Source organism: Lepisosteus oculatus, chromosome 5, assembly GCF_040954835.1.
Source record: "Lepisosteus oculatus isolate fLepOcu1 chromosome 5, fLepOcu1.hap2, whole genome shotgun sequence".
Classification (NCBI taxonomy): Eukaryota; Metazoa; Chordata; class Actinopteri; order Semionotiformes; family Lepisosteidae; genus Lepisosteus; species Lepisosteus oculatus.
In genome coordinates this window covers 34827584-35081734 of record NC_090700.1, presented here as the reverse complement: position 1 = coordinate 35081734, position 254151 = coordinate 34827584, and the positions used below count along the sequence as shown (strand labels likewise).

Genomic DNA, 254151 nt, shown 5'->3' with positions numbered 1-254151 from the left:
AAATCTTTATAGCTAACAAAGACCTCCAGCTTTGTGAAAGAGCTCTTACTGAAATGCACAAAGAAATCTGTAGGACAAGTAATTTTGCAGGGACTGAAGATACAAGAACTAGTAGATCTCTCCATATTTAATCATGAATTTAATCATGATTTAATCCTGAATTTCACTGTCAAGGCAATGTTATGCCCTTAACTCTTATGCCTCGGTATTGCTATGCTCTTCTTTCACTGGTAGCAATAGGAAGAGAAAAGAAGTTCTTGTTTACCTCAGCTTTCCAAGATGCCAGCTGCTAATTGAGGGCTCCATTTAGGCCCAGACCTCTTTCACCTCCCATTTACCAGCTCTAAAATAGGAAGCAGATACCAAAGCATGTTGTCAAAACTAACACAGTCTAAGTCTTGAATTATTTGATTGAACCGTTGCCCCCATTTTAATGTATTAGAAATATGTGCTGGGCTTCAATAACCAAATAAAACGGCCCACAAGATATATGACACCAATAACATTACTATTGTTACACATTCTATTTACTTGTTGAAGAAAGCTAGGGTGCTGACTTCAACAACATGGTTGTGTATCTTATTCTAGATTCCCATGTCCTGTTCTCACTATTAAACCTTAGTTTCCTCTAGTGTCCTGAAGCAAAATGGCATTTCAGTGTTAATTCTGAATATACCCATAAGATTAACGTCGACAAGATGACAAATTATTTCCTCTGAATTACTAAATCCTCTTGAAGACTTTGAACATGACATGATATACCAAGTCTCAGACTCACTCAGATAGTACAGTTACTGTACTATTGAGACTGGCAGACTGGCAATTCCAGTCAACACCATGTTAAAAGTGTCAAGCTTAAATCCCTAGTATTCAGTGTACCCTGTTGCACTCATGCAAAAATGAGTTACAAATACATCTAGTTTCTTTTCTATACATTCAGTCAATTAATTAACTGATGCAACCCCTGCAGAGGACACAACAAAACTACTTTTCATTTAGAAAAGCTACACATAACTACCATGAACATTAAAATCATAAATGCATATCACTGGGTCTGACAGTAACAAGCATACACTTTGCAATAAGAGCCAACATGAATAAATGCACTTTCTGCAGAGATGAAGAAACAGCAATAGCACAGTCTGTTGCTTCCATTTTGATCTAATTAACAAAAATAATTCCTTACACTTAGCGCTTTTCTGGACACTCCACTCCATTACAGGTAGTGGGGATTCTCCTCCACCACCACCAATGTGCAGCACCCACTTGGATGATGCAACAGCAGTCACACATCACCTATTTGTTGGGAGGAAAACAGAATAATGAAGCCAGTTCATAAGATGGGGATCATTGGGAGGCCATGATTGGTAAAAGCCAAGAGGAAATTTGGCCAGGAGGCCAGGGTAACACCCCTCCTCTTTTTGAGAAACACCCTGGGATTTTTAATGACCACAGAGAATCAGGACATCGGTTTTACGTCTTATCTGAAGGACTGCACCCTTTTATAGTATAGTGTTCGTATCACTATACTGGAACAGTAGGAGCCACACAGACCGCAGGGTGAACATCCCCTACTGGCCCCACTAATACCTCTTCAGCAGCAACCCTAGTTTTTCTCAGGAGGTCTCCGATCCGTGTACTCTGCTTAGCTTCAGTGGGTTGCCATTTGTGAGTTTCAGGGTGATATGGCTGCTGGCAAATCTTGCTCACTTTGAACATCCTAATGTTCCACCTCAATTCCACTGATGAAGCTCCTTCTCATTTCTCATCCTGACCTGCTGTGTAGTGCACTGCTGGCCCACTTGTGTCCTCTGATTCATGATGTGCACCATGCATGCATTTTCTCCTTACTGTGTAGCTAAAATGGATGCTCTTCTATGAAGCAGGTGAGTACTGTGAAGTTAAATAGCCTATTACTTCCCCTACCAATATCTCCCCTGTAACCTTTGACTCACCTCACTATGAGAAAATACAGTTTGCACAAGAATAGTACCAAAAACATAAAATTAGGTTATTTTTAAAAGTGCTTTCTTCATAAGAATATACAATGGACTGTACATACATTGGTTTTGGGTGCACTGTGTTATTGCTGATGAACAACATGAGATGTGTTTGGTGAGAAATGCTGTTTTGTAATCAACTGTTTAACCAAGGCACTGCGGTGTGCCTTAAGGTATTAGGAGGGTGTGCCACAGATATTTTGAGAAAGTCACATATGAGAAAAAAAACATTGTATGTATCAGGTTTGTAAATAAAGTGACAGGCTGCATGTTCGATGTATACACACGAGACTGAGGGCATGCTCTGAGACACGTGGGAATCCGAGCCGGAGAGCGACTGAGCACATGCTCCATGTCTCACCATCATCAGTTCCTACCAGGATAAGGCACTCATCCTTCACTTCAAGGGAACCCCAGATTAAACATTGAAATAAATTGTTATAATATTAATAATAATGTGCTTGGGCTGGTGATGTTTTTGTGGGAGGGGGGCAGTGTACCCCACTTTTTTTCAATTTATGTACGTTAAGTGTGCTGTGAAATGGCAAAGGTTGAGAAACACTGATACAAGGTGCTGGACTCTACGGTGTTTTTTGGATGGACTGCACTGTACAGTATATGCAATTTACTTGCTTGTTTCTGCCAACAACTGCTTCTAAGGGAATGCCCTAAATTCTGAACCTAGTCTTGTAAACCAATATTAGGTATTAAAGATTGTGTTGAAGCATAGAACCCTAAAGGGAAGAATAATGTAATATAACTGTTAGGGAGATAATCCCTGCAATTGTATGGCGGCAGTTATTTTGCTTTAACGAGACAAAGCTAATTGCATGTCTTGTTTTAATTTGTTGGGCTATTACTATTTCAGTAACTGTTTCGTATGAGGAGAAAAAACCCAAGAGCTCTTTCAACTAATTGAGCTGTGCTGTCTTGCCCCAGATTGGATAGACGAAGGCCAGAATTCATTAAAGACGCGTCTCAGAATCACTGCCACCCCAGCTGTGTCAGAGAAGCAGGCGATTGTTTGGTTCTCTCGTGAAGGGCCCCGCTGTGCGCTGCCACCCACATGTCAGCAGGAGAAACCAACATAAGCTGACAAATAATTATTTCCTCTGAATTCATAAGCTAATAATGTTTCATCTGAGCACCAATTAAACAAGCACAGTCAATGACATCTGAAATGGTTGGCAGGGTTATTTCCATTCAGGATCTGGCTATTATCACCCTTCTGCGGGGAAAAGGAAAAGCAGCCTTATTGCATCTCGGGAGCGTGGCTTCGGGATTAATAAGAGATGAGCTACAGAGAGTGAGCTGGGATGGGAGCGAAAGGAAAAGAAGGATTCACTTTGCGTTCTCTGCCATTAAACCTGCTGCATTATTTGTGCTCATTATTTATTTATTTTTCTTCCCCACCAGTGGCTGCCCCATTAGTTTATCAACCTGAGTGATACCCTGCCCTTAAAACTAAAGGATCACAAGCTTTCTTGCAGACCTTATAACTTTCAGATTGACAGTCAGACACTGTGGAAAGCCTTGGAAAAAGGTGAAGTTACATGCAGTAGCAAGATAAGGTACACACCAGCAGGAAACCTCCAAGTATTGATCTCCCAGTTCCATTTTCTGCTGTACAGGTACAGTATTTTCTTGTTTGATAACAGACTTTTTAGGAGTGGCAAGATGCTGGGTATGTTTTATGAATGGCCGAAAATTCCCTTGGATAAAAATGCAAACAATAAAAAAGGAGACTCTGCATGTTTATCTTTCTTTGGAGAATTTACACCATACAGTACCTAAACACCATTAGAATTCGTATCTGTCTTCCTCTGGATTGCACACTCCAGCCCTTCTTGGGAAAGACCTGCAGATAGTGGAGCTGTCCTCAGTCCCTGATCTGTCACTGCCATGATTCTCTGGTGGCTGGTTACACACAGGGCACTAGATGTGCTTACTTTCCACCAGTATCCATTCTGCCACCAGCCTGTTTCCACTGCAGTCTGCTTCTCTTTATCTGGCTCTCACTTGTTATTTGATTGTGCCTTGTTGTTTGCCGGGGACTGCTTCAAGCACTAGCATGCATTGTTCACTATCTATGTTCATGTTTCTATGTTCTACTCAAAATTGAGAATCGTCAAACAGTTGCCAACTTAACCCTGAGCTCACAGGAAGCCTACGGCCACTGTCCTTGGACTCCTCTGACACACACTGCCCACTCCCGGTAGGCTCCATGATGCTTTACAGGACAGTTAGTGCCAATTAGTGATAGGACATGGCTCTTACTGGCATCACTGCATGAACAACATGAACTGTGAACAGGAATACTGATACTGAGAAACCTAGCTCCACCTAAAGTGGCCCAAATTAGCAGGTGGGTACTACTAGCTACAGTATAACACTGTATTACACCAAAAATGATCACAGCAGGAGATACTTGGTGAATGAATTTAGAGATTAGATGACTGAGCAAGCCACTTTAACACAGCCATCAGTCACATAAAAAACAATACATATATCTAATCTTTCAAACACGAAGAGTGGTGGGGAGTAAAATTAACGGAGTCAAAAAGTCTTATTGTACATGTGATGGAGTAATGCTTCAGAAATATCCATTTTGTCAATCCAGAGTGCTTTAACAACACACATTTATTTAATAATCAGCCTTTGAAACAAATGAGTTAAATTTTTATGAATCACAGTCGCACCTAAGTCAATAAGGTATGGATCATCCAACTAATCTCTGTTTGACAGATTACAGCACAAATAGATCATTTCCTACAACAATACCAACGGGACCAATTTTATCAATAAAAAATGAGTTTCTCCCCATATTCCCACTATAATTCACAACATTAAAGGCTCAGGGACACCTCACGTTACTCTGTTAATGATGTCCCTGGGAAATGCACTATGAAGGGGGTGAGGGGGGACACTTCAGGGACCCTGACAGGGTATGGAGGAATCACAGCCTTCATAGTCATATTTGAAAAAATATTTTTTTTTTGCCATTTCCACAGCATCCATTTACATTTTAAAAAGCAACATCTAAAACAATTTATTTTTTCTGGTTAAATTGCATGATTTTTTTTAAAAAAAGGAACAAACATCATCTGATCCTTCATTAAACTATTCCCATGCTTGCTTCTACTCTCCAAATTAATTTTAAATTCAGAACAAATTTAAAGGCATAATTTCTTAAAACCACCTTTCAAAGAGAAAGCCTTGTTTTTGTGTTCTAACTCTTTGCCTCTTTTGAATTTACCTCATACTGGACTCTGTGCTAAAAACTAATGGCTATAGAAACAGGATTTCTTCTGAAATGTCATCTTTGACTTTCTTCTCTAGCAAATTGGTTGTTGTGACCTCTAACCCCTCTTGCTGGGATTGGTAGAATCAGTGGCTATTGGGGAGACCTCGGCCAGCAGTGACCTTCTGGAATGTGACCTCTGGGCAGACCCCTTGTGTCCCTAATCACTGGAGAATTTTAAGAGTTTCTGAAATCTCTGCTTGATAGAGGAGAATAAACACACAAAAGGCAATGCCAATTTAATCAATACATTTGCTTAGTTACCGAGAGACAGCATTTAAAAACTGATCTAAAAAAATCTTTGAATTTTAAATTTGTCGTTGTTTTATTTTGGCTGTTGTCAATACTGCTTGTAAAGCTAATTTTCTTGCAATTAATGCTTCTTACCCAAACGTGTCCTTGTCTCTAGTCAAACAAGTAACCTTGCTGATCACCCGCTTGCTGGCAAGATCGCCAGCAAAAACAAAATGTGCAAATCACATCTATAAATATTTGTATATATTATATATTTTATATATTTTTATCTGCCAAAATCAAACGGTCAGGCAAGTGGTAATTATTTCATACCTACATATGGGGGGTCTGGGAGGTACTGTAGTCTATAAAGACCTGAACAGAACACTCAGCTTGCGAGCAAGGTGTTGTGCATGCCCTGTGAGTTTCCTTGTACGGGATGCATTAAATATGCAACATGCTTTTGTTTTATGCAGCTTCATAATCAAAAAGTCGGCATTTTGATAGCATGCCGAGAAATGGGATGCACGTGCGCCCCTGAGCTGATTGCTTTGACATTCACGTGCAAACACCATTAAAAACCAAGAGGAATTCTAAAAGACTTGCAAACCAATTAATCACAGTCTTTGTTCTTAAAGGTCAGTTTTCAAAAGGTGCTCAGCTGCCTTGAGAGATTCTGGGGAGAGGGGATATTTGCAGCACAACCCAGTGTAGGCCCTCTGGAAATAACTCTCTTGTTGTATATTTCTGCACAGTCCTGGGTCTGACCTCTTTTATTTTTCGCTACAGCTTGCGTATTTGATCACGTGATGTTTGCAGCACACGCAAGTCACGTATGAACACGTCCCATTGTGGCGTCATTGGTCGTCAAACCCAAGCTTTGAAAGGAAAACATCAAAATGTATTTCATCTGTACATGCAGATACTGTACAATACTGAATAACATGCACACATTATTGTAGGACTCGTAATTTTCTGTTAATTTTCTGTTACAAGGAGCGTTATGAAAGTGTTTCGTAGCGAGGGTGTTTTATCTATTAAATATAACAGGATTTAAGAGGCTCTCCTACAGGTTGTTGTTTTTTTACCCGTCTTCCTGAAGACAAAGCGACTTTAATGTCACTTTCAGCGGCATCCTGCAGATTTAGCATAATTTACAGCAAAATGTCACGTCGCAAAAGGGCTTCCTGTTATTCAAGGCATGGAGTGATTTGGCAAATATATTAATTAAAAAAACATCTATGCATAATTTTGGGTCAGGAAATAATGACCCATGCAGTTCTGTCCCACAGATAGCACCGCTTTAATCCACAACAGTAAGAGGCCCAAGACAAAAGTCAATTAAGGAAGGAGAGGCTCTGAGAGATCCCTGCTGCAGGGTCTGTCAAGCATGAAATTACTGTCTATCTGCAGGAGTCCTCTCCACACACCCTGCCCTGTACCTTTTGAAATAATGGATTTTAAAAATATAGAGCACTCTTTGAGAATGTGTGTGTGCGCGCCTACTGTATACTTATATATGTGCCCCATGTAGGTTGACCCACTCTTAAGGCATAGCGGCCTAGCTCCACATTCATGGTGAAAAGCATCAAGCCTTACAAGAATGGTGGTTATACTGTAGACTGTGAGAAACAGTCCGTACTAATCATATTTAATTTTAAGAGAAGCATCAGGTAAATCAGATGCAATCCTACTACAATTTGCTCCGTCAGGTACCGCAAGGTACTGTTACCTGTTGCTGCTGTTCTTACTGTGCATAGCCTCAATGTACTTGGTTTTAGAGCAGCTAGTGACTAGAACTGTTGAAATGTTTTTTTATGGAGACTTTCATTTTACATAGACAGTGCTACAATAAAAAGAACAGAGGGTTGTTCCAAACCTCTGCGATACTGTCTCATGTATTGAGAAGGTCTGACAGTGATTTTAGATCATTTTACTCTGGCATTTCTATGCCAGCTTTTCAAATCAACAGTATCTCAAAAAGCAGATAAGGTACTGGGACATCTGTCATCAGACTTCCTGTGCTTTATATAGCCCTTTTTGAAATATATAAGTTGGAAACCCTCTCTCTAGGATACCACTTTAAAAACAAAATCAGAAAGAGTTTGTTCTTGCCTCGCATACACTTAATCCCTGCAGTGGGAGACATTCGTCATTGTCTGTTAAGATCTAGTAGCAGCAGGAAGCATTACTGCAGTTCATACAAGTTTGCTCTTTAGAGACAGACTCGGGGAGAGAGAGGAAATAGAAAAAATGGGAGGAAGGAAGAAAAAAGGAAAGAGGAATTAAGCATAAAGAGGAAACCGCGTGCTCATTGCTTGTTAAATTATTGAACAGGTCTCCTGCCAGACTGCTGGTTGAGCCAAATGGATGCCCCATGTGGCAGAGCTAAGAGCCCTGTGCGGGCTGGCCCAGACTGCGTATGTGCCCTCCTCCCTGGAGAGGGAGGCCATCAGTGCAGCAGCTGTCAGTCCACACTCTTCCCAGATGTCTAATTCCTTCCTCAACTGCCTTCCCAAGATATTCTGGGGGCAACCTGTAAACAATTCAGACCATTTCAATGGAAAATATTAGTGGAAAAATGTACAGCTACAATTCCTTGGAGGGCATTGGCTATGCAAAGAACATACTAGCACAAACAAAACATGTTTATGAATGTGGTCCTATCATATCAATTATAGTTAACATCTCAAACAACTAGCAGTTAACATCAAACACTAGCAGATCTTCACTTTCTGAATGAGCTCTGTTAAAACAAATAGCCCGTGTTCATTATGAAAAATGCTAAGGCACATGCATACGAACACTGCCAATTCACCCAGAATAATGCAGAGCAAGGATGGGGCACAGCATCAGAAGGGTGGGGGGTGGGCTGGATAGCCAGCATGGCCATCTATCGGTCCTGGACTCTTGTCAACACCATCAGAGCTGAAGGGCCATTTCTCATTAATTATTAAAGACATCCAGTCTAGCCCTTTGTCAATTATTTATATACTTATGGTAGGAGGAAATGGGGAGGTGGGGGCAGGGGTTTAAGGATATTGCTTTCTAGAATGAAGGAAGAAAAATCAACAACAGGAAACACTTGATCTGCTTTTTTTCTGAAATCAATCTCAAATTAAGAGCATTAAATTGAGCGATACCACAGTTTTTTATTCAGAGATGGTACTGTAATTCTTGTTCAGCTGCTAGAGAAGAACACCCTGTCCAGACTCCTGTTTGTGTTAAAACACAGATGAGACAGAAATCACAGGCTGGCACACTCTGTGCTCCTGTTTGACAGGAAAAATGGGATACGTGTTTCGTACCTTTGTTTTCAGTATTACAAGGAAACCCTAGCAAGTTCTGAAATGTGAACAGAGGCTGAATTAGCTGTTCAGATTTTTGTCTGTGAAGGACAGCCAGTGTAATACTGAAGTTGTAGTTGCAGAAATTAGTACATGGTATCAGTAGAATGTTACCATTTCAGCTTAGCTCATAATAACAAGGCAAGACTATGAAGTTCAGTGAGTTGAGCAGCAAGCTGGTGTGTGCAGTCAGCACATCTTGGCTCCAATATTAAGATTATACATGTTTTATTTCTTTAAAACTGCAACATATGAGCATTACATGTATTAAACAGTATGCCAACAGCTACAAGTATTACAAAAAAATACAGGTATTGCATACAGGGAGCGAGAATGTGCAATTTTAATGTCAAATGGGTGATAATGAGCACAAAGAAAATTTGTATTAGAAAAATTATGGAAAATATGTGGACTTATATATATAGGGAACAATTTAAGTCAAGAGAAATCAATATAAAGCAGTAGTATACTGCATTCACGGTATTCTGTTCTGATTACTACACTACAAGAAGACTATTACTGCTCCAGAGGCAGTGAAAAGGAAACTTCTGGTCTCAAGGAATTTTTTTAATCAGACTTATTAAGGGAACTGATTTTTTTAAATCTGGAACAGAAAACAAATTGGGAAGACTGAATTCATTCATCCATCCAGTTTCTGTTTCATTCAATTTAGGATCATCTTGAAGCTGGCTTGCAAGTAGTGCAAGATGGGGTACACCCTGAACAGAAGCACACACAGGCACACACACACACATACTCTCACCAGGGCCAGTCTTCCTAGAAGCCTACCAGTATGTCTTTGGACTGTGATAGGAAACTGAAGAAGCCAGAGGAAACCTACGTTAACACAGGAGGAACAAGCAAATTCCACATACAGTAGATAGCACCCCAGCTCCAGAAATGAACTCAGGGCCCCAACGCTTCAAGGCAGCAATGCTGACCACCACACTACCCAGACGTCATTCAGTCATTCAAATATTCAGCCTTCAAAGTCAACCGTGATACAAGGATCAGGGGACAGCGAGTCATGGGATTGTGAATAAACTTTTCTCACCACATTGGGAGAGGTGAATCCTTTAAGAAACTGCCTGAAGTAATTCTTAGATCATGAAGCTACTAGCATGAGCAAGATGGGCTAAAAAAGGTCCTCTTATTGTAACCTTTCCTATCTTCCTATTTTCTCCTGTACTGCACTGGGTTCATCAAGGAAGAATTTCTTGATGTGGCTATTGGCATGTGAATGAAAGGTTGATGAGGCTGGGCTCCATTCCACTCAATTACCCAAGATGTAAAAAAGACTTAACTGAGGGTTCCTAAAGAGCCCAACTGGAGGGCCCCTTTGATCTTTGTTATTTGGTTGGAGATCAATTTGTTCTTTGTGCCTTCCAGTGGCTAAATAAATTACAAGGTATTTCAAATGTCCACCAAAAACACAGGATGGAACAAAGGACAATGATGGGTGATCACAAAGAACTCCCCGTTCCCAAATTCATCTGACATCTCTCTCTTTGTATCTACTGATTCATGAATTTTTTTCTGTCAGCCTGGAGCACAGCTCTCTTTGTTACATACAAAATGTATGGGTTTGCTGTGCTGAGGCTGTGATCTCTTACCGGGTCTTCAGTGATTTCATTTCCCCAGCACCAGAAACTATAGGTAGTGGAGCTTAGTGAAAATCCACAAAGCACAGGAGCAGAACGATAAAGGACAAATGTTATATATTCAGCAATTATAATAATCTGAACATTTCCAAAAATCTCATATGGAAAGAACGACTTGTACAACACTCACTGTTTCATTATAACAAAGTTAATCGCTTTGGGAAAAATAAAAAAAATCTGTTCGTCTATTTCTCATTTTTTCCCTACATCTCTAAATCATCTAGTACTCGGTAACAGTGGTGAATGGAGACACTGGTGTAATTAAGGCTAAACTGCACCTTTTTAGCCCTTTTCTTAAGATGGGAGAGCCATTTAAACAGACTTAGAACACCTGCTAAATTGTCTCTTGAGGTCAGAACCTGAGAGCTATTACTCTAGACTAGAGCGATCACTTTTGATATTGGCAATAGATTCTGGTCCCACCTGATACTGCTGAGGATTGCTGGTGGAATATTGATAGACGATGGGAGTAAGATAAGAACAGGGAAGAACGTAAAAAGTAAAGGGAGGCAGAGAGGGGAGGTTGTGGTGGAAAAAGACCATGGGAGCTGCTGGAGGCAGGAGACATGAGAGTAAGAGAGTGAAGGATCCAGCAGGATAGAAGGGGAAAATGTATGATAGTATGATCATATGATCATACCAAAAGTATGATAGAATAGAAGTAGATGGACGGAAGAGGATGTTGAAAGAATGCAGAAAAGGAAGCAGCACAGCTAACTGACAATCAGATCTTAAACATTTTATAGAAAAGAAAATCAGTTATCTTATATTAAGTCAAGCAAATAAAGATGAGAATGCAAACGTGAGCCCGGAAAGAGAAGCTCTTGCACCAATGCTAGGAAAGACTTCTGCTTTATACAGTGAATGGCTAATAAAGTAAATTAATAGCAAGAAGTGACCGTTGTGGGGGCTGAGATAGGATCACCTAGATCTTGGTGTACTGACAAAAATGGCAAAACTTCATGGGTACAATGGCTTGTTCTCAGTATAGTGTTTTTACATGCCTAAATTTCTAGACTGCGCCTATGGAGCCCTTTGAGCCGCCTGTTTATAATGTCCAGAGTGCTTTTGACTTCTCCCTCACCGTTATTCACTCTTCTCCAAGCTATTTCCCCGCGGCAGAGGCTAAGCCCAATTCCAACTCTTGTATCTCTGACAACGGTTTTAAAAGCAAACAAAGGTCCCACAAATGGGGGCCCTTTTCTTGTCCTGTTGCTTATTGATTGATTTTCATTCTCCATTCTTTTATCTTTATTTTGGCTTGGCTGAGAGGCAGGAAATCTATTTCTTAACTATTTTGTTTTCTAAAAATGAAGTAGATTCCATCTGATTGTCTTGCTGCCAGGAAGTGAAGCAGATTACTCTTTGGAAAAGATTGGCCACACACACACATTACCATGTTTTGTCTTCCTGCGAGAGTGAATGATGTCATTGTTTACAGCCCCCGTACAGGCTGTTGTGTGGGGATGGAGTGCCTATCGTACAGCTCAGGAAGTTGGAGGGGGGGGTACTCTTTGTCAGCCTTGGCCTTGGTCCACACCAGGAAAAGAGCTCTATCACCCAAACTGTTTCCTAAGCTACTCCGGATGCCATTCCCTCTGTAGCTTTGATGCATAGCAACTAGCACTGAGTTGTAAGGACAAGGGCTCAGAGTCTCACCAGGCCCAGCAAAGAGATCAACATCAGGGCAAAGCCAAGCCAGGTGACACTTTAGAGTATACACAATTAAATACACAGAAATGTGAATTTGTGTTTTTTTTTTTCTCAGTTTCATACCCCCAGCACACACAAATCATCAGTGCTCTCTTATTTTGTTTGCCCTGTGTGTTCTCTAATCACTGCTTACTCAATTTACTATTGAGTGACTATTACTCAATTTTGTTCTGTTTTATTCTGTTTAGCAAGAAGAGCTAAACAACTGGAGCTTTTAAGGAACAACAAGAGGGGAAAAGACTATTAGATGCATGGGCAGCCATTCAACTCTTAAACAGGCTAAAATGAGTTCACTAGTTATTGATGTAAAATAACTTGTTGACTAATTAGCATATTGCTGTGTTGGCATCCACATTACGTGTAAAATGTCAGTACACTGTTTACCATTCTCAGGATTACCAATACGTTATGCAGGATTAATGATTTGCTAAAGCTGTCTACTTTCTCATGCTTGCTCATGGAAGCTGGCTGCTCATTTCTATGTGCCAGCATACACTGTAGCAAAAGACCCACAATGTGGCATACAGCTGCCTGTGAGCAGCTATTTTACAAAAACTTGTGCCAAATGCTTTCCTGCAGCATGGGGGTGTGGAACTGGGCGCAGTGTGTCACCCCTAACGTGGCGTGAATTGGGTTGATGATAAAATAAATATCCCATGCTGAGAGAGAAGACATTCATCAAAGTGACAGTATATACTCTGCTGCAGACAACACAAGGGACCTCTGCACATCCCCTGAGCCAAACCACCTTGTACAGGTAAAGCTGAAAAATACATGGATGAATACAGGGAAGCATCTTGGAATATCTCAGAAATGTGAATATCCATGTAAATAAATTAAAATCTTTCATCCGTGAACACTTAGGTGTCTGAATCAATTCTATGCAGACTTTCCTAAAAATTAGGTAATACCCCAAGCAGCAGATTAGTCCTCTCCCTAAAGTGATTTCAGCTGTGATGTGTTACAGCAATCGACTACAGTACATGCTCACATACTGTATGTTTATGGAGACATAAGGACTCCTTCAACATTAGTTGAGGCTTCACTGCCTCAAAAAAGATGAGTAAACTTCTTATGATCTAAATCGTGCTTCTTGAGGGTGCTTTTTCCTATCCACCAAGGGCTTTCTGTAAACCCTTGAGGCTGTCTGAATTGACACATTTGCCAGTTCTGCTTTTGCCTTCAGCAAAGCACTAGAGGCATGTGCAGCAACAATCAGTCCCCTACAGCACACTAGGTGTAATCTGCTACTACTTTACAGTCCTTTGGAATCACAGGATGTAACATACTCTAGGCCTTTTTTTACTACTTTGGATAGGATGGGTTATCATATGGTAAATGCCATTCTCTAAAATTGTGGTTGGCAGTATGCGTATACAAATAAACTGATATTGTACACATCTCTCTCATTATTTCAATTTTATATAACAGCATATGTGAGACAGTTTAGAGCTGGCTGAGAGCAAAAGAGATCTTGTCCAGCAAAACACTTAATCTCAGCATTTAAACCTTGGCATGTGATGGAGCAATTGCACCTTGTGGATTGGGTTCATTGAGCTGCAGTGTATAAAAATAACCATTTCCACATTTGCACATTTTCCCATCTTCCTGTCATTAAAGCGTCGGATACAGTTACACGTTGCAGTGAAACAGGAGCTAGAGAATGGCACAGTACAAGGCAGACTCTGGAGAAAAGAGGATTCCGGTACTTGGTAGTGGAATGAGGGATGTGAGGAATCCAAGATTTCATAGCAGCGCCTTTGTGGCAGCGAGTCTATTTTTAACCCACCAGCTCTAAAAATAGACAGAAGACAAATCACAGCACAGATATAGACCAGGTGGATGCTGTTGGCTCAATAAACAGAGTGCTTACAGAGCAAAGCTTCTGGCTCCAGAACAAAATGTACTTTTTCTAGCCTTTATAAAAATCCATAAGAAGTTACAAATCTAGCAGGAGACTACACACAGAAAAGAGAAATCTTGCATCAATCGAGTTGAAATCCAGTTAGAATATAAAAAAAGCTTTGTTAGTATGCCCCAGTGCTCTGGAGTGCGTCAGGCAAGCAAGTGCTGTTTTTGATCAGAAGGAGGGCTGTTTCATTGACACCAGCAGCCTAATTGATACATGTAAAAGCTACAACACTCTCGACAGGCCTCACACAGCCATACATACAGTATGTGCAGATTTTTTCCCCAACAGTGATCTCCACTTATGGTTATGGTATTTATAAAGAGGAGTACAAAGAATCATATTCGGCAGTTCAGATAAAACACCCAAAGATACAAGTTGGAATAGAAAATACTGCAGAGCTGAAAGGCATACAGGCTGGAGTGAGAATCTCTGTCTGACACTGTTCCTTTGTTGGGTTTCTTAAAGACGAGAGCCTATTTTCACTCCAGCAAAAAAGCAATGTGGAGACGCATGGGGGGCAGCTCAGGAGGAGCGGCAGGGGTGAATGAAGTGTGCTTGAACAGCAGGCAACTTTAGGTAATAACCTGCAGATGGCAATTGTCTAGCGGAAAGGAAAAGATTTGAACCTTCTCTGCCGCATATTTAAAACTGAACGAACAGCACAGGGAATTCACACAGTACTGCGGCAGTGTGACAGAGAAGGGTGTGGAGGGGATCAGGCGGTTAACTCCTGGATATTAGTCTATGTCTTCACTGCTTGAGTAATGATGGAACGCCTTGGCAATCTGTGCCTCAGCGATTGTGCTACCAAGCTGGTACCTGTGTCACACTGTAAGGAATCCCTTTACCATAATGTCATCTCTCTCTCTCCATTAAGGCTTCCAGTTGAAAATTTTAATAACAACCATGATCATATAGGGAATTTTGTGCAAGCAGCTGTATAAAATCTGTGCTCTGAGTACACCCATGGGTTCTCTCAGCCATTGTAAATCTTACAGTGTATGACAGCAGATAAGAAGTCAGATAGATTTCATGAATACGGAGACTTTAAGCATAAAGTAATTACAGCTACTAGCATGTTGATGCCAATATCCTAGGAAAAGCAAGAAGAAGAATATCCATTGTTTTGGCTTCCCTACTGTGTAACAAACCACATGAAAAGTAAGGTTGAGACGATACCTTATTCCTTTATTATTCATGTTGCCTGTTTTTATTACCATTTCTATACAGGTTGATGTTAGGGTTACACATAACACAGATATACATGTGGATGCAAGAATGCACTACAGAACTGCTGATACAGGACAACATGAAATAGCCTACACCAGTTTACTCGGAGAGTAAAGCAGACACTTTTAATCCTGGCTGTATTAAGAGTTATACTGTATACTATAACTGAAAGATATTGCAGAGGGTCATTTTTTTTCCCTGGATTTAAACTTTTACACAGGAAACAAAAACAGTTTTATGCATAGTATGTACTGTGTACTTCTTATAAAAAGAAGTTTTGTAAGCCCGGTTCAATCCTGAGGAGTTACCACTTTCAAGGACTGATGCTATTTCCTACAAGGGCTTGTGAGAAGTGCCTATACGCCACATGGACCACTTCTGATGACTTATTAAAACAAAGTTAATTCAAGGCTATGTTACAGTTTCAGAACCTGCGGGGGTAAAATGAGTAGTGTGGATCTCAGTCCAAAACCAGGGAGCTGTCCAGTAGCCACCTGCAGTTTATGGTGCTGAAACAGCTGCAATCTTTCTATAGCATCACTCCACCTAGTGGTACAAGGAACCAGAAGCTGCTAAAGAGCCAAACAAACCATGCTAACAATGTACTGCAGAGTGCAGTTAATGTTCACTCATACTGTCAGATCAGATGTTACTGGATATTTTTTTGATGTGAAAACCAGACATCGGCCATTTTCTGGACAAATTCAAAACCCACAGACCCTCAGTGTACCATGTGCAGATAGAATAAAGGCTGACAAGGTTCTTTAGAGCTTGTCTGCTATACACAGGGACTATGTACTGTATATAAACATAATTTGCTGTTTAATGAGAACTATTGAGAGAGATCAGCAAGTTTTCAACCATACTGCCCATTAAAAAGTAAAATGATCTTTTTTACTGCTAATTCAGCTACTGGCATTATATTATACTGTACTTCTTGTCCCTGTTTTTGCTCTGAGTGTGTGATTCTGTGGCTAACCAATGTGATCTGAATTTGTTTGTGTGGGTATTTTTGTACCGGGTGCTAGAAAGTGAGCACAGTGTTCCTTCGTTGCCTGGGAACAGATTGCTTTGTTTACGGCGCTACTAGAAGCTGAAGGCTCATCGCCTGCACGCTATCCTCCAGGCGCACAAATCAGATAGCTCCAGCGGTCCAGACTTCAAACACACTGTCCTCATCAGCCAGGTGTAGCCCGACACCTGCACAGTCCCCCGCCACTGGACAAGCATGCCGATTAGCTATCACTCTCACGAAATGCTTCGAAATGCTGTAGCATCTCAGCGAGAGGTCAGGCAGACACCAAGCAATAACACTGCAGGGCAGAGTTTTACTGTTATCAGAGTAGTACCGTTGATCATCTAATGGTTCACAGCAGACTTTTTGCCCCAATGACAAGGAATGTCACCAGGTGCTAAGCACCTAATGAAATGAAACCTAAAGGAGTTTCAAAAAAAGACACGAGTCTATTTTAAAACAAAAGTGAAAAAAAAAACAGCCCGCCATCTCCAGTAACTGCACTGCTGTGCTCAAATGTTTTGCAGAAAAGAGAGGCCGAAGGCAGCTTTCCACTGAACTGTTATTGTTTTTTCAGCTGCTCAAAGTTCAACACTTTCCTGCAAACATGTTATCCACATATACAGTGCCTTCAGAAAGTATTCACCCCCCATTGATTATTTCTCGTTAAGCCATGTGGCAAAGTCAGATTAAAGCATATTTTAATGGGATTTTTTTCCACTCCTGTAGAAGTAATTCTCTATAAAGTTAAAATGAAATAAAGAATTTAGATGTCTTCAGAATTATATTAAAAATAAAAATCTGAAAATTACTTAATTGATAAGTATTCACTCCCTTTGCTATAACAACCTAAATTGGGTGAGGTATTCAATTATCTTGAGAGATCACACTAAATACGTTAACACCTGTGTTCATTTCGAATCCACCTGTGTTCAATTGCACAGTAAATATCACTGACTTTGTGAGGTCTCACAACTAAAACAGCAGATCAGATCAGTCCTGCTGTCATGACCAAAGAGCTGCCCATTGAACTTTGAGATGAAGTTGTTAGGTGGAAAAAAGCTGGAGAAGATTATGAAAAGATTGGCAAAGCTTTGAACCTTCCTAGGAGCACCAACAACAAAATGGAAAAAAACATGGCACAAGCCAGACACTACTAAGATCAGGCAACATGGATGGAGCCAAATACAGGCAAATCCTTGAGGAGAACCTGTTTCTGTCAACCAGAGATCTGCGTTTAGGGCAAAAATTCATTTTCCAGCAGGACAATGACCCAAAAATTATCAAGGAATGGCTTGAAAAAAGAAAGTAGTATTCTGGAATGGCCCAGCCAGACCCCAGACTTGAATCCAATTGAAAATCTGTAGTATGACCTGAAAATTGCTGTCCACTGACACTCTCATCTAATTTGGCAGAGTTGGAGCAAATTTGCATTGAAGAATGGACAAGCATTCCACAATCTAAATGTGCAAATCTCGTACAGACATACCCAAGAAGACTCACGGCTGTAACTGCTGCTAAAGGACTATGCACAAAGTATTGACTCGGCGGGGGGCCTGAGTACTTTCGTAAATGAGAAATGTAAGTCTTTCATTCTGGGGAAACAAATGTTGTTGAATAAATATTTTTTTATTCATAAATGTGTTTTACAGTATTTATTGTGTTATTGAAGGGAGAAAAACATATTTCAATGTGTTAAAATGGAAGTGAAACAGGAACAAAATGTGAAAAGGGGGGTGAATATTTTCTGAAGGCACCGTATGGGGCCAAATAGCCTTTTTTCCATTATTTACATTTCTACTGTTCTTAAAATGCTGCTTCCTTTCAATTCATATAAACAAAAAACTGATCACGGAAATAAAACATCTAATTTTCTCCTCACCATGCTCAAGTCCAGATGGGTCAGAATGTGAAAAGGAATTGATACAAATGATATAACAACACGGCTCAAGGCCTGACCAGTATTCAACAAATGCAGGTCCCAGGTCCGGGTTCCTGGATTACTGTATCATTTGAAAGAAATGAACAATACCTGGCAGTATGTTTCCACATCATTAAATTTTAAAGGCTCATTTTTGTTAAAACAATGTTTAACCAATTCTTTTGTTTGTTTTCTGGAATTTTCTGGAATTCTGGAATCTGGAAAAGGTATAAAATTTGCACGAAGGATCTGAAAAGCACACTTGGCAAAACAACCAGGAGCTGGTCAGCTGAGCCGCTGACAATAATGCCAACCTGGAGCCATTGTGGGAGTATGTGGCACAGCTTCAGTGTGAAAAGGAACAGGTAAAGGTTCATACTATGCTGAAAGGTAAAGAAAAGGAACACTACATTTCAGCTGTGGAGCCTTCGGCAGGTGTGTCTGGTGGGACTAGACCTATCAAGTGCTAGCCATGTTTGCTATGAATGCTTTAGCGGGAGAAATTATTGATGCTTTGGTCCTCCAGGGACGTCTTTCTGCACCAGAGGATGGGTCTCGTTGTCATGACTCCTTTGTTCTTGGGCGGGTTTGTTTTGATGAGCTGGTACAATTTCACACTTCACCATGCCTCCCACTGGGCACCCTGGCACAAGATCCCAGGGAGTCCCTGTGCAGCTCAGACACACCACTGCAGCACCTCATCCAACTCCCAGCACAACCACGTGCACAGCCTTCAACCGGAAAAATAAAGGCAGAAGCATCACTGGCCCAATTAAAAATGCCTGGGACCGGTGCTGAACCCTCAAGCACCTTTGATGCAGACAACTACACTTTCTATTTGAAGGAAGGGGCATGGTCTTGCATATGAGCTGTGCTGTTAATGTTGACTGTCAACACTACTAAACAGAATTAAACCATTTCCCCCAGTGCTTATTTTAACACCACTCTAATAGACCTCATAAACATCTCCTTCATCGTGAGGGTTCCTGGCCTTCATGCCAATTTTGAAACACTGGAGTAGGTATCTGTGGCCACGACCCCGGGTTTTACCTACCAACTTAAAGTTGATCCTTACATCCTGCCCCGACAGGCAGAAGGAACTAAATCATTTTAGTCTTGCACAGAAACGAGATTACAAGGCAATTGACATTGCTGCAGTGACAACAATGGAAAATAAGCATTCAAAAGATAATTATTTCTAAGATAAGTATTCAAAATCCTCAAGGGAACAGACAAATCACAAACCATTAGACAGAAGTTGACACTACTGTACATGGGAATGCATTTAAAACAAACAACCATAGGCACTTTTTTTAACTCAAAAGGTTGTGGTGTTATGGAACAAACTGCCCTGTCATGTTACTGAACCTGATGCCCTGAATTATTTCATGAAATGGATCCATTAACTACTTACTACCAAATGGACAAGATGGGTCAAACAGCCTCATCTCACTGGTAACTATTTTAGGTTCTTATGCAGAGCAGACAACTGCATATGATCATTAGAACAGCTGTGTAAGCTCACTGTATTATTACATCTCGTACTGCATCACATGTCTGTGTTCTGAATAATCTTTCAAATGAATTCACAATCCCCCTTCTTCAGCCCTGTGCTCTAAAACTGGATGAAGAAAACCTCCTTACACATGTGGCATGTGTGTCAGGGCTGTAGTATGCCACAGCATGTTCAATTAGCAAATCTGCCAGACTGAAATCTTGGGTAGATTGTTACTGTATATAGCTGCAAATCAAACCTAACCTGCATGCATTTGGAAAGCAGAAGTAAACTCGAACAGATGGTGAAAATTCACCTAGTGAGCTCCACACAAATAGGCACCAAAGGCTACAATCCAACCTAGAATGCAGAAGCCATACTGTAGGACTACAGTGCTAACCAAGGCGCGATCATGCCTGCCCTTGTGAGCATTTATCAGGCACCATTGCCTGACGTTGCTTTCTAACGTGGGGTTTGAGCTCCACCTGGAGGTACAATACATGACCGCAGTGGTGCTGAAATTACCGTTTCTGGTTATCAGTCAGATATGCCCCACAATTGCTCCTCTCTGTATCAGAAAATTAAATAAAATCTGACCACTTTTGAAAAACGTTGAACATTTTTAGGTTGAGTTTCAAAGTGTACGTAAAACACAAGAAGAAAATATTTGCTATTTTCATATTTTCTTAAGCATTTGCCCCATCTGTCTTAGCGCTGCCGCAATATCAACAACGGAACATTTAGAAAAAGGTTCAGGTGAAACAGACTATCATCATCGCCACTTTCACCTCCCCTTTAACTATAATGGAGTGAGTTTACTTAATTTAATGGCACCTTCCTGAAACCCCCTCTCCCTTCAGGTCACCAGATGCTCAAAAACAGAAATCCGAGCTGACTGCAGGTGGAGATTAGGAGCATATTAATAGCCTGCCTGTCTGATCCCTGTTCTATTATTCATGGCTGGGTGCAATGCAATATAGAAGCGCTTAGTGAAGTTATTTATATTTCTTCGTGAGGGACAGTTCATGTTACCAGTACCTGAATCCAGAAATAGCAGCAAACAATTTAAGAGTGAGAGCGATATGACAAGTGAGGGACTCCAAGATCTGTCCCCATCTAGTGGACATTTTAAGTACAGCAATACCAATCTATTCAGACTGACATTTCCCATACAAATCAATAGTGATAACTATTGTTGACATTACTACAAGCAACTCATTCATGGACTTTCATTGGTACAAATAATTCCAGGTTTACCACAAGAAAATAGTTGGTACACAAGTGTTTAAAAGTATATATTCCTTTAAAAGGCATCTATTTGATAGGATTAGGAATGAGCTGTATTCATATCTGAAGACCAACGTATTTTTCTCACATGTTATAGTGTCCCTGAGTAAACCGGAATTGTCTGGCATCACAGTTTATACTGCACAACACTTTCATTCCTCCCATGAATGGCATGGTCTGAAACCTGTCCACTGACTGCAGTTCTCCCATGAAGGCAGTAACTCTTGTGTGAAGTTCAGCATGCTGTAGCTCAGCAGAAGACTGAATCAGAGGTGCTGGGCTGAAAGCGAAGAAATGATCTCCTTGCTGTTGAGTTCCTTCAGTCCTCTGCAGTTTCTGTGCAGTTTCTTTTCCAGATATGTACTATAGTGTTTTCTGTGCCCTTTATTCTGAAACAGAGACACATACGGTAAGTGGGCACAGCCCTGGACTTCAAAGAAAACCTCTCCACTGAGTACGATCATTTAAAGCAAGAACGGCTTCTGTACCCTTCATCATTTAATAATAAGTTTGAAATGACAGACATTCCCACGTCAACTGTATCTATACATATACTGTATATATAAAAATTACGTTTTCATTGAGCTTTTCATCCTATAGCTCTAGTATATACTGTACTGTATATATAGGTGGAGAGCTATGCGACATCCATCTGAGTGATGGACAGCAACCGCAATGTACCAACTGCCCCCCATGAATCTGTGAAGTAGATCAGGCAAAGAAATGAGAACCAACTGATTTAAGGGAAAACTTGAAGTAGATTGTGTAAACCCAGAGTGGAATTCAGCCAGGATACCAGGGTTAACACATGAGTCGCTACTCGCATGAATAGTGCCGTAAGAATGTAAATCACCAAGTAGATCTTGACTTAATATCTCCTACAGCATGGTGTCCTCAGTCACTGTATTAATATGCTTTGATTTTAGACATTCTGGTTAAGAGAAAATTGTGTCCACCAACATCCCTTGTGGCAGCAACCAGACTCAGCCTGGCGTAGCTGCTGAAATCTGCCGAGATCAGGCTATATGGGGGTAACACTGTTACTGTTTCTTGACCTGTTCAAACAGTTGTGCCCTACCAGTGGTGCACTGTGGAGCTACAGTATGGTTCCATTTGTGTACCCAATTTCATACACATTACTTGGTTCCACACAGTACAGGATCCAAGAGTGTGCTACCATTGCTGTTATCCACTCAAGGGCATGCAGTGCATCATGGCATGTATAATGACTAGCTCACTTGCCAGCATTCAGTCTGTAGTGTGTACTACCATTTTCTATTGGAACATGTTTGATAGATGTGCAGCCTGAGCCAAGGGATACATTTATCCACAGTGTACAATCCTCATGACAATCTCATAGAACACACGACTTAAATATAAGACAATAGTTAATGATCATATTCAGAGCATGCTGCTAACATTGCTTTTCCCTGGATAGAGGAGAAAATTCAATAAGACACTCATTATAGTCAAGGTTTTTAAGCTGCAGGCTCATTTACACTGATGAAGTAGAAAAATAAATATATAGTATGCAGTTTTAATACATCATTTTTATGTCCAGATTAAAAATAAATGAGCATGAAATAACCAGCTTCTGGTTTTCACTGATACACAAGAGAATGTAGTTACTCACACCTGAAATACAAAAGAAAAGGTTATTCATCCAATTGCAGTAGCAGATTGCTTGAAGCTCTATTCCATGAGGGACAATGTTTCTGCCTTGGCTTTGGGCTTTAGAGTGGCAGAATATGTTTCCTGATCAAAATCAAAGTGTCCAGTTGTGACACTAACTGAGAAGGAAGTTGGTCAAATTGATCACAAACTAGTGTCAAGCACTGATTTGAAAAATGCATGAAGTTAGAAAATGAGAGAGCACTCACTGCGGTATAAGAAAAAAAACGAATTGCATGTCTTCTTTCAAGCACAATAGCTCAAGCAATGCAGGTCTGCAGTATGGTGTGTAAGGAAGACTGGAGATTTTTTTTTATGGCCGATTCTTTCTGGTGTTCACCTACAGTAACATAACTTGAAATATCTGCGCAGAAGTATAAAAGACACCAGAAGAGCCACAAACAGCAGCCAGCGACACACTTCATATGACAAAGACTTCACTGTCCAGCTGCACCTGAAAAAAAAAACAGCAATGGTGAGACAGAGCGAGTTCCTGACATTCCACTCTACAGCAAACAGGGTCACCGAGACTCGGACAGGACACATCCGTCAGATGCACACTAAGCAGCATGTGACAAGGTGTCAGAGCACAGGCAGCGAAGCACTGTGGCCTGCAGCCTGGTACAGCCTAGCAAGCTGGGCAACTGCCTAGGGCCCCGAGGCCACCTGGGGGGCCCCCCTCAATGTAAGATAGATAAGATAAGATCACTTGATTAGCCATATACAATTTCTTGCATTAGGAATTTGTCTTTTTGAATATTCCAGATTGCTCTCCATGAGACACACAGACAGGGAGAGAAGCTTGGGGTCAGAGCGCAGGGTCAGCCATATATACGGCACCCCTGGAGCAGTTGGGGTTAAGGGCCTTGCTCAGGGGCCCAATGGAGTAGGATTACTCCGCCGGTCGGGGGATGTGCAACACAATATATTTTTTCACATTGACAAATTCCCTCCAGTGGCTCTTTCTGTTGCTGCTGTGCTGATCTGGACTGTTATAGTTTGCTAGCTATAAATGATAAAATTAATAGTTGTGAATTTAAGTAATAATAATAATTGCTTACACTTATATAGCGCTTTTCTGGACACTCCACTCAAAGCGCTTTACAGGTAATGGGGACTCCCCTCCACTACCACCAATGTGCAGCATCCACCTGGATGTAAGTGTATAAACCAAATAAACTAAGTGTAGTGGTTTATTTCACCGCCGATGTAGTAATTGACTCATGTTTGCCATAAGATGACAGTATCGGTATAGCTTCAGCCGCTGCTACGCCAAATGACGTTCGTTTGATTTTGGAAAGCAGAAAATGTTGATCAATTCTATTAATCTTTCATTACATCTCGCAAACATCCTTTTACTTGCATTGCAAACTGTGCTGTAATGGTTTAAAATTAAAATAATGTAGTAGCAACTGGTAAACACACATTGTCCTCCAAAAGGATGTACCTACTGTACAGTACAGTAAAAAAGAGTAGAAAAGAAGAGCAGGATAAGTGATCTCAAAAGAGAGGTATGCCAAATCAAGTCACTGTATTTATAATGCCTCTGTATTTCATTGGGTTTTGAGTTTGTCAGGTCCATGTAAATAGCAAACGGTGCACAAGCCACATTTTCTAACTAGACATGAAGACTAGTTGAGGCGTTTGACTAGAAGACAACAGATACATGTTTCATGTTATTATTTTCAATGCTAAAATATGTTATCTTCGTAAAATGTGTGTCTCTTTGTTATTTATTATGTGTTCTTCAAAGTTGGTTAGTAAACGTTTCTAGTAATATAATTCATTGATGTAATCGTGATAAACAGTAAAATAAGGTCAGGGTGGAAGTTGATACAGGAGGGGCCCTTTTTAAACAAATTCAAAATTTCTGTTCAGAAGTTTCACTCTTTGAAATAGCTGGTGGCATACATTTTGTTAACACTGTGACTGCTTTTAGCATTCATAAACACGTTGTAAACAAATATACTTATACATTAATGATTGACAAATACCTAATCTAAATTACATTTTTAAATCTAAAGAAATGAAACGAGAAAATATTTCAGCATTTAGCTTATTCAGAACACGTGTCTAAAATGTTTTCGTAATGGATAGTTTGTCCAAACTGCTACACGTGAAACCAAATTGATTTGTTGCACATGTGGATGTAAATTGAAAATGTTATTCCTGATGCAACTGACAACGAAAAAAATGAAAAATTCCAACTTGCTTAGCGATGACAAAGAAACAAGTATATTAAGAAGTGTAATAAGAATATTGCACTGATGAAAATGTTTATGATAACGTGACAAAGAGAGAAAGGTCACTGTAGAAGTGGTAATTTGTAAGTTAAATTGACTTTGTAGCTGGATAAGCGATGATTGAAAATGTATGGAGGGATGTATTGGTTTAAAATGTTTTAATGTTTTAATTCCTACATGTAGCTACTTTGTAATGTTTAATCAAAATGTAACTGTTTTGGTTTTCGATTGTTAGCATACAGTATCATCAACATATCTGCCCCGCACTCCCCTGTTTTTCAAAGTAACAGTCTATTTAGCAGTTTAAAAAAAGAAACACTGACGCTGAAGTCATTTTCACAACATATGGAAACTATATTAATGTTGCTATAAACAACTACAATCGAGCTTCGACCCGAGCTGCCGAGTTCAACATGCGCAATAGCACACATTGAAGTGACTGTGGTGACGTACTGTATCAGCTAGTTTGCTTTTCATACTGAAAAAAAAATATTCCTCCGACCCTCAGATCTGGATACCCTAAAGACTGTAGAGGACTAGAAAGAAGACAACTCAGTGGAAAGGAAATCAAAACCTTCACAACACAAAGAGAAAAACAATTCTGCTCACACACACTACTCACCGCGATAGACAGACAGGAAGCAATCCGATGTGAAATTTTTAATTCATCAGGCCTTCGTGGCAGCAGAAATCTCAAACTCAGCTCGTCCAGGGCTCACTTTTTCTGGCTTTTGTCACACCCACATTTCAGTTACACAGTTAGTCTATTTAGTCAATTAGCTGCATCATAGTAACATTTCGAACCAGCCTCTAGGGTGATTTACAATACAGTACATGCAATTGTACCTTGAATGAACTGAATATATTTTGTAATCAACTATAAAATACCTTAAATATAATAAGATTAATTGTTTAATTGACTACGCTGGCTGAAACATTAAATGGAAGACTCAGGGTTCTCCAGGAACTGAGTTCTAGATGTTATTAAAATATTTGAGCCTGATATAGTCCTCTCAATTTATGATCAAGCAGTGTACTAGAACAATGCACTGACAAACAATGACTACACTGTTCTGTAATTTCAGTTCAAAACACACCTTTAATGAAATCAAGGCTTGTATGGTTGGTGTCTATAAAGGATGTATTACTACACACCCCAGTGCATTTACAGTAAGTACTCAAGTCCTAAGCACAGCTCTAAGGTTTATGGTAACATGCTGACATGCATCTTGCACGTACTGTAGAAGAGATATACTACGTGTGCAGTGACAGTGACACCATTAGGAAAAGTGAGTCTTAAAAACCAATGACGCTAACAGATTTCCAATTATTCATTTTAATAAAAAGCTCGTGATAGAGCACATCTTAATTTATATTGAACATCACACAGCATGCTGTCAGACTGGCCTTTAGCCTATGGGTTCTTATCTGTCAGCTTATCAGCCCTCTTCCCCCCTTGATGGTGATTTGGTTTCCATTCTGCCTGCTTTCTTACTTTCCAGTCCGCCTCCACCGCCCCATTCAGAAACCACAGCGTGTACACAGTGAGCTCTCAGCCCACACCCTCCTGCTCTGTATCTCAGAAAGTTTCGAGGCTTGTCCTTGTCCTCAACACACTCACACACTTTTCTCGACCCTGTTTATCTCAGTCCTACTGGGGGGAAACGAAAACTAATTTGCCATTAAAAAACTAAGGCTTTTAAAATGGGAGCAACACAGGAATGATGAGCCTAGGACTATCAGAAAGGCTACAAACAACAGGAGGCCATTTGGCCCATCTAACTCATTGGGTTGCTAGTAGCTACAGTAATTGATCCTGCCATTTTGTAAAAGAAGTCGGGGTACGGTCCTTGACAACAAGCCTAAGTAGTATCTTCTGTACTTCCACAGCAAACAGTAAAACAGTTTTATAGGGGGCAGACAATACCCCAAACCTCCCACCAGTGCCCCAGATTTCAGTTGTTACAATTAATTTTAAATGACAAAGGTAATTTCTGCCCCAACTCTCTTGTAGTTCTGTAGAACACCCACTCCCCTGATTATAATTAGCTACTACTAATTAATTACCAACTACTAAACAGGGCTACACGGGCCAAATGTCCTTCTTTCTTTCATTTGTAACCTTTGTTATGATCTCACAATCTTTACTCCTCACTTAACGATTTAATGAAATGCAGTCGGCATTTAAGAGGCAGGTGATTTGATTCATTCTGAGTCAGAATACAATTTGCATGACTACTCCATGACCATGCAACGTTATTTATATTTTCCATGGTAGCAGTTAGTGATAACGTGGTATGAAACAGGAGTGCTTATACCAAACAAGTATACATTTTAAAAATGCCTGGGGCTTACCTGACAGAGACATTGAACTCACTGGCCTCCCTAACTACTGAGGAAGGCAGATAGCCATCTGTGAATTCAGTGGATATCAGAGCTGTAGCTGTGCTCATTAACTCTTCATCCCAGCACTCATAAGAATGATCGCCTGCCAAATAGAAAACAATAAAAATACATCTGTACAAATAAACAGTCATCATTATAAAACTTTGCGGTGTACTATAAGTTCTAGTTCTAAAACTTAAATTTTATTAACGTCGTCACTTTCAGTGCTGTTTTTTTTTCTTTTGTCATGGATTCCACTTTTCCTAACATATTATTTGATCTATAAAGCACAACTACGGCATAATTACTATTACTGAGGTTATTCTTTTGTATTTTTCAGTAACCTATTAAACAAACAAGCAATCAAAATAATTTGCCCACTACAAATGGCTTTTGCCCTGACCAGGGTTTTTCAGCACAGCGTACTGTAGCTGTATCTTGCCTTTAACTCATCATATTACCATCTATCCATTTTCCAAACTCTTTTTCCAACTCAGAGTCGCTGTGGAGCCAAAAAGCAACAGGCACAAGGCAGGATACACCACAGACGGGACACTTTTCTATCTCAAGGAAGACACACATTCATTCCAGGGCCATTGTTCCTAGAAGCCAGTTAACATACCAGTATATCTTTGGACAATGGGAAGAAACCGGAGCTAGCAGGGGAAACACACACGAACATGGGGGGAACATACATATTCTACACAGATAGCACCCCAGGAATTGAACCTAAGGACCCAGCTCTGCAAGGCAGCAATACTAAACACTGGACCACTGTATCGCTCTTACCCGTTTCAAGTAAGGACAAAATGAAACCAAAAAGCTCAGTCGCAATATGACTGCATTCTACTGATGTGCCTCGGTTAGTAGAACATTAATCTGTAATTTCTGGACTCACTTTAACAAAGGTTTCTATCATGGAATTATAAAAGTCTCACAATCCAGCAAGAATCTCTGCATTGTTCAATCCCTATATTCCTCAGGGCTGCTGGCGCTGGTACTCACTGCCAATAGTGACATGATAGGCACACTGTTCCTCAGCTGGCTTTAGAAGTTCTGCTCTCACAAGGTCACTGTGCTCCTGGTTCACACTATTGCTGGCTGTGCAGTAATAGAGCTGACTCTCGGCCAGAGTGGTGCAGCACAAGGTCAGGTCAGTGGAGAACTGCACTGGGACATCAGCTGGCTGGACACTCTTGTACCAAGTGTACTTCACACCTGTCCCTTGCACACTATTGCAGCGCACTATCAGGGGCTGTCCTGAGCAAGACACCTCAGCAGGGCCCAGGAATACCAGGTTAGGTCGAGACACTGGAACTGTTGGGATATAAAAGGAAACATACTGCGAACACATACAGTACAGTATATAGGGCCTGAATAAGAACTCTATTAATTAATCCACAATTAATTAATTGATGATTAAGAGAGATGACTCTATAACAAGCAGTCAAAATATAGTCAATATATAGTCAAAACAATTCAGATATTTCTACTTCAAATCCAGCGTAGTTTATGACAGATGTGTGTATGATTTCAAGTACAGTGGTTAGACACATTTGATAGCCAGTGTATTCTTGTTTTTCCATGCCTCAAAGATCGCTGTTACTTCCACTGCTGAATCCACAATGTCATGATTCAGAGTTAGAACTTGCCAGCTTGATGACCATTACTTGTGAATCAAAGTTATTACTGAGATAATTGTAGACATAACAATTGCTAGCTAGTATTGTCTGAAGCTGCCCCTTGACAACTGGTTAAAGGATAGAAAACACAGAACAAAAAGGGGTGAGTGCTTTGGGGTGATGTAATTAGAACAGATCTGTGTTAGGATCACTCTTTTTGGGGACATTGTTTTATTTTTATTCAGGGCTTATGTTCAAATTATAAGACTGGACAATAAATAAAAATGTAACAAAAAAGCATATGACTCAGTGTTAAACAGATGGTAAATACTGTGCATTGGTAAGATAATGCATTTCTAATGTTCTATACTCAATATCATAGTGCTTCAAAGAGTTTTGGTATTATGTACTGCAGTGCAATGAACAGATGTTTATTTACAAGCAGTTTATATACTGCTAATGTTTTGTCTTTTTTTATTTAGAGGCAAGTTTTAAATAAGAATTGTTTAGCAATGCAGAAATGCAAAAACGTGGAACCAAGAGTGTCTGTTTAATAAATAAATTTGCCAGAAATGTTAGCTAACTTATTGGAGTGATCATACACAGAACATTTGACCAGAATGTAACACAGCTCTAAAAAATATTCAATATGACTGCATGGAGCACATGACACTATAAGTAATTTACTGTTACGACATTCTGGTTTATTTATTAATAGTATTTCCTTACTAAATCTAGCTGTGCAATTCCAAAAACATGAGTACATGATTTCTTGGACACCTCTGTTTTCAATGTGTCTGACATATGGGTGTATAATTGAGAGCAGATTACTCACCCGCGCAAAGAAATAACAGAAGAAAAGTGTATGCTGGTGAGACCTAGAACTAGTAATCTCATAGCTCCATGCTTCTGGGTCTGGTCTCAGTTTAGGGCACTTGTCTGTGTGGAGTTTGGCTGATCTTGTGACCTTTTCATCCTGCGCTCCAGTATCCTCTCACATTCTTAAAGATGCACAGTTCAGGTTTTAAAATGTAGGCTATTCTAAATTTTCCGTTTCCTAGGGGCCTCAAAGAGATCTTATGCGCGGGACTGTTCCTAGTGCCGGTTAATGGTCACTATGTACTGTATGATTAAATCTTGTCTTTCTGAAAATAAGAAGCTATAACTTGCTCCAAGGGAAGAAGTGGGAAAAGGCCCTGTGCAGAGAGTGAGGGAGAAAATGTTATCCAAATCGTTAGGCTAAAGTGAGGTCGGGGATCAGAAGCGGTAGGTCAGAAATCCAGGGGGTCACAAGAACAAACGATAAATCGCTTACTAGATTCGCAGCTCAGGCTGAGGAAACCTCAATAGTGAGCGAGGACAAGCTGCACAGTGGAAGTTTAAATAGACAAAGTGCGTGAAGTTAATTAGTGGGTGCTCGTGGGATTGCGACGGCGTTTGCGTGCCTGCTTGTGGTTTGTGACAGAAGCTCAAAAATATGCTAAACATACTGCACTCTTTCAATCTGGGGCTTTTTACCACTGCGATCCATGGGCAATTCTTTCCAACTTAGCTTAATTAATGTGTCCTTATACGCAGTAAAGGTAAGTTTTTGAAGAGAATGCCCATGATGTTATTGTACACAATTGTCAAGCAAGCAATTGTCCAGAAACTAGATATACAGCACAGTATGTGTCTTCAAATGAAGTACTCTGCCTTCACTGTGGACGATGAAAGTACTGTTTGTTTCCTGTCAAGCAGGTATGCAGGTGTGACTGCGTTAGTAAGCAAATTGAAAAACTTAAAAAGAACTTAAATACTGTATATTGTAGAAACAAAGATCGTAGATGAGTTATTTTTTAACTCCAGCCATCTCGATGAGTTGTCAGCTCAAACAGTGCAGGAGTTAGTTCAGTAAGATGGCATGACTTTACAATGTGCCTGAGTCAAATTTAAAAATATATTATAAAGGAAATGGAAAACCACCACAGATTAACTCACTTGAGTGTGGGTTTGGTGTTGCAAGATTATAAATAAGTGACTAAATAAGAATCTGTTTTCTGTGGAGGTAATCAGCCCACTTCATGCAGACCATCTGCACAATTCTTCCCAAACATTAAAGCTATTCCTCCTGGTCAGGAGGAATCAGTCTATTTTACTGATTTACTGATACAGTATAAAAAATCAAGAAAAAGTCAACATAGGTATATATGGCCTATAGGTATACAGTATACGGTACATATACATTTCTCAGTATTAATCTGACTATTATCAGCTAATGTTGTTCAATTCATATTTACATTTTCTTTTTCTTTACATGACTACTTGTGGTGCATATTTAACTTCCTATTTGGTATTACATTACAATACTTGTGTGGGACATTTGAATTCAAAATGTAGTTTTTTTTCAATATGGTAACAGAAAACACCAATGTTTAAGACTAACAGTTGAGAGAAATTGTTTCTGTCGATAGGAAGTGAATTAGATGCTGGAATATTGGGTTTTAAGGATGCTGAGAAGATGAAGGATGAGTAGGTGAGCAAAGGAAAAATACTGTAGACAAGCTCTTTACTGTACCTTCTGTCACTTTGATGGTGATCTTCCACATAATATCAGTATAAGGTCTGTCAATCCCCACCCAGTATACTCCTGTATCATCCAAACGGAGCTGTGTCATTCTGATCAGCAAGACTCCTTGTCTATCTTGTAAAAAGATCCTCCCTCGATATTCCCATTTCACAAAGTTGTCGCTGTCTGCCAGAATCTCACACCAGTTGCGTGATTCTCCATGGCACCAGTACTTCTTGTTATACAGGTATCCGTTGGTCTTGTAATGACAGACGACTGTGAGAGTTCCTGCAACGGTGCTTTTCTCCTCAGCTCTGTCACAGTGGAGCTGGACACTACCTGGTAATGAACATTCACGTCCTTTAATACCTCTAGTTTCTTATGTGCCAGGCATCTAACACATAGATGTGCAGTGCTGTACACACACCCAAATAACACAACTGTAAATAAGATATAAGCAAGGATTTCCATTATTGAATTTTGAAACAAAACATCTGTGTCTTTGCTAAATAGAAATGTAGTATTTTAAGACAGTATGGCTTTCACTCCCTTTTAAGAGCAGGTCTGGTGTTTCCCTGTCCTGAACTCATCTTTCCTTCTGCTTAGGCAATCTTACCAGTAGCTGCAGTGGATAAACAGCCTCACGTCATAAAGCTCTAAGCTTCAAAGCAGGCAGATTTCACTTCTTTTGGAATGCCTTGTTTGTATTGTGCCAATGATATGGAAGTTAGGTTTTTTTAAAAAAAGAGTTAGCTATGCACCAAGACTGTTTTGACAGTTGGATTTTAGAAATCACCCATGTCAAACCATTCTAAAGTCGCATTCTCATCACCTATTCATCCGCATGGTCTGGATCAGTGTTACAAAAATCTAAAAAATTAAATAAAAACCCTGTACTTGCCTTTTATCCCTATTGCATGTTTCAAGAAAGAGAAACAATTAAAGGTTTTAGTTTTGAAACCTATTCAAATATTCCAGATTAACCATAAAGGAGAAAGCAAGCAGGCCTTTAAAAAAAGATGAGTTAGTACAATTCTATGATGAAAAATGATCCGAAAATGCTATAATACTGACACCCTAACACCAAGAAGTGACTGGTTGAAGTGTCCGCATTCAAAAAAACTAAAAAATCCAGCTGAAAAATAAGATGATATGTTATTTTCATTGTGTTAAAGTAATTTTTCTGTTTTTAAACCATCCATCTGTTCATCTTCTGTTATCTTCTCCTGGTGAGGACTGTAGTCATTTAATGTAATGCCCTAACTTTCTCTCTCCACTTTAAAACAAATCTATTCTTTCTGCACTTAATTTAGAATTGTGTCAATTAATCTCTGAGATTTACGGTAAGAATGCAAAAACAGGAATTTCATGAAATCTTTCTAAATTAAACGATTTTACTGAAATAATTAGGGATATTCGTAAATCCAAATATTTATCATTCTTACTATTAATATTAATATACTGTACATCGGCAAGCAATCACACAGCCAGCAGATGTAACTATTGGCCTTAATTATTGATGTAATTATTTCCCAAACTGTGCTTCACGAACGATGATATCTGTTCAATGTTTACTAGACACGTATTTATCCAGCGTAAAATTGATCATAAGATATTCTAGTTAAGATTTCTAGTAAATTAAGATAATTTAAGACATACTGTATGGCTAGTGTACCTTATTTGATCTTCCCACAGTAGTAAATTATTGAATAACACTGCAGGAGATGGTGGGCACAACCTCTATACAGTATTGTCAGAAGTTACTGGTACAAGATATTACAAAATATCCTGATACTGTACGTCTGTAACAGACAGTGAGCTACTCATAAAGAGACAAAGGCAGACAGATATGTACAAATTCTTAGTATATCATTTTACATCACTTGTAGTTTTATTTTTTTTCTTCTGTACAAATTCTTAAAAACTTAATCTGATGGCTGGTAGAAATATGTACTTACTCTGAAAAAGCAGCATTAAACACAGGACTCTCATCACGCCAGTTTACCTGGGGCATGTCAGACAACAACAGGATGCTCTGTTCAAGTGGACTGTGGTTTTGTTGTCAAAGTGCCGCATGCAAACATATTCACTGTGGTTTTTTCTGGTCACCTTTATTACGAGCCATTTCTTTGAAATGGATGTTTTTGCAGAAATCGTATAGATGAGGTAATTTTCAAAAATTCCTCTGGTAAATTTGGCCTTTGTTTTTCAAATCACCCCTATACAGTAGCTATTGATTATAGCTTACCAATTAACACCTTCAAACAGTTTAAGAGTAATAAACCCTTTTCATCACCCAGAGGTCAGAAGAAACATGGGGTTTTTCATCTCATCTTCAACTGTCTTTTTCAGAAAAAAAAGTTCAAGTTCAAGTTACAGTGGAATTAAATATTGGTCCTTCTGGCCCATGATGCAATTACAAACAAGACACTGACATTGTAGACAGGATACACATAGTGCAATTACTACTAAAAATAATAATACTAATATTGATAAATAGGATGGTTCAAACTAAGACAGTGTACACCAGAACAGAGGCAGTGTACACAGGAGATACTCATTTACTCATTTACTCAACTATTACAGAATAGTATAAAAAATACATCTTACAGTGAATGGAAAAAAAAGGTTCATTGCACATTTTGCAGATATGCAGGTTCACATGATAAGAAAGCTGTCCATGCCTGGCACTGAAGCAAAATGCAGCTGCAATCTTTCTGGTGTCTAGCCTTGCTCCACTGGTTGAGGTAACATACAATAAAAACTCTTCATTCTTACTATGACGCTGAACCTCAGAAATGCCATCCCTCTTTGTAGAATTACAGGAATAAAATATTTGATTTGATCAGTAAGTTTAATTTAAAGGCCAGTTTAACCAGATGTCTGGGCAGGTCCAACACATTGCATGTCAGTGTGTAGCAAATACAGTACCTCTATGGAAACAAAATACATTACATTCATGTAATGACACGGAATCCCATAAATACCAAAGAATAAGGTATTTGTGAATTTCGTAATATGGGCCCCATAAACAAAAAACATTATAGAAAGACTTTATTAAAGGAGCACTTCATGATGTCACTATTCGATTTGCTACCCACAACCTAGAAAGCAGTGTGCATCTGCAGTGATTTCGTTTTTTTACTGTATGAAACCTTTCAGTGTCTTTTGCCGGATTTCTCAGAGCTGCCACTAGAGGGCAGATTCCATTTGAATATAAAAGGCAACTTTATCAGAACTCAGAGCTGCAATTTCATATTGCGCTTAACAGCAAATACTGACACAAAACTTTCATGCAGCGGAGAAATACATGTTAAGTAATAATTTATTGATCACCACCGATTGTTGTTTTTTTTTGCAGTTGAAGGGCACACTGGCGCTAAGTATAAGTACAGAGAAGTTTGTGATTATATCATTCTGGCTATCATCTGCCAAGGGAAGGTGAATCAGGAAAGAGATCCAGCATTTCACTAACATCCACAGAATGTGTGGCTCACTTGTTGGAGATCAACCCAGTGAGATCTGAGAACATAGGAGGTCCTGATGAAGAGAAGGTAAGATGATAATGTTGGCTGGACGTTTCAATCAAAACTCTATTGTGCAACTGATTTTTATACAGAGATAAGCTTGTAGCCCTTCCAGCCCTTCATAAGAAGGCCTTTAGGCAGATGCACAACAACGAGGAGTGGAGCTCATATCATTGGTCCTCCTCCTCACCTGCAGGATTTGGAATGAGGAAAAAAATCTGAGATGATTTCTGGGATGCCATGAGCGTGTGGATATTACAGAGGTTTCTCTGTCTATCACAGGGCGATCATCAGCTACACCCTTCAGAATTGTCAGTGTGTGCTAAGGCCAGAACTGACACAATGTTCACTGTTCACCAGTGGCAGGAAAAGACAGAAAACTTTCTACTACTGTATATGGCTTTTTTTGACTTTACAAAATGAAAACCACTAATTGTATCAATGAAGAAGCCATATAGAGAATCCATGTGAAGTACTGATGCCTTCCAAATTTTGTCTTTGCCTGATAATAAAAATGATAATATTTGAGCACTGAATGACAGTATCTATCATGACCCCCCGTTGAAGTTTAGGCAAGAATCAAGCAAAGCATGATATCATATCTGGTCACCACAGTCTCCTAGTTGTTGTTGCTTGTTCTAAATTTTCTGATGGAAGAGTATTTAACTCTTTAAAACACAGCATGTAAGGTGTTCCATAGACCCATGACACAAAGTGTTTTAAGCTACCATTGAGACATGAACAGACCTCTTTTAACATCCACTAAAGCCCTCATCTATGATACGGATCCATCTGACTTTCTTCTCTATGCACCACTGAACCATGGCCTCCATGGTCAAAGATCTAAGAGTGATCATGAGGTCCAACAGCTTATTGTGGTTTAGACAGGAGATAAAAGGCTTCCAACAGTGCCATGAAACCAGAATCATTCAAATGTATGTATTAAAGATATAGTGAACAGTGATCAGTCCAATGATAAGTGATACCTGGTCTCTTCTTTCATTTCTGAATGAGCTCTCATTTTTTAAATGCTGACATATTTGACATTTTGTGAGATATTTGAAGTTTTTCGGGATGGTGACAGACAGTAACATCTTTATGCTCCAGTCATGCTTCTGTTTTGCTCTTAAGGTATTCAATGCATTGTTTAACCGCTTTAAAATATGCAGTTTCACGTAAGTGACTGGGCGTTTCTGACATGGGAAAAAATGTTCACAGAACCAGCATTACAGTCAAACTGTAATTAGATCAAATGCTGCTAGCTGTAATGGCATCAAAGCTGCATGTACTTTCCAGAAGCCTGCTCATTAATCAACTGACTAGAAGTGCTCATGACTTAATTAAAATAATATCAGTATCGTTTTATTGAAAGCAATAATGCAGATTAATGTGGAATTAAAGGTGGACTTGTTGCACAAACAAGCAGCAAGTGCCTGTTGGGACTCCTTTTGAAAAAAGTTAACCAGATTTTTTCAAATTTACCATTTTTTATACTTTGTGCCTTATAGCTCAATCTCTACAGTGGCTGTTGTAAGACAGCTAAAATATGCCCATTTCCATATGGTCCAAAACAGCAGCTACAGCAGGACTGATCCAGCTACAGGAAATGTTTGGTTGAGGTCATACTGTACTTACATTCACATACTTTTTACTTTTTTCAGCATAGACACTAAATGTTTAAACAATGTGCTCAATGTAGTCATGAAAAAGTCACAATTGTTTATGTGTTATTTGTTTAATCAGATTGTATTTAATTATTATTATGACTTATCTGAAGAACAGATTGCACTTTAGGAGCACGTAATTAATACAGGAATACAGATGATTCCGAAGGGTACACAAACATTTTTCTCACAACTGTAAGGTTGGTTTTTATTCATGTAATAAATGAAAATTGGATTTACTCATCTGAAGTACTACAGGAGAAGTGCCAGAAGCTAGATTTTTGAACAGACAATTTGTCTTCATTCTTAGTTCCCTATAATAGACTGGCAGGCTGAAATTACACTTCCTTAACCTCAGGATAGAAGTGATGCACACAGAGGTCTTTTAGAAATGTGATAGGGAAGGAAATAGAGGCAGAAGATATTTCTCCTTTTGCTTCACTATGTTCTACTTGATAAGATCCTTTTTGAAACGCATGGACTGTGCTCTCACTGACCACATTATCACAGCAACCATGAAAATATATCAGTGGTAGAACTGAAATATACAAATGCATACAATGTACAATTTTCCATCTCTTGTGAAATGTTAATTTTTAGAAGGCTAATATGTTTCACTTTCAGAAGCATACAATACACCAGTAGACATTATTTAAAAAATGTATGCATTATGACAAGCCAACCTACAGCCCCATATAGCACACAAGCAGCCTTCTGTTGAGAATCTTTGGAAATTTTCAGACAAGAAAAGCAAGTCAAACACTAAATCACAACACTGAGCTGACAGTCTGTTTGAAAAGGGAGCAAAATGAATTCACAAAGCATGTGAGTTCACTGTTGCAGCACCTGACACTGTTCTAGGCTGCAGAAGGAGCTGCACAATTCAAAGATAAGGATGCCAGTAAAGGAGAATGCATTCCTGAAACACCATGCTTACGTCAGTGTCACAATTTCCTGTTTAACATGGCAAAACCTTTTAAAAGGGGTAACAAAAGAACAGTTCTTCGAAACCTGTTGGCCAAGAGTACGTTTTATGTCATGACTGCAAATCAAGTAAACTCTATAATTGTACTTTTAAGACTTGGTTTGTCTCATCATCATCAGAAAGGGATGTCTAACTTCATACGTTGTTACTTGGCATTAAATATTTTCAAATATGTCATTTTCAGACATATCAAATCCAGACAGAGAGGTGAAAAGAGCTAGCTCAGCAGAGCACATACTGTAAAATTCACTGGAATCAATAAGACAGAAGGCACAGAGAAATGGGTCTTACCAATTTCTTTACCAATGGGAAATACCTTCTTGGGACTGATTAGCCTTTCAAACTGGATTCTGGGAGTGATGAATGCTGTCTGACTGGCTGTGCAGCCTCACCGCTTCTTGTTTTACATTTCCTAATTCCCTGTCTTGAAGCGTGATTGTGTTGTTGTCATTTCACTGCACGTCTGTAGGAGACTCTCGCAGCACAGCACACTAATTGTCCACACACATCACAGCACATGCGCACACTCAATATGGGAGAAGAGAAACGGGCTCTAGGACCCTGCATGACGGATGATATTTTTAATCTGACCACAGAACCTGTTAGCTATGCTTCCTTCAAGACAGCTCATGCAGTTCTTAACCACAGGCTCATTGGCAGTAGAGGCTGTCAGTGTGCCGGTCCCACGAGCCCCCAGTCCTGACATGTCCTACCCCAGCTGCAGGACACCCAGAGGACAAAGGGACTCAGCATGGACCAAAGGAGCATCCTGAGGAAGTTCCTGGACGAGATGCAGACCAAGGAGGCTCAGTCTGAGGAGATCTTTGCCAGCGAATATTTAGTGAGTTCATTCTTTCAAGCTGTACTTTGATACTATAATCTCCTTTAGCCCACATGAAACAAGCTCGGGCTTTGCCTCAATTAACTGAAGTTCACAGGAGTACAGAAGGAAAGTTTACAAACAAAAACTGAAAAGTTCTGAGCGCCGACTCTTTCAGTGCTGCACTAAGGAAGAAAAAAGTTTAAATCCCTTATGAACAATTCAATTCCTCTATCTTCTCATATTCTTTTTATTAGTATTTAAAGTTTTATAGTAAGTACTGTAAGATGTGGTAATGATGGTCGTCAACAATAGCTGTCGGCTTAGATATATAGAGTGTAAATGTATAGCAGCAACAATGTGTTCATTATGATATACACATGATGTGCATGTAATGTACCGAATGCACTGGTCTGTTAAATTTCTTCTACTTATGCACTATATATTGATAGTATATCTATATGTATAGTTTATAAACTATATTATGACTACATTTTTAGCACCTCTCTCAGTATAGGCCTGTAAAATAGAGTAGCTGATTTAAAACACTACAGTGCGTCTGTTTAAAAGGCTGGAAGGAAGTGATCGATGTGACGGAGTTAGTATCGCTGTCTGTAAGGCCAGGACAGAAAAGGCATTTAGTAATGCACTTATAATCACCTCTAACTCAGCACGAGCATGTAAGAGTGATATCTCATGTTAAAGAATTTTCTCAATTATTAGAGTGTTAAATATTTCCACAGCTTGTTCCTGTATGAGAATAACTGATACTATGCCATGTTGTGGTTTTACCCCTTATGTGGTGTTTGTAGAGTTCCTTGAAAATGTTCCGGTCTGACCATCATAACATGTCAGAAACAAAATGAAACAGGAACTCAAAAACAAAAGACAAATCTGCATTTTTGTTTTCTGCAAGTTTTGGTCACATTCATCTGTTAAAATCAAACTGACAATCCATAGGAGAGTTTAAAATGCAGTCAGGGTGTCTGAGCACATTGTTCCAGAGGTCCCGTTTGGGCCAGAATGTAGCACTGTGTCTGCCTCCTCTCCCTGCTGGGGCACTTCTCTCTGTAAATACTGCATGGGTGATGTGAAAGAGTACTGTATTTTTTCTCACCTACATAAATTTGCAAATCTACCTTTTGTAAGACAAAGGACCAAATTCCTTGTGCTGGTGGACACGACCTATAAACTTTGAACTTGAAGAAGACACCATTTCTGTATGTCTGTTTGTGTTTGATAGGGTGGGTGTTTTCCTAATTTACCAGCAGCATGAAAACACTGGAGAAACACTAAAAGTTTCTCATTGATTTTTAGACTTACTCTGAGCTCTGTTATTACTTACTCTGTTATGGAACAGTGTAGGCCGCTCACAGTTATGGTCTCATCACAGCTCTTGTTTAAGTGCTGCATGTTTAAAGGCAGTACTGCTTCTGAATCGTCCATTACCTAAAGTAAACTAGACACTTCTAATATTAACTTTCTTAAGCAGAAAGATCTTTATACTGTATTTATTTTTATTTTTATTTTTATTCTGTACTCTGTATTTTAACATGTTTTTCTAAAGTGTGAACTTCTCTAAATGTGACACTTCTGTTATTAAGAGCCTTGCCTGTTCCCACGAAGCCATTAAAGCTAAAGCACATACTGTAAAAATGTAAGAAAGGTTATGAGGTTGGTATTTAGAGGCTAATTGATCAGGGGATCATATCAACCCTTTTCTGGAATAAAAGCAGGGTATTGGCTTCAACAACAGACCTGAGTTGCCATAGTTTGCACTTGTATTGGTTGGTTCAGATTTCAGTGGTGAAGTCCACTGAGTTGACTGCTACAGTTGCTTTAATTGATTTTGACTATTTAAAAATCAGGTTCCTCATAGTCTTCTCTGTTCAAGACTAAAAAGATTCAGTTCCTTCAGCCTGTCAATGTACTCTCCTTTGAGACCAGGAATATATCTTGTCGCTCTACCCTAGAGCAGCATTTATAGCATGATTAAAAAATTGTACACAAAATTCTACAGAGATATTACTAGTGCAATTGTGTGCAATTTCAATACAACATCCCATTGATTTGAATTTTACACTTATAACTAAATGTTGTAACACTCTGTTTGCCTATTCTCATTGATAACACTTGACTGAACAGTTTTAGTCAGGCCTCGTGGCAGGAATAACACACTAAGGAAATGTTTACTACCCCTAGGACACCCATGAAAAACGGTGGTGCGAGGGGGGCAGTAATGTAAATGGACTAAATAATCACTTTTCCTATTTATGATTTCATTATCTCTGCATTTTACCAGTACCTCTCCATTCCCATTGCACTCATTTTACTGACACTTTTTATTCCTGCTGTGCCTGAGTAAGCACGCAACTCGTTAAACAACCCTTCATCTCTTCTCATTATGATGAATTAATGAGTAAAGGTCTACTTTCAAGAAACCTCTGAGGCTGCAGATGAGCCAAATTGCTTTGAATGGTAAAAATAAACTGCTGGTTATTGCTCTACGTTACAACCCATTTAACCTTCTCGTCCTCTGTTACAGACTTAATGCTAAAATATCAACTTTAAACAGTGCTGTTCTGGTGCTGATGGTTCTTTTGCAGCAGGGTTCTGTGGTCTTATGATATTATCAATGATATTCACTAAAAGAACCAAAATGGCGAACATGTGTTTTTATCACATACTGTACATACCTGAAACAGTTTTGGTTTGAATGGTGATAGGCTGTGGATTGCTGTGACACGGAACAGACCTGTATTGCACACTGTTACTGCGAGGAAGGATTTTGTTTTGGGGGATCTTTGTTTCTAGTACAACCAGTATTGACCAGAAGGAAATAGAAGCTGATGAGTTGGATGATTTCCTCTCATTTGTGGTTATTTTTAGATAGACTTGCACTCAGTGATGCCTTCGATGCAGTTTAATTTTTTAAACATTGTTGCAGTCGTGGCTTAAAAATGCAATTGTGACTCTCAAATTAATCATGGCACTCCTAAAGCATGATCCCAGGTTCAGACAGTCTGTCTGACTGGTCAGTTTTACAGTGCATGCTCTTTCTTCACATAAAATGTCAGGATTTCTTGTACCACTGTAACTTTTGCAACATTAATTGTCTGTACTGTTCAAATTTATAGGCTCAAAGTCAATTCATTCTTTTTTATTCATGTATCTCAGTGCGGGTTCTAAATAGAAACTAGTAGACTGCAGAGAGTTTGGCTGGCATAACCATACAATTAGTATACAATGCACACACCGCAATAGATTGGGACATTTCTCTTGTTTTTTGCACCAGTGCTTGTGGGAATGTTTTTAGAGCCTGTCAACATGAATAACAAGATGTGATACAATGTAGCACTAGTGTTGCCACACTCTACCCAATACCATCCTAAATTGCCTCATGCACAATTAAGCTGGTAGCTCTATCAGCAGGAACTGCGTGAACTACCAATGAAAAGCTCTCACTTTGGCTTGAATCTAGGCCCTGTTGTTGCAGTTCACTCTGTTGAGCACCAGTCTCGAAAGCAGAAAACATAAGCAGAATGTGTCTTTTTCTAAAGTAGCACAATGCACTATAAAAGCAGACAGGGTCTGTCCCCAAGCCTTGAGATTGTGAGAGACACTTTCTGACATAAGTACCAAGTCACAAGAGCACAAAGAAGTATGGGAAATCACCACTGGCTTTGTGGCAAAGAGGAAACATCCTTTATTTTTAAGATCACTGGTAGCATGACTGTTCTTTTAAAAGAAATGCAGAACTTCACGCTGGTGGACAGTGCTAAGGGAAACTCACCCAAACTGCACAAACACATGCTCTGTCTTTGAATCGTCTCATTCTTTTATCAGTTTTAACCTTTCATAGTGGCTGCTTCATGTCTACGTGAACAAATAAACATTAATACGTCAATTATGCAAAGACATTTTTTTATGTCAGTACTCTGCATTTATCCTTAATGAAGCATTTCATATAATTAATTAATGTCTAATTACAGCAAATCAATCATATCAAGCAGATATGTAATGTATCCTTGAGGTTTGTTTGCTTTCTTTATGGTTGTTTGACATTCCTAATTAAGAAGCATTAACTTTTAATTGAAAAGGTTTGAGCTGGGGGCTGTGTCAGCGTACATTAGCGGCAAAGGAACAAGTACAGTAAATTCAGTGCTGAACAGCAGATAGATGAAAAGCAAGGTTCTGGCTGCTGAACCATCTTCAGGTACATTTCTTTCTACTTTCCACCATTAACCTTTTTTTCGGCTCCTTGATTTAGGTGTATGCTTTGGCATCTAATGAAATTGTCAGCAAAGGTTTAGGTGAAAATTTAGTGGGAAATGGCCAAAGGCGTCAATATGTATGTGTGAGGTAAACAGTAAGGGGTTTAGGTCACCGCATGTCTGATTTCCGTTCTGCTGCTGAGGGAGTGGAAACTTTCTGCTACGAGTGCTCGCTCGACCTCTTAGAATTTCCATCACAGGCGCAGAAAACCCCCTGACCACAAACTCAATGCGCCCCTTGTCTCCAAGAAGAACTCCAGACAATTCATTATGCGGAGGGGTGAACACCTACTGAAATATGTTTTCATGATATGATGACTGAAATACTGTACATTTTGCTGTAATTTCTCCTCTCCTGATGTGACCCTTATGAACCACTCAAGATGGTTCAAAGATGACTCGGGTTGTATGACATTGGATTTGTGTGACATTGGAGCATGCCAGGGTTTCACAACAGTCTGCAACAGCCGCAGATTATCACTCCACTGAAACTTTTCATGACCAGAATGAGCAAATTATTACCTTAATGGACCAATTAAGGAACTTTTAAAGGTAGAGATACTTTAAAGCAGGGCTTTAAATCTCTTTTGATCCCAATGTTGGACCAAGAGATAAATAATTAAATCTTTAATTGTATTAAACTTTTCATTATTGAATCTGAAGTTTTAAGCTCTTACACTGAATTTCAATTAATCTATCAAACTGTAAGAATAAAAGGGCAATTTTGTTCCCAAAAAAAGGCTCTGTCATAGCTGTAATTAAGAACATTACTTGAATTAAGGGTTAGGTAAAGTAACAGAGATTCCAGCTAGAGTGAAAAATCTGCTGGATCTCCTTCTTCAAGGAGGGGATTTGTGAAGCTAAAAAAATTGAAGAAGCAGACAGGACTCAGTCTTTCTAACTATACATTAAAAATACCTAACTAAAATGGTTAAAAAATGTCATTTCTGTTCATGTGTCTACATTACTCAGTGTTAGAGTTGAGTGGGTGGCACTGTACAGTGCAACGCTTGTGTCAATAGTGAAAGGGTGCCTATCTGTTGGTCCTTAGGGTAGCAAATACAGCATCCTGTGAGCCTCACAGCCTGGGTTAGGAGATTGTCACAGAATTTCATCATGACTCAAAACTGATTGGCTGGATCCATGCTTTCACTTCCTGCAAAGGGAGCCATTTGGGTCTGAGCATTACACAGCTGGACTGCTTCCTGTTCAATTTAAGTAAACTAAAGTTCACAGTTAAACTGAAAGTTACGAGTAGAGATTCAAGGTTAGTTACATACAGAGTACATGAGTGGTTTCCTAAGAATCTGTTCCGCTTCTGGCAGAGACTTAGAGTCTCAGAATCTCAGCCTCAAATATGGTTACCAGTATTGTGTAAAAAATAAACACCCACATTATGGGTAATTTCCAACCTACTCCAGTAAAAGTCATTGTACTGTATACACTTTCAGTATGATACGTTTTTCCAACTCATCAAGTACATAAAAACAAGCCAAACCTAAGCAAGTATGATTTTATTTCGTACAGGACAGATGAGGGCTTTACTGTGAGCTCCAGCTCACGAAACACTGATTTAAAAAGTCATGCAGCTCTAACTGACACCATGGGAAGTTCCCAGGTGTCTAGGTCAAATTATATTTACCTGTGCAGCAAATTAAAGATAACTTTGCACTGCCACTTGGGCTATCAATGTCAGGTGAGCCAAAGAAATTACACCGATCTGGACCAGTGGTGTCTCAAATGAGCAACAGTCTTTACTGCTGGACACATTTGTTGAAAATGATCAAATCTTTAATCTAGCCTCTTGCATTTAAAAATTATTTATAAAGATTGCTGCTGCACGATAAGCACTCTCACTATTTCCACAGTGCTTGAGTAGCCCAGCGCTCCAAAACACAAAGCCCAGCCATATAAAAAAATGAGTATTATGAATGAGACACAACTCAGCACATAACAGAACAGGTTCAACACTGTCTAGAGGCTTTGACTTATGTAACATGCACGGTCTGATGAAGTGGCTCAATCTCATATGTCTAAAACACATATTACAAAGCTTTGTACATATACAGTAGTACTCCTGTGATCCCATACCGATTAAAGCGCCATTGTATTTGCAAGCAGTTAATGGGTATGTGCAAAGCACTGTAAACGAACAACAAAAGGGCATATGATCATACCAGTAGTTTAAAACTATTGAAAATGTGGCAAACGCTGAAGTTGGTGTTTAGCATTTTGTTTTGTTGACGTGCGTACGCAATGTGACGAGAAGCAAATCTAACTGCTACTGTTCTGCCAACTGAAGTGAATGACTTTCGCACACTCTTCTCTGCAGAGGCTGAAAAGGCTGTCAACCAAATACCGCACTGATAAGACATATCCCACAAAGGCAGCAGAGAAACAGGAAAACGTGAAGAAGAACAGATACAAAGACATTGTTCCATGTGAGTACAAAAGACAAAACAGCTCCTGCATGTGTCTGACCATTTACAATCCCGCCCTCAAAGATTTCCGTCTTTGTGATCGTAGTATGTTTTTGTATTTTGAGCCTCACTTCAAAGGCTTGTAGTTCCATCTTTAAGAGACCAGTAATACAAGAAGTACTAACCAGCCATCACCATTGGACCATTGTCGATATGATACATTCAGAAAGAACAGAGATTATGAATATTGATATACTGTATTGTATTGAATTAGACTGATATGGAAACATTTATCACTGCCGATTCACAACTCTTGGATTCTGGGTTTAATTCCACACTAAAGTATCTTCTCTGTGTTGGTTGCATGTTTTTGCTGCATTAGCTACAGTGTAGGTTTCCTCCTAACTTTCACAGACCCTCAGGCTGGTTTAATTGATCTCTGCAAATTTTCCTTGTGTGTGGACAATTTGCCCTTTTAATAACTTGTTGTCAGGCCAGCTGACTATCCTGTCCAGACCCCTGTACTTCTGAGGCTTTCATGACCCTTACCAGGAATAACTGGCTTTTTAATAATACATGGATGTGATGAATAAGAGGGAGCTAGGAAAGATTGTATTAATCACTTGAGTTACTTAAAATTATCTCATCTAACTGATGGATCGCTATTTCAGTAAAGTAAAACACAAAGTGTTTGTTTACAAGAAGTTGATAGGTGAAATGGTTCAGTTTCTTGCATGTGGACTAAAACGAGATGCATTTTCCCTCTCTTTTCCCTCAGTTGATCACAGCCGAGTGAAGCTGTCTCTGATCACTTCTGATAATGATTCTGACTACATCAACGCCAGCTTCATCAAGGTAGGGCCGGATGTGATGTCCAAGGGCAAGGGTTTCAAGAAAAAAGAAGAATTACTGTATTATAATTAAAACTAACAAGAGTGATCTGATTCATTTACAATGTTTTCATATTCCCCATTAATTGTGAATGGATATGTTTCTAAAAAGGAATTCTTCCAGGAAGTGGATATTTTTACAGATTATGCTGTACCTCTGCACCCAGGGTGTGAAAAACAACCACCAGCATAATTGCATAACCATCTGCATCAGGCCCTTCATGACACACAAGACTGAGCTCCCAGTTAAGAATGTATGTGTCTGCTTATTATTGTGGCACAGCTGGATTATCTCTGGTTCCAGGCTGTGAATTATAATATGGCACAGCCCTGCACTGCAGGTCTGACAAATTGGCCAGAACCTTTCAAGTGTCCAGCTATGCAAGCTCTGACTGTGGTTTGATGGGTCCCCAGGGAGTGTCTGGCCAGAAGGTCTACATCGCCACTCAGGGCCCACTACCACATACCGTGCTGGATTTCTGGAGGATGGTGTGGCAGTACAACGTTAAGGTAGGGTCTACCTGCTCTGGTATAGCTTAGCACTTCTGGAGTATTGTTTACCCTTCATAAGAATGTAGAATGAACAAGGGCTACAAACGAGAACGGGTCATTTGCTTCCTCGTTGATAACTGACCTGCAGATTCCACACAGCTATTTCTTGAAAGAAGCCAGGGTAATGTATTCAATAACATGTCTGTGTAGCCTGCAGCAGATTTATACAACCCTTTGTGTAAAGAAGTGCCTCCCATTCTTGGTTTTAAAAGCTTTACCACTCGATTTCTATTTGTGTCCTCTGGTTTGTGTTTTAATTTTGATTCTATTGGGTTGAGTCCATTGAGTTACAGTAATTTTGTCAGGACCTTTGAGTATTTTGCTTACTAGAATTTACTACAGTATACCATGGTACAAACACAACAAAGTGCAGAAAAAGACCACAGTGACATTGTATTAAGCTAATTACAGTATGTGAGTTGTGGGAAACCACTATTGGACAAAGGTAAAAGCTCAATGCATTCCTGGTTAAACCACAGAAAAAGTGCAAAGATTCTGTGCAAAATATTGTGGAAAATGTTCACAAGGAAAGCCAGGCTGTTACAGAACATGACTGGTGAAAAAGTAGCAGGACTATGGTACATGCAGAGCCAATGCAGAGGTCTTTTAAAAAGGGGGAGTGGTTATCATCTCAAGGCTGTACATGCTAATACTGTATGTTCAGTACAGTATGTATAAGGTGGTCTGTCTGTGATTTTTGATCCATAGAATTTACAGAACTAAGAAGAAGCACAAGTCTTGAGAGGAAATAGCCACAATTATAAAGTAACTGTTCCGTTTTAATCTGTTAATCATGGACTGAAGTTTTTTTTTAAAAAACAATTTCAGATCATTGTCATGGCCTGCAGAGAGTTTGAAATGGGAAGGGTAAGTTTTCCTTTCATATTTTCATATCACATTTTTACAAATCTCATCTACAGTATATTTAACCCATTTTAATAGTTCACCTCCACTACATCCCTGGGCCTAGGTGTTCTGCTGACTCACCAACTCTGTCTTTTCTACAGAAAAAGTGCGAGCGTTACTGGTCCGAGTCTGCCGAGGCAGCATTTGAGTGTGGGCCCTTCACAATTGATTGCGTGAGTCCCCGTCTCTCTCTGACCAGCTCAGTGAGGTCCTCATCCCTGCAGCCAGAGAAATAACTATCACCCTTTCTCTCAAATATCCTAGAAAGTGCTGTAACAGTTGTAGTCATTTAAAACTGTCGAAGTATGTTACCAATCTAACCCCACAATAGCTAAGATATTAAATGTTCAGTAAGTTCTCTGGCAAACGTTATACTGTTCAAAGGGCAACAAGTAAGGTACAATGTAAATAGCATACTGCTGCTCAGACCATTGTGCAAATGTGATGGGTTGATTGTCTATAGCTGAAGAAACAGAAATACGTTTTATATGAATCATATTTTTTATATGAAAATAATGTGGAAGCTCTGAGAACTCTGAATGTGCTGACCAAGATACACTAGTGTGAAAGCTGGATGTGTGCCAAGAATGTTCTAGAGTAACTCTCAGCTCTCTGTGGAGCTGCCTATATTGGCTTAAAGGACACTTTTAGTTCAGTTTTTTTTCCTGCCTGCAGTTTTAGTTTTACTCCTCTAAAACTTTGGTTCTCCTGCCAAGAAGTCTGTAAAATGGTAAAATACCTTTGTGATGACAGAACATACAGTACAAAGTGTAGTCTTATAAATTTTGCTTTATGAAAATCAAAATAGTTTTGCACTGTTACCATCATTTTAGTTGTGGTTTCCTGTAGTTTTAATATGCCTTCACTCTGCTTTGCTGCACTGGACTATGCATAAATCATGGTGCACTGCAGTAAACATACGGTACCTTGAAACTATCAGGTGCTTCAGTGCAGAAAACTGAAAAGGCATATTAGAGCCATAGGAAGTCATAACATAAAGTTAAGGCAAATCACTGTAAAAGTGTTTGCCAAATTCACAATGGTAACAAAAAGGTAGTAAAAGAGGAAATTGTAACCACAATTGGTAACAAAGGTGATAAAGACACAATATCAGTTTATTGCTGCCAACAATTGAACTGGAAGATTATTTAATCAATGACATCAGATAATGCTCAGCACATGAACAGAACACATCATTATCTCTCTTCCTCATATTTTATTTTTCCATCTGTTTAAGGTATCGGAAGACAACAAGGGGGACTACATAACAAGAGTTTTAAATGTTACCTTCTTCAATGTGAGTATGAAGTACAGTAATCCAATAGGAAATTTGGCCAGGAAGCCAGGGTTACACCCCTGCCTGGGATTTTTAATGACCGCAGAGAGGCAGGACCTTGGTTTTACGTCTCATTCAAAGGATGGCACCTTTTTAAAGTATAGTGTCCCCATCTCTAAACTGTGGCATTAGGACCCAAACATACCACAGGGTAACCACCCCCCTGCTGGCACCACTAACACCTCTTCCAGCAGCAACCTTAGCTCTTCCCAGGAGGTCTCCCATCCAGGTACTGGCCAGGTTCACATCTGTTTAGCTTCAGTGGGTTGCCAGTTGTGAGTTGCAGGTTGATATGGCTGCTGGCTATTAAGGGACATATTTAGGGAAGCTCAAGGTGGGAGGTAGCCAGGACACCACTGTAACATCCCCATGCTGCTTGAAGGGCAACCATGGTCTTTGAGCTTGATCAAATATACTTTCACATACTGTATGTGACTGAGTGTCCCTCACCAATCCATAGGAGTGTCACACAATCCAACAGCTTCACTACGTTAACTGGCCAGACCACGGAGTGCCCACCTCCATTCCACCCATTCTGGAGATGTTGTGGGAAATGCGTTCCTATCAGGATCATGATGATGTCCCCATCTGTGTGCACTGCAGGTGAGTCTGCATTAAAGCAAACACAAACTAGGACAGCGGAGGAAGCAGGAAAGACAGGTACTTACACTAACTCACCATCCTTAACCGCAATATTTCTTCCTGAGTATCAGTAAGATATATTAAATTAGTAGATTAGAAGATCAATTTCAAACATGTTGGAGTTTTTCTACACTTTCTACCTATTGCATGAAAATAATTTTTACATTGCATTAGCATTAGGTTAGAGGAAGACCCTACTAAATGTATGTACCATAAGCACAATTCTGTGGTTGTTGCTATAAAGGCCTTTCAGAAAAACTGAGAAATGCTTGACCTCCTCACCCTATGCATTATGGGGCATCCTGTTTTGTGTCTTTACTCTTCAAGCCACCTCCCTGAAAACAGTCACAGGAAGTGGCTTGATGACCACCAGTTTTAATGAAAGCAATAACACTTTCTGAAATCTGTTTTCAATGTAGCTTCTCTACATGCATTGCACTGCTTCTGATTTTTTTTTAAATTCTAAAGAAATGTCAATCTTTAGAAGATAAACATATACCACTAAAATAATGGACAATCACGTTTCTTTTGAAGCTGGTCACGTTCTTGTTCTTTCATTATAGCGATACTGTATGTAAAACCGAACTAACTTTAAGACTCAGGTTCATTCTCTCTACTTTCACCCTTTCGAATTAACTTGATGCATTTCCTGACAGTACAGTACCTCTTTGCACATTTCATTTAGTATTCAAGATAAGACAAAAAGATTATAAATCTATTTTTTTTTGTTCCCTGACACACTAGATACAGTATACTGTATTAGGAAGGTTTTCACAGTTTATTATGCTGTGCAAACCTTAACGTTTACAAAGTCCCTGGATCAGCAAGAGTAAATACAAAAATCTACAGCATGCTTACACATCTGGGTATCTCCTGTTAGGATTAAATACGTTTAAATGAACATTAAATCTATCTGAGATTATAGTCTAATTCTGACGGGTTTTCAATTATTAGAAAAAATACTGTATGTCAAAATAGTCTTCTAAATGAGCGTGCTAGGGATAGGGACAGAATAATTAATAAGGGTCAGAAAGTTTCGGGTTCACTTATCATTATGGTTGGGCTTTAAATTCCAAAAAGAATGTTCTTTTCTGACTTCTGATTTAAGTTCAGAATGTACTGCATTTCATATGAATAGTACTACAACGTAAATGGCATTTTCCATCTGAAAACAAAAGTGAAAACAAATGTCACATTACAAGCAAAATATCAGCTTTCCTACATTTCAGTGACCTAAAACACAAGTGTGCCATCAACAAAAGTTTAAATTTGGTGGAAAGGTAACACAACCCTAACTCAGGGTTAATCTCAGCTATTCTCGACTCCCACACTTGAAACAAACAGTGGTCATATCTCATCTTTCTTTTTTCATTAATACACAGTATTCTTTCAGATCAAGATCAAAGATCAGGATTATTCTCTGGAAGCTCTTTTAAATATTCATGATAGATGGTTGTTAAAAAGCAGCAAGGTGTTTTTTAGTCCAGGTTTAGTTCCAAGTTGTGAAAAGATTCTCACCACATTTTCCACAGCTGGGCATATAGGGTTTCAGGGAAAACCCGAAACATAATTTGAGACTTGGCGTTTGCCAGTGACAGCCAACAACAAGCAACAGGAAGAGGACATTTCTTTTGTTTCTTTGCTGTTCCCACTGGCTTTACAGTGTACCTATATATTGTTTTTGGGTACTGCTTTTTTTGTTCTGCATTTTTATTTTTAACTGGAAGCTTAATTACAATGGTAAATGAAAGATCTCAGATCTTAACTTCCTAATAACCCATCTACAATACATTCATACTGAAGTGCTTCAAAACCAGCGTGCACTGGTCTGTTTCTGGCATGTTGTTGGTGTTTTTGGACAGTGTTCATTGCTTTGTGTGTGATGTTTTAAGCACACATATTGGGTTCTATAATAATCTGACAGTACACACTTATTTTGTTGTTAGACTAGGCGCTATGTATTATAATGATAAATAGCATTATGTGGTTAAAGGCACATTCACACTTCTACTGCTTAATATGAGCAGGACAAAAAAGTAAAAATGCTCCCCCTACTTCATAGGCCTCTCACTGTCACTGCAAAGCAGGGTGGACATTTAATGGTGAAATGCAACCTTTTGTGCAGTTTGCCATGGTTCTTAGCAGCACATGTACTGTATGATTTGTGTGGTGCAGGGACAGTTTGTCTTGTGTTGTGCTAAAGGTGCTGTTATATGTTTGCAGTGCAGGATGTGGAAGGACAGGGGCCCTGTGTGTCATTGACTACACCTGGAACCTGCTGAAGAAAGGGGTAAGGAAACCTGGGGCAATGGCAAGAGAGACAAGCCTGATGCCTGCCTTACCATCTTATGACTCCTGATTTTGCAAATATGGGTTGGCCCATTGATAAATGAATAACGTTATTGCGTAATTAATTGATCAATTATTTCAAACCAAGAGATCCCCACTGCAGAGACTCTATCAAACAACTCTTAAAGTTTGCTGCCTTTTTTGCATTCTTATGTTACAGGGTTATGCTCGTACAGACAGATGTGTGAAGTTAAACCCTGAAATGGATCAAATGATTATGCAATTAAAGTTTCATAAGTTAGTTTCACTGAACTGAATCACTAAAACTGTTTTTTTTTAACATTTTTAACATACAATCCTTTAAAAAAGAAAACTAGCTGCTATTTGATAAAGATACAGTAATTAGAAAATGTACTTGTTCCTCTTTTCAAAGGTAACAAGGTTAATTAGTTTACGTGTTGGCAACCAGGAACTACTGTAGATGCCTATTCAAAATCTCCTAACCTCATTGCAAGATCTTCACACTGATTTCTTAAAAATCCACCCTTGACTTTTGTCTTTAAATTTGAAAGGAACTGCCCTCTGTGGCATTACATTTTTTAAAATGTTCTTAAACAACAGGACACAATACAAAGCACAAGTAAAGTGACCTATTTTGGACAGACATTAAAATCAAGCCTCAGCACACAGGTGGTTATGCTCATTCTAAAAGGCCCCTCACATTTTTTGTCTTGTCATTCTCTTGCATCACAGTGGAAGCAGAAAGGGTTTGTATTCTGCGTCGGATCTCGGGAAAGTGCTCAGCTATGAGCTAGGAGCAGATGTCCAGGCCTCTGTACTGTATGCTTCACTCATCTGTGGACTTGTGTATTTTAGTTATTACAGGAGGACTTCAGCATCTTCAACCTGGTTCAGGATATGCGGACCCAGAGGCCGTCCCTGGTACAGACCAAGGTGAAGACCTTGCGCAGACTATAATTTGAAGATTGATCCTCTTGTAAATTCTAATAACCTTATATATTTTTTTTTAATTTATATCTTTATTAGTTTGTTTTTCATGTCCCAAAACAGTGTTTTAACTTTAGCAAAGTGGAAAACACTGTGAGACAGCCCTGGCTTCTGAATTTTGCCTTCTGCCATTTGAATTGGCTATAATGTAGGCTGATTTGTACCATATATTTTCATATGCATTATGATTAATGATTAATAATCAATACATTTTGACACAGTGGATTGTTTAGTCCCTACAATAAAAAAGCCTCCCATTCAATTAGTAATAAAATTACGACTGAATGATACCTGAATTATGTACAGTATGTTCCTGCTCATATAGTATTTGTTACCTAATAATTTAAATAATGCTCATGGCTTTTCTGGTCACAAATCATTTTAAGTCTGTTATACTGTAACTGTGCATAAACAGTTTATTAACAATGGTATAAAGGGCTATAAAAATATTACTTACCCCTACCTTAGTTAATGGTTAAGAGTTTGTTTCAGAGTATGTTCAGGACTATGGTTTTGTTATTAATGTCCATTTAATCTACAGTTAGAGGCTGGTTTTGGAACATTGATGGATCACTTTTCATTTGAATTAGGCTCTATGTAGCCTACTGCAGCTTCTTAAGTGCACCATAAGATGTATAACATTAATTACTCTTTATAAGGCTGTTCCAAAAGAATTGGCTACATCACTTTGTTCTCCTCCCCCCCCCCCACTCCGACGGCAGGCAGAGCGACACACCTGTTGGAGTATTTTCTCGGTCGCAGTTAATGGCAACGTCAGCTTAAAGATTTGGTTCAAACCACCAAATGGAGACTGGTGTGCCAACAAGCGGACCCTGCTGATACAGGATTAACGCTAGGAAAGAGAGATAAGGCTGTTCCAAAAGGCATAACACAAATGCATAGATGTTCATAGCAACTCGCAAAGTATAAACTAGTTTGTTTCAGTTTAAGATTATGGTTGCACTTATGAAAATGCACCTCTTATGCCTCCAAAAAACAACATCAGAAAGGGTTAGGAGTGTTGTAAAAACTGTTAACATGGTTAAGTGCCAAGAAAGTACTGTATTACACAGATTGTAATTCAGAAGAAGTATTGCATATTTGAAGTGCTAATGTTCTCTTAAAATATTTTTAAACATTAGTCTGGAGTGGTGGCTCTAACAACAGTATATTATTTGATTTACCTCCATAGGAACAGTATGAACTTGTCTACAAGGTAATAAAGTACCTGTTTGAGGGAGAGCTACAGAGAATGGACAACAGCTCAAGAAAAGTTGAGGTAAGGCCATTTTCTTCAGCAACAGTTAATGATCACATTTACAGTAAATAAGTAAATAAACTTAGTTTTCTAGTTTAGTAACGGGAATAGCTAAGGAGTTCAGGCAGAACTGGAGCTTCCAATAGCTGCATTAACTCCTACAAGACAACAGTAAACCAGACTAAGTTGAGAGCTAGTATACTATGTCTGGTGTCTGCTATTAACCTCCAATTCCAGAGCACCACTCACAGTAAAGCCCTTTTCAATCAGCTCAGCTCAGCTTAAAGAAATGTTTTTGTTGCAGTGGGATAATGAAAGTTTGAAGCTCTATTATTTTTTGATGCCACACCTTCCACATGTGGACTGATGAGGTCTGTTAGGTTTTGGACATTTGTCCCAGAGCTTTCACTTGTTTTGATATACAATGTAATAAACTAGCACATGATGCAACTTTAAAACTTTAAACATTAACATGAAACTTTAAACAAATAAATAATGAGCACCTTTTATGCCTCTACATAAAACTACCAGCCAGCTTTACTCACTAGTTTGACCCTTTTGAAAGCATTTACAATACCGGTCTAAAAAAATGGGAAGTAAAAAAAGAAAACGGCATAACGTAATCTATTAAGATTTATTTTTTGCATAGCAGACATGTTAGGCAGAGGCTGCCTTGTACAAATGGCAGAGGAACATGAACCCTGCATATGTTAAGCAGTGGACAGGACTTCCTGTGGCTGTGTGGTTTTTATTTTGACCTGGCCTGAGGATTCAGCTCAGATACTAGACTGGCCTGATACCACAAACCAATAAAGGTCTTGTTAAGCTGTATATAAATTTAGATACCTAAAGCCATGCAACTTAAGGATCACTTTAACCTTTAATATATATAAATGGTCTTGAAGCAGAACGTTGTCCACACTCTCTTCAGTTTAATTTTACACAGGTACCTTAAGTGTATTTCGATAAAAATACCTAAATCTAAAGATGTTTTTTTTTTTTGCTAACACTGTTTTTTTAAAGCTGGTTCTGCACTTGCCTCTGAAAACAGTGAAACAAAATAACCACAAAATAAAATGATTTGCGCATCCGTATTGCTGCCATGAAGGGAAAACAAATCCTGAGTTTCTTTATGTCGTAATAACGACAAAATTCTAGCAATGATCAGTTGAGTGTATGAACAAACTGGTACATTGTGCAATGACAATACCTAGAAGCTACAAATAGCTCAGTTGAAAATGAGGCTTTAGTGTTTGTGATAATTTGTACCTAATGTGAACACAATTTTAACTAAGAGGACACAGACGTTTCCTTAAATAAGAATGAGTGTGTCATGGAATCGATTCCACTGCTTAAAACTGAAAGTCATCTAATGGTAATATAGATATTGTCTGACAATTGTGCTATGTTGGGAAGATAAAGTATGCGAGAATGTTATGAGATACTGTAATTTCCTCTCTACTATGAGGTTACAGGATTTTTTTTTCCTTGATGGGTGCAATAAATTATAAATAAAACATTATAATAATTAGTTAATAGCAGTTTGCATACTGTACTTTAGCATGAAGTTCTGAAACAAAATACTTAAAAATAACTTGAGTGTATGACATTCTCGCTGTTCAGAATGAGAGGCTTCCGCCTACTTGTTTTCTGTAACAGTGTAAATGTGGCTAACCATCTAATTAAATTTTACTTTGATCTCAGGCAAAAATATAAAGATATTTTGCACATCCGCTGAGGATGTCCAATTCTCACAGCCTCGGTTGACATGCAGTGAGTGAAAGATTTTTAAAATTTATTTAAACAAATAAGATCTTCTAATCTTCTGATCCTGGTAACCAAAACTGGTACTGTACACAAGAAATTCCAAATGATGCTACTATTGTCTCATGCTCACAAGATACCACACTGCTCCTCTCTTTGCACAACATGAGTTCCGTGATTCACTGTACATTATTCTGTCATTTTATGTCACTTAGTTGCATGGATTATTTTCCACATAAAGCAATAATTCACCAGAGGTTTACTTCAGTGATTCCTTCAATCCTGAAGGAACACTGTGTCTTGAAGCATTGATTGGGATTCATAACCAGAACAAATGTGTACCATTTTCTAAAGGTTTAGAGCTGTCCATACAGTACCTAATTATATAACATTACTAATTGGATCTTGGGGGAAAAAGAGTAAATGCTCACTGTAGAAGAGTTTAATATGTCGTCATTCCCACCTTCCTCTATTAATCATAAAGTGGTTACTTATTAAACAGCTGTTTCTTCCAAAATAAGGATAATTGGAGGTGACACAGATGGCAGTTTTGTATGTTGGAAATAATATGCTTAAAGTTGGGTATTTTATCAACTAAGGACTGAATACAGAAACAAATTGATCACATGAAAAGATGAGAACTGAGGAGAGAACTGGGAATCACTGATTTACTGTACATTGTCTGATTAAAGGAGCTTTCAATGACTAAAGGGAAAACCCCAATATTATTTATTCACAATCGGTGGCAACATGAATAGACTATGGTGTCTCACAACACCAGTTCATCTAAAGCTAGTCATCCAAACAGACAGATGATGTTTTTCTGTGTGCTAGTTGTAACCAGGGAACAAACAGAAACCTTGGAAATACTGTGTATGGGAGATATATCCACATGTTTTGAAATCCTGTGCATTGACATTTTCTGTCTTCCTGTGTGCCAATAATGAATGCATTAACTTGTGTAACAGTAGTCAAACACGTGCTGTGCAACTTCGCAATGGGAACAAAAGTAAAGCACACAGAAACAAAAATTAGAAAACCTTATTATTCTATTTATTTTTAGAATGGATAATTTATATACCAGCTCTAAATTGGTATTTCTCCTCTCCAGATTTAACCAAATTATATCAAATCAATTTTAATAAACTCATGTTAGGGAGAATATCATTACAACCATTTTACAGTGCCTTGCGAAAGTATTCGGCCCCCTTGAACTTTTCAACCTTTTGCCACATTTCAGGCTTCAAACATAAAGATATAATTTTTTTATTTTATGTGAAGAATCACCAACAAGTGGGACACAATTGTGAAGTGGAACGAAATCTATTGGATTTTTGAAACTTTTTTAACTAATAAAAAAATGAAAAGTGGGGCGTGCAAAATTATTCGGCCCCTTTACTTTCAGTGCAGCAAACTCACTCCAGAAGTTCAGCGAGGATCTCTGAATGATCCAATGTTGTCCTTAATGACTGATGGTGATAAATAGAATCCACCTGTGTGTAATCAAGTCTCTGTATAAATGCACCTGCTCTGTGATAGTCTCAAGGTTCTGTTGAAAGCGCAGAGAGCATCATGAAGACCAAGGAACACACCAGGCAGGTCCGTAATACTGTTGTGGAGAAGTTTAAAGCCGGATTTGGATACAAAAAGATTTCCCAAGCTTCAAACATCCCAAGGAGCACTGTGCAAGCGATCATCTTGAAATGGAAGGAGTATCAGACCACTGCAAATCTACCAAGACCTGGCCGTCCCTCTAAACTTTCAGCTCAGACAAGGAGAAGACTGATCAGAGATGCAGCCAAGAGGCCAATGATCACTCTGGATGAACTGCAGAGAACTACAGCTGAGGTGGGAGAGTCTGTCCATAGGACAACAATCAGTCTTACACTGCACAAATCTGGCCTTTATGGAAGAGTGGCAAGAAGAAAGCCATTTCTCAAAGATATCCATAAAAAGTCTCGTCTAAAGTTTGCCACAAGCCACCTGGGAGACACCCCAAACATGTGGAAGAAGGTGCTCTGGTCAGATGAAACCAAAATCGAACTTTTTGGCCACAATGCAAAACGATATGTTTGGCGTAAAAGCAACACAGCTCATCACCCTCAACACACCATCCCCACTGTCAAACATGGTGGTGGCAGCATCATGGTTTGGGCCTGCTTTTCTTCAGCAGGGACAGGGAAGATGGTTAAAATTGAGGGGAAGATGGATGCAGCCAAATACAGGACCATTCTGGATGAAAACCTGTTGGAGTCTGCAAAAGACCTGAAACTGGGACGGAGATTTATCTTCCAACAAGACAATGATCCCAAACATACAGCAAAATCTACAAAGGAATGGTTCACAAATAAACGTATCCAGGTGTTTGAATGGCCAAGTCAAAGTCCAGACCTGAATCCAATCGAGAATCTGTGGAAAGAGCTGAAAACTGCTGTTCACAAACGCTCTCCATCCAACCTCACTGAGCTCGAGCTGTTTTGCAAGGAAGAATGGGCAAGAATTTCAGTCTCTCGATGTGCAAAACTGATAGAGACATACCCCAAGCGACTTGCAGCTGTAATCGCAGCAAAAGGTGGCTCTACAAAGTATTAACGCAAGGGGGCCGAATAATTTTGCACGCCCCACTTTTCATTTTTTTATTAGTTAAAGTTTCAAAAATCCAATAGATTTCGTTCCACTTCACAATTGTGTCCCACTTGTTGGTGATTCTTCACATAAAATAAAAAATTTATATCTTTATGTTTGAAGCCTGAAATGTGGCAAAAGGTTGAAAAGTTCAAGGGGGCCGAATACTTTCGCAAGGCACTGTATATGACTCAAAGATCTGAAAATCTGAAACTGAATTCACAATCTTCTGCAATGAAGTTACATGATTTCAAGTGTGACAGGTCAATCTTACAGACCTTAGATTTAGGATAAAGACAGTGCACTGACCTGTCACTGTGCTGTCACTGATGTGGTGTCTATTGATCCAGTCAGTGCTGTAGTCCAGGCCTGCCTAGTGAGTTGCATTATACCAGCTCTCTCCCCTTCTCCTGGAAACAGATTCACCACGTTCTCAAAAACCTTTGTCGAGAGAATGAGGCATATGCGTATGTGTGTGTTTGTTGGGTGAGGGGCAGGAAATTTAATTACCAAGTTCCCCTAAATCAGAAAGAGACTGAACAGGTATTTCAAGAATACGTGCCCTTATTTGCCTTGTTCGGAAATTCGCCCGCTCGGGATGTTTTGAAGAACTTAGAGATGGAGCTCATACAGGTCTTCAGCTTTGTCATGCCAATATTTGGTTTCCTTTGTCAGTGCCTTTTCATTCATTGTATGTATCCTCACACTCTGTTCATCTCAAGTGTGCACTGCAGACACCTGCCACTCACAGATAATCTCACTGTATCAGAAAAGTTTATTTTTTATTGTTTTTTGGTGAGCACCTTAGCACCTAAATGTGTATGATTGTTTTGTTCTAAGACTGCATGCATTAAAGGCAGAGCACACCACTGTTTTTAAAAGTGTTTGATACAAAGGATTGGAATTAATACCAAAGTTGCTATTACTATTTGTAAGTTACCAAAAATATTATGAAGGAAAATAATTGCTGAAATGTATCAACAAAGAGGCACTAAACTATCCAAAAAGGAAGGTATGTGTGGACAGGTGGCTTCATTGGCTATGTGGTCAAAACCTACTTCTCAGAGACAGTAAATGAGCTAGACTTCACAAACATTACATGCCAGTGACACACATATTTTTCAAAAATAAACTTAACAATGCCACACAGTGAAACATAAAAAACAAGACTCGGATTTTGGCTTGTTATTAATTAACCACTACTACTAATACAAAACATAAGATTGTAAGACTCATTTGGATGTTAACTGTGTAGAGGTTAATTAGACTTAACTTGTCTTTCCTTAATGAAAGCAGGCAGGCTTCCTGTTCTGACTCTGTGGCAGTGAAAGATACTGTATTTATTTAAAATGACTAAGAAATGTCTGACTGCTGTATCTTTTGTGACGTGTTGCTGGTTTTGTCTGCTGGTTTTTAAATTTATAAGTTTTCTGAATATGAATATGCCTATTTGTTTAACACACCACGTTATCCTGTATATGCCAGCACAGAAGATTATTGCAGTTACGTAGTCTATAGTCATTTATAACAGGAAAGTCACTGTTGAGGGCTGAAGACTTAATGTTCTAAGGAAACAGACTTCCCCTTTAACCCTCCAGACAGTCTTTGTAATAAACCTATTACAAAACTACTCCAAACTGTGTTGTGAGACTTAACAGCCTGTTTATAGCGATACAGCTTTACAGCTTATTGAAACAAGTATCTCACCCAAAAGACTCTTAAAGGATTCCAGATCAGCTTCAAGCTTATGACTAGGTAGCTCATTCCAGCCTCCCTTGATCCATTATATAAAGCATTTGGCTTTATCATTCATTATATAAAGTGTTTCCAGTCTATAATACACTCCCATTTATTCTCCAGTTAGGTTCTTGGATCTTTGTTCCACTGCTGGTCCTAATGTAGTTCTCAGAGTAGACTTTGTTACCACATTATCATGACTTTAATTACTTCTGTCAAGTCCCCTTGTCGTGTCCCTTTTCTGAGAAAAAAGTGATTCAACTCCTTATTGTATTATTTTTAAACTTGTTACATTATTATTAGTAACACACGAAATATGTTTTAGCTCACAAAATTAGTAAATGCAAATGACAATTAAAAAGGAATCCAGAGGAACAGTCGGATTACTTTTTTCCATGGCTCATGGAGCCTGTGGAGGTGTTTGTGCTTGCTCAGTTTTGTGCTTGATGGTGGGTTGCATCCCATTTGTCAAAACCTCTTATTTTGTCAGGTAAGGTTGTGTATGTGCAGATGGAAATTATTTTGTTTCACATTCTGCCCTGCTGTGTTTGACCTTAGGTAAGTGTACTTCAATTTACTCATTGAACCCATCCTAGTCCCGGGCTTCTCATAGCCTCTCTCTGTGCCCTGCAGGTTCCAGATGCTCCCTCCCCCATTGAGGTGGACAGTGACAGTGAGTTCTCAGACATTAGTGACATCTCAGAGCATGAAGAGAAACCCAGGTGAGGGCCAGACGTGGCTCTGTTCGAACTCACCTAGAGGACTAAAACAGAACTTTAACTCTGCTGTCAGCTGCAAAAACAACAGCAGCACTACCACCTTGTAGCCTGATTAGAGAAGCTAAAAAAGACTGGGCCTGGTTAGTACTGGGATGGGAGACCTCCAAGAAAAACTAGGCAATGATCCCTCAACCAAACAAAATTACAATGACACTGTATGGTGAGAGGGGACAATTAATCAGACAACTTTTTTTGAAACATTAAATCAAGATCCCGAATATTTGGACATTAAGGATTTCTGCAGCACTGTTTGTAAGAGCAGGAGGTAACTCCAGTGTCCTCGTAAAGTTCCACTCTAGGCATGTCTGGCATGATGCTGCCAGAGCTATAATCTTCAAATGACTGGTTGATCGACTGTGTGACCAGACCTATTCCAGAACTAAGTATCCTAAAACCGTATCTCTCCTTAATTTGTCATAGTGATATAAAATTTGGAAATTAAAATGAATAACATTTTGAATCCCCAAAGGTACAAAATGCCAAAAGTAAATGCAATATTGTAATTTAAATAGCAGAGAAACAACTTTGTTATTGACAAAAAATTAAAGAACACAATGAAGCCCTTCAACAGCTGTTCGTGCAAATGAAAAAGAAAAGGGTTGGTCCCAGCTGGACTTTGATTCCACTGATTTTTATTCATGTTCCTCAGGCAAACAGGACAGGAGAGTCCAATGGAACAACATGATCTCATGGTTCCGGAAACTTCTTCCTCACTCCAACCCTACCTGCAGCTTACAGGAGACGGACATGGCCTCTCTGTTACAGGATGGTATGAGCCCCCCCATCCAGACAGGCACCCCCTTGTCAATGAGGTGACACAAGTGAGGCACAGACAACAACAATTTCCACAGAGAAGCCTGGAGGACAGAGTGGCCAAACACCGCAGCCTGGACTTCAGCAGCATGTGGACACCTGAGTCCAGCCCCAGGGGCCTGAGGAAACCACTATTATGCCTCAGCAAATCAAACCAACCCTCTTGGGTAGAGGAGCCAAAGGCAGAGCTCACAGAGAGACAGAGGGAGATGAGCTGTGGCCACCAACAGGAGGACATAGGCAGATCTCTGGGTAGCTGGCAAGAAAGTGTGAAGTCAGACTGGGAACTTCTGGAGACAAACACGAACCTAGACCCGGAAACAGACCTCCCCCTAAGAGCCGTTTCTGAGGGCTTCCATTACTCTGTGGAAGATCCTTACTTCACTTCTAATTCTCCCCGGGACTCTCTTGGCACACTGGAGAGTTGTGAGTCTCTGGAGAAGCTCTGTGAGGCCAATGGAAGGATCAGTGTGGTGATGCCAACGGTTGACAGCCAGTGGACCAGCAACCCCTGTTACAACACACCCAGGCTCATGCTAAACGACTGTGAGCTCAGCGGCACAGGAAATGGTGAGCACACAGCATTTAATACTGTTTTAGACATTAACTTTCTAATTATCTTGACAGGATTGATAGGGTGGTTTTCAGTGACTTATAGTATGTTCCATTGTATAACTTTGTGCCCAGAATTATCAGACTAGAATTGAGGAGCAAATCTTAGCAAGTAATTCTTAGTCAGTGCCTGCTGTCAATCTGTTTCCCAGTCATTGCATTCATTAAATGTTTCAAAGTACCAAAGTATGCATTTTTAACATAAGAAACCGCAGTACAAAGTTCATCATTTCCTCTTAAGAAGGAAACTTAAGAGAGACTCAAATAGAAATTAAGTGTAAAATCACTAGATAGCTAGAGACACTTCTTTTATGGAAAGAGGTATGGGAGTCCAAAACAAATTACCTAACCCTATTGTTGAAGTTGGTGATATGGAATCTCTTAATAGCTACTAGGTGCCAATCAAGATAGGCCAAATGGTCTCTTCTCGTTTGTTACTTTTCTTATCGTTTCAATATGCCAACAACTAAAGACAGAAGCAGCTCTTGGACGTTGACTCTTGGCTGTATTTGAAGCCCTTTCCTATGTGGTATCTGTCTCCCAGCATTTTCAATGTCACCATTCTCAGATGACGAGTCGCCCCCACCTCTGCCAGCAAGAACCCCAGAATCCTTCATCCTGGCCAGTGCTCCCAGCGATCCTTGTGCACCCAGTGAGCCAGGTGAGTCCACCCTGCTCCATGAGCACTAAACAAGCAGATCTGTGTTGCACCCAGGCTAGCTACACACAGCATTTAACAGCACTGAACAGAACTGATACCTATATGAACAAATTGTTCCCCATATCCTGCGATTTACAACAGTGTGGAACCTCAGAGGCGCTACTGTATATACAGTCTTGGCATTCAGCACTTAATTTTACTGGTACTTCTGCCCCCTTGGTATAAATATAAGCTTTGTGTATAACTATCTGCTTCAGGCCCTAAATGACGCCCAAGGCCTTGCAGTTGGTGTCTTTTCACAATGGTAGTGTCTCTGTGTCATTGCTACTCATGTATTGGCATCAGCATAATCAGCCTCTGTGTATACTGAACCATTTTTGCACCAATATGTTTGTGTATTGCAATTTTATATTTTATTTTCTGAAGATGCAGAACATCCCAGAACTGAACTGATCTACAGAACTGATGACATCTTTGAAGCAAGCAGCTTGCTAGGTCCTGACAATGACTCCAATGAAACCAGTAAGTCAAGATTGGCAGATTCAGTAAATGGTTTTGACCTACAGAAATCCTAATAGAAGTCTAGAATATTTCTTATTTTATATCATGCATTTTATAAGAATGTCACAAAGTGCTGCATAACTGAATAAAAATCAGACATCAGACATTAGACAAGGTTAACATGAAGATTAAGTATTATAACTTAAATACATTTTTCCACTTGATTTGGTGCATTTCAATATGGCCCAACTGCCAAAGAAAAGCTGGAAGGTATTCCAAATAGACAAAATTACTGGGAAGTGCTTGGTACTTGTGAATGATTCCTTTTCAAGGCATTTTCCAAAGTAACAGGTAAAGGTTTATTCTATGCTGAAAGGAACTGAAAAGTGACACAACATTTTAGCCTTATTCAAGTGTGAAGGAAAAGGCTCCACAGTCAAAACGTTGTGTCTCTTTTCTTTTCCTTTCAGCATGGATGAACCTTTGCTGTTCCTGTTGCAGCCTACGCATGCTGACGCAGCTACCTTCTCAAATTTTCCAAAGTAGAAACTTGTAAACATACAGTAGCTGTGACAAATCTCAAATTTCTTATTTACCATTGCTGAATCACTTTTAGTCTTGAACAGAGGACAGAACAATGGCTTGATCCAAGCATTTAAAATTCCATAAATATACTGACAATATCCACCCATAGGACTTCATCAAAACTGGGAAACATGAGCCAGTGGACAAAAGGGAACCTAAGAGGAAGTACACTTAAAATTGGAAACAGAAAAGTCTTTACACAAAGAGCTATGAGGATCAGACTACCCACCTATGTTGTAGACATTGCCCAGGATTCCTTCGAGGAAGACCTGAATAAGATCCATGGATCTAATAGCTTCTAGTAACACAAAGAGCAAGTTGGATGAAGTGGTCTCCTCCTATTTGTAAGATTATTTTTTATTTTAAGATGGAGTCTGGTTTGAGAATCAGGAAATCTACACTTGCTAAATATGTGTATCATATGAGATATTTATCTAATGTTTTGATAAGATCCATCTTTACAGAAACCATCACAACAAATGTTGATTGCAAAATGTCTACTGGATAGCTCTAGTTCTGCTCTTTGCAGAAATGACAGGGTTTGTCATGAAAAGCATGCCAATCACAACCGATCTAGCGGGTGGCATTTTAGAAATGTAGAAAGTGATCTCATCTGGACATGTGATGAGAACCAGGAGTATGACTGCCTGAACAGGTCAGGGTAAGGAATGCAATGTACTTTAAGGAATTTTAAGTAGATGTACGACCTCTGGCCAAGATATTAGGAAACCATATCAAATATGGTGTGCACTCTGTGTGTTGCCCCACAGCAAGAACAGTCCAGTATAGTATGTACTGCAGCTCCATCTCATCTCGTTTGGTTAGTTCCAGTTAGTTAATAAGCTCAACCTTTAGCCCAGCTTGTGGTGAAGGCAATGGTGTGTGGGACTGAATATGACTCCATCAAGTGCTGTGCAACTCTTCATCTCTTAGAGTATAACATCAACATGTGCAACATAACTTCTGTTTTAGTATGCTCTTGGCACTTCCTCTTGAAGGTGAATCATACGATTACATTTGCAGATTACATCGATTGATTCACTGATGTGCTCATGTGAGCCACAGATTTACAATGTGCATTGAGGATTTGTGATAGAGTGGACTCACAGTATGAACTGAGGGTTTGCTGGTTTGTGTTACAGAAGGATCTCCCCCCTCGCCTGTGCCCCCCTTGCCTGAGAGAACTCCTGAGTCCTTCATCTTGGCCAGTGAAGAGGGTGAGTACAGAGCAGCACTGGGATCAGGGCACACTATAAAAAACTTGTGGAAGATAAATGTTGACTTGGCCATCTGTGCTTGTTTTGTGAGTTACACAGTATCTATTTATGCACATAAACTCCTTCTGGAAAAGTGTCAGTAATTTGATTGGCCTTCTTCCACACAGGCTACTAAACATGTTATGACAGAAGTCACTATTGGCCACAAGCAGGTATCTCACCTGAGAAAATCAACTATCACTCACACCAAAGCAGAAATCTAAAGCATAAAGCCATCGAAACAAGATAGGGAACAGAAAATTTAAAATAGTTTTGCTTCTGTACTTTAAGACTGGTAAATGATAGGCTTTTCAGAATCTTGCTTAGTGTGGAACCTTGTTTTCACTTCAGGTTTCTTGTCATACTGTGCTCTAAGAATCAGCTGTATGGCTGTTTCCATAGCAGACACTGGCAGACAGACTCCAAACATCTGTCTTTTCTGCAGATTTTGCAAAGGCAGAGTCCCAGACCCAGCCTCCCACACATAATCTAAAAGTGGGCACGTCTCTGGAATGGTGTGGGAACTCCGAACAAAAGGACGTCTCAGAATCCAGCAAATCATGGAGACGGAGCAAAGTAAATCTTTATCATAAGTATCTCATGACCTACCCCTGTTGTGGATTATAAAACGACAAAAATTGGAAATATACATGTTGTCTTAAGTGGCCTCCGCTGAGAAGGATATTTTAATCTGTGTTTTAAGCTCAAGATTCAGTCAGATCTGTACAGTTCAGTGGAAAAATATCACCTAAAACAGAAAGAAATGAACAAGCACAGCAATATTTCATCTTAGGTAAGATTGTGTGATTTTCTGTGTGGTAAGGGCAATAGGTACCAGTGATTGCCCTCAAATTGCAGTCAGTATGGCGGAGATGATTATTCTTCTACTCTGTGGTAAAGATGATTCTTCTACGACTGGAAGTGATAGTGATACCCACAGAGTCCTTGCTCTATAATGCTAATAGACATACCACTATAGGCAATATACCACTGCAGGCTTATCCCTCAAGGCTAAATAATTAAGTTTACCTATTATTTTTTCCAGAGCTTAAAAGCAAGATTTTCATTATTTGGTAAGTTTATTAAAAATCATTCTTCTTTTTAAACTTTAAAGAAACAGCTTTCAGTACCATGTATAGGTATTGGTTTTCTCTTTCATTAATATATGTAGAAAATACACAATTTTAATATGTACTGTTACATATAGAAATATGTAATCATGTTGAAGCTCATGTTGAAGCTTGAGCTGAGTTCTGTGGTTTCTTCTAAAAACTAAAACATGCTTGGATCTCAATCTGTACGGTCTGAGGAATTAGCCTCTGGGGACGGTCCAGTCACTGACCACTGTCTTCTCTGTGCTGTTCCAGTGGCTCCCTCTGCCTCCATACCTACACTTGTCCCCGTGCAGCCTGCTCCCCCTGCTCCTGCCCCAGCAGTGGCAGGTAAGTATTGTGTGTTAATAGGAGAGGTCCAGTAAATATACCTGTCCTGCAGCCAGCGGCAGCGTGAATGAATGGGTCTCATCGGAGACACCACAGGCAAACTGCCATCTGATACGTCTACTACAGAGCAGACGTTTTCCCCAAAAAGGAAATGAGCTATTTTGTCCTAATTAAATATAATTGTATTTATATAAGTGCTATTTTTCTCCTCCAAATTAAACTCTTTTATGCATCTCCTACAGTATCTCTGTAATATTAATGTCAGAAAAACAAAGCGCCGGCAGATGCCAGAATGTCTCAGGAAGTGCTGAGTATACAGGGTGGCAGTGCAGGGGCTTTGAAGGATATTCTGGAGATGAACTGCTGTTTCCGTTCCCCCGTCTTTTCTGATAAACCTGCCTTTTTGTCCAGAATCCCCATCATCTGTCGGTCCTCCCCTCCCAGACCGAACTCCTGAGTCCTTTGTTCTCGCTTTGGAACAGGGTGGGTGACTTTCACTATGGCACTTTGAACTTCAGCTGTTTAAAATATTTTTCCTGTGAATGTTTTTCTGCTGTTTCCTATGGCTTGTATGTATCATGCAGTATAACAAGGCTTCATGCTTGGTCGAGCTCTTGTCTTAGATGAGATAAGATCACTTTATTGGCCATATACAATTTCTTGTATTAGGAATTTGTATTTTTTCGCATACCCCCAACTTGCTCTTCATGAGACACACAGACAGGGAGAGAAGCTTGGGGTCAGAGCGCAGGGTCAGCCATTTATACGGCACCCCTGGAGCAGTTGGGGTTAAGGGCCTTACTCGGGGGCCCAACAGAGTAGGATTCCTCTGCCAGTCACGGGATACGAACCAGCAACTTTCCAGCCACAGGAAGTCTTGATGTCACTATTATTTACGCTGTGGTTTTACAAAGGTATTGATCTCACTTAATGTCTTTGTACTCTTTCGCTTAATGTCTTAATGTTAATGCTTAATGACATTCTCTTAATGTCTTTGTATTCTTTGTATTGGAGCATATGTACAAATACGCATTTCATTGCACTTGTGCATATGACAAACTGAACTGAACTCTACAGAGTTTGCACCTCATACAGATGACTCAATTCTTCTCCTTCACACAGCATCAGGTTCAGCTTCCAATATCTGTCCATCCAATTAACCTACCAATATCCAAGAGCAATCTGGGCTGTGGGAGGAAACTGGAGCACTGGAGAAAACCCACACGATCACTGAGATAACATACAAACTCCAAACAGGCTTTCAATATCACATGTCAAAAATTACACTGAACAGTTCCACACGGGTTAAAAACTGCGTGGTCCAAAAAACTGAGAGCAATTCAGCGAACTCTAATGCAAATGATAATATAATTCTTCACAAAACGTTTTGAAAGCCAGCCTGTCTCTTTTGAGCTCTTGCAATTGGAGGGTCCTAAACCCAGACTGAAAATGATGATTGGTCTCCTTGATCCACATTGACTAACATAATGAGTTACATATACTGTAATAACCGCTCTTTCAGTGCTGGATACAACAGTACAGTGAGCCAGTGTAAGAACCAGGAACCTAGATTAAGACACCAGACCTTCTATCCTCTTAATTTTCCCTTTCAATACCAAAGACTATTATTAAAAACCTTACAGAGTTTGCCTTGTTCATTGCTGTTAGGCTACATACAACTCTCTCATACAAGCCTCACTGCTTTTCCCGACATTTATAGCACCATTAACAGCAGGTGAGATGCTGTTCCCTGTGTTAGATTCCTCTCAGCTACAGCCTGCCATACAAGTTCAGAAAATCGGAACCTCCTCGGAGTGGTGTGGAAACTCTCAGCCAAAGAAACTGCTAGAGACAATGAAGATTCGTAGCAAGGTAAGCACGATTCCTTTTCATCATCATCTGCCATGGCAGATCACTCTTCTAAGATCTTTTGTCGGTGTCCTAATCCGTTAGAAATGGAAATTGTTGACATTTTTAAAACTTGCTTAAAGAACTGTTTATTTGCCAGGCATCTAATGATTAGTTTAATTTTACTCTTGGTTTTATTGTGTCTACTCACAGTGTTTTTCTGTTTGTTTTGTTTTTTTCTTCTGTTCAGTGTGTTGTTGTACAAAGCTTTGTGTTTATTAAAAATGTATTATTAGAATTAGCAACATCCTCATCTACTTCAGGTGCTTCTTACTTCACGTTGTTGAACAGAAGCTGGAAAGACCTTTCATGTAATTAAATCATTATGGGAAAAAATCTAAATTTAATAATAATAACAATAATTGCCTACACTTATATAGCGCTTTTCTGGACACTCCACTCAAAGCTCTTTACAGGTAATGGGGAGTCCCATCCACCACCACCAATGTGCAGCATCCACCTGGATGATGCGACGGCAGCCATAGTGCGCCAGAACGCTCACCACACATCAGCTATCAGTGGGGAGGAGAGCAGAGTAATGAAGCCAATTCATAGATAGGGATTATTAGGAGGCCATGATTGGTAAGGGCCAATGGGAAATTTGGCCAGGAAGCCAGGGTTACACCCCTACTCTTTTCGAGAAACACCCTGGGATTTTTAATGACCACAGAGAGTCAGGACCTCAGTTTTATGTCTCATCCGAAGGATGGCGCCTATTCACAGTATAGTGTCCCCGTCACTAAACTGGGGCATTAGGACCCACATGGACCGCAGGGTGAGCACCCCCTGCTGGCCCCACTAACACCTCTTCCAGCAACAACCTTAGTTTTTCCCAGGAGGGCTCCCATCCAGGTACTGACCAGGCTCACACCCGCATAACTTCAGTGGGTTGCCAGTTGTGAGTTGCAGAGCGATATGGCTGCTGGCGATTTATTATATTATAAATTTAGAGATGATAAAACTTCATTAACAAAACTGACCTGCCTGCCCTAAGGCAAGGTCAGTTCTCAGTGTTGAGCATATACTTTGTTTTACTGTCCTGACTCTGAAAGACAGCCACGGCCAACTTTTCTATCTCTATTCATTTTGCCCTTGTAAAAATAAGAAAAAATAAGAATATAACAGGAAGAACTGGACTAAATGGCTTTGTGAACCTAGGGCATAATACTGTGTCCAATATATTTAATATTATGTTAGATATATATAAATAGTGCATAAGAACAGATGTCATTTAAAAAAATATATTTGTTGATATTTTGTAGCACATGTCCCAGCATCAAAGAAAAATAATATCCCTTGTTTTTTTCTCATTCAAAATACACTCATGTCTTTCAAACTGCCTCTCTTTCAGAGCGTTAAAGGTAAAAGTTCAAAACTTGGTAAGTAATTTACTTTTTGCTTGTTAAGGTCTTGTATGGCTTCAGATGCCTTAACACAATATTCGACTTAAAAAAGCAATAACTTGATATTCCAGCAGAGGACAGCCAAGACCTTTCCTGGCTAAGAAACTGTGAGGTGTTTTAATTACTAGAAAAGGGTGAAGCCTTAGTACACCTACACTTCAGGGTTGGTCTTAAGAGGACCAGCATGCCTGCAGATTTATATTCCACTTAAAACAGCTAGATACAGGCTTACCTGTAACCATTTTACAACTTCTCCCAGCTGTACAGGTGCTGCTGTTTTAAAGAGACATAGAAAGCCTGCAGTCACAGCAGCCAAAAGGACCAAGATTGGAAAACCTGACCTAACATGCCTGTGTTTCAATGAACTGTATTATGCCTACTAATTATAAGTTAGTAAGCTCTGTCTGAGGTATTCCTAGGCTTTAAAAGAGAAGCAGCGGGCTTCTAATTTTTCTCAAAATATTAAGTATAAATTGTATAAATATTAATAATAAATAATGGCACTGGAATTGTAGCACCACATATCATTTTTGAACTACTTGTTCAAAACACTTGTGTGTTTTGTCAATGTCTAAATATGGCATCAAGCTAGAGTTCTATGAAAACATTACTCCACAATGCAGTGTTTTATCCATGCTGTGCGTGTCTTCTTGCAGAACCTCTGTCTGTGGTGTGTCCGGCTGTGCACAATAGCACCGTGCAGGCTGTCCCCATGCCTCCAGGAAATGGTGAGTGAGAAACTCACTCTTCACAATTCGGTTAGGTACCAATACACAGAAGAGTCTCTCACCAAAATCCTGCATTCCCAAACCTCTCAAGTTAAACGTCTGCTTGTGTTCTGGTTCTGTACCCGTAGAAATGCCTTCTGCAGACGGCAGGCCCCTGGCAGTACCTGGCATGTCATCGGAGGAGCCCCAAAACAAGAGCACCTCCAAATCTCTGTCCAGTATCTCTCGGTCTAAGGTAAGGCCAGGGAGACCATAACAGTTTGAGTCTCTAAATAAAACGTTAAAGTTCAATTTTGGTAAATACTGTGATAGAAATGGAGAGAGGTAAGAACTCTCCCTTGGGATCAAACAGCAGCTTTCTAGCCCTCTAGCTTGACATTGTATGATCGCTGAAGGCAAGCAATGCTGGGCCAGGTTAATTCTGGGATGGGAGACCTATTCTGGAAAACCAAACATCCATCCATTTCATCCATTTTCTAGACCACTTCATTCAATTCGGGGTCGTGGTGCAGCTGGGCCAAATGGTGTATATGGTGTTGGTAGACCAACAGGTGGTTCTCTTCCCTCTAGAATCTCCATGTTCATGACCAGAATGGGGGCACTGAGCTATAGGAGGTGCTCCCCTTCGACTGACATAATAAACTGTGGTTCTGATTACTTTGCTCTGAAAAAGTCCATGGCAGTCTTCCTAAGAGCTTGGCCTTGCACAGTCTGGTGTACCTAAATTTCTCCCTCTATTCAATAGGTGAAGCATTGTCTCATTTCTCCATCTGACCTACTGTTTAGTAGGGATACTAGTGCAGATTGACTGCAGTTCAATGCAGCTGGTGGAGGCTGTAGTAGGTCTCCACCTACCACATAAAACACTTTGGGATAAAGTGTACTGTATAAATACAAGGAGTTAAAATGGTCAATATAACATATAAAAAGCTAATACATAATTATTATTAATTAATCTTAAATTACATAGCTAAAGGCCTTACTCATATCATAGGTGGGTAGCTGCGTCAGCATGCGTAGGCTGCAAAGGAACAAGTAATAGGTTTATTCCATGCTGAAAAAAAGAAGAAAGAGAACACAACGTTTCGGCCGTGGAGCCTTCTTCAGGTGTGCACACCTGAAGAAGGCTCCACGGCCGAAACGTTGTGTTCTCTTTCTTCTTTTTTTCAGCATGGAATAAACCTATTACTTGTTCCTTTACTCATATCATGTTCACCAATGATATGAATACATGAAGATAGTTTATACACGCAAGGCAAAAGAGAACAATGTGTGACAATTTGATCTCCGAATATGCTGATCAAACTCAGCTGTTGCTCATTCTAGACTAGTACTCTCCATTACGTAGCAGCTGGTTCAGTATGATTACTTGTGTATGTTTTCAGTTTTAGTGTCTTCTGACTCATAACCCAGGAGCAACATCAAAAGTTGTCTGCACCTATGCCTCATTCATCTTTGTCTGCAATACATACAAGTCAAAATGTATAGCCATATTTACAAGAGCCATGTGTAGCATGGACCCTGGGACTGTGCTGGCTCAGAATAAAATATCTCCATGTCTCAGCTACTGAAAAAAAAATCTTTTGTTAATTTCATACTTGTCTTTTTCACTGAGAAGTTTGTCATAAGTGTGAAAGATTGACAGGACCTGTTTTTTTATACTGCTTACAACGAAATTTTTAAAGGCATGGGCCATCAGCTCTCTTCCGCTTTTCTCTCTGCAGAGCCTGAGGTTTCTGAAGAGAAAAAGTGAGTCTCCTTTCTCATTTGTACATACTGTTGATGGATTAGACGTGAAAGGATGTGCTAATCTGTCAAACATACTTTGTTTGTAAAAATGATGTCTCTCTTGTAGCCAAGAACACCACAACTCCAGAATCGAACACCTCTGAACCTCCTTCGCACAACGGGAGCTCTGGGTTTAAATTCGGTATGAATTTGTGACACAATTTGTAAGCAATGACTGCAGCCAAACACTTCAGATCTCCCCCTTCCACAGCATCTCTCTTGTAGGACATAAATGCCACTGACTAGCTCATCTTCATGTTCCACAGCATTTTTAACATGTTTCTGTACTGCTTCCTTGCATCATTGCATTGCCTAGCTTTGACGTCTAAACATTTCAAACTTCTCCACAAGAGGGCTCCCTTGTTCCCAGGTAACATTCACAGCATGTACTGTAGTACTCACCCCAGAATTCCCCTTCTTATTTCAGGATTTGGGAATCGCTTTTCCAAACCAAAAGGTCCACGGAAATCCCCAGAGGCATGGGTGTGAAAAGAAGGACTCGGTTATTGAGGAAAATGCACAGCTGCTCCAGAAGCTCGAAAAAGACTCTACCAGGAGAGGGTGAAAACCAAGGACTGACTTCCTGTCTGGGATATCTTCAATTTTCATTGCTGTTACCTTTTAAAAAAAAATCAGGATACTGGAAAAAGATCCTGACTTTGCAATTTCAGAAAATGACTAGAAATCCTTCAGGCAAGACGACCACACTCACCTGCTAAAATCATGTGCGATGAATACAATACTGTTCTTGCTGCAGCTGTCTAAGCAGCCCATGTTATTGGCATTGGTTGGTTCCCCATGAATGTAAGGGTTTCCTTTCCTGCAGTTCTAGATAGAGATAATACTGTTAGGTCTTGTAAAGACAGCAATAATTATACAAGCAGTCTAGCAGTGCTAGCCTAGTGTAATCTATCACAGTAGTCTGACTTTACACAAGATACTTTTCTTCATGGATTTAGGACTCAAAGCCTATTTCAAACACCCGTCTCCAGGATAATCTGAATCTGCACATCCTAGATTCCTCCAAGTGATGAACCAGTGATCCTGAACAAGTACACAGGAAAACAAGTCTCAAAATATAGAAATAAAAGTTCAGATGAAAGAATGGCAGCATGGTGGTGCAGTCGTTAGCATTGCTGCTTTGCCTTGCAATGGACTGGTATCCCGTCCCGGGACTCGGGTGTACCCTGCCTTGCACCCCTTGCTTGCTGGGAGTCCCCGGCGCCCCTACAACCCTGAAGTGGAAGTGGCATTTAGAAAATGGCTGGATGAATGGCTCTTTAAATATTTCCAAACTGTACAAAATACCTGAATGTAGTTTTTGCTTTAATGTTTACATATTGTTAAATTGGATGCAGTTACAAACTTTTATAATATACAAAAGTAATGCAATGGGAAGAAAGCATTTAAGAGACCGCAAGAGCTATTATTTATAAATTATGTACATCATCATTAACTTGAATGTATTGTTGCCTTAATTTTCAACTGTACAATATACAGAAATACTTTGAGGTAAAAAATAGTGCTGAACTGCAAGCCAACTTAGTACTACTGTTTTCCCCTCCAAACATCCATCTCTAAGCTTGTAAATCAACAGACTTGTAATAAACTACCGCAAAACTGCAGAGCTATCTTTGTTTACAGGCAGAGATGACAAGAAATCCGAGGCAAAAAAACAGCAGGACTTCTGTACATCTCCATTTTGCATCCTGAAAGATTTTGACAGTCCGTGTCCCTTTGTCACCATTTGTTTACATCTATGCTTAAGCCAAAAAAAGATGAGGGCTTATTCCTGTACATGTTCTACATACTGCACAAAACCAAACATGTAAATATGGATATTTATCTTCTTAAACAATGCATTGATTCTTTCCAACTGCAAGGATATGCAGTGCGCTGTAAAACCACAGCACTCCCCTTCATACAATTTTATACATTCCCTCGACACCCAACACGGTATTGATTTACTGTGCAATAATGCATTTTATCCGTCTCTTTACTGCTACAGAATTGAAACTAGACTTGAAACTCACAGTGCACAGCTGTTGTGGAAAGCCAGTGTGTCTTTGAGCTTTTGTACCACCCCAGCTCTTAATGAGAAAAGTGAACCGTTCATTAACTTAATTGGGCAAATTATTCAAGATATTTAACTATGGCTGATTTAAAGAGATCTTCAAAAGCTGAAGCTGTGCTTCTGGAGTCTAGTTATAGACCAGACAAAGAGGTTGCCAACTCTGCTCCAGAATACACAGAGCCTGTGGAGGAAGAATAAACTGATCCCATTTAACATAAAGGGATAAATTTGACAGCTCCCAGGTGAAGAACTGCTTATAACACAAGGCAGGGGTACCCAATCCTGGTTCTGCGGACTGACTCACCTTTACTGCAGCTTCATTGTTCTTTCATTTTAGCTGAGCTCTTAACTTAAATGAATCCTTTTGTACCAACAAGTAGTTTTTTTTTCTGCTCAGTTACTTATGAAATGCTGTACTTAAAATGCATCCTCCAATATGTCTAAGAATAAAAAACAAAGAGCTCTAATTAAACCTATTAAGAGTTCAATTATTTAACAAAGAGCTCAGGTGTAACAGTAATCAGCAGGCGTAAATCCCTAAAACCAGGATTGGGAACCTCTTTGTTGAGGAGACAGAAAACCACTGGATTATCAATCCTAACAGCTGGAGTTGGAAGTCCTAGACTACAACACTGTTAGATGGGTTTCAAAATTCCAACTGGGTAGGATGTCTTTATAAGGGTAAGATATGTCTCTATAAGGGTAAAGGATATGAAATAGGGAGGATACAGGTTATGAAAATCATTTGAAGGAAAGGATGTATTTTTAAAAAGATTAAGTATATTATGCCGACTAAAACATCATCAATAAACTTGCTCATTTGGTCTCCCACTATAACATATTTTAGTCAGTGCACATTACTGTCTAGTACAAGCCTTCTTCATCCAGTCTACTGTAATAAATAATGGCAAATAAAATATATCACAGATGTTCTTCCTTCCATTTTCTGTTTATCACAATGCCTGCATCATATTTGAATGCATTCTGATCCCAATGTCTTTTTATGATGCCTTTAAAAAGTCAGAATTCACATTTTTAAAATGATTTATTTAAAAAAATACAAGAAAAATGACTATGCATTCCATCTTGCATGAGGTTTTTTTCATAGAAAGGAGCTGAAAAGATTCACACTTTTACAGTTTTCTAGTAAATGTTAAAGGGCTATATTCATCCAAAAAAGGTTAACTATTATCCTCATACTACACATTACTTTTTCTTTTTAATAGTACATAGAAAAACCTTTTTATACAGAAATCAACAAGAACTATTATTGAAAATACGGTTACACAAAGCATGCCTTGTTCTCCAGGCAAACTCACATGAAAGAGACAGTACTGTCTAGAAAACCAAACTAAAATAAAGTCAGAACAGCTGCCTATTCCTTTTAATCTTATCTGGGGCTAAAGATTTTGTAGAGTTCAATTGTTTGGATTCCCTTTGAACATTATGTATTTTAACTTTTAAAATGACATGGGATTAAAAAAAAACACTAAATAAATATCTCTATTCTAAAACAAGGCAGGGTTTTTACAGAGGAATAAAAAAGGCTAAGCCGGAAACCTCATGAGCCTTCAGAGTGCCAAAGTGTCACCAAAACCATTCTGGGAAGCAAGGCAGTGGACAAGGAAATAATTTCATTTTGAAAAAGATCCAGACATCAGTAACTATCTAAGAGGCATGCTTTGAAGATGCATTAATTTTGAGGGCGCAAGAGCTGGGTTCAACCAGCAAGTATTTACCACTTGCTTAAGTGTATCGCTTTTGGTGAAATAAAACAGTGCCCTAAAATGAGCATCTACAAAGTGCATGAGCAATACAGAAATCTCGAATCGACAGTGACTAATCACACATACAGTATTACTCCTAACTACAATTGCACTCACTTTTCAATTTCAAAAGCCATTAGATTTTTCTTCATATAAGCTTGGTGGCTATGCTGAATGAAAACGTACCAAAAGTCCACAATGTTATCAGTGCACTGAAAACTATTTAACATGTGGAGATAAGTACATTTACAAAATAAAGGAAAGCAAAGGACTTAACCTAAGGAGAACATCTATACATTATAAAAGACATCATTATAAAGGAACACATCAACAGTAGCACACTCTGCATTGCTTTTAGGTGATGGTCAATAAAGAAAATTTAGATTAATTAAAATTGCCTTGGGAACATTTTCCTATTCGAATAAAACACTGAATGCAGACTATTGCTGACCCCACACACTGGAGAACAAATGTTAGCTGCCAACTCTTTGAACAGAATATAAAAACACACTGGTTACAAGAACCCTCTTGACATTGTGCAAAAAAGTATTGTTTTCCTTGGTTAAAGATAATATACGATACATGACACCCATGGTCATCAGGTATCAAACCTGAAAACAATTTTTACTTTTGAAACATTTAAAAACACTTACAATGGTATATAAAAGGTATATAAAAGGAAAATGCCTGGGAGAAGTCAATACTTTGTGCAGCCTATGTTAAAGCTCATGAAATATTACAGAGAAAAACAAAATATTTAAAATGCTTTTGAATAAAGGCAAAACAAAATCCAGGTTTTCATTCTAAGCAACCTGGAGAATTATATTTTTCCAATTTCAATCAATGCTAAGTGCTCTCCATTGTCCACAGGCCCAGTATTTATACACATTTTAAAGCATGTCAACACATTATTGAAAACCCTTACATCAAAGCCCTTTCTGGTCACTCCTTCTCAAGCCCCTGAGACAGAAAAGCATCAAGCTAGAGACGAGACAGCTCAGCCGTGACTGAAATTTCAAACCTATCGCCACCAAGGGCGCTGTTCAATCATTAAGTTCCCAGCAGGGAAACCTTTTCATTACCGCAGAACACAGGAACTGTAAAGAGTTTATTCTCCTCCCCTATCCTTATTTCCCTTTAAAAAATCCCCCTTCCCCTGCTGGGAAGGAGCTGATGGACTTGTGCCCAGAGTTCCTGAGAGATTAATACAATCTTAAAACGTTACTTCAAAAGGACCAAAAACTGCGAGCCTAAAAACAACCAGATGGTTCAGAAGTGATCCATTGCATGACCACGCCCACAGAACAGTCTCATCACTGCCCTGATGAAAAGGAGGTGTTCCCTTCTTTATGCAATCTTCATTTGCATTCATTTAAAAATGCAAAGAACAAGGACTGCTATTTTGAAAGGTTTTGGTGTACAAGAAGGACCACTATTTTTTATCACTGAGAACTGAAAGAAAACCATCTTCCATTCAACTTCACTCCTCGAAGAGGAGAATGCACAATTCTGAAGCTCACAGAACTTTTATAGACGGTACATCTGAGACTGAAGGAAAAGCTCATGTTTGCAAGTGATTTCAAGTCTGTAATGAAAGGGTGGGGGGCTCAGAAAATAACTCAACCAATGTCAATGACTGCTGTTACACTCCCAAACAGACCATGATGGGCCTCTTCAGTAGCTTTTTCCCCCCGGCTCATTTCTGCTTTGCGACTAGTGCTTTTAACTTGTGTTGAACTCAATTGTGACACAGAAAAAGACTTTTTCTGCAGGAACAAAAACTTCAATTTGTTTTTACTCCTGAAAGAAAACATCTTCCTGAAATGAATATGCAACAACATCCTTCAATGGGAAAACTACAAGCAGGCAAGTTCATGTCTGCAGGAGACAGAAAGGGCGATTCACTCCTCTTTAAGACTTTCGGATGAACTCGGTTTTGCACCTTATGCACTACCTTGTTTAGTAAAGTCACCTATTGTTCCAGTCACTGCAGCTTTGCCTCCTAGCGGCCTGGGGGAGATGAAGATATGGTGTGGACAGCAGGGCTGAGTATCAGCACCAAGCTGAATGGACACCTTCCACAGATGCCCAGCTAGCAAAGACGCCTATGGAAGGCTCCCAAGAGTGCAGTCCAAGCTCAATGACTGAGAAATCTGTAATTCTGGGTCACGTCAGTAGACCGTCGTGCAGCGGTTCAAGCAAGGCAGCAAAGCTGGGACTTCTCTCTGCTCTCGGCAAATCAGCAACTCCTGCGGATTTGCAGTGACATCGGGGAAGAACATGCCACGTTCCAAGGAGGAACTGACCCTGCCGCCAGGCCACCGCCTCCACAGGTGAGTGCGTCAGAATTAGCCTCTGCGCCCCTCCTCCTCCTTGCCCAGCGCAGGGGTGGACGCTCTGTGCCAAGGTGTAAATAAGCAATGGGTAATGCCAAACTGGGTCTCCCCTCAAAAAGAAAAACTGGGAACTCCAAACTTATATAAAAAAAACACCTTCTTTGGACTAACGGGAGCAGTCGTGGTTAAAAGAATAAATGCCGTTTATCAACGGAAACAAACCAAACAGCACAATGATATTACATTTTTTGTATTTTGTAAAGATTAAAATATGAAACCCTTTAAAAAAACCTCAGGTCTTTCAAATATGCTACTGATTTTTTTTCCATGAACATAAAACACCGAAATTTCACTGACTTCTATATTAATGGTCTCTATGTTTATATAAACTGGAAACAAGTAGTTCCAAGTCCTTGTTTTTAAAACAATCCATTATATTTAGTTTAAAAAATGTATACAATCAGCTTGTATATAAAAAGTCCCACATTTCTTTTTGACACTGTGGTATGTCATTATTATGCAGAATCAATGCCTTTTCTTTAAATACCCACTTCCCCTAAAAAAAACAACTGACGTCAGTAACAGGTTGGTGCTATTGGGTAGAATGGGATGGGTCAGGCTGGGAGTTGCAGTGTCCTGATAGGCTGCCTGGGCTCTGAGGAAGTGTGTCCGTCTGTGGGACCAAGGATCTGGCTGGCTCCGGGTGGGAGGGGGGTGGTGGTGGTATTTTGGCATACTGGGTGGCCGCCCTGGGCTCTCTGGGTGGTGTCGCTGGCTTCTGAAACAGGGGCTTGTTTGACAAAGGCTGCCTATGTGCCTCAGCTCCCACCGGCTCCGATTGCGGCGCCGAGCTGGGCGCTTTGGCGTCCGTGTCCTTAGGAGCGCTGCACTCTGAACAGTTCCGGTCGCGCTCTGCACTCGCCGAGCCCTCGGCCTCAGGGTGGTACTGTTTCAGACGGATGTGCCAGGCTAGGCTGCAGACCGCAGACACAGTTTTAAACTGGTGGATGACGTTGCGTGGGATGAAGTAAATGTCGTCGTCGCACAGCTGGACCCTGGCGTAGCGGATTCCTTCCCTTCGCAGCTGGTTCAGTTTGGCATCGTCCACCCATTGGACACACTGTGAAAGCGAAGCATGCAACTGATCGTTAAAGTCGTTCACCAAAAACAAGCAGCCCTAGCAGGATCTCGCTCAGACTCCTCTTCCTCATTAGTTTCCGAAACTACCATTCCTGGGATCACATCATCTCTCAGATCACATCAAGCCGCCCTGAGCTATGCATCCTAACGCTGCTGTGTACTGACCTCTGCCATCCGAAGACAAACACGTTCTCCTCCTAGGCCGAGTCATCGAGCTGGACGCCTCTTTTTCATCTGCGAAGCGAAACGGGGACTTCCCAATAAGCGCCTGCCTGCTCTCTGCAAGGCAGCCTTGAGGGATTGTGGCCCATGACAGGGAGCTGCTATGTAGCAGTCTGATGAAAATCCTCCAGATCTCGGGCACTATGTGGGCGATTCCAGCGTCAATAAGGTGCCCCCTGATCATGGGCGGCACACAACTCCATCAGGACTCAAACTAGAAACTCGACTTTGCCTTCTTTGTGGTGGCATTTCCAATTCTTAAATACTTCAGTATTTAAAATGCACCACTACATTACTACGCAAGTCAAAGTAGGACTTAGATGACATGAACAAATTTTTATTTTTGCTCAACAACCAGCAGCCAACCTGTTTATAATGATCTCAGTCAGAAGACTTTACAAAACATTCCTGGCACAGACACTTTTCTAGAATTTTGTCTCTTTTCTCTGTGGCTCCTACCTGAGACACTGGAGGCTCATACAGGTCTAACTGAAGTCTCTGTACCACTTCGCTGAAGTCTTCAGCATGGAAGCAGACCACATCTTTGGTTATCCGAGGTCGGTCACTCCTGAAACACAAAAAAAACACCATTGCTTGTTGAAGGCTCATTTTAGAATGTGTGTAAATGGTCTAAGATCCATTTAAATGTAATAAAGTCTAATAACGAGCAGGGGCACAACAGAAATACCTGGAAAACTCTGGTAAATTACAGTCTGAGCTGTAATCCAAGAGAGCTCTGACAACGTGCTCCAAAATAATGCAAAGCAACTATAAATATAAGAAACATTTGTTTGGAATATTGTATTCAGTTTTAGTTGTCACACTAAAAGACAGAGAAGAGCTGCACTAGAGAGTGCAAAGAAGAGTAACCAGATGAATTCATAGAGTGAAAGAGACGTGATACTCAGATTAAGAGAAACAAATCTCTTTAAAACTGAACAGAAAAGATTAGCTGGGGACTTGATTCTGCTATTCAAAATCTAGAATGCTATTGACCAAGTCCATCCTCTTTCAGCCCAACTGCATGGGAATGCATGGGAAAATTAAGATTAGAAGCACCTAGAAAAGAAAAAAGGGATTTCTATAGACAGAGAAGAGGGTTCCCCCCGGATGCACTAGTTGAAACTTCAAGAAAAGAAAAGTAAAACCTACAGGGAATGGAATGCTAAAGAAGCTCAGTCCAGCTGCAGGTTGAGCACTGCTGTCCAGACAATTGTACAAAAGGCAATAATGTCTGTACAAGGCTCAGCACTGGCTCAGGTCTGTCTCCATGGCCCCACTTGTATAGAGAGATTTAGGAGTCGCCCGCAAAACTGAGGCAAGGCCAGTGAGGGGCACACCTCTGTTCTAGTTGCAAATCTTCCTGTGTATCATTACAGAGCTTGCAGTATATCAAAAGAATAATGTGTCCGAAGGTGGGAAGATCACAGAGGCACTTCCAACTGCACACAGGGATCGTCAAAGAGAGCCGGGGCATAAAGACAGTTTGTGATGCCGAACTAGGTGGATATATGGCACAAAATAACTGGCAATTTGTAACTTAAACTGTCTATTTACCAGCAAAAATGGTAAATGGGCTTCCTATGTTCTAATGCTTTTATGACATTGTTAATAATTCAATTACCAAATCTACCAATGTGCAAAGTACACTCTCTTCCTCAAAAATGCCCCCCAGACTTTCCATTTGACTTAAATGCTTATGATTTGTGATGTGAATAGCAAAAACTGGTAAAATGCAGTGAAACACATTTAGTGTCGCCATTACTCGAGATGCTCTATAGTCCAAAAACACATTTATATCAAGATTTTAGCTAGTGATGAACACTGGACAATATCTCTGAGAAAAAATGAAATTTGAGAATATGGAATACCAGCAGTATTTAGTAGAATTGGTGAAGGATTTAACTGAACACTGGGTTTAAATAAAAGATTAAAAAAAGAGCAATGTGCCTTTACTCAAATTAATACAGAGCAAGTGAAAGTATTTATGCCCACTTCTAATTTTTATTTTTATTAAGTCTGAATATTTATTACAGTTACTTACCATATACTGGTATTCAAAAACTACACTTTTATGCTTTAAGCTTTTTTCCAGTGTAATACAAATCATGGTGTGCCTTAAACTCCACCACATCTATTTTGCCATTTTATGTTGTTCAGCTCTGCAGCACATCCAAACTAGTAAAAGCCAAAGTGGCTGATTTACAACAGTCCTCATATTCCTAATATTTTAAAAGCTTTACGATCTGGCATCAATGGGGAAATAGGGATGCCGAACTGTCAACATTTAAATATGGTCTCAAAATTAATAATACTAAAGCTTATTGAATAAGCAAAAACTAGACAAAGATGATACTCTATGTCTGTGCTAGGGAGGATTTTTACAGCAGATGAGTGCACTCTCTCAGCAGCATCCAGGACTACCGAAAAACAACAACAATGCAAGGCGCAATCTGGTTAGATCCCAAAATTTTCCCCAGACAGTGAAGGATGACCTTGCATTGGCTTATGGAGAAAATCCAGTTTAGTGAAGCACTCTGGTTAGTACAGCTTTTACTGCATGTGCTGTGAGAGCAGACTGGGGAGCTGGGGGGGGCTTCGACGCACCATTCTCCAAACTGCACGGCCTTCAGCACTCCCACCGCCGCTGTGCTCTGCCAGTCGAAGCTCTGGCCCACGTGGTCGGCGTGGGCCCGTGTCCTGTCCTCGAACAGCACCTCCCGCGGCTCGCTGGTCCGAGGCAGGTAGTGCAGGTTCTTGATCTCGTTCATTGACCTTTGCAGAGAGGGAGAAAAAACACGAACCGACCATTCAGCTTCAGAACTACAACAGGTGTCGCCCAGCGAACCGGAGGCTGCTTTCTTAAATGCCTTCTTCCATGCTGAACTAATTGCAAAAAGAGTAAAAAAGACTCAATTTTGTCAAATTAAATTTTGAAAGGGAACTTTTACAACAGCATCTCAAAATGTGGCATTTAACTATTCCAATTGGTTTCTTTCCCTGTAAGGAAATACGGGATCCTGTAAAAGGTAATCAAAGTAACTCACTTTTTCAAAAGTATTTGATAATATAATGTTATATAATGTTTCTTTATTAGTCCTATACAATTTCTTGCATTAGGAATTCGTCTTTTCGCATACCCCAGCTGTTCTCCATGGAGACACAGACACACAGACAGGGAGAGAAGCTTGGGGTCAGAGCGCAGGGTTTGCCATTGTACGGCGCCCCTAGAGCAGTTAGGGTTAAGGGCCTTGCTCAGGGGCCCAACGGAGTAGGATCCGCAGGATTTTAACCCACAACCTTCCAGTCACAGGCGCAGATCCTTAGCCACAGAGCCACCACTCCGCCCCTAAGAACCCTGACCTCTCTTTTTATTAAAAGCACGAGATTTTAATACATGAAGGGAAAAAGGGCACTGCCCTGGAGAGGGGCAGTGGGCTTACCTGCGCCGTTTGAAGGGGGACTTTGGCATGTCTGCCGTCGGTACCATCTGCTCCCCTGGCCTGACCCACATGATGGGACCGTCATCACTCTGAGAGCGGCAGTCCAGCTTCAGGCTGGACAGGCTGCCCCAGGGCAACGTCATCTGCCCCCAGCCAAAGGAGGAACACATTTACACACAAGGCACAAGACATGCCATCACAAATATGTGAATTTGAATTTACAAATATATAGCTCTTCATACTCTACTCATCACATACTCTTTGCATTTATAGCCTTGTGCACAAATGCTAACAAACACAGAATTTCACATCTCTCTGCAATGAGTGGAATTATGTCAGGGCATGAACGACTGACCTTTAGAAAGGGGGATTCTTCCAGCATGTCGAGGAACTCTGGGAAATAGTCCCCCACCTCTTCGTCCACAGCCCCAACAAGGCTGATCTGTCTCATCGGACCGGCCCGGTAGGTGCCAGAGCAATATGTGCGGTTGACCTGCAGGGACAACACAAAGACTCGTCTGTTAAGTGTTCAGCACAAGGTCTGAGGCCAAACAGGCCGGGCACTACATCTGTTCACTATTCTGTATCTCTGTTGCAAGCCATGAAAATCAAGTAAACAGGATACAGTGGGGAGTGCTAAAAAAGCATTAAGTAAATTCAATATTTGTACCGTTTGTTTAATATTGTAAAATGTAGATACGGCATTAAAAAACACAGAGTGCAGAGCACTAATACTGCATTGTGTAAATACAGTAGTAAAAATGTATAGCAGTGTGTAGCTGTGGTTAAGGTTCTGGACTCATAGCTGTGAGGTTGTGGGTTCATTCCAAGGAGAAACATGCAAGCAAGTCACTTCACACAGATTGCTCCCTTAAAACCCACATCAGTATAAATGGGTATAAATGTAATTCACTTAAAGCCAAATAGAAAAGGCGCAAACCTAAAATAGCACAGCTAGTTTTAAAATACTAAAATTCCATATTTCTCAAAGGAAATCTTGACAAACGACAAGTAAACCTGAGAAAGTGAAAAGGAGTAAGGCTACATGGAGAATCCCCCTCATGAAGCTAATACCTGCCTACAGCTTCAACACACCAATCAGATGGGAGAACTGCCAACACCCCAGTCACAAACCTCCCAATCAGAAAAGGCTTAAGAAATTCCTCCAGTGGTGATCAGAACTGTGGGATCACCTGATGATCATAGACATGAAGAATCATGATTATCTCAAAACATGAAATGTTATTAATCACACTGAAAGAGGGGAAAGAGGGGACCTGTTTTGACACTGACATTATCTTGGCTGTTTTGAAAATACTCCTTTTTGTCAGCTACTCTCAGCCACCTGCTGTGGGTATTCACCATGGGAGGCTAGAAGAGTACACGCAGCAGAAAAGAAGAGCTTGTTGTGAAATGACAGCAACACATTCTCTGTGGAGCCTTCTTCTGTCCACGTCAATAGTTCTCTAGTTTTATTTCAGCAAGACTGAAATCCGAGCACCCTTTAATTTCAGGCTGCCATCTTGAATCCAGAAAATATTAAAGCAGCCACACTGCATGAGACTAACCCCAAATGACCCATCTCTGAAGAAATTCTGCGTCAGCTATATAAATTGCTGGCAGCTCAGACAAGTTCAAATGAACTGCTACACTGGTTGTATTGTTTTCTTAAAATCAGCTTTTGAAGAGACTGGATTGGGAAGATGCAAGAAACGTGTGGCTGATTTACAACAGTCCTCATATTCCTAATATTTTTAAAAGCTTTACGATCTGGCATCCATGGGGAAATAAGGATGCCGAACTGTCAACATTTAAATTTGGTCTCAAAATTAATAATACTAAAGCTTATTGAATAAGCAAAAACTAGACAAAGATGATACTCTATGTCTGTGCTAGGGAGGATTTTTACAGCAGATGAGTGCACAGAGCAGCAATACATTGGTTGTATTGTTTTCTTAAAATCAGCATTTGAAGAGACTGGATTGGGAAGATGCAAGAGACGTGTGTGATCTCTCCACATTGCACCTGTCCCCTTCCCTCCTGTTCCAGTTACAAGATAACTTTGGTTCCACCAGACATCAACCAAGCCGATAAACAATGTCACAATAAGCTTTCTGTCAATAATGTATAGGTTCTTTGGTAACACAGTAAAACAGAGCTATAATGCTTTACACATTACTCATGTGAACTCCTGAGTAGATTTGCACTGGTTGCTTGCCAGGAACTGACTCTATTGTATAGCTGAACTATGTCACTCTGCCAATAGAAACTGCTAAACCGTTGTTACTGACCTTTGCCTCCAATTCACAAACACCATTCGTTTTCAGGGCGTTAACACCCTGAAGAAAGCATAACCACCCAGGTTTAGCAAAAGCAAAGGAAACATTGCTGCACAGGACAACCCCTACTGCCAAATACAGATGAATGGATGAGTATGAGGTAACTGTTGTGGATCTGGTGTAAACACTTTCTTTTCACAGGTGAGATGACAACTGCCCACAATTGTCTTCACACGTTGTAGTAAAAGCAACCAATCCCATTTTAAGACCTAATAACTGCCCAGAGAAAGCAGGGTTTGCAATACCACTCCTCATTTGTCAGTGCATGCTGATGACAGCTTTCTGTGTGTTGTGATTTGCTCATGTCTTCTCAGCAAATTTACCAACCCAGTCCTATAGGAATATCTATACGGCTGACATATTCTAAAAACAATCTTTATGTACACATTAACATTAATGTAAATATTATCAACAGTATACAGTTAAGTCCCTAACTTAAAGACAGAGTTGAGCCATTTAAAACATTGAATGAAACAAAATCACACATTCCCACAACCTGATTATTCTGTATAATGAGCCTTTTAAATAAATGATTAAATATGAGTGGCATATTTGTTTCGTTTTTTTTAATTATTAATCTTATAAAACAGCCTTCACATACAGACTTAATTTGTGGCAAATATTTCAGCTCCCTGGGGCCTGGACAGATAAGAGTCCAGGTGATTGAATCTCAAACAGAATGGATGTAATTGAGAAACGACTGCACATGGTTTATTAAGACCAGGGGTGTCAGACTCAGTACCTACCCTAGCCAGTGTCTTCTGTGTTTCAAATGACCCATTGTTCAATTAACTACATAAAAGTAATGAATGGTTACACAGTGTTTAGAGATACATTCATCTTTAATGGAGTGAACATTGATATTTATAGAATATTTCTTAAAATCTTTTTATAATTATTTACAAAGAACATTATTAGGTAAATTGATCAACTGAGTATTCTGGAGGGGGGAAAAAAAAAACAGAAGCCACTAGGCACTCCAGAAATTGAAACTGACACCCGAAACAGATCTGAGAGTTTGACAATCTTTTGAAGAGAGCTGTGTATCAGATTACGTTCTGCACTTTGGTGCTTTTCCTGAATGCTAGAGTCTCCTTTGTTTGGTGCTGGAGTTTTCTTATCATCTTCTAAGATTTTTGAAACTGTATAATGATGGAAAGAATCAGTTAAGAATACTTTGGTGGCTAACCTGCACAGATCATTTTTCTCATAATTATGTGTAGCGCTCTCTGTTTCCCTGCATTCATGGATAAATCAAGTTTTTCCCTTAATACATAATTAAGCATTAGCAATTTAGAACACACTGGTATTATGGTTGCCCATGTTATTCTGAGGTTTCTTGCAGTGTCTTAAATCCCATTTAAAGAACAGGAAACAATTTGTTCTAATTTGCATTGTTCACTCTTTATAACAAGCTGGTGTTCTGCAAGGTTCTGGAGTTGGTCCCATTCTTTCTAATATCTACATGTTACTTACTGCTTGCCATTATTATAACAGTTCTCATTTCTATGCAGATGTCGCCAAAATCCATATGTGCAGAAAACCTGACAACAAACACACAACTTTCTTCCATCGATCCCATGGCTCTCCAAGAGGTGAAAAAGCACAGTGCTTAAACTTCAGTAATCTAGAGTCTTTCTAAAACAGTCACTCTGTCTTCCTAGACAGTCTTTTAGAGGCATAAAAATTAACTTCAACTTTATGGAATATAAAACAGAGAAGATCTGTTCTAGTGTCTGAATCCTAGAGTCACAGGAGGTAGAGTCTGTGACTTAATGAGCCAACAAACTCTGAATGAGTCCAATTTAAGTCTAAATCATAGACTCCAATCCAAAGTCTCATTAACAATAATAATCTGATTACACATGGACGCCTGGACCTCCCGGTTGTACATCTTTAACTTTTTACCTCTCTCGCTAAAGACTACTGCAGGAAGGTCAGTTCCAGGACATAACACAAGGGCACTATTACCTTGGTTAGGATAAGACGCAGTTAATCATTATGGCTAAGAGCAGAAGAGCATCACGCTCACCTGAGAGTGGAAGTTGGAGATAGTGGTGGTCTCAATATCCTTCTTTCCCAGGATCTCTATTTTGACCGGCGTGCTGGGGAAGTTGAAGGCAAAGTAGTCAAGGAAGTCGGGCAGGTAGGCCGCGGCGCCGTGCACCACAGCCAGCGCATAGCGGGCGGCGTTCTTCTCGCTCTCGCTGAACGTGAGGCGCAGGAACTCCTCGGCGAAGCGCTCCATCTCGGCCGGCGGCAGGAAGGACAGCTCGTCCATGTAGGCGTGGAGGACCTCGGCGCCCCCGTTGGGCTGGCGCTCCTCATGGATGAAGCGGCCGTACTTGGTGCCGGTCTGGAGGCAGGTGCTGCGGATGAAGTGGTCGTGGTGCGAGAGGAAGGGGATCTGCACCCCGTTGGGCGTGCGGTACTCATCCGTCCCCAGGCCCGGCTGGCACAGCCGCTCGTCTTTGAGGTACTTGATGGCGGAGTCGGGCAGCCCCTGAGGCACCTCAGCATCGGGGGCGAGCCCGGTCAGGCCCGCACACACCGTCTGGACCTCCTTGTTGTACATCTTGAGCCGCTTACCGCGCTCGTCCTCCCGGTGCTTTTTCTTCTTCTTCTTCTTCATCTTCTTCAGCAGGTACTCGTCTGCTGGCGGCGTTTTGCCGTTCTCATCACGCGCCTCTGAACGGGAGGGAGGAAAGAAAACGGTTACAACAATAACAGAGGGAAAGAGGTTACCAACGAGAGGTGGCCATGCAGCCCATTTGGTAGCCCGTAGTTAACTGATCCAGAATCGCGTCCAGCCGCTTCTCAGACACGTTTCAACCGTATGGCAGGACAGCTGGATCCATACTCCGGCAACCCTCTGGGTAAAGAAGTGCCAGCTATCGTCGCCTTTAAACGCACTTCCATGTAGCTTCCACCTGTGCCTTCTAGTTTGTAGTTCTTGTGTTTTTATCATGCCATGACTTGAACGGAAATGGGTTAACAGAAATCCAGACTGATCTCCAGTCATCCAACCACGTCATCAGATTTACATTCCTGACCTAACAATGTACGTCTACACATCATTTTCATTTCCAACGAGACTGTTGTGTGTAGACCCTAATGCCACACCAAGTTAAGCAGGTACTTGTTGTATATTCATTACAATCAGCTACTCGGGTGTATTGCATTGCAGTCCTTCAGCTCATTTGCTATAATTGCTGCGTATGTTATCGTTGTGCCCACTGAAAATCTCATTGCTTTGCTATATTCCTGCGCTATGCAGTACAGCTTTGACCTCATACTTTTCACTGCACCCAACTGTATCCTTAAGCAATAAAGGCCAAAACAATGAAACAACGATTCACCTAGTCAATAGATTAAACAAAAAAGAAGCATTATATATAGATTATATAATGGAGATATGAAAAGCGCAAAGTAACAAGAACATCGAAATAGCTAAGTAAACGCATATTGTTTAAATTCAAGGGTTCAGCAAAATTGAAAAATACAGCACCAGCATCACATATACAGTCCCTGACGTTTCTACAGAGACATTACTGTTCACGCTCTTTTACAACTTTCGCAGTTCACTAACTCAGATCAATAAAGACTGAAATTGCCTTCAGAGAAGATGTTTTAAAGAACGCTTGCAGGTCGACCTACTGTTCACTAGCCGTGTTGATCGGCCCCCATGTTATCATCTATCTACCTGCAATTATTTCAGAGAATGGGGCTCACAGAACCGTGTAACAGACGACGGATTATATTTCACAGCGGTTTGAGGTTCTCGGATCACTTGAACCAATCCAGTTAGATGGGCTGCTTGGCCTCCACGTTCGACACCTTTATTCTGATCTTACGTGCTATAGACCTTTTTTTACACAAAACATTATTTCGCTCCCCACAGCAATGAGCCACATCACCTGATATCATTAATCCCTTGAGCGCACCGTTTAACAAAAACAAAAGATAAGAACACACTTAAATCGGTAATACTAGGCAGTTTGATCAAAACTACCAAGATCAATACCAACAGCTGGTCAAGCTGAATGAGCGAGGTACTTCCCTCTTCTGAAACAGCACTGTTATAGCACTTTCCTGCTATTGCGTCTTTAACATAAACGCATTTATCAAAACATTTATGCAAATACGTTAGATTGGCACAGCGTTTTTACATTTCACCTCCGCTCTACTATCTTCTTGCCTTGTACTACTCGGCGCTCTCTGGTCTGTGGCATCTATGACCATAACCCTACTTTTTTTTTTCCTACCACGCTGTAACCATAATTTCTGTTGCACCACACTTGACTCTGTTTACGCGTTAGGGAAACCGCGAAAGGAGTTTAAAGCAGCGGACAGTTTTATTTCACACGTGCTCGAAGAAAAGTAAAGCTGACACACGGCCGGGAGCAAGCGGCGCCTCTCCGCCGTGTGTCAAGTGCGCCAGCGCCAGCGCGGAGCCAAGTTCACCGGGACGCCTTCCAGCGAGGGGGCAGCGCATGGGTCCCCTGCTCTGGCTTCGTTACCTTTCTTCTTCTTGCTCGGAGCCGTCTTCACGTTGCTCTCGCTGTTCTCCTTCTTGGGTTTGAGTCTGGGGTCTTTGTCGCCGTGCTTCTCCTTGCAGTGGCTCTTGGCCTTGGCCAGTTTGAGCGGAGTGAAGGTGAACAGCCCCGTGGGCACCTGCGGCAACACGGACGGCAGAGGCTTGTGCTCCTGGTGCGGGGTTACCACCATCCTCGGGGATCCGGTGAACAGCGGCTCCTTCTTGGCGCTGTGGTGGTGATGTTGCTGGAGGGGTGCTTGCTCCGAGGCGTAGCGGGGCTGAGCGATGTGTTGTTGTGACTGCGGCTGGGGCAGCTGTTGTTGAACATGTTGATGGTGGTGATGCAGCTTGACTTTTTTCGCTTCTTTCTCGGATCTCTCCCGCTTATCCGCGGAGGGCGAGCACTCCCTTTTTTTCTTTTTCTTTTTCTCTTTGGCTGTTTTATCCAGACTGTCTCTCACCTTTTCTTCCACTTTTACGCGAACCACACCGACCTGCGAAGCCATTTTGCAAACAAGATTTAAATGGCTTGGAAACCTTACACACGCATGTGCGAAACTACTGGGAAGTGTAGTTCCCATCCAACTGAGAAGCCAACAGGCTGTAGTTTTAACAGGCAGTTTAGCGTATTGAGCAAGCGTACTTCGCGGAGGCTTTTGGGATTTGTAGTGAATGCATGGTGGCGAGGCGAATGGGATGCGTGCACGAACGCACGCATCTTGTTCTGTGGCTGACGTAATGGATATATGAAGTTGGGCGGTTCATCGAGAAGGTTGCTCTAGCGCAAAAAAACAACTGCGTGGTTAAGAGGTTTTACGTGTGCTTCTGAAAGTACTGTGCCGTTTATGGATATAAATCTATATGGAGAAGCTGCTTAGGCTGGGAAGTTTCTCTCGAAAGGTTCACTGGCTTGGACTTTCTTGAGTAAGTGGACGTTGAGAACACTGCAGAACAAATAGATTGCAGTCAGAGTCCAGACAGGCAAGTTAACAGGTAAACCGTTCGAGGAGATTATTATTATAATGATTGTGGAACGAAATAGCTTCCAAAGCCACGTGCAGTTTTACACGTGGAATCAAACTGAATCCCACGGCAGATATTGGAGTACGGACGAATTTGGAGCTTGGCTATAAACCCATTCAGCGTGTAAAGCTGCATCTGGACACGTTGAAACGCCTTTCTTCTCGAACCATTGAAAGCCCCGATACAATGGTGAGTTATTAAGGGACCCTAGAGTAGTCCTAGAGCAACGTGAAATGCTAGAGCAGCAGCAGCATCCACTGTGGCAGAAATGACTTCGACCTGCGGGAACTGCGGGACAACTGAGTGGAAACATCAAAACGCGTAACTTTTACAGTACATCCGAAGGCTTCATCTTTATATGTCCCACGGTATGGGGGACACTTCAATACATTTATATAATGAAGGACCTCCAAAAGGAATTTGTTTCCCAGCTTTTATTTTAACTCCCTTTAAACTAAATAAGAACCGGGATGGTGGGATGCCTCTTAATTGTATTATTTTTAAGGTAAAAATTAAAAACCTATAAAAATAGTAGAGGAGATGTGTGCTCTTTCTTTTAGCTTTCACATCATTGATTAAGGCCTAATCAATCAGTCTTTGCTTCTGTCAATTGTTCATCTACACAGCTGGCAAGTATTGAACATCGAGGACAAAAAATGGAGATTGGAAAAAAACTAGGTTTGTCCAATAGCATTTGTATTCCATTTCCATTGAACAGACCCTTATGAACTTGATCCGAAGTCTTGAGCCTGATAGTTGAAGCTAATCCATCAGAATCTACCGGTTAGGTCTAATTCGGTCATATTTCCCCTTTCAATAGATTCATGAGGATCAAAGACAACATTTTGTACCACACAAATAACTTTTAAAAATTGTTAGCTCAAAGTGACTTTACTTTCAGATCACTGTAGACTTGTTTCTACATAAAGAATCTGAGTGAAAATATTTTTACACCCATGTTTGCCTGAACTAATCTTTGTATTGTTGTGTAGTTGTAGAAGCAGGTACAGTGGCATTAGTAATTTACTATACTCTTCACTGAGTGTGACTTGAATAAGAAGACCTAAGTTTAATTGTTTAAAAGGTTTTTTGAATGGTCAATATTAATCAGCAAAAGATTAAACACATAACTTATGTTTTCCCCCCTTCCTTGATGAGGTAATATGTAAGTACAAAAAATATAATTTTAAATAATGTAGAAATAGGGGAGGACAGTTTGTACTTAGTTTGACATTGCCGGGATGTCCTGCAGAGTTCCTCAGGCACAAAACAGTGGAAATGTCCATTTCTTCCATTGTGAACTAAGGATTTCTGTGCCAGTACAGTTATCAGACCCTGCACAAGGTATACAAGCACACAAAATATGCTTGTGCCTTCAGGTTTCTTACATGGTCCTGCAGGTTTTTCTGGTATTAATTCTGAAGTGGAAAGGATTACTTTGATGGTGCCTTAGAGGAATACAAGAGGAATATAGTTCAGGTGGGTAGCTGCGTCAACATGGGTAGACTGCAAAGGAACAAGTAATTGGTTTATTCCATGCTGAAAAGAGAAGAAAGAAAACGTTTCATGGCCGAAACATTGTTTTCTTTCTTGTCTTTTCAGCATGGAATAAACCTATTACTTGTTCCATGAGGAATATAGTTGAGTGAATCGGATCCCAATTTAGTCCTTTCTGTTCAAGACTAAAAAGGTTTAAGCACAATCTTAAAATCTCTTGATGGAAATTCAAGACTTTTAGCTACTTTATATATCCTAACATTATTTTGTATTTCTGTGAACAGGTCTAGTCCAACAATTCTTCAGAGTTTTTGTATTTTATCCGTGTTCTTTTTTTATATCCATTCACTTGTTGTCAAACTGAATGCCTGTCATGTAAGAGTTGTGGTTAAGGAGTTGTATATTATATCTTAAAATCTTTTATGATGAAATACCCATAGCTTTCTCAGAATCTACGCATGTCCTACCATGTTCTGTTTTTTATCTGCTATTTATTGATCAAAGTACTCTTAAACATGTCAGCTTAGCAAACATATACTAAATTGATCATTTAGTGTGAAATCAACCTGATTTTGGAACAGCCTTCTCAAAGCTTTGCTTTCACATTTAGAATAAAAACAGGGTAGTATTTGCAAAGATGCAACAAATATTAAACATATTTATGAATAAAACCAGGCAGAAGAGGTTAACTATTTTAAGTAAAACTTTATTTTTACAGTGCATGAACAGAATGCCATGACCAGAAGATAAGATAAATTTCCTTTTTTCCCCCCACTTTAAATCATTTTCTTTTAATCACTTAAAAAAATAATGGAGCGATTTACAGATCTTTATTTTTTTCTGAATGAGAACTCTGGAAGTATTTATAAAGGTGCTGTACAATATATAAACATTTACAACTACCACATAATGTAGAGACCAAAAGTCTTCTTTGTTCAAGCAATGCAAGGCCACATTATTATATGCAGACACTGATATGGGCAATGGAGAATTAGGGGAAAAGGGATATCTAATACCAGAGCAAGAGACATCAAGGTGACATTTCTCAGGATTGTCCCAAAGAGGTATCACTCCACTCAGGACTGCAGAACTCAGCATAAAAGAATATCCACTAGGAACCTCCTTCAAAACATGAGAGGATTCTAAAGGGCAGAGGTTAGGTGTAGGTTTGGGGTTGATGATGTGGGTTAGAGTCAGGGCAAGCTGGCACCAGAGAAACAAAGACACCTGGGTACAGAGGACAGGGAGGCCGGACAGAAATCATCAGATGCCCTAAGCCAAGTGGACATTCCTTTCTGCTACTTCCAAACGTCTGAAGTCATGCACTTCTAGAAAGCTAAGTAGCTGGCTTTTTACTGAAGTCATTTTAGAAGTTTAAATAACATTTGTTTCTTAAAGTTGATTGATTGTAGGTAATTTAACAAACGGTTCAGCACACTAACGCAGTACTTGAAAAATAACCCGAAATTATTTCAAATTAAATATTCACTTAAACTGGTGGCTATTTCAGGGTTTCCAAGTTTCATTTGGGCGATATGACCTGATTTGTACATGCTACCTATGATAAACTAGCAACACTGGCTAAAGATATACAGATAGCATACCAGGTGCCTTCGAGGGTGGCACAGTCCCTATTTTAGCAGACTTGTAAATCTGAAAAACCTTTGGAAGTATAAATTCCATGAGGAGTTGAGTGTAATTAAGTAGTTCAATTCATGTCAACCTGCACCTCTAAATATCAGTCATGCACTGGTGAGCCAAACTCCATTTTTACCCAAATGTAGCTTAAGAAATTAATTGCTTAATGATACAAACATTTCATAAAATACAATCCAAGCTACCAATATTTCTTAAAAAAAAGTTTGCTTGTTGTACACACATTTGTCAGAGGAACTAAGTCTGTTACAGCAAACACCATTAACAGGTAGAATAGTGGCTGTTGGAACACTACATACAGCAGAATGGCTCAGTAAGAATACATATGTATATTTTTTCAATACGTTAGATATGCTTAATCATATACATAGTAAACAATATAATTAACCACAAGTTTCTGGTCCTTTAAAGAGACATCACAATTATGGAGTGAAATCATTTTCTTGATTTAGCTGGGAAGCTGAAAGATGAGTTAGTATATTCGGTTTGGATTTGTGCACAATGGATAAACATTCAATCTACAGCCTCTGATTGTGAATTTTAGACACACTGGATGGAACCCTCAGGGTGTCAAAGGTACACAGAAACAAAGCATATTAAATACATGCAGCAAAACAAATCCTTTTGTGAAGAGCATCTTGCAATCCATTGGTGTATGTCCGTTTGTAGGTTAGTAGATCTTCACAACAGTTACGACATCATCCTTCATTTGGTGGATATATATGTATGACAGATATACATGTCTTTCTCCTTCATTGCATATGAAACTTCTGAACAAAGGCAGCCATGAGCATCTACAGAAATCCCTTGTTGACAATGAAGGGATTCTCACTGTTGGCTAGACAGGGTTTCACAGATCTGAATGTAGCCTCGATTTCATTAAACTCAAAGGCTCCAACAAACACAGAAGACAAAATGCTAACACATTATGCTATGTTAATAAAGGAAGAAAAACTATTCAAAATGGATACAGATCCCTTAAATACTTAATGAAAAATAAAAAAAACCTTTGTCCCAGCTGTGCAGTGATGCTGTGAAGAAACTCTAATCTGTTGTCTTCAGTGTTACTGAGTCTTCGCTTCAGAGAATCTCTCAACTTTCTCCGAGCTGGGGACTTTCCAAGGCCCTGGTGTAATAGGAACCTTTCTACCACTGTTCAGGTTTACATTGGTGAGGCCCTCTGCAACAGCACCAGAACTCCCTGCGTCTTTTTTGCTGTCCTCATCTGCGCCTTTCCTCTTGGGCTCTCTTTCTCTCCGGCCTGTGTCCTCGACTTCTTTCGGCGTCTTTTCTCTGCTGGCGATCGAGCAGGATCTGTGAGCGTGGGGGTCTTTCCGCGTGTCTTCTTCACTCTTTCTGTGGCGCTCACTGGAGTTCCTGGCCACGTCGACCACGTTCCTGCTTGTCTCTCGCTCAGCTTCTTCGTCCCTGCGTTTTCTCTCCTTATTCCCCGCTGGCTTCTCCTGTTTATCCGTCTTTGCTGGGCTGCTCCTCCTCCGACGTTCCCCCTTGTTTACCAGTGGCTCTCTGTTCACCACTTCCTGTTCCTTCCTAGGAGACTTCTCTGGACTTGATGACCTCGGCCTGTCTTTCTGCCGTCGAGACTTCTTGTCCTTGCTTCCCGCATTCTGCACGCTGACGGATATGTCCTTGCTTTCTGGAGGGAAACTTCCTTCGGCCTTCCTTGGGCTGTGTGATCCGTCTTTGCAATCAGCCTTCGCCCTGCTAGCTTTCTTTGGGCTGGCAGGCATGGCATCATGAGGATCTTCCGATTCGCCTATCACAGGGTGCAGCTTTCTGTGTGGAGTTCCAGGACTGACAGATTGGTCTCGTTTCTGCATTTTGGCCTTGCTGGCTTGGTCTTTGGTGGAGTCCTGGCCCAGCCTGTCACTATCTGTGGAGATGATGGTCCCACTGGCTGGGAGGTGAGCCTGTCTGTAGCTGGGGGTATCACTGTCCCGGTCATAGGGCTCCACTTGTCTCACAGCAGGGTAGGACTCAGAGATGGTAGAGGAGTTGGAGTTGAAAGATGGAGACACCGGTGAGAGTGGCTCTTCTGCTGAACTGTCTATCTGAAAGCTTGTGGGTGAAACGTTCTGTATATCCATCTGACCTAAAGAAAAAAAAGAAATGGAAGTGTCTTATGTTTGCAGTTTGTCAGTAAAATATTTTTAAATAATTCCGATTCTTCTGATTAAAACAACCCGTGGATCATACATTTAAGTTTGATTAATATTCTAGTGGTCTGTGTTTAAAGATGACCTATTGTGTGTACCCAGTTCCAGTGCAATTGACTGCTAATTTCATGGAGAAAAAGGGTGCAGACAGAGCAAGTCACAGAGTGGAAAGAGGGTTTTCAGTCCACATGGACGGCTTTGCTTTCCTAGAGCAAAAGGAGAAGTGTTGTGAAGACGAGTACAGAAAAGATTTACCAAGATATAAGGGACAGACCAAGAAAAGTAGTGAAGCCTTTAGTGATGCTCTGGTTTCATGTAGAAGCACAGGGCGGAAGAGGTCAGACCTGGAGAGAGGAACAGAAAACAGTGCAGAGACTGAGCTGGACAGAGGCAGGTACCGAGCCACTGGAGACACACTAGACTTTGAAAACACCCTACACTCTAAGCCACAAGTATACTTGAGACTGACCGCACACTACGGACACAAACACTGGTCACTCATGGCTCACTCTGCGAGAGCGCACACACACGCACACACACACACTCGTCACCCTGCGAGAGCGCACGCCGGACACACACACACACTCGTCGCCCTGCGAGAGCGCACGCTGGACACACACACACACACTCGTCGCCCAGCTGCAACAGCACACACCGGACACACTCGTCGCTCTGCGACAGCACACACTGGACACACACACACACACTCGTCGCTCTGCGACAGCACACACTGGACACACACACACACACTCGTCGCTCTGCGACAGCACACACCGGACACACACACACACTCGTCACTCTGCGACAGCACACACCGGACACACACACACACACTCGTCGCTCTGCGACAGCACACACCGGACACACACACACACTCGTCGCTCTGCGACAGCACACACCGGACACACTCGTCGCTCTGCGACAGCACACACCGGACACACTCGTCGCTCTGCGACAGCACACACCGGACACACTCGTCACTCTGCGACAGCACACACCGGACACACTCGTCACTCTGCGACAGCACACACCGGGGACACACGCACACAGTCGTCGCACTGCGACAGCGCACACCGGACACACACTCGTCACTCTGTGACAGTTGACACTTCTTCGGATATATAACGGATATAAACAGTGCTAACTCAGCCACGTTCTTCCTGTAGGCCCGTACGCTAGTGTTTATTCAGTGTAGAATGACATCAACACCATACTGTCTGCACTCACTGTGGTCGGGGACGAGTCCCAGGCCTGGCCTCAGCAGCAGCAGCACTTTATTCCCCCCAGCCTGGATCAGCTCAATGGCCCGGGTGTGGGTAATACCCTGGGTCGGCTCGCCGTTGATTTCCACAATCTGATCACCCACCTGCAATCACACCACACTGTCTCCATCATGCCATTCCTACTGCTAACTTTCTATAAAACCTGGAAAAAACCTTAAATCACAGCCTATGAAATTAGTGTGAAATAAATGATGACTTTGGTATTTTTTGGTATTTTCTTGTAGCAAACAACCAATATAGGAGCTTTTAGAAGCACTTCCTCAATCAACAATAGTTTGGCAATGCTCTCAAAATAAGTCATCGAGGTTGTTACAGAACAGACTGTACAGAAAAACATGCCTGATTCATTGTTGCCTACTTATGTCAATGTCATATCCTTTGTTAAGGCCGATAGACTGGTGATTTTTTTCTTTTCTTTCACTCAGCTCACTGGTCTGCTGTAATGAATTAACTCCACAGGTATAAAATACTGTATATGAACACTCTACAGCATGTGCATTTGTATGTGTGGGAAATGAGTCTATTTACACATTCATAAAAAATACATGTCAAATCTGCAGTCACATTGAAATATCAATATCACGGTCATTTATTAATAATGCATTGGCAATGCAAAGCTTATCCTTGATGACACAGAGTGGTAGAAAGGTATAAAATAGGAGGCAAAGCAGAAGCATTGCCTGGCACAGCTGCACATTGTAAAGTATTCTAATGTTTAATCAAATGTTACATTTTAATAACTAAAAAGGAGGAGACTTAAAGATTAGTAGGCGAGTTCACATACAAATGTAAACTTCAAATGATATAAGTGGATTTACATCAGTGCAATATCTTGGTATAGTAACATTAGATCCAAAAACTGTATAGGTTTTGCAATATATTTCACATTACTCAAGAATAGTCAAACTATTTTTTGTAGTAATACCTATATGATAAGCAAGACATTTTCACTGCTTTCAACTATACTTTTCTCAGTTCAATACACATGTATCTACCTGTATGTCATTTAGAATAGCTGGTGCCTTAAAGTGACGGTGAAAATATTAGAATCATATCAAATGCCAGACACTATATGAGTCATCACAAATCATCTGCATGTTTAGAGAATAAAACCCTTTTCCAATTATATGTATGTTCATCTCAGCTGGAGTTGTTCTGAGTGCAACATACTGTATATGCCTTCAGTGTCTCCGAATCAAATACAACTGGCTTATGACAAGTTGCTGCTACTCCTGATTAAGTGGCCAATGGATATAAGAAAAGTTATCAAAAATTAAATTAATTTTTGTAAAATAAGTTGTAGCCTGATGAGTAGCAACATTGAATATAGGAGGTGTGATTCCCATCAAAACTCCTGTGATCCACTAAACTGCCACTGAAGTACAGAATGATTGAGATCAAAACCTTCATTTAGGGAGTATCCTATAAACCCTTTTTGCACTCGAGTCAGCATCTTTGTGTAGCATTTCATGGAGGTTGACAACAACTGCTTTATCTAGGTGCAATCAAGTTCTTTGACTGACATCTGGTCAATCTAAAAAATGATGCTCAACTCCAACACTCTTTCTGAGTGTCACTGTTGCCGCTGTCTGACAATCTGAGGATCCTCGAGATCATAAATCAAATTTGAGGCCGCAATTGTGGCTCAAAGAAACCCTGTTTCTGTTGTATAATAAAGCGCTGAGTAGTTTTGTTTAAGGACTAGTTATATATATCAACTTGCTAAAAAACACAATTTTCTAAGAACAGATTAACTCTTGAAAAATGGCAAATAGTGTATTGGAAGTGTATTGAAGGGATTTGACACCATCCTGACCCAAGAAATTCCATAATTTGGTGTTGTTGACGGTGGTGGAATACGCCGTCTCAGGCGCTGCGGTCGACTCTCCCTTAAGAGCTCAACTGGGTTGAGATCTGGTGACTGGGAAGACTATGCCATATGGTTTGCATGGTTTTCTTACTCAAGCACTGAGTAAGTAATTTAAGAAAGTAATTTCCAAGAGCACTGACATCTTGGAAGATTCCACTCCCATCAGGAAAGAAATGATTCAGAGCAGGATGAATGTGATCACTCAGAATGGCTTTGTATTGATTGGCATTTAGCGTGCCCTCTAACAAGACCTAAACAATGGCAAAAGAAAATGCACCCCATACCATAACAGAGCCGCCAAGACCCCTCACCATGGGAAAAGGGCACTGTCGGGGTCTTTTGGCATGCTCTTTCCTTTATTTTGGCAGTTACCTGTAGTTCATACCGTACACTATAAACTGCTAAGCATCATCATAAGTACCAAAATTGTTGGATCTACTCTTGTCCATAAATTCATTTTTTCCTTCAGTTTTTAATATTTTTTTCAGACGTTTGTACATCTTTAATTCAATTAATTGGAAATAAACAGGTACTGATGGTATCCATGCATCGGGTACGTAGGAGTTTGCTTTACATCACAAACGTGCGGGTGGTGCCCTCAATACCCTTGCAGGCTGCTGTATTCAGGCACAGACGGGCTCTGCGGGCGAGACTCACATGTATCCGGCCATCTTTCAGGGCGGGGCCGTCCTCCGCCAGCCTCAGGATGAAGAGGCCCATGTTATACTCCTTGCCTCCCCGCAGACTGAAGCCGAACCCTCGGAGGCCCCTCTCCAGCTCCACCATGAAGCAGCCCTGAGGACAGCAGCATCCACAACACTGCACTCAGTTTCCTTAGAGCTACAGTACAGAACACTGCTGAGGAATTTGAGGAATTTGTCAACCCTTCCTGTAAAATATTATAATTTATTTATACAATACACTACTGTTTTGGGGTGGCAGGGTGACACAGTGGTTGGTTAGCATTGCTGCCTCACAGCGCTGGGGCCCTGGGTTAAATTCCAGACCTGGGGTGCCATCTGTGTCGAGTGTTTGTGTTCTTCCTGCATTTGCATGGGCTTCCTCCAGTAGCTCTGGTTTCCTCCCGCAATACAAAACCATACTGGTAGGTTAACTGGCTTCAGGGAAACTTGGACCCAGGCGTGAGCGCGTGTGTTTGTGTCTTTGTGTGCCCTGCAATGGACTGGTATCCCATCAGGTGTACCCTGTCGTGCGCCCGTTGCTTGCTGGGATAGGCCCCGGCTCCCCCGAGACCCTGAATTAGGAGGAGTGGTTAGAAAATGAATGGATGGAAATCACAGTTTTGTTAATAGTTTTTTTTTCTCTACAGTTCAGCAAGCTCCTGGTAATGACAGGACCGAGCTGTGCCTGCCATGCTCTGACTGTGCTCAGGAGGGCACATCGGTTTGTCTGTAATGTGTACCTCCTGTCTGGTGCCCAGGGCTCTCACCTGTTTGGCTCCTGTAGTGCACAGCACCCCCTGTTCGCTCTGGGGGAGGCTCTTGTGGTCTGCCCAGGAAAGCCTGGCATCAGAGAGGGAATCCCTCTTATCGTCCATTTCGGGGTTATATCTAAATCATTCCAAAAACAAATGTATGAATACATGTGTGTGTGCACACATAGAACCCTGCTGTATTAGAATGGGCAGTTTTGACAAAGAAATAAGAGATGCAAAAATACCAAAAACAAAATGTCAATACTGCAACACCTGGTAGCAATGCTCAGAGTATCATGCAGGCCCTGATGCAAATTCGAATGCAGAATGACATTATTTACACCATGGATGCACAGGCAGCTAAGAATACTGGACAATACAGGTTGCCTATTTTAATATGGTAGTGCCTTCATATTCAGTACTTGTAGAACATAAATCAATTACTGAACCAAATGCTCAGAAATGAAGCTAGAAATAGTTCATTTGGTTGTCAGCCTATCCAAAATGCTTAATGATTCCCTTGAAAGCCTTTTCTGTGAGAAGGGTGAAATCCCTAATGTAGTCAGTCTTCATGCTGGTGAAGAAGCCTCATTAGATGCCTTTGATGAAATTAAACCTCAATAATTTTTCACATTCTCTCCTACCGGTCCTACAAAGATTGCGGGCAGTTTTCATTGCACTACTTCAAAACATGTTTTCCATTTATTACCATGGATGACCCTCAATTTGCACTTCAATACTGGAATGAAAAACACTGGAAGCAACTTTGAAAGAAAAAAACATATATCATTTAAGGGATAATCAAAGCAAGATTTTTTCTTGTCTGCAACGCATGCTGTAATGGATTAAATCATTGACACAGGTAATCTTGTTCCAAATGAAGATCAAAGTCAGTGTAAGCCTCACAAATTTCACAATCACACCACCCTCCATTAATTCCTCTAATCGTTCTGCCAGCTTTCCTCTCATTTCCCAGAAAGCACAGGCAGACGCAGCAGAACATCATAAAGCATGGCTTAATAAGCACAGGACTTCAATCCTCTCTATTGTGCAGTGCCAGTTTCAAACCTAAATTAGTTCAGCCTAAATTACTGGATGGGCGCCTCTGTCGCATGCAAGCACTGTAATATTACCGTTTTTTTACTTTCTATTGAATAGATTATGTTAGGAAAAATATTCCCCATCTCATTTTATAATTGTTCTCATCCAAATCTGACCCAAAAATTCACATGGTTTTCACATTCACATTCGAATGGTTTTCCACTGTGGTTGGTACAGTGGCACAGAAGTGCCTCACAGTGCTGGGGCTCTGGTTCAATTCCAGACCTGGGGTGCTGTCTGCGTGGAGTTTGTATGTTCTCCCCGAGTTTGCATGGGTTTCCTCCGGGAGCTCAGGTTTTGGCCCAAAGCCCAAAGCCAGTACGATAATTTGACTTCTGGGAGAATTGGCCCTGGTACAGTTTGTGGGTCTGTCTGTCCTGTGATGGACTGGCGTCCCACTAGGGTGTACCCACCCTTGTACCTGTTGCTCTGAATTCCCCATGTCCCTGAATTGGCAGAAGCAGTAAGAAAATGGACGGATGGATTTCATAGTTACTTCTTTACTTGAATGGGGATACATAACACGGTCATAACTCCCCCATAAACATTTACTGAGCTAACAATATGCATAAAAAAGATACAGCAAAACAGAAATCCACATGAACATGCCATGATCACTGTTACCAAACTGCATGTGTAGGAAGCCCTTGTTAACTCTGAAGTCTGTCATGGTGTCTTTCATCTCTTCATCTGATTTCGCTCAGACTGCAAATCTGCCCCTAGCTATTGACCGGAACTATGTCTTATGCATCATAATGAGTATCTTTGAGTAATGTCCTTTTCACAAACTGTTGTAAGGGGTTATGCACGTGGTTTTATTTTGTTGTGTAATCTTTATGAAGGAGTTACAATGGTGTTATGTAACCCCATTCGAGTAGAGCATTACCAGTTTCATCTAAATCTGCGGCTACTTCATACACACTGTAGTGAAAAAAATAAGTTCTGGGTTGGATCAGAAACTAGGACTTTATTAGTAGAGAATGGGAGAGCTCTGCCCAAGAGTGCAGCACTGTATGGTGACTCCAAAATTCATTATGTGCATTGTTCAGAGTATTTATATAGTGGTGTTCAGTGATACAGAATACAACGTGCACAAAGTCCACGGTATGCAGCAGTGTTCAGAATGTGAGGAGTGTAGAATGTGAAATGTTCAGTGTATGGTGGAGTGTTTAATGTGCGGTGTTGAGAGACGCAGAAGGCAATGTGCACAGTGTCCAGGGTACGCAGCAGTGATCCCGCTCTCGGGCCCTACCTGTCCTCTCGGTGTGCCGGCTGCACCTGTCCCATGGCTCTGTGCTGTGGGGCTGGGCTCTGCTTCGCCGAGCTGTTGCCCGATGGAGGCCCACTGTGCTCTGGAACACAGACAGGGGCTGTCTCAGCAAGGCCTTCAGGCTCACACAAGTCAGAGAGTGAACGAATGAATACATCGACAAAATAATAAATGGGTAAATGGGTGTATGTTAGATTATTAGAAAACGTTGTGTTTCAGGCTGGAACAGGCAACTGAAGTGCGAACTATGGATTTATAAAAAATACATTTAAAATGCACACAAGCAAAGTGAAAGCAATGACAGGGTCAGCAGTACATCTTGGGGGTGCAGGATGGCTTCTAGTGGGCTTACCATCTTCCGGCACGACGGTCAGAGTCACAGTGTTGCCAGCGTCCTTGATCAGCTGCACAATGTCGTTGTGGGCGAGCTCCATGATGGACTGGCCGTTGACCGCTGATATGCGGTCTCCCACCTTCAGCCTCCCACTGCGGTCCGTGGGGCTCCCCTCGATGATGCGCCCAATCTTGTGTGGGATGACTGCACACAGAGCATGTCAGCATGATTACACACAGCGGTATTAAGAAAGGAAATCCGTTGACACAACTACGACACTCAACACAATGATCATAAACAAGATATAGTACAAAGGATAGTGTAAAGCTAGAATCTCACAAGCTGGGTCTTGAGGAGGCACCAGAAAGCTGTTCTGATATCTGCACATATCTGATGGCTCTGCTTGGGCTGTCTCTCACTCCCATAAGAACATTACAAATGAATGGCCTCTTCCTGCTGCTTCTTGAAAGAAGCCAGGGCATCACCTTCAAAAACACAGAGGGGCAGCTTGTTCCAGACACCCATGATCCTTTGTTTGTCAAATTCCTCCTGTTCTCACTTTTAAAAGCCTATTTTTCTATTTGTGTCTTCTGGTACATATCACTGTTGATGGTGAAGAAGTCCATTGTGATTGTGAAGGTTGATTTTGTCTTTGAAGATTCAAGACTAGAAAGGTTCAGTTCTTTCAGCCTGACTGTGTAGGGCATTCCTTTAAGGCAGCTCTTCTTGTTATTGACTGCAGCAATATATTTTTGTAATGTGGTGACAATTTCCAACACAATGCCAGACAACTTGTGAGTAAAATTTAAGTAGGTAAAACCTCTGTTTCAGAAAACCATTACTGCTCAGCCTCTCTGGAATGAGCCGTTCACTCATTAGTAACCAGAACTATAGAAAAAGCAGTAAAATAATTACAATTACTTGTTATAGCAGCTGAGATAAAAGGTTTGAGGTTACAGACAGTTCAATGTGTGGCGATCAATGTGTCCATAGAAACACACAGAAACGTCAGCAGCAATGCTATTGAGCTGACTGACTTGAGCTGAAGTACTGTGCTAATGGGAAAGGTTATTAATGTGCTATTACACTTCCTTGTTGCTACAGCACAGCAATTATCACTAACACAACAGAAGCAGTAAAGACCTATCCCTGATGTAATCCAGACAGGGAATACTGAGCCCCATAACACTTTATGTATGGGGAACAGGCAATGTCACTTTTGTTTTCTCCTGCATACAAATTTAAAAAGGGCTGTTTTTTCATTCCTGGGATGTTCCAGACAAAAAAAAAACAACTCTGATTGTGTGACAGAGGTTGTTATTATTGCTAATGAAGTCATTAAAATGATGTTTTAATGTGGTCGACACAAACACAACCTGGCAGGAATGGAATTATTTCATCTTTCAATGAAATCAGCCATGCGGGGGTCTGACTCAACCGATCGAGGAAGCCACAAGAGAGAGTCTCACCCAAGTAAGGTCATTTTTTCCAATATTGCAATATTGGGAGCCCTGCTGCCAATTTACAAAGTGCATCAGAGACTCAATTTGTGACAAGCAGTACAGGGTTTTTATAAGATGTTGCGCTGTAAGAGAAAGCTCAGCACCTTGTCCCTTCTAACACTTCCCCTTTCCCTAAGACAAAACAGATTACATCATAAAACAAAAGAAGCACCACCACTAGATTTGTTTTTCAAAGCTTATCAGTTACTTTCGGCTAATCTAATGTCCCAGACAGCATATATTGTTTTGGTACACTGTCTTCTCAAGTTACCTAAACAGGGCTTACTTTGTTATATATCTTCCTAAAGCTCTCTACATTTTAAGAATCAATTTACTTATTAGATTTCCATTTCAATTCCCTCCTTTTTATTCTTAAAATGTTTAAAAGTTGTCACCAAAGCCCAAAGCTTTGTAAGCTGAGTTCCACAGTCATGGGTTTGAGCCTGTCACTAGCTGACTGCGACTGAGATTCCCCAAGAAGCAGTGCGCAATTGTCCGAGCTCTGCCAAAGGAAAGCTGTGATCATTCAGACAGGGCTCTCTCAGTTCTCAGTAACACAGAGACCCCTGCTGCCTCCCAGGCCCTTAGTGCTGTTGGAGAGGGCTGTGTCTCTATTTTGCTAAGCCTCCTGATTGGGGCTGTGGTGTCTGTGGCACAAAGACGGGTGGGTCAGAGGAGTCCGTCCACACTTCCTCCACAAATAGGGTTTGCAGCTACCAATGGAGACATGAAAAACGCATACTTTTTGCAAAACCGGGATAACATTACGAAACTAACTAGTGATTCTAAATCGGAAACAGTATTTGAGCTCTCACCTATTTTCCCTTGCCTTAAATGTGCTATCAATTCGAGAAGCATGATACAAAATTTGCTTTGCTTTTCCTAACTCAAAATAAATCCTTTGTTTCCAAAACAACTGTAATTGGGGGAGAGAGAGAGACAAAAAATATTTGCTTTCTCAGGTCTTTCACAATGAGTCTCCATTCAGAAAAGCGGCAGATAAACTTGTTCTGCAAGAGAAAAGCTCATTAAAAAAAGCCTTTAGACAGGTCGGCTTGATATGAAGTTGTTGAAGTTTCGATAACTTCGGCGACCTGTTTCCGTTCAGCGCGTCGTGCCCTGAGGGATTTTAACGCGCTGTGAGGCGGCGCTCTCACCTCCCGGCGGCGGTTTGTTCTTGGAGGTGAGGATGACGAACCCGAAGCCCTCGTTGTCTCGGCGCTGCAGGGTGATGTCGTACGAGTCGTGGTCTGGCTGGCTGGGCTCGTCGATGCGGGGTAACTTGGGTGAGCCGTTGGCCAGTGCACCCGGGGGCTGCAGAGCCTCCTCGTCACTCACTTCTGCACCAGAGGACAAGAGCAGAGGTGAGGAAATGGGACACGCTGCTGAGAACCTCCACGCCAAGACCACCGTCCTTTAGAAAGGCAATAATGATGAATAAGGGCTTCAATCAAGAAATCCTCAAATGAAAAATGAAATATCATCACAAGCTAATTACCTTGGATGAACAGCAGGAGCCAATTAACCATGAACCTCATTAATAGCTCCTGCCAAGTTGAAATAACTTGATTTTTAGCTTATTTGGATTCTGAGACCTTGTGCAAATCCCCAGTTCAATGTTTCAGATCTGCCTGGTGCCCATCTTTAACTTCCCCTGCTAAGTCACAGACATTTGCCAGGAAGGCCTGAGGAACAGAGGCGTCTATCCAGAATGGGGGTATAAAGTTCTCCTATCAGCACATGCTGCTCCTCACTTACAGTTCTAATATAATCTGGGCTCCTCCACGTTGTGCTTAAAACCTTCCTTTGAAATTGCAAATCTCCAAAAAAACGTTAAAAAATGTTAAAAGAGAGATCCATCACAACTTTATTTTCTAAAGGTATAAAAATCTAGGGACTCACGGTTAAATATTTTGTAAGTGTCATCCATGCATTGCCAAATAGAGGATAACTGCTTTACTGGGTTGCAGAAATCCAGAAGCACTACACTCTGGATAAAAAGATCCCCCAAAAATGCATGCCGCAGAATTTTCCAGTTTCCCCAAAGCATCACAAAATCCAGTATATAAACATTATTAGCATCTGCATCAAGGATGAGGTGACTCCAATCCTTAAGAGCCTAAGGATGCATACTTAAAACAATTATTTAGAAAATAAATCATATAAACCTTTTTAAAGTCTTAAACAGTAGTTTATCAAAATAAATATTTCAAAGCCTGTAGTACTCTGGCCCTCAAGGACTTTAGATTTTCCAGTACAGGGCAGCAGGCTGAAATACCAGGTACTGCTGTGTTTACGTCTGTTCCCTTTTGTGCTTGGTGTTAAGCTGTGTAAATAACATGTACATCAGGGCTGTTTATCTTAAAATTGGCAGAATCTGTTAGGAAGCCACAAAAGCCAACTTCTGTGTATGTGACTCTATATGAGTATACACACAGTACATAATTTTATTATAATATACAAATCTATGAAATCTAAAAAGATTCAATAATTATAATCATCATCACCTTTGTAGACCACCTTTCTGCGCACAGTGAGCACGACTTGTCCATTTCGAGCCGCGTTGGTCATCAGCTCCAGGACCTGTTTGTGAGATTTCCCTTTGACTGGCACCCCGTCGATACACAGGAGCTCATCTCCGGCACGCAGCCGCCCATCCTTCTCCGCCGCTCCCAGGGGCACAATGGCACCGATGTACACCTGGCAGGAAGCAGTCGCACAGTCAGAACGCTGACGTGGGCACCACACAGCACCGGGGCTGGTGTTTGTTCTGCAGTAGAGTCGAGTCCATGTGAATTCCTAATGAAGTGTCTAGAGAAAATAGTGGGGACGTGGCAGAAGCAACAACTTGGGGAGAATATGAATTCTAGTCATTAATAACATTATTGGTAACAATATTATAATCTCAGTTAAAAAAAAACAGATTCAAATGAGAAGTGATTTGTACAATGTAGATGTTTTTCAGAAAATGTAGCCATGGAAAAAGAAAAAAATAATCTTTGCACCACTTTCCTTTTGAAATAGCTCCTGAAATATACAGTATGCATTAGATGGAGCAGTTGCATTACATATGGACTTTGGTCAATTATTTGGAAATTCAGCACATTATAATGGTAAGCAGATAAAGCCAAGGCCATGAATATCTCCATGGTCTTACTGCAGATCACTGTTTGAGCAGTGATGTAAATTACAAGGAAGTTGCCATGTCAATGGTTTGAGAGGGATGCAGTCCCTTGAGGACATGACAGGACTCACTGGCTGGTCCGGACCCTCTCCACCCAAAACTCGAAATCCGAAGCCAGATTCCTGGTTCCTTTTGATGCACACATCCAGGTCCTTCGTGTTGGGGGCTGGAGGAGAACAGAAGACAGAGGTCAGGGGTTAGGGGTCAGAGATCAGAGGGAAGGGAAGCAGGAACTCCCCTCATAATGCTGGGGGAGTCATGGGATCTGCAGCTTCCATGAATTTAGAATGAGCCCAGAATGCATTCGGAAAGTTCTGTTAAGGTTTGAACAGGAGAGCAGCTTCTCTCATTGAAACTCATAAGTGAATTCATTAATCTCTTTCTTACTCTGGACAAAAAATAAAATGGCATTTTCAGCAGATACGGCTGGGGTGAGTTTAATAAACAGAGCACTAAATATGATTCTCTGTTTAATGTCCTATTAGCTGTCTGAGTTTTGTAATCTCATGAGAAGTTGCTTGCTTGGTGTATCCAGACAGGATGGTTGACTTGTCCTATAAACTCTTTTACATCGTCAATCCAACAAATACTGTACATTATACATATCAGGTAATGCCACCACATCTCAACTCAATGTTCTGCATATTCCTTCATAATATCAACCCAAAATAGAATTTTAACTGGACAAAACAGTGTCCTAACCCCATCCAGCAAAGGTAAACTTCAACCCTGGAGCACCCTGGCAGAATGTTCCTAATTAAGTGGACCCTTGTCTTCATCTAAATCCAACCTTGGACTGCAAAGGAGAGGGTTCTGACGTACTGCATCACGACACATTAGGGCTCTCAACAAACACAAACTCTTCCTTCCAATAAAAATCATTTGTAACTTGAAACACAGTTTGGCATTTATTGGAAGTGGGTTTGAGGTCATTCGTCTTCTTGGAATTAGGAAATTCAGCTCTGTCAGCTTCTTCACAGAAAGAATTTAAATGATGGATTTAAAGACTGTTCTAATTATGCTGATCTGTGATTAGATTCCTTTCAAATGGCCAGAAACAAACCTCTAAGAAACCCCATGCCTTTCAGGATCTGTGGCTTTGCATTCCTTTTCTCTTACCATTTATAATTTATTGTGTGGTGTAATGAAGTTAATCAATCAACTTTAGGCAGCCAATAATTTGCCTTTTTAACAAATTGGCAGGATTTTGGTCTTGGTACCGGATTGTTTATATATATAAAACAAATCTGCACTACAGAGGTGGAGGGGCTTTTCAATAAATATGCTCATCTCTTAGTGCTGTGGTCCCCAACTCTGGTCCTGCAGGAACATTTTGTCTGCTCGTTTTCCTTCTAGCTAAGCTCTACATGTAGAGCTCCACATGTGCTCTACATGTACTTACGCTTGCTCTCCAGGATGGCCTTGGACTTCATGTAGAGCTCCGACGGGTCCAGTTTGGGAGAGTTGGAACGCACCACGTTAGGAGGGAAGGGCAGGGGTTGGGGCGGCTGCTCTTGAGCCTGCAGGGTGTCGCTGCTGGCCGCCATCTCCGGTTTCTAGAGCAGGACACGCGTAAGAAACAAAAACTACGATTCCAACAACTGCTTCTACAATGCAGACTGTCACCTCTTTTACTTCTGCTTGACACAGTACCGATTCAGAACTGATTCACCTTAGATACAACCATTTAATGGGTGGTCATGGGATGCATGAAAATGTGGCACTACAACTTAGTGTTCTAATAATGTCATCTTAGACATAACTAAATAAATAGTATTTCAGATTTTTTAATCATGAATACAAATGTCCAAAAAATGGATCAATATTAAATGTGAGTAAAGAGGTAGCAGAGAGAGAACATAAATGGAAATAACATTATTGGATCTAATTTACCATCCTCAGTTCTGGCAAACCAGTAGATTTTTAATGTACTGGGCATTTTAATGCAGTGCATTTTAGTGGCTTATAAAGGTTCCTTTGGGGAGCAGTGCACCTGACTTAGACTTAATATTTCTGCTAACATTAGAGATCATGCTTTAAAAACTCCACAAATGTGTTCAATCCTAGAAAAATGAGGAAAACATTTTTAAAAATAAGTTGAACTTACAGGTTTAAGAGACTTCACTGGAGATGTCTGACCTGTAGGTGGAAAAGGAGAAAGAAAAGGCAGAAAAAGAGATGAGCGAGGGATTCACGGAGCGTGGGCTGGCTGAGGTAGCAAATTAAAACTTCAGGTTCCTTGTTCAGGTAAAAGAAAAACTTACACGGATTACTACTGATGTGCCAAAGACCAATGCACAACACTCCTTATCTTAGCCTTTATTCTACAAAAACTGCCTAATCATCTGTAGCAGAGAGGGAGAAGTGAGGGGGACCCTAACCATTTCGAAAGCTAGGGCATTCAACATTAAATCATTAATCTCCCCAGTCTACTTTAAAGAGTGATGTCATTAACATTTCACACACTAGGGGGCACTAGATCCACAAATCGAAACAAGGAAAAAAAACAAATTGATCAGGCTAGAGAATTGCAGCAGTGATCACATAGTTTGATGTCAGGAGGAGCCAGAAATCAGCACAACATCTGCTTCCCCGTCTGTCTCAATGTGTGTGTAAGAGAGAGCACATGTGTTTTCAGGGAAGCTTTCATACTGCATAAATTCTTCAGTACCTTCCCATCTGAGGTTTCATACCTCAATTTGTTCTTAATCTTTCCAACACAAAATGCAGAGTTAAAGATGAAAGATCTCGATATTTAACCAATGCATAGTTTTACAAGAAAAAAACCCAAATAAAATAATAATGTTAAAAACCAAAGAAACCCCTCAAAAAACAAAGAAAACTGAAGTAGCCAGCACAGAAAGAGCATGCTTGAAAAATGAAAACAGCTCTACTGCTCTGAAACCCTGCAAACTCCTTCTGTATCATTAAAAGTGTTGATGTACAACAAAGGCTTTTAAACTGCTCATTATCTCACTTTTTTCAGTATTCAGTTAAGTGTTCACCTATTCAGGAGAGAGACAATTCAATTTCCAATACAAACCAAGAATTATACAGATGTGTTTTACACACAGATGTGTGAAAGCCAAGGAATTTACATAGAACAACAAAATTAATAGTAATAATTCCTTACACTTATATACTGTAGTGCTTTTCTGGACACTCCACTTAAAGCACTTTACAGGTAATGGGGATCCCCTCCACTACCACCAATGTGCAGCATCCACCTGGATGATATGACACAGAACGCTCACCACACAACTCTCAGTGGGGAGGAAAACAGAGTGATGAAGCCAATTCATAGATATGGATTATGAGGAGGCCATGATTGGTAAAGGCCAGGGTGAAATTTGGCCAGGACACCGGGGTAACACTATGCTTTTTGAGAAGCGCACTGGGATTTTTAATGACCAAAGAGAGTCGGGACCTTGGTTTTACGTATAATCATCTGAAGGATGGCACTTTTTTACAGCTCAATGTCCCCCTCACTATACTGGGGCATTAGAACCCACACAAACCATAGAATTAGCATCCCTTACTGGTCCCACTAACACCAGAAACCTTTAGGTTTTCCTAGGAGGTCTCTCATCCAGGTACTGGCCAGGCTCATACCTGCTTAACCTGTGGGTTGCCCAAAAAAGGGAATAAAAGGGAAACCAAAAAGGGGAGGAAGAGATAAGGAAAAACACTGTATACCAAGAGACCCTACAAAAATGACTATTTTGGACATCCTGTCGGTTGCATATTTTTCATTGAGGATATGATCTCCATTCTGCCCATGCTCTGGAACTTCTTTTCAAATCTAACGTCAAGATTCCCATGTCATTCTAATGCATGAATAAACAAAATGATTTTTTCCCTGTTCTTCAGAAATAATATAACTGAAAATCTACCATGTAAAAAGACTATAAACACATTAACTGCTCTGTTAACCATCCCGAAATAAATATCCAGCCCCTGTTATCTGCTTGATAATTGTATGCAGCTACTCCCTGGAGCCTTGCTATCAGGAGACAGGGAGAATGGATAAAAAAGACAGTTTAAGGTGCCACATACAGTAGCTGGCAGAGCGAAAAGATTAGATAGAAAGGGGCAAAAGAGAATAGAGACAAAAGGATGAGAAAGAAAGAATCAACATCCTTTTGGACAGGACTATGTGCAAAGTTGAGAAATTCACAAATCCGAGTCTGGAGTGTCAGTTTGCATTACTGTAGCTCCTGTTATAAATGCAATGGAATATGATGTGTAGGTAAACGATTTAAAACCATGATGCGGTGCAACACAGGTTCACAAAAAAGGAAGTTAGTAGGTAACAAAACTGCAATGCTGCACACAGGTCTGTTTACTGTATCCTATCAGTCGCCTCCAGGGTTTTTATCTGAAAAGGTTAAACTGAAACCAATAGAGGCAAATTGGAAAATAATGTATTTAACAGCTCAGGGAACCCATTTTCACTCCACTGGTAAAGTGTGCAAAATTGCTTAAAGACTGTCCTCTCACAAGTAGTAACAAACGAGCTGTCTCTCGCGGTTTTATACAATTGTTTTTTTTTCTGTCCTTATATGTGGTGGAGTTAGAAAAGGGAGTGTAATGCATCTGCTGTCAAAAAAAGTGACCCCCAGTTGTGATCGGGGATCCTTTTCCTATCTGCTGGCCAACAATCAGACAGATGAAGAGACGAGCTTGGAGCATGACATTTCCTTATCTTGTCTTTCTACCTTTATAGCAGCTTGAGGGGAGAGATACTGCTATATCTGGACTTTGACAATTCTCTGACAAAGCCCTTTACAGTCTACGACAAATGAATTATATGGGATAAGGACACTGGTTGATCCAGCTGTCATTCAAAAATAAAATCGAGCCCAGCTCTCTAAAATTGCCAAGAAGTGAGCAACTGAAAACAAATACCTTCTGTGATGCTCAGAAACAAGGTTTGGGCTTGCTTTTGGATAATTATCTTGGAGATGTTACATAAAAATGTTTGTAGAACAAGAGTGTCATTTTTATATTAGAGTCAGGTTTTGTAATTATTAAAGGCAAATTACAAAGAAGTCCACAATGATTTGAATCCAAAACGAACACGACTTCTGCCTGACAGCTAACATCCTTCAACAGTATTATTCTATAGAGAAACAACTTGTTGGTGCTCGGCTGTTACCGCTTATTTCACTAATGGTATCTGTGGGCTCCCAAGCGACCTAGTCAGTAAAGACTCCGAGCACAGGTTAAGCTCTATGATCCGGGTTCTGCCAACTTAAGCCTCGGTCGTGTCAGTAACTGACTGTGAACTGGATTCCCAAGGCGGTGACACGCAATTGGCAGAGCTCTGCAGAGGCAGAGTTGGGATTTGTCAGCCTTCCATCAAACAACAACACTGCAACCTCCCAGGCGCCTTCAGGGATGTCAGCGAGATGCTCTGCTCCTCGCACTCATCTGTCAGGCGCTGTGAAGCTGGCAGCGAGGTGAATAATGAATGGTTGAATGGCCAGGTGGGTCAGAAGAGCTTGTCTGCCCATCCCCGTTCTTCCTTTGCTCAACTGGAGACATTACTGTGAGCCACCCAGACTCAAACAGACAACTAGAAATTTCCGAGCGGACGCGTCTAAAATGAAAAACAGAAATGAAAAAGGGTGTTTGCGCCACATACTGGTCACAGAGTAGAGCACACAAGCTTTTGCGGGCATGAGGTGAGAATGGGGCAGGAGATGGGGATTGCTGTGATTGCTGTGGTCTAAAGATGGGTGACACTGACAAAGAGCAAATGATTTGAAAAAGGACAAAACCATCAGGCTTCTACTACTTAACTACATCTTCAATCAGGTTGGAAAACTACTCATTTTTTCAACTTGGGATTCTTGAAGCTCTGCCTGCCATTTTTCCTAATTGGATTGTCTGCGGGCCTGTAGACTCGTTACCGACACTGTCTAGCTGATGAGCCTCAAGGCCCTGCCCCCCTCCCTCACTCACCGCCCCTCAGGACCAGTACGGCCACCTCGCTGCCCACCGGCAGCTCCTTCAGGATGTCCACCACCTGCGCGTGGCTCAGCGTCTGCACGTTCTGCCGGTTGATCTCCTTGATGACGTCGCCCTTCAGGAGCCCCCGGCACCACTGGGCATCCAGGATCATCTTCACCTTCTGGCCCAGCGGGCAGTCGGCGATGGCGAAGCCGAACCCGGCGGGGCCCTTGACCAGCGGCACGGTTACGAGCTCGGGCTGCAGCAGGGTGGCGTCCTGAAGGTCAGGGAAGCGGCTGTTGGGCACGGTGGGCACCACCTGCCGGCCGCCGGGGTCCACGGCGACGAAGTGCAGCTCCTGCGAGCCGTGGGCGGCCTCGCCCTTCACGTGCAGCGGGTGACCGTTGATGAGGGGCACCGCCGTCACGATGTCGCTATCGCTGGGCTCGCTGCTGGTGTCCTCGGGCAGAGGGTAGCCCCGGCACAGCACCATGTCCACGTACTGGTTCACTGGGATGGACTGGAACATCTGCACCACATCTGCATGAGTCTTCCCCAGTACACAGGTGCTGTTTATGTCCACAATGACGTCCCCTGCGAGGGAGGAGAGTGTTGTTAACCTCATACCAGCAGGTAGGCAGATATTAAGAATCAGACTGAACTGAAGTTATAATAATGGCCAGATCTGTGACTCAATGCGCCCTGGAGATAATGTAGCAGCTTGAGCTACAGCAGGTTTCACGAAAGAAGCAGTCTCTTTACAAACAAACAGCGGGCACTAGATAGTGGAATAAAGTTACTGTGACAGAGTAAGGAACAAGACTTGTTCTGCCATGATAGGACAAAAGATGCCAGCCTCACACTTGTAATTCAGTGCATAAGCACACATTATGGTATTTACAATGACAAAGGGGGGAAAATAAATCAATGGAAAATGAATCCAGCTCGCTTCATGTTCACAGCCCATCTAAACTGTCCAGCTGTTCGACACAAAAGGTCAGTTTTCTTTGTACCATTTGCACACAATTTGATAAACTCTCTCTCTCTCTCTCCATTTGATAAACAGGTACTGTATACAATCCACTCGGGATTTGCTCTTTTTACGAAGAGACAAATTCCCTGCTCCACCTGTTTTTCCCCGTTTTTTTCCCCTCTTTGTATGCGTCTTCCTTTGGCAGCTTCGTAGGTATGAACTTACTAGCGCCCCCACCAGGAAAATTATACCGTACTGTAAGACTAAAATATTCAGCTGGAAACAGAGCACTCTGCATTCTCAGGTTCATACAGCACTTCAAACCAGTTCACACACATTGCACACAGCCTGCTTCATCAATATACTTTGTACAAGGGCCTACTGCTTGCAAAACCTGAAGTGGATCATGCTGCTTGCAGTGAGAACTTTATTTCCATCCCTCTGTTCTGATTGCCCCTTGAGGTCCCTGTGTGCTCTCATGCCTTATTTTGATTCTTTAGTATTTCTCAACTCCTCTTCCCCACAAAATGCCAATCCATCTCATGCTGTTTTCCTTCCAATTGGAGGAGCAGCACATCCTTTCATTAGCACAGCTTCAGGCAGGATCAATACCACGCGAGGGGAATACAACACAGAGCTGCTCTTTGAAAGCACTACACCTCAGAATGAATCCTGGGTAAGATCTTGGGTGCAGAAAAAAAATCAAAAAGGAACACAAAACGTGATGCCCCTGTCTTTCTCAAGAATGTGATTTCACACTTATTTTATAGAGTGAACTGACAGTCTGAGTTCAAGCAGATCCTAAAGGCAGAAAGTTGCAAAGTTTCTATCAGGAAAATCTGTTGAATAGCAATTACTAATCCATGCAATATGCAATTAATTTGGTGTTAATGCAGGTTTGGACAGCCAAAGTGTCCTTGATTGTTTCCAGCCAATTGTTAGATCGATGCATTGTCTTGACATGTCCTTCTATTTTGTCTCCAAGGAAAAACTGGTGAATGTGTTATCAGAGCACAGAGCTTCTCAGTCTTGCCCTGCTGGGCAATTCCCATAGTACATTCAGTACTGTCGTGTGCCTGGATGCACGGGCAGGGGAACATGAAGGCGATAATGATTACAAGGGGAACTTGCGTGATTTCAAGTCTCAAATCCCCTGTAGACATGAACCCCGTGACATCACTCCCAGTTCGTAACACATCATGTCAAAATTAGATTGGTATTTTAAAAGCACAGCATTTTCCTAACACACCTTCCGTCTAGGGCACCTAGGGTTACAGAAAAACAATTCTTTGCTGGTCTGTTCCAGTCAAAAAATCCAAAACATTTCTAAGATCCTAAAAACAAAACCTGCAAACTCTCATTTAACTAAGAGCCACGTAACAGGCATCTCTTTTTTAACTTAGAGGACATTTACATAAATTTTGAGGACTGTTACATAAACAGACGTACGTATAAAACCTGCCTGTCTGTTCAGTCACTGCATCTTCCACAAGAGCCGGGGGGCTGACATTAGCTGCTGTTAAGCCATCAGCTTCCCTGCAGCGGGAATAGCGCAGACCCCCGCGCAGCTCAGCGCAACAGCGTGGAGCACTCCGTGGGCTCTGCACTCACCGGGGGCCATCTTGTTGTCCTGTGCAGCAGGCCCGTCTCGCAGCACGTTCTTCACCTGCAGGAACTCGTCCGGCCGGTCGCCCCCGATGATGGTGAAGCCGAACCCCTGGCCGCTCTTCCTCAGCGCCGTGCGGATCATGGTGCCCTGCAGCTGCAGCGGATCCCGGGTGAAGCCCCGGGCTCGCTCTTCTGAGAGTTTGAAAGGAGAAGCTGTGAGGAAGACGGTAGGAGTACAGCGCCCCGGCGTCAAACCCAAAGCACAACCACAAGCAAGGTCTCCGCACGGTAGCTCCCTTGCGCACCCTGCAGCTCCTAAGAGTCGAGGTGAGATTTCTCCTGTAATATGATATTGAGATCTTCATGACATTGGGGAGTGGCAATTTGAATAGAACAGGCCTCTAAGTACAGGGTTAGTCAAAATGCTGTCGACAAGTACAGTTAAAATCACCGGACCTCACCCCCTTAGATTTTCATCTATGGGGTTTTGTGAAAGATAGTGTGTTTGTGCCTCCCCTACCTGCACTCTGCAAAAATTGCGAGGATGTGTCACTACAGCTGTCGACCAGATTGACAGCAATATGCTGGTGAAAGTGTGGCAGGAATTTGATTAGTGCATTGAGGTGTACAGGGTCACACGTGGGGCCCATATCGAAGGAATGTCAGTTAACTGTTAGAAACTTTGATATTCATGCTTTCCTTTGAAACAGTAACCCGTGTAATTTGTAATAAGCTGTCAATGTTGTCGACAGCATTTTGACTAACCCTGTATTTATACTTTTTGTTTTCCCCATTTTGGAAATCCAATCAATGAGGTTTCACAAACATCGTTCAGGACAGCAGTCCCAGAAGAGTATATTCATTTCTTCCCAAAGGTTATGGGTACATTGAGTGGAAAATGCTTTATGAACATAACTGACAATTCATTCAAGTTACAAAGTCCAACACAGAAGACCCAATTCTGACCTCAAATTTGAATGCCAGCTGAACATTTATGGGGTGTTAAAATTGGTGGGCACTTACTTCTACACAGAAAACAACCTGCTCCCGAGAACCCAAGAGAAGGGGGGAGCCATAATCATTTAACATTTTTTTTTCTTTATAAAGTTCCTTCATTATCGTCATAGACCTATAAATCTACACATTGTGAGGCAGATGGCCAGCCACAAAAAAAATCCTCAAGCTCTAGCAAGTCCCACTGGGCAAATGTTTACGTCTTCTCAGTGAGTTGTGCCTGAGAACACGGCTGCATCTTCCTCTGGTAACTGAGACTGCTTCCAGGTGAATGGATTCCCCAGTTTCTTTATATCCCACGATACTTCAACTTTTCGAAACAGCCAAGCTGGGATGGAAACAAGTTTGATCACAGACCGCATACCATCTGCAGCCTGTCCTTTTGTTTCAGCTGAAACGTTTGACACCATGTTTTATTTATCTCAGTAACTATTCTGAGAAGCTTTTGGTTCTAAAACTGACAGGCTCCATTAAAATCAAGTTTCATTACAAAGGCAATAGGTTCTGGTGCTCTGGTCCTGCACCTAGCAACAGCTCTAAAAGAAAGATGCCACTCAATCCATCTTCTTAATTAAGATTTATCCTATTTAGCATCATCTTAAAGAAAAGGTGAGATTTCTAAGCCAATGGTAAACACATAATGAATAGATCTATTCATGCTTTCAGCAGTGAGTTTTCTTTTTTTAAAATGAACTTGTCAATCATTTGCTATTTATACATCTGTTAGCAGGAGAGACAAAGTATCTATGACTATGACTAAGGTTTTACAGTTGCAGTGCTCTCACCACACGGGGAGATCAAACACCTTGCTCTTCTGACTCTCTGCAAGCTCCACACTGCCTTACAGGACAGTTACCATCAATTCTCTCACTGACATTGCAAGCTAGCAGGACACTAGCTGGTCTCAAGAGTTACTGTTGTGGTAGAAGCCAGGAAGCAAGACTCAAGGCCTACCAGCCCAAGAGATGCTCAGCCACTTGGAGAATCGTGGTCAATGTTGGACTTGGTGCCACTCTTGAACTGGCAGTGTCGTGACAGCAGGCTTCCGCTTGCACTCTCAGAAAGTGCCTTGCTTGTCAATTGAATGCTTTTAAAAGTAATGTTTATTTGACAACTCAGTGTGGTAAGTGGTTCTCTGTGGTTCAGTGCATCCAGACTCACACCGCTGGAAAAGCTTATTAAGGCAACATTGCTCCTCTTGATCATTAATTCTCCATGTCAGAGGGCTATGTTGGTGTGTGCACCTCAGTGTCAAAACATACACAAATGTGCATCTATGAAAGGAGTTTTAAATCTCTGGAGAAGTGCTACTTCTCCACACTTAATTTTTTCCTCCTGATCATAGACATGAAGACAAGCAGACCCAAGACAGAAAACAGTTAACGACACAGTTACACAAAAAGTGGGAAAAATTAGTATTTTATCATTTTAAATTCAAAGTAACGGCTCAACCGTCCAGCTGGAGAGACTGACAAGCTGTTAAATTTTTTCCCCTTCAGCGAAAGCAGCAAGGTATCTGTGCAACACAATATGTGAGCAGAATCCTCAAACACAGCATACAGCACAACATAGCGATATACTGATTAAGAAAGGTCCTGACCCTTAAGAAGGTACATAGTTTCACTTCAAAGTAAACCTGTTCACCTCTGTGCTCCATGTGTACGGAGTCAAACAGGATGCGAATAAGCAAGGACTCAAGGACAGCTGGCAGTTTCTGTATAGTGAGTGATTAGTCTTCCCTGTGGCAAGTAGAGCTGTCCTTAAGATTTCACTATGCAGTCTACAGTACAGCTGGCTGCTTCTTCAGCTGAATGACTGGGGACTACATCCATCCTTTGTACTGTACAGGAATATAATATCTACGATGCACTATTATCAACATTGACATGTCTTAATTTAAATTGGCATGCTTTTATAGAAATTGATACAGTGTAATCAAAAAGCTCTGCAGCAGAACAGCATTATTGAGATGTCACCAGTTGCAAAGGACTAGGGACCTGAAGAAACTAATGTGATACACATTCCCTGTGTCTATGAGTGTCCGTTCCTTTCCTAAACTATCACACACACGTAATACATCACTCCTCTCTGACCTCGTTTTGGCACACTGGGGAGGCAGGGGCAACTTCTTATTCCCATACATATTTCTAGTGCATTTTATGGCCGATGAAAGGAAAGAGGGCTAAAAAGAATAGATCTGCATAACTAAACTGCTTTTCTTCAATTTATCAGTACAGGGAAGCCGTTCCGAGTGAGCACACACTTGGCATTCCAGAAATAATAAACCAGCAAAGAGGCGCAGCAACATTCATACCAACATGATTAACACATCATTCCCAAACCAATAGGCAGCTTTTTAAAACTGAGATTAGAATATAAATGTCAAAAGGATTGTTGCCTTGTAATTACTAAGCTAGTACAGTGCCGCTACTGCTTTGCAAGGTCAGATTGAAGAACCTTGTCAAAACACTATTTAAAAGCTCGACACATGGGACTCCCTGCTGTCTAACCATCCATTAGCAATTTAATTTATATTTATGAATCTTGATGAAGAGGGATGACTCTTTGAGTGCCGGCTCCTGAAGAGCTGAGATATTTTCTCAATGACCAAAAAAAGTGAAAGACTAACACTGTCTCAGGACCAGGACATTTCCACAAGAAAGACAAGGACGTTCCCCAGTGTGCACCCAATGTTCAGGGCTCATTTCAAGTGGCTTTTCTGGATCTTCCAGCTGTTTTCCACGGCAATGCAAAGCCTGGTCACCAGACCTCAGTCAGCTCTTTCCTAATCCCCTTTTATTAGTTGCCAAATATTTGAATTAATTCAGCCGTTCAGAGGAAATGATGACTTTAGCCAGCTGTGTTATTATAAAACGGACACCTGCATGTCTGTGTGTTTCGATTATTTGCTCTTCGTTTTTATCATATTGAAATGTGGGGCTGCTTTGTTGCTTTTCTCCCCCAGGTTTGTAGCTGGCAGTCTTTGACGAAAATGAACACTTGCTCGGCTGAATGCATTTAATTATGGGTTCAAGCTTGGGTCATGGTACTAGCTGACTGTGACCTGGATTTCACAAGTGATGATCAATTGGCTGAACCTCAAGTTCAACAATCAAGAGATAGGGGGTGTTGGTCAGCCAGGGCCTCAGTTACACAGCAGACACATGCAGCCATGTGCTTCTGGCAGTGAGGGACATACATCTCCTCCTAGCAGTACCAAACTTCTGATAGACAAGAGTTTCAAAAGCAGACGGGTCAGAGGAGTCTGACTGCACTTCCTAATTCTCTCCTGAGTGAAGTCATGGGGTTTGTAACAATGAGCTAAATAAACAACGAGCTATTCCAAACTGGGATGGGTATTACAAAAATAACTGGCGATTATACATTTACAAAACAATTGTGTCCTCTATGACCATTGTCTTCCCTTCACACTTTGTCTCTCATAGTTCAACAGCAGATTACTGCAACAGATGGAACAGATGGATGAGTGATGCCACTCACTCTTCAAAGGCTGAAAGCTCAAAGGCATTCAAGCAAACCCCAGGGGTCCCTGTTATGCAGCGAGCTGAGAATGCCCTAGCTAAATACAAAACTCAGTCAGCCACAGCGAGACAACGGTGCACCACTGCCGGAGAAATCCCTATCCAATCCCTTAATGATACTGTCCCAATTTGAACAAGTTATTATTTAACCATAGGGACGAATGTGTGCTCCAGAAGGAGTCTTTGCTGGTAGAGCTACGTAGGAGCCATGTTAATATTTTATGGTCATGGTTTTCCAGAATTCTTCCAGGAGTCATTTAATTTCCTATTGGTTTTTATTTCTCCAATTTCACTTGCCTCTCAAAGCTTGTAAATAATGTTCTTGGCCTTCCGAGGTGCCCACTGAAAAATAAACCAAGATCTGTCACAAGAAGGAGTACGTCTCATATTTTACTAACGCTCTTGTTATTTTATTTTTCTCAAGTCCTGAAGTGGACAGATCATTCTGCACTGAAGAGTCTGCAATATGGGTGCTACTTTGATGCGTTTTGTCACTCTCTGGGGAAGACCAGGATTCAATTTCTTATCAGAAACTTAGATCTACTTATCTAAAACATGTCTAAAAAGGAGCTACATACTTCCTTGGAAAATGTTCATTCTATATCACTGAGCCAAGAAATGTTGAGCCCAATCTTGCCAAGTTCACCTGCTTGGAGAAGCATTTGAAGATGGGAACTTCTGTAGTGAATGGTACTTCTAAATGGACATTAAAAAATGCATATTAGCCACAGTGCCCCCAAAAGGTGTGGAGGACCTCTGACATCAATACATTCAGTAAAGAAACCAACCCCGTAAAAGACGTATTTTCCCACTACTGTACTTTTAAAGTGCAAGTATTGTGCAGGACCGCCACCGCAAATGCATACTGTAGCTTGAACAAAGGCTCTGAGTCAATACTATGTCTCCCTATTCTATTGCATATTTGGAGCAGCTGCCACCCCAAAACCCATGAAATTATTGAAAACCACTCCAAATGCCGCAGGATTTATAAAATAATGCTGCATCCCCATGGTGCAACAACATAAATTTGCACTGCAAACAGATATTCACTCCTAGAAAAGCTCACAAAAACTGTGCTAAAGCCATTTAAGGCACAACTATAAATCTGCTTAAATAGTTTACAATTTAATCTTACAAATCCATAATATTATAATTGTTTTATATTTTATTCATGGTCCTCTTTGACACTGTAGAAATCAAAGACAACATACAGTGTCCGTTTTATTCATATTCACTGTTAGTGCTTGTGTATTTAATTTCAAAAGCAATTAAAATTTCATTGGATCTACAGTAAGTACATCTTGTCAAGGCAGTGTGACATAAAGATGGAAACTTGTGTGTAGTGCTGGCCACTAGGAATCGGAGGACAAACGAAGAGGGGAAGAAAAACCAGTCTGAGGAGGGCTCACATCCTCCAGTCTTTCATTAACTCAAGATGCAAGGCAAGGTGTGAGAATGGCTGCCAACAAGCACAGAGAGGTGTGAAGCTACAGATTCAGAAACTAGGAGGAGGTGTATTTAATCCTCAGAGAAGCAATTCATTTACTGCAAGCATTTAGCTAATTGACACAGAATGTGTGAGCAACAAGGTTATGTATTTATATCTCTGTTAGTGTATGTGAATGTCTCTAGGGCATTTTTAAGACTGAAGTGATGATTAACAAGAAAGAACCATTAACATGTTTAAAGCGAGTGCAATATTAAATTTGATACAACTATCAGCAAATCAATTGAATGCACTATCAACAAACATTTCAAAGTCGCCAACACAAGAACCCACAACTCCGTTAACAGAATGTAGCTAGGACAGAGGGTTTTACGATAGATAATACATATTGTTTGTAATATGTCAATCAGTGCTGCACATAATATGCTCTAAATGAGGTCTTACAAGTGCATTCTACATTTCTATCATAACACCCCTTAATTTAAGTTCTGTACTTTTAATTATACATCTTAAATTCCATTTATATTCCTTTTGCTTTTTCATTGCTGCTCCACATTGTCTAGAAGATGTAACTAATGTGTCAGCATCAATACTTATGGAATTTTAAGGGCAGCTTCTTCATGCTTGGCGTTTCTCATCTTATGTTAATAGTTTATTTTTTTGCATGTATCATGTCATTTACCAGGTGTTTACCCAGTCTTGATTTTTTCTTGAATCCTCACATTTTGTCATCATCTATAAACCTGCCTCGTTTATAAAGCATGCTAGAATCAAATCATTTAATATAGATTAAGAACAGCAGTAGTGCTAGTACAGATCCCTGTGGCACTCCTCCAGTGACATCATACCAATCTGAGGATCTGTATTTAGTTTTCTATCTATTGTAATATCTAGCTCTCAATTCAATACTAGGCAAATCCTTTATGATATCAAAATTCCTTATAAAATCTAAATTTTACACACAATCTAAAAATATCAGCAAAGAATGCAAACATATGTTCACATTCATTGCTGTTGTTGACTGTCAAACAAACCTAGCAAGATAGCTAAGCAAGCCCTACCTTTTCTAAATCAATTGTGACTAGACCTTGAAAATGAGATGATCCTCTAGTTGAGTCCTAATTATTGTTTCCATAATATTTCATGTTAAAGAAGACTTATTGGATTTGTCCTCTTATGAATGGCTACAGGGATCTGTTAATGTCAAATAACAAATACAAATAACATTTTGTTCCTTAAATACAAAGGGTGTAATACCATCAGGCCCTGGGTATTTATCTAAAGCTGGAGCCTATGCCTGCAAGTCATGGGCACAAGGAAGGGTACATCTTGGACAAGACGCCAGTCTGTTGTAGTGCAGACAGACACAACCACAGACATTCAGATACTCTCACCTAGGGCCAGTTATCCCAGAAGCCAATTAATTTGCCAGTACCATATATCCTTGGACTGTGGGAGGAAACTGGAGCACAAACACGGAGAGAACACACAAACTCCACACAGATAGCACCCCAGGCCTTAAGTTAGGAATTGAACCTAACTTATTAGGTCTGGGATTGAACCTGGTGCCCCAGAACTGCAAGGCAACAATGCTACACCCTGTGCCAACGTTCCTCCCGTTTTCCATTCCACTTCTCCAAAACGTTTTCGATATGAATATGGAAATACACATTACATATTGACATCCACCTGATGACATTGTAAACTGAAAGCTCAGCTTTCTTTATCAACAACCAAAGCTGCGAGACATTAAATTGCACTTATCATCAACCAAAGGACTTTAAGGTCAGAACTGCCATGTGTTTCATATTCCTACCCGGTTATGTTGCAAAGGCAATCCTGCCACCCTGTAGTGTAATTAATGCTGATGTTTTGGCTCAAACCTCAAAGAGTCCATCTGTCAGGAGGTACAGTCAGAGATCAAAAGGTGCACAACAGGCCCCTAGGGAAAGAGAGGAGGTACCTGCTGAGGGTGCTGCCCCCTGCTGGGGAACAGCGGGAGCCTCCTGGCTGAGCTTCTTCTTGGCCTCCAGAACCGGGTTCTCGAACTGGGTCTTCTGGTTAATGTGGCTGCAGTGCAACAGGGAATACAAGCCACTGAACATCAACCAGACAGCGCATTGTAGAAGATTAGGACAGACCAGCGTTTCTCAAATAGCGAGAACTCCAACACCTTACATTACAGCCACCTCACTCTCTCTCACTCACAGTTGAAGAAGGCTCAATTGCCAAAACGTGGCGTTTTGTCCTCTCTCTTTTTCAGCTTGGAGTGGACCCTTACTTGTTCCTATGGAGCCAACGCAGACTGAGGCAGCACCCCATTCCAACCTCTAAACTAACTATTGTTTCTCTCTGCTTTGTGGGGTAAGAAAAATGTTGTGTTACAGGTTTGGCATGTAAACACAAGACAGAAGAATGTTTAGGTGGGAATCATGTGTGAGGTGAAAGTTTGTTTTTTTCGGTTTGAGGACATCATTCCTTCCAGGGTGACATAACTGTACTGTACATTCATCACAAAGGCTTGTTCATAATATCAATAAATAATACATATCTATGAATAAATGATATATTATCAATAAGTTAAAAAAATAATAATGCACTTGGGCTGGTGACGTGTGGGACATAGAGTGGTGTGCCACAAAAGTTTGATATATGATAAGTGTGCGTTGGAATGGAAAAGGCTGAGAAATGCTGGTGTTCACATTTTGAAAATGACAATGCCGGTAGAAATATCTGCATAGATGTTATGTTTCTGTAATCATTTTTTTCCAACACAAAGTGCAAATTGTATTAGATGCTATGTCTCCTACGAACAGAGTCAAGCGCTTTGACCCTGCATTCTTTTTACTTCTAAGCCACAAGATGTAATGTACTGTAAACAGAAAGAGCTTGATTATTTTATACTCCAGTTTCTAAGCAGGGTTTCTTGTTATATGTGTGTTATTGTATGGATCCAGCCTATATCACCACCAAAGGAAAATGTAAAATATAACTAGGAATGAATGCAAAGAGCCCACAGTGATAAATAACAGTACTGGCTGGAACTGCAACCACAGTAAGGGCATAATGGGAGAGACAACCTTCATTCAAAAGAAAGCATCCTTTCTTGCGACAATGCTGGGGCTTCCTAACACAACCTGCGGCATTCAATTTCTTCTTCATTCCACTTCTCTGCCTACTGGTAACTGTTACTAATCAAGGATTTAGTTTCCTTTTTCTTTTTCTTTTAAAGAAAACTCTCTCTCCCTTTCTCTCTTCCCTCTGCCTTAACAAAGATGAGACTGAAAGTGAATCCCCACACCTGGTTCTCCCCCCACTCCCACTGCCACGAGTCCTGTGTCTCTGAGGAGGGCTTGGGGATTCGTGTTAGTGCATGTGAGCAGCGAGCTGTGCATGTTCTCCAACAAGGGAGCGGACCAACAGACACAATCAAACCCACTGCGTATAACACCGCTAATAAAATAAATGCAGCCCACCCCCAACACCCACACCAGTCCACCTCCTACAGACAGATCACAAACAGCTGTAACTTATAGTCACAATCTCTAAAGGAGAAACTGCAATTACTTTATCACACGTCCAGCTGCTGAGCACGTTAAAACTATAATTTATCCACATGCTTTTAGCTCTGATTGCAAGATTTCAAAGATCCGCCACTAGTGTAATTTATGCTGAGCAGCCTGATGCTCCCGGACACAGGTTATGGGCAAGCAAACTCACTCAACGTAATAGGTGCCATATTGCGGGTCTTCTATCTTTTCCCAGCCATACGGGAGCTCTGCAAAGAGGAAACACAATAATACAATAAGACCATGTTGAAGTACTTGCCCAATTCTCAGCTGTGAGCCTGTAGCTTTCAGTGATGAACCCTCAGTGTGAATACAGCCCTTCACGCAAGAGGAAACATTAAAACAGCCTTTCAGAGAAGCAGTGCTGCAGATCTTATTCAGCCCACTGGTTGTCTCTTGTAGTACATTCTAAAAAGAAAGCTGTTTATTCATGTTTGTGCTGAATGCGCCCTGTCAGCCCTTTGTTTGTATAAGGACCCAGAAGTGTGAAAATGCAATGAAGTGCACAGGCTGTGAGCTGTGAGAAAGATAACGGCAAAGCAGCCAAGAGTAGGATTGTCCCAGCACAGCAGTGGTTCCCAGTCCCGGTCCTGGTGACCCACCCACCTGCAGGTTCCCATTACATCCCACCTTGATGAAATCAAATAAGGGTTCAATTAAGAAGTAGCTTCAATTTAATATTTGCATTTTACTCCTAGTCACAACTGGGATTTTGTTTCACTCACAAAATACAATGGTTAAAGCTCCAATATGTTTAAGCTGGAAGCAAACAGTTCAAATTGATCTTATTATTATCTCAATGAAGGGTTTGGTGGTGTAATAGAGGGCTTGGCTGGAACAAAAACCAATAGGTGTGTAGGCCATCAGAACTAGGATTGAGAACCAGTGTATTAAAGGATGCTTTTATGATCTTATCCTGCTCCAGACCTTTATGACACTTAAACAAGGTATAAACAAGTGTCTGATTTATACAGTAGGTGGATATTGTAGCAATAACATCCGATGTATGGTTTCTCATCACATGTCTGAGTCCTGTCCTTAACCCTCAACACTTCTCTATACCATTATAACTTTTTACATGTGATCAACATCCGAATTCAGAGCAAGTATCTAAAATACTAATGCGTGTTAATCTTGGGAGTTACTGAATGATGCACTTTTTTACATAAAGAATGGTGGGTGTCTGGAACAAGCTACACAGCCATGTTCCCTAGGGGAAACAGCTACTCTGTGTGATATCCTTGTAAAAAAATAACCACCTAGCAACCAAGTGGAACAGAAGGGCAGAATGGCCTCCCTCTTTTGGCAATCGTATGTTCTTCTGCTGCTCCATCTGATTCCTACTGTATATGGATCTGTGACCATCATTTTCAAAATACATCTGGGTAGTAAAAATATCTGAACACCCAATTAACTCGTAACAGGTGAGAAGGGAGGAATTGTCAGGGGAGAAAACAAACACCCACACGCTGCTTTGCAATTTTCCTTTTATTACTCAAGTGTCTAACATTTTGAAAGTACTGAAAAGAAAAATTAGCAACAGTAGGCATAAATTGAATTTTATGTGCATACGAATGTTTCATTTCATAATGTGCCCATAAAGACAAAAATATGACTCAATAGAGGCTCACTAACAGAAACCCAGATCTACAGCTCCTGCCCTCCAACTAAGTAAATATTTCTCTCATTTTCTCATTTCTGCTGTTCATACATATTCTGTTTGTACATATTTAAATTCAACCACTGGTAAAAAAAAAAAGGAAAAACAAAATCATGCTGAACACCTGGCTTTTAATAATATAATTCATTTTGTAGTTTCTATGCCTTCCAATACTGAGTAGCATGTGAAGGAAGAATTTAAATTTTATTTAAAACTATACACTAGACCTTTAAAAATGAGGGACAGCTGGAAGTAATGGCCACGTTTAGGACATTTACATTTATTTGCCTGGTTAACATTTTTATTCACAAGGACTTATTTTTACTGCAACAATTCAGCTACAACTTGCTCAAAGGTACTCTAGTTGTATCTCACCTGGGATTTGAACCCTTAGCCTTCCAGTTATGAGTCCAGAACCCTTACCACTGCACCACTCTACTGCCCTTTAGGATGGCATCATGGTGACACTGTAAAACCTGCAACCAACTCAGATTGATGATGCCTCCAGCAACCCAATACATTTTACATTGCAACTTCATCACCAGAATGATGCTGCAAGCTACTGATTTATTAAAAAAAAACCTGACTCTGCTCACAAAAGCCTGCTGAGACACTGCATCCTAGTGGACACTGAAATGGACCACGGAGCAGTGAGGGGTCGCTGCATGCATGCTGAGCTCGTGCCCTTGGACCAGCTCACACTCACCTCCATCCTCGCACTTCTCCGGTGGTTTGGCTTTCTTGGCCAGCCGAGGATCCAGCCACGTGGTGGTTTTGGTGTTGTGACTATGGAGAGAAGGCAAGAAATGCCAAACCATTCTTGAGCCCTGCAGGTGCCAGTGCATTTACAATTGAGAGCAGGAAGCACTTTACACAAAAGGTGGTGGGAGTAGGGCTCAATCTACCTTAGCTGTGGTGTGGAAGCCGATTACCCTGGTTTGTTTCAAGAAAATACTGGACGAGATCCTTGGATTACTTAGTCACTAACTACTACCGTGGGGATGCAAGAAGTCACAGTGCAGTTCTTCTGATTATGAAAGGCCTCCGGAGAGCAAAGGAGGGAGACACTATCATTCTCTCATAAGCCACCCATGTTTCCTTACCAAGAACAAGTGCAAACTCGGAACACCAGCACAGAAAGAACATCTATCAACTCCAGAAATGCAGATGTTCAGGTATCACACATCTCCATTACAGCAGTAACTCAACATAAAGGCTTCCTTATTACTGAGTCAACAGGCATCCTGCTTTTAAATATGTAAGAAGACTAGTCTCTATGCTACCAAGAGGGCTAGAGGGGCCGAAAGGTCACAGTGGAGAGAGGACCTTTCTTGTGTTCTTGTGTTTCTGACCATTGAGCTGTGTGTATGCCATACATTTTGTAGAGGAGGCAAAGAAATCATCAGACATTCAAAAACAAAGATATCATTAAGAAAAGGGTGAATATTGCCTTTCGAAACTGAGAAATTGGGACTACGTTGAAGGTAACCATGGCCTGCAGAATTGAAGAAAAAAATTAGATGTTTGTCCTCATGCAGAAATGTATGCATCATGTGAACATAATTGTCACAAGTTGTAAGTTACAATACAAATGGGAAAATATTTCAACAGGGATTTCACAAAATTCCTAAATATTTCATTAAATACGTGAAGTCCCTGGGTAAATATCAAAGAATCTTGCCAAATTCCTTCTCGCACATGCAGTACAGCACACACCTGCTGAAACAGGACCATGGGTCGCAGGCAACATCGCATGCAGAATACAGAGTGGACAAAGTACACTGCAGGAATCACATGTGTACTATGAATAAGGCTAATGTACTGTAAGTCACTGAGAAAGTGTTTATTGAGCAAACTGCATTCATTAAGATGTGCTAAGCTTTCCGTGCAGCTTAACAACAGTGGGTTGGTTATGGAGTACCAGCATAAACTTGTTGGGCCACTGGTGAGGCATTCTGTGAGGCCACAGTCTGTTCCCAAGACAAAGAACAGGCTCAAGAAAGTAAGAACACATAATAAGGATGCCCACACAGGATACCTAAAGAAAGGTTATCTTTTGGACCAAGTGGACCAGACAGTAGGTCAGAAGAAGAGGTTTTTACAAAGCAAAGAATGAACATGGACATTATTTTGCCTTCTGCGTCACTTACTGGTAGGAGTAATGTATTGCCTGGGCAACTAGAGATTCTATTAAGACTATTAAGCCTCTGGGTACATGTAACACACATTGATTTGACCTTCCTGTAAATCTTTACATTGTATTAGTACTAAGTGCAGCATCTGTTTTTAGAGGGAACATCTTCTGAACTATATTGCATGCTGAAGAGGTTCTGAGTCAAAGCTGAGTAATTATCTAACGGGTTATTGAATACATTTCAAAACTGTTTTTTAGCTGATGTCCATCATTTCTCTTAGCATGAGCAAGTAATAGATTATCCTTCAGACATATCAGATTGAGGAATAACCATCATTGTTCATAGTACAATGCTGTTTAGTCAGTCAGATGTATGCTAAAATATTGAGTGGTTGAGCACTGCTTCTTATTAGCACACCTGACACCCAATAGGTCATTCGCGCAACTAAAAAAAAACAGGAACACTGCACAACTATTTTATGTTGTTTTTCTTTCTGCAACCTGTTTATGTTTTAACAATCATCCCAAATTTGACATTATCATTCAAAATCAAAATATGGGAGCTATATACAAACTATGAGCCGTTTTTTAGCAAAAAGCATCATCTTCACAAATGAAAATATGGATGGTTATAGGGCACATTCAATATCTTACTCTTGCATCAGTTGTGATAGTCCTACTTTTTAACCAGCTCCTGGTACATTCACATCCAAACATCTGCCTGGTTTGTTTTTAGATCTGTTCTTCTACTTCACTAAAGTGAATCAGTGATGCTGTGCTACTGTTTCACTTATGTCCATCCTTTTAAACTCAACAGGACTCAAGAGGAGTGATTGATAAGGCAGGTCATAATTGCCAGCTATTTGACATGCATTCAATATTTCAGCTGTTTATTGCCATTTAGAAGGCAAGCTGGAGTAACTGGTCAAAATTAATGAATAACTGACTCATTTTGAAAAACAGCTTAATATCCATATTGAAGAAACTAAATACTTAAACATTCTTTTCTACAAATATAATTTGGTAATATGATAAAATACCAGCCATGATTTAGGTTTGCACTTGGCATTAATTTTTTTTAATTAAAGTGCTTTCTATTCAACTACCGTGTCTACAGGCGTGTATATGTAAAACAGCTCTTATTGTATTTTTTAACTATTTCTATCTATGTCAAGTTTCACTTAAGTGAAACTCTCCATGGGGTGAAAACCATCTCAAAAGATATCTTTTTAGGCTAATTCTTGATTTAAAAGAGCACGCTATTTAGATTACAAAAAATAATTCCCATAACATGGACATACCCAAATCAGCTGTTTGTTGCTATCCTTGTAAGGACAATTTCTTAAATTTCATCCCTCATCTTGACAGCAACACGTACAGTATGCACACATGATGCCGATCAAAACATTTCTGTGTAACATATTTAGAAACTATTACTCCAATGGTTTTAAACCTCTGTGAACACGGCCCACTACTGTGTCACTCACAAGACCCTTGACTGACGCAGACTGCAGCCTCCTGCTCAAACAGGGCTCAGGGCAGTACTCACTCGATGAAGTACACCATGCCTGTCTCAGTGTAGGCCATCTCCCAGTTCTTGGGCAGAGGCTCCTGGTTATCGTCCCGGGGCAGGCTGTTCCACACTCTGAAATCCATGCTGCTGCTCGACTGGTTGTAGCTGGGCACAGCCTTCTTCCACTCGGCTGAATCTTTGTGCTCTGGAGAGAGAGATGACACAGAGTAAACTCACAGGGACTTCCTGGAACTCGACTCTGGCCATGTTTCACCGTGATCTCTGCTGAAACTGCAGGACTGATCCTTTCCAGTGATAGTGGAGCTCCTGGGATATATACTGCACCACACAATTTGCATTGCAGTGAGGTGTGCAGAAGAGCCTGCCGTTTGGAAAAAAAGGCCTTTTGTGAGAATGTCTTCGTGAAAGACCTTCATGTGAAGCTGTAAATTAAAACATCTATATTTGGTTGACATCATAAACCTAAACAGCTCTGGCAATTGTGTTGCACTGAATAACAGAAGCAGCTTTGTCACTTCTGAGCCTCAACTCATCATCAGATCTCAGAAGCCAGAGCCGGGTCAGTACGGGGGCAGGAGTCGTCCAGGGAAAACCTGGCAAACCGGACTTTCCACACCAGTGCACCAGTATGGTGACTGGGGACACTATGCTTTAGGAAGTGTTGTCCTTTGATTAATACATTAAACTGAGGCCTCCCTGCTTGGTTATTAAAGATCTCAGGACACTGTGCAAGAGTAAAGGTGATAACGCCAGTGTCCTGGCTGATTTAAAGTTGCACAATGTGGTCAACATGAAGTCTCCCCAAAATTCAACTGATGAAGCAGTTTCTCACTTATCCTCCTGACCTGCTTTGAAGTGGCACATCCTGGCTACCTCACATCACCCAGCGTGAGGCTGCACTTCAGTGCTGGATAAAGCAGGTCCCTTCAGATATCTGAGTACTTTCATTGTAAAGGATCTCAAAGTGCTACAGTATATACATGAGAGGATTGTAATATTATAATTACAGCCAGCAGCCATATCACCCTGCAACTCACAACTGGCAACCCGTTGAAGCTAACCAGGTGTGAGCCTGGTCAGTACCTGGGTGGGAAACCTCCTGGGAAAGCTAAGGTTGCTGCTGGAAGAGGTGTTAGTGGGGCCAGCAGGAGGCGCTCACCCTGTGGTCTGTGTGAGTTCTAATGCCCCAATATAGTGACGGGGACACTATACTGTAAAAAGGCGCCGTCCTTCTGATGAGACGTATAACCGAGGTCCTGATTCTCTGTGGTCATTAAAAATCCCAGGGCATTTCTCGAAAAGAGTAGTGGTATAACCCTGACATTCTGGCCAAATTTCCCATTGGCCCTTACCAATCATGGCCTCTTATTAATCTCTCTCTGAACTGGCTTCATCCCTGTGTTCTCCTCCCCACTGATAGCTCATGTGTGGTGAGCGTTCTGGCGCACTATGGCTGCCGTCGCATCATCCAGGTGGATGCTGCACATTGGTGGTGGTGGAGGGGAGTCCCCATTACCTGTAAGCGCTTTGAGTGGAGTGTCCAGAAAATCGCTATAAGTGTAAGCAATTATTATTATTATTAATAATGATGATGATGATGATGATAATAATCCACTGTTACAATTAACCCCTATTTAAGTGACGATCTGTAGAGAAATCAATAAAGAAAATTAACAATAGGACATTTTATTTAATTTGTGAGAAACTACTGCAAGGTATTGCTAGGACCTGAAAAGGAATAAAACCTTGAGACCTACATACTGCAAACCCTGGGCAAAAACTATTTTCTCCTCCATTCTGCCGTCTTCCAGAAACCTTTTATTTTATTTTTCTCTTTATATTTTTTGTCAGTTGCCTACAATTTCTCTACTCTCCAAAAGCGGAACTGCCAATTGTGAGTCTCCTCTGTTTGCCACTACAGCCTCCACGCTGCACGCGTGTGCTCTCCTCCGACATGCCCACCCTTCAGAGCCATTCATCACTCCAGGTGCTGTGATCTCTGAGCTCCGTACAAGACTGTTAGTACTGACTGGAGGAGCAGTACATTTATCACCGAATCCACTGCCAAGCTCACTGCTGCTGCTGTGCATGCTGGCTGAATCACGCTCATCACACCCTTGCAGCGCTCTGCAGTCTGGGGAATCCCAGGCACTGACGGACACGGGCACAGCCCAGGTTCAAACAGGCAACATCTGGATCATAAGACCTCACTGCACTGAGGCTTTAATGGTGAAGCTACCCTGGAGAGCCCAAGGCACCTCATTTTCATTGGTTTTGCTACCTCCTGTGCTCGGGAATGGCAGTGAGCATTGAGGGTTTGTCTCCTTTTAACTTCACCAGAACCAATATACAGTACGAGCAAATTCCAAACCACTAATTCAGAAATGTCATGCATATCAGAAGAAGTGTTTGGAAAGGAAAATCTGACGGAATTTAGGGTGTTTTTCCTTAACTGACCTTAGTGCTGGAATATAACCCAAATTTAAAATACAAGTTTACATCTGAGGCAACTATATTTCAAAGAAAAGTAATACCACACACAGTCATCTGCACACACAGCATTCCATGTGTTGAAAAGTAAAAAACAGGCTCAGACAACAATGCGGGCCTCTGAAAGCTGTTGTTTATGTCCCTGTCAAATAGAAAACTAAATAAAAATACAGCTGTGATGACTCCAGTATGTAATGTTGCAAGAACATTGCTAGGGTCGACATGACGAGACATTACAACCTGATCTCTTGCATTTCTCAATGGATTCCATCAAATCAGTCTAAACTGGGGCACTCCTGCAGGATACTGCAGGCTTTGGCATGATCGCCATGACCTAAATGATACTTGGAGAAAAACAAGTTAAAGTATAGCGACAGAGGCCTTAAAATTATGCCTACCAACATCCTTCAAAGACCGTGCAATAGGATAGTCGTTTGTAAAGGTACAATACATTGCAGCACAGTTACACAGCAGGCATAGCAATTCTCAGATACTGTTCTCCTGGCAGAAAGTGCCATCATTTCTGTACCCTATGCACCTCACATATGAAAATAAACTACAAATGGCCTACATGTGGTTTAACTTTCCCTTAAGGAGCCAAAACTTCTCATACATATGGTCGGCCTTTCTTCCTACCAGCATTTCACAAATGCAGTATGTACACAGCCCAAAGCAAATACCGCTCTTACAGGTTATTCATTTTTCTTTGACTAGGAAGGCTGATAATATTTGGTTTTCTCCCAGCTGATATCTGGACAAACAATACCAAAAGCATTGAATGTGAATGGGTGGATGTTTTAACTACTATTTAATGCAGGTTTTGTGTGTGAGCTGCCCTTTGGTCTGGTGGCTGGGAAGAAACAGTTTACTCAGGTTTAAAGATGGCTGCTGTCCAGAGCATGATTTGCATTGCCCAGCAGCAAAGGAGCCTGTTGTGTGTGGCGTTTCCAGGCTATGACTCTGACTCCGAGAAGGCATTTCAAGCTCCAAACCAAACATCAAGCTCATCAGGGCTGGCCTTATAAACAGGAAGGGCTCTCAGCAAGACCACATCCATTAAAAAGAGTTCGCATGAGGGTAGTGGTAAGCGCTGCGAGTCTAACTGCAGATGCAGATTAACACATGAAATATTTTCAATCAGGATTCTGGAATAGCTGTTTTGTATTTGTCAAATCTGTGGTTTCAGCATTGCCATACTTTTGTTTCTGCCAGGTTATTCAAGTTGAAGAGGGATATTTCAATATGGAAAATCTGGCTTTATCAGCAATTTGATATTGTAGCAGTGGTGCTTAAGAATCTGGCTTTGCATTTTCCTGGTTCCCTCATAATCCCCCTCTTCCTTTACAGCATGAGGCAGTAAAAGATCAGTTGTGTCGCGGAACCCCAATGCTTTCTCTTCTACCAAGACAACTGAAAGGTCAGAGGTCAGAGAGAAGAGGTAGGAAAAAGGTCATACTGTAGGTTATCGATTGGTACAGTACAGTCAGCAACAAGTGAAGGAAATACGTCCTATTTTACTAAGATGACCAGCTGTCTTACGCCTGTCATGTTTCTTTCATGTCATGTCAGCTGTCTTTCTGGGACTCAAAGAAAATCTAGGTGGAAAATTACCATTCAAAATGTAATGTTTGTGTGCTTTTCGATATGTAAAAGCACCTCAGACATTTGTATTAAATGTCAAAGTTATACAAGTGTAACATTCAGATGACACTGCCACACTATCAAAACACTTATTGTTGGGGTCCTTTGATTGGCTTGAGTTGTATCTTGGGGTGCAGAGCACCTTTGACAAAAATGCTAGGAAGAAACGGAAACGATTGGCGATGAGTGTGAAGTGCGAACTGAATGAGGACATTCAAGCTGGAGCTGAAAGCTCAGAGATGAAGAGAGACCACAAGCTGACCTGTCAGCCCATTGACCATTGGCCTCTCCTCCTCCTCCTCTTCCTCGGGGGCTGCGCTGTCCTTCCGCTCCATCTTGCTGACAGAGGTGGTGCGCTTGCGCTGGGCCTCGGGGTCGAACTCTTCATCGAACAGAACCTGGTCCACCAGGTCAGGCTGCACCGGGCTGGGTTCTGCTGGGGGCTTGGGAGTGCCGTAGTAGTTGCCTGAAACCACACACAGTAAGTAATCAACGTGATTTACGCGTTTCTTTGTAGTGCTGAAAATAGCACACGACCAAACGTACGAAATATACAGGATTATGAACAGGAAGAGGAAACAAAATGCTAGTAGAATCCTACCCATCCTTGAACCATGACATAGTTCCACATGGTGTTACACCCTCCCCTTCTGCAATCTTCCTTTTTTCATGTTTCAGAGAGATGAGAGAGCATGCACTTTTACTGAACTCTGCTAAACTTGGAACTTACATGTTATGAGATGTCAGACTCTTCCACTGACAAAGGTCAGATGGAAAACAAATTCACTGCAGTCAATACCTTCTGTATGATACAATGATACATTTGCTATTCTTACCGATTACAGTTTCCCAAATCATATGATCATTACAACTGTAAACTAAGAGTGTAAATACAAATCTGTTTTATTTTAATGAGAGCGTGAGAACTGGCTGCTAGAAACAAATTGATCCAAGTTTGACATGCACCTGTTTCTTTTAGGATTCCAGGAAAACTGTTTTACAGAAAATACTCAATTTTTGCATAAAATCAGCGGACACATGGATCCACTGTGTGGTACACAGTAGAACAGGCCCTGACACCGACATCCTTGGCTCAGAATGTTTCACAACAGCAAATAGCTCATGGCTGTATTTGAAAACCACTTCACACCACAGTCTGTTTATCACACTGCTTGAAAATAGCATCCACCATTAACACTGTGAAATACGGAGACAGGGACACATAGTAAGCTCTTTAAATCAAATCTCTGGGAAAATGAACATATCTTAATGTAAACATTTCTTTTGGAACGATTTAACCAACATCATATGAGTACAATTTTAAAACAAGTTTCAGAAGCCCACTACATATTCACTATCAAATTCTGCATATCAAAATCTCCCATAGCTTACTACACACACCTTGAGCTAATGGCCTGAAATTGATATACACTTACAGTATAAGTCACATTTGACTCTAGTGGGACTCAAAGCCACAACTTGTGAATCACTCCTAATGTCTGTCATTTTGGAAGCTGTTAGTCTTATTGTTTCAAGGTGTTTCACTTATACAGAAATTACAAAACAATGACAGCCATATTTCTATTTTCACTCATGACTATTAACATAACCTGATCAACAAATTACAATTATCATAGCATTTCCTCTTTGTCTTCCTTTAAATGGCCAACCTGAAAGATTGACAGTATGTGTCACTTTAATAACCTCATTGCCATGTTTTCTTATCTGGGAGACCACAGCGTTAGCATTGTGATGAATGTTGGCTTCAGCTTGCTGTCTTTCAACAGAAATATCACCAACCTAAATAAAGGAAATTGTTGTCTAATTTGGTGTATTAAAATGTCAGAGATTTAGTTTACATTAAATCTCATAAAAGGGATGGTTCTGAATTTAATTTATTCATACATGAAACCCTTAATTAAAATTAATTATACCCTTGATTAAACCCCCTAATTTATGTATACAAAACAGATTCCACCAGGGAATTTGTCTTTTTAATTTAATTCATAACTAGTGAACCTTCAACTCTATCAAATTAACACACTAGGGGTAGCAACGTATTTGAATATCACAAAGCTATTCACTGTAAAGAACAAATTGCACCGTGAGTCAAGCAGCAATACTGACAAGATGAATCCAGGGCAAATTCTTATTCGGTATAACACCCTTCAAAAATAAATTGCTACAGGGCACTTTCAATAAAAATAATGAGCAAATTCCAGGTCTTGGAGTGGTAGGTTGTACAGTATGAGTCAAAATTGAATTAAGAAGTCCAAATACTAAGGCAAAATAAAGGGGAAATTAATGAAACATTAATAGTAAAAAAATATTTCACCTCTCCTAGTGTCACTGCTAAACAAAGTAAGCCAAGAAGGAAATCAGTCTTAAAAAAGTGGCTTTCATTGAGATTTCAACATTCAGTAATATTAAACCATACGGATGCTTGGCAGCAGTCCCCTGTAGCACATCTGAATCAGTGTTTTGTGTGTCAGCCTTCAGTGTTACTGAAATAAAGTCTGGGAAATAACTATCTTCCAGGCACTGGCTACACTCCCAACTTTGCATCTGATCTACGATACTGGGTTAATAAATCTGTGTTGATTTCACTAGCAGTGAAAGAAATTGTTGAATGAGCTGGGTTTGCAAGGCCTTCCTCCAATCTTAATGTGCAATTCAGAGTGTCAGAGCCTGACATGCAGACAACCATTTGCATTTCTCAGAGATGACTTTATTATAAAAGGGTTCAGTGATCAAGATGAAAGGTAAGACCAGCTCTGTAATCTGTGCCTGACTCCAGCCACGGGAGACATTTATCAACATGTCGCTTTGGTATGATTAATTGCTCATAAACACAGAGCCTGAAGCTGCAGATGAATGTACATTAGAAAACATAGGAGGTGGGGGGGGGGGGACCAAATAATTCAAAAAAGATTTGTAACACGCTTTGTCATGGTTCATCTTTCACTGCAGTCTGTGAAATGTATCAAGAGGAGAGGTGATTGCTGTTATTAGTTATTGCATCCACCCCTTTTCAGCAGCTGCTTTATCCTTAGAGGCCCGAGGAGGGCCATAGCCTAATCCAGCAGGCAGTAGATGCAAGGCCGCAATACACCCCAGACATGAAGCAGGACTGTCCAGTTTACCTGGGCAGCGCGTCTTTGAACTGCTGGGAGAAACGAGATCACTTTGGGAGGGGAGGGGAGGGGGCCCCAGTGCTGCCTTTAAGTCTCTCAGACGTTTCCAATCACTACCGTGCTAGACCACTCACACAACCATGTCTCCACTCAGAGGGGGAGGGGATTCAATCTCTGCATCGGGCCTATTCACGTCTGATTCTGCAGAGAGGAGAAGTGCTCATTAAGCACACAGCAACCCTGTGCACAAACAGGCCCCTGCAGACACTGACCTGGCACTCCGGAGGGCAGTCTGTCTCAGCTTTTGCACCTCAAATGAAGCAGCCTCCAGTTCCCCACAGTCCTGGCAGCACGGAGCATTCATCAGAACGCTCACTGGAGCTGCACAGACTCTTGCCAGGCTTTTTTTTTCCTGGCAATGTGACATTTCTATACCATTGTGAAAACATTTTTTTTTTTTTGGCTAGTGCATCTTTTTTGAAAAGGTCTCTGTCTGCTAAATTAATATGGTCCTGGGGAGGCTGTTTAAATGCTTGCTGACGATAAACTGTAGAGCTGGCAGCTCTTCAAAAATAGAAAAAAAATATGCAGGCAGCCAAAAGAGAACATTGCTAATACCCAGGTAACGTCCCTATCTACCTCTGAAGCACAGAAACTAAAATCAATATTGGAAAGAGTGGTAGGAGTCTGTCTGGTCCATAATCAAATGGCACAGGGTCAAGTGAGCTTTTTGAAGAAGCAGAACTAGGACTCACACACAGGAGAATAGCTGACACATTCCGTGTCCTGATCTATCCACCGATTATACGCTCCTCTGTGCTGTATCAGACTAAAAAAAGGACAGTTATATTAAGAAAGTGTGATTGAGAAAAACTGTGGAACTGACATGAACTAACTTGGAAGTCAATAAAAGAGAAAATCATACATAATATGCCATCTGTTGTGAAAAGGAAAATAAGAACAAAAAAGGAAGCTAGAAAATGTGCTATTGCTGAAAATAAATGCTTTTATTCTGTCTTTTAGTGGGAAAAAGATTAAGGAGTAGGTAAAATGCATTAACAATTTTAGGGGCAAAAGAGTACATTGAAAAGGACATTGCAAATGTGCTCAATAACTACTTCATTGATGTCTACACTAATGAACGTGTCACTGTTACACCCACTGCTACAAAAAGAGGAATGTACTGAATGAGGTAACTTAACATGCATATTGTGTAAACTTCTATACGCTACTATTAGGGCAAGCTAAAGTCCAATTTGTACAGAAATGCTGTAATTGAGGATGGTCTGGATGGGTTTTACTTGCTTAACAAAAGCAGCTGTGTAAAAACACTGAAAAAAGCACAAATACTTTTACTGCTTCAGCTACTACTCAACTATATTCCTGACGAGAAGCTTATTCTTCAAGTTAAAGCTGCTGGAATTAATGGTGCAACATGCAGATGCATTCAAAACAGAGAAGCTAATAGCATGAAGGGAAGCATCTCCATTAGGCAATATGTGTTGTGGTATCCTGAAAGCCTGCATGCTGGTATAGCTGCTTTTTTTCATATATACATACAGTATATGGCTCTGGAATTGCCAACAATCATAGGTACTGTACTATAAGTCAAAATACAGTGGCGAGAACCAATTTGTGAATCCTTTGGAATTGTCTGTATTCCTGCAGTAATTGCTCCTAAAATGTCAGCTGATTTTCATTTCTGTCATAATAATAAACACAATCTGATTAAACAAACAACACACAAACAACTGTACTTTTTCATTCCTATAATGAATATACTGCTTGAACATTTAATTGCCAATGGTGGAAAAATAAAGTATGTGAACCTTTAGATTTAGTAACCTCATTTAGCAGCAATGACCTCAACCAAATGACTCCTGGAGATAATAATGAGTCCTGCACATGGGTTTGGAGGTATTTTGTCCCATTCCTCTTTACAGAACTGTTTCAATTCATTTTTTAAATGTTTTTCATTGATGATATTTCTTCTCTCTTTATTGATCAGCAGGCCAGAAATGAGGAGGAACTCTGTCACAATCAAGGGCACTGGTCTGCTGAGACTCAGTGTAATCACAAATGTGGAACAGGTCTTATTGAGTAAAAATCAAGATCTCGGAACCTGCCAGGCATGAAAACAGGTGCAATCTCTAAAAAGCATTTTGGGATGTCTTGCATGAATGGCTTGCTTCAGGTCATACCACAGCATTTCAACTGAAGTAAAGACAGGATTCTGACTAGGCAACTCCAAAATGCAAAACTTCCTTTGTTCCAGCTATTCTATTGGAAAGAGTGGTAGGAGTCCGTCTGGTCCATAATCTCCTTCTATTGAGCTTCAGAGCATGGATGGATACCTTGACATTCTCCAGGAGAATCTGCTGTTACAATTTGGAATTAATTGTTCCCTAAACGAGTGCAAGCTGGACAGGCCCTGAGGCAGAGCAAAGCAGCCCCTGCTCCCTCCACCATGCTTCACAGCGAGATGAGGTTTTTTTTCCTCCAAACAAAGTTGCGCATTTATTGCGAAAAGTTCCACTTCCTTTTCATCGGTCCATAGAACATTGTTCCAGTAGCTTTGTGAAAAATCCAGGTGGTCTTTGGCAAACTTGAGATGAGCATCAATGTTGTTTTTTTTGGAGAGCAGCAGTTTCCTCTGTGGTATTCCCCCATTCACACCACTCTTGTTCAGTGTTTTTCTTATTGTGGACTCATGAACACAGCCATTAACCAGTGCCAGTGCAAGAGACACTACAGTAGGGTTCTTTGTCACCTCCTTAACCACTGGACGGCTCAATTGTCTTTATTGGATGACCACGCCTAGGGAGAGTAGCAATGGTACTGAATGCCTTCCATCTATACACTATCTGCCCGACTGGTGATTGAAAGAGGCCTTTCCAGCCTTATGAACATCAACAACTCTTCTTCTGAGCTCCTCTGAAATCTCTGTGTTGTGAAGAGTAGATTCTGTTGGTAACCAAACATTGTGGGGGGGTTTATAAGGGAGTGCATCAAACTTCCATCTGAATGTCATCTCATTGATTGGAACGTCTGACACCAATTACCCCCTTTAATAGAGTTCAGGATCCTAGAGGTTCACATTCTGTTTCCAGCATAGACTGTGAATTATAAACAATGTGTTCAACATAGACAAGAAGAAAGAACAATTGTTGGTGTTTTGTTAAGTCGGGTTGTGTGTGTTTATCGTTATGACTGATATGAAGATCAGATCACATTTTAGGAGCAATTAATGCAAGAATATAGATGATTCAAAAGGGCTTACAAACATTTTCTTAGCTGTAGGAATGTTTGGATAGGCTTTAGAAGGGAAAAGACAGATGGGAAGTGAAATCAAATGGTGTTAGTAAATGTAAAGTTTTCTATATAGATTAGAATGGACATGCTTACACCAAAAGAGGTGTAAAATTAGAAATTTCACAGTGTGAAAAAGGCCTAGAGGTTGCATTATATTTATCCCTCTTGGGACCCGTGCAACACAAAAAAAAACAATCAAAAGGAAAAATATCAAGGGAGGGTATGTTGAAAATGTGCAATGCATTAGTTAAAGCATATCTCCAGTGTATAAAGTACTGCTTACCTCTTTAAAATAGGGATTGGGAAACACTGGAGAAAGACCAGAGAAAATGAACAAAACGTATTTCAGGGCTTGAGGGAATGAGTTATGAAAATAGGCCAGAGGAAAATGTTCTCTTCTGTCTTTGAGCGAGGGGATCTTACTGGGGTCTTTAAACACTGAAAGCAAATATGTACGGTAGATCCCTACAGAGGTTACAAGTTATAAATCAATGAGCAGGATAATGGGGACGTAACTGGGAAACTATTTAACACATAGTGAAGGCAGAGAAGCTGGGAAGATTCACACCCAGGCCTGAGGTTGTGATGGATACAGCCAGAGCACAGGAAAATGTTGAGCACTGATGGACTGGGTGGCTTATTTATGTCTTACGTTCTCATGAAAGCTAGACTATAATGATATATGTGAAGGAGGTGTTCATTTTAATATGTCATGAATCTTGAATTTTGGAATCTTGAAACCATTCATTTTAATATGCATCTATTCAACTACTTTCTTAACACAGGCCGAAACAAGTCTCCTAACGGTGCATATTTCTTTGTTGCAGTTGTCACCCCCTGGACCCACCTCATTTTTTGAAGTTTGTTTACCACAGCACTGGGGCACTTGGATCGATTAGTCCAGGCTCAGTCCCTGCATCAGCTTGGCGACAGAAACGTCTTTACCATTTTGTTAACTAATGCGGTCACTTGCAGTTCTGCTCTTGGCTGAGCCCGCTTTGTTTTGTTTTGTTTTATTTTTCATACAGTACATTTATGGCAGAGTTCTGGGTTCAGACTCCCCAAAAACAGGGGCAGGAACTGGCAGTGGAAATACAGAAAAATCTTATTTTTCCAGCAACCGTCTTTGAGTTCCAGACTGCAGGCCTTTTCATTAAATACAAGTGTTTGCCACACTATTTTTGCCAGTGATTCAAGCGGTAACCCAGTGAAGGCCCCCAAACAAAAAGATTTAGGGGATACCCCATTATGTTAAAATGAGAACCCCACGATAATACAATTGTCCAGACTGTAAAATAATACCTGTGGTAGAAATATCTGGCCAGTGTGCAGTTCACCCTTTATGAACACAGACCAAGCTACAGTATTAGGTGCTTCTGTGTTTGTGCCCCCTCTCTTTTATGCATCACAGGCTTTTTCTCTGTCAGGGCTGCTTACTTTAACATGGCAGTAGTGATGCCTGTCACAGACAGCTCACAATAACTCAGTCTCGATCAGTGGTTCCATCAGCCACTTGCCTTGCTCTGTAATTAAAGCAGTGTTTATAAAGTCTCAGTTGTTTGGTTATCTTCTGCATAGATTCAGCTCAAAGACATATTCCTCCGGCTGTTCCAATAAGCCATCACAACACTGACCCTCCTTAAGTGTTTTTCAAGTAAAAGGAATGCGTGTATTTGAATTTATTTTCTCTTTATTGATCCGTACCCCAGAAAGGAGGAGGCACTCTTCATCACAATCAAGGGCACTGGTCTGCTGAGACTCAGTGTAATCACAAACGTGGCACAGGTCTTATTGAGTAAAAATCAAGATCGCGGAACCTGCCAGGAAGAAAACAGGTGCAATCTCTGAAAGGCACAAGGCCAAAATTGCAATTTAGACAACTGCAAGCAAATGCATAAACATGCCTCCACTTGTGAAAACAATGTGATTTCGTTAGTGTCCCAATAAAGAACTTGATACCAACAATACAAAGACTGGAGGTCCTTTGCTGCCCCAGAAAATAAGATTAAGATTCCAAGGTTATCACCTGCTTAAATAAAGATGCACAAAATGTAATTATGCATTCTGTTCCACAGTTCACATTACAGGTTCTTCAATCTGTACCAGTACCAGTGATAGAGCCCAGTTGGAATATAAATCAGCAAACAATTGGGTACTCCAGGACCAGGACTGAAAATCACTGATTTAAAGAAATTAAAGGGAAAGATATCTGAAATAAGGACCTTTGGAGGAGCTGGAGGGACTGGAAATCCATGATATATACAATTCATTAATGAAGAAATCATAATGATCTTCATGTTGGTCTGGAGCAGAAGGGCTATACACTCGCTTCTTAGGATCACATGTGGTCCCAGGGGAATCCTTTAATTGACACCTGTCCTCCGTCAAACTCACTGAAACTGAGTGAGACACCTTGCCAAACTGATTTTCCCAACATTACTGTTTTAAGAGCACCTGGTGGATTAAGTAACATATTGTAACCAGATGTAGCACACAAACTGCCTGAAGGTCCCTGGGAATTACATCATTAATAACACAAAAGTTTAATTAAAGTCTGCCTTCTTCTTGTTTGCATAGTCTCGGGTCATAATGAACAACGTGCCTTGCAGTACAATGGAAAAGAAGGAAATTGCCTTTCTAAGCAAAATTACTCCGAGCGCCTGCCAGCTCCTACCTGCACAGGAATCCGCAGGAATTAGTCAAGGTAACTGGCAGCCGCCTCATAAAAGCCAGTCACTGTGAAATCACTTTTTTGCTGAGATTGATTTTAACTTGGTTCCACTGATGGAGCTCTCTTCACAGAACAATACAAGGACTTAAGTCAACTAAACCCAGCAGGATACCATTAACATTGTGCTAGCAACTTTTTTTTTCCACTGAAAGGACAGACAGTCGACAGCAGTGGTTGACAGATGCCAAGCCATCACGCAGCTCTTCTGAGGTGTATGAAGGGGACAAACAGCAGCACAATCCTTCTGTCTGGCTCTCTCACTTTCCCCAGCCCCCAAACCATCCATCATACCATCGTAGGTGCCGCTCTCCAGGAGCAGTCCACTGTCTTCCAGGATACGAAACTCGCCGACGCTTATGAAGTTATAATCCACGCCAGGGACCTCCCCTTCCCGGGGCTGTCTTGTGGTGCCTGACAGAGGAAAAAAAAAAGATACAAACAAGGAATGAAACAAGCAGGAGAGAAAAAAAACACCCAAAAAGGAAGGCCACTCTCGTCCCTGACTGCGTGCCAACTCCTGCTGGCCATCACCAGGGAAAGAGAAAGAGCTGAAGTTTCTGCCCCGTCGAACACAATCCATTCCTTGTTGCCACAGATAGCATCACAGACATTATTAGGCGTCCATTGTTCTTCTGCTCCAAGGTCTTTCTTTGTATAACATAAAAAAACAGTTCAAACAATAACTGCTGATTGTTTGGGGTTGTTTCCAGTTAACAGAGATTTCTGCAATTACCTTGTGATTGGTGAGCATTCATAACATCCAGTCATGGGTTACTGCTCAAGGTTATAATTGTTTTCCTTAATAACCAACTGACCTGGGTTAATTCTTCTCTTCCGCAAACCAAAGTTTTATTTTGTCTTTTTCGCACACATTCTAGGTGATGATGTGCATCTTTAAAACTATCCCCTCCCCCAACTATTTTAACAACTTCAGATTTAGAAATGGATATACTGTGTAGACAAAAGATGGGGCACCATTCATTAGAAAAAAATGTCACTCAATTTGTTTTCTCAATAGATGGCTGCAATTCTCCTTGCTCGGATGAATCTGTTTTCAATAAACTTGAAATAAAAAAGATGTCACTGATGAATGAGAAAAGTTCAGATTAATGATTCAGATTAAACAGTTTTTAGCAACACTTCGCATAACACTGTGGCAAATAAATGGTGCTAATACTTCTGCCTGTGATTGTACGTGTTTAAGGACAACATGATAAAATGGTTTCATTCTGCCTCACAAACACATGCTGGTTGCTTGGAAGCTCTAAATTTTGCATGTGTGCCCAATGATCCTGAGATCCTGAGACTCTGGGTTGCCATGACTCTTATCGGGAATAAGTGGCTTTCTGATAATAAAACGTAATAGAGGTTTTGTATCTTGAAATTCTGCCCGTCTCCTGTTCAGCAGTAATCCAGCCGCCTGCCCTGAGAGCTTTATCTGACTCACAGAGGAAAGCAGAACTCAGTAAAGAGTATTTGTGATCCGTGACTCCTTGTAACCCATTGCTGTCCTTCTGCAAGCTTTAACTTCAGACTTTACATAATCCCTTCACAGATTTGCTGAGCTCTGCTCAATTTAAATGGCAGAATATAGCAAGGCATGGCCACAGAATAGGAAACCATATAGCTCTATTTTAAAAGCTTGGTATGAACCATGTGAAACAAAGTAAACAGCCCCGGTAACAACTAGTTGAACTGTAAATGACTGTAAATCTGCCATAGTCTTTGCTCAGGATTGAGGCTCATCAAACCAGAGTTTAACCCAGTTTCTGTACAATTATGAGGACTTAAAGTGACTCACAGCAGGGTTACCCCCGTTGACTGGTGCCCAACCATACAGTTTGGTAGAGCAATTATGTGAGCAATTAGTAAAGTGTGTTACTCACGAGTTACAACATCCATGATTGCAGGACCCACCATAGGAGTTAGGCATCAGGTATTCTAGCTACTAATAATTTGTATTAATTTTGTGGCTGATAATTTGCAATGTATGCAATATAATACGCTTGCAGAAAATAAAGACAAAGCCAGCATCTTGAGAACAACAAGCAAGTTGTTTAGAAGGCACTTTATTTAGCAAAATTATTTGACTCCTTTAGAAATACTGCTTGTCTGGCTGCTCGGTTTATACCGGAGAAAATCTTAGAATTTTGACTTTTAGCACGTCCCTCACTTAATATCTCATTAGTCCAGGTGTCCACAATCCTGATCATGGAGGGCAAGTGTATCAAAAGGTTCTCAGTCCAGCTAGGCTCTAAACAACCTGAATAATCTTAACTGGGCCACTGATGGCTTCTTCCAACTCTTTCAGTGTTGCCACTTTAAAGAATCATAGAAAGTCTGCAGACATGCTGGAGCTCCAGGATCAGGACCTTGCATTAGGCAAACAGACCCTATAAATTGGCCAGTGAAACAAAAGTGCTTTGACCTACAGAGCCACTGGATACATTTTCAAAAAGAAGTAAAGCAGTACTGTTTCACACAGGAGTTATTAATAACATCTTGATTCAGATCTTGTTTTTAGTGCGTCCATGTTGGGATTGTTTTATTTTCCAAAATGAAGGTAAAGGTGTTTTGTTGTTTCTGGAGCAGACTGAAGAAACTTCAGTATATCCAGAATTTTTTTAGCCAGAATCCCGACCAAGTCTTGTGCAAGTGATCATATTCCTCCTATCCCATCCTACTCTACATGGCTTGACACCTCAATATCTATCTGACCTAATTTCCTCCTACTCCCCACCTCACAACCTTCGGTGTCTAATTGTGTCACTGTCTAATTCTGGTTTCCTGTCTGTACCTCCAGCCCATCTACATAATATGGGTGACAGGGCCTTCTCTTGCTGTACCCCAAAGCTCTGGAATTCCCAAGAATATCAGAGTCACCTCCCGGAGCTCTTTCCAATCAATACTCAAAACATTCTTTAGAAGGGCGTTTATTTAATTGGTTCTGCATCGGCCCCTATGCTTTCCTACTGTATCCAAACTTTGATTCTGACATCGCATCTCATTGTGTGCTTTTTCCTTTCTGTAACTTGCACTTGGAAAAGCCATTTTTAGAGGCCCTATATAAAATAAAGTTTGCAACAAAGAAAACAAGAGTAACAGTTTTTTTTCCCCTACTGTAAAAATCTAGAGCCATTGAACAGCAAATTGACTCTACAGGGCAATAACAAGGGAAAAGCAGTTTGGCTGGCTGAGTGTCAGGATCACATAAGCAGCACATTCACGGAAAAGGAAATATGGAACACCCACGGAGCACAAGATCACCATCCAACTGCACTGGAAGGCGACGAGAGTGAGAACAGCTGAGCATGTTTGCAAAAGTCAAAGAGGTTACAGTTATCCCGTCTTTTCAACCTCCATTCAAGAAACAATGTGTACAATCTGAGAACAATGAGGTCATTTGTGTCTGAAGTGAGCAAAGAGTCCAAGATGTTACAAAAAACTCAACTAGAACCACCTGTCCCCTTCAGCCTAAGCCGAGAAACAAATTCTTAGCTTTAAGCCACCCACTGATCACAAACTGTAAACCCAGTGTTTGAGAATGCTTTTTTGTGTGCTGGAGGCTTCTCTTCTTTCTACCAAAAAGAAATCTGCTATCAGGCAAAGGGTTTGTACTTCACATTTGTAGAGTGAGTCCACATTTTGATTTGGTGCAAGCCTAAGCCAAACAAAAAAGTACTAAACATCAAAAGAAACCGATCACTATTTATGCAAATATACTTTAGAGAAATAAAGTACCCACTTATGGATTTTGAATACTGATGAGATAGCTTTGGCATCATTTTGATGATCTGACAAAAATCCTTCATGACAGACTGTGATGTATTCGACTAACTGTATAAGCAATAAATCACCTCATTAGTGAGACAGTCCATTGGGTACAGGTGATGAGGTGATTTGACCTGTTAAACAACACATGGTGAAAATAAAGAAAGAAAATGTACAGAAAGGAACCGATATGTCCTACTAATCATGATAGTACTGCCTTTGTGCTCTAAGTATGTACTGTAGAACACTAGACTAAGCACTCTGTTGCTAGGGCATTCACAGTCAGCAATTCCCAGCCTGGAAAGATGCAACAGGCAAACACATTCTATCAGTGACAGGCCATGATCTAAGACACTAGAAGTCATGACACATCATCATCTAAGTGCGATGATCTGGACAGGAGCGCTTAGTCACTCCAGAACTCGTCTTGTAGTGATTGATGGCAACATGAACCACATGGTGCTGCATTGATCAATTTCTGGCAATCACTTGAGCCCTTTCTGCAGGCTGCTTATGAAACAATGACCTTCTTGTGAGATGAGAATGCAGCAGTGACTGTATGCCTTGGATTCGCCACTCACCAGACCTGAGCCACATTGAACATTTGTGGGATGAGCTAATACACCACAGTATCTACAGCACAGAGTCCAGTGAACAGGCACATGCTTGTCCAGGCTATTTGAAAGGAATGGGGCAGAATTCCACAAAACAGATACTATCTACCAAGAAGCCTAATGTGATTTCATTAGTGTCCCAGAACAAGGCCTTGATCATTACAATAAAGAGATTAAAGGTAATTTACTGCCCAGCAAATGAGATTAAGATTCCAAGGTTATTTGGATGCACAAAACTTCTGATGTCCAGCTCCACAGTCATCATTATGGGTTCTTCAGCTCTTGTTACCAGTGATTAAGAGCTCAGCTGGAGCAAAAATCAGCAAACATTGGGGTACTCCAGGATCAGGACTGAGAACTGTTGATTTAAAGAGCTTAAATGGAAAGTCATCGATTGCTGATGTGTTAAAACAGAATAACTATGTTTAATCTGTTTAACAACACATCAGTATACCTGCTACAAAAACATTTTCATTTTCCTGATTACTTTGTTACTCTGTTGCAGTTATAAGGTTATAAGATTTTTTGAAGCTCACTACAGTAATAATATTAAAATGCTGCATCTCCAAGTCTCCCAGAGATTTCTTCTTCCCAACAGTGCACACAATAATCCTCTCCGATGATGCCATATGAAATGTGTGCTTCATAAATAACATAAGCAGAGATTTGCAAACTCTGGTCTTTGTCCTTATATGGCAGGAATAAATCAGAGGGATGATGTGTGCACTGGGTCCTGTGAGCCCTGCTGGGACGTCCTCTAGCTATAGCCTATCAAGGACAAAGCTGAGTGTTTCACTCCCCGTCATTATTCCGGACTTTCACCGGATCCCCACTGCTGCTGCGCAGTGGAGATGAAAATCATGTGGATGATTACAGTTTACACACTCATGACTGTCACAGAGGGCAACAGCAGAGACATTTTTAAGTGGAGTAAAAAAATAAACACAAAAATGAAAGCTAGCTTCCGCCTAAAACTACTTTTGTTCCGGAACATAATGAAACAATGAAAGTCCTAAAAATACAAAACCTTATGACTGCCTTTTGTAAAAGGTAATCATAAAACCCCACAATCAGCAAAAAATCACAAATTAGCATTTTTAACAAAAAATCAAACTGACCTTTACATTAAAATATCAGCATGGATTTTTAATATCAAATATTAATTAATGTGGCTTTGAACTTTGAAACTTTGCACACTGTCTGCTTGAGTGTTTACGGATGAATTTACCAGGAAGACGTACTCAAAACGGGTTAGTTTGTGGTTATTAGTGATAGAAAAAGCAGTGTTTCGAAAAAGAAAAAAATGTATGACAGTCATTTCACAAATATCTGGCAAACCGATCAAAGATGCTAATTACTACTGAAAACCATCAGCTAGGCACTTTCAAATGAAAAGCATGAAACGTATCTTAAGTGAAGAGTTCAGAACTGCTTAAGCATGCAGTGACAAAGACATCAGAGTTCATTAATAGTCACAACGTGATTTGGCTTCCTCAAAACTTATAAAAGACCTAAACACATTAGAAAAGTGGAATTTGGAATATTTCAAATTAAATACATACTATACTACTAAAACAAAAGTTAAAATATCCTGATCCTGTTTTATACCCTGGAATGATACTGGGAACAGTGCCACACCCTGGTCAAAAGCAGTAGATGACAATCCAGTGCTGAAGCCACACCTTTTGAAAGTCTGAATTATCCAGAAACTGGTGCTGGTGTATTTCTAAGACTGAAGAATGCCCGAGGTCTTTTAAATGTATGTAAAACCGTATTTTTAAGAAACGTTTTTGTGAGCTTATTGGACAGACCCCAGGAAATGTAAACAGATCACAGTGCTGCAAAGGCATGCCCAGGATGACGCGTCTCTTTCTACTGCAGGCACCAATTTCTCCTGACAAACCAAGACCTGCCTTAATTTCAGGACTCGTATCATCAAGAAGGAACACACTGAGCACCTTTCAGAGTAATGCACTACATCTTGTAATACTTTGCCGTTCTATTGAACACACTGAAGACAAATTCTGACACTATAATTGTCAAATATGTGGCTACTTCTCTTGCTAATGCTGTGAGATCTTCAGATTCGACTGCCCTCCACTGAAAGGAAGGGTGTGATTGTTAGGCAGCCCTTATCTAGCAGTAATACTCCTGAAAACACAAAGAGACCACACATCCTGGACTCTGACTAGCCACAAGGGAAGAACTTCTCCAGTTATACATTCACCGGCCAAAACATTACAAACCCCCTTGTAAAGGAAATGACTTGCAATGGATGGCTGGTTTAAGGAGCAACAAGATAGACTCCCATCACCTCCTTGGCCAAAACATCTTTCTGGAAGCTGGGCCTGTGGAATTCACTCTCATACAATGGTGTCTTCCATCATAACCTCACTTGAAGGCCATTCTGATGGAAGAATGAAATGAAACTGGGCTGCAGAAGTTTCAAAACCTTTTGAAAGACATGCTATTGAAACTGTTGTTGCTGCTTACAGAGGTCCAACACATCATTTGGTGAATATTTGTAACCAGTGAGTGTACTGTTTATCATGTGTTATTATAAAGATTTGTGTGCACTTTAGGCCTCGACAGCTGGTCAAAGTAAAACAAATCTGCAGTAAAGGTTCTAGTTTTAAACTCAACCTCAATTAACAGCACAGGCTCCCACAAAATTCAACACATCACGTGATAAAAACTCTTCATTATACTTTATTACAATTATTTAGACAATATGACTCCATTTTCTAAAGTGAACAATAGTAAATAAGCAGCTTGCCTGGGAAAAGAAAGCTAAAAATAAGAAACTCTCTGAAAAAATGGAAATCATTATCTTTAAGCAATTTGAGATTATGCAGTGGTAAATTGTGAAATATCAGGTAATTACTAGCTAAATGGTGCAAATCACACTTTGCAATAAGCACATCTTGGTAATTACCATGGATCGTATTAAAGGATTTTTACTTCTTTTAAATTGTGACTGTTACAGCATTCAAATCTAATGATCACGAAAAGCAATTATGAACTTTTTGCAAGCAGGTTGATTACTATTCTACGAAACGTGCTGGAAATTATGCTGGCTGGATGAGCCTTGCAATTAAACAAAAAGATACAGCAACATAATGCTGGCTCCCCTGGGCTGGCTGGCATATCTGAAACTTATGGATCTAGAGATAAATTAAGAACAGTATGCCCTTGTCAAAAGGAATCTGTTCACTGGAGCAAAAACAAAAGAAAAAAGGCAAGAAATGAGGAGAATTCTTCACTTGACCGACGTGACTCTGAGGGAGAGAGTGACTGACAGAGCAGCCCTTTATCTGAAGAGGCTCATTAAGAGTTGTGAAATTAAGACCATTAATCCTTGGCATTTTCAAAATCCACAGTGAATTGTCCAGCAAGAAGTGAATTACATATGCATTGGTAGGTGTAGTGATTTCTGTTATTGATTTGTTTGTATTTGTTTCCCAATAATACTTAATTATCCCAACTGCCCTATACTTGTGCCAGCGGCATCTTTAATATATGGTGCAGTGTCAGTGTGAATTGCTCACTTTTCATACACCTTCAAAGCGTTAATACCAATTTGCTGTGATACAGCCTGCAGACCAAGGCCAGTTTAGTTATCTTGTTATTTAAGCTTTGTGTCTATAAGAGTTCAGGGTGACAGATTTCAGGAAAGTTATCAGCATTTTAGCAAATATGGCTCATGATTTATTATTCATGGTTTATAAACTGATTGAAATTGACATCACTGAGATGTCCAGGGCTGGCAGACCGCTGTTTTTGTTTTCATGGAAACCAATTCTTCTTGAAACAAAAATACTTGCACTTTGATGATGGGCCATACAGTATGCCGTCCATTTTTTGTGTTAACGGTATGGTCTTGGCACTGCAAGAATGATTAAATACAAGTGGATAGTATTTGAAATGTTATTTACTTTTTTAATTTGATTTATTTTAATCTAGTACTTCTGAACTTTGAAACTGATCAATTTCCATGTGAAAATATAGACGTAATTCATTATAAAAGGTAACCAATTTGTCCTGTCCAGTTGACCCTGTTTAGATTTAATTGCTAGAATAAACTGGCCCTGCTGAATGCCACAGATATTTGATCCACTTATTTTGATACTTCCTCAGGGTGCCACAGGTTTTTATTTTTCTTTCTATATACAAGTCCTCAGCCTTACAGAGGTCTTCATGGAGTGAGGCCGAGTAACACTCACAGAATGCAGAGCTCGGCACTCTAGTATAGGAAAGTGTAACAGTTACATACTGTAGGTGATCAGGGTACAGTATAGAACAGAATGTGTAGAATACTTTCAGTATATACCAGATGTAGGTCAGAATTTAGCTTAGGTAAAAGTGAAACAGACCAAAGTGTACTACAGGGGAGAAAACAATGAAGATACACCCCTGCAGAAAGTTGCCTATGTACAGCATTTCTCCCATTACCTCCCACCATGGATGGTGCACATGAAAAGCTCCTTTTCTGCTCATGCAGTACAGTTCAGAGAGCCCTGACACATTACTATGTACAGAGGCGACAGACACGCCACCTCAGTCGCACAACTCCAAGCACAGGCAAAGAAGGATTCGGAATCATGGCAGGATGCTGACACTGAGGCAGGGAGCTGACAGTTAAGCCTGGGGGTGGACAGCCTGTGGGGAAAGTGGGCTAACCCATTATGTTATTGGATATTCCTGCGTGGGAGAGAGCCTTCTGATACATGATGGTATATACGATGGCAGAGGACTGCAGGATGCGGCGGTGGGCAGTACTCACAGGGGATGGTCCGTAAGTAGAGGTTGTCCCTGATCACCTGCTGCAGCTTGTGGTCCAGGGAGCCCTTCTGGAACTGGAGGCTGAGGTAATGGCGCAGGTCGGTGTTCAGCACCTTCCCTGTGGAGACAGACAAGCACCTTCACTTGAGGGGAGAGGGCTACAGGCTCATTCTGGTTCCCATTCCCATGTGCGCTGCTAAATCAATGTCATTGATCGAGTTGCTCAAAAGGACATTATTAAAATATCCTCTGTGGTTGATTAAAGGGAGAAGATTGACTCCAGTTACCTTTAAGCCATTTTGGAGACCCAGAGAGAAGAGTTCAAGTTGTCTAATTAATTAATAAAGGAGATTCATTAAGCAGCGCTTGAGTGAGGAAAAACAGCCAAACCACACTGTGCATGCATGTTTCTCAACACTGCTCATGTGCTCCCCCTATGGGTGGAATATATAAGGAATCAGCTGTCACTCAAGTCTCAGTTACCACCTGCTTCAGCATCATTGCAGCTGAACCATTTGACATCAAGGTGCAGTGCAGTGCAGGGTGGTCGTAATTGAAAATGACAATTAGCCTACACTGACGGGAAAGCCTGATACAAAAAATATCATTTTAGTTGAGCTAACCTCGTGTAAAAAAGGGGCCATGATGACTGTAAAAGACAAAAAAGAGACTGTGCTCCACACAGGAAGATGAGCACAGAGCCAAGATTCCTTTCACAACTTTAAAAAAAAATCCTCCTACAATCTGATTTGTCTCCAGCTGGTAATATTTTTAGTGCTGATATCTTGTGTGTCGTACTTATCTCAGAGGGAGGCAGGCTTTGAGACAATGCCAAACGCAAGGTTAGGATATACATGTATTATTTCAAAACTACCAGCTGTTACATTAAGCTGGTTAAACGTCATACTGTGTTACATCTGATTGAGGCATAGCTGTAATTAAATGAACAGCCTCAATTTTCTTCCATCAAAAGCATTTCACGCCTTCACTGCCCCAGCCTTCAACATGCAAGTTCGGATGGAAACTACGGTGTGAAATAATCTTTCTATGGCGTGTGGAGATCTACAAATCTGGAAAGTTTAATAGCAAGCATCACAGATGGACAACCTGAAACATAACCCAAGAAGCAAATATCTGAGGTTTTTTTAGAATCCACATATTTCCTATTCTATTATTTTAAAATTAAAACTCGTTAATATACAAAAACACAGTGTCTTAGCAGGTTCAACACTTATCTTGTAACTTTAATTTCCTCCTTGCAGAAAGAGGAAAATGCCTGAATCAATTGCTTCCCCACAGAGCTACAGATGAGCCCAGGGATGTAGCAGACTGCTCTGGCGAGACCAAATGCTTCTTTCATTAAGCTTGTAGCCCTGTTCAAAGGCCAACTGCAGTCAGGTGGAAGCAAACTGTTGCTACTCCTTCCTGTTCTCTACTGCCAGGTGGAAAGAAAGACAGCACAACATTTTGTTGTGACATTTTGACACAAAACATCATTTCTGAGGCAAAAAAAAAGATAACAGAACAAAAGAAGAATTTGTAGAGTGAAAGAACACTGAAAAATAATTGGAATAAGACCGTTTACAAATAGATGAGAGTGGAGCCATTCAGCCCATCTACAGCTAGATAAAACTAGATAATACGTGATGGTATTTAGTGACTAATTGATTCAAGAATCTCATCCATCCAACCACTCCATTAAAATGTAGGAGGTCTGGCGTCTGCCTGGGCTCCAACCTGAGGTCAAACAGCAAAGACACCCACAAAGCATCATGAAATATCTGATGATATAGGCTGGCTTTCCGGACCTGAGATCAGTGCGTAAGTATTGGCACAAAGCCTGTGGGGCAGTTGTAAACATAGTCAACCTATGAATGTAATTTAAAATCTCTTTTGTTACTTCTACTTTCCCACATTATGCAAATACATTAGACCCGTTCCCCGTAGACTCCCTGGGAATCTGCATTTGGTTACATTTCCACGGGCCCTTCCCAGACGAGAAGCCCCGGAAGGGATTGAACCTGACAATAAAAGGCACTAATTGATATTTTTCTTCTGTAAGACTGCAGACAACCCTCCACTCCACACCCAAACCCACTCCACTTCACTCCTCCTCACAGCACGGCCTCTGTGACCCCCATGTCAGGTGCTGTTAGTGAGGCTGCAGTATCGCTCACTAACCACATTCTGTATCTCACAGAAATAACCCCAGGCATTGTATAACTGAAGCCTTTCGTCAGAGGGAGTTACAATACAATCTATTGTACCCTGTCATCTCCATGAGCATTTTTGCTGGGGTGCAGTGAGCTGTAAAAATGAACATCCTTTAACAGTACAACGACCCTCCGCACAAGGAAGCGACAGGCATTATACCATTCTCTTCTCTACCCCCTTTTTCTTTTCTTTTTCCTCTCTCGCGTGCAAAAGTACATCCTATCCACTAAGTAAAATCCCAGTGGCATCCAGAAAAAAAAAGCAAATCTGAGATTACACAAGGTTCCTAATCATGCCCAGCCACCCCTCCCTTCCTCTCAATCCCTCAGATTGAGGCATTCTTTCGGAGCAAAAGTTCATCCAAATGGGTTTCGCTGCTTTGGTTTTCCCCATCAATAATATAAAAGCCTTTGCATTGCATTTCGGTGCAAATAACGGTACAGAAGAGGAATTCACTGCCAGCTTTCCCCCTGGGGAGGACTGAGAAGCGCATCCCTGTTCAGTTAAATAAACATCTCGCCCAGGACCACTGAATTTACACTAATTCCCATCTGCTTAAACAGTTATGAGGCTGGAGGAACAAAGTGAGCAGCTGGAAACAGACTTCATCTGCAGCCACAGAAAATGAAAAGGCAGCTCTTGCACACCTACGACTGTCCTGTGCTGAAAGGCCAGCCTGTCAGAACAAGGCCCCGTCCATTCGTCAGATCTAGCAAAATCTCACAAGCACACACAACCCCTGAGACTGTGGCTGGCAGCAAAAAACAGAAGTCAGTAAAACCAGATTTTCTTTTTCTTAAATCTTAAAACTTCAGGACAACAATTCTGAAATAGAGCCGGGGCCCACTTCAAGCGGCTCTGCTCACGGGAAAATCTTGTGAAGCTATTTCTGGCGTTATGTCTGTAAAACGCTTTTAAAAAAAAGGGTCTTCAGTGATGGGATGCTTTGATTAGGTCTCCTGCTTTGATAAGGATGTGCAGCACTGATGTCATCTTATGGACAGATTCGGGGACATGTAAATTAAGGTCACTCGTGGGTTGTGCACCTTTAAACTGCGCCCAACCAGCACTTTTGCCTTCTCACTTTTGGCCCTAGCACTTCTTACAGATGACTGAAAAAGATGTCCAACATGCCAAATCCCTTTATCAACTTTGAGCTTTAAGATAGATTTCTCCCCTCCTCATCTGTCACTCTTAAAGTAACCTTGTGCAATCATATTGAACAGACTGAATTATAAGATAAACATATCTTACAATCTTATAGAGCTGGAGACAAGTATTCACACCTATACTGTAGTTCTAGAGCACTGTAATTAGGAAAGGCACAACTTGAAATGTATTGCACTTAATTTAATTGGATTTTTGATAGTGTCAATACTTACATCAGCAACTCTAGGCTTTTGATTTTTCACTTCAGCTCTAAATGTAATTGTTACAATATTGTTGTAATTGTCTTAATGAACCAGTCAAACAAAAGGTGAAACTGTCACTACAGTGCCTTCAGTTTTCACCATGTGACTGTTTTCTCACACCAGCTTTCTAATTATCAGATTGTCTGGGTGGTTCAACACCTAGGACTAATTTGCACTTTAATTTTCATCTCATTATTGGTTGTGGTGGAATGGGAACTGAGCTGACAGACGCAGCTAGCCCCAGAGTCACTGGGACCACACTGGAGACGCAGAAAGATCCCATCTTTCCCCAAGAGAGGGGGGAAAGCGACGTTTCACTACCGTTGTATAGCAGGACTTAATGTTAGATTGAAAATTTAATTAAAGAACCATCATGTTCACAAAGTCTATTTAAAACGAGTGAAGAATAGACTATAGCAATAAGGATCATTAAAATAGTGTTACTTTGCTTCTATAGTATCAAAACCCCCATCAAACCCCATTAAGTTATCAATCATTTTACAGTCACTACGAAGATAAGCACCATCTCCTCAGACTAGAAGCTGACACAAGGATCTCCACAAAGATTCATTTCAAAGGGCAAAAAAGTCCTTTTTCATGCTCGAGGCAGAAAAAGAACTATTTAACAGCTCTGTTTCGATTGATACTGTGACGAAGTTCAGAGAATCAGATTCAGAGTGAAGCCTGAAGAGTGAAGAGGTACGACGTTAACCCCTGGATATGGAGCAGTGTGGAGATCTGAGATGTTGCAGACTCCTCAAAATCTTCCTTGTACGGCTTGTGTCCTGTTAGGCAGCTGGCCTATTTATGGATTTATTTATTTTATTTATTTGCTTGCATGCGTTCTTAACATCGAGGATGACTCTTTGATCCAAGAATCTCATCAAGCCATTTCTTACAGAATCCCTGGGAATCCCATTTCAACAAGATGGCAGAGTGAGGAACAAGTGAAACATCCATGCGTCTGAAGGACAAGTGGATAAGGGCTTTGAATCAAAGACAGGAAAAAAAAAGCGACGATCGATAACTTCCTCCATTTTGTAATTTTTTTTTTACATTCCGATTTCCCCTCTGTTGTGTGGACAGACACCATCCCCACACTGTGCCTTGTGGCGTTTGTTAAAAAAAAACCCCAGCGATCCCAGCAGTTGAGCAGCTCCTGTGGAAGACGGCACTTGCAGATTCGCGAGGAAAAGAATAAAAATTGCATCAGAGACCGCCTTCCGCCAGACAGAGTGACAGATGGCAGCTCTCTGTGGTTCAGATTTGACTGTAAAAAAACAAAACAAACAAAGTGATTCTCTTCATCTTTGGTTTCTGCATGCAAACCTGAGCTTTTATCACACAGGTCTGACGTGTCCCGGCCCTTTCTTCCAATGACACAACGGTTGTTAAAGTAGATTCTGCAAAATGTCCTTGTTCTTTGCCAAATAAACATCCACCAATTAGCTCATTTCGGGAGCAATATTTGAAAATATCAACCCTAAACAGAAAGCACCTCTGACATTCCTTAATGCAAAGTGAAGAAGGGAACAGAATGTGGAAAGGGGTGGCTGTATTGAAATGGCACCACAGTGTGTTCTTGTTAATCGAGTGTGTAAACCATTAGAGTTGAAAAGGACATTATTCATTATGAATGGTATTTAGCCCAAACTAGAGACTGAACTCTCCAGGAGTGATGAAGGAGATTTTTCCATGGGAATTCCGTGATATGCTGGGAGTTTCTGCACCATTAGGAAAACTAATAATATAGGGTTACAATTAAGGTGGAAATTGCCTTTCGCTGTGCTTATTGAACAATAATTTAAACTCCCAACACCCAACGTCCGCCCACTTGTACCAAACGTAACTTTCAGAAAGGGTCTCCAGTAAAAGCCTTTAGCAATAACACTGAAGGAGCATACCACATTCCCCACTGCAGTATATCAATTAGCTGGGCAACTTGAATGAAAAAGAGGGTAATGTAAATGAATGAATATCTGCCCTGGCTGAGGTAAACCACCTTACAAGTGAGACCGAAACAAGAACTTCAGAAATAAATCACCAATCACACCTATAGCCCTCTTCCACAGACGTGTTCCTCAGTAGAATAAGAACCTTCCTGCTCGCCAGCCTTAATCTAAAAGCTGATGGACTGCAACTGATCTGAGAGAAGAATTATCGGCCCCTGGGTTACAGCTTTGATTACTCTGCGTGATTACAAAATGAAAGAAAAACAGCTCCACAAGGGAAAGCAGAAGTCCTGTGTGTTGCCTTTCTTCTCACCTGTGCAATCCAACTGCATGTACACCTCCTTATGGCTCCAATCTAAATCACACAACCGAGAGCCAGGGTTCCTACTGGGAGCTGAAGCGCAGATGCAGAAAAAACGGAAGCAGCCCTGTAAATGAGGCTGCAGGATGGAGGAGGCTACACTCCCCACCACATCACAACACCAACCAATCCCCAGGTTCCCTTTCAATTATTTATGGATTTCACTTCTGTTCTTTCGGAAAAAAAAAATAGGATCAGAAACACACACAAAAAAAGAACAAAACAATGGCGGAGAGCAGAGGAGAAATCTTCCAGAGTAATCCGCCTCCTCCTCTGCCTTGAAACTCCAGCCCTCAATGTTTAATAGAGCGCAACAAGATAAAAGAGACACTTCACACTGCACCTTCCGTTTCATTAGGCCTGTATTACATTTATCGGTTTGCACAAAAAAAAGCCTTAACTACTGCCATACTGCTCCTACTGTATGTGCTGCATTACCTGCAGAATCCTGCCCCATTAAAAGTCACCTTCTCAGGGGTGCTCATCTCTCCAGCTCGCCCGTAGATGTCTGACTCCTGAGCTGGCTTGAGTGAATTATTAACAGACACCTGCTGCTGTGCGTGACAATTTCAGCTGAAAGATGGGCATAACATTATCAGGAATAATAATAATTAATAATTGCTTACACTTATATAGCGCTTTTCTGGACACTCCACTCAAAGCGCTTTACAGGTAATGGGGACTCCCCTCCACCACCACCAATGTGTGAATAGCCACTGTGCCATAAGTAGAGGCATTTTGGTAATGGTCACTCAAAAACTCATTCGCAGTAAAGACAATGAGTGAATATGGCAATACCCAGACTAAAAAACCCTCTGTAACACTGTTGCGATTCAGGGCACTGTGGAAAATACACTTTGTGTGGGTCTTCTTCCAGTTTTCTTGGAAATGTCCATTTTAGTCACAACGAAACTCATTTCAGACCTTCACTGAACTGCACTCTGACTCCTCACACCCCTCCATGCCCACAGCAGTAAACAGGGTGAAACGCTGTGAAAGCGGAGATGGACAAGGAGCACAAGCCACACACGGCACACCCGGTGCCAGAAGCAGGCTGAGCACTTCTTTTGCCTTTAAAATTATCTTTTTATAATGGTGGAGCTAGACATTTATGGAACGTGTCACTTCAGCGCTGTTAGATCTAATCGAGTACAGTTTGAAATTCAAAGCATATATTTTGTAGAAGAAAAACTTTATAAATATGCATTTTTTTCTGGAAAAGACATTTGATCAAAGCCGGATGCGTAGCATACTGCAACAACAACCACCCCCACCTGATAATGAAATCTTACAGTTTCTCCACAACAGTCCCATAGCACAAATCAGTCTTAAGCATGAGCGTCGGTGTCAGGCCCTGCATTATGTACAAAGCCAAGCTACAGCACACAGCTGTATTCAAGTCTTTTTGTTTGCTGCTTGTTTTAATGTGGCAGGACTCTCTACAAGGTTGGCTCAAGGACACAGGTCATAAAAAGTGCAAACCTCAAATGATTACAATTCTTAATCCCCACCAGGCATCGCAAAAATGTTCTTCACAGGCTAACAAGTGGTATTTTTATAGTTCCTGTTCAGGTGGGTAGCTGCGTCAGCATGCGTAGGCTGCAAAGGAACAAGTAATAGGTTTATTCCATGCTGAAAAAAAGAAGAAAGAGAACACAACGTTTCGGCCGTGGAGCCTTCTTCAGGTGTGAGCCTTCTTCAGGCTCACACCTGAAGAAGGCTCCACGGCCAAAACGTTGTGTTCTCTTTCTTCTTTTTTTCAGCATGGAATAAACCTATTACTTGTTCCTTTTTATAGTTCCTGCCTGGCATAAGCATAGATGGCTATCCTTCAATGCATTTCACTCTAAACAAGAGAGGAGAATTTCTCTGTGGACAGAAGGTCAGGAAGAAAGAGTTTCCGCACGATCTGAGGAACAGGGTTTGATCTTGAAAGCAAGGAACACAAGGCAATTCTCTCCTTAATCCTTTCAGCAAGCGACAAATCTATCAACTCAGGAGAAAATACCTTGAAATTTCCTGTCCGAAGAACGTATTACAAACTGAGAATAATACCTTTTTAACCCTCAAAGCAGTATAGGTTAACACATATGAAAGGCTACTCAAGGTATTCCAGCGTCTTTACTTTCATCTCTCTGGGGTGCATTTTTGAATGAGCTGCGCATAATCAAATCCATCTCAAAGTACGGCAGACCGAGCAGCATTTCTGATGAGAGACCTCATTTGTTCTCTGTCTGCGTCACTTCTGTGCTGTCACTCACTCAGACAAAGCAGGAGAAAGGACTTTCTGCAAACCCGAACAAGGATCAGCACTCTGAGGATATTTTGCCCCTGGATCTGTAAGTACTCTATTCTGCAGGGGCTCTTTAGAGCTGAGTTCTCACCAAACCAAGAGGTCTTCTCTTGCAGTCAAGGCACAGTTTAAGTCCCTTAGAGTCTAAAACGTTTGGCATACAGGCCTAAAAATGGACACACTTAATAACTTCATAAACCTGTCTTCATAAACCATGCATCAAAGCACACCGCTTCCCAAAATTTAAACAGGATTGTAAAACAAATTATGAAACGGAGCTGTAAGTCACAGATTTGCATTTTTTTTCCATTTTCTCCTAAAGGGGTAGAGAGTTGTTCTAATTAGACTCCGAGCTAGAGAGGTGCATGTTGAACCACTGAGCACAAGGATAACTGTAGTCCAAACGTCCACATGTCAATGAGTGTTTTCCAGGATGATAACAGCGAGCTGGCCCAACGCTGCATTGCTAATGTTCCATAATTGTAATAATCCTAGCTGTCAGGAGCAATATAACCAACAATACTTCAAGCAGAGTTAGAAGAGCTGATGCATAACAACGGCAATTCAACAGCTTGGAGAATTTCATAACGTGTCAATTTCAAAAGAGTTATCTTGGGAGGGAAAAAAAAAAATCAGGAAAAGATATATAAATATTCTAAAGCGCAATTTGCAGAGGAAACAAAGATTATCAATTTGTCTTAATAGCTCTGGAAGATAAGCAGCGCTGCCTTCTCCCTGAAAGATTTTATCTCTTAAGCCCTGAGCTAGTGATGCCTCAGCAGACACGGGCGCCAGTGCAACAGAGGATGCAGTGTGGCAAGGCCGTCTGCAGGGGGGGATATCCAAGGATACTGTGCACATGTGCCTGCTAGTACTGTATTCTGACGGAACTGCTTAAGTGCTGCTGAGCTCTCACTGAACTGAGAGTTTCTTCTTATGCGGTCAGGAACACAAAGGCCTGATGTTTTTCTGTATTTATTTTGTTTCATACAGTTAAAAACCTTGAGTATAACATGCCGTCTGAGTGCATGACTCACACGGTGCCTTCAAGAAATTCCACTTTATTGCTTACATGCAGTTTCATTGTTGAATGAGCACTTCAGCCAGAAAAAAAAATAAAAGTCACCGGAGGCTATCAACTGAAGTGGAGAACAGGGAGTCTGACACAATGGGTAAAGAACGTGCCTTCTGTAGACCTCCTCCCACCCTCGACACCATGTGTTTGTACAGCAGAGCGGGATGTCAACCTCGGGCATCAACCCCAATTTCGTGCGGGTCATATTTGGAACCACCTTGTCCCCTCTCGAGCTGAAATCCCTCCATCACGTCTGGTGAGGCCAACCGGATAATACAAGGTGTGAGAATTATTTTCTGGGACAGAAAACCATCCTCTCATTGATAGCACCCTTAAAAAATGACACCAGTAAAACTTGCACGCACTATACTTCGAGACACAGCATTGGTTTGCAAGGGAAAAAAAAAAGATAGTCATGCATTAATAAAGCCCTTATAAACCAGAATAATTCAGTCCCAAAACTTAATATTCAGATCTCACATACTGACAGAACCTCAACTAAAGAGAGTGTATTGAGTTAGGATGTTATAATTTGTTGCTGTTGCAGATTAAATGCTAATTTCAATGCACTGCTTTGCTTTGAGTCAGAAGCACTCTCCCAAATAATGTGGAGTCTAATTATGCAGTTTGTGAAAGCTGCTTTAATGTTCTGTATTTGAACTGCTCCGCTCACAGAATAGACTTGATATATTCCTGGTACAGATGCATTGGGGAGAAAAAACAGTGTACAGCTTTTTAACAAGATGCACAACACACAGAGTAAATACTGGTTCGTCTTCTGGAGCTGAACCTTAACTGCAGTGAGCAGAGACACTTGAAGCAGCCAGCAAAAGACAGTGAAGCAGCCTGGGACACAAACTTCTAAACATCCCGCAAGATATAATCGCATACCCACGGATACTGGCTGTTACTGCCCACAACAGGTTTGGCTAAAAGATCTAACTCTCCGTCCTCTAATGGAGGTCTTTATTGTCGAACAGCAAGCAAGTGGTGCATAATCTTATTAATACATAATTCATTGAATGAGTGCAGCTCAAACAGAATATTAGAGTTGCCGCTGTCTTTTCATGTGCTACAGAGAGAGTTGCATCCTTTGGATGAGACGAGAAACCGATAGTAAGCAACTGTTAAAATATCAATGGTTCGAAGGTAGTCAGGGCAGAAGAGTATGCCACTTCCTCTTTCTTCCCTGTGAGCAAGTGCTGAGGAATGCAGCTGCGAGCCAAGACAATGAAACACCATTGGCTACAGAACAATGGTGGTTTTGAAAGTAAACAACCCTCTAGATTGACAGACAGAGCCGGAGCTACCCAGAGTCAACAACCTGGTCGAGGCAGAGCTAGTTCTAGTAGGACTTGAAGCCATGACTCATAAGACTGAGAGGTGATGCTGCAATAACAAACACGGCACCTGATCTGTCTCCACAACACCAGAGTGAGGACATTCCCAGGTTTTGTGCTTTTTTTTTTTTTTTACCATGCATGCCTGACATACCCAAGACATGCAGGTATCAGGATGCATACATATACTGTATGTGAATCCCTTTCCTCTCCAACTAGGTTTCTTTTCATTACATCCTACAGTGATGATTAATCCATACAGTGACTTCAAGTGCAGTCATTCTAGGCCACCGCTATCATGACCCCCTCCCAGAATTTCCCATTACAGGAAGTTCCTTCTTTGCACCTCTACTATACATACTGACATTAGTATGGCTGGAGGCAGGGTCTGATTTTGTTCTGTTACCAGTGCATCCTGGTGCAAGGTTAAATAACATGTTAATGCATGTTGTACCCCAATTTATAATTTCAGATACATTAGTCAAATTATTAAGTTGAATAAAATACATAGCTTTAGGCAGACAGTAGATCGAATAATAACCGACATTCTCAGTTGTAATAATGTCAAATGTAAAGTTAGCAAGAAAACTCTGTGTTTGGCTTAGGAGGTGAGGAAAAAAAAACAACAACAACCCATAGTCTAATCACTGATTGTGAAATATGATACAACACATTAATAAACTTGATGCAATAGCGCAACCTTCACCTTCAAATGCATAATAAGCAGTTTTCCCCTTACAACATTCTTCTGTGGATTTGGAAAGCCTGATTTATAGGACAGACATGTTTCAGACACTTAAACATTCTTTTTATTTCTGAGAGCTCATCTCACTGACTGCACAGATACAAAACTGCTTCCAGCTCCTTATGTACGGCATATAAAAATAGCAAAGGCAATCTTTTTTCTAAAGCTGAAACATCTTTTTGTGATCAGGATGGCAAAGAGTATCTTAAGTAACTAAGATAAAAATAAACTATTGAGATGTACAATGTCACTGAAATCTACTGTGCTTCTCAGAACTACCCCCTGAAAGATCACAGTTAAATGGAAGAGGAGAACTATAAAATATTAATGGTTCCAAGGTGACAAGGGCAGTCACTTTACTTACGGCTTCAGTAACTGGTGTACAAAATCAATGGGAAGACGCGGGTGACAGCAGTGTCAAACACGGCAGATTTAGCATCTTTTAGCATGGCAGGACAGTCATTTAATTATACTGGCATGTTATTTACTAAAGATGGAAAGCAAAGAATATCCGACTTGTGTTTTAATAGAGCTGTTTCCTTGCCCAGAAAGACAGCAATCTGCTCCTGCAGTTATTTAAAAAGGTTGATTTTTCTGTGGCTGCAGTTTTCTGCCTGTGGGAAACTGCTGACTGACAGGTGGAGTGTTTGTCTTTATCTTCTCAAGGTTGAGTGTGTAACGTCGGTGGAGTTCCTCAGACCCATGTTGCTTTTTATGGGCCATAAACCACTTCATCTATTTCTCCACTAAACTGTTCGGGGACTGCAGACTGTCATCCTCTGCTAATTGGTTGATCTCATGTGTTATTGACCATCTATTTCTCCTTTAAACACAAATTAAAAATACAATTTTTAAGAGAAGAGAAAGCAATGTCTTCTTGTTCTTAAAAACCCCCAGCACAATCAAGTTCCAAACTAGTCCCCCTGCAACTGATTGCAGAGTATTTCAAATGTTCTGCAAAAACACATCAATTTGACTTAATTACTCAGAATGCTTTTTAAATAAATATGTAACGTAGGAATTGCATGGGTGGTTTTTTTTTTTGGAAGATGAGAAATTTAATTAGGTGCAAGTGAACCGAGTGGGAATTTCATACAAACCCTACATGATAATCCTCTTCGCTGAAATATTTCAAAACGGGATTAGCGCACAAGAAAAGCTGAGCAGGCAAGAGGGGGAGAAAAGCCCAGAGACAGTCCGAACGTGAGGCGCGACAGGCAGGGAAGACCAAACTAAAGGCAAAAACTCCCGACCAAGGAGTGTAGCGTGCTTGCATTGCGAGTGCAGGGTCGAGAAGCAGACAAGCTGAGAAGATGGACCACTCCCTGGATCAGAGGCACAAAGTTGAAGGGGTTCTCACAGTCCATTCTCCAAGCATCTGCTTCACATTAAAACAGCTGGCCGTACTGATCTGTGCAGAGCGCGCTGTCCTAGGCGTAGGCAGCGGCTGACATTCGCAGCCAGAGCCCCTAACTCCCAGGTCTAATACACCACTGCTGCATAATTTAGTAGATTTGCGAAAGCAGTGGGCTGTGTGTTACATCACTGCTAAACGTGTTAGCCTAAATACGTAATGTAATAAAGTCGGCACATGCATAATGCAAAAACTAACGACCCCCAAGGTACTGTTGCCCAGACTCCAGGCTCCTGATTTATAGCAGGAGAATCTGCAGGCATGTCACCTCCATCTCCTTAATCCTTCCCCCCTTTCCTCCACCTCCCTCTCATTCCCCTCTCTGCAACTGTCGTCCTTCTCCACTAACACAGTGGCTTTCCGTGTCTCACTCTTGTTGACAATTAAAGAAGAAAAACCCGTCTATCGGGTTTGTTTCTTCAAGCCTGGGTTACGGTTCAGGGACAGCAGTTTCCAGGAGAGCACGTCTGCATTCCGGACCTTAAACATGGCTCCAGCTCCCATACAGATGGACGGGCCAAGGCCGGGAGTATAGGTCAAACCTGTCTCCCAGCCGTGCTTTTTTTAAAATGTATTTTAATCTTCTCATCAGAAAGGTCACTGCAATGTGCACCACACTAATGAAAAAAAGATGATTTCATTTATTCTTTAGAAAACCCACACAAACTATTACCTGGGGGACAAAACACAATCAAAGCTTCCAGCTCCAGATACAAGATAAACTGATTGACAGCCAAACTAACCTGACTCACACGTACCATATGTGCCAAAATTGCAGTTGGGCCTCAAAGTAAATACGCAGATAACAAAGGCTTCCATCACATCCAGCTACAGCTCGGAGAACAAAAGTTTATTTGATTTAAAATAAAATTATAAATCAGTTCACAACTATCATCAGCGCATCATTTAGGAAATTGACTTCAAGATTAAACAGGCTGAACTGATTTATAGAACTAAACGCCAACAGGCGACAAAAAAAGCAGAGGCATGTTCTTTGTGAAGCAAATCAAATGGACAGCTTGCTATAGCCAGAGTATGCAAGATAAAGCAGGAAATTCCAGCCTGTCATGGAATGTTCAGAATGCCTGTGTTGTTCTCTACCGAAACAGAGAGCTAACAATACTTATAAAGAACAACCATTTCTTGCATCTGTAGCACCACAGATCAGGTAGGGAAGCATGAATTTAATTCACCAAATGAATTTAGGTGGCCTTTAAGAAGGTCATTTGTTTTAAACCCTGAGTGAAATGTTAATAGGACATCAAGGTCAATACTCCTACTTTTACAATATCTCAGTTTCAAATCTTGTCCGAAGGACAGTACTTCCTACAGCGCAGTGTCCCTGGTCACCATACTGTGACATCGCTGTGGGAATTCTGGTCAACACAGGGAAAGCACCAACTACTGGCCCTCCAATACGATTAGCAGCAACCACCTGTTTTACTAAGAGGTTTCCCATCCCAGTGCTTATCTGGGCTAGTTTGGGCTAACTTCCTAGATTAGACAAGATCGGTACAAGATGGCTATGCTGTTGCCAATGGCTCTGGCTTCAGAGACCCAATCTGAGATCAGATTACAAGGTTGTAATGCTACCAATCAACATATGCAGAGATCCAACCAGACAGCTGACCTTTTGCAGGTTTCTCAGCCTCCTGGCCTACAGAGGAAGTTAAAACGTGCATGTATTTTTTTTTTATTTTAAGAAACATAAATTCTTTGATCCTCTGAAGATTCTGGACCAAGACTCCGATGCTTTCTCACGTTAAAGACATTTTTGTTGTTAATAATTTAAGTGATCATAATGAATCTTTATTGAAAGAAAGTTGATCATTTGGTACCTCCTTTGGTGTACCAACTACAGAGAACTGTAGGCTAAAATGAGTTCCCTGCAATCACATGAATTTTTCATTCTTCCTTTAATGGTGATATAATGCTTCTGCATCACATTAGTTTCTGCTGGATCTGTTTATTCACAACATGGCAAACAGAATCTAAGCAGCAAGAATAAAAGAGAATCATGGAACAATGCTATGGATAACTGCAGTGTATCATTTTCAACATTTGAGTCAAACACTTGGAACACTGCGTTATGTTTTCTGTGCTGGCGTAAATGGATAATTGCACATTGGCATCCACACTGGAGGAAAAACACCTGAACCCTTCCTTTCAAAGGTACCTTTGCTTCCTTGAATCTACCAAAGCAGTGAAAAGATCATCCAAGGATCTGCAGGCTGAAATGACCTTCGCACATCACTCTGACCTTTTCATATCAAGCTCCAATGCACTGCACCCACATGGCCTGCCCAGAGGCTGACATTTAATAAAAGGCTTAATTAGCATCCTTGCTGTCTATTTAGTGATGATTTCAATTGTAAAGGAGTAAAAGTTGCATCATGGTCACCAGAACATTAGTTTATTGCTTAGCAGACACCCTAATCAAGGATGACGTACAATATATAAAGCTTATATTAGGCAAGTACAAGGAAACATCATGTAGGTATGACAAGATAAATTAATAAAATCGCAATAAGGCCAGCACATGCTGGAAGTGCTGTGCTAGGCAAAATGAAATCCAATAAGATGGAATACTGACAGTGTGGATATGAGGCAGTAATGAAAACAGCCTAAAGGTACAGTATGTATTCCAAAACAGCAGTAAGTGTAATAAGCAAATCCCACTGTCAGCTTGGGTGTTAAGAACTTTACAGCAATATGGTGTCAAAGTGACTGAAGAATGAAACGGAGAGGTATCACAGGCGCCACCTGAACACATGACTCTCGAACAGGCAGTCAGGGACTGAATGCTTCAGATTTCATGGAGAGGGTAGAAGGATGAAGAGTGAAGGCAGCTGTAGACCAGAAAGAAAATGGTCTCCACTCCAAATGTTTTGTGACTTCTGTGGAGTTAGTAAGGCTGCAGGAAGAAATCATTACAACACTACAGCACGCTAACTAAACCCAATGAACAATACCCAAGCAAGGCAGGATGAGAAGTTTCCTTAATGCCCGAGAGGTGAGGAGGCTGTACGATGGGATAGCTTAGACAGCTCTGCTCAGGCACACATCACATTTTGTGACTGTGCTGCTGGATGTCTCTGGACTGAAAACTGATAGTCCGCCATCTGCTGTTAGCCTTTGTGCACTACGGTTGGGGAAAATGCCAATCGAACTTGGCCAATTGGAGTCCAATTCTCTGGCTCAGCCTGCGACAAACGCATAAAATTCATGGTTTGAAGTCAGGTACACAAAACACTTACTACCACAACACATCAGTTTTTCAATCTTTTACTGATTGATATAATATTTAGTCCTCCATATTTTCTTTAAAAGTTTCAATTTTGTTTCAAAATCAAAGTTTCAATTTTGTTTTGAAAGCAACATAAACATTTCTATTTTATTCAGAAATAAAGTGTCTGGTGAATTAACTGAGTTTAAGAATACAGCCTGCATGATAGTAGGGGGAGAACAGATGGAATGTTTGGAGGAAAGTACATTACTGCAAAAAAATAAAAGCAGGGAATTATGCTAAATGCTAATAATACTAAACAGTGCTAAAATTGTCTGTCTGGATATGGTTTGTTATTCTGTATTAGAATGGTTCCTTTTAACAAAGGTTATAAACCTTAAAATAGGTTTTCTCAGCTATTTCAAAAATGTGCACAAAAGCTGAGAGAGGATGCTGGAGGCAATACTGTTAATTAGCAGAATCTAAGTACAAATTTAAGTATTTTAAAACACATCACTCACATTACAGTATAAGCAGTAAAAAACAAAACTAAAAAGCCATTAAACATTCATTTTAATAACACGACCAGCATTACTCCACGGAGTGGATTAAATACATGGATAATTTACAATCTGTCACAGCTGTTTCTTTTATTAATTGCTTGTATCTGAGTTTACTGCTATTATACGTTTATACTGTATCTTTACACCCCAGTTACATAAAAAACAGCTTCAATGTCAACCGAATTAGAAGACTTCCCATCCTGAAGAAATAGACAGGGCACTCAGTTCCATTACTATAAGGCACAGAGCCAGGGAACTGGTATATCGTTTTATCTTTCACCTTCATCTATTAGAGTCAAATTCCAGTGTCTGGTCCTGGGGCAGGAAGGAAAAGGATGGGAATACATTCATGAATAAGTCTCTATTGACGTCCCTGTCTAGAGTCTATCAGGCATTATACAGACCTGAACTGATCCTCGCTTCGTAAACAGGGCTCACTGATTTCCCTTTTATCACCGGCCAAGGCGATAAAACCCAGCCAGCCCTAAAACGGGCATAGTCAGTTCAAAAAGATTTATATATCAAGACAGCAGCGGAGGAGAAGAGGAAGAAAGGAAAGGAAGAAGAACTGTTGAAAAGCAGACTTAGGAGATAAAAACAGGATTGTCTTCTTTGATGTCCTCTGACCAAGGATACTTCCTCTTATACAAGCTAGTGCAACATTTTATCTATCTGCAGTGCTGATTTGTTGAAAAAAAATACATTATGAATGTGTATGTTTTGCTGTTATTATTGCAGGATGTTGTTGGATTCAGTATAAGAAAGACGTGTTATGTAAGCAGACAGGGAATTCAATATGAATCAGGGAAATAACACAAGGTGTTGACTCGCTTCACAATTGATCTAAAATGTCTATTTCAAGTCCACAGAAGAAGTCCCCGATTCTAATTCTTTGTGACCTCAATTTAAGAGATCTTGCTTTCCTTTCCTTATTACTATTATTGTGCAATGTAACACTAAGCTACAATGCACCACATAGACCCTTGTAGTACAATACAGAGCCAGAAAAACACAGCCAGCTTGGGAAGCCCAGGACTTTCATACAATCACAAACAAAGTGAGCCTTTCACAAGTCAGGCTCCCGATTTAAGACCAGTCTCTGATGTTAATCTAACCTCCTGGCGGTTATGTGGGGTTACCATGAGACCTACCCCTGCCGGACATTAAAACTGACACTTTAAATACTATTTATTTTTAGTTTAAAACTTGAGCAAATTCTAACCAGTCTGGAGAAGAGAAGCAGACATTTTTTCTGCCAAATAAGATTTTGAAAAACTCCTGAACGGTAATTATCTGTTAAGTATCCTTAATTGCAATTCTGTAGGGACACATCCTTGATGATCAAGTGGACACTCACTTGTTTATGTCCTGTAGTAAAAAAACAGGAAGTGCTCATCAGCACCTATAACAGAACAAACTGTGTGTTCTGTGTGGTGATAATCCTCTGCTGCTATGAGCAGCACAGCAATGGCTCACCCTGTGACAGTCCTGCACTACAATGAGCAGTACAGCAATGGCTCACCCTGTGACAGTCCTGCACTACAACGAGCAGTATAGCAGTAGCTCACTCTGTGACAGTCCTGTACTACAATGAGCAGTATAGCAATGGCTCACCCTGTGACAGTCCTGCACTACAATGAGCAGTACAGCAATGGCTCACCCTGTGACAGTCCTGCACTACAACGAGCAGTATAGCAGTAGCTCACTCTGTGACAGTCCTGCACTACAATGAGCAGTATAGCAATGGCTCTCTCTGTGACAGTCCTGCGCTACAATGAGCAGTATAGCAATGGCTCTCTCTGTGACAGTCCTGCACTACAATGAGCAGTATAGCAATGTGTCGCATGTCGATGTCATATGTGTCCCAGCCAGACAGTGGACATTTGCAAAAAGGCTGCTGAAAAGGACAGCAAAGAGGCAGGATCGGCATGGGACTCAACTGGAAAACACTCAAGAAAATGTGACCTTTCCAAAAACTGGGGAAAATGCCTGTATGAATAAATTCTGGCCGTTCTCTGTACTATGCTACAACTTCAGATGTCAAATTATTATCAGACTGAACCTCCCAAGAGTACTTCTGCCCGAAGTTGGTAGTTGATTTCATTTGCCCCTGCCATTGACTGGAGCAATCTGCAGAGAGCTGAAACCATCCACCTTCATATCTGAGGGCACTTTCAGTTGTTTGATTACATTTTTTTTCCAGCTGACACTTGTACTTGTTAAGACTGCCATGTTCTGTTCTGTTATTTCAAGTTTATTGATTGTTCTTTTCCTTCTTTCACGGATCTGTTTTCTGTGCGACAACAGCGCAAAGCCTATTGGCCAGGTCGTCATTGTACATTAGAATTTGTTCTAGGTACATATCTGGTTAAATAAGCTACAGATACAGTAGCAATTATTAAACAAGAGTATCATTAAATAAGAGTAAGGTAATATATTGCCATTTGTCAGGATACTGTACTTAAACTAAGTTCAATCTTCTAACCTTGACTTTCAAAGCATCGCTTTAAAGCAGCAGAAAGGTCATCCTTGCATACAATAAGATAATTATTAATTTACAGCGAAAGGCTTGTAGATGCTATCTTATCCTGAATCTGAAAGAGCATAAAAATAATTTTAAAATGATGTGACTCCGCTAATTCATTTTTTCACTTCCTCTTCTTAGAAAGAACTGAGATGAATCCAAAGTCATTATCTGGGGACAAAAACATGTTCTTCTCAACTGCTCCCTGCAGGCACATGGAGAGAGGCAACAATCGCACCTGCCTGTCACATTTGAACTCTAGGATGTCCTTTAGAAGTTTACCAACTTCTAAACCAACTTTGCATTTTTTTCCCTAATAATTTTAAGACGCATTCATCTTTCCATACATCCGTCATCCATAGATGCTTTATAACATCAAGATATAACCTGGAGTTACTCTCAGAATCACAAGACACAAGGCATGACTACAGCCCGGGCTGGACACCGGTCCATCACAGGGGACCACAGAGACACTGACCTAGCTAGCATGTCAATGGAAGGCGGGAGGAAAACAGAGGACTCATCAGGAACACATACATGAAGAGAGCAAGCCAAGCCATTTCTTCTGCATTGAGTTAGCATGCTCTCCTCATGTCCATGTGGGTTTTTAGCTGGTTGTCCAGGCTGAAATTAGAACCAAAAGACACAAGATCCATACGGTCGCAGCGCAAACCACCACAACACAGTACCACCCTGCATTTATCAGCCTTCAAAACACTCTTCTGTATCTCACTCTGACCCATCTAGCTTTCAAATTCCTTGAGAAAATAAAGCAGTGCCTTTCTAGGAAACTTTCATAATGATGGCTACTGTCCTGTTTATGAAAGACAACCTGTAGGACTTGAGAGGAATAGCAATTAAAACAATGTCTCCCCCACAACCCCCGCCCCCCAAGATTTTCACACTCCGTAACAATGAACAAAGTCATAATAATGAAGAAAATTAATTCAGAGTAGGAAACACTACAATCAGGGTAATTGTGGATTTTCCAGTTGAACATGCATAATAATAATAATAAAAGAGTAGCTGGATTGTAATTGTGCTAACCTAATTTCAAAGCTCATGCCTTTAAATTGTACAAAAGCAAAACCCATTATCCCATCAGATATGCAATCCTGAACATCAGCTTTGTATTGTTTGAAGAAATCAAGAACGTACGTCACTGCCCTTTAACAAGCCTCCCTTGATGAGAAAGCTAAGACTGCAGAAGACAATAAAAGAAATCCTGACCAGATAACTAAGTAAATAATTATCAAGAAGTTGCGGGTCCTGCCTTGAGCTGGTGCAGCGCTACACTGCCAGAGGATGGCCCGTTAGCTCTTCAGCCTGTTGTTTCTCCCAGCTGGTGCGATCTCCGTCATTGCCTGACCTGGGCGATCTTCCTTAATAACGTGTCTTTTGTAAATGAAATGCTGCCCTGCAGACCTGTCTTTGGGTGCTGCGTTTGGCGTAAGCCGGAAAATGAAAATGGTGATGTTTGTGTCTGCCGCAGACAGAGCACCGACAGTGTAGAAAAACCTGACACCAGTGGCCTCAATACTTCTAAACAATTACACACTCCTTGGCGGCGAGTGTTAAGATCCGATTTATAACGGAGAGTGGCCTCGCTGAAAGCGCTGCTGCTGGCTGGATTGTGTTTTGCTACGGGGAGCTTCCGAGGTACAGCTAGTGCCATGATTATTATAAAGACTTTACTAATTAACCTAATATGCTGGATGATTCATAACCTCGCTACACACTTGGTGCAGTTCAGAACCTTGAGGGTCCTTTAAAACTTCACAACAAAAAGACTTTTTAGCATGCCTTGTCTGCTGCTGCAGCCTTTAGAAGGAGGTGGCTTTTATAGGGGGTGAAAAATTCTCTAAGAAGGTAGTCGGATAGTTTTTTCCATCATGAGCTCTTGTTCGTTCTGATGCTTGAATGCCCACGATGGTATTTGCCATAATGATAGAACTATGCAAATTCACGGGGAGGCAGATGTTAAACAGCCACTTTCTGTGCAATCCAACAGATTTGAAATTGTATATACCTTCAACTGCAAACTCTACACTGGCTGAACAGTACTAGGACCACCCCCCCATCCAACGAACATCTTGCCATGCCCTTGTGATTAGTAATAGCTTTAACAGGGTGTGACATGAATTTGCAAGATCTGACATATTTACAGCCCGATCCCATTCCTTTCTTCTTGTGTGGTTGCCTGTAATCATGGTCATACAAGGACAATGGTTTGTGAAACTGACCCCAGTAGTTTTTTTTTTAACAGGACAAAGATCTCGATTGTTGGCACCAAAAAAGATCATTAAAAAAAAATCAGTTTCACTGCCTGCCACTGAGAGACACCCACTCATTTGATAGAGGGCTCCTAATAACTTGCTCAGTGAGTCTATAAACCAGGCACGTTTAAGAGCTGATGGTGTTAACTGGTATCATCTGCTGAGCAAGTATCTTTTGTTGGTCCAAATCTGAAGTCTCTCTTATCTAGGTCGAGGGATTCTATCTCATTCCCACCTGAGAGACGACCTGCTTCAGAATGGTCATGCTTTATTTACTCGTAGACCTGTATAAATATATCCAACTCCTTGTTATTTCTGTAATCGATAAAGGCCCCGGGCACAGCTATTCAATAGCTTTGCTTCACTAGAAAGCAGTTATGTTACACTCTATACGGATCATGTGCAGTCTCCGATTTCAGCAAATAGAAAGTAAATTCCATTATTTAGAGACACAGCTATAAGTTTAAGACTATACCGTATTCTTAAACTATTCAACTACAGCCAAAGTTCTGATGACAAAAGCAAGCTTATTGTGTGCCTCTTCACTAAGCAATCCAATTTAGTGTATTCCTGTTATCACTCCTCTTTCTGATCTCAGAGGCTCATTTCAATTCAAAGGTTCTTGGCCATAACAGTTTATTTAAATACTGGGTCTTCTGTGTTCAGTGTAGAGCACCCAGACATTTTCCATTCTTCAACAAAGAAGACCATCTAACTCCCTCGACTTTTCATAGTTTCAGCACAATTTCCTGACATTTCACCCAATTCAATATACCCCACCCTTTCTAATCTTTGGTTTCATTCCATACGGGGTCTTTGGGGTCTTTCTAATCTTTACTGAACAAATTAGGCATTCAGAAACCAAAGCAGTTGACAAATATTGAGTTGAAACTCAAGATGCTTGGAAATCTATAGTCTTTCCAAGAGTGCTAACTGGATCAGTCATCACTTCTATTGGTTTCTTTCAAAGTCGTAATGGTACAGTTGCAGGGGGTGTCTTAGCAGAGCACACACCACATCTAAATAGATTAAACAGACTGGGAACAAGTTTCCACAAGCCGGGAGCACAACAGGCTGAGATTTATGGTGACTATGAAGCCACCTTACTGTGCCTGCAAATTTACCTAATTATCAAGCGAGAATTGCATCAGTCCAGCACTTAACTCATCTGTCAATACTGGGGACACTGAAGAGGGAAAAAATGGCCTGAAAAGATGTGCTGCAATCATGTATGCTCAAAATCTACATGTCATTATTGCTGGTAGGAGGGTTGTAGCAGTGAACTAAGCTGGATAATGAAAGGAAAACAACTGGCATTTACAGATGGTTTTAAGCAATCAAGGGTATTTTTCTATGAATGCCCACCCATCAAACCTTTTAGTTTGTTGACACCCTGCTTGGGACCATAGAGGGGAGTGGGATGCCTCTCACAGGGGGTGTTGCCTGCCAGAGATCTGAGCACACCCCCAACAACATCACGTCAACCCCAAACCCAGGAAACCACAATGTATGCTCAGAGAAGGCACCTTTGCTGGCTAGGTTACTTGAGGAACATTTCTGAATCTTAAAAAAAAGCACGGCACTATATCGGCTACTGCTTATCCTTTCTTCACCAGTGCCTACACACGAAACGGCCCGATATTTTCAAAGTTTCCCACATAGGAAAGAGTGGAACCAGGAGTTTTCTTTGCAGAAAAGTTAAAAGGGTGCTTGTGTTCAATGTACACATTGATCAGAATGTCAAAAGACATTCTGTTGAGGTACTGTTGAGATTGAGAGATCCCCCTGGCACGGTTTGTTTGATTTATTACTTTATCTCCATTCTAATTTTTAGGGATGAAGTCCCCCACCTCTTTCTCTTTCTCTATAGGCTCTAATAAGCCTAATAATCCCACAGGCTTTAGTGAACATGTCAGAACGAGGGAGATCAATAGAGAACATCAAAGGGCAGAGCTGCCAGATACAAAATACTCTGCAGTGGCCTTGGGAGATTTCTAGTTCCTTATTTCTCATATTTCTTCCATGGGATTATGAAGTGCTATTTGGATTGGGGGTGGTTTTAATGAGGTTTAGAGAGGGAAAGGCGGAGTTCAGCTGGCATCTTCATTAGAGGTGCCTGTGCCAACCTCAGTGCCCTCACTTTAATGTCTAGATGAGGCAAAGCAGTGTTACTAAGGATGCACTAAGGTGGGCATTAATCATTAATTGCCTGCTAATGAGAGGTGAACAGCTGCAACAGAAGATGCTACAAGGAGTGTGTTAAGAGGGAGTGACTCATTCAGCAGCACCTCTCAGGTTAATCAGAATTGGTCAGTAAAGTCTTCACTCCTTTAAAAGCCATATTTTTCTCCAGCAAGCACTCCAATGCAATGGGGAGCTGCAGCTGCAGGCACTGTCCATGAGGCTCTCTCCTCTTCCCATCAGATTAAACAGTGACCCAGTAAAATAGTAAGACATCAGATCAGAATCTGCTGCTTTGGGCGATCTCTAAGTAAGAGTATTAGCTTCAAAGACATGGTTGGATAGGTCACTCCTTAGTCCCGCATCCCTTTGTGTAAATGTAATATAAAAACAGGTTTCAAGTATTTAACACACTTTCTACACAAAGGAACTACATTTGAAAAGTGCACACTGATGCTTTTGCATCCTTGATGCAAAGTTGTACTTTACATCTCACAAGGATGACAGACTATTCCCACAAACTTTGAAGAGGTACCATTGACAAGCAAGGTTTTGTGAAAATTCACGGTATTTTAGATGAGTGAATAACCCTGTTTCAAATGCAGGGTGCTGGTGCTTACTGTATGTCTGCTGTAGCATCTGTGCTTAAAGCAAAATGCATCTAAGGCAGAGCGACACTTCCACACGATCGCACCCCCCGTAGGGTTAAGAACAAAATGAAACCAGAAGCAGGAGTCTTACTGTGCCTTGTCATAAAGACTGCGGCACAGAAAGCCTTTCTGAGAAAATGTTCTACCTCAGGAAGGAGACTGACAACAAGACAAATAAATATGTATGAATAAAAATAATGAAGCGACCTTTCGCGAGCGCTGAACAGAGGATTGTTCCTAGTTACCATTCCGCTGTGCGCTCAGCCAGTGCTCCAAGGTCAACTCGCTCACAAGGCAACACCTCGCCTGTTAGGTTTTGTGCTCGAGCTGAACGCAGCCGTCTCCGATAAGAAGATGAAGCTCGCTGCTGAGCAAATAGGCTCCCCCAACCCCCCCTGCCCCCCCCTTCACAGGCTGTTCTCCTGTGTTGGAATTGCTCACATGATGTGTTCTAGCTCGCCACCGAGATCTTTCCTGATCTCTCTCCCCTTCGGCCAGCTGGGGACCGTCACATTCCTGTGCAAATGTCTCCGGAGACCTTTCCATGACCTGCCGGAGAATTCCGGCATACTGGCATCTCACAATTCCCCATCGCCGGCAGTGTCTGCACAACCAGAGGGGACTGAGACAGGCTTCACACTCATGCTGAAAAGGTTGAAATATGAAACACACACACACACACACACACACACACACACTGCGTTGAAGCGGGATGACGTGGAAATGAATTTAGCTATTTTCTACAACATCAACATCTGAATTTACTGTAGTTCAATAAATCCCCACGGGATCTGTTCTTTTTTTAAGCCATGTTTAATATTTCTTTCACGCTTGCACTTGTAGATTCAGAGATCACACTTGAACAGTCAACCCACTATTTTAAGTTGAAACTAAAGGCATGTGTTTAAAACAGAGCAGACATCCCCAGCATTTTAAGCCTTCAATTTTTCACAAGCAAATATCAAAACCCTTGCTGATATCTTTGGCAAAAAGGCATAGGAAGTGATGAGACTGAAGTAATAACAGTTTAACTGCAACGACATTTACCCCCCATTCTTCATCTTTATAAAAAGAAAACGCAGTTCTCCTTCTCTAAAAGGAGACTTGAGTGTTAAAAACTGTTCAAAAGGAGACCTGTAGGGAATCTTGTTGAAGTGTTTGTTTGCCCTGGTGACTGACACTCATTGCTGTCATTGGAAGAAAGACAACGTATCTCGCTGAAACAGGAGGCCGGTTTTGTCCAAGGGAAGAGATTTCTGCAGTACCGTGGCTGCCACTCAAGCCAGGCATTAACAGTGCCTGAGAGGGAAACAGACTCAAATCTGCAGCATTTGTCTGACATTCGGTAATCAACCAGAAGGACGGTCGAGGGGTATGTCAGTTATTTTAACACAAAGAGTAAAGTCATAGCACGTTATTATTAGATCCTGATAGATGCAGATGAGAGGGGTCACTTAGCCCATCTGGCACATTAGCTCGTTTTGAAATCCACTGAGAGTCTCCTGGAATTTTGCTATGAACACCCACAGTATGAATTGGCAGTTTTTTCCCCCATTAACCGACCCCCCCTTTGTGCAAAAAAGCAACTCTCATCCACTCTGCATTTATCTGAACTTTATTCTCAAAGACTTTTCATTACCCTCTGATTGTGCTCTCATGTAGGTGATGTGTAAGGCAAGGACAGAGATCTCCCTCAGTTTTACCCAGTCCAGACAATACCTGCTGAATTTTTGATGATTCCACTGTTGCCTTTGACCCACAGGCAGAGACAGCAGCTGCCTCAGTCTGTGTAAGCACTCTATCTGAGCTACCTGTCACTTTTCGCACAAAATCAGATGCTTCATTTTCCTCCTCTCTCCTCCGGAATGCCCCTAACGACACTGCTGCTCTCTAATGTACCTGAGCAATCCCTGGTTTCAGGCTCATTTTCACATAGGATTTCTTCAAAGCAGTGCTTAATTGTTAGACACCCAGGTGGCTCCCTGACATAATTTGATCAAATTAATGTGGATACAAAGTAATAAATGCAACAGGGGATGATTAATTCAAGAATGTCCTGCTCCAGATTATTTTTAGACCACACTACCGTCGTCACGTTGCTCACTTACACCCATCAGTGCACAAAACCTTGCATTCAAGGATGTACTCCATGTAAAATTAAACATTTTGCCTTTCTACAGGTAAAAAAAAAACATCTAGGTTTTAGATCTGAAGGCAACAGCAATGCATAAGATATTCCTTCACAGAGAACATATGACCTACTTTCCTCCCCCAAAACAAAGCACCGAGTCTGTTCTGTGCAAGAGTACTTTTAAGAGGAAGCAGCACATTCCTGGTGTAAATTATGCTGCTGTTTATTGAGAAAGCTGCTTTTCCTGCAAGCAACGATTCCAAGAGTCGGTGAAAACTTCCCAGCTACAATCAGGCCTAAGGCTTCGTTCATGTTCCTTTACCTTTTAATCTTGTTCTTGCAAAAAGATGGCAGAGTTACACTACTGATATCATGGACTGTCAACACATGACTATGGGGTCCAAACATTGCAGATTAATTGGAAATACCTTTCCAGAGCCTTTTTCAAATGTAATACTCAGATATATCACATTTATGGTTCCTGCTGACTTTAGCCAGGGATTATTTGTGGAATGGAACGCAGATATACACAGTTTTCATTTCCTTAAAATGTACTTAAGCTGATGGCACTGAGATTGAAAAAACACCAGCTGAGAAAACAGTGGAACAGCTGCAGATATACAAAGGTTATTGCAACATTTGACCCGACTATTTATGCTTGCGTTGGGGTGCATAGTTCATAAACGCAACACTAGTATGAAAGACAACATCCTGACGGTGACAGAAATGGTCCCATTTAAAAAGGCACAGGTCAATGATGTGGTCTCCTGGACAAGACCATGTGTTCCTTACATAGCAAAAGGAGAGAGCAGTGATCTAAAGTGCAAAATGCACGGAACGTCTACAGAATGTCAGCTATGTACATATCCACCAGGCCTTGCTGAGAGCCCTGTAAGTCAGCGCCTATTGTTAGATGATACAATCAGTTGCTAAGACTCACAGACATTTAAATGTGTGGCATCAATGCCTCTCTCCAAGTATTCTTAAAATTACCACTGTCACCATGCTGCAAAAAGGAGACAGATGCTCCAAAAGACTTCAAGAAAGTCATCAGACAACTTAAAACATGTCATATCATGAAATGTACTAACAGAGTCTATATAAAGGACTAGTTCAAGGTAAAAAATGCAAAGGATTACTAAAACCAAGTGGAATTTGTTTCAATTTATAATTGGAAAAACAACAGCACTTCCCACAAAGGATCGGCAGCAAAGAAGCACATTAAAAATCTTAAACTGAGATTCTTGGAATTTTCAAGTTCATAGTAAACAAACAAGCAAGTTGGGACAAAAGTCCTATTCTTGTCTGTAACCTTTCTCCATTATTATGTTTTCTGCTCTGCACAATCCCATCTAAGGCCAAAAGCAGGCTGAAATCATCTCATGCTGTCAGACAAGCCCTCTCTCCTTGTCTGTCCCACTAAAGCACTAGAGTGATGTGTGCGGTTCTCCAGCTGCCAGCGCTGTCACAATCCATGTGGTTGTCACCCAGGTTGTCTCGTGTCTTGATGCATCACAACATAACATGTCAGACAGACAGGGATCCTTTCAGTTCCCTTCCATGTGCCTGTCACCTTCATTCACCTTGAAAGTGATAGAGATGTAGTGCCTGTTCAGTGCTCTTCTCCTGTGTACAGTACAGAGCCAAGGACAGACAACATCCTTGCACTGTTATGAGACATTATAATAGTGGGTTCTGGAACTTTTTACGTGCTATAGAACAAATGCCTCTACAAAATAAACTGTTTAATGAGATCCAGAGTGAGGTTTTCATCCATCCGTCTTCTGGCTCTGTGGCTAAGGATCTGCGCTTGTGGCTGGAAGGTTGCTGGTTCAAATCCGGCAGCCGGCAGAGGAATCCTACTCTGTTGGACCCCTGAGCGAGACCCTTAACCCCAGCTGCTCCAGGGGCACTGTACAATGGCTGACCCTGCGCTCTGACCCCAAGCTTCTCTCCGTCTGTGTGTCTCTTGGAGAGCAAGTTGGGCTATGCGAAAAATATGGCTAATAAAGTGATCTTATCTTAAGTGATTCATCTAATTCAGGGTCACTGAGGAGCCAGAGCCTATCCCAAAAAGCAGCAGGCACTAGGCTGGACACCAACTCAGGCTCACACAAGGACAATTTTCCCAGGAGCCAAAACACCAACCAGTGTGTCTTTGGAGGGTGGAAGGAAACCGGAACACCCAGAGGAAACCCACATAAACACATGGAGAACATACAAACTTCACACAGAAACCACCCCAGATCCAGAATTGAACCCATGGAATAAGAGCTCTGAGGGAGCAATATTGACCACCATGAGATTTTCAAGTGTACAAAATAAACTCCAACTAAATGCATAGCCCTTTCTTATAAATCTCAGGACCCTGGACAAAAGAGTTAGCACAAAGACTTACAGATGCAAACAATGCAACATCTGGCAGCCTGGTTGCTGTCACAGAGAGGTCTCACACAGATGCTCATTCAGAAGGGTAATATTTACACTGTTGGCAGAGAAGCACAGTCAGACAACAGGACAATTCCACTGTTCTCAGGAGGCTGCTTGTTTTAAAGTTGACCTGGAAAAGAAATACCATCCATAGACAGACGAGTGGTCTATGCAGAGATGCACAAGCAACTGCTCCTCAAAACTTTAGGAATGACCAGCACATTCCTGGGAGATGATTCACATCCCACATGCCAGCTGAGCGGATCAGTCCGATTTCACAGGCAGACGGCAGCCTGCTTGCTCAGAGGGTGTTGAGGTCTTTTTTTCTTTTTCTCAGTTTGCAGGAACGGGCCTCAGTGTCCAGGACCAGGACAAGTGTCAGCCTTCAACACCCTTTGAGGCTGCTCTGATGTGCTGGTTCTCTTTTGAAAGTCCCACCAGGGCCCCGAATTTCAATGGACACTATTTTATAAAAACTTTTTTTTTGCTGCATGAAATGGAATGCTGCTGCTATGATTCTGTTCCCTGATGGGGCTTTGATCATTTTCTTTCCTCCTTTACTAATTCTTCCTTTGTGGTGTTTTAAGGGATGTCTATCACTAATCCTTGCCATCTGGAGAGACTTAGGAAAAATGGACATGGGGAGAGTCACAGACACAGAGTTTTGGCCAAGAAGAGGAATGCACAAATGTTTCCTTATTAAAAATCTTCGATGGGTTTTGTCCCTTACCCCAGAGGAGAATTTCAGCCAAGAGACACATTTTTATAGAATACAAAGTTTAAATGGTATACAAAGACCAGACATTTTCCAGAACACACAACATGGCTTTGTCAGGAACACAGATCCCCAAAAACCTGAATCAGCAGTGATCCTACAGAATCTTTACAGATGCCATAGTCAGACAGGAAGGCTGGTTTTTCAGGAAACACTAAAGGAACAAGATGACAGCCTACAAGATCAGGCATACATGGTAGAATATGCCCAACAGAGCAAGTCAGATAGCTCATTCTCTGTGTAGAGGAGAAGGGCACTAGTGTACTCTACTCAACAACATTCAATTTTTTAAATTGCATTCCTGCTCAAATGTTTATCTACTACAATCTTGCAGATTACGGATTTCCCCAAAAAAATGTAATGCTCTAGAAACAGCAAGCATTACAAACAGTATTGCATTATAACAGCAGTACACAGTTTGTTGTGCAAAAAATGCAACATTAAAAAACATTGAAAATATAGGAATCTGAAGATAATGTGAAAAGGTTTTTTTTTTAAATGAATAAATTAAAGGTGTTCAGCAATTGAAGGCTTTAGATTTCAAATACTACTTTAAATATTAAATAAAACCTAAAAGATGGCTTGAAGGAGCAAGTTATGTTTTAAGAAGAAATGGGATAAGCAAACCAAATCAACTAAGGTAAGGCCAGTATCTACAGGAAAAAAAAATAAAGGTTATGATCATTAAAACAGGGGATGAGATGTTTTGTTGATTAAGCCCTTGGCTGCAGAGTGATGAAGCGGTTGGGAAATTTTCTAAGGGAACCATCTGAAAAAGAAGAACGACAGTAGTCAACTCTGGACTTTAAAGAGCATCATTGCTAACAGCAGGAAGAAATATCAATTGACCCCCTGAGAGCCAGAACACCATGTCTGGAATGCGATCTGGACTTTGAGGTGCGGATCAGATTACAGGTTTGGGCGGCAGCGCGATTAAATATGAACATTGCACTTCGGAGACAATCCTCCTGGAGGATTTGTTTGTCGTGGCCGTTTCCCAAAACATCTGGCAGCAAGTAAAAACCAGCAAGATGCCCTGTTGCTGCTGAGTGAGGCAGTCCCTGGGACTAACTCCAAAATGTCTCATTTGCACATTTATAACTCCTAGTACTGAAACATCGGAACCCAAGAGTTTACATAAACCAACACAGTTGCACGGATCATTAAATCTGTTCTCCAAATTCACTTCCAGTTTAAATAACACTGGGATAATAAGTGTGTAGAAGGCAATGTGCTTGTTTCCTAAAGAGACTGAAGGGAAAATGTTCAACAAATGCTGTTGTGTCTATAAAGGGACCGGCCATTTGGTCTTTCCTCTATCTTTAAACAAGGAATAAGCAGATTCCAACAGATAGAAGTCATTCAAAATAGCTGCCGTGCAGGAGGAATTGAAAAGTGACCAGGTTTCAGGAAGGAAGGTGAAACTGCTCTTAACATGTCAGTGCACTTTAAAACAGCCAAGTGCCCAGGCAAGACGGAGTTAACGAGCAACCGCAGTAGACTCCCGACAGGCCTGAGGTGCGACTACCGCGGCCTAATCAATACAACATAACTTTAAACTCATTTACTGCACCCCAGGGAGCTGGTTTCAGAGATACCCTCTGTAATCTAAGCCGTGTTGAACTGCACCCTGTATCAGCCTTAATCCATCAAAGAAAAAAGACACCGACCGAGAGTTTACATGCTGATAACTATGGTATCATCTGGTACAAAATTTTAAACTGCTTAAGTGATAGCTTCCCTCTTGCAATTTTAAGGACATGGAGGTTTCAGTTTTAACCCCAGCCTTCTCCCTGCTGAAGAGAGGGAGGCTTCTAGTGTCCATGCCCCAGTCAAGACCATTTGAATCTGTATCTTCTCATTGAAAAACAAAATCCTATTTAGGGATTCTGCCTGATTAAATTATCATGATACAAGAGCTGCCTAATTAAGTGCCTGAAAAGCACTCCCCGCCTCTTAAAATATTTATGGATGCAGATTGGAATATCATGCATGTCAAACAATGCACTCTGATCGCATTTGGGGAAAGCTGCAGTGAATGCACACAGACTTGTTTAAAACCTTCTTAATTTCAGTCCTTGACAGCCCAATATCCAAAAAAATGTGGGAAATTTGTTAGAAAAAGAGATAATAAAAAGTCACTTGCACAGCAATTTTACAAAATTGAGACTGGACTAGTACAGCACTATCTTGTTATAATGCAACTCATTACAGCATATTTACATACAGTAAGCTTCCCTTTCCAACATAATTTGGTTCAAATATTTCTGTTCAAAAGGAACTAGGTAGGGTGGACAAAGCGACATAAGGTGAAACTGAAGTGTTTTCAAAAGATAATAGTTTGAGAAGACAAAGCAAGACATTTTTACAGTAAGGCTCACCCCAAAGTGGGCTATACAATGGAAACAAAAAGCACTGCAATGAAGACATTATCAAAGCTAGTTCTATTTGTTTTATTCCTGTCAGAATGTCAACAAGGAATCACAGTCAGGCACAATACTGTGAGCACAGGCACAAATTTACAAAGCACTTTGGAGATAAACTCTATCTTCATGTTTCAAGAAGAGGCATAAGGTGAGCTTCTATATTTAGAGCACTAAAATCTGCAGATCAAAAAGCTTCAGAATCATTTGTAGGACATTTTGCTACTTGCAAATGGCAAAACTACTCATAATAGCACTGAGATGCATTTACTATGCTTTAAGATTTTTTTAAGTCATTTTATGCCTTCTTTTAGTGACTTCCTTTCCACTAAACATTTATATAATACAGAAAATACTGTGCTGAAACATTGGTCACTTAATCTAAAGGGTCTCTGTGATTCTGCTTATTTGAACCTGTGTAACCAGTTTAAAAGGTCATCAGTTTTCAAACTAATAACAAAGCTATAATGTGTTTTGGAAATGAAATATTTGTTCAGTCTCCCCCAAAGACCAATCTATGGCATTGTAACTAAATTATGAGATTCAAGGCAGCTTTCATTTTAGTATGAATACAAGAAAAACACAACACCCAGTTATTTTAAACGGCGAGGCACTCCCATCTTCAGTTAAACAAAGACAGCAGTCTACAGGTGTCAATGTCGGCTTAAACAAACATGGAACAAGCCTAGAGACTGCAATAGAAACGGAAAAAGTGAAAGAAAACCACAAGACTGTGTTCCATTATAGTATCTAAACACTTCTGACCTGAAACTAAAACCTCCAACACTAACAACGTTTCACTAAAAAAGTGAAAACAAATGATCAATGTCACAGAATGCTGCAATTGTGTATAAAAATCCTTGGATTCAGTTTTATTTATAGTTTATATAATTTCTCATAAAACCAAAGAGCGGCGGTTAAAAATTTAAACATTTGACATTTTGGCATATATAAGCCTTAAGAGAATCTTGCAAGAGCCCTGTTAACCCAAATACGAGAAACCAGCAAGTCCCATTGGCAGCAAAGAATTGTTCACAAAAGCAAAGAAAAGGAAGATACAGTTTATTACACAAGTGGTAAGACAAGACGAGAGAGAAAGAGTTAATTTCCAACATGACAATGGGGGGGGGGGGAAAATAGAATTCCAACAACCTGGATGGAAAACATAACATTGTGGACAAAGCTGGCAGTAACTGAACCCTGCAGGGCAGCTGAAGAAAGACAACTGTTAGCACAGCATCAAGTTCGATGGTGAACTGCAGCATGGATGATGATTATAACACTATTGTTTAGGCATTGTAAATCATTTCAAGAACAAAAATGTCAATATTGTTACAACCTGCAACACAAATGGCATAGTCTCCTACTCCTATTCTGCTTTATAAGAGGGTAGCACCACATCTGTTTACAAAAAAAAACCATCCACAGGCCCTATCGGCAATTTAACTGTCTAAATATGTCATGAGGGTCACCCACAGCCAAAGGCAGAAAACACTAGTGCCCATGACTCAAGTTCATGTTCCTGAGCAAATGCCTTGACTAAAAAAAAAACTCCAGGAGGAAGACCCATGCTTAAAATAGCACTTCACAGCAGGGAGAGAGGGGGGACATCGCTGTGAACATGAATAGGATGTCAAGGCTACAGGAAGTAGCAGTGCAGAGCATATTCTAACAAGCCACAATGTCCCACTAGACATACAGCCGTGTCCTGTCTCCTGCAGTCAGTCCTGAACTCCTGCCTAAATTAGGGGTCAACAGACTTATTTGAACCAATTAAACAGATAACTTAATTAGGTGCTAATTGAAAGTGTCTTTAAACCCTGCAGGTAACCCATCACTCAAAGACCAGAGGATCCTGATGGAAGCTCTGTCTGAACTAGAGTTTTCAAACTGCACAATGTTTGTGACAAAGAAACAAGCACAGTGCCACACTGGCAGAAGCATGTGGTAGACTGGGCTATGCGTCATGCAGGGCTTGAAACCGCTGCGCAGCAGAAGGATAATCCGTACAGCATGGGTGCAGAAGCTTTATGGGGAAAAATAGTTCCAAGCAAGTTCAAATGAAGGCTTGAGCTCTGTGGCAAATGAAGGTTTAGAGCTGCTTTCTGCACATCGGTCGTGTAGATCTGAATCACTTGCTGTAAACATTTATCAATTCCTTTGGGCCCTTCTGTCCTACAGCTGTCGCCCTCAGCAGCTCAGCCCTGGCGAGCTGAGTCCAGTGTGACCAGGAGCTGGGGCAGCTGGGCTGTGACCAGTCCATAAAAGATGACAGAAACTTAAGGCAGACGCCGCTACCCACTACACTGCATGAAGAGGCGATCCGACTACTCACTAGTAATTTATTAATCTATTATCTAATTAACAGCGAGAGATTCTAGGGATTTGGGCAGCTGTATTTTTAACAGCCAGGCCTAATTAGAGCCAAAATGCTGTTTAATTAGAGAAGCCCAGGGATTCTAAAGATCATTACATGGTTACTCAGCCAATCAGACTTTGTGTTTTAGCCCTGCTTTGGTATGTGATGTTCCATGCCTTTGTTCCATGCCTTTAAAAATGTGTATAAGGGAACAAGTGACATTAATGATGTTAATGCTGATTGGTTACTCAGCCAATCAGACTTTGTGTTTTAGCCCTGCTTTGGTATGTGATGTTCCATGCCTTTTCCTCTGCATACCAAAGACTCCACCAGACAGTGCGACAAGCGTACAGTTCAGTCTGACAGGCAGTAGCCATGATCCTTTATTTTGTTTGATATTTGCATGCACACACACACATATAATCAGCCATTATGAAAACCACAAAAAGATCCTTGCATGAGCATCTTAGACTCTCCTCATTCAGCATGGTCCTGAAAACATTGTATCTTAATCATATGGTCTTAAATTAGGTCTTCTTGGCCTCTCCCACCCCCCCATCTCTTAAGTCGTAGTTTGGCACACCCTCCTCTTCGCTTCACGCTCACAGACAAATAAATAGATGCGCACATCACCTGCTCTTGATTGTTTACTCAGGGTCAGCTGTAGGCCTTACATTGCCGGGCACAAATCTTTGACATTGTGCATTGTTCTGCTCTTTTTACTTATTACTTTCATTTTGCAGAACCAATTCTATGGTGATGTATTGAAATCTTAACCATCTTGTTTTAAGTTTACAGTGGACCTTAATAATTACAGTAATAAAATTTTGTATAGTGAATCTGCATTAGCTTTAAAAATGTGTATAAGGGAACAAGTGACATTAATGATGTTAATGCTGCTAACATCATCAAAGTAGCTGTTGGGTACTGGGTTCAAATCCAGCTATTGGTGTCTTCTGTAAGGCTTTTGCATATGTTTCCTATGGGGCAAGGACTCCCACAGTCCCAGAGCGTGCTATCCAGGGTAACTGCAATTGCATCTCTCAATTGCTCCCCTAATCACACGTGTCGGGAGATGGACTGGCTTCTCACCCAGGGTGCAGCACAGTCTCACACCCAGTACCCACTTGGTTAGACTCCGTGTCTTATAAAAGCTTTTAATAATAACGTGGACACCAAATATGGATGGGTGATAAGGGACATCTGTCAATGAGTCAATTAAATCTTACTGGCACATATAAGGAATCAAATACTACTAACACTTCATATTGGCTGTTTATGTCTACTTTACTTTGAGTTGTTGAGGTAATGTTTCTGAAGTAGCATGTTGAATCATCCACTGTACGTGTACTATAACTCTAACTATAACTGACTGAGTTAAGCCTTTTTACACAGACAGCTGGGGACACTGTCAGCAACATATGGTAACATCCTTGTGTTCATACAGTCAGTACTTAATGGGCATCATGCAAATTACACCAATAAGGAATCATACAAATGAACACAGGTGCACACACAGAAGCACACATATTCATAATTATCAGTACCTTGATGCAATCACTGAACTGCAGCTACCTACTATCTGTGGTCCCGAGCCATGTAACTAGATGATTTCAGTTTATTAGGGTGCATATCATTCCATCAATTTACTACATCTGAAGCAATTTGATGGAAAAGCAAATAGCTGCTAAATACACAGTATACTAGCAATTTGGAAGCACAGTAATATACTGACTTACATAAGAAGTCTTATTTATATAGGCTTCAGAGGGAAACTGCTATCTGATCAACAGTCATTTACCAAGAGAAGCCTGGATTCAGGCATTTTGGTGGTTTAAAACATTTTCTCTCCGATTTGTTGCTGTTCTTGCTCCGCGGACAGATATCCATCTTTCCCCTCCAGCAAAAGCAAAAAGAAGATTAAGGCTTTTCATAAGCTTCTCCTGAGTGTCACCAATGATTTGTTTATAAAACCGTGCTTTGCCATGAAAATAAACCATTGTCACATTTCATTTCAGCGGAGGATGCAGGGAGTGTGGCTCCGAGGACAAATGGCAAGAATGACAAAGCTTTATTTCATTTGTTTCGTCGCGTCTGCCTACCAAAGACGAATCTCATTTGCTGTGGCACAGAATTGGAAAAAAAAACATCAAAGAGTGGGAAGTGACAGTGTAACGGAGATAAAAGAATTAAAACCAATCAGCCCCTCGTACCACCCAGAAATGAGAGCAGAGCTCTTACAGGGAGAGAGAGGAGAAAAATTGCAAGACATTTTTCAGCACACGTCTCCACAGATCGGGAATCAGCTGTCAACTCCTTTGAACCCAGATTTTCATTCAGATAAAACCTGGGATCTAACTCCATTTAATATGAAGGCTCTGGATTGGTTTGGCAAACAACTTGGGGTGATTCAACGTAACCACATATGCTGTATTTCTGACTGAGGGCATTAAGGCCAGTGTGACTGTGTGAAGAAGACTAAAAAGAAAGTCTCCCCAGAAACACCATGTAGTCCAATTAAAGAACAATATCAAGCAAAGATTTCCTAATCCAGCCCCTAAGGTCTAGAATCCAGCAGATCTCATTATGTCTTTTTATGTTAAAAAAACACTTCACTGCTTGTAGGATAAAAGAGGATCTGAACCAGCCAAAGTTAAAAGACTAATGTATTAGTCTATTTATAATAATTTCGCCACAGTCATAAACTGTTGGGGATTTAAAAAGACCTAGAAAACCTGGATTCTGAGTCATGGAACACCTGGAAAGATCTTACCTGTGATAAGAAAGCTAACCTTAGAGTGGAGACCCTGAAAGTCTGCATACTCACCCTACATTATCTACCCAGCGCAGAGGTAAGGAAGCCGATGTCCTGCGCCACAGTGAACTGGAGGTGCCCAGAGTTAACTACAGATGAAGGTTTATTCCTTGCTGAAAGGAAAAAGGAAAAGTCTCTTTTCTTTTCAGCATGGAATTAAACTTTACCTGTTCCTTTGTAGCCTATGCATGCTGACACAGCTGTGGCGCCTATGGCCCACAAAACATTCTGGTCTGTGGTGAGCCACTATGCCATTTTAGATTAAAAACAGTATCACATAATTTACTTCCATAAAAATAGGCTGTTATTAAGCTGGCTGAGCATGTAAGAGCCCCCTTCATTTTGTAATCGAACTGCATAACTGTCAAGGATGTACTGAAGCTCCAGAGACTTTTTCACCAAGCAGTTCACTGGCCGAATACTGGCAGAACAGGAATTGTCAGGCACATGTTATCAGTGATGTCAGAGATGACAGCTGCTCCCCCAATCAATGTGCACTCTCCTGTCAGGCACTGTGGAGGTCCCAGAACATCAAATGATAAATGACTTTTACAAGTGGGTGTCCCCCTCATTCTCCCCTGTACGGTACAGGATTTGCAGCCCTGAGCTGATAACACATTTGAAATATAAAAGTTCCAAAACAAAATATTTCCATCATGTTGGCATGTGATCGTTACCTGGTAAGCCTGCCACAAAGAGACGATGACATTTCGACAAGCTTGTACTACTCCCCGATCAGACATAACACGCTTTGCTATAGGAGATGATGCTCAGTATCTCCATTTTTTCTTCCACGCAAGCATTGTAAAAGCTGCTTTTCTGGGTCTACTCCTGTGAAGATACTCAGAGGAACGCAGGTGCTGTGTGCCACAGGGAAATGCAACAGGATGCATTTTTCAAAAGATACTGGAACCATTTTACTTCTAGGTACAGAGAGAGTTATTGCAAGTGCCAGTATTAAAAGCTTTCACACAGCTGTCAAAATGCTATAATGACTGCTGCGGTGCGAGTTTTCAATAATGAAAAGCACTACAGTGTTAACACAGATTTTTCAATGGGTTCCTTTAATATGGTAACTGATCCCCTTAAGCTCTGAGGCTACAAACATTGAGTGATGGAACTCCTCTGGTAGAATATCAAGTAAAAAGTATAAAAGAAGAATGCCTTGATGCCTTGAGTGGCTTTTTTCCCCCACTCCCTTGAAATGAATACCAATTTCAAGCTACTCCATGGTAGTTTAATTTGGAAAGAATCTTGGATATGTATGACATTGAGTCACTAAACCCCCTCCCCCCCTTTTTATAAACATATAATCATCACTCTACTGGTTAACCACGCCACAAAGATTTACAAAAATATTAAGTCACGAGATATCTTGTGTTCTTTGCACATTCATCATTTTTTCCAATGTTGTCCTTTGGGCGAGGAAATACATTATAGTTCTTTACGCTCTGTAAAATCTTAGAGGACTCCATTCAACCTGACTTTACCCTCTGAGGAAAGTATTATCACACTGCTTTCGCTTTAGTATTATTTCAGTAGATCATCGATAAGGGAAACCAATAATAAACAGCACTTTCCACAAACTTTTTTCAGCAATGTTCAGCAATCTGTAATCTGTAGGTTGAGATAGAGACAGATATAAATGTAGTTTACAATTTACATGCCTAACTTGCCACACCACAAAATCACTGGGACCCCGAATCGTGATAATTAACGAAAGGAGTCACGTTGCTTTATGTACAGAAGCTGTGTGAGGCAATGAGTACGTTTTTGCATTTTGTCAGGAAAATATCTCTGTGCCACGTACTCCCATGACAGCTCAAAGACATTCTTACTGCTGTACAGTGTGGTCTGCTATCATACTGCATGACTGCAATATGATTCTCAAGAATAACATGTATGCATAACAAAAAAAAAAGTTGGGCACCGACCATCTCTTATATTAACACAACAACATTTACTTCATATAGTAAGGCCGTGTGGATACACTGCCACAAGACTGGGAACATATTAAAAAGGCTTCTTGCGCAATGTCCTTCAAAGGCTGCCTACACCTGCCTTCAAAAACTATGAGCAAGTACTGACACTTAATTTGCATCTTTGCAACAAATGAAATTAGCATTTCTTACATGATTGAAAAAACGATTTAATTCTGAAAAATGCACAAACTAATGCACTGCTTAAAAAAAAGAATATCTTTTTTTAAGTTTTCCTTTGCAAAATGCATTCTTTAAATGCCTAAACATGCATACCCCATTTAGACTCTGCTCTACAGACAAAAGCATGCATCATGCAGGACATGCAGGAGAGTCCAAGCAGAAGAGAATGCAAAGTGGTTTTGGATGTGAAATACACCGACTTCCTTTGCCTGCTTCTCGCAGAGCTTCCTAAGCTTCTGGCCTGTTTACTGCTGCCTACAGAAGATCAGCACATAGAAATGAGGTCGTCCTGAAGGCGCTTAAATAAAAAAAACAACAACCGGAAGAGAAACTCAGACCCAAGGGGCTGCATGCAAACTGTAACAGATTTGTTTAACTTGGATCTGATCTGTTAGGGGCTCTGTAACACAACTATAAGATTTCAAATGATTGTTTGATCACTGTCTTTGGAAAAACAAAAATTAGATAACCGACATCTACAGAGTGGAAAGCCTGGAGGGGAATTGTACCAAATTAACAGGGATTCTTCTCACAGAAGAATTACTGAAAAGGTCACTTCATTGATGACCTTACAAGTTAATTAACCTTCTGCAGTCAATACCTGGCCAACCTAAGCTCATATTCTGACAAGGGATGGATTGTCCCTGCTCAGATCTGTACAGCTGGAGTGCATGAGGGTAGAATCAGTATAAGCTCAAACTGTTTAGGCTGCAAATAGAAACAGAATTTTGAACTTTAACTTTGGGAGAAATCTCATCGATACATGAACACGCCTAGCAGGATGCAGCTTCCTTCATATAAGATATTCCGATATCGCACAAAAAGCTGGACTGCAAGCAAATCAGTGGCAACCTTAAAAAAATTAAATTAAAATTAAAGACTCCCATAGCTTAAATCAAAACATTCCAACGTCAAAAATAAATGCAGGCATGACACTTTTGATAAGACAAGAAACATTTTTCAGAAAGCACAGACCTCATCGAAAAGCAAGTAAAATGATTGATTGTTATTGAATTTGCACTTTCGGTAGAGTGATGGGGGGCAACTCCCATTTCTGTAGCTTTAACAGAAGAGATGCTGTTTGAACACACTCTGAAGTACAAAGGCAGGGAGTGTGTTAATTGTTGAAGAACACGGATCTCTCAGCATCCAATGTGGCTCATTATTCATCGCCTGCAGGATATTTGTTTAATTGTTAAATCTATTCAGGACACTGTTGTGAGCGTAACCATCTCCAGATGGTATGTATTTGTTTTTTTTTTTTAAAAAGGCAATAAAACCTCAAAGGAATTACCAGTGAGCAGAAAATACAATAATTATACTTTTAATTCTTCTTTAAATAATACACTATTTTTTTCTGTACAGTTAGCGATATGTTTTTAATCAATACGCCTGTGCTTCTGTGCTTTCATCTTAAAAGTGTATTTTATTATGAACATTCTGTTGTCTAGTAATAGAAATCTCTCCAATTATTCCTCTCTAGTTGGAAAACATGTACTGGTGCTATCACACACTTTTAATATCATTTTACTGACTATACAAAACAAACCAGCACAAATAATCACTCCTCAAGAACCATCCCTGCATCCCAGGTTCAATCTTTATAAACCTTGTGAGCATACTTCCAAGGGTAACTCCTTCTCCAGGTTTAGTTTTATAACTTTAAGGTCCCTGAATTGACCCCGCAAAGAAACCAAAACAAGACTGAAATAAGCTAGACTAGTGAAGAACACAAGGAAAAGCAAATATTCCAAGGTCCCCTTGAATAACATGCTTCAGAAGAACAAAATGAATTTACCCTGCTTTTATGTATTTTACACATAAAGGTTGTACAACGCAATGTTTTTTTTCTTTACAGGGTGAAAGCTGAGAAAGCCAAGAGGGTCAGTGCCCAGGAACATTCAGTCACACATCCACACACCCGCTCCATAGAGAGTACAAACAAACCCACTCCCTGCCCCTCTGAGGCGGGCACAAACCTGCTACAAGCACTTCAGCTCACCAGAGGTACTGAAGAACAGTGCTGGGCAAACAAAAGAACACTATCTGAGCCATCCTGAAGCACAATGCTTTCATTGTTTTGCCTGGCTGGGGAAATTGAAGGATTTGAGTCACAAAATCCATTAGTGACAGTGATAAACCTGGTGTTACTAACAACAGGAGGGGAAAGAAGAGAAAAGGGTAACAAAAGCAGTCAGTTAGGTGAAAGTGCTCTTTGCCTTTTTAACAGGTACAAAAAGGGATTTTAGTCACTGTCACAGATTTCCAAGAGTTTTGAATTGAGAGGATCGCATCAATGGTGTACTGTAGCTTCTAGAAATATTGCAGCTAATGATTTTACAGTATATACTATGCATCAGCTTCAGCATCAGCATGCATTGGAAAGCTCGGCATTCTGTGTCAAGCTGCTGTGTCTGTGAGCAATTCAGAGAAAATCTGCATTCTACAAGTAACAGCAAACAAGCTTTTAATGGGACTGGGAACTAAATTACATTTAACACAAGATGTCTCTCAGTCACACGTTTCTTGAAAGCAGCTCAGCGTCCCACAAGCTGCTCTGTTGACTGTCAATACTCAGAGCCATATGTCAAAACTCGTGCATCGTGTGTGCCAGCAAGAATGGCGGTTCATCTGCAACCCCAACCCGTCTGGGTGTGAAGCAGAAACGAGTTTCAAAGCTGAAACCGTTAGTTATGGGGACGTTCTGCTGGAAGCGACGTGTTCCCCAAACGCCAGATCTGACATCTGAGCACAGCTTTTCAAGACAAACCATCTGCCTCCAGCATTATAGAGGGTACCTCAGGTATGGGAACAGCACTCATGACAGACGTATTTGCTGGGTATTTAGTGTCCCTAGCGAGGAAAGTGCAGTAAATGTGCTGACCGCTGAAACCTAAAGTCCCATAGCTGGGGGTTGTAGCTCCTGTTAAAAGTGATCAACCTCTCATTGCTGACAAGAACTACAATACTGCTCTACCTAAAGCTGTTCACTGCTGTGTCTCTGTGTCTCAGACAGCAAAGGCAGACATTAGATTGAGTCCTACAGGCCATAACGTGCAGGCTTGAGTTTTTAACTCACTGTGGCCGGGACTCCCCGGGTGGTCTACCTCTTCTTGATGGTGACAAACAAGCACTTTGAATGGATTGGTTCTGAAAGTTGCTAGATGACATTTGTTACTATAAAAAGTAGATCTTCCCAAACAGAAGGCACATAACTAAATAACTAAAGCATTCATTCTCAAAAATCTACCCATGCCTAGAAGCTCCCAGGGCTCTTCTTACTGTTTGGATTAATCAGCATCAAAAGATGTCGGAAACTTGCAGATAATTTAAGTTTCAATTTAGTTCAGGCCTGCTCCATTCCTTGCCCTTGCATTGCATAGAGAAAACTTTTAGATGTCTGAAGCAAAAGTAGAATTCAACTCCACAGTTCCCATTATCCATTCAGTCCTCTCCAGCAAAAGTCCCTCCTGTTTACTTCTCTAATCAGCTTGTTACTCTGGACACGTTTTAACCATTATATAATTTACAAAAGAATCCTCTCATGTTAAAATGATTTGTATTAAGTCTAAGAACTAGATAATCTGTAGATCACTTGTGCCAGTCTAACACCCTAAGAAAGTCCTCGCTTTACACCTGGGGCATTTTCTGGTATTCTCCAATACAAGTAAAACAAACCCAGCGGTGCAATGCAGATTGAACAGAACAAAAATTGGTGCATTTTTTTTCTAACACAAAAGGGAAAACTGTGCATCGTACTTTTAATTTTAAAACTATAATAACATGGTATTACCTGATAATTAATTTGAAAATGATTCATTAGCATTCGTCCTTGAAGAGAATAATGACTTTTCCTTGTGAATGTGTGGCTTCAATGCGAGACAACTAAAAACTGCAGAGCCTCATCTCTGTTACAAGCTCAAGGCCTCCATACACGTTTTTCCCGCTGCAATCACTTTCTAATGCATGACATGATGAGAAACGCTGCACAAGCATGCCTTTCTTCATAATCTGATGAAGTTTATGAGCCTTGTCTGAGATCCAAACTGTGGTCCATGTTATTGATTTACACTCAAGCTGAAACTCAACCTACAAGGAAAACAGTCAAGTTACACTATAACCTCAATTTTGTGATTTTTGCGTTTTTGTGATTTCTGCGATTCTTGTGATTTTTGTGAGCTCGCAGAAAAGACATTTCATTGCCAGCAACTACTGCTGCACGCTGTATTGTTGTGCATTTGATAAATAAACTTTGATTTGATCTAATCTCAAAACAGCCCATGTCTACGTAATATTTACAGAATGTAAGTGCAGAGAACATTAAGTCTGATATGGCTTCCTAAATAAAATGGCTTTCAGATATGGGATTGCACAAATGTGAAGAGCTCTGCTGTATTAAAAAGGCCAGCCCCAGCACAGAATGGGCACAAATGCTGCACTGCTTGGTACCATTAGGCCACTCAGACTGAAGGCTTTTTCAATAACCTCTTATTCCAATATAAAGGTCACAGTGACCCAGAGCCCAACCTGGCAGACAATGGGCACAAGGCAGTGTGCAGCCAGTCCACTGCAGGCAGAGTACTCACACACAATTTAGAGAGATGCTAGGTCTTCAGAAAGTGAGGTAAAAACAGGGCAGAAGTCTCACTGGCGTATATGCCTAATATCACTAAACTCGTGGTTACAGTCAGTATTTTATACAATCGCAGGGGGCACGTCTTATCTGAACTGGCTGGAGCTGTGGGGCTGATTCTACTTTTTTATCACTCCATCGGAAACAAAGCAGGGGAGTGAAATGGCTTTGTGTCCACAGGCAGGCTGCTTCAAGGTTAAAGAACAGCACAATAAAAGCATGCCTCGCATACTCTATTGTAATCAGAGAGCACAGTTATCTCATACATTATATAATGAGAAGATTATTAGCTTCTTCTATAAGAAGGAGGATTCGTAAAAAAGGTGTTTAAAGAGTTGTGTGTAGTTTCCAGAAACAACCTTCTAAAAATAACTTCTGTCCTCCTGTCAGTTCAATACTGATGATAATGATAAAAAGCCTTTTGATAAACACGGAAGGAAAGCAAAACAAAACAGAAAAGGGTTGAGGCTGGGGTTGTGATGTTTAGTCTGAAATCAAATGAGCGCTGTTGTGTACGGGCATCTGACTTGTGCTGCGTTCTAACCTTTAACCCTTCATCATTTTCCTTCAAAACATGAATCCTCATAGTCCAGTGTTTTGCTGTATAAAAAGTAGCCATTAACAGGAACTGTTAATGACCAGGAAGAACCAAGAATGTCGACTAGGTACTGCAATACTTCACATAGTATCTGCTGCTCATGTGTGCCTTGAGCGGTTGTCATCAGGTTTTCAAATATTCTGATCAGTGTGAATTAAACAACAAGCTTGGCTAATTCTTCCCCAAACCAAGCTGCATTAATAACAAAATTGTTCTAACAATACAAAACACTAGTGGAAGCTCCAAGTACATTTATGATGCTCACACATGTTTTAACTTGTGTTTGTACCAAAGTTGTAGCAGACATCTGTATACATCTGAAGAGCTGTCCGCAAAATACTCCCATCAAAACTACTACCAACCACTAGCAAAATCCTCTCTAAGAAGGCTCTCCTATGCTCTCCTACCTTCAAAGAATCTTATCAGGCTGCACAACAGGCTAAATTCCTGCAAGCAGACATCACAGGTTCAAGACCGCAAGAAGAACTTCAAGAAATTGAGTGTTCACCAGGGTAGAATACAAAAACTCTAAAACTTGTCATGCTTGCTGTGACACCAGTGAGAGATGCCACTCCTCCTACTGGCACTAACTCTCCTTTCAGACACTGCCATATTGTATTGTAAAAGCTTGCAGCATGTCAAAAAGAGGAATGATTTTATCAGGTGGGTGTGCTAATGTGTCTTCATTCTCCCTGTGCAGTAAAGGACTCATAGCTGTAAAGCATTAAACAACTGGCAATTCTAAACTGAGTGGGTGTATAACAAATAAATCCGTTTGTAATTATTTTTAAAATGATGACTCTAGATGCACTGCGCCTTGCTCCAGCAGGCTACTTAATCACATAAACAGCGTCTTCAGGTGAGCTCCAAGCATCTCTATACCTTCGAGATCAAGCACATGTTCACCACACTTTTGTGACAGTGAATTCATATATACATCTTAAACGTTTCATACAGATTTGGAGGAGGCATAGTATAGTGAGTAAGCCTTTGGGCTCAAAGCTAACTATTGGTTCTAGTTCCCACTGCAGATACTACTCTTGTACCTTGAGTGAGGTACTGTCCACACAACTGCAACAGACCTGGGTGATAATCCCGGTGATTAATTCCCATACAGAGCAGAAAAAGTCACATGCACTCTAGTCCATGTAATGTTACAGAAAACAAAAATGAGCTCTGAACTGGAGAGCTGCTGTGGTTCTGGTATGAACTTGACCTTTACATACAGGCAATGATGGACAGCATTAAAGAACAGAAACTGTGTGAATCAAAGCCCGATGTGACCTTGTCTCCTGGATGATGAGTTCAGGATCATTGCACCTTGGCTGCTTTCTTAATCACTTCTTGGCAAATACTAGAGAAATCAAAACTCAGTCTACATTGATCTAATTCACCTCATGCCTTCTTTAATCAACTTTTTCTATTACCTTTTTTGGCATTTCTATTTTAAAGGCATGAACATTCAGTCCTAGAATTGATTGCAGGGACTCATTCAGCCTTAACGGTTCGTCTTGCGGGAACAGTGAAGGTGCTCTCCAGGTTGACAGGCTGGGAGAGCTGTGCCCCAAGAGAGACTTTCACAAAAGCCAGTTTCTAAACCAAAAACTCAAGCTTTCAGAATTGTTCATTATTTCTTTAAACTAATGAGTAAATCTTTTCATGATATATTCCCTCAGCTGGCAAGGGATTGACTTTTTAAGATTCAGCTTTCAGGTTAAGACTCTGGGAAATCAGACAATTTCACAGAGAACAGAAAGTGCCGGAACTGACTAAGGCCTACCCTCACTGTAAAAGCGCAAACTGTGCTTTTATCAAGCTTCTTTACTGGTTGACCAATGCAGGAGCTCCAAAATTGTCCGTTACTTTTACACAGCTAACCATTGGTATCATTCCTAATCAAGATAGAAGCTTTTATTTTCCTACTGCACATTTCTCCTTTCACAGAAAACACAACATACACACCTCCCATCACCCCAGGTCAGCAAACAGAATTTCTGGTCACAGACACTGACTAATCATGTTTCTCAGGAGTAACACAAATTCAGCTCCTCGCTCCTGACACATAAGGAACCAAAACGGCTCAGCCCAAAAACCCACCAGCTGACCGGTCTCCTCTGGAGACGACACAAATGGACATACATCTTCACTTCTGACTGCATTGTAGTCGTCATGTCCCCCAGGGGCAAGCCAACACCGGCATACCACTAATGAGATCATGCTTGGCTCCTGCTAAATCTTCTTTGAAGACATGCAACCAATTACCTTGCGATAAAACCTGTGACAAGTGACAACTATGTCCGCCGGTCTTTAAGGGACTGCCTACTGAAGGTACCCCCACACAGCTGTGGAAGAATTAGCACTGCGGAGATGAAATTAAATGACAGGTACAAAAACAGTTTCATGCTGCTGGAGAACTGAGTACATTTTCTTTGAAAAGATACTCTTAATTCAAAGCACCAGCAAAACGTAGGTCGACGATGACTTGAAAAAGTAGCAAAAGAGTTCCACCAGGCATTGATTAGCTTATCATAGCTTCCTAGATCCCGCCATCCATCTAGCTCAGCCTTACAAGGCCAGTAATTGATTTTACCACTGAAAAAAACGTTTTCTGGTGCAGCATTAAGTAGAAGCTCCACAAGAAAGGCGTTCTCCAGAATTTGCAGAGAAGGAGTTTAGTAGTCCCAGGGAAGCTGGTGTATTATTGACTGCAGCCTAATCTGTTAAGAGAAGGAATGCAGTTTCGTTTGAGGGAAATTTGCTAGGGATGTAATTCAGTGAAGAGTGGAGGACCTACCTCCCCCAGGGACGTTGGTGGGGGAGGGCGCACTGCTGGACTCGGGAATGGAAGGCAACAACAAGGTGGAGACGCAGAGCCCCAGTCGATACAGCCTGATCGGGTCTCAGATTAATGAGCGCAGTCCAAAGGCAGCCTCTGTAATGAGACAATTAACTCCTGTTCTGACATTTCTCTTGGCATTCTGGTGAAAAACAGCCGGGGGGGGGGGAACCACCTCTTTCTAAGCTGCATGTCCTTCATCCCAAGGTGGGGAAGTTGGTAAACAAAGTTAGCGCAGAGTGTCAGCTGAGCAGCTGAAGGAGAAGAGAGTTACAAGCCGTAACAGGCAGATGTCAAGATGTCCCAACCAGTCACAGAAGTGCAATTATCTGCCATAGTCCAGTTCATTTGCCCAATAAAAGGTTTTGCTCTAATGCATTTGCTTACTCCACATTCCCTCGCATCAAGTACAAGCTAATTACAGGAGCGAATTTTGCTCCAAGGCTAATCCCAAAGCGGACCCCACCCCTGCAGTTGATATCCCAATTGTTGACAATGTCAGATCTTGTATCATTATTGCTGTTAAAGACGGGTACGTTTTCACACACACTTAGTTGTACCTGGGCTGGACCTACTTCCAACAACTTTTTCTTAAGATACACACTTCCCCCCCCCACCACAAGAGGAACATCACTTCCCTATGATCAACCTCAATTCTAGCACAGCACAAAAAAACACGTGTCACAGACGATTATGGGAAAAGTTTAAATGAAGCATCATGGGGGTATGAACTTGCTGAAAGACTTCCGCCAGGCTAGATCTGCTTTACATGAATCCTCCACAAGCTTTGTGCTAGGAAGGTCCTCTCTCGATGTCCAATTTGCAGGGCAGTAGAGAGATCAGACAAGCCTGGTAATGAGGTTTAGAGATGCTGCCATCACTCTATAGACCACACAGCCTCTCCGGGGCACGATTCCATCACCTCTAGTTAAAGAGCAGCAGCATTCTTTTTATAAAAGATTTGTCCCCAAACAACAATTTCAGAAACTAATGCAGCAAATAAATTACTAAAACATTATTTTCTAAATTCAACCCATGCCTAGCAGCTCACTAGGGCTCTGCTTGCTGTTTGGATTAGAAATTACTATCCAATTCCAGATGAAAAAACAGCTCTGAGAGGGCAGAAATATATCTGCATGCTGTTGTTCCAAACACTGATAACCACGACATCCAATTCTGGGAGACAGACATGGTAACAGAACGCTATCTCTGAGCTGAGAAGCATGTTTAACTTCGACACAGTCTCGCTAATTTAATTCCACAGAAAGCAAAAAGAAGCACACAAACAATTCTCCTTCTGCGGCTCTCTCTAGTGAATAACCGGAGGAAATACCAGGAGGGAAAAAACAAATTTAATACTTAATTTACGAGACAAGGAGGACGGGGGAGTATGTGGGAGGAAAAATTGACTTTTTCCTGTTTCTAGGGGTTAATCAAGAACAGCAAGGTAAACTTCTGTGATTGACTTTCAACTTTGTCAGACATGTTTTTCTCTCCTGCGCTTTTTTCCCCATCTCAGTTACGGGCCGTATCCATTAGCACTCTTAGCTATAAGAAGAGATCATCAATGGAGAGATGCAAAGCCCTCTCTGAATCCGTACAACAAGCATTGCTTCCTGACCGCAAAGTCACCTTCTGATTGTGAAGGGTATGAGCAGTGACCTCTAAAGATCTCATTGCTGGATGCAGTTCCTTTCACTTTCTTTACAATTTGGTTCTGATAAGGTGAACAAATGTCAGCTTCTATTTATGTACGACAGCATGTTTGTTAAATTACATTTATGTATGGCAGTCAACTGAAAATCTGTACTGCCACATCACAACAGGTCAGTAGATTCAGAGACAAACAAGATCTAAGAACTGGGAGCTATTTCCAGCGTTGGAGACCAACTTCTTTTAAAAAGTAATCTACTGTATGACAGTTACAGGTAACTTAAGGGCATTCCCTTTTGATTCCAAAAGAAGTTGCAGAAAATTGCAAAAGAAGGAATGCACTGCTTGACATCCTAACTAGAAAAACACAAATTACTCTCCTCCATCTCCTCCCTTACACAAGTAACACGGAAAGCTAAAGGATTACTTTTTTAAAATCACTTTCCCTAACACTTTACAAATGTAAAGCCACGCAGTAGTGGACTTGATGCAATACTTTAGGATTCCATGCAAAATATACAGCAGGTACAGGAAAAATGTCCTGTAGTGTGAAAGTAAGGGCAAATTTAAAATTCGTTTTAAACTTGTATGACTTTTGGAGATCACATTGGGAATGTACAAATATAGTTGACAGAGCTGCTTCAACAGTGTGGGTTGTACACCCCACCAAAGACGCAAACGGAGATATATAACTAGTGGTGTAAAAAAAACAGTGAACCACAGGCAACAAAGAAAAGGACCTTAGAGCTCAGTGTTTAAAAGTAACTAATAAGGTCAAATGTGAATAATCCACTGTACATGACTCACGTTACATCTTAGCCCATACATCTTACTAATATCACTATATAGTCTAAGCATCATTTTAATATTTCCACTCACTGTATTTTTACTGAATCCACAAAGTAGGTAATAAAAACAATAACAGGCTAATCATGGACATTGCTCATTAATTTACTCTTTACAAAAATGTCATTTGTGATCAGACAGCAGAGAATTTCAAAGAACATTTTTATTTCTTTCAAGATCAGTATGAAAACTGTTTGATATTTATAAACAAATAGGGTTTGTGCAAATATTCTGTACTTATGACCACAGATATTATATTATGTAATTTTAGTTTCAAGAGAAACATACATTAAGTTGTCTGTAAAGACCATAACTTAGCAGTATGCCCTTTTATTTCAGCCCCATTGTTTCAGAAATGAGCAAATTTCTTTCCTCTCAAATGAAGTTTATAATTATTTGTCCCAAGGGTGTACAGATTTAACAGGTTTTAGCATTGTTGGACTTAAATTATTAACAAAACACCACCTTAAAGAAACACACCAAAGGCCACAATTTGTCAGGATATTGCCACAGGACAAAGACTGTGGTAAAGCCTTCTTTCCTGGGAGTGAGATCAACCTGAACACAAAACATCTGGATCCAAATTCTGTTTCTAGATCTAAAGTGTGCAGGACTAAGAACGTTTTTTAGAAGCACAGCTTAAGAAATTTCCACTGATAATCAGGCTAAAAGTATTCTTAGTGTCTGTTTTGAATTATTAACACTATTGACTGATGGGAAATCAGAAAGATTCATGATCATCCCATATCATTTAATCACTTGATCAATTTAACATGCTGGGGCACACTGTCAAAGAGGCTGTAGAGCTGCGCTCAGCAGAAACACATTGCACTGATGTAATCAGTAACTGGACAATGTTCCCACATTTAGATGATATATAATGGAATCAATATTTGGCAAAGGGCAGCTGTCTATAATGAAGTAGTATAACATCTCAGGATATGGGTAAATGTAGGCTACGCTCCAGGTGAACTGCGATCTCCTACGCTCGAAAAGTGGCAGTATCCTACAGCAACACACACTCCGGAGCATGATAATGCAATAAAGCAAGGGTTATAAAGCCAATTAAAATTATTAATAACTGTATGTAATGTCATCCCTTTTGTCCTTGATCCATTTGCAGGGCGTACGGAGAAGTAACCATTCCAGCTTTAGCAGCACCAAAACACACCCGGCAGCTGCCGACAGGGTGTCCGCTGTCCGAGCCAGCCAGTACGAAGGAGCTTTTCAAGCGGGAACAGCTTATTTCCGCTCTCCGAGACCGTTTTCAAGCCCGAAACGCAATCGTCTGCAAGAGTGGGAGGGAGGTTATTTTGCTTCGCTGCCCAGCGGCTGGAGCAACCGGAGCTGACAGCTTTTAGAAAAAACCCATCCAGTTTCGACCACGCAACCCGCGAGATGATGCACATTTGTCAGTTTTCCAGCTATGGGTTTCCCTCGTATCGAAGCTCCCCAAGTAGCCCTTGTTAGTGAAATCGCTGCCCTTTTAAAAACCTTTTATATGAAATCAGATTAGGGCATATGCCCAATCCCTCCAGGCGCTGCCCTCTCCACTTCAGGGCTCACAGTTATAAGAGGCCAGGGCTGCTCCAGCACTGGTGTTGCGTAATCCTTCTGCTCCATCATGTGCTGCATTAACTCACAGCCAAGAGAGACGTCAAGATCTATTCATCACAACAGGCTGCTTAAGGCTGGAGAGGGCAAGAATTAAACTCAAGTTCTGGGTTAGACATAACTGGAATTTCTTTAAGAATATTAAACTTCTGCTAGTATTACCCAAGATTAGCAGCAGATATCGCTTTCATTAAGTATGTCTGTGAAGCAAAAAAATATGCAGTGAAAAATAACAGGATTTATCTTTGTTCTATTGATCATGCATTGATTATTGAACTGTGGAGGTCCTTCATTACCTCAGCCTCTTATCCCCTTAGTGTATTGATAGCATCAGCAGTCAAGATGATCAGGAACTACTATGCTGTATGTACAACAAAGGGTATGTCCAACAGAGGATCAATAAATTCAATAGAGGGGTATCAATTTCATCTACAGCTAAGACGAAATGCACTATCGACTGCATGGTCTCATTAGGAAACAAGTCTGGCTGCTGCAGAGTTCACCTTAGTCAATACCCCACAGTCAACATCTACATTATGCAGATATATGAACCCAATTTAACTACCACACACTGGGAAAGTAAGAAACTGGCAGGCATAGTACCTCTACCACTACTTGAAATAAGAAAGTTAAGATGTCCAGACTGCGTGTTATAACCACTGTGAGACTTATTACTGTGCAGCAGTTTGCTATGCCTCCAGTATCCTTAACCCAGCATTGTATAACAAATGTATATGTGTGCATATAATATGATAGCAACATGATGGATCTTCTGAAAAACAAGGGTAAGAGAACTTTCAGATTTCACATCCTTTCAAAAAGGCTGATGCAGTAAATCTCCATAAGTTTGCATATTACTGTTTTTTCATTTAACTGTTTTAGCATTGCCTTATTGTGATTATCAGCTCTTTTTTACAATGTTTACAAAGTATAGAAGAAGGTGTGGTCTCTATAGTGTTAGTCTTATTACCATAGACAAAGACAGGTCTAAGGTAGAACTGCACGTTTTGAAACCAAAGTACAAGATCTGAATAGAAGATTAATTACTGTAAAACATGAAGGAAACCTGTGGTCAAGGTAGTAAAGCACCACCCATTCATTATCAGCCTGACGCTTATCTAAGCAGCATGTCTTTGGAAAGTGGGAGGAACCCAAAGCACCTGCAGAGATCCAATGTGGATACTGGGAAAACATGTAAACTCCACACACTGGGCTGCCCCCGACCCAGAATTTATCCCGGACCATAAAGCCATGACACAGCAAAAACAACCAGCACAACGCTGCGCCACAAGCTTACCAGATTCGACCTTTACAAGGGATGGATGTTATGGAAGAGGTCACCCCAGATATGGGCACTCAAACCTGATCCCAGCATGGTAAGAAAATCCAGGGGTGTTGTGTTTCTCCAGAAATGGTGCCTGGACAAACCTGTGTCTCATGGAACCTGATGCTCTCGTTAACATACGTCAGGAAAGCGAATGGTAACATTAAGCAGCAGTTGAAATAAGAAAGCTTATGTCTTTTACCAGTTCTTAGTAAAAAAAAAGAGCTGGTAAAAGCTGGTATCTGAGTTTGTCTTGCAGACCAGTCCCTGAAAGCACAGAGTATTTACAAAGGGTGCAGCGTTAAGCATTACAAGATTGTGGGAAAACCCCACCTCAAACAGCAGATATCTATCCATTCATTTTCTAACTGCTTTATCCAAGACAGGATCACGGAGGAGCCAGGGTCTATCCCAGCATGCAATGCGTGCAAGACAGGATACACCCTGGACATGACACCAGTTCATCACGGGAAACAAAGGATGTTCCCATGTTCCTCTCTAGTTCTTCTAAAAGTTTTCAAAGTAATGTAAAATGTAAAGATTTTAAGATTAAGGTTCCAAAGGACAAACCAATTTATTGACAAGTAAATAAGTTTGATAATCACCTTGAATTTCTACTGGAGTTTTTTTTTTATTGGCAGCCACTGAAAGATTTAACATCCTGTATTTATCCCTTCCTACTCAGGATTATTGGTTTTTTGAAAGTGCGTTCAGATTGGCACTGAAAGTCCAGAATGTTCATGGGTCCTGTATAAAACAAACCACCCCTATTCTTTTACATTTAAGTCTCTGCTCAACATAAAACTGTGACCAAGTCTTTCCTTGACACAAAACCTATCCTCACTCAGCTAGACGCCTCAAAAAAATGAATACAGGGAAAGGTATCCAGCCCCTTCTTCATCTCTGTATAAGGTAAGCGCTGAACAGCATCCAATTTGAACCAAAAGTGAGGAAAAGCTTTGCATGTAAAAAGAGAAATGCAGAAAAGACACTAAACGCTACTGGTTGTAACTGAAACTGCAGCCTGACCTGTGCTACCGAGTGTAAATCTGCAATTAGTATTTGAAGCGCAGCGGACTGGAGGGCAGGAGCTGCAGTAAAAGGACAGTACAGCCCTTCCCAAGCGCACTGCGGGGGAGGCTTTCAAGCACATTGGCACTCCTACTTCAGAGTCCTGCAAGCAAGCCACGTCTCTGCTTAACCTTCTGTTTCCTCAGCCTCACTCATCTGCAGAGGGACCAAATCTTCAATTAGCCCGAGTCATGATGAATGCGTCGCTGCAGGTCATTTTTCATGATCGCCACTATTGTCCCAATTCCTTTGAGTCGCTTTTTGTTTTTGACGTTTTCGCCTTCTCCTTTCTTTAATTTCTTTCCCATTGATTCTGCGCCTGTTATGCAATTCCATAACATCCACGCCAATGAGTGATGGGAGAGAAGCGGACTTCCAAGTGTTTGCAGAGGCATTCCGGATAAAATAAGTTCACGCGTACATACAAGCTATAAACACAAACACGCTGGAAATGTAGCGCTGCAAAGAAGGTGAGAAGGCTAGAGTGCTATGGCAACAGGGCTCTGCCAGGACAGTGAGCAGAGAGAGGCCAGAGTCACATGACCAAGGTACACTATTCCCTCTGAGAAAACAGAAGAAGCAGATGCAGGCAGTCTGGCACTAAAGACTGACAAGACAATGGGCTTTTCAGCCTAATCATCACTGGGAACAAACACTCTGTACAATAACTGGCATGCTGCATGCCTATCAAGGCCCATTCTTGTTTGGTTTTTTTACTCCACAAATTTGTGGAGCCTGTATATTTTCAATTCAGCCTACAATAATGAGACAGTTTTTCCCCAAGTGGTGATCTGGGTACACATCTTTCATTGCTTTTGTTTACCACAGGCATCATCATTTTAAATCCTGCCAGGACTATAGGCTTCAGGTTTCATCAGGATCAGTCAATTGATCTAAATCCTCTGCTTACCTCTCATTAACTAAATAGCTCATAGTTTAAAATGGATTAGAATGAAATGAAGGCATCAGAGGGTGTCTACTGCTCATCTACTGTATTCATTGACTAATTTTTGAAGATTATAGAGGAGCACCATGGGGGTGTGTCATTTAGCACTGCTAGCTCACAGCTCTTGGGTCCTAGGTTCGATTCCAGCCAGGGTCACCTTTGGTGAAGAGCCTGCATCTGTCAATGGTGTTCTCAAAGCTTTTCTCCAGGTGCATTGGCTGGAAATCCCATCCAGAGTACAGCCCTTACACTCTGTACTTCTGGGACAGGCAATGGGTTATCGTAAGCCAGGAAAAGGCAGCTTTCTAATAATGAATCGATGGTTTATGCACTATCGACAAAGACGGCACCTGGTATTTAACACTCCCAATTTGAAGGATCCCATAAGGATTCAGGGATGGGAGGCGCGTCAGATGTAGCAGCCTTTTAACCAGAAATAGGAAGAGATCTTTAATCTCTTAAATAATTATATTAATTCCCCAAAGTCATGGCAGAAATAATGTGATCCTGCGTAACTAGGAGACCTTCGACTGCTATGAGGGGAGAGAAACTGAGTCACCTGTTTTTGTACAGCCCTGGCTCCTCATGCCCTTTGAAATTAGGCATCCATTCACTCCTACCCTCACAAACACCCATCTCTACATTACATTTGCATGGAGCTTGTGCCGGTGGCTGCCTTTAGATTTGGGAAACAAATGATTTATGCAAGAACAGCTGTAACATTCTGTTGATCCCACCATGGCACAAGCCAGTTGGCCACCCTAATGCACAATTTTTCACACCATATGACTGCTAAGCACATTGTAATGACAACTGCGCCAGCACAAACACTACCTCAAGTCACTGATATTAAACACCTACACTCTCCCCTTGCCACACAGACAGAAGTGGGGAAAAAAAAAACATGATCCAATACTCTCTTCCGTTCAGCTTAATGAAAGGAAGGCTAAACAAATAAGACAGCGCTCAAATTCGCTCCGAGCCAGCAGTGAATTCAGGCCGTAACAGATGTGTCAGGTGTTTTCCAATCGGAGGTGGTGCTGCGCAGTTCAGTGAGCAGGGAAGAGCTTGTGGGAGTTCAGAATTTGGGAATTTCAAAGGGATCACTTTGGTATATGACACAGACAGCAAGGAAAAGAAAATTAAAATCAGCAAAACAAGAGGAAAGACCAAAGGATTTCAACAGACCAGATATTTCCTTTCTTTAGCTTTGGAAAAGACAAGCAGACTGGTTGTTGAGGCCAACCTACACCTCATTATCCTAACAGTAAGGGCCTTAATCACCTGCCTTATATCACACTGTTTGGCAATATATTAGACAATGATTTCATAAAATCTGAAATTTAGGCCACAATAAACAGAAATAAAAGAAAAGATTCAATTGTTCACACGTAGGTTAAGAGCCATAAGAAAAGTTTTTATTATAACTTGCTACAAAGCTCTGCTGTTATTGCACTCGCACACCACAACTAAGAGCGTGACTCATGAGGTGCCACTACAGCATCACAGTATCCCCACTACTGGCCAGCTGCCTCCCGGTAGACTCCAGAGGGCCACAACTGAGGCGCGCTTCATTACAGGCAACTAACAATTTTAATCCCACAGAGACTAATTTCTGTTTAAAATAATACAAAATAGGCAGAAAATGAAAGTGTCCTGGATTCTATTTACAGGATCTGCACCTCTTGCAAAAAAGACCTACCTTTTAAAAAAAATTATGTACCATCATTATGTACCTCTTCCAAAGAGAAACAACAGAATCCATACTCGATGAATTCCAGTCCTCTTCCTTTGTATCCCTGGACTACACAGAGGCAGTTATTAATTCCACACCTGCTTCCCTTGAAAGGTAGCCAGAGAATTGCTACTGCAAGGCCCACTGAGCTTTGTTACCTGATATTTTCTGTGTCGACTCTGTTAGACAGTGGGGCTGTCATTATGTGGGATGAAGCTGTAACAGCACAAGCCATTATCTCGGCTGTGAATGAACAGAATCTACATAAAGTAAAAAAAGCAAAAAAAAAAATATGAAACCAGCTTTAAAATAACTATGCTGGCTGACTCTAAAATTCCCTCCAAAAATCTTAGAACTTGGCTTTCCATGAATAATGCATGTCTAATGACCTTAATTAATATGCAGTTAAAGCTCAAAACTGAACAAAGATACTAAGCTCTAAATAAGATACAGGAACCTAAGAAATTTTAGCTGATCCGAGCAGCCTGTGCATCGGCTTAAAGGCTAATTCTGAAAGAAAAGCCCACAAACGAGAAAATCCCTAAAACGCACTCTTTCCTATTTTGGACCAAGTAAAGGCTAATTCCACACTGAAATGCAGAAAGAAGAAACTCAACATTTCAGCTAATGAACCTGCTTTAGGTGTCAAATGAAGAAGGTGAAAAAGGCTGAAACAGATGAAATGTTGAACCCCCCCCCCCCCCATACACACACCTCTTTCCTGTCTTGACCTGTTTCTCTCCCCGAAGAATCAGTTTTGTCCTCATCACAGTGTCCCCTTCACAAATTGTGAATTGACAGCTCTCGTTTTGCCGACTGCCCCGTCCTCCACGAGATCTGCACTGCAAGGGATTCTGAAAAACGAAACTTAATGCAGTATTGACTGGGCACTGGCGATCACAGCTTCGATCGATGGTAATATACAAATGGCAGCCAGAAATCAATGCTGTCAGGAGAAGGAGCGATGCGTCAGTCAGAACCTACTCATCTCTTCACCGGTCAGTCCCTCTTGAATTGAGGGCACGGCCCTCCCTACACTACACAACCACTGTGTGACGCAGTGCAAAGAAATGTGTACTGTGCTTCTACCTTTCATGACAAAGCACAGCAGAATTAAAAGCCAAGCAAGATGCCTCCCGTGAGTCCCAAAAACTCCAGTCGGGAAAAGCACATCTACGAAAAGTGTTTTGTTCTAAAGGAATTTAAAGTTGCTGCATTTTTTTGTTCCTGAACGGCCAATAGATCTGAACTTTCTGATCCCAAGCTGCCATGACTGGAGTTGGCAGCGTTTGGAGATCACAGAGATCCAGGCTTGGATATCGTTAGGGGTTTCTGTGCTCATGCCTTTAACAACGAACCCGTGGGGAGATACAGTATCATCTTCGGCGGATTTCTTTTGCAGATTTTCTAATTATGCAAATCATGGGACCATAAAGGCTAATGAGGCCCCTTTAAAGGGAGACTTTGAGTAAGATCAAACTGTGTGGCTCTAAATGCATATAAATATACGATACTAACAGAACAAGGGCATTCGCAGAGCTGATATACCCAACTTGACTAAAATACAACAAATAAAATGTAATGCAAATGTAAAAGCATCAGTCTGTTCTGGGACTAGAAACGTGGTCTCAACAAAGGAAGCATAGAATACAACAGAACATCGGAAAAGTAGAAGCATCTGTGTGGAAAGCACAAAGCTGTGACAATGTGAATCCCTCTGGGAGATGTGGGATCACAGCGAAACTGTCTGCAACCTCTCCCAGAGTCCAGAGAGAACAAACATGTCTTCTCCACCTGTTGCTGCAGAAAGAGGGGGAGTTGAGGCTCCTCAAAAACCTTAATACTCCTAATCTGCTGCTCACCAAACAGACATCCTCAGAAATGGAGATCCCGCGGGTTCTGACAGAACCTCCCAAATCGGAGACTCACACAAACCTTTGCAGAAGCATGCAACAGGAGACGTACAATCAATGTGTTTACGGGAACATATACGCACTCAAATGCTATTTACACTCGCCACACAGACATCCAAAGAAACATCCGCAGATGCACACTCATTCCCATCATTTAGCACTCTGAAAAGCTGTGCACTGCCAAGCAATTGTGAACTGATCAACACGAGATTCATTAACTAACAGCACAGCTGGGCTCCACAGCCACAAAGCATCTGCTTCCCAGTCCTGCCATTCCCCCCCTCCTGCTTTTCCTGAGCTGCAGCGGAGCTCGGCATGCGCGCCAGCCAGGCTGTGATCCGCACGGACGGCCCTGCGTCTCTGCCTTCCTGCAGGCACGCAGGTCAGGGGCGGCGAGGTGCCGGGCTCCGATTTAAAGGGACAAGAGCCCCGCTGCTCCTCCTCCAAGCGCTTCACTTCACGTGATAAAATGAGCATGGCAAGGCAGACATGACCTTCCGCTAGGAGGTCCAAACGCAAACTCCAATGCGATTTCCTCACAAAGTCCTCCTGCTTTCCTCTTTTTCAGACTACACTATTGAGTGGTGTGCTGTATCAGAGAAAGGCAGTTGTTCTTCCGGCACAGATGTTTTCACCTTAACCTGTGAGGAATGGAAAGGCATTTCCTCAATAACAGAAAACTAGCCATGACGCTGCTTGGCATACAGTGCAGAAAGAGGAGCTAAAGCATCTTTTGAAGGCAAGTTAACCTAGACAGAAGCAGTCCAAGTGATACAAAAATAAATCATAAAATCTGAGTCCAAAGAGACTCCTAAATAATGCCTACATTGGATCTCCTGCTTCTTTGGGGTGATACAGCAAAATTGGGTCTTGCTTACAGATCTCTTTTTCAGAAAATGCACAGAGAACGTGCAGTCTGCAACTGCATATTCTCTCTGTCCATTTACTCAAATAGTTACTACCCTAATTATTTTTTAATAAACCATCAATCCCATGCAGTAATCAGAAGATCCATCTCCTTTCCCAAACAGAAAGCCATTTATATCTGGTAAGGGTCACGGCAGCAGAGTCTAACCTAGAAGCAAGGGACACTAAATTAGACCCAACACTGGACAAGACATCAGTCATCATCACCACACACACAGGCACCCAGGCATGATTTATAGACACAAGATAAATCGCCGGCATGACACTGGAAGGCAGAAAGAAACCAGAATACCGGGGTAAAATCCATATAGAATGGAATTAAACCAGAACCCAGGAGCTGTGCGGCAAGGCAGCAGTGCTGATTCTACAGGGATCCCACATATCACAGGGAGGGTTAAATCCCCTGGGACAATGCAGCTTTTACAGGGACTTTAAGCAATTCCATCTCCTTGATAATCAGGAAGCGAGGCACAAGTGCACAACTCATCACTGCACACATTCCAGATGCTTAACTACACTTTTCTGCATGAAAGTTTGTTACCAACCGATCTTTATGAAGCCCCCTGACTAAAAAACAAAAATGTCTATGAAATCGCATTAAGGCTGAAGGAGGATGTTCTCTATTACACTTCCATCTTCCCAATCTATTCAGCAGAAAAGTAGGGCAATATTTGAAAACTGTCAAATCTGTTCCAGCAACTAGCATTGCTAGCTCATTTTCCTACACGAATGAAAGTCATCGGCTCACTCTGTCTGATAAAACAACCTGTAATGGATTATCAGGTTCATACACAGCATTGGGACTACTGTACCACTTGTAGAACCCTCTGGCTATGTAGATTTCACTTGCAGCACTTTCACTTGTTTCTCTAGAAACAGCTCCTCCTAACTGTACTGTACCACACAGAAGCAAATGACAGCATTCAATGAATGCACTGTGAAAGTATTTTACTTTTGCCAAGAGGAATTCAACTATTTATAGATATTAGGACCACACAGGTTATTTATTAAAAAGGGTGCTGGTAAAATGCGTGACTAGATAGGACGATGTCTGCAGCAGCTTACTGTAGATTCACGGAGGTGGCTTGTCTCTGGTGGCTAGTCTTTCAAGCTCTGCAGGGAGAATCTGCACAGATCTGTACTGAAAAAAGCTGAGTGATATAAGGTAACACTATCCCCCCAAATTACTCAGACACATGTAGAACTGGAAATCAGTACACACAATCGCTGTTAGACTGAAGATATGCAATTTGAAAAGAACAAAATATATGTGCACTAGCAATCATCACAAGAGAAAGTAAAACTGTAGCTTTTTTTTTTCCTATATTGAAACATCACATCTGTGTGTAGATTAAATATTTACCCACTGACAATGGTTAGCACTAAAACATTCACACACAGAAAAAATACAGGTCCTTTACATGATTTAGAAATAAGTCAGTGTGTCTTGCCTGAGAACTAGCTCCTTGAGCCCAGGTGCAGTAACAGTTAGAATTAATCACAAGGCACTTTCACTGATCTTGCAATGGTGTCAAAGCAGAAGTTACTCCCACTTGCCTGAGTAAGGCATAATTTCTACTGCACTACAGTAAAACGTCACGCACAACTCAAAACCATAAGAACCAAAAATAAAATCTTCCTTGTTCAGCAAGATTTCTTCAAAAATAAAACACCCGCTTAATCTCAATCAACTGCTGTATCCTATAAAAAAATAACCTTTTAAATACAGATTGTGCTGTTCTGATGCCCAGAATAATGAGCCCAGACACTGCAACAGCTGACACAGGCAGCTTTTCACATGCACTCAGCCTGTGATATGGCTCAGATCTGAGCCTGCCCCTATGGTTGATGTTGTGTATTTAAGTATAAAAAAACATTTTTTTCTGAGCCTTTCACAAAAGAGATTTGTGGAGATTAAAAGTCAGGGTGACATTCAATTTTCTTTTTTTTTCAGGGACTGAAAAGAGAAAAGTATACCAACTAGTTGTAGTCAGTCTGCCATTGCAAATGTAGATTTTGTGCAAGTGCAGAAAGATGCACTTGCATTTGTACTTTATTTGCTTTTATGCTTCTTGGGTTAGCAATTGCAGAGTTTTTGCTTCTAGTTCAAGAAAAAAAAATACAATTGAGCATTGAAATCATCCCAAAAATCCCTTTAATAACACAAAAAATATTTACTCTTCACCCTGAATATCCCCATTGTCCATCACTTTCTGCACTGGACTGTGTTTAACTTTCTCCCCCTCTCACCAGTTAACTAGAACACACTAAAATTTAGCAAGACAATACAGTGTATTAGAATACAGAATGGGTGAGTACGCTGTAAAGCAGCTACACTCCTAGAGTTCAAAGCATAGTAATCGTCTTGTAAAGAGAAGTCTACAGCAGGTGAAACATCCCAAGCAAAATATCATTAAAGCTCAAAGACGCACAGCAACAGCCAGGTGTTTTTTAAATTTCCTCAGAGCCAGATAAAAGCCAGTTTTACGACTCGAAACAGTAGTTGAGGCTTTGCTGTGGAGAACTGAACTACCCGTGCCACAGATTTGAATCTGCAGTGTTTTATTAGAACCTGCATGTTTCACAGGGCAGGCATTTAGTGTTTCCCAAACTATTCTCATACCAAGGTCAGATGTCAGATCTATTTTGTCAGAACGACCTTAAGTGAGAGAAAATAAATCTACAAGAAAACACCAAGCACAAAACACAGCAGAAAATGTCTGTTATGAAGCTGGTACTCTAATCCTGTGCATTATGCACCCATGCAGGTGATAGATGTTTATACCACAGCTGCAGAGGTACAATTAGAGACACCAATATGGGGGGGGGGGGGGACCCATTGAGAGTGGCAGGGGTCTGCGTATTATCAGAATTCTGTTAGAGTCGTATTTGATAATGATACTTGTCTAAAGTGCTTTCTGCTATGATCTGTCAAAGTTTTGTTTATTCACAAGGGATGACGGCACCGTGGTGATGTCCAGGAGAAGGATTTGAACAATCGCACCCCTGATTCCATAATGAGTCGATCCCCTCTCCGGGATGTTTCCGGGATGTCAGCTCCGCAATGGATCTCCATGTGCATTGTGCTAATTGGTTTTCTGTTGGGAAAGTCTGTTCCAGCAGCTTTGTGGCAGACAACGTGCTGAGCTGGGTAAAACATGAACCAGGGGACACAAGCTACAGCAAAGGCTACGGTGAAGTGCATTTAAAGCTTATACCATGGGAGGAGTTGGTTCTTTTTCTGTGAGAGTCAGGAACAAGCTCCAATTAACAAGAAACAGCGGGATGAGATCCTTAACTGCATATTAGCAACAAAAGGAACTAGATGGGCCTCCTCTGGATAGGCACTGGTAGTACCTGTACTTTCTTATATGTTATGTTCTGCCCTAAAGGGAGAAACACTCAGGCTCTGAACCACTTGCGCACTGTTTAACAGTCACATTTTTCCTTTGGTTTCTCTTCAGCTGTATTCTAAGGAGCTGTGACAGCTGAGGACGTAGCTGTGTGTTTGTCTGCACGTTTGAGAAGGAGCTGTATCAGTGTGTGACTGAAACTGGGAGGGGGGAAAGGGAGGGTAGCAGGAGGAGGCACTGTCACAAGCTTTTCCATTCAGGAGTATCAGTTCCATCTCTTCCCACCGGTGTCTTCAATAATAATTAGCAATACTGCACTTTTAACTGAAAAGGGCCCTGCGTTACATAATGAGGGGAGTAGAGTTAGCCATACTCCCCTGCTGAGAGCACATCTGAAGAAAGAGAAACACCACAGAAAGTAGAGCAGCTCCAGAATACCAATCAGCCGAAGCAGCCATTACCTCCTGTGCTCCGAAGAGCCAGTCACTGGCTGCAGTGGTAGTAGGGAAAAACTGCTGCTTTGCTTAAAGGTCATCACTGTCTCTTCTGGTTCTTGTTCTTAACCTTCATTCTCCCACTAACTGATTTCAGCTGGCTGTCCGAGACCCATTTTTAAAGTTGCTTTCAAGGTCCTAAGAATTTGATTGGGATTCACACTTGTCCAATTTTCTGAGGTTCAGAACTCAGAACCTTATTCAGGTGTGGGACCTGAAATGTACCTACATGGACCTCTGCAGATGGAAAGAAACTCAGAGTGTGTGATACAGTATGTTGCCATTTCCAGGTCTGTCCGTTCATCATTAATTCATCACTTGTTAAGAACTGTTTAGTCAGAACTAAGAACTAAAGGAACAAATTGTTAAGAGTAAGTTGAGGAGAGACTTTTTTTTGCTTGTCGATGTTACGGAAAACAATACTCTTGAAGTTGGGCATTTTTTAAACCAAGGACAGACAGAGCCAAACAAAAAAGGCAGATCAGTTAAAGGCATAAAATAGCACTGGGGATTGAAGAGCTCAGCTAGAATGGAAATCATCAGAGACAGGGGTCCCCTAGGACTGGGCCTGTGCACATCTGTTTTCTTTTTTTTTTAGAACCCAGTGAATTGAAGAAAGGAGAATGTAAACTGAGTAAATTACTCTCCCTGAGATCTCACGGAATCCCGGGATCCTAAAATTTGGAGAGCAAAAAATGTAAGCAACCCATTCAGGCTTCTGTGTAATTGAACTTGATTCATTTGCATAGATTTCAGACCTATCATGGATAGCACAGTCTGTGCGTGACAGAGGCCTGTTGTATTGAAATGAACGGCTTTGATCTGGAGATCATATAAATACAATAGCTGTGATACAGTAACACAAATGGAACTATGCACAAATGCAGCTGTACCTGTTAGCTCTGCCTTGTGTATCACGCAGGGCCTAATGCTGCTCTTCCGCAGAAGCCAGATATTATAGGAACAGAAGTACTATGGGAGACAATGGAAAAGTCCAGTTTGTGGGTGCTCATTTTAATACAACAGGCCTCTACAAATCCCTCCTGTATTCAGTAATTCAACAGATATATTCATGAAGTAATCACTGACAATTAGGAATTACTACCAGTAACGTAATGTTTTAATTTGCAACGGATCACAGACACAAGGAAGAGGGCAGTCTTGTCTGTAGTTATGCATCAATGATATTGCCATTCATGCAGGTAGTAAACAAATCGGCAGACATGATTAACCAGTAGGAGATTAAAAGGTTTTTTCATCCAGGTTAACTATCAATCGTAGAACATAAACACTCAGAATTGCCCCTAACAGTATAACAGACCAACAAAGACCCAAATTCCTATTTAAGTTCATGTTTACCTTCATAAATGCTGGTTCCCGATGTACCTAGAAACAAAAACCCACAACCTGGAAATACCAGCTTCTAGAAGTAATACAATATGGCGAGAAACTCCCCGAAACTTAGAAACAAGCTTAACTAGTTCCCCACTGAGGTGTTTCCCATATTGCCAAAATAGGTACTATATGCAAAGCCTCTGGGTTTAATGGGGACAAACAGACAGTGAATTAAACTCTCTCCCCTTTCCGTTCGAGGACTAAAGTTTCTCTCCGCGTCTTGCTCTTCCGGCAAGACCGCTGCAAACCCCTTTCCTACCATTTCATTTCACGGCCCAGGGAGTGCAAAGCTACAAATCTACCGCGAACACAACAGAAAACAAAAGAGAACCAGCTGTGCTGAATCAGGTGATTTCTCAGCCCTTCTGTCGAGCTGGAGCTCTGCTTAATGTTTTATTCAGGTGGGAAGTGTATCATGTAATGCAAAGCACTATTCCAGTTTACAAGACACTATAATGCACCAGGGCAAGGGGTTTATCACTGAAGGGTAATACTTCTGTTCTTAAAAAGCCAAGACAAAGTAGACAATTATAGGTTCTAGGCTCATAATTGCAAGATTGAGGGGTCGATTCTCAGCTCGAGTATTGCTGTTTTTACCCTCACACTGCTTCAGTAAAATACACACTAGCATAAAGGGGTACAAAAGTTCATCTCTTTGGCTAAAAGCATCAGCCAGATTAAGGATTCATAGCTTTATAGTCTACAACTAGGAATGCGGTTTTTAAAGCATACAGAAATGTCATATTTTGCAAGATAATTTCTGGTTACAAAGGGAAGAGTTTTAATTTCAGAGCCCTAGTTGAACAACCCCAGGAGCAGGGATACGTCGAGCCTGTAACAACGGCTTCCTAAGCTCTGTGAAGGGAATCAACAGAGCAGAAACTTATCTCCGCATTTTTTTTCTCTTCCCCCCCTCCTCATCACCGCTCTACACACAAATAAAACGAGGGAGGTGATTCTGCAGCATGCCACTCCGCATCAGGGCCAGAGGGGAGAGGAGTGCAATAATAGAAACCGCGTGGATGCCAGAAATCAGCACTAATGGGAGGAGACTAATGTGGGTCTGACGGACACCGGCGCTCATACCCGCTGAGTGCAGGCCCATGGGGTGAGCTGGCCTGCTGCAGAATAAGAATAGAACTGTCTTGAACGATCACTGCACCCACTTGAACGGCAGCAGCTTCGCCAACACCCGCCAGCATTCAGGGCCTCCTGTGAAACGTTAAGCATTCCCGAGTTCTCTTCAAGTGAGCAGCAATTATGGATAAGAAACAGCACTAAGCACAAAAAAGGAGCAGGCACACACCCCCCAGGAGGTGGTAACCTGCTTTAATTTTGGGAAAAAAAATCATGCCAGGAGGCTTGAGCGGGAAGCTTTGTAGGCTGACTGGTTATTTGCAGTGTGGACAAGGTGTTCATTTTAATAGCACAGGACTCTGCGTTTACTGGACATGGAAGGATTATAGTTCTTCCCTTTTCTTTAAATTACAGCAAAAGGATAAAATACTCAGCCGCTCCCTAGAAAAGTGACAACTTTTATTCCATAATAATACCGTTTTTCTTTAATTCTTATTAGAGAAGACATTCAAAATACTACTTTATTTAGAACATCCAAATCAAAAAACAACCTAAGCAGTATGAAAACCTTGGTATCTGTCCACAGTACATGAAAGGAAACAGTTTACAGATTTTCTGATTAAATAAGAGAAGAATTAAACTCTGCAGCTCTCTTTAGACAGGTTTTCAATTAGGCAAAATGCTGTGTGAAGATGTGCGGTCCGGCGAACTCCACAGACACATGACCGCAGCCCTTGTGAGCGCGTGGGATTGAGGAGGGGGGAGGGGTTCATGCATTTCTTCTCTAGGAGAGAAGCAAACATTTCACTGCTTCAAGTCTGACCCCTGGCACAGAGCCCGCGTCCTGAACTTCAGCTGCAGGCAGGGGCTGGGTGACTCCAGATATTAGAGCTGATGAAATACAGCAGAGCCTTCCTATTGATGAACTCCTCCTACGGAGGCTTTGGGCTGTGCAATCTGCTGCATTTCCCTTTGGCCTGAGACGCAATGGGGCACCCCACTGCATGTCAAACCCCCAGTGTTTCAGCCAGCTTCCAAAGCTGGATGGGTTCTCATCTGGGTGCTCAATCTCTCTCTCTTAGGAAGTTTGCCCACAGTTCTCAACAACATGTTTTAGCAGTGCTACCTCTGTATACATGGCTAATTCGGAAAAGACACTTCTGGCTTAGAACAGTCCTGCTAGATTAATAGATGCACTAAATGCTAGTTACAACCAGTACCACTGCACTTCCTAGGAAGCTGTACATTGGCAGAGTCTGGAGAATAAATAACACTAACCTTTTGCATTAACTATGCATTAGCAGCTTCAGTACTCCAGGCTGCCTCACATTTCTGCTGGAAATTTTCAGCTCTGTCCAAGCATTTAGACCAATTGATGCATTAGCTTCCAAGATCCCGAAATCAAGATCAAATGTGGACAAATGCACTGGAGTATATCAGGCATCCTTCACCCAGATCCTACAGCCTAGTGCTGTGCTATTATTAGGCCAGTCATTTTATAACACGTTTTTAACTCTCATTCTTATCTGGAATCTGACCAGGGCTGTAAATCATACAAACCTTACTTATGTTTATGTAAATGAACACTGACTGCTGTTCTGCTTCTCACATCACGCATTTTTTTAATCTCTGTGCCACTGGCTCTTGTACTCTGAAAGAGCTATAACGTTTTGTCATTGATTATAAAATATTACTGCCCGAGGTCTCTTCTTACACTCACCATATTGAAAAGAAGATGCTGTATATCAAGGACGTTTCTACCAAAACATATTTGAAAACATACATTCTACCAAAATGCACACCTTGGTTTGCACTTCTATATGATCAAGCAAGCAATTTAATGGAACTGCAAAACAAGAGCAGGATTGTACATGCAGGTAGAAAAACTAGAAATACAAAATGGGAAACACTCCAAAAAGACTACATATGAAAAAGACTTAAGTGTTTGTTGACAGCACATTTGCATCTTCTAGAAAATGTGGGGAAGCAATTAAAGAAGGCAAAAATTGCTAGGCTACATAGATACAAGTGCAGAATTTAAACCAAGAGATGTTAAAATTGTAAAACACTAGTAAGTTCTATTACTAGTAGTTTTTTTAGAATATTGTGTACAGTTTTGGTTTATAAAAAAAACATACTGCAACTGTGAAATCAGTCCAGAGAAGAGCAACTAGATACTTACAGGGAATAGCCACCAATCACATGCTGAAGGAACTGAGCCTTTTTAGTCTTGTAAAGAGAAGATGCCAGTATTCAAAATCCCCAAAAGGATGAACAATAACACACGAAGAAGAGTCCACAAGTGGAAATGATGTGGAAGTAATGATTTGTAACAGTAAACCACAGGCGTTATTTCACCAGCACGATTGTGGAAGTATGGAACAAGCTACCCATGATAATGATGGAAATTCCGTGGCTTCTTTCGTGACCCAACGTGATCAGTTGTCGATCTATTATCTGCTAATGACCAAATGAGCTGAGCTAGATGGGTTCAACAGTCTCCTCATGTTTGTATATGTTTTAATGTTCTTAAACAGTTAGTTAGTGAGTCAGAGCTCAGCCCAACAGGCATGTAGCAAAAGGCAGAATCACAACCTGGACAGGACTCCAGTCCAGACCATAGACAATACAATTCATAACTGCAGTGGATCTATAATGAGTTTCTTCTTGTAATCTCCACTGAAGATAGTCGAGATGGGACCAAAATATTTACATGACACTTTTACATAGATTTGGAACATTATTTTGAGCTTCTCTCTGCGACAAATAAAAGCCAAAAATTACAGAAAACAAGTTTTGCTGGGACATGCACATCTGTACCACATACACTGTTGTGTACTGAGAACCTTTAATGTACAATAACAGGAGTTCTATTGCTAGTCTACGATGGAAGGCTTGTGGAATTTTGTTTAAATCATGTAGGGCAATCCTCCACAAATGACACAAGACACTTTAGAAAATGAAAACTAACACTGCTAGAAACAAAAAGGATCTCACTACCTCTTTGTATTTTGCAGTCCTACTTCACTGCCTTATTCCACTCAGTCCTTCCAATAAACATGCATTAGATTTAGAGCAATTGTCTGAGAGCAAAAATAACCTTTGGTTCCCTGCCCATCAAAATAAGCTGGAAGCTCTACACCACAACCATTAGGTGATAATACAAATTCCTCACTGGGAACACAAAAGGCTTTTATTTGTAGTGGCAGTCGTCCCAAGTTTAGAGGTACCTTTTCCTTAAGACGAAAGTGCATAACAGACGTTTGCAAGAGATCTCCTGCCAGGTGATTAGATTTGGTTAAAAAAAAAAGGCTTCCTCAAGCCGAGCATGCATCCAGAAGAAACTTTCCCCCATGCAAAGAGCTTTATTCTTTGCAGTGTTCATGCATAATTAAAACAGGACAATAATTCATTCCTGGAAGGGAAAGCAAATCCAGATTTAGGATAGGAGCCCCGCAGAGATGTCTCAATCATTTTAAGTAGAGGCAGAGCATCAGAGATAGGAAGAAGAGAATCTCTCTGGTAACGAACTCAAGATCGGTAGCCAAGCTTCCAGCTCTTAAATGGAACCAACTCTGGCTAACCTAGGAGCTGACGAACCTCACTACATCCCTGCAGACTATGCAGGGTAGGAACAGGTTAGCAGTTTTCCCCAAAGTGCACTGATGAGGAGAGCTGAATGTCTTTCTTAACCGAATTATTACTTAGCTTTTATCCAAAGTGATGTACAGTGCCTTCCACCCAATTACCGAACGACAAGAACATAACAATAGCGCAAATGTGACAGCGGTGTAATGAAAAGTTGAAAACCTAACAAAACACTGTGCAGGCAATTATACATGACAAAACGATCCAGTCATTGCTAAAACAAGCTGAAGGACCACGTCAATGCAAATGTGCAATGGAATTAAAAAGTGAGGCAGGGGATTTTGAGCTTTTAGGTGGGCAGAGTGCAGCAGATGGTGAGGAGTGCAGTGTAAGTCACAAGCAGGGCCGAAGGCTTGACCCAACAGGAGAGACCAGGTCGTGATCATACTGTATGTGGTCCGGATGCACGTTTTGAGTCGGTTTTCTAGAACGGCAGTGCAGAGCAGGAAGACGAGGGGGTTCCATGGCGTAAAGGAATAACAGGGAAACAGATCATCTGCAGATGAGCGCAGAGAAGGAAGGATGGGTGGTGTCAGGAGTAGACTGGTGAAGAGCGAAGTAGGCATGGTAAAGAATTTAAAATTAAAGCCACTCCAGCAGACAAAGAGGCAAGGTTTCATTATTAGAAACAAAAATGCTTTAAAGCCTATATGTTTCCACCTTCTGTTGATCTGGCCTGTGCTGTGAGGAGAAACGATGAAGAAACCGGTGATCTACTGTTGATTCTATATCTTTCAATATTAACAAAAATGATGCCTGTAATAAAGTAAGCCAAGCTATCTGGGATATTTATATTAAAAAGCTAGGATGGAGATTTCTAATTTTTTTTGCTCCAGAAAATTATTTTCTTCAACCTGTTTTAATAGCATTTCAGTACAAAGCTATCAAAAGAATGTATTAGTATCAACAGAAGAAAATAGTTCACTTCAACTGCTTTTTAGAACATTATTATATTCTGGATTACTTCAACTAGTAAGATTGTGATACGGAGCAAACCGATTTGAAAGTTCTCCTTTTAGCTGCTAGTTTATAGTCACTAACTCACTGGACACATTTGCATTTTTGAAATTACTGTGAAAGTGCATTTTATTACATCACATTCATAAACCAGGTTGTAAATCTGCTGTATCAATGCCAGGGTGACTAGAACTCTCAACAAAGAGCAGAGGTGGCTGCGCACTCATAAATAAACATAGGCAAATAAAGACGTGGGGTGGATTTCAAACATGAAGTTGTACCTGAATTCCATTCGTTTAATCTAATCAGACAGATCCAGTTTTCTTTGGCGCATTCTACACTAGCATAAGCACTTAACCCTGCAAATACTGAGCTCTGACATTGTGCATATTGCTCACGAAAATTAGAGAATGAGAGGGAGGCTTTAGGATTAGAATCTGCAGTTTTTCCATCTCTGCATTCAAGAAGTACAGTTTAACCTGTATCTACTGCTTTACTGCACTGAAAAAACATCTTATGTGGCACGACCTTTTAATGCAAATTTAACAAAAACAGAAGAAAAATGCAAAGAGATTATTCACTTTGCAAGTGTAATATAAAAAATGGACCTCCAAACCTTACCATTAACAGATGGTCGTTAAAAAAAAGATCTGCCCCTTTGTACACTGGCTTGTCTGAAGACTGGTTAATATTAATCACACCTACCTGGCGACACTCTCTATTATTTCCTCTACCTGAAAGCAACATTGAGCTACAATAGCACAGTGCATTGACCCCTGTACACCAGAAAAGATGGCCAAAGAGACTCCGTAAGGCGACATTAAATGAATTTCCCTAAGAGATATATGTTAAAGCAAACTGTGCACTGTTTGCAGTAATTCAGCAAGTACAGCTGCAATATTTTACAGATGAGGAGAAGCAGAATTCCATATACAAAGAGAGGTAAGGAAGGTAATAAAGATGGAAAACTATATGCTGTATTAGGCTTGAGAAGAGAGACTGAAGATGGCAATACAAGAAACTGTATTCTCTCTTGTACATTTGTATAAGTGCAGAATGACTAATGTGAACTGAACAAATCCCTTCCGATTACTGTAAACCTTGTTGTTATTGATACAGGTCCCCTGCTTTCTTTTACAGTAATAGAACAAACCAAACCACATCTCAACAGCTGAATAAATGTTATTAATAATTTATCTGTGATGCATTTACTGATGTCACTGCAGCCTTTGGTTGGACTGGGGACATCTTATGACCACAGGCTATGAATCAGGGGACACATCACTTGCTGGTATTTTCTGTGTTCTTGAGGAGAAAGATCCTTGTCCTGCCCTGCACACAGTTCAATTAACAGCAAATAATCTGCAGCTTGCCTTTGTCTGCTGAGATTTCCAATCCAGCTTTATTTGATTTTGAGTTTACTGCTCCAGGACTACAATGGTGTGCCAAGTTTGAATTCTACCGCTCTACACTAGAATTCACAGGAGGTCCCCATGTCCTGAAGTGAGCCCTAAATACCACAGAAGACAGACCTGTGTCTGCAACACCGGAGTCTTTCTCAGGGGTTCCTTGAAACACAAGCCCCCCTCCAAATCTGGCTTTAGCATCAATCCCCTTACTCCTGGTTAAACCCATCTGTCTGCTTCAAAGGCTCCTCTGTACTCTAGCGGGAAACTCCTCCATATGACAGACAAGCACACCTCTGCCATATGTACAGATTTGAGAAAGTTCTCCGATTTTAAACTGGAGAAATGCAAAGGAGGCAACGGGTTGAGACATTATACGTGCCCTTGTAGTATCACGACAGCTTAAGTTTACTTTTTAATTGAGAACACATGAAGAAACACCCACCCCTATAAGCAAAACAGCCCCATCCCATTTCCTGCTTGAAATGCTGTCATGAAACCAGCTTGTAAGACTTTGCCCCCCTCATAGCCAGACACTTGACTTCAGGCTGAACTGGTTAGGATCCCAGAGAGGCAAAACAAGGAATGCCTTGCATACCCCAGAAGGGTGGGGAAGACGGTGGCATACACAACCATCATGGCGACACACAGGTGATTTTTAAGAATCAAAGCCCCGCCCCTGTATATCTTTACAGACTTGCCTGCCGAGAGCCGAGAGGCTGTGGGTAGGAACATCAACTTTATTCATCTTCCTCATTCACTTGCCAAAATTACAGAGCACCATTAGAGTAATGAGCAGGGGAAGTCTTGGATAGGCAAAATAATTCCCCTTGCAATATAAATTGTGAAGAAGCCCACCCATTTACAATCTTGGCAGCATGGAGAGAGACTTGTATTACCAGGTCTAAAGACAGCCTATAAACTGACTGAAATGGGGGTATTTTGAAACAATGAAAGAAAGAAACATGATGAATGCCACATTTTCTTTATGAGACAATGGTGCTGACTGTTGAGCTGGAAGATTCGAAAGACTCTTTTTGGTGCTGAAAAATGAAACCTTTAAGATTCAGCCAGCGTCAGCAGGATTCTTCTTCAGATAGTGATGCAGTGGGGTGGAAGCATGCTGCCTCCACGCTTGTGGTCTGGAGTAATAAATGTTTTTATGATTCTGTGGACTGCAGTTTCCCGGCAGGCCTGTCCTGTGAGGGAGATTCTAATTACCACAAGATTTGCTGAGAAATATCTGGGTTTACCAACAGAAAAAAAAACAAAACAAGAGAAGACTCTAATCTTCTGAAACAAGAAATAGCTGACAGTCACTAAAAACAAATTGTCAACGAGTCTCTATAGTCTGCATTTTAAAAGACATGTGTCTGTCAGTTCCCTTCAGTGTTTAGGCTCTTCTTTGCTCCAAATAAAAATGTCCAGTCCAGTTCAACAAGTGATTTCTAGTGACCCTCTTCTCTTATAGCACTCTGTATTTAAGCAGATAGGAATTAAGCAATAGTAATGACCTCAGAGCCTTTTGTCTCTCAACAGCATTTTACAAAATGAAATAAGGATCCACACGCTATGACCCACACTGCTTCTCAAGAGCAGGGGAGAATCTAATTGACCAGCCTGTATTATTTTTAGAAGAAATGCAGGATAAGCCTTTGTTTTAATAAATCTTAATCAGATCTCGTAGCTAGTCTTCTAATAAGCCACAGCACTGAGATGAGTTTTTTTTTTTTTATTTCTTCATGCTCCCCTGAAACAACAGGATTTTCTATTCCAGAGACACACAGCTTGCCTCACTAATTCTGCCGGAGATTAAGTGTCTAGACTTCAGACCTTTTCTACCCAAGCCACTGGGGTTAACTAGGCCTCCACGTTCACACTCAATCAATATGCCCACATGGACACAAGGACAAGAACTATGTCCTTGTATCTACGATTCCCACAACCAAACTGTAGGACACAAACGAGGGAAATCACTGCCCCGCAAGACAAAAGAGCCTGCTCAGTGGTGCAAAATCACATTATTATAATGGCAAACTTTTGAATTGAGACAATTGAGAACTGCACATAAAAGCTGAAGAATGTTGTTAATCACATTGGTGTTAAGCCTCATTCAGGTACCTCAACTCACACGTTTCTCATTAAAACTCCACATTCTCAAAAGGCAACAGCTATTCTTATGCTGTAATGAACAGTTGCATCACATCTGAAAAGAAAATGTAAAACGGGTGACCACAGGTTTATCAAATGAAGTCTGAAATGCCAGTATCATGAATGAAAAGAAATCACTCAGTAGGTGTGATTATACAGTGCTAAGCCACATCAACCTTCTTCTAGAAAGCCAAAAGACTGCAGCAGGCCAAATGATTACATGGAACAGGACGCATTAACTTGGTAGTGAATACCGGGAAGGTGGGAGGGGAAAACTGGCTTCACTGAAACAAGTAATACAATAATGTGGTTAAAATTCCTGCAACGGGTGACACTGTGGCACACTGATCAGCTTTGCTCCCTCGCAGGGCTGGGGCCCCGACTTTAATTCCTGATCTGGGGTGCTGTCTGTGTGGAGTTTGTATGTTCTTCATGTGTGCACGTGGGTTTCCTGTGGATGCTCACATTTCCTCCCATAACCTCTAAAAACATACTGGTAGATTAAATGGCTTTTCTGGGGAAATTGGCCCCGATTGTGAGTGTATATGTTTCTGTGTGCCCACACTGCAATGGACTGTGTACATCCCGTCCAGGGTATACCGCCATCTTACAACAGCTGCTTGCCGAGACAGGCCTTGTGACCCTGGATTGAATGTAGCGGTTATAAAATGGCCGCAAAATCTTGCTGGGCAATAAGTATAACAACCCTGGTAAACAGCTGGCTTAGCAAGACAACAGCTCAGGCCAAAGAAGAGCTGCTTCCCAGCTAGTGGACAGGAAGAGGGCACCGACGTATAAGGGCAACAGACAAAGGCAGATACGAGCAGCCTTGCAATCCTCTCGGGTTTGCTCACTTACGATGACTGTTCTAGCCCTTCTACACACACAAGCATGAGAAACTCCTCATAGGATCCCCATTTTTTTGCCCACATGCCCCAGTGGCAACATTCTCACCCTACATTTGAGCTGAGGAAGGAGGGAAAAAAAGCTGCGAAGTCTGTGACCCTCTACATCTCTGAAAACGACATTCGGAAACCTCACTTGCAACTGCAGTACACACACACACGATGCTGAAAGAAAGAGCGTGTTACTCCTGACATGACTATTCATCTGAAGAAGGTGTAACCCCCCCCACACACCTCCCATATAGGGACAGCTAATTTGTCATTTTCACTTGCCTTAAAAAAAGACACTTCTTCAAATTCTCCTGGCACAGCAAGCAAACCAGATTTTCATCTCTACCTCCAACCACTGAACATGATATTATTATATGTAAAAAAGAATACAAAAAATAAAACATTCATCCGACTCTATCATTCCTCCTCACAGAGAGGCCCTGACGGGATGGCACACCACTTGACGCCCAGTCCTGGGAGGTGTCCTGAGGGGTTAGATGTGAGCAATCTTGGAAAAACAGGAAAATCCAGCCCAGCCAGTGGGACTGCCTCCGCACTGCTGTCACAAGGCAACAGGAGACTCGACAGCGAAAAAGCCTGCCATCCAGCCCAACAGCTTCTCTCCGGCTAGCAATCTGTCAAACACCACCACCAGCGATGTCACAATATTGACAGGGAGACAGGGAAGAAAAATCTCTTCATGCCGACTATCACATTGGCCAGAGGGGAAAAGTTCTGCAAGAAGAAACTCAACCAGCACTTCTCTCGTCTGGGTAAGAGGCCTGCTTGGAACAAGAATTCTCCTGGCATTCGGCTGATAATCGCAGACTGCACCTTGCTGTGCTCCCAAGATGTGTGTTAAAGATAAAGGTTTGCTCCTGGGATGAAGTAAGCCTTTTTTTCCCCCCAACATAAGGCTGGTCTTTTCACAGAAACTAAATAGGCACTTGCACTTTATCAGATGAAGTTTCAGACTGAATAAACAATCCTTCAAGAACCTTTTTACTTCGATTATGTGAGTCCTATTTAACAGTGCTTTTAGGTTTTTACTTGAAAGGCACTTATGAATGAAATGTATCACTAATTCTAAACAAAATGTGATAATTGCTTGCATTTTTTTATCGAGCACTTCACAGAAACGAGAGGACCTATATCCTCCACCAGTGAAGTGGAGTCCTACCTGGAAGACGCATGACAGTCGTTCTATCCCAGTAGCCTCGGTACACAGCTGATCAGGTGGAGAGGCAAGTAACTTGCTTCATAAATTGAGTTTTAGCGAGAACAGATTGTACAAGCCCTGACTGGAATGTAATGTCGGGTTAACAACCTCGATCTTACAAAGAGTTCTTGGAATCTTTAATGACCACATAACCAGAACATCAGATTAATGTCTCATCCAAAGGACACCAGCTCCTGCACCACAAGGCACAATTAATGGAGTGACAGTTTGTCCAGATGATTGAGCACCTCCTAAACCACCAAGAGAGTGAATGTGGACTTCCTTAGAGGTCTCCTATTCCAGTACTCACCAGGCAACTTAAAACTATATACTTACACAAACACTTCAACAGTGCAATATTACAACGCTGGTCTACTGAAATCAAACTGGAATAAATTCACATCATCAACATCAGAAATGCAAGCTAAAAGATTTTTTTTTGTGAAATAACTTTGGACAAACTTGACTAATTTAAATAAAAAAACAAGATATTTATATTGAGAGATATCGGTGGTATGGGGTAACGGGAGAGAAAAAGGAGCAAGAACTGTTCCTGAGGATGCAGCCCAGTTTGAGATCATCTTCCAGCTTTGGCTGCCTGTGGCTGTCTGGAGGTCAAGGCTGGTCTCCTTCCTCAAACACATGTCCCGTGACATCTCTGCTGCCTTTAAAACCACCGGGCCAAACTGATGGAAGTCGGTTCACAGAGAAATATCAAACAGGTATTTCAGTGGCATTCCTGCATCAATGTGGCTCTATTCTCATTTGTAACTTCTTCTGTATATGTGACAGTTCTGATGGTAGCACTTCTACTTGCTGCAGATAGATCTGTAGTTCACAGGCAACAAACAAGGTGCCGTTTGAATGTCTTGTGTGTTTGCCCCACAGACACCCTCCAGCTCCTCATGCTGTATGAAAGCACATCTGAGACAGGCCTGTCTATGGAAATTGTCCTGCAATCAATCAAGCCCCCTGCTAGTAGGAGACCAGATAACAGCAGTTGCCAACAGCTCTGCAAGCTGCGTCAAGATGAAAATCCTGCTGGGAACGAAGAAAATACCCTGTGGTCTGCAGCTCGGAAGCAGAGGATTTGCTAAAAAATTATGTAACCACGTTCTAATGCAGATATTCTTCAGAAAATTAAATTCTTGATGCGCTGTGTAATACTACAATACAGGTCAAGGGGGACTGCCTCTGCATCCAGCCTAATACTGTGTGCTCATTAGGTGTTACACCATAAGCAGAGGTACAGTAATCCCTCCAATAACAGACCATAATCATGTGACACTCATGACTACAAAAAGATAACATAAAATACAAAAAAGTGCAGCATCACAAGAGATTAATCTCTTCTTATTTCCTTTGTTTTAATCTGTTTTTTTGTTTGGGTTTTTTTATAGAGGAAAAGTATCAAATATTCTTCAGACAAACGCTAAATCAATTTTTCAAGGCAGGATGGAAAGAAAAACAGAGCAGAGGTTTAATTGGCATTATATCTTGTGGAGAAGCATAACAGAAGGCTATGTTCAAAGTCAGCATGACCAAGTGAGATTGCAATCGGAACGCTTGTTTTCTAAACCTTCTGGAAGACAATGGCTAAATAAAAAGCCCAGCTTGGCTCTCTTTCAAGATCTGTTTTTTTTACAATGATGAAAAAAATAAATTCATAACAAAAATCTGCCAGTTAAGCTTCTGTGATGGAAGATAAGATACACCTGCAGCGAGACGTTATTCAGATTTCAGAAGAAACAGTCTTAAAAAATCTTGTCACTAACATATCATATTCTGCAAGAGATTCAATTTAACAATAAACAGATTTTTTTGCTATTAAAAGCACTAATGCCAAATTATTGTGGGCATACTTAATCATTCTAATAAAGCAGTGAAAAAGTAGCCATTAGCCCAAAGCAAAAAAAACACATCAGAGATTTTGAAAAGAAGGATACTTAATGCCTGGGAATTACACAAAAGCAATTGTACTACTTTTCTTGCTGTGTATTTTCTAGATACATCTAGACATAAAAAGCCTATAGATCATTAAGAAAAAGTATACAGATTTGGGATATAGACTCGATTTTGGAGTCTCGACTGATTACCTAAGCCGATTAGGTGAGAAACTTGACTTGGCATGTGATGAGTTCATAAACCTGTTGAACACTGTATCACAGATCTTGGAGACCACCACCCCAAGACTGACACATCTATATGCTCCATCATTTTTTGCACTGCCAGTTTCACTGCATCAGAACCAGCAAGTCGTGACAACCTGTGATCAGCAGTACAGCTGTGAAAAGGTGGCTAAACAGTGATCATAGGCAAGACGATCAAACAAGTATCCAAGGCCACTGATGTTCATCGACACAACAGAATGAAGATGGGGCTTGGTCACAGCACCTCTTTAGCGAGAAATGAAGGTTTTGTGTCAACCACCTACCTGACTGATGTACACGACCACACTGTTCTTGTGGAGAATGATACTCAATCATTGTTATGTACAACAGAAAACTGATGAGGTGTGGTGGTCTGGTCTGGGCCTAGTTGCTCCTCTTGTAGGATAGCGTATAGTGATCGAAGGCAGCCTGACACATGTCCTCGTGTAACATGCACAGATGTAGGAGTTATGCTGTGGATGTCCTACTCACATAACATGCCCACTGAATGTTTTTCAGGTGAGCTGGGATCAATTGTGGCAACAAGAGCTCATAAACCAGCACCTTAAGTATCTTAACAATACTTGCAACCTGTTGTAAAAAACACATCTTGTATTCCTTCCAATGGCAGCCTCGCATGGTATCGGCCTACAACTATCACAGTGGACTCCCTGTCGATCAATGCTGTTAATGTTATTGTAAATGTTACATAGTATAAGGAATTACCTTATGTATACACACAAAATCTGTGAGCCTGCTACAGATACTGCCATTTTCCTAGTCATAACCTTTTGAGTTTGTTGCAGCTGGAAGCAGGTACAAGTTTCTTTTCATACTCAAGATTTATATAACTTTTTCATTTGCAGTCTGGTTTTCATCAGTATTGAAGTCATGTCACAAACTATTGACAGATTGTGCTTGTTTTTGCTATTAGACTGCTTCTTCAGCAAACTGCAGACCTTTCTTTCAGAAAATGCCTAGCCTCCTTTCTCCAAGAAACGCCCTTTAATATTGCAGGGGCAGCACAGTGCAAAAGCAATCAGAGACACTTTCAATTCAGCACCTTGGAGAGCAGTGGGGGATTTGCTCATCTGCAGGTGTCCCATGGGGATTCTATCACAGATCTCAAAACGGACATAGACCTGAAGACAGCGGAGTCTATTATCTGTCAGTACACTACCCCCCCTCCCCATTCACACACCCCCAACTGAAGACAACTACCTTCTGCTATCATACCTCCAAATGGAACAATCACTGGACTAAAGAACTAAAACGTTTAATTCAAAGTGCTGGTTTAAACAAAAACGGATAAGATGTTCTATAATTTACCAAACTATTGTTGACCCTACTCTGCTTTTATCCAGTGCATCAATCAAACCCTTTTTAAAATGTGCTGCTCTGACTTCTGTACTAGTGTCACCTTTAAGTAACAGAATAACACCTAACACTGTGTACCGAGCCAAAATGCTTATCCTTGCATGAGCAAACACTTCTTGCACATTCTGCTAGATTGCAGCATCTCACTCTGAATCAGACCCAGTAGCACTGTATTGATCTGCCATGGATTTAAGCCATTGGTTAATGCTTACTTAAAAGAACAAGGCTATTTGAATGTCTGCCCATGTTATATATGAGATGTTTAAGCTGTCCAGATCTTATCTCTTAAGAAATAATTAAAAAATACTTGCAATGCAGCCAATTCAAGAACAACTTTCAGATGAGAAAAATAATTAACCCTTCAAAGTGGTGGAGTGGTTCATTTTCAGAACCCCCAATTAAAGATACTGGTGTTTGATATTAAGACCAGGATTGTGCATCACTGTGGAGGCCTGAAGAGTGAGTGCTCCAGCACTTTCCTTTCCTCACAACAGCACTCTTACGGCACCTGCTCAATAGTTGTTACAGCATAAACCCATACCCAGACATAGGTGGGTTTTTCAGTTCAACCCTCTGCTCAGAAGCTTCCTTGTTCTTCAATGATGTTCATGGAGAAGTTGACATATGTTTGGGCTGCTAACAGCTCCATGAAAAATGGTGTTTAGGGTTTCGTATTGCTCCTCAAACTATTTTAAAATTAAGTAAAAATGTGCTGGAACAAATTTCACTCGTTTCTAAAACCCAGTGGTGTGCTTGTCACAATTGCACCTACTCACTGGAGATGTACTGCAACCTGAGTGATCACAGGTATGATTTGACTGGGAATGCTTTTTGAATAGCGTGTGAAGAACCATACATTTCCTCACGCAAGCACATCATCCACTGATCAGAGCTCAGAGTGTCACCCAGCTACAGAGTGAAGAGCAGGAACTGATGAATAGCAGTCTAAACCATACCAGGTTCTACACTTAGCAGACTCATACAGAGACGAGCAGAGTGGAAACAGTGCTAGCAATGTGTGTAAAAATGTTTTTTTTTCCCACACCATGCTGTGCAAGACTATAATTTGTCAAATTAAAAAATGGATCAAAGTGCTCCATACAGTGATCAAATCACTACACGTCAGGAATTGCATTTCCAAAACCTAGTGTAATATTCTCTTTGGTAAAGTACATCTCCTTCAGGAGTCTCAGCTCCTGAGCTTCGATGGCATGACTGGTACACATCACGGTATCCCTTAACAGCTGTGCCCGGTGGTACTGATTTACCCAGGAGCACCCAGAAGGACTGCCGACTTGGCCAGCTCAGGGAACAGCTTCTTACCAGCCACAGAAGAAACTGCTGCACTGAAGTGAACAAACAAATAATTTCTCCCTTACAAATTTCATTAACATAAGAAAACATCAAAGCTGCTGAACTGAATTGATCTAGGTGGGGCTTTCCTAATGTTTCTCCAAAAAGACAACATGAGTTGAAGTGACAGCCCCACTGAACAAGTATCCTTAATACTCACTGCAGAAGCATATCGATAAGGTATAAAATGTGGCTGAAACTAGACATTAAAACACATATCCAGGATCCTTCTGTGGGATAAGATCTTAAGATCTATGAGCTACATGCACTTGAACAACCTCCTTTTATATCCTAAACCTTTTGCCTTTTCTTATATTGAATGTAACCTGCACACCTTACACCATATAGCTTTTCTTACCGAATTTGTAGGGGGATTTCGTTACTATTCCTTCAAGAATGACAAGATTACACATCACAGATACAGGGCTTTTCATCTACTCCTCTAGTACAATTACTCTAGTAAAGAGCAGACATTTATAGTGAATGATTTATAAAGCATTTAATTCACCACTTGAGAATGGAAAAACAATTGTGCCATACTATTAGAGCCACAGCTCATCACACGGAGCCCAGGAGCACGGGCTACCATGATACGTGACCGTGGAAAAACAGCGATTGTAATCTCCGGCTTTGAGGGTTCTTTTTTTTTTCAGCCAGATCTCAACAGCAGCACCGGCGTTTATGAAGCAAGCTGTCAGTCACAGGAAAAGCTTGGTTTTAATATTCCAAGCACCAGCTGTCTCCACTTCCCCATTCTCGTCCACAAAAACAGAATCGGCGAATGTGAGAGGGTTTGCAACAAGCTGGTTACTGCCGTTTCTCAGGTGTGGCCCCAGCCAGACGACAGACTGCAGCTGACCCAGAGGAAGGGCACAAATCGAGACAACTGGAATCTGAGAAAAAGCTTTCGTTCCACTACAAATGAAATGCATATTTAGCAGTAAAATATGAGACCAGGGGCACAGGAACAGCTGGTATCTCATCTTGCAAAGACAATGCAAGAAATAAAGAGCTCCCGATTTAATTTTCCCCGCCGGCCGATTCTTTAATGGATCTTGCGCTATATGATTTCAGACTATAAGAAATAATTTTTAAAAAATGGATTGATTTTTTTTATTTCTCATTGTAGGAATTCAAATTGTGGCTTTTTTCAGCTCAGTTCCATTTTCAAGCTTCACAGATTACGGTTTACAATTAAGTGTCTTTTGACCCCTGCAACTGCATTTCATTCTGCTAAGCCACCCTGACCTCTGATCTCAACCCAAACTACCAGAATGCCTCCTTCCTCTATGGTGACCACAGATTATTTTCAGATGGCAGATCCTGACATATCCATTAGCAATTCTTTTTATGTCAGAGTTTTACCTACAACATATTTATTCCCTCTCCTTAGGCACTATTTAGCACCCTAGTGCTGTGTGGCTGATTATATCAGAACTAATGAAACAGAAAACAAAAGGTGAAGACACAAAAAAGGATCTACAGCAGCTACTGATGCTGATACCGATACACAAAAGAAAGTTATATGGAGAGCATTATGAGAAAAAGGGGTTTGAGAAATATTTACATATGGCAATAGGCGACTTAAATTCTGCAGAATCCTGCCACACTCAGAGAAGCATACCTGACTTGGAGAAAACACATCCACAACTGCAATACATTGATCGGTCCATACTACTTCATCAGTAGCCATCAGAAGATAGTCCACAGGTTGTCATGATCTAATCTTCTGTTTTTCTATCCACACCTCTTAAGAAAGGAGAGTCCTGTCCAAGCACAGAACTTCTTGTATCATTCAAATTTAACTTGGCATCAGCTTGCAACCAAACCTTCCATTTGCTCTTCATTAACAACAAAAATCAGAAACCTGCTGTTGACAGTGACAAAACATCTCACTATCCCATTCACTCCAAGAGGCTGATAAACTTTTTGGGAAGTTAAACTAATTTGTCTTTGACCCCTCCCCACAGGTACATCTGTATGCTAATAAGGTAAAATAAATACTGTTCTATAAGCTGCTTAAGGCATTAGTGCCATTTAAATATTTTAAACATTTTTCTAAATGTTTCACAGACCGCATCAGCTCCATATGTGCATGTTGCTTTTAGCCTTTCCTAACAGTGATGAATTGATTTTTATTTGGAGAAAATTAATATTAATGATAAAGAATTAGGGAAGCATGAAGACAACTGAACGTAAATGTGATACAAGAATAACAAAAGCAATGCAGAACAGGCTAACAGTACTACCCAGAAGCTTGTCCTTGTACACCTAAAATGGTCAGATGCAGATGCTTATACAGAATGTTGATATTTATGCCAGTGTTAAGGAAGCGAAACTGGATACTTATACCGTGTTTAAAATCAGAATTTGTATGATTAAAGCATGTCATATAATTGAAAGCCTAAGCTCGAATTTAATGCTATACCCAGGAGAGAAGCTTAGAGGTCTCCTTCTAGTTATTTAAATCAGTAGATATCTGCTCGCAAATTAAAAGACTTGCTCTGAATCAGATCTTAGTGTATAGAGTATCATATTCCAGATCATAATCATAACACTCCTGAACGATCTCTGATTAGTCCGCCCCTGTGCCTGCAGCAGAAATAAACATTTTCATCAGCTTTGATGGGTGGAGTCAATCTCATCTGGCTTTTCAGTTCTTGAACTGACCATTTTGACACTAAAAACACAGCAACGTGTTTGAATGAAAGGCTGGCTTGAAAACAACGTGAAAGCAATGTTGAAAGCAACGTGTCTGAATGAAAAGCTTGAAGACGGATAGTCCTAATGATGGTCAACAAGCATGAAGAAGTCTCAGATCAACACAGACTACACTGTGACACACAAGATTAAAGATATATTGGCTAATTCCAGTCGAAGGAAAGTAGAGAAGACAACATGCACAGTTTGGTTGGTATGCAGCACTGCACTGTTCCAAAGCCAGCTCGGAGCCCAGCAGCTCCATTACAGCAAGCCTCTCATAAAATACACAAGATGCCAGTGGGTAAAAAAAGACAACTAATAGAGTACCTTCTTTGTATAAATCAAGCTTTTCTGCTTAATAAAATGCGGTGTGGACTGTGGCTACAGAGCCACTTCTACAGCACTAACAAAGCTGGCCGATCTGTACAAGATTATTTAGTGTGGTTTAGTGTGTAGCTGAAGGCTCAGGCTCTCTGAATGATAATACACTTATAGTGCATTCTCTATGTGCAACCATAAATCTCTCTGTTCACTTGTTGACAAGGCAACTGTCTTACTGCAAAAGCAACAAGCTCACATTTCATAAATTTTTAAAACTGGATTGTAAAACCCAGCACGCGTCAGACACAATCATATAAAAAAACAAAGCAACTAAGAGGCTGAGGACTGAGAGGCAGTGCCTTGGGGCTCTCATACATTAATTGACCTATTCCAGCTTGTTGCGGTGTATTTTCAGCATACTAACTAGCCTGTTAAGGCTGCGCGGTAATTCTGGCTTTAAACGGCAGTCTCCCTCACCCCTGCCAGACTGCAGTACAGTGACCCACTCAGATGCAGCACTGAGAAAACACAGACAGCTCTAATTTCAAACAAGCTGCCCCCTGCGAAGCTGTGAATGAGGTATGGCAAACTGTCTCCCCGGCACCCAGACATGCAAAAGCAAAAAGGTTTCACACTGCAGTACAGATGGACACTACTGATCCTGACAACATTCTTTCTTCTCGTCAATATCCTGAAGGCATCCTGAGCACTGAAAGAAGCTTAGACTTCTTAGAAAAAGAATATGGATTTGGGGTATTGATTAAATGTTTTTGACTAATTGATCATTCATGATCGATTGTGACACATTCGAGGAAGTTTGTAGCATAATCACCGCCTTAGCAAAAGAGTTTATTGAGCACAGGAGATAAGGTGATTTAACTTGGCGAATATGAAGAAACTGAGAAAGGAACTAAGGTGCCCCGCGCCTCAGAAGAACAAATGCCCTCATGCAATCAGACATCTTTAGCACTTCATAAACATCTCTTGAAGACCCCCCTGATGGACGTCAGAAAAGTGTGCTGTGATCCACTAATTGTTGTGTACCAATCGATGAGGAGGTCCAAGTAGGATGGTCTGTGCAGGAGTGGCTTGTCGTTTAGGAATACTACAGTTGCTACTCCACTTGCAGTGATTAATGGCAACCTATCTTCGGGTCACTGCATTGATAAAGATCTGGGGCCTCACACCATTTCAGAGGGACACCCCCCTTCTTTGTGCTGCTCTTGTAGCCATCTTGCCAAATAAGAACCTAATTATGCCATGAATTCCCTACTTGCCAGACCGGAGCCTGACTGAACACTGGCAAAAGGATGTGTAGAGACCAGTGAATAGATAAGTGCTCCTCCAGGCTCTATAGGAGGAATGGGACAGAATCAGAATCCCACGGAATTCTGCTTGGTGCGACATCTGCGTTTTTCAGATGTACAGCATGTATAACTTCCAGAGGTGGGCACACATTCCTCTAGCTTGTGGACTTCAAAGCACGCTCAGTGTTGATCAAACCTGTATAATAGCAAATGTTAATCAGGAAGAATTTTCACACACTTCACTAAAATGTTAGTGTGTCTGCTGCATAAAAGAGTTTCTTTCAAGACAATAATTGTATTTTTGTAGTTATAATTTATTCTTGATGTACAAGAATATAGCTGTAAAAGTAATACACATTGGGAAAATATCGAGGTCTCCTGTAAAGCTCTCTTTTGCAGATTGTCAGGAAGATTTTAAAGGAAATAATGAGAATTCACCTCAAAAAACCTCGTTTCAAAGGAATTTTTCACAAATAATTACAGGGTTTGCTTTTGCTGTGGAATTTTACAAAGCTGTACTTCCAGCTCTCCTCTTGATCAACTGCTGTGTAAATGTATTAAAGATGCTAAGCCTCGGAGCTGTGCATGAGATGGCTGACAAGCCCAGATCGCAGATTTATTTTTGGCAGGCTGACTGAGGTCAGAGGTCAGCTCTGGACATCACATTCTTGACTGGCATGGACATTAGGGCTTATGGCAGCAGCTACCAGTTGTAGAAGTTCGAGGTTGAGGTTAACATACTTACATCAACAAGTCTGAACAACTGGGAACTCCATCCAGGAACTCGCAGCACTTTTCAGTAACGTGGTTTTGAAGAGCTTATGTTAAATTTTCAAAATCCCTTGACACCACTTCAGAATACGAAGACCCGACTGCTGCGTCAATTCAAAACAAAAAAACAAACCTCACCTTTCACACAAGCCTCCCTGCCTTCAATCCTATGATGTTATACATCAACAGACCAGGGCCAGCAACATAGCCCTTTGATTAGTCCATCCCTGTGCCTGCAACAGAAATGAATATCTGAACAGCTTTGAAGGGAGGGGTCAACCTCACCTGGCTTTCGGTTATTGAACTGACTATTGTGACACTATAAATGGGAGAGAGGAGGAGAAGGGAGCTGGTGGAGAGGATTCTTGCGACCCGCAGAGGAAGAACGAAGCATGATGTCGTCAAGTAGGGTTTCCCCATCACGAAGGTGTGCAAGAAAGGACTGTGGGCCCTGTACAGGGACTGAAGTCGAATCTGTCCATTTGCACTCCTGCGGACTGGACTAGTGCAGTTTCGGAGCCAGGACAGGTTTTAAAAACATGCAATGGGCAACTGCAAGTGGTCACATCAGGGAGGCATAGAGTGACTTTGCTGGACGAGTCCAGCCTTAATGATCGCCTGCCACATGGATCCATTGATAATTGACAATCCATTGACAATTATTTTTAAGACCTTTTAATTGTAAACATTTTATGTTAGAGTGGTACCCTTTGTAAGAATTGTACACATTGTTGCCATAAACTTTATTTTCTTTAAAAAAAATAAACATGCGACATTCACAGTCCAGCCGTCTCCACTGCTGATCAGAAGATCTTCACATTAAACCCCTTAAAAGCACTGACTCATTGACTTCCACATTAACAACTGGGTTTGAAAAATGTATTCACAGGTGCAATTAAATACTAGCGCAGGCAAGATTCATTGTGCTGCTAAAATTAAATGAGTTAAAGAGGACAGATGTTCTTCCATGACCAAGAGCCACTCAGTCAATGAGAACATATTCTATGGACTTTTGGCACCAGTGTAGATAGCATTTTAATGACAATACAATGTTGTAAATGAGAGACAACAGCTGAAAAATACTTTCAGCCTCAAAATGAGTGTTAGTGAGATTGCATTTTTCCCCTACGATCTAAAGCCAGCAACTCACTGGCACTTTAGATGGGGAACTTTTTCATTTTTTGCTAAATATTAAAGCACCATGCACTCACTGCATTAAACAAAAGTGAAGTACAATCACTTCTACACTGTTTGACTGGGTAAGAAGAGATGTCTTTCAGAGCTCAGAAGGCGTGTGAGTTCCCCGACCTGCTGTCTTCTCTTACTCCCATTTTCTGATCCTAAAAGATATAAACATACCTAGAAAGACCAGAACTTTCTCTCAAACAATTTTAACTGCGTACCTCATTCGCCACACCTACCCTTTACAAAACTGAGCAGACATCTAGGTAACATTACAACCCTAGCAAGAGAAACTCTGGAATTCAGCAGACTGCAGACTGGCTACAGCATATTGTGAATTGCTTGCAATCTACATTTTATTCTCACATCGACGTCTGAATTTCATATTGATGAGCATTTGTTTCCCCAAGACTGTATCCACTTATCCAATTTCCCACCACTTCTTCCAATTCCAGGTTGAGAGGGAGCTGGTGTCTATCCCAGGAAGCAAAAGGCGCAAGGCGAGATAATCCCAGACATCGCAAGGCGGATACACAGACAAACACAGAAGTGTACACACTCACATCAAGGGTCAGTTTTGCCAGGATAAACCTACCAGCATGTTTCTGGACTGTTGGAGGAAACTGGAATACCTGGAGGACACCTGCATGAACATGAACATACAGACTCCACACAGATAGTGCCTGAGGTTTTGAAACCAAGGCCCCAGCACTGCAATGCTACCCAATGCACCACAGTGCAGCCCTCCAAAGCTGCAGCACACCACAGGTGTATTTTGTTTCCTGTCATCGATCGATAAGGGCATATGAACATGGTATAAATGACTGAAAAAGGAAATCCTCTTCTAAAGCTGCCATATAAATTCACCACCTTGCTTCTCTGACAGAGAGGACTGTGAGGGGCTCAGGGGTGTTTCTAACAGCAACATGTGACAATGACATAGACCACATGAAGAAACTCCTAAGCAACACACAAAAAATTTCAACAAAGGAACTCCACCAGTTGCAATCTCTGCACAAAGTGTGCCAGGTTTAAATTTTCTGCCAATAACCACTTTTCAATTCTTTAAATCCAAGGCACGCTTCTGTCAGTAGGTGTGTTAACGTACAGTGTTACACTACAGTGCCCTTCTGCAGTGCAATACAGTGTTCTACAGCTCCCTAAACTCTGCTAATAACAACACAAGATTCAATAAAACCAAAAACTACAATGTTCTGCACTCTTGGACAGATACACAGCAAATCCTGTCCAGCCCTACACATTTTCAAGCACGCTCTCCAAATCGACATGGGATTAATAAAGTCATACAAATGGCAAACTTGGGGCTGATTTATTAATCTCATTTAGGCGTGCTGAGGTTTCTGTGAACAGCAATGCGCATTAATCAAACCTGAGTCCATGGCAAACCTCAAAGCTCACAAACATTAAAAATGGAGATAAATGAAACCAAGAGCATATTCATAGATCCTGGCTTCATCAAAATGATCACCTTCCAAACTAGAATTCTCCCACAGAAAGTCCATGCTTATGCAAAAACCACACGACTACCTACAGCAGACCAAAAGATAAGCATTCGGTGCAGGTGTTTGTGTTTTATCTCAATTTTTTTATTGGTGTTTTATCTCAATTCTGTCACTAGATTTAGCCACAGGCATCTCTAGTGCTAAAGAGCTCCAGCTTCCTATTTTTATCATCCGGCCTCTGATCCTAACTATTTCACTGAACTTTAGGACCTCTAAAAACAGATCTTTATTTACCACTTAACCTAATTATAAAGTACCTCCAAAACCTGCAGGACTGGATCCGTCCATGTGTGCTACTCCCATTCATAAGACAAGGTTATGAATTGTCATATGCAACCTAAGTAGAGGGGACTCACCTTATTCTCCTTCAATGACAAGCCAACACAGTCAGCCAGCAGGAGAATGTGAATAAGTGTCTCGCTGGCTCCACAAACAACTTTAAAAAGACCACGATGCTCAAGGCTGCTTGCCCAACGACCTCTCATGTCGTAAAATTACAACAACACCATTAACTTCATCCACAGCCCCATTTTTAAAAGCTGGGCAGAATAGAAACTTCCAGAGCTGGTACATCAGAGTCCAGAACTGCCAGCCAAGGAAGGCTCTGGTAGGAGCTTAATTAGCAACACCTGATCTTCGTTTAGCTCATCCTGCAGGCTAGGGTCTCAGGTGTGACCGATGAAGCTCACAGTAATGCCTGACATTCCATTTATTTTATTTAAGTGTGAGCCATTAAGCCTTGGGAATTGGCCTGCAGTCCCAGAGTTCTGAAGTGATCTTAGCCAAGATCCTCCCACACATTTCTATTGTAAATAGTGTCCAATTCTTAATAAAGTGGCTGTCAGTGCCACAACTCAGAAGGAAGAGAGATGCGGGTCTGCAGTTGAGATATAGGATATAGCATCCATATACAAGCATTTTTCCCTCTTTAAAATGTGTCCTACTATGAAATACTGAACACGAATTACATTTAGCACTGAACTGAAAGTATATTTAAAACGGGTTACGTGCCACAAATCTTAAAGGTATCATCAGTAAGCGGGGTAAATACTACAATATATACCAGCATACAGTTGTCGAATGTATCCTTTTGCGCTAGTACTAGTAGCCGGTTTTTAATAATACTGTACGTGAGGGGGTTTTTAGAGAGAGCTAGGGCTTTTCGATAACCGCACGAAGACGCAGTGCGAGTCTGAGGGGTGTTCACAATATTAACTAAAACCCTGTCTTGAATCTCAGTCCAATTAAACAGGACTGCGTCCAGCGCAGGCTGGCCTTGCGACACCGGAGAAGAACGGCCACTGACCCCTGACTTGGCTGTAGCAAAGTCCGTATTATTACATGTTCCACTCTGTTGCATAGCCGTTCGGTCAACAGGCCCTCATGGCAACAACTCGGTACAGGATCAACTTGAGACAGAAAAGGCAAAACACTCAGAGCGAGATCCATGCAATATCTTAACCACAGAGCATGAAATTAGCACAAGTTTCCAAATGCAGACTATAATTAATACAACTAGACCGTGTTGTTAGTTTAAAGAATCCAAATAAAAACTAATAATGAGCATAACCATAAAGGGAATAAAACTGGGTTATGATAGGGAAACGATTAATCACTCGCACTGACAAGAGGACAAGTATATTTGATTTATTGAAGAAGCGTATAAAAATGCGAACAGTTCACTTAGTGATAAAAACTCACCTGGCTTGACGGTCTTCAGACGAATCGGCTCCCGAAAGTGGCGGATAACTGCAAGCGTGTCCCTGTTCGTGAGTCCGCTCACCGGGGTTCCGTTCACCTCCAGCAGCACGTCCCCGGGGCTCGGCAGCTTCCCGGAGTGACAGACAACCGCCTCCAGCTTCACCTGGCCCAGGTGGGGGAACTCGCCGAGCTCCGCTCCCCCCAGGACCTCCACCACCGAGCTGAACTCACCGGCGCTGCCCCAGGACACCGCGCACTCCTGAACTTTGCTGGACCAGTGTTTCTTCTTCCTCAATGTTTTGGACATGTTGTTTTACTCCCCGTTAAAAGCTTTCAAAAAGCAAAGTCGCGTTTTGTTTGTTTACTTGATTTTCTAGTTTCCTACGACACGTTTAAACAAAAGATTAGAATTGCATTATGTTGATTGCGAAACGAAGTAAGCCTCCTGTTGTCTCTTAATTCCATTCCTCCAATAGTGAAGATTTTAATATTTATTTTATTTATATAATTTTAGCTACGGATAATCATCTGTGCTCCGACCGTCACTCATTGTAAATAAAATGCTATCATTCAAGCTTGTGGCTCGCTGAAGCAGCACGTAAATAATCCAGCCTTCCCATTTAAAATTTCAAATTGCAATGAAACAAATTAAAATAATATTATGCTGCCAGAAGATCATTATTTTCAATCAGTCGTGCATGTCCGATCCTGTCTATATTGATCTCCAGCGATGCTTCTCACGGCGTTGTGTATATATTCTTAGACATAAAAAAAAACAATGAATAAATGCAAATAGCTGATTTCTGTACTCCAATGAGCAAATGTCCTATCCAAAGAAGGAATTAACAATCGATCGGCTCAGTTTCTTGTCGCTGTTTACAAGGTAGTCACTGGCCTCAACCTGATCAAACGATCTGATTAATGAATCGGACTGCTGTCACTACGCCAAGTCCACGCAATTTCTTTAACAGTTTCGCCGGAATTCCAAAAGCACCTGCAAACTATATCAGCTGGAGGTGTAGCAGGGGCATAGGAAGAAAACACTTCCAACTTCAAACTGAGCTTCACGTTATTATTGCCCCGCGTCTACAACAAACCTTCCGTCACTCGCGTCCAACGCACCTGTTCGTTTTTAACTTGGCAGCAGCCGCATTCCTGTGAAATGGGCACGGCCGGCGCAGGCAGTGCTGTTGTGTGTAATACTCGGAATGCCCGTGTGTGTGTTTTTTTCCGGAGGATTGTTCTCAATCTGTCCCACAATCCTGCTGAGCACTTTCCACCGTGGCGACCGCACCGCCGCGCATCTGCCTCTTCCAGCAAGCGGCTCCGGGTTCGCTAGCTCAGTCACAGCGCCGGCAGCCTCCCTCCCACGAGCCCGGAGTGGGAAATGATTCCAGAACTTTTTTAGTCATTTTCACCTTGTTAGTAGTGCTGGGGTGGGCAAGGCGCGGTTGACTGCTGTTGTTTCGAACCAATCGCGGAGAAGGATGGGGAGTAAAAACACTGGGGGCCAGCCAATGCTAAAAACAGCTGGGCGGGTCTTCCGAGTTGTTACCCTGTAACACAGAGAGATAGCACGGCTAACCCTTTGAGTGCCGACCGTGCACTTCGATCCTCATGCTATTATTATCATGCTCATCACAGGCGAACACGGTGCTGCTCACCGAGTACAAGGACCGTATCGTGTTCCCTCTATCACCCTGCACACATTTCTATCCAGACTCTTTTTAAGAGGAGATCAGTCTGGTACAACGTCAAAATGAGATTCACCGGCAGGGGAATTTGAGCAAATATTTGGTCACTGGTCACCGCGATAATTTGCTAATGTTCCAGAAATTGTCTCACTTGTTAATACTACTCCGGTACTAATATTTGTAAAATCCGCGTTACCTGTCAGTCCTTACCTTTCCCCTAAAATTAAAAGGACACTTCGCAGCGACTAGGTTACTGTGTTCTCTCTCACCCCACGCAACACTTTTAAAAAATTCTACTCGACTACACAGTATAGGTTTAAGTTAGCAAAACGTTAAAAGATCGCACCTTGAGAAGACAGGACAGCAGAAGAAATACGACGTTCTGCACCACAGGTGAATGGCGAGCCAAGAACCGGAGGCTTTTCAGTGCTTTTTTGTATTAAACCGCAGGAGGAAGATCGTCTTCCAGACACCTACCACGTTTAATAAATGCGCTGTTGTCCGCAATTCCACCGACTCTCAGCGGAGTCCTTGTTATTCAGTTACTACACAGTTAGACAGCAATACTAACACTGTTGCCTTAGTCCCGCATCAGGATACCTAAGGAAGTCCTGTACTTTGCGCCCCGAAGCGTCCCATTATTTCAACAAGAGAATTTGCGTAGACCTCATCAGTACAGACCTAACTGGACGCTTACGCTATTGCTAGCACTGCGTATTTCAAAAGCACGTATAACCCCAGTTTTCGACAAAGAAAACTCATCATAATTCATAACAGCAATGCAAATGCCTCAAATTCCTGTTTTCGAAATATATTTTTTATAATCAGTACAGTTTACAGGCGGGGAAATGGAAATAATGTAAATGTGTTATCTGCTAATGCGAAGGTATCGTAGTGTCTCGAGCCTGCCATCTTGTGGTGAGGAACAGCAATGGCAGCCTGATGTTCATAACCTCTAACACTTCACGAAGTACGAAGGACATTTGTCATTACATTACTCAAGGTCGACATCATCATAATATCCATCTTTCAAACAATGCACAGCATTACTGCAAAAATTAAAATATACAAATACTTAACTTGATTACGATTTTAGCTCTTTGGATTAACAGCAGCCGCAATACAGCAGTCCTACACAGCTGGGTACACTAGCCTCTATCATGTGGTGACGCTCTTTTCTGGACATTACACATATGGAGAGGAGCACTGCCAGTTTATATAACGCTAATGCCAAGACTGGATGGCCCTGGTCCACTGCAGCAATTGTAGTCTTCAACCTGTTGTGTTACTTATTTTGAATTTAATTTGGTGTAAATCTTGGGTCAATTCATTTTTTTATATATCATATAATGTAATGTATTCTAAGTCTTTCATTCTAATATCATTCTAAGTCTTTCTTACCTTCTGATTACCTACTGTATATATCCATTCATACACCGTTGTCCCGCTGTCTACTCATTCAGGCATGTCTGTAGCACCAGATTCCCCATATCTTTAAAAAAACATAAGGCCTCTGACCTGAACCCTGAACCCGAGACAGAGGACACAGGAAGCCAACAGCTCCTCCACTGTCCACCTGAGCTCTGGCAGCGGGGATCAGAGTGGTGGAGCGTGTTAGCATGTCCCAATGCCATTGTCCATTAAGCCCTCTGCCGCATGGTGTTCTGCCCCATTAGGCATCACAGTCGCACACTGTCAAAGAGCTAGGACGAAATCCAGCTCAAGGGCCAAGTGACAAAAGTCTAAAACTGATTAATTTGATCTACATACAGACAGCTAAAGGCAGAGGGAAGTCAAAAGGCTTGTGACGGAGTCGAGGACTTTCCTTTTTCCACACATTGTACCGTTCATTTGTAGAAAATAATATGTAGCGGGCTAGAAAACATGATCAAAATGCACCAGTTTTGGATGATATTCCCTTCATTGGCTTTGTCAGTTCCTCCCGCCTTGTGCCTGTTGCTTGCCCGGATAGGCTCTGGCTCCCCCACGACCCCTACCTGGAAGAAGAAAATGCAAAAATGGGTGGCTTTGTCCATATCAGGTATCCCGTCAGGCTCATAGCCCCCCTTGTAATAAGGATTGGATGCTGGAGTAAAAAAAATGTAAAACAGCAAAATAACTATACAAAAAGCCAGCAGCCATATCACCCTGCAAATCACAACTGGCAACCCACTGAAACTAAGCAGGTGTGAGCCTGGTCAGTACCTGGATGGGAGACCTCCTGGGAAAAACTAAGGTTGCTGCTGGAAGAGGTGTTAGTGGGGCCAGCAGGGGGTGCTCATCCTGCAGCCTATGTGGGTCCTAATGCCCCAGTATAGTGATGGGGACACTATACTGTAAAAAGGCGCCGACCTTTGGATGAGATGTAAAAACCGAGGTCCTGACTCTCTGTGGTCATTAAAAATCCCAGGGCGTTTCTTGAAAAGAGTAGGGGTGTAACCCCGGCATCCTGGCCAAATTTCCCTATTGGCCCTTACCAATCACGGCCTCCTAATAATCCCCATCTATGAATTGGCTACATTACTCTGCTCTCCTCCCCACTAATAGCTGATGTGTGGTGAGCATTCTGGCGCCCAGAATGGCTGCCGTTGCATCATCCAGGTGGATGCTGCACATTGGTGGTGGTGGAGGGGAGTCCTCATTACCTGTAAAGCGCTTTGAGTGGAGTGTCCAGAAAAGCGCTATATAAGTGTAAGTAATTATTATTATAAAAAGAATATCACCGCTTTATTACAGGGCATGCACATTTCCAATGGCTGTGCTTCGAACCTCTCAGATTCGTCAGTCAAAGCTATACTACATGAGCAATTTGAATTACCTGCAGCTTAGCATTTGACTGGAAATTTGCATGGCAGAACCAACCAGAATCAAAGCCTGTCTTGACAAAAAAAAAGTTAAGAAAAAAAAAAGTCAAACCGCACGGTCCTATAAATTAAAAAGACACTAAAGTTACAGCATCAAGCTTTAATGTGTGCCAGGCGGCTGAAGGTGAAGCTGATTTCTTTTCTGAAGCTCATTCAGATCAAACCTGATCCCCATTTAGGACTGTTAAATGGAATCAATGACATTGCTAAAATTGAATGCATTTATTCAGTCAGCTTTTTCTACCTCTGCACTCAGTCCTGGTTCAATAGCTGGTGATCACGAGGTTTGTATCCCTGCCAGCTAACACTGGACCTAATCTGAAAAGGTTAATTGATATTTTAATTCGTCTCAGCCTTAATGTCTTCTTGTCAAGTTGGAGAGGACTTTTCTTCAATTTGTGGTTCAGTGGGATTTGCTGGACTTACAAATGTGACAGGACTGTGGCTGCAATGTTTTCACCCAAATGTAAAAAGAAGTCACTCGGAGCACATATTCCACTGAATATGCTTGGCTTGTGTTAAAGGAATCTCAGTTCTAGAAAAATGACAATGTCTTGGACATTTGGGATACCACCAGACCTTCCCAGTCTTGGTTGGGGGCTGTCTATTACTTTTTACTGCCGCCGATCTCTCAGTAATTTAACAAAATTCTTCATTGCTATGATCGTTAGCTTAATTATACATTCCTGCTACTAAGAAGGTGTAGATTCCAGGCTAGATTAAAATATGAAGGGTGCTTTGAAATCTCTAACCACAACAACTTGAGAACAATGAAAAACATGTCATTACACAAATGAGTAGTTCAGTTAAATATCCAATTAAGTCACCGAGATCAAGCTGGAATGAAAAGAAGAGTGAAGGCTTTTGGCGTCACAGGGAACACAACTGGCCAAGCCTGGTATACTTTCTCTCTCTCATCTAGACCAGTTCTCAAAGGCCACTGATCTCATTATTGAATTGAAGTTGTCAGCTGCTAATCGAAAAGCAGCTACACCCCCTACACCCCCTCAAGGACTGAATAGGCAGCTGCAGTCCTGAAGAACCTAAGAGCATTCTGGTTTTCATTCCACCACAGATCTTAATTGCTTCATTGAAGACATTATTTGCATACAAAGTCCAATCGCTTGTTTTATTAGGTCTCTATCAATTACTAACTGAAAACTACCTACCCAATCCTGCATGGATCCCACCTTCAGAGATCTAGACCACGTTCCTTACTTACAGTACTAGAGAGCACCAGTCAAGCCATTGTCATCTCTTATATAACCCGTCCTGCATAACACAAACACACAAGAAAGGTTTCAAGAGAAAGGAGGCTGTTCAGCCCATCTAGCTAGTTTGGGAGTAGAGCAATAAATTGGTCCACTTAACAAGTCAGGAGATTAAGGGCACAAGTCGAAAGACAATCAGAAGAGCCTCAGCCCACCAAAGCAGTGCTCTACAGACTTCAAACACATGTAATTACTGATCAATTAAGTACATTACATATTCAATTAAGTAGTGCTTGAAGACTGAAGTGTGTTCGGGTGTTAATTCAAATGCATTCATTTCCAAGGTACTTAAGGTATCAAATCACTTTAACTGGTCACAACATTGTTGTTCTAAGTCTTTCGAAAGTGGTAATTTGAAGAGGTGAAAAACCATGGCCCAGCAGGTCTTACAGGGAAATCACACTTCACAATAAGCACGTAAAAACAATTGTAATTAAGACCAATAACTGGTGGGATTAAATCATCGGGAGCTCAGGTAGAATGACGAACAGGGGTGCGTTTAGCACACCTTATAATCTTGATAAAAGTAAACCAGTCATAGACTTTATGTTTCTGTTCACTGTAATCTGGATCATTTTCGGTCTGTTTCAGAAAATGTCACTGCTGTGTTCTATTTATCCAGATTACAAGTATTGCAATTACGAAAGCCAATTTTTGGAGCAGTTCTTAACTGTTGATCAGGCCTGACAAAGATCCAAAAAAGAAACAGAAAAATTAGGTACATTTCTACTACACAGTATTTTTTGTTAATCTGATAACATAAAAAGCAGGCAATTTGCATTCAAGGTTCTTGCACAGATAATACAAATATTTTTTTAATTATATGTATGAGATATGTGCAAAGGTTTTGGACTTTGTTTTCCTCATCCCTTTGATGTCCAGCAGGTCTAAAACAACCCCCTAAGCATGAATACACATGCTTAAGTTTGTTCCAATTAGTTCTATTTTTCTCTTTCTCTTCTGCAACACATTTCAAATCACTTGTCCATTCACAGCTCAAGTCATATATTGATTGTTGGTTACATCTGATGTAGACTGATAGGCCCACCTCTTTCTTTCAAGAGACCTGCCAAACCTGCTGGACTTTCCCACTGAGGGACAGACTGTCTAAATCCATTGTTTCTCCTTGGCATGATTTTGTTTTTCCCAACCAGCATTTTAAGAAACTGAATTCTGCAAGGATGTGGGTTCTTTAAGACCTGCTGCTTTATTTCAATTATTTTAATCCAGCATGTTAAAATAAGGCAGGTGCTGTTTTTTTTTCGGTTCAGGACAGCACTTCTGCATCAAGATGTTCTAGTTCTATCATGGCCCAGCTCTACTGAAAGGTAGCAATGACACATCTGTCAGCAGTGACAACGGGTTACATGATGCTCATTGCTCTGCAGGATTTTACACCTCTGCCTTAAAACCCATTGATCTCCCTTGGCTACCAGCTCCTGTCAGAGCCCCTGTTCCCTCTGGGCTTGATTTTATTCCTGTCTTCATCACTGTCACTGATGTCTCACGACATGTGACATCTCCTCATCGATCAGCAAGATGAGATCTGGACTCTTCTCCCTGGACTGCCATCCCTGTTCCCTGACTGATCGCTCCTGGAACGATTCCTTACTCAAACACACAGGCCCCAAGTTCTAAAAATAAACCAGGATCAAAAAAACCTCTTTGCAACCTGTCTTGAATAAACAGCCATCACTCACTTCTGAATGGCAAAAGGCTGCGCCTCGAGCTCTCTGATCTAGGGGCTGAGTTACCTGAGTTACAAAGTCAAAGGACAGGAAGCCATCTGGTTCAGTCTGAATAGAAGAACACAATATGATACACATTTTTGGGGGATTGGCCCAGAGGACAGGATAGAAGTTGCTGACAGTTTTCAATACTGTTGAATTATCACAAATTACAGTGAATCATGCAGAAAAGCCAGTACAGACGTCTAAAATGAAGTATACACACAGAGGGATGTTGCATGCCATATGTATTATGCAAACAGAATCTTGCATGCGTTTTAAAAATGAGCTAGAAATGAAAATGTTGCACTGAAAGGCTTAGCAAAGTAGGGACATGAGGGAATGTTGAAGGCATACAGCCTTACAAAACAAACCATGTGAACCAAAGAACCTTTTAGAATCGGAATGAGTAAATTAGTAATCAGACGTCAGGGTTTGTTTAGTTGATCTCAGTATTCTAACAAAACCAGTTGTATTTCATAGTATTTCACTTCCTTAAATGCCAGACAAGATATGTTAGACCTCTGCTTTGAAATTAAACCTTACTTTCTGACTTGGACAGGCTCCACTGTGTTAATAACGTAGGCTTGCATGAAATTAAATTGTAATAACATGAAAGCCTCGTACACATCAAGCTATGATCAATTTATAATGGATCCTGCAGAGAGTGGTATTTGCACGTCAGGTGTCATTTATCAAAAAGGAAATGAAGCTTCACTGTTTGTGATTCTTTTCACGCATCGATGCGTTTTAAAAATGAGCTAGAAATGAAAATGTTGCACTGAAAGGCTAGGCAAAGTAGGGACATGAGGGAATGTTGAAGTATGTTTTTTTTTCTGCAAAAGGCACGTGCTCATGTGTGCATTTATGTGAAGAATGCACATAAGGTTACTCTCTGCTATTGTACGTTCATAAATGTGCAAGGCAGTCTGCGGGGATTTTACACATTTCTCTCGATTGCAGGAGGACTGGAAAATAATCTCATTTTAATCATCGTCTTCCTAAGCAGTGCACGACTAGAATGTTAATACCATCACAGCACTGGTCTGCTGCACTGGCAGCACAGTGGAGTACAGTATACCTCAACTGTAAGGTTCGGCCGTACTGACACATTATGACTAAAATGACACAAGTACAGGCTGGGCTTATGAGATGGACACTTCTACAGTACATAAGGTGGAATTGCTTTCATTTTTAAAATCTTTCAAAGCAAAGATGCCTTCAATGAAACAAAAATGGGACACACAATTACATATAACTACACTGATCACGGGAAATGTTAAGATGTTTTCCTATCGGAGTATGAAAATATTGCGAAACTACTATAAAGGAGGAC

At 41.1% G+C, this 254151-nt stretch overlaps 4 protein-coding genes across 11 annotated transcripts; 1 reads left to right on the top strand and 3 right to left on the bottom strand.

The window, feature by feature from the left end:
* Positions 1 to 22848: 22848 nt before the first annotated feature.
* On the bottom strand, positions 22849 to 33919 carry LOC107076814 (uncharacterized). Its single transcript, XM_015342429.2, has 5 exons — positions 33544 to 33919; positions 31595 to 31924; positions 28421 to 28732; positions 27386 to 27518; positions 22849 to 23241 (listed from the first exon to the last, which is right to left on the bottom strand). Exons 1-5 carry the CDS (start codon positions 33575 to 33577, stop codon positions 23124 to 23126), a joined length of 927 nt encoding a protein of 308 aa, XP_015197915.2. The 5' UTR covers positions 33578 to 33919; the 3' UTR covers positions 22849 to 23123.
* A 4468-nt stretch (positions 33920 to 38387) lies between these two features.
* Positions 38388 to 75761, top strand: ptpn22 (protein tyrosine phosphatase non-receptor type 22). Of its 4 annotated transcripts, none has more exons than XM_015342723.2 (27): positions 38388 to 38602; positions 45188 to 45296; positions 46054 to 46130; positions 46580 to 46675; positions 47546 to 47584; positions 47725 to 47796; positions 48861 to 48920; positions 49420 to 49562; positions 51825 to 51891; positions 52767 to 52844; positions 54091 to 54177; positions 60916 to 61004; positions 61711 to 62444; positions 63055 to 63147; positions 63580 to 63669; positions 65376 to 65450; positions 65935 to 66065; positions 66535 to 66562; positions 66857 to 66931; positions 67343 to 67414; positions 68652 to 68803; positions 70191 to 70218; positions 70899 to 70970; positions 71099 to 71205; positions 72695 to 72719; positions 72826 to 72900; positions 73186 to 75761. In XM_015342723.2, exons 1-27 carry the CDS (start codon positions 38513 to 38515, stop codon positions 73245 to 73247), a joined length of 2826 nt encoding a protein of 941 aa, XP_015198209.1. In that variant the 5' UTR covers positions 38388 to 38512; the 3' UTR covers positions 73248 to 75761. The 4 variants fall into 4 exon arrangements, with proteins under 4 accessions (XP_015198209.1, XP_015198210.1, XP_015198208.1 ...); XM_015342724.2 differs by having other exon boundaries at positions 63574 to 63669; positions 68691 to 68803; XM_015342722.2 differs by having other exon boundaries at positions 63574 to 63669.
* A 97-nt stretch (positions 75762 to 75858) lies between these two features.
* On the bottom strand, positions 75859 to 91144 carry LOC102694989 (lysine-specific demethylase 9). 2 transcript variants are annotated; one of them, XM_015342726.2, is made up of 8 exons: positions 90599 to 91144; positions 88111 to 88766; positions 84095 to 84232; positions 83740 to 83882; positions 82904 to 83071; positions 80756 to 80864; positions 80240 to 80437; positions 79967 to 80054 (listed from the first exon to the last, which is right to left on the bottom strand). In XM_015342726.2, the coding sequence occupies exons 1-7, from the start codon at positions 91119 to 91121 to the stop codon at positions 80282 to 80284; spliced, it is 1893 nt and encodes a 630-aa protein (XP_015198212.2). In that variant the 5' UTR covers positions 91122 to 91144; the 3' UTR covers positions 79967 to 80054; positions 80240 to 80281. The 2 variants fall into 2 exon arrangements, with proteins under 2 accessions (XP_006628556.3, XP_015198212.2); XM_006628493.3 differs by lacking the exon at positions 80240 to 80437 and having other exon boundaries at positions 75859 to 80054.
* Positions 91145 to 93825: 2681 nt separating this feature from the next.
* Positions 93826 to 247582, bottom strand: magi3a (membrane associated guanylate kinase, WW and PDZ domain containing 3a). Of its 4 annotated transcripts, none has more exons than XM_015342712.2 (23): positions 247300 to 247582; positions 245260 to 246815; positions 154860 to 154976; positions 145983 to 146102; positions 136777 to 136980; positions 132399 to 132567; positions 129422 to 129501; positions 127207 to 127264; positions 125450 to 125556; positions 117487 to 117675; positions 114915 to 115496; positions 111055 to 111086; positions 110350 to 110503; positions 109019 to 109113; positions 108271 to 108463; positions 106921 to 107103; positions 104280 to 104465; positions 103910 to 104009; positions 101572 to 101692; positions 100779 to 100916; positions 98196 to 98334; positions 97243 to 97312; positions 96815 to 96904 (listed from the first exon to the last, which is right to left on the bottom strand). In XM_015342712.2, exons 2-22 carry the CDS (start codon positions 245564 to 245566, stop codon positions 97263 to 97265), a joined length of 3324 nt encoding a protein of 1107 aa, XP_015198198.2. In that variant the 5' UTR covers positions 245567 to 246815; positions 247300 to 247582; the 3' UTR covers positions 96815 to 96904; positions 97243 to 97262. The 4 variants fall into 4 exon arrangements, with proteins under 4 accessions (XP_015198195.2, XP_015198196.2, XP_015198198.2 ...); XM_015342711.2 differs by having other exon boundaries at positions 97224 to 97312; positions 247300 to 247581; XM_015342709.2 differs by lacking the exon at positions 97243 to 97312 and having other exon boundaries at positions 93826 to 96904; positions 247300 to 247574.
* Positions 247583 to 254151: the final 6569 nt, after the last annotated feature.

What these genes read in the sequence shown, in the direction of transcription:
- LOC107076814 (XM_015342429.2), bottom strand. Translation starts at nt 33,577, where the DNA reads ATGAGAGTCCTGTGTTTAATGCTGCTTTTTCAGA. An exon ending in CACCATCAAAGTGACAGAAG is followed by an intron (nt 28,733 to 31,594) that starts GTACAGTAAAGA and finishes ATATCCCAACAG; the next exon opens with TTCCAGTGTCTCGACCTAAC. An exon ending in CTATCATGTCACTATTGGCA is followed by an intron (nt 27,519 to 28,420) that starts GTGAGTACCAGC and finishes TCTATTTGGCAG; the next exon opens with GCGATCATTCTTATGAGTGC.
- ptpn22 (XM_015342722.2), top strand. Translation starts at nt 38,513, where the DNA reads ATGGACCAAAGGAGCATCCTGAGGAAGTTCCTGGACGAGATGCAGACC. An exon ending in GAGCATGAAGAGAAACCCAG is followed by an intron (nt 61,005 to 61,710) that starts GTGAGGGCCAGA and finishes CATGTTCCTCAG; the next exon opens with GCAAACAGGACAGGAGAGTC. An exon ending in CCAGTATCTCTCGGTCTAAG is followed by an intron (nt 71,206 to 72,694) that starts GTAAGGCCAGGG and finishes TTCTCTCTGCAG; the next exon opens with AGCCTGAGGTTTCTGAAGAG.
- magi3a (XM_015342709.2), bottom strand. Translation starts at nt 245,566, where the DNA reads ATGTCCAAAACATTGAGGAAGAAGAAACACTGGTCCAGCAAAGTTCAG. An exon ending in GGAGAGCGGCACCTACGATG is followed by an intron (nt 136,981 to 145,982) that starts GTATGATGGATG and finishes GTGTGGTTTCAG; the next exon opens with GCAACTACTACGGCACTCCC. An exon ending in GGGACTCGTCCCCGACCACA is followed by an intron (nt 96,905 to 98,195) that starts GTGAGTGCAGAC and finishes TTTTTTCTTTAG; the next exon opens with GTCAGATGGATATACAGAAC.
- LOC102694989 (XM_006628493.3), bottom strand. Translation starts at nt 91,121, where the DNA reads ATGGCTTCGCAGGTCGGTGTGGTTCGCGTAAAAGTGGAAGAAAAGGTG. An exon ending in TCCCCCTTCAAACGGCGCAG is followed by an intron (nt 83,072 to 83,739) that starts GTAAGCCCACTG and finishes CTCTCTGCAAAG; the next exon opens with GTCAATGAACGAGATCAAGA. An exon ending in GCCGTGCAGTTTGGAGAATG is followed by an intron (nt 80,865 to 82,903) that starts GTGCGTCGAAGC and finishes TTTGTGTTTCAG; the next exon opens with GAGTGACCGACCTCGGATAA.